General features: G+C 38.1%; 1 protein-coding gene across 1 annotated transcript; it reads right to left on the reverse strand.

Moving 5' to 3' along the window:
- Positions 1-25,444: 25,444 nt before the first annotated feature.
- On the reverse strand, positions 25,445-226,683 carry LOC150091321 (beta-1,4-N-acetylgalactosaminyltransferase bre-4-like). The gene is made up of 6 exons (XM_090389962.1): positions 225,755-226,683; positions 52,414-52,655; positions 45,120-45,307; positions 34,225-34,347; positions 33,064-33,165; positions 25,445-25,619 (listed from the first exon to the last, which is right to left on the reverse strand). Exons 1-6 carry the CDS (start codon positions 226,485-226,487, stop codon positions 25,445-25,447), a joined length of 1,563 nt encoding a protein of 520 aa, XP_090246088.1. The 5' UTR covers positions 226,488-226,683.
- Positions 226,684-288,358: the final 61,675 nt, after the last annotated feature.

Raw genomic sequence — 288,358 nt, forward strand, 5'->3', positions numbered from 1 at the left:
CATACATCCTCCAACTTTATAAGCCTACACGAGGCTCTTTCTCCTTCCATACCTCTAGAAGTGTCAATGTTCTGTAAACTTAAATTAGGCACCACCCTGGATAGATGGGATTTCATGTGTACCGACAGGTGTCTGCAGAATTTAATACCTGTCCGTTTACGTCATATTTTATGTCAAAGATTCTTTGTGATAACTGTTTCTTTTACACTAAGTGGGAACGTTACAGCATCGCGCAATCTATGATGAAGGGGGGGGGAGAGGGGACGCCTTCTTAAACTTACGACAATTCTAGCGAAATTGCATGTCATTCTGTAGCTTTCTTCTCACTTCGTTTTCATCATAATTAGTTGTACGTGTACATTTTGTGTAGTTTAATGATATTCTTTAATTATTAAACTCTATTTTGTACAATAATGTACACGCTCGAAGTTAGTCGTAGTAATTATCAAGTAGAGATAAAGTACAATTAATGATCAAATATAAAGTACTGGATACTCAACCCTAGATTAGGTCGTAGCGTGAGTACTAAATAAGGTGATGTTTGTGTATTCTCTATTGTGTGAACTCCTTTGACCTGATATGGCCAACTCGGAGCATAAACAAAAAATTTGTTTTTTGAATTTTTAAATCTCTTGTTAGGTGTAATTGGATAACAGTTATATTGATGCCTTTCCTGAGTTCCAGAAGCCAACACTGGATAAGTTGGTATATTTCCTTAGGTTTTTGTCAGTGCAAAGGATTTCGCTAAATTCTACGTCTGCCAAAGAAACTGAGTATTGACAAGAAACGTGCTATGCAGCTGAAGGCTGCGTCTTATGGACCCAATTGAAGATCTAAGCATCTTTATTTTACCATGTGCCAGTTGAAGTTATGTCCAGTGAGGAGTTTATCCAATGTTACAATATCGCTTTTGCTTAGAATGAGCAAAGTGTGTGGCATAATGGATCCCACATAAGTTGTTAATCATTTAATGAAGGTATAACAACCAAGATTTGATATTAAGGAAACTGCTCAGATGGGTTAGTGGATCTGACGACCTGATATGGAAATGCCGCAACATGGCTTAAGTAGCCCTTGCGCCAGAAAACCCCATATTAACAACAAATACGGGATATATACTACTCTGCAAAAAATATTAGGACACACTTGTTTTCATAGTCCACTGAACAGTCTCGGTTAAACAAGTGACTCAGACAGATATATAAGAAAAGCGCATGAATCACAAAAGTTAATTCTTCTCGTCATGGCACGTACAGCCGAGCTGACTCTAGAGAGGTGTTCCGGTTGGTTGTCACACCTCTGGCTTGCCCATTCTTGCAATTGCTGACAGCCAACACCATCTAGAATGGACCATATCGGCAACGTTATAATAAAATGGAAGCATCGTTCAACATCATATGTTCCGATGGGACGTGTTAGTGTGGCTCTCACCAACGATTTTGTTGGGAAGTTTACCTATGGAAGTTGGAGGGAAAACGCCAAACTAGATTCCACCTGACTAAAATTGTAGAGAGAGAGAGAGAGAGAGAGAGAGAGAGAGAGAGAGACACGGTTGTCTACGGTGGTTTAATGGTATGGATTGGATTAACAATTGCCATACTGATCTCCATGCGGTTCCTTGGCCAAAACTTTCTTTTAATGGACTTCATATTGCTGACAGAGCCCTCTCAGTGACCCAATATCTCCAGAGGGAGATTATCATATCTCTACCGAATAGCACGAGGAGACGAAATCATTGCTGTATTTACTATCCAGGGGCATGATTCCATAGAGTATTGATGCGGCATTTTACCCTCTTAAAAACTCATTTGAACAACTCTATAATTTCAGTTAGCTAGAAATTTCTTCTATTAGATTAAACTTTCTATAAAATTATGTTAATTATCGTAATATAATACAAGGTTTTTGTTTGGTTCACATTTCGGTGTTGCTCTTTAGATTTTGAATACCGTTATAATTTATAAAAAGTTAAAAGCATTTAGAAGAATAAATAAACATTCCATAGGACAAACATGCTATTTAAACCTCCACTTGAATGACTACGAAGTGTGACTAGAAAATTTGAGGAATAAAAACGGCAAGATACTGTTGTCGTTTGCCAGCCATAAAATTGTATTGTGTTTATTCAATTATCATTAACAAGAGTGGTAAGCAGCCAGGAGTTTATTCCGTTTCACAATATTAAAAAAATTAAAATATTTTTTTCATAAAAATGTTTGAAGAATTTATGGAGGCCGCGGAAAAATTTGGAATTTTAATGGACGACAATTACGGGGTAGGGGTGATTGAAAAGTTCAAGGAAGGAGGTTTCTTCTGATTTGGCTCCATCTGACGTATTTTTATTCCCAAGTAGTAAAACCCTATTGAAAAAGGATACATTTTGGGTCTTTGGAGGAAGAACCATACGTCAATAGCACTAAAACGGACATCACTAAAACAGTTCATTTGGTGTGATCTTCTGAGATTACGAAGGGAATGCTTTACCTCGGCATTACCACGGGAACTGCTTTTAAAGGGAACAAGAGAATTAACTGACAAGCTCAATTTTAAATTAATTTTGAAGCCATTCCTGGAACTTAACAGCTGCATCCGCTTGAAATCACAACTTAACCAATCCGTCTTTTCCATAAAGGTTATATTCCCAAGGGAAACTGCATCCTCCTCTAAAGAGGAATTTAAAAAATAAAAAACAACCCCACTATTTTAACAACTCTTTCCATCTTGGATATTTCGATTACACGTTTAATTTTTAATTTAGCCAACTTGAAAGAAATTGTATTAGTAAAATTGGACCCTGTGCATTGTGAAAGAATCCCTACGAGTTACGGTTACTGAAATGACTTTTTATCTTGTTTCTCCAGAATAAAAATCGCTTCTCGTGCATCCTCTTCGCCTTTCTCATATTCCATCATAGCTGTTTATATATTATTCAAATTCCATCATGAACTAACACACTGCGCATTAATAAACAATTTTTGGTAACTGGACTCAGTCGCTGGATCTTTGCCACAGCTCTCTGAGTTTTACTAACGCTTTTCTTTTGTTTGAAAGGTTAAATCTTTCGGGTGTGCATTAATCCTTGCTCTTTATCACACCGCTACGAATGATTTACTGCTCCTAAAGGACAGCAATTTATACTGCTGACGCTGCGATATATGTAGCTGAAGCAAGGATAACAGAATAAGCGAGCAGGAAACTCCAAGTTATTTTTTGAGAATATTATTTCACAAATATCGATTTTGTGGTACCAGCTTAAAGCAGAACTCGAATGCAAAAGAGAACTACAAGTTTGCATCATCTTTACTAAGCGGTTCACGAATAAACAATCCTTGCGTTTCTTTGTGAACGAACTGAAAAATGTTACAGTTATTTGCAATTCAGGAAGATTTTTCGATTTAATTTTTAAATTTCAAAAAGGTAACGTTATAGGACAAACTGTTCACTTTTAGCTTTTCTTTTTATTTTTCCTTTCTCGAAAAAATCCAAATCGATCTTTATTATTTAATTTTGTCGTGAAAAAAAAAATCTAAAATATTGTATATTCCATCCAGAGTGCATCACAGCTGTTACGGCACTTGCACTAAATTTCTTTCATAAAGTATTAGTATCTGTCCATATTGTACTGTCTGACTGTTTATGTATGTGTTTATACGAGGGGGGGGGGGTGTTCATGGGCAAATTTGCAAGTTGTGCAATATAAAAATTCTGTAATAACTGAGGGAGGGAAAACCACTCTTCCGTGCGCCTGAGAGGAACCACCTGATTTAAGAAGAATTCGTCCAGTCACCGATGGGATTCGAACCCGGACCTCTCCGGACGTTAACAATTGTCACGGTAGACTGCATATGGCGTCAACAAGAAAACAGAAATCTCATGAAGGCTCATGGACTAGCATAGAGGATGGATACTGGCAATGCAATATGCTATCGACAACTGGAAGTAAGTAGTATTGGTGATTTAGGCTCTCTGCGAATGCACTCAAATAATAGAATCTTCTTTCCCGTATTAACTAAGTGAACCTAGCTATATACTGTAGAAAGGAATTAACACCACAGAAAGGATAATTCGTGTCGGGCACAGAAGAAGCTCGAACGGGGGTAGGGGGCATTATCGAATCTGAAAATTCAATTCTCCGAAAAGCAAATCTTCGAATAGTACGGGTTCATAAAAACAGTACCTAGTACTACCTACTGCTGCTGACAAATACGACTATATGAGCAAGCCAAAAAATTGCGTGAAGGCCCTAAACTCTAAATTATAATTTCATAAGTGCATAAGAACATTTGTAAGAGTGCATCAGAAGCAAAGCAAACAATTCTTTTCAATACCGATTTGACTAATTCATATTTGATTCCATCATGGATTTTATTGAAGAAAATCAGCTCATCCATCAACAACAGTATGCTTATCGCTCTAAAAAATCCACTGATCTTGCAGTTGTTGACTTCTGCTCAAGGATCATTGATAGTCTTGAAAAGGGCCACTATGCTATAACACTGTTTCTTGACTTATCTAAAGCTTTTGATTGCATAAACCATACTATTCTACTTAACAAACTCAATAACCTTGGCTTGGGAGGAAAAATTAACCTACTCTTTGAAGCCTACCTTACCGATCGGCCGTTTGTCGTAAGAACAAATCAATCGTACTCCGACATCTGTTATTTCTCCAGGGGAGTACCTCAAGGCTCACTTCTTGGACCTATCCTATTTGTTCTTTACATCGATGAATTTCTCTCTCTTCTTCCATCTTCTCACCTAGTAGCGTATGCCGATGATATTTCCATCCTAATCACAGATAAAGACCCTAATGAGCTCCAACTCAAAATCTCTACCTTGCTTTCTGTGATGCATAATTGGCTTCAAAAGAATCAGCTTATACTGAATTCAGAAAAAATCAAAATATATGGTGTTTAGAACGAAAAAGAAACCACTAAATACTGATTTAGACGTAACATACAGAGAAAAACAACTTGAAAGGGTGAATGAAACCAAATTTCAAGGAATCTGGCTAGATGATAAGCTAAGTTGGGCAAAACAAATGATAACCCTACGAAAGAAAACTTCGTCACTAGCAGGAATACTCGCCAGGGCCTCTGCCTGGGTGTCTCCTTCTCTTCTCAGACAAGTATTCCTTTCTTTAATTCAGCCGCACTTCACCTATGGAATCATCTCATGGGGTACCACCAGCCAAGAAAACCTCGCGAGAATCAACTCCATTCTCAATCGATGCGTTCGTTCAATTTTGAGCCTTCCCTGAAACGCATCGGTTAGTTCGAGATACAAGGAAGTGAGACTCCTAAGCAACTACCAGCTATTGCAGCAAACAGAGGCGATCCTTGTTTACAATGCTATGAAGACAGAAGACTTTCCCCCTCTCTTCAGATCCTTTTTCATAACCACAGACGAAGAAGAAATATCATATCTAAGCCAACCTGAAGATTCCGCTTTTCAGAAAAGCATAAAATACAGAGGTGCTAAAACCTGGAACAAACTTCCTACAAGAATCAAAAATGTCACTTCAAGAAACTACTAATCGAACACATCACCAGCGATGTCTGATTCAAATTACCTTCCACTCAACTCCTGGATTTTAAAAACACCAACATGGAAATAACGTACAAATGTTAAAGGAGGCAGTTGGCAAATAGTTTGTAAATTTCTGTACATGTATCTCATCATTTTTCTTTTCTCTCCTCATTTAATTGTAAAAATGTTCACAATGATGTTATAAGTAGTGATGCTTTTCGAAGTCTTCTGTAAAGAAATGTACAAAAAAAACTCCAATTTATTTATGTCTTTTCCTGTTGAACATTACCTCGACAATTTCAGAACTGTCCATTTTTCAATTGTATATTTGTATATTCATCATTTTTTAAGGGAACACCCCCTAAAAATCCATTGGCTTATGTGTTCTCCCTCCCTTTTTGCTGTTATCTCCCAAAAAAGTGTAACATAAAATAGGGATAAATAAATTATTATTATCATTACGTATACCACTTTGTCAAAACTAATGAACGCACCGGGGACAGAAACTCGAGGTTTCTCCAAGGACTAAAGAAATCTTACTACGACATTGGCTATTTTGTGGGCCAAGTGCAGTTTCAGAACCGTCCTGGAAGTCTGCTGTTTGGTGAATCCCACAAATATCAGATCCTAAATAGTGCTATATAGCGCGTTAATAATCATTGATTCTAGTATTATTTTATTACTTATTATATGCAATTAAGTTCATATTATTATGCCTGAGCCTCCCGGATCTTTATAATGAGTAGACTAGAGTGAAGATGGAATTACTTCTCGTGGCGTTACCTTTTCATATTGTCAACCTGGTCACAATGGGAGTTTAGGAACTTCCATTGTGTAGAAGATTAAGCTAACAGAGGGGATTGTCATACGGCTTATTGGAACTTGGTTGAACTCAAGTTGAGAGGCTACCCATTTAACATACCCAGAATTTTGCGGAAATTTTTTTAAAGAAATGGGTGAACCAACCACAATGGTTGGTTGGTTGTTTGGGTTTTAATGACGCATCAGTTGAACCACAATAACTGAACGTGAACAATTACATAGTGAATTGCTCGAAATACGAATTTATATGCATGTATTAAGAACAACTGAAACACTTTCAGCATATTTTGCGAACACACGTTTGTGTTTATTATTCACTGAGATATCAAATAAAATATTTCCATATGCTGATCACCTTGCTTAATCGACAAGGAGACATACAGGCCTCAACACCAGCACTTTGCCTATTCTTTATTTAAAAAAATCGAGCTTTTTTCATGAACAACAAGAAGGAATATAATGCCAATTAGAATTAGGCTATTATTGAATTATTTTTAAAAAATGTGGGCGTGCCGAGCATGCATTGCGTGAAACTTCTTTATAATCTTTTGAAAAGTTTTATTATTTCAATGCTACAGTGGTTTAATGTTTTAAAAGTTTATTACAAAGTTTTTACAGATCTCTCCCCTGTACTCAATGAAAGTGGTTTCGGTGGTCGCATTGCAAGTATACGTGCTCTATACGCCTTACAACGCTCACGATTAGTCTTCGGCACGTTGAATTATAATTTTTTTAAAAAAAACGAAATACGGTAGAGAATGACGAATGTAATATTCTGGTTTTTAAATTTTTAAAATCGGACTGCTAGAAGCCTAGATACAGCGATTTAAAACGTAAACGCGACACGCGTGCGAGTTACACAGTGGCCGCGCTATAAAGGTTCTGATTGCGTCATGTGTCGCTGCTGATTTCGTACGACTCCGCGTCGCTCGTGCCTGGTACAGAGTGGTACAATGGTGAGGGCGAATAATCATTTCGTGTCGCATTTTCGTGACGATTTTTGTCAATCCCCGGACACAAGTTACTCCCATGTGAAAACTGCCTGGGGGCACGCCTAAATAAGTTTCACTTCAAAAATAGGGTAGAGTGCAAGCTTCCTAAATGTTTCCAATGAGTTCTCTTTTCATTGGATTTATTGTTTTGATTTCGTCGTTTGCTTTTTCAGATCTATTGAGCTATGTCGCCCGATTGGGCCACATTATGCAGTAGTTTCAAATCATGGAAACTTCTTTGATTCAAATATATTTGCTTCTGGCTACTGCTTTCAATTAAACACTACAGAAATATAGAGTATGTCTGTAGATCAGATTTTTGGGGGTTGGGCCACGGAGAGTGGCACATCTTATAAGAATTACAAGATGAGGCCCCCCCCGTTTCATAAATAATGTGTACAAATTAAAGTCATTTTGCATCCTACAATCCGGATTTAAAGTAGAAAGGGTGTTTGAAAAGTTGAGATTGTATCAGTTTGGAATCAGACCTGTTCGGAACATTTTGAGCAGTTTTCTTTTAGCAACAGCGGCCTGTAATGCGAATATTTTACAGCGAATGTTTTACAACCGCACCTGTAAAACATTCGCTGCAGCTTCTCAAAAGCCCGCACGGTTGGGACAGCGACTGTGATCCCTGTCCTTCTACACCGTATGGAATGCACCAAGGTTAGAGTCCTGTCTAAAGGTGAAGAGCTTTTTTTTCGGGGAGCGCCCAAAAACCGAATGGGACGAGATTTGAACAAGACACAAACGGAACGAAGAAACAAAACACAGAACGAGATTCATGTAGATGTTCTAATGATGTCCTGCGACTATCATTTGTGCTCTTGTGCAACGCTCAACAAACGGTTTAGCGTTATCATGAAGCAGAAACCACGACTTATTTAACATCTTTGGCCTTCCCCCCCTCCGAATTCTATCCCTTGACTGATACCCTAGTGGCTGTGAACAATTAATCAACGTTTTGTTATGAGGCATCTAGTTTTGCACAACAGTTCCTTTAACATAAAAGGATCACACAACCCTTTTTGTGAAAGGATAGGTTCTTCGCCATCATCCAATAGCCCTTCATCAAATGCCTGCCAAATATTCAGTCAATTCAATGACATTATTATCTTTCAGCATACGAATTAGCGTTTTCATCTGTTATGAAGAAAGGTATTTTTCTTTCTACACGACTACAGTCTCAAACAACAACGTACGAGGTGTGGCAATAAAATTCCCGGACTGGTGCTGTTACGGTCATGTTCGACGAGTTTGAAAATAAACAAAAGTGGTGGAGTTCTAACTTCCTCCAACAAATGGTGGTACAGGGATTGTCCAGTAAGCTGACAGATTGCAAGTAACAACCAGTTTCATTAGTAGTGTTAACGTTCTGTGTCACGATTTTGTAATAACGAACTCATATTAAATTTTGCTTTAAATTGGGAAAATTTTCAACAGAAACGTATGAAAAGTTAAGTGATGAAACGATAAGTTGTACCAGTGTGTTAAAATGGTTCAAATATAATATAAGCATCGTTAACCTCCCAAAATGAGGATATAGTTGCAAAAGTTCGGAACTTCTGGCAACAGACCGTAGTTTGACCCTCAGAATGACGGATGACGAGTTAGATGATTCATCAAATTCTGCATGAATATTTAAGGGAAAAAAAAGGTCTGTGGAAATTTTGTGCCGCACAGCCTGACGGATAAGCAGAAGCAACGAAAAGCGTCATCATGCGAAGGCTTCATCCAGACTTTCCAAGACAGTCCTCATTTCCTCCGTTGTATTGTCACTGGATGAGTGCTGGTTGTTTCAATACGACCTAAAGACGAAGCGTCAGAGCATGCAATGGATTTAAAAATCATCACTAAGGCCCAAAATGTTTTGTTTATAAAAGTCCAGGATCAACGCGATGCTATTCGTGTTTTTCGACAAATAATGTCTCAATGATTTGGGCATCAGCCCCACCAACGTACTTGAAACAGCACATCGGGTGGAGTTACTGGATACTAAGAGGCTTAACCGAATAGCTGGAAGCGCTCTTACCATCTCCAAGACAGGCTTACTCTCACTCTTGGAAACAACCCCATGGATGCTTATAATTACCACCCTGCACCCTGATAAACTTATAAAGGGAAGGCTTGATGCACCAGACATCTATACACTCATCAAGCAACCTAAGATTAACAGAAGAATTAGGTTACGAAATACGTCTCCTTTTGATCATCTGGGTTGTTTGGGTAACATGTTCCCCGCTAACACACTCACATTTGACAATTGATCTTCGGAGGATTTGCGAAGATTGCTTTTTTTTAAGGAGACCTACGCCATGCTACAATTCTGAAATAACCAACGCCTAAATGAACTTGTACTTTATGACTTGTACACAGTAAAAGAACAATTTAATACATAACCAATTATTAAGTGTTAACTGGAATACTACAAAGTGTTAAGTTTAACGATGTAAAGTCTATATTTTAAGTACATGTTTGCTGTTGTATAACCTTCTTTATTGCCTTCCTAGCATATGAATGCTGTGCCAGGGCCAATGTAATATATATATTTATTTATTGAATAATTAATATTGAACACTGTCCTCCGTATGGCAGCCAAAAGGGAAGGGCAAGACCATCCAATTGGAAGTGCTAGAAGAGGAGCATCGAAATGAATACGTTCATCATGAGAACATACTAAGAAATAACAAAGCTAGAGACCGATATGAAGATGTACAGGCCGAGGCTGCATACCAAGTGGTTGGAATGATTCCCGGATATTTGGGACACCGAACAGCGAAGGCTCATCGTCATGAAGAACCTGATAGCTCTCCTGCAATCTTGAAAAAAAATCATGCAAGAAGTGAGAAAAAAACTACAAAAAAAACCAAAGAATATGGACAACATGGAACTAAAGGAAGAAATACAGTCCAGGGCAGCTGAAGTGGAAAGAGACGAGGTCATGACATCCAAAATAGAAGACGAATGGAAGAAGGCCCTAACAGAAATTCGAGGGAATCGACCCCACAGTGATCCATGATACCGAAGCAGAGACTCAATAGAATCCTGTGGAGAGTCACAGACCACTTCAATCGGCAAATAATACCATATTACATCCACAACAAGGGTGCAACACTGGAGGCCATCCACACAGCCGTTTACTGTGCTGCCATAGCAGCCACTAGGATTAATGGAAGAATAACGAGAGACTAGTAGCAGAAGAAATGAAAAAACAAGGAACCGCCAGCTTCGGAGAGAAGGCTTCAGCAGAAGATAGAAGAATTAAGAGTCAAGATAGACCAACTGGCCCAGTACTAAAAGGGTAATAGGAGTAAGAAAATGAATGAAGAAGTGAAGATCATCCTCAAGGTCTAGAACTTCACAACCAGACCGATTCCCATCAGGAGAGGAATATTTCAGGGAAATACCCTGAGCAAACTGTGGTTCTGTCTAGCACTCAACCCGCTATCTATCATGCTCAACAACAGAAAGTATGGATATAACCTGTAGACCCTCTCCCACCTGATGTACATGGATGACATTAAGCTGTTTGCGGCAACCGAGAAGCAACTCCAGCAGCTAATCTGGATCACCGAAGGATTCAGCAATGATATCAGGATGGAATTTTGGTCCAGCCAAATGCAAGACTCCCGAATTGCATCAGGGAAATTAGTTGGCCGAAACTACCAACTGCAGATTGGTAAAGAGATCGAAGCCGTGGCGGGAAAAATATCATCAGAGACTTAGAAGCCTGCTCAAAGCAAAGCTGAATGGGGGAACACAGTTAAAGCCGTAAACACCTATGCAGTTCCAATGTCAACATACTGTTTCGGGATCTTAGATTGGACTAACACTGAGCTGGAAAATATCAGGAGAAAGATAAGGGCATTGATGACCAAGACCCGCCTAGACTACCCGAAGTCAGCCATGGAGAGCCTGATAACAGCTCGGAAAGGAAGAAGGAGCCTGTAAGACCTCACAGAGCAACAGAAAACAGCCTTAGCTAATCTGAAGGATTACTCCCAGAAAAAAAAGCAGCACTTTACCGGGCTATAAGGAAGATAGACAAGCGACATATCCCGCTCAATCTAAGCGAGGAGTCCCTTTCCGCACAGATAGAATAAATGAATTAGAAAGATGGGCAAAGAAGACACCCCACAGTAGACACTACAGTGACCTCCATCAAGACTGCATAGATAAAATGGCTTCCAATATATGGCTCACGAGCTGGGCGCTCTTCCCCGAGACTGAAGTTTTCATGCTCGTCATCGAAGACCAGGTAATCAACATTACAAACTATAGAAAATACATCGCCAAGGAGCTCGGAATGTCAGATGATGCATGTCGACGATGCCACCTGGTCTCACAAAAGATCCAACACATCACCGCAGGACGCAAGGTCATCATCCAGGTAGTCGGGATAATACATCAAAAGCTAGTGAGGAAATCGCTGTTGATCAAAGAAAGTATACTGTATTATGAGTACGAACCCTAGGTCGTACTAGATACTCCAATCCACAAACTGTACTGGAACCGGGCCGTAAAAACGGACAAGATAGTCCCGCACAACAGACCGGACATATCCCTTGTCGACAAGAAGGAAAAGGCCACCTATCTGATTGACATAGCGGTATCCAACACTGGCAACCTGCAGAAAACCCATGGGGAAAAAAAGCAGACCACAGGTATGATGCCAAAGACTCTACATAACAGTCTAGCAGCAATAGGTCTCCCAGCGAACACCTACAAGGAATTCCAGAAAGTCGCAATCCTGAACACCTATAGCATATTACTGGGGTTACTCACAGTAACCCCCAGACATAAAAACCACTCTGTCACTTGGTACTAGTACTCGTCCGTCAAGGGTTAGGATCCCATCAAGGAAAAATAGTATAATAATAATAATAATTAGAAATAAGAGCTTTAATGGTAATACTAACCTCGATAAGTTCAAGTTAATACAATAAACTCTGTAAATACCAGTATTTTTTTAAATTCTGGCCCATTCTACAAAAATGTTAATTAATTAAATAAAACTTTTCCAATCCGGATATATTTATAAAGCAATCCGACACTTGTATCAACAATCATATTCGTTTTAGAATCCATAAAAAACGGTGACATTACTCTCTTTATAAGATGCTTGTAGGACTCTCTTGTCTTTAAACTTCAAAGATAATCCACCTGTAGATTGTTAAAATCCCTGGCACGTGGAGCCGGACATGGTATCTGCGTACTGATAATACACAAAAAAGAAATAAAGTGTTCATACTGTGATATGTACATTCCTGATAAGTGTGCTAGTTGCATTTAAGTCATTGCATCACAAGGGGATGCTTTGTTGATGGTGTTGGGTTTGGGAGCATCAACGACTAAGGCCATATTGCTTCGTGTACATTGTCTGTAAATTACGCATATTCTGAAGTCAATTCTCTGTTTGCTGGATCTAAAACCAGAGTTTGCTGGACCTAAAACCAGAGTTTCCTGGAGAAAAATCGTGCTACCCATCCCTGAGACCGATTAACTCAGACACGTTGTGAAAAAGCTCATAAAAATTCCTCCCATCATCAACGGAACTCGAACTCAGGTCTTTTTCACCTAGTGTGGGGAGGACGGCGATCCTACCAAATATGCTACCTGCTAGGGCAGGGATGCTTTGAGATCAATAGTTCATATCATACAGAAGGAATTAAAAACAGTCCAAGCTTGAACCATTGCATCACAAGTAGATCTCGTGTAGTACTTTCAAACAGATGGTAGCTCAAAAAGGTTAAAAGACGAGGCTGCTGTGGCAGCCTCGTTTAAAGCTAACTGGAACCTCGCCAGATAGCAGGAGATCTCTTGTGGAGACACGCAGGGAAAACACTTGTAAAGAAGTTTTTCGATGTTAGCTGCCATGGAGTATATATAATCATAGTTTTCGAATTGTCGATAGATATCACCAATATCTGCTGAAAGACCAGTTAGTCTTGAAACAGACTGTCAGAGCAGTATCGTCTTTTAGACAATGTCCAATTAAACTATTGGAAAGACCATCTGTTTGAAAGTAGTGTAATACCACAGGATATTTTTACAAAAGTAAGTTTGGTCTACCGTGAGAATGAAGACCATTGCTTTATCAATGCAGCTGAAATCCTGTTGGCCTCAAAAACAAGTGAAAGGAAATGTCTGAAGGTAGTCCTAGAACCAATTTCTGAGGCCATATGTAGTTTTCATTATAATTTTGAATCTCTCTCTTTTTGTACCATCTCTTATTTTAAACTTTGTAACTTAGAGCGAACTGCTCTTGCAAATTGTGGCTAGTCATACAGCGCTGAAGTGAGCAGGTCACCAGTCTGATATTACTCTAGAACAGCTGAGAACAAAGACTGAAAATGCTCAGACATTTGTAAAAATATATTAAATCTATAGTCTTTATAATCTTTCATAGACTTACTGACACGCACAAACAGCAGATTTAATTCCACATAACCAAGGTTTTTTGCCGCCCGTTATAACTAGTTATCCAACGCGTTAGGTGCATAATTTGATCTTTACTAATGTAAAGGAGTTCAACTGTAAGTTCTTCATATTCATTTATATGTAATAAATAATAAAATAAATCTTCATCTATTGTCGATCCACTGCAGGATGGAAGTGTCATCAGCAAATCATGATGGACCTGTCACGCTGGTTCAGTGGGGGTTGGCAGATCGACTGTATTTAACAGTGTGGGGCTTGAATCCGGGTCTACTCAATGAGTGTGCGCTAGTGCACTCCCGGTCCTGACCATTCGGCTACGGGGCTGTGTTCATTGATGTCTCCAAAGCTGTTCAAGCACTAGGTACGCCTTTCTAAAATCGGGCACCTCACTCCCTGAGGGTGCCAATTTTAACCATTACACCATTTTGGCATTGAAAAATCCCAATTTATTAGAACGGTGACGTTTCTAAATTCTCATTTGGAATTTATCAACGGGTTGAAAGAGAAAGGAGGGAGATCTACATGGAATATAAACAGAAGAAGTACAAAATGTAAATTACAATGGATATTCAGCAAATTACGTTAAGAGATTTAACACTCTTAGATGAATATAACGCATTTAGCTTAATTATGATTAGCCTACAACTGGCTGAAAAACCAATTTTTAATGCATAGGAATGCGTTTTCTTGAAATTTATCGAAAATAAAATAATGGCTATAAAATAAAATAAACAAAACTGTTCGCGTTCTATAATGGAATAGATCTCTCTCATACGAAGAACGTCCCACCTTCAGTAATGGATTCATCGGTATTGCACTACTTAAAATAAGCAGCAGTCCCCCACCGAGAAGTATTATTGTCATTTATTGAAAATAGGATTCTGGCACCCTGAGAATTATTTCGACGGTATTGCCATTCATCAGTGGATGGCAAACCCCAACTAAGGCGCATTTGGGAAAAAAGTTCTGATATGAAACGTCGGTTTGAGAAATGCAAGGTGATGGTAGAAGTATTATCAATAATAGCTAGAAAGCTCTGGGCTACTTAACGTATAAAACATATCACATAGTCGGACATATGCCCTTTCCTTATATTAGTAACAGAAATAAGAAAGCTTTATTCTTAAGAAGAAATGCGGTTTCTCCTACGATAGCGATCTTCGCTGTACAGTAACTATTTTAATCTTAACTCTAACTTAAATATCTTAACTTTTTTTTAAAAAAATTGATTATTCATGAACTATACTGTTAACCTCTAATCTGAGGGCCAGCCTCGAGTCATTGTTGTAGGTACTGCGTGACATACGAGTACATAGTTTTTTCTACTGATGATAAACACTGAATTCTAACCTTCCAGTTTGAGAAACTTTGCCTTGCACAAGCAGCCTCGATTTCTCGAACATCCACTACCATTTCTCTTAAATGCTAATCTCCGTGTAATTCTGCAGTGAGGCAAAGATAACTTAGCTAATTGTAGTCTTTCTAAAACCCAGTTTCACAAGAAAGCATCTACTGCTCCTGCGCTCATCTTTGATGATACTCAGATTTCTGGACAAGATCACATATGTCTATTAGGGATTATCCTGACTTCTAATCTCTCTCCCTCTCTTGGCATAAGAACATAACAAATATTTCTTCCTCTGCATCTACTCACTCTGTACAAATCTGAAATCCGGCCTACCATGGAATACAGTTCGCACATTTGAGGGTAGCGCCCCCAATAACATCTCTCAGGCTTCTAGATTCCATTCAAAAGAGGGCAACTTTGTTAATTAATGGCCAGTCTCTTACAATGTCTCTCCACTCTGTCTCATAGACATTATTTTCTGCTGCATTCCTGTTCTATAGATGCTTCCATGGGCACTGTCCTTCTTAATCGGCTTCTATAATTCCCCATCTCTCTTCCAACCCAGTCCGAACATGTGTCGCAAACAGTCAGATCCTTTTCCTGTCCAACTTCAAACTCACAGAACCAACTCATACGTCCCCGAAGCAAATCCTGAAAATTACAATCTACAGAAGTTCAAGTCTAATGTCAACAAATATCTTCTTTCATCTTCTCAATCTTTAACCCATGCACGGTACTAAGTGCAATAGGTCTAATACCTTTCGTGTTTTTGAGTTTCATAAATATATAGATCTGCAGCCATTGTTGTCAATCCACTGTAGGACGGAAGCCTTCTCAGCAAGTCACATTGAGGGAATGGACAATAATCTGCCACGCTGGTTCAGTGCGGGTTGGCAGATCGACCGTATTTAGCAGTCAGGGCGCTTGAACCCCGATCTCATTTTACATACATAAAAAAGAAAAAAAAAAGTCCAATAACTGAAATATAGGATTTATAAATGGCGCACGAGTTTATTTTCAAAGGCATAAATAGAAATAAAGTTTAACTTAACGCTAAAAGCTTTAACTCTAATGACATAATCGAGCGTGTACCCATCGTGGTAGGATGCATTTAGATATTGGTAAAACAACAATAAAAATAAGAGGAATTAAGATTGGAGAAATAATTTAATAGTAAAGTTTAAGTCTGGAACTTGAGCAAAGTTTACTAGAAATCACCAATTAAAGGAGTTGCCGAGGTGTTTCTACTTCTCTTAGAAGATGTCAACTGGTAAACAGAAGTTTCGGAGAAGTGTGCGTATTGAATTAAAGCTATAAGAGTAATTATTTGTTCAAAGTTAATGAGCTTCCAGATTTTCAAATACCAGTGCAGACTAATCGCTTTAGTAGCGATAAAATTGTTTCCACGGCAGAAGAATTAGAGATTACTGGAATATTTTTGAATGTGATACCAATTATACTCTTCTCATAAGCGGGTACGACGAATCATGTTAAAGAGTTACTGATGGAGTCTCGTTTTCGTGGACACTATAGGCTCTCTCCCACTATTTCTTTCCTCAATATGCAAATATTTCTTCAGTCTACAATAAATTTCATATGGAATTTAATTCGTGGATCTTACCTTACATTTCTCTAAACGGAAGCGTTTAGATGGTTAAACTAACAGGTGTCAGCTAAAAGTTGGTCATAATCTCAATTCAGATTTGCACACAAACTCGTAGATGGAGGCTATTTGTGTTGCTGATCTGTACAACTGATAAGGTTACGCTACTCTTTGTGGTCCAAATAGCGGATTAATTAGTCATTTTTATGACAAGTAACCCCCCAATCAACCCCTTTATGTTTGAAATGAATTCTCTTCGAAAGTGGTGCTCACAAACTTTAAAGAAGCAGCCAAGCACAATACAACCAACATTCTACCAAAAACTAGGAGAGTTTTCCATGATGCATTGAAACAATTATCGTGGCCAAAGGTGGGCCAACACGCTATTAATCCCTTTAAGTAAATGCATGTTTTGCTCATAGCGACAAGAGTCTTATGACCTTTGGCAAGTTGATGTATACTAGTAGATAAAGGTGTTCCTCATGACATCGTATTTTCCATTTTCTGGAAATTACGAACAAGCAAAGAAAAAAAGTCAAAGACAAGACCATAAAGAGACGAAGAAGATCGTGACTAGTCGCTGTCTTTTTTGTGCCAGTTTTGTAGTTTGGGATTAAAGTGTCGCAAAAGCGACCTTTTAATATTATTGCCTTCATAAATTCACTTTTTGCGTTATATAAATCAAATAACTCACAATGATGGTTTTTCTTAGCGTGCCTCTCCCACTGGAGAATATTTTTTTGATTAATGTGTGTCTGCGTGATTCTCTTCCGCATCATCAATGACCTTTCCATTTTATCTTCTGGTCAGTTATCAGTTTTATGTATAGCACTGATATTCACGAGACAAATGAATGAGGACCAATATAATATTTCTACCTGGCCGCAGGTATCTTGTAAAAATATATTCACGCGGAAGAATCATTATAGAAAAAGTTACGTTATCGAAAATAAAAGATTGAGAGACGCAAATTATTCAAGCCAGGCACACGACTTGGCGATAACAAGTATACTGTACCTTATCCCTCCCTTCTCAGAGGGCTAAGGGAAGTAGCGTACAGGAAGGCCTCGTAGATTCTGCATTGCTGGGTAATTATGAATAGTTTTATATCAGAGAAAATAAAAAATAACACCTTAAAAATGTCATTCAGTTTTACTGAAATGCAAAATTATAATAAGTTGCGCTTGAAGATAAGGATATACATTTTTCTCTAAGGGGTCATTTACCCCTCTAAGGGGTAAATGACCCCTTAGAGGGGTAAATGACCCCTTAGAGGGGTAAAAATCGGAAGGTCATTTACCCCTCTAAGGGGTAAATGACCTTCCGATTTTCCCATTATAGCAGTTGCATAATGGAAACTCGGAAGGGCCACATAAAAATAGCACACGAGCGGCATAACGAATGCCACTAATCGGTAAACTCCCGAGGTCGATCTACCCACTCCACTTAAAATTGGCTAACTACAAATGCGATTGAAAAAGCTTTGAAATTCCAACATTTACCAAAATGGGATTCAAACCTCTTCAAATGATAAAGTGGCGAACCCGCTATACTCTAATGGAGGATTTCCCTTTAGCATTATATACTGAGATAGCAGGATTCATTGGACCAGGAAACCTGTTTCCAGTCATCCACTGCCCTGGCATTTGCTTGTGACGGGCAGTCAGCAGGATTACTGGGATGGCCTCGCCTACAACAGCCCAACTACGCTAGAAGCATGGATAGCGTGTTTTTTTTTTTTTTTTTTTTTTTGTTTGGTAGTTATTGGCGCATCGGCTTCTGTGGCCATAGTGCACCCCCCCCAAGGTTTTTTACAGTACTTTGATCCAAGCCCGAGGCGGGATTCGAACCCGCGACCTTTGGGTTGCTAGGCAGGCGCTTTACCCACCCGGCTAGCCCGGTCGGCAGGATAGCGTGAAACGGATCGTATCATCCATGTGTTGTATTGCGTTGGCAGTTGCTTTACTGTGGCACATCTGTTCCGCTAGACAGCACGTTGGATCCTCCTCCTCTCCCCTTTTGTCAACAACACGTGTCATCCACGACTGATCAGTTCTTGATGAACACGAGACACGGCTCTACGAGAACACTGGACGAAGGCGGCTGCCCCCTGAGATACTCGCCCTGCTGGCTCCTGGTGTGGGATATCTAGGCTCAGACCCTCACCTGAATCTTAACTCCCCCTTCTTGTGGAATGGAATGCTTCTCTCTGCTGAACTCACGGAGATCTCTCTCTCTCTCCTCCTCTACCTTATTGATTTTCTGCTGTCTACATTCATCCTTCTATTAGGTTGTTCCCTCTAGTGGTTTCTTGAACTCTTGCTCGTCTTTGGGACCCCCTCCCTATGGTCTCGACCTTGTCTTACACTTTACTATCTCCATTCTCTTCCCTATTTGTTTTCATGAGTCCTTTCCCTCCTTTCTCTGCTGGGGTAAGATTCCGACAAGACTAAGTCCATCTAAGTCGGTAGATGGACTTAGTTCCTGGAAGGCATGGGGTCTTCCAGTAACTAAGTGGCTAGATGAACAACACGCCCAACACTGTTCCCAATACACATTACTCACACCCTCATCTGGCCTCGGCAGATTTTGCTTCTTCACAGTGACACTCTTGCGGTTTTGTGGGGAACCACTGGAACATGTCTGGTCTATTCTTCGCGCAGAACACGTTTCCTGAACTCTGTAAAACCAGCCTTTGTCATTATATATGTGGTTATCAGTGCTTTACTGGCAATAAGAGGGAAGGTGCCCGGTATGAACGAATGGTTGGAGGTGTTTCTAATGCAAAGTTGTCCAGCATATAAATCATTACAGAAAGGAATAATATACATAAACTACTCTTTTCTTTTTAAACTTTTTAACGCGAATTGTTCGTTATTTAGAGGGACGATTTCGAGTTGATTTAGTTTACCTGGGTCTCTGAATCAGTTGTAAGAAGTAACTTTTCATAGCCTGTTACCTAATAAAATGAATCATTCCTTTTAATATTTAAGCTTGATTTTCTGGCACACGTTTCACGTCAATAACAAACAATATTGTTGTTGAGAATAAGACTCTACCCAATACTCAACCAAGACTCTACTCTTAACAATCGTGCAGTTATTAACGAAGTTTTGTAAATATCGAAATAACAAAAAATAAACTACAGAAAGAATTACCGTCTTTTGTAGCATAATTTTTTGTGTTAATTACATTACTTTAAGCAGGAAATAGCTAAGTTTTAAATGATTATTAACAGACAATGCTGCAGGAGGTAAAAATAAGTGTAATTTGTTAAAGCTACAACAAGCTGTTCGACTGAAAATATTTATCTCATAGGAGGGTAAGGCACAAGCAAACGTTCAGTAATGGCGCGCATTTTCAATTTGAAGATATCAAAGCAATGGATTTTGTAGAACTCTTTGCCACTTTAAAAGATGACTTTTGTCACCTAATGTTATGTTGCTGTTATCGAAAGACAGCGATTTATTGGGGGGGGGGGAAGCCATTTTACCCTGTTTTATATTATTTTTCACGTATATAAATCACTACAGATGTATAAACTAAAAGCACGCATATTAGTTTAAAAGATAACGCGATACAAATAAAGAATTTAAAATTATTTTCCGTATTTGTATTTCCAAATAAATAAATAAATAATGCTGACTGTTTCGTAATTTAAAACGACTTACCTGAGAATGTAAATTATTAAAGCTGTCTGTGGAAAACTCCAGCAACACGCACAAAATTAAAAATTCATTTGGAAACTGAAGACAACAAAGGAAACGGAAATCACTAATTATGTCTGCACGAGTCCGATTTCTAATGTTACAGAACCAAACTAACGCAGTTGTTAAAATTGGAAACGTTTGGACTGTGCAGACCTGAGTTATGTGTCAGCCTACAAAGGGGTGAAAAGTGGATGACGTAACTTGTGGATGTTCACACTTTTAAAAAAAGGTAGTTCGTGCTAGTAAAACGTTAACTAAACCAAAACCTGAACTAGACTTTTAAAATCTTAATCAGAATTTCAGTTTTGGATGTAAAATCCATTCACAGTTTCACAGTGCGTTGGAGGAGGGGAATTCCCGCTTGTGTTCAGCAAGATACATTGTCAATTAATTGGAAATGGGGGAAGAGCATGGCACGCGGGTCGTTTTACATTATACTCGTATATGTTTGTTTTCTAAGATAATCACAGTTAAAACGGATACATACAAGTAGTTTTAAAATTGATATAATCATGAAAATGCTTTTAAGAGTTAAAATATCGAAATGAGGAAAAATTTTTTAAAAAAATAATGAATGATGACATTCGCCAATTTACCGGATCTTCCATTACTAGTATAAAGCTCCTTTTACAGGAAGGATATAGCATCACCTGAGTTCAATGAATGTTAAAGAAGATTATTACCGTCATCGTCACTAGAGGGTTATTATTGTAGAATTTAAACAGCATCAGCGACTAAGGCCATATTGCCCCATGTGTATTGTCTGTCAATTGCGTGTGTCTGCGGTCGATTTTCTGTTTGCTGGATGAAAAACTCTGGTTTCCTGGAGAAAAAACCATGCTACCTCGCCTGAGACCGCCTAACTCAACCACGCTGTGGAAAAGGCCCATATAGAAACTACGAAAGACTGCATAGTTTCTTTAATCCACTTTTATCTGAAGAACAGCAAGGATCCTTCGCGAAAGACGATATTTTTTTCGCTGTTAGCATTTTCCTTGACAAAATTTCAAGTGGATGCCATTTATACAGACCTCACACATGCTTTTACACTGTCGCATACTCCTGCTGATAAACTCTCATTACTGAAGCATCGGCGGGTTTCTGCTTTCATAGCTAGACAAACTTGTTACTGATAGATCTCAAAGCGCAGCAAAGAGCTGTTCATTTTGTTGGCGACCACTCTATGACCTTCGTAGGAACTTGAGGGCAGCTCGCGTTTTATCTAACCAACAAAAATAATGGCATTAAGTCATTGACGTTTCTTAAACTCAATAAGCAAACATCAAACAGAATTCGCTCTTCGACAGAAGCACTCACAACAGAAAGCTGTCAATAAATTCATTTATAAATAAATAAGAGTTGTTTTTTAAGGTGTTTTTAAACCATTTCTATAAATTAAGATAATTTTATACAACTAACTAAAGAGATACGACTTATTCCATAATCGCTCACCGATTTCTATTCCATTTAAAAGCTGCATTAATGCATTGTCAGTACTAGAAATTAAATAAGCTCAAAGGAGGATTTTTTTTTAGTTTCAATGGCATTATATTCTGACAATGGCTCTCTCTCTCTCTCTCGAAAGCGAGAGAGAAAGAGACATTGTCAAGATATCTCTATTATTCCAATACTTATATTATTAGCTCAAGAATTTTTACATTATTGCATAAATGAGCTCCTTTTATTAATTAGTGCGCCAGTCTGTCTGCCCTCAGGTAGAAGAATCCTTAGGAAATACCGCTGAAAGGACCCAGGTGAAGATTTCAGATAAGTAACATAAACCTGCACATTTCTTTATGGTTTTGCAGATTTGTTTATTTATAATATTTATAAATTTAAAGAGATTTTTGTATAAATCTGGCTGTACGATGGTTAAATTCATCACCGAGAAATATTGTAATCTTTTGTTGAATTCTATTTAAGAATATATTTAAATTAAAATACGTTGACGTCATATTAGTGTCTGCTATTGGTTGGTTGGTTGGTTGGTTAGTTGGTTAATTTTGCATCAAATTAACTAAGGTTATGCATCCAATTGCATTCGAACTTATTTTAAGGTTGACACTCTAAGGAAAATTTAAAAATGCCCTCAGGATAACATTTTAGGTGTGGCAATGAAGTTCCCGGACTGATGCTGTTGCGGTCATGTTCGATGAGTTTGAAAACCGAACTCAGATTTAGATGTATAAGGCCTTGAATGGATCGGATCAAGCAGGCTCGATGCTGACGGGATTCTTCCTCTTGCTCAGATTACTCACCAGAGGGGACATAATAAATTCAAATCGAGTAAAGACAATTGTAGAATGGATGTGCGGAAATTTTCCTTTAGCCAGCCGGTGGTTGATAGTTGGAACAGACTTCCATCTGTCGTAGTGGAGGTCGACAACTGAAATAAGTTCAAGACAGAACTAGACAATTTGGAGTGAATGGATGGGTGAAATGGGAAGGGTTTTTTTTTTATTTGACTGATGCTATATAAGCTTGCTTTCCTGCATCACATTCCTCTACTAATGATAATGGTAATGCTAAACAAACGGGAGTGGTATGATGGAGTTCAAAATTTCTCCAAGAGATGGTGGTAGAAAGATTTTCCAGTGTTCTGGCAGGCTGCAAGTAACAATCAGTTTCTTCAGTAGCGTTCTAAAAACTGTTTATGGTAATGAAACATTAAGTATACCAGTGTATTGGAATGGTATTAGCAGTTCAAATACGGAGTGTTAATGTTCGCGATGACCCAAGAAATGGGCTTCCTCCAACTTCTCAAAATGAAGAGAGAGAGTTGAAAAGTTCGGAAAATTTTGGCAAGAGATTGTCGTTTGACCTTTAGAATGATTGATAATGTGTTGAATATAAATAAGGAAACGATTCGTCAAAATCTGAATGAAGATTTAGGGAAAAGGAAGGTCTGTGCAAAATTTACAGCCTCATGGGTGAGCAGAATAAAAGAAGCGTATCATCATGCAAAGCTTCAGCCGGACTTGTCAATTTCCTCGACTTTATTATCACTGGAGATGAGTGTTGAGTGTTTCCGTATGACCCACAGACGAAGCATCACAGCATGCAGTGGACTTCAAAATCATCAAATCATCACCAAGGCCCAAAACGTTTTGTTTATAGAAGTCCGGGATCAAGACGATGCTGATCACGTTTTTGGACAAACAGGGTGTGATTCACAAAGAGTTTGTACCCGAAGGGGAGAGAGTCAATAGTGCGTTCTACGTTACAGGTAAGCGCATTTCCCGGGTGAGGCCGCAATTTCGAGAGAATGGCAGCTGGCTCTTTTTTTTGCACGACAATGTCCCCCACCTATTTCGCACTTGTTTTTAAGAAATGGCATTGTAACGATCAGCCATCTACCCTACTCTACGATCTAACACCACTGGACTTCTTCCTCTTTCCTAAGGTGAAAACTGCCCTCAAAGGAAAGAGATCTCAGGACGTTAAGGACATAAAGAAAAACGCCACCGCCGAACTGAACATCATCTCTTTGGACGCGTTCGCTGCCTGTTTTGAGAAACTTTTAGCACGGTGTAATAAGTGAATTAATTCAAATGGTGACCACTTTGAATAAATATAAAACCATATTTGAGCTCCGCTCCTTTCATTTATTATTATTTTTATTTCATCGGTCCTGGAACTTTATTGCTACACCTCGTATTTATACAAGATGATCTGTGGGCCAGTGGTTGCATCACTTGGCACCCAGTTAAAAAATTTCAGGTTCTATCCAATTATTCACAAAGACACGCCATGGGCACCTCGTGGCCTAAATTGTTTTGATATTAATCTTCCGAATATCTTTGAGTCCCAACTGAATGAAGAGCCCCCATTGGTTATGATCGGCACTATTTGATTAAAATTCGCACTATGGATGAAAATTTCAACATTGTTCTGTCAATTTAAGAATACGTTTATTAAAAATACGTTTCTTTAAAATAAATTCGCCGTCTAAATATTTATTAAAAGATCATGAGTTATTTTCAGATGTCAGTATTCTATATTTATTTATTTATTATTATTATTAATTTTGGGGAGGGATATACCACCTGCTACTTTTGCATAAGGTCCGCCAGGCTCTAAAAACTTAAAGAATTATTCAACTGTCCATGTCCAGTCCTTGGGACAGAGTACAGAGCAGCTGTTATTCTTCTCAACCACAAGGTCCTCAAGATCAGTTGGCTGATCTTGATAGTCTCTGATCGTTTCTAAAAATGGAATTTTTTGCTATAAGTGACCATGTATTGGATAAATTTGAACCAATACATCAGTATTCATCAATATATCAATAAATTCAGTATGATAAAAAAAATAATAATAAAATAAAAAGATTTCTATTAAGTTTGTAGAATTTTTTGCCGATTATTAAAAATTAATTGAATTATTTAAATGTAATATTAAGGTCTCGGCAGGGCCCCTTGAAGAATTACGAGCTCGGACAATGCAGCCCACTCATCTCTTCTCCCCTCCCCCCCCCCCTCGTCGGGCCTGTCTCTAAGAGTGAATCAGAAAGACGGAGCATTCAATTCAAAGTATAATCCAATTTCTAAGTATACCGTTAATATGATTACAAAGGAACACCCGCGGTGTATTAATACAACACCAAGGGTGTTCGGCATGATTGTATGATATAATATTGTATAATCACCCTTCGTAAAAACCAGGCTTCATCGGTAAAAAACCAACGAATCGTCCTCAAAATATATTTTTGAGTGACTTCAAGTTCTGTTAAGATAATTTAATTTCTTAAATTTTAACTAATCTCATTAATTTCCCATGTTATTTGACTCCCCATTCGCACTCAGACTTTCTATTTGATGCAGGTAAATTCGTAGGGGAAAATAACTTGTATTTGCTTATTGAATAGGCGTACTTCGATTACTTAAAATAAGCTACCGTATTTTTCTATAACCCATTCTTTAGTCAAACCTCTCAACACTAGATGGCGGCACATGCCTAAACGACAAAGAACGGACTAGTTTGACGGAAATAAATTTATTGAGCTAAAAGTGCATGATCAGCCTCCGTCCCTGAACGAACTGCCACCTGTGGTTGTGTCCTATATCAATCATGAGATGTGTGTACAAAGGTAGTGACTCCCGGAAAGCCACTTTGTACTTTACGGTATTGAGGCCATCTCTCGGAGCTCTCTTTTTAGCCATCCGCAGCAAGGCAGATCTGGAACAAGTAAAAAAAAAAAACATCAAAATTATTTTACACTAACAACTAGGAAATATTTTAATTTAAAAAAGGCATGCTCGTGTAAAAAAAAACCCTGTAAAAACGTTAATTTAAACCTCGTTTATAACATATAATTTTTATAGATTATATTAACGTATAATGATGTTATAATTTATAAAATAATTTATTTATAATATTTATAAATTTAAAATATTCAGAGAATTATTTATAAAATAATTATTTATAATATCTATCAATTTAAAATATTTAACGAATTATTTGTAAAATAATTATTATAAATTTAAAATATTTATAGAATTATTTATAGAATAATTATTTAAAATATTTATAAATTTATAGAATTATTTATAGAATAATTATTTATAATATTTATACATTTATAATTCTTTATAATATTTATACATTTATAATGATTTATAATATTTATAAATTTATAATTATTTATAAAATAATTATTTATAATATTTATAAATTTATAATTATTTATAAAATAATTATTTATAATATTTATAAATTTAAAATATTTATAGAATCTTTTATAAATGCTAGAAATATAATTGAAAACACATTCAATATGAAGTTAGAAATTATTCGTTCACTGAATGAATTTTCGTGAAGGAATATTTCTGTCTTTAAATTATCTTTGCGCATGAGTAATATTTTGGAATTTAAATTTTAAAAATGTGAGAATAACAAACGTTTTGGTAACCGGGATGACTAATGTTACACAGCACTTATTTATAGAACTGTATCAAAGGATAAAATAAATATATTACTTAAATAAAAGTACGATTAAAAAAAGTGTGTCCTTTATGACCTTGAAGTTGATATACCAGAATATTAAAAGCCACTCAAATCGTGTACATTGAAAAATCCCAAGACTGTCATTCCCACTAAGAGGGCACCCGCACGAGGCCCGCATAAGTCCGCCAACCCCAGCTGTTCGTAAATTTCGATCAGCTGCACAGAAACCAGAATTCTCTGAACGAAGAGCATCTATGACGTAATTCTTCCTTGAAGTGTGCCTCGTTGCCAAGACGACGGTGGCTCTCTACCACATTTTCGGAATAAATAATTAAAATATTTGGTTTTTGCGGTACACTGCTGTTGTAGTTCCATACCGGGAACAGGATAATAAACAATTCACGCTTCATGCGAAGCTTTTCACGAATCTGATACCGAGAAGAGAATCCTAAAGCGTTTAACTTTAAAAACAAACAGAACTACTTAAAAGAATGCCAAAAATAAATAAATTATTATTTGTTGAATGTGCTGATCCATTAATACTGAGCAGACGAAATAGTGTGGTACGTGCTGCCATCTAGGGACTCCTACGTACAGCCACAGAGGCAAGAGAAAATCAATGAAAGATAGCTTGTCCTCTTCTTCTACTCCAGATTAATTTATTCGGATGGTATGGTATTCCTACGATGTAATAATATACGTATTGTCTAGTTGAACAATGGATCTACAAATACAAAATATTCGGATGAAATCTAATGAATTCTTTATTGAATTTCTCTTGGAATGCTTCGAGAAGAGGTCTATTTAGTGGAAATTTGGTGGTACCACGATCAATCCACTAGATAATCTGAGAAGAACTGTACTTAACCATCAGACGGCTGAGGTAACATCATACGGCTGAGGTAACATCATACCTTCCACAAAACTCTTTAGAATTTCTGCAGGGTCCAAAAGTAAAAGACACGTGTTCATGTTAGCATTCCAATTTCATAAGAATGGTGTTTACGCCCTTCAGAAATGTTTGGTGTTGAGGGCATCCCCACAATGACTGAAGCAAGTGAAAAACGTAGCCTGTAATTTGGATGGGAGGCCAAACATTCATAGCGGCATGCATGAACTACTTCTTTAAAATTGACAACATTTTTGGCCCAGATCTACAAACCGACACTTCCACGCTGGTTTCATACACAATTCTGGCACGCATTTTTGATTTTTGAAGGAAGTAAACAAAATATTAACGGTACACAGTTACCATTTTATATGTGAACGAAATCCGATAAAAATATTTTGTATGATACTTGAAAATACCAAGAAAGATTACTTTCTGAAGATCGCTGAATTTGGACCATCTACCTAAATACCGTTTTGGGCTACCGTTCGCATGGATAACCGCAGGTATACACCTAAGCATTGACTCCACTAGATGTCTAAAGACGCCTCGTAGGGATCTGCATCCATGCTGCCTGCCAAGCTTTCCACAATGTCGGAACAGACAAGAGTTGCGTGTCCATGCGCATTACTTCCTGTTTCAAAATATCCCACAGACGTTCAATTGGACTGAGGTCAGGCGAATTCGGTTGCCAATCAAGATAGGTGATATCTTCACTGTGTTCCTTGAACCACTTTGGGTCCGATGACACGGCGCCTTAACGTCTTGGAAGATCTCGTTTCTGTCGGAAAAAATTGAACATGGCAAGGTGCACATGGTCTCTTAAGAGCTGCCGTAGACCTTACTAGTGTCTGTGCGGATAGCACGGTGGTGGTAAAAAGGCCCAGGTACAAATCTCGTCAATGACGAGAGGAATTTTTATGGGCTTTTTAATCCTCCACCACTTGAGCTCCATATGCAGTAGGCGTTATATATCAAATATTCACCTTCGGCAACACTGCTCACAATAAAATATTCATGAAAAACATTGTTTTGTAAATTTTATCCTCTTTAGAGATAAAACTCATAATTTATTCAGCCAAAATGCGAATCTTAAATTAAATTAGAGCATCATAAGAATGCTATTATCTTTTCTCATTCATTCCATCAGAAAATCAATTCTGATTACCTACTAATAAGGAGCCTGAAGGAAAACAATAGAGTAATAATCGCTTTTTTTAAATATTTTAAACTCAAAAAAAGAGAGAAAAATACTTCAGATTATTGGAACATTTATTATATACTAGATTAATTTCTCGTGCGCCTATATTTTTAAAGAATTGTCTGCGCGATATAATTTTTAAGTAAAAAATCTTTCATTTTTTATACCGCATGATTTATTTATTTTTTCTCTTCTCTCTAGTAGTAAAAGAAATTCCAAAAATAGAAGCGATTAACAAGCGCTGTATGCTATTAAAGGTCTTTAGAAAAACAGTTTATTTTTTCTATATAAGGTTTCGATATTCATCTTTATCTGGCACTTTTGAGAAATATATGATTACAGGATAAGGGTAGTCTTTATGCAAATAAACTGTCAATATATCGTTTGTTGTCTGCTTAAAAGATATTAATGTCCTCTTGAGGAAGTATGAAAATGTTTAATGATTTTCCTTTGTTCATTTAGTTGAGCTGCAAATGTGTATTTAACATCGTGCATCATTATATGTGAAAGCAATTAGGCTTGTCTAATTCACATTAATTAATTGAAGAACTGTGCGCAATAATTAGTGCACATTCGTACGTAGAGTTGATGTGCAATGATGTTCAAGGTTAAGCTAACAAGATAGAAAATATTCACTTATTCATCAGGAAAGATTGAAAGTGTATTGGATGTAACTGTCTAAAGAGAGAAGCTTCAGGGATAAGTTAATGTGAAGTAACATTCAAATACAGCTTCCATAGACTGTTTTTGATAATATTTTAGCGCATAATACGCAATTTTTTGGTAGACTTTTGTGTCTACTTTTTGCAAAACAGCTATCATCCATTTTTATAACACGATAATTGTCACGCAGGCTCTTTAAAAATTCTTGTATTTTGTTAACTTTAATTTATTAGTATCTTTGAAATATTAGAAAAGCGATCCATTTTCCCTCGCGTAGATTTTCCTTCTTTAATACAAGTGGTTCCTAAAGAATCGATTTTAAAATTATATACTCTAAAATGTGACTAGAAAACGTCCATATATTGTTAGAAAATGAATAAAAATTGTACAAAGAGATACCAATCCAATGATTCTTATGAATTTTTAATAATCTGGAGAAGAAAATAATAATAAAAACTTTATATTTGGGTACATGGATCTAAATACAATGAATTTAATTATAATAATAATTATCTTTCGCAAGAGAATTCTTTTTTTTTTTTTTTTCAGGAGAATATAAAATTTCTTTGTAGAAACATCAATTATTACCGACAATCGGAATTAATATTATAGCTCTTCAAAAGTACTGGAATAATTGAATATAATATTATAAATAAAAAAAGAAAAAGTGCTAGTTATGGAATACCATCCATATTCGGAAACTGCATGCTTCAGATCTGTCTTGAGATATTTGCAGTTTGGGACTTGGGCTTCTGAGAGCTAAAGAATATGTAAAGAGTGCTTCCCGGCATAGCTCGTCTGTCATACAGGGAAAACACATTACCGTACAAGTCACATTTCTGATGGTTACAGCCAATCGATGAATTCCACAAATCACCTTGGCACTTTTGTTCAAACTGAATGCCTTCTTCTAAATATACTCATCTTCCCTTCTTATAAGCTCATTCAGCTTTTTATTTATGTCAACAACGGATTAATGCAAAATAACGTGGGTGTAATTCTGGAAATGACTCGTTAAAGAGCCATTTAACATAATGCATTAAAACTACAACACAATTCCATTGCTTATGCATTCTGAGTCCATGAGAATAAATTTGACTGAACATAAGAGAGCAGACTCCTGTCTGCGCTTCTCTTTTCTCTCTCAAATCCGTTCAAAAATCTCCGTTCTTTCTATTGGAATTGAATCAATGTATGCTCTTACCGCTCACTATTTAACTACACGAATTGAACAGTTAAGGCTGCTCCAGTTAACAAATGACGCAGTTAAAATTAATCAGTTTAAAAGGAAGTCGATTCTTTGTGATTAGCACAGTGGTGACGATCCCTCTTCTTCCATATATCTCGATAGAATTTTAGGTTCTAATCCTCTTTAGAAGGATGATTTTTTTTTCACACCGTAATCGAGTGTTCAGTCTCTGGCGAGGTTCCATGGTTCTTCTCCCCCCCCCTCAAAATTTGTGTCATGCCTTCCCTGTTCGCTCTCTCTCTGAGCCCGCAGAGGATTAAAGTTTCTAGGTTCCTCTGGGATGAAGCCCAAACGTGGGTCCTCCTTAATACTAGGGAATAAAGAAAAGGATTTCCATATCTCAGTACTTTTCACTTTCGTTCTCCCACTTACCGCTGCGGCACATGATTTCCACCCTTCCAAAATCCCGCACTGCTCTTGGCTTTCTAAAAATAATTTTATGCTCCTTCTCGTATAATTAATCTTAAGAAGTGTCATCAATCTTTCAGTTCTTCAGTTTTATCTCTTACATAACGCTAGAGGAAAATAGTCCCATATCTTTTCTCACAGATTTTTTAAAAATCTGCTTGTAGTTTCGGGGTACAAAATAAAACGTGGCAATTTTTCTTTTTATGGTTAAAAATTACTAATGATCTTGCGGGAATATTTTTTTTAAAATAGTTTCTCTTCATCTTCCTTTCAAGTAAGCATATTTGTGTTTCTCTTTTACAACTCTAAAATATTAAGAAAGCAAATCCGGCACCTGTATCGGCGAGCATTAAAGCTGAACTATCCTCTTAAAAAGTATCCGGACACACATAAAATTCGCAGTGATATCACTGCCACTCACTTCAATAGTATCGATCACCCTTACGCTGCTGTGGTACACTACACCTTCCTGGTGTAGTGTGTCACAAGGACTATGCAGCAAGCATTGTCTTTGATTCATCCTGCAGAACAGTGACCGGTTCAATTACTGATGCGGGATGCGTTTCTTTGTTTGTCTTTCACTCCTCGAACAGCACTTTTGCTTATGGAAAAACGTTTGTGGTATCTGAGGCAAAATCTTGTAATGGCGCCTAATTCATATCGTATCTTAACACACATATATATATATATATGTAGTAGTACATCTAGCAGAGCCTGTGGTAAGTGCCCTCACTTGCGCAGTAGAAGACCTAGAACTGACGCCTATTAAAATGAGTTTTTTGAGGTCAAAAGTGTCTGTAAATTAGCTGACTATGAAATTTACCTAAGTATTGTCATCAACCACACTGCGTCAGATGTTCCTGATGGACTTGCTCTTCCATCTTCAACAGTAGAGAGTTTTTAATATGACGCGAAACAAAAAGATATCAACAGCAAAGATTGTTTTCTTTTTCCCTTCAATACCGTGGTGATTACTCTGTCTACATTGTGTAATTTTGTGAGCTGCATTTGAACAGAAGAGTTCACTCCATTTATGTTGGGTACTCTCACATAAATAATCGCCGCTTTTTAAAACTTCATGCGAATAATCTACTCATGTTTAAGAGACTAATGTTATGTTACCGTTATTACGTATTGCATTTCATTATATTCATCTCATCTCCATTTCTCAATTCTGTGGTATGGGAATTTCATATTTCACGTGTTTCTATTCTTCTCACTAAGAGCATTTTAAGTTCTCTTCGATAGTCTTCACTTCTTTCACTGTGTAAGTGCTTTTTTAGTATCTACATATTCCTGTTCCATCTGATATTCATTGGTGTCCCTCCTACGTACTTCCACTCGCTGGCCAAAAATTTAGAAACCTTGGTATTAGATAAATACTGTTCGCTTTCCTGGGCTCCTATGAGACCTGGTCATGGGGAAGGCATGTGATTTTCAGAAAGGTGTTGGAGAGGAACTACCTTTGAGAAAATAAAGGAACTCACTGCTGTGTCGAAAGTAACCATCTCAAAAGCACAATGAATGGAAGAGAAGAGAAGAAGAATATTCTTGGAGTACCGAGAACTTGGGACTCCAATAATTATATAGTTTAAGAATTTTCAAAGGCCTTTCAAAAAGATTTATGGGGCCATCCCAAATTTCATTACAATAGACACAAGAGAACTCAGGCAATTATTATTTCTTTTCCGTCCGCATGTAATTACTGGACTCCTAATAAATGGATTTTCATGAAAATTTATATTTCCCTCTGTTAGAGCGATTTGAGCCTTCCCTGCTACGCGATAATTGGAGGAATGAACGTTTAATGTGGCGGATGCGCATAAAAGAAATCTTTTCTCTTTGCGAATAAAATTCGTTGCGTTTTTGCTCTTTTTTGTTATAAATCACGAATTATTAGACACGTATGAAATGTAACAAACTGCACACACCAACTAACTTGTCATCTCTTCTACTGAAGTCACCTCTCGAGAATATACAAGTGCTTTTAGTGAATATCAGACTATATCGATTAGTCCACATTAAGCTATATTTCCCTACTTTTCTGTAGAAGTAATGTAGTTAGTCACGAAATATTTTATCCTTTATATAAGAGTGAGTAAAGCGAGATTTATCGCGTGACTCTTTTTGCTTTCCCTCCTCTCTCTGTCTCTCGTATATAATTACTTTCAGAAACAGCAATTACATGCGTAAAAGAGAATTTATATGCCTATAATCGTTCACGGACACTCCTGTATGTTTGCAGTCATTATTTGTACGATCTTACCTGACATTATTCGGCGACTCTGCTCGGTGGGGATGTTTAATCATGGAATACCTGGCTAGAGGATCGGGAGGACGGATTATGTTTAGCTGGTACTGGGTTAACCTGAATATAGTAAACAAAACATCTGATTTATAAAAGTTCTTTTTATTAAAAATAACTTTAAGAAGATTTAATTAAAGCATTGTCCCCCCAGTGATTATCTATAAGGGAAAACGTTGTGACCCGTGGGAAGGATATTCTTCATTTGTTTGTATGAGTAAATCAAAATAATCTCCAAAATTCTATTACCTTTCCCACTATTCGTTATTCAGTGCAGAAAGCATGATGGACTGATCAGTAGCCATCATGTTAGAAACCAAGTTATATTCAATACATCCCCCCACATCATGCTAATTGTAGTCAGATTAAGCTTGAGACAGAAGCTCATATACTGCATGAGAAAAGTAAGCTATCGAAGTTGGTCCTTTAGTTTATTAATAATGAAATTGAAGCCAGAATTGCTGCTTCCAACATAAGTGCCAAAGTCACATTCTAAATAGACCTATTTAGAGCTCTGACACCATTTGAGAAAAGCATGCAGACTGCAAGATGATAACACTGCTCTAAGTCTGCTAGATAGAATGATGGTGGAAGCATACTTGACCAGATAGCGGTTTTAAATCGTGACTTTCATCCACATGGTCCGATAAGCCACATATTACAAAATAAAAGCTTCTATTACCGTTGTGTTAAGCTCTTTAATATAAGTTATATTAGCATATTAATAACTGAAAGAACATATTCTTTTGTATTGAAAACACGTGCACAGTTGAACCAATAACTATGTATGATAACATGAAATACATCGGCGGTGTAACAGAATGAAAATAAAGGGGAAACTACAAACAACCAATAGATAGAAATTATTTTTCCCTAATAGTATAAAGCAAATAAGCTTATAAACCAAAGGATTTCAAATCCCGTCACGAAGAAAACAATTTATGAGCTTTTTTCAACGCTGTGGCCCAGTTAGTCGGTCTGAGGAGAAGACCTCGCCCGAGACTGATTAACTGGACGATTAGTCATGGTGTAGAAAATGCTCCTGTAATTGCAATTTTTATAAACTTAGTACAACAAAAAGCCTTTCTTCTGTAGGCTAATGATATTAACAGAGATACTCACCTGGCAGCAACATCATCATCCTCACCTCCCCATCCCCAGTAGAGATTTGAGTACCCGTTTATATGAAGAATATGGGTAGTTCGGATGGAAAAGACTCCTCCTACAAGTTCCACATAAGGCAAGCTAAAAAAAGGAATAATACCACAATAAATATTGACTATGTTCTAAGTACATAACTCCTAAATTTCAGTAATTACAAAATTAACAACCGGAATTGATTTAATAAATGTTTTCTTACTGCATCCAGTAAGTTCCTGATTTCAGGTATTATACTGCACTTTGTGGTAATGTGGATGACGAGCATAAAGGTATCTTTGAGAGACAAATAGAGTTTTGTTTTGTAATAACGTGTGGTATTATGTGTTTAGTCTGTTATCCGACCCAATACTTTATACGCAGTATTAATTAGACTTAAGAAGCTTAGCCGTGGTACATTTATATCCGCCATTATCAACATGAAAAAACTTCAACTTCGGTAACCATTAAGAGCTACTTATTTTCTCATGATGATTATATGCAATATCCTTTCTCGTATCAGAAGTCTTATCAAACCTATTCATTCTTGTTTATGGGAATCTGGCATCATTCCAAATGTCCTTGAAGCTTCTAACGCGAGTTGTAAAGTCAAAGAACGCTCCTACATCAGTATTTAAAGGCGACGATCATTTGACGTTGCCTTTCATTTAAATAAAGCGTTTCATTACATTTTGGTGATTCCATTGAAGTCCGTTCACTTAAAAGACATTAACAATATTAATGCCAACATTAATTCCAAATTTAAGAATTACATCTAATGCCATGCAATAAATTTCGAATAGTTTCTTCAGAAAAAGAAATTACATGATTTTTCCCTGCCCAAGCCCCTTTCTACTTTTGTATCTTATGTATTAATCGCATTGTGGGGTCAAAGATCACTCGTAGCAAGCTGCTTGAGCTACAATAGCATGTTATGGATAGGATTAGCAGTGTATTACAGGCAATGTCATTTAGATATTCACATACGATTTCACGCTTTTAAAAATGTTCGAAAACAGAAATCACAGATGCTTGCGATGAAGTGGGATAAAATTTGGTATGGTGGTGTATCATAGAGTGATGGTGAAATATGGAGACAGCGAGAAAGTTCGGACAGGTATAAAGGACATTTTAGGGGTTGTATAAGAATTACCAAAAAAGGTCACATTAGTGAAGTCGATACAAGATGCTCTAAAATATGGTCACATGACAACATTACGGCGTATGATCCCTCCAACGACTAAACAGGCCTAATAGCAGTGAACCATGCTCGATATAAGGGTCCATAAGATTCTGTGGAAAACATAGATCTTCCACCAGACCTTAGCTCACCAAATGACCGAGCAGTTGGCTTCGGCATGCAATACGACGTTCAAGCGCGTCCCACACGCTTAAGTCTGCTGATCGTGCTGGCCATGGCAGTCGTTGAATATCTTCAGTTTCAAGATATGCTTCTTTTACTTGAGCTACATGTGCATTGGTGTTGTCGTGCATGAAAAGAAAATTTGAGCCAACCGTAACTGTAAAAATTTGCACATATGATTAGAAGATCTGTTCTCGGTACCACTATCAAAAACATGAAGAAGGGTGCAACCGTTGATCATTATTCCACCACACACGAGAACACCGCCTCCACCGTAAGTGCCCTTCTCTTTGATGTTCGCATTCTTCTTTCTCTCCACATGAAATAACGCCTAGAATCTGTTTGTAGGCTAAAACGGGACTCATCAGAGAACAGAACTCCACCTCATTTGTCAGCACTCCAAATCACATGTTCATGGCACCAGTTTCGACGAACTCTGCGGTGGTTTGGGGTTAATTGGATACAAACCACTGGCTTCCTTGAGTAGAGTCCACTTCAATTCAGGTTTCTTAAGACAGTTCGGTTGGAAATGTTTTCACCTGTGGCCGCAGCATCCTCAAGAGCCAGTTGATGATAGGGCATCGTACGGATCCGTCTTGCTGTTAGAGCCAGATAGCCGTCTCACGAAGCCCTCGGGCGACCTTGGCCAGCTCTTCTTGTAATAGTTCCCGTCTCCTGAAACTGCATATATAGTGCAAAGATACACTACGTAACACATTAAGCCAACATGTGTCCTCCGCCTACTGCTCACCATCCCAAAGAATGATCTGAACGACGATGACTTGTCATCCTGAGTACTGGGGATGTGGCTGAGTAAGACAAAAAAGTGATTTGGTAGCAACCCATGTTTTTATAAGCATTAATGATTTGCATAATGTGCGGATTTGTAAGATGATAGATCGATTTCTATTAGATACTCGGAATTTGCATTCCAGGGTGCCTATTATCTCATATATTCGCCTTCGGCAACAATGTTTCCAATAAAATATTATCAAAAACATTTTGTTCAGTTAATTTTTCCGAGCAGTGTATTTTATGATAAATAATGCCAAAAGAGAAGACGAAATTGGATGATTCATTGGATAAATATATACTATTTCCACTTGATAAAGTAGCTGCTAGCAAAATGCAACAGAATTAATTAAAAATGGTAATTTTATTGGCTCATTTAACAAATTGAGTAAAAGAAAAGAAATCTAAAATTTTAAACACAATAAAAATAGACAATTAAAAATTCCATCTTAAACCGACAACAGCTGAAATAAAGTACAAGACGGGTTCCGGTTCCTAAATAGGTCACCTAAAAAGATATCGCCTAAGAATATTCATTAAACGCAATCTGCCTGCATAAAAATAAATTGAGAACCTCGCTTTTATTCTTTAATAAATAAAACAAAGGACTGCACTCTTTAGCATCGCTTTCACCATTTTATGGAAGAAGATATTGTTTATCACATGTACAGTGAGAAATGTAATTTTTGTCAGTAAGAGGTACGAGGAGAATTCCACCGAGAACCAGAAGAACGTACGACATACACAGTTAAGTTCTACGTTATGAGAGGAATTTCAGATAACATTACAGTCATCCATAAACAAAAGGTCCTCTTATCTTATCATTCCATGACCACGCTGATTTCAACATTTGGGACATAAGTTTTTGTTGAGATGCACTTTTCGGGAAAAGTCTTATAAATGTGCGTGATTTCACGATAAGACTTATTCAGTAGTTGTGCAGGTACGTGAGGCTTCATATCTCAATCTTTCAATAAAAGTAAGATAAACTGTCAAAGAGAGAAACTAAAATAATGCACTACCAGCGCGGAAAGAAATAAATGTACTTAGTGATGTTAAAACAACATCAATTTCCACAGGACTGGCTCAATGCATCAACCGTATTTGAAGAGTTTGATGAAAGAGGATTTCGTAACAATATTCAGAAAGGAATGGATTGTTTGTTTTTTTTCTTTTCCTTTACCAATCGTATGAAATTAAGGAATAAAAGGCCAGTGGAAAGGTAAGATGGAGAAAAGAAATCGTTGTGTTTCTAAGAGTAGGATTTCCTCTTTGCGTAACCATCTGCAAGAAAACTGGGATTACGTTTTGTGCATGTACAAAATGATGTACTGGAAATGTCGATGTTTTTAATAAATGGTAAGAGAGATTTGTCTTTTTTTTCTAAAGCACAAAGAAGCATCAAACGTAAGCATATTTTAGCGTGTAAAATTAATGCATTACTTCAATAGCGCAGTGTGCTGCAGCTTTTTATACTAAGCTAACTTTAAACATCGAGTTTGGTTAATTTACAAATGGATTTTCTTCAGAAAAAAAAAGATTTTTTGCTTGAGGACTGCAAATGAATCTTTATTCTTTAGATTAAGTATGCAGAAGTAGAAGAAACTGCAATGGTTTCGGATTATTTCATCCCTTTTGAAAGCTTATGAAATGCTGAGTCCTCCTCATATACAGCAGCTTAAATAACCAGCAAAAAATATTGAGCAGAAAAGAATATTTATTTTGTGATTTTTTAATGCTAATACTAATTATTATTATTATAATTATATTCCAAAAGTGTTATTCGCCGAGGTTCTATAATTAATCTACACATACCCTGTGCAACGATGCTGTTCAATCATTAGGATTAGAGTGGCTTGTATTTCTGACCCTTGATGAACTGTGGCGTATTTTTATGGGTTGCTTTCCCGACTATAGCAGCCATCGAGCATGGGCATTGATTTCAGAGGCTGAAGTTAGTGCCCATGCCTTGCTTCTAAACCAAAAATGTTCCCAAATCGGCGGGCGCCAACCCGCGCCAGAAAGTAGGTCAATGGCAATAAAAGTTTCGTGGACCAGCAATTGAAAGGCCAAGTCTACAGCGTGTGAAAGAAATGGCTCTTATATAGCAAGGAAACTAGTCTCATTGAATAAAGCAAACTCGTCTTTATATGTAAAAGAACGCTTCATAATTCAATTACACACAATAGGATAGAAACTGATTTTACAGTGAATCCAACAACTTTGCTACGTGGAACTACTAGCAAAGAAACTACTCAAGAAAGAAGAATACATCAAAAGACACCATTAATTTACAATATTGGTAAATCTGAAAATGATATCCTACCTCTGGTTGTTGTTGGGTTTTAGGAGCATCAGCGACTAGTATACTGTCAGCGACTTGTATACTGTCTGTAAATTGCGTCGGTTCTGTGGTCGATTTTCTATTTGCAGGACGAAAAATCCCGTTTCCGGGAGAAAAAACCATGCTGCTCTCGTCTGAGACCGACTAACTCAACCACATTGTGAAAAGGCCTATAAAAACTCCTCCCGTCATCGACGGGATTTCAAATGAGGTCTTTTCCACCCGGTGTGGGGAAGACGGTGATTCTACCAACCGTGCTGCGCACGAGGGCTATATATGGTTGGTGTATTCGAGTAGAAGAATCTCATCAGGCAAAAGGATCGTTTATTTATTCGTATATGGAGTTCCTTGGCGGAAGGTTCATTATCATTGGGCCATTTAATTTTTCTGAAGGTGTTTCGAAATGCCAAACCAAGACAATGTTTTTGGAAACAATATCTTTGCCAATAACCCTCCTGTACAGAGTACAGCAACTCATTTTTACAAGACGTGCACGATTCATGTGAGACATTACAATATGATCTATGTAATATGGTAAGTTCACATGGAGCCCCAGAGTAAAAAAATGTATTAAGGTATGACCTATTTCCTAAACCACGAACCTCGTAATGGCGATAAACCGCTGGAAACAGGTATGCTGGTTTGACGAATAATAATCTACTTGTGAACCTATTCTCATGTCTATCACAATGATTATAACTGCTGTTCGATTTGTCTCCAGATGGCAGAAAGCGGCCTTTATTTTCATCTTTGTTTTTTCATCTCCAAAACACAAGTTTTTCACCTTTGATTATAACCATCCCCCGCATCATGCCAGAGAAAAAATTCAAGCAAATTGTGGTTATGAGTACAACTAACTACGCTGCATTTTTGAACGTATTACTATTAGTAAGAGAATGGTCAAATTCCCGCTTCGATCATATTGAGAAGAAATTTATTCCAATGTTGTACAAATCCAAAGTTAAAGGAGATCCAGTCTTCTGTCATTCCCTGCGATTTTATATTTTAGTTCCCCATGGCTCTTGTTTTGCATACCTGTGGGATAATACTGCCCTCATTCATTTTACTCATCCCCTTCAAGGGGATGAGTCCTCCCCCTAAGATACCCAATTCCCAAGCTTGCAGTCTGCTTTTTCTCTCCGATTGCAGCAGCACTTTTGAAGAATTAAAGAATCATCATTAAAACATTTAACAAGTTATAATTATTAGATATTACATAACATAATTAAAATATTTTCTGATATCTGGCTCAAAATTGTAAATCCCACAGTTAGTTTCGCGGATGCTTCATCCGAGTTAAATCGCAAAGAATAAAAAGACCTCCCACAAGTTCAATTGGAAAAGTAATGATCAAAAACACAAGGGGTGTGGAGTGGACAAATGTAATTAGGTGTAGAGTACTGAGCAAATGTTCGTTTCAATAACGATAATCATAATGCAGGGCATTCTTAAATTCCAGACGTGTCTGTATAGCAAACTTACTTTCTCTGTGTAAATTCCAGCTCAGCCACATCCTTTCTGATTACACAAGTAACAGCCATTATTTACCTTCCCGATAATTATTCACTCTGTTCGTACAACCACTCAGTTCCAATTGAACAGGCGTGTCCTGGTATAAATAAAACATTCAGAAATGACTGGTTTGTCTGCTCATTCCCAAGAAGGAAAGCTTTCATCAGACCTGGGCTATGTCGCCACAAGAGAGCTACTTCAGTAAATGAACGCTAATAATGCTAATAGTGTAGACTGCGTGAAACAGAATTTATCATTATAAGTTAATTGTAAAACGCATCATTCCGTCGAATACTCATGAGTGAAGAATTGAAGTATCCTCCCACAAAAAGAAGCTTTATTTGCATATTAATTTCGTATATAGAAGGTGAGCAGACCATAATACTGAAATTGTGGACAATAAACAAACAGCTGTTAAGATTTTTAAGAGTAAAGTCAATACGATAATTATTTAGAGAGAGAGAATCTTTATTTCAATATAACAAGATAATTGCATGTGGACACGTTGGCTTATTTGATAAATAGTTTGCACTAATAGCAGTTAATGAGAAAAGGAATGACGTTTGGCATTAATGCGAGGTACCATGAAGGGGAAAAGAAGCAGTGGGGAATCTCTGTTAGAACTTATTTCATTGCAAAACAGATTCATAATCGATAGTAGATGTGGCGATTGCGGAAATATAAAATTCTAATAAAATTGATCCCTTATGGAAGATGATCAGCACTTTATTACTTTTAAAGACTTGACCATGGTTATTTTAGCGGACTTAGAGATAACTGTGTTAATACAAGAAGCAGGATAAAGGTAGATAAATTGGTAACTCCAAAATCCTTAATACCATTTGCATAATGCTTAATCCTCCCATCTTAAAAGTTCGCACACCGTACTGAAAATACGTGCACATATTTTTCCCAAATGACATCCAACTACCATTTCCCCCATCTGAAACTCTGTGTGGTCATTGCACAGAATTTCAGATGGGAAATGGTAGATGGATGTGCGCTTTCTATGTGTTCATCGCTCAGTGAACACATTTGAAATCAATGGTGGAACCATTGAAATGCAACCATTGCATAAAGATGAAAAATAAAGGATAGTTTTCTTTAATGAGTTGAGAAATAAAGCCATGACAAAGTAACAAGAGGAATACCATGTTACGTTGTCAATGGCTTTATTTTCCAGCTCAATAATAAACTATCATTTATGTTCCATCTTTTTGCAAAGGTTGCATTCTGGAATTTTGATATTTTCGCAATGTATTGTGTGGTTAATCTCTCTCCTATGTTGCGCTGTTTCTAATTTATATTTGGGTATCTGACATTTTATATTTCTTCAACGTACCATGTGACGAGTCCAAGGTAAAGTTAAATTACATACACAAGGTCAGGTTGCTTGTTTGCTGGATGAAAAATCCGGGGTGTATTATAAATATTCTTGTGAATTTGAGGTTGTTCTTCTACAGTGGAAAAATAATAAATTCTAATTTTATTATTAAAACAGAAAGCCCTATGATTATGTCTAAGTGATAAGTTATTATTAAATTTTCTTAGTATGAAATTATATAAAATGCGTGCAAAAATTCCCTCAAAATCGATAAAAAAATGAGATTCAAAAATTACATTAAAACACTAAGAAAATCTTCTTTAGGTGACACAAATCAAGAAAGGGCAATTCTTAAGATGTTTGACGATATCTTTCTTAAAATAATTTGTTTGCAATTCAATTTATATTTACCTTATTTTTACGTGAGTTTGTTTCCCGGATATTTTTTAACATAAGAAGCGATCAGATATCTTTAATCAACAATTCACACTTTGTTCCAGTCCACTACTGTGTCAGTTTATCGCTAGTGATTCTTTCGTGGAGTTCATATTGGAGATTATTATCAGATAATGTTGCGAAACAGGTCTGCGGTTCACTCCAGCGCAAAAGGAAGAGTGAAACATTGGGCTTAAAGCATTTTCGAAGGACCATTATTGGCAGCCATCAAAAGGCAGCAATGAGATTAGCTCTGATTATGGCATCACAACGCGTTGTTGGGTTGAGAAATACGCGTGCAGATGATAGTGATTATGACTGGACCATCTGGAAAATAAGACGTTGGAGAATAAGGTAAAATATTTTCGTTTATTAGCTTTCAATACTTAAAACTCTGTCTGAAAAGGGAGATTATAAATTCAAAGGAATAATCCTTCGCATGCTTTTCCACTCCTTAGGTTAATATTTATTCAAAGCGGCTTGCGCAGTAACAAAAAGTAATAGTCTGTTTTAATTCCCCACACATCAATCAAATTAATAATCGGTGGTAGACTGAAACAGAATACAAAATGAATCCCCCCGCTCTCAATTATCCGTTCATTGGCATCGTTAAAGAGATAACACCTCGCTTAACAGCAATTACAATTTACATTCAGCAATGTCTGTCTGTTACTGTGGCATCTTTTTCGGTTTTCTCTTTATCTCTTGTTTTCTTTATACCGGAGCTTCACCTCTTCCCGCGATCCTTATTTTCTTTCGTCTGCTGCGTTCGAACAACGGCGGTCTCCGCTGGGATCGATAAGGAACATAACTCCGGGAAACAACGTTCCAATAATAGCTGGAGGCCGATGGAGATAGCCCAGGCATCTCCCTTGTCTGTGAGACCAAGTTATTTCTACTGTCTAGGAGAAGGACAGTTTCAGATGAAGAGAACTGGCCGTGTTGTCGAGCTACGAGCAGCTACACGTGTTTATATACGAATATAAAACTCAGTTTATTTTTAAAGATTTCTTGTTTCTAAAATAAGATTATTATTTTAATTTTTTTAATAAAAAAAGATGCTACGGCTGTTGAATTTTTTTTTTAAAAACATTAATAGAGTTTAGCGTAGTAAAATATAATAATAAAAAATAAGAGCAGTACAGGCAGGTGCATGAAATGCTTATTTCTAATCTACTTATTCTTATTTATTTTTTATTATTTTCCAACGTTCTAATATTCCTATTTTACTGTAAAACAGACAGATTCAAATATTGACAACCATACGAACTATACGAAGCAACAGCAGTAACTAGACACGTAACGTGTTGGAGTTCAAGAACAAATCGGGACATTAAGTAATCACGTCCATTGCACATGCGGAAATACGCAAAAAATCGATAACAAAATCCGAAACGTTGAATACAGTGCTATGTTTTCTAGGTATTAGTATACGTCTTCATAAAAGTGATGACATTACACAAATGATGACATTATTCGTGATTAGAAGTGGAGTACGTTATATTTTCTCATAACTGGACTGGTTCCATAACAAGTTACACTGGTTTATAACAATATTTTTCTGTTTTTATCTCATATTATGATTAATACAGCAGAGATATAATTCCATTGTATTCCAATCAGAAGATTACAGCTGCGATTTTAAAGGTCAGCTTTTATTTTAGTTATGAACTTCTCTGTGTCTGACCTTTACGTAATTCGGTCTCATAATATATTAATCATCCGTGTTGTTCATTATTCGCGCGCGCTGAGTGTATTATAGGATAATTAATTAGCTTTAAAACAAGGTGAGATCCTCTAATAATTCCAGAAAAGTTTTCCATTTCAGATTACAACCATTATTCAACTGTTTCGTCTAGTTGATCAGTAAATAACTGTATTTATTTAACGCCACTGATCAGAAAACAAAACATTAATTTATATCCCTGATTCAGATGTATAGAAGCATCCATGCATCTGTTCTGTTTAAAATCATCCTAATATTCGTATCAGGAAGGATACGTTACGGATAGAAGGGAGAAAGAGAACTTTAGATGAATCCTAAGTTAAATGTTTTTTATTTATTTTTTATTTTTTCATTTTGGAAAAATAACTCTGTCTAGTGTAAGATTTTCTCCTCTGTCCGTCTGGATGGAGAGCAATGCGTGATCCTATTTCCATTAAAACTGTCGTGTGAGGATTTATGAAGTGGCAAGTGATTCTTTCCCCACCAGAGAGAGTCTGGACCAAACACGCCAGCCATCAAAATCTCCCATAACGATATTCCGAAAGCAGTTATCCCGGCGTGAAGGAGAATGTATATTGGCAATCTTAGAGTGATCATGACATCAACTCTGATTTGCACGTTAATGCATTCACAGCGAATTCCAGTAAAGTTCTCTTTCGCTTTATAAGCAGTAAATTTGAATTTCAGATGGAAAAAAGAAGAAAAATCTGCTTTATCATCCACCCATTCACATCCACGGCAGAAAACAGATGAGCTTTTCAAACAGAGTGTTTGATTTGGTTCTTTCTGCTTCTTTTCTCTTTCGCTTATGCACTAAAGTCCATTTATATTAATACTGAATCACATACAAGCATCTGCGTTTGTCACTGCGATGTCAAGTTTTTTTAAGAATTGTGGAATTTTTAATTGCTTAAGATTAGTCGCTCTTTGTACCTAAACCTACAAGAGACAGAAAAAAAAAGTGTAGATGTGTCATTGGTAGTTAACAGCAACAGTTTCACATTCCATCGTTGGATATCAGCGCCACATAGTGGCTCACAGACGACGTACATTGTGAAACATGACTTTGGAATTTATACTGGAAGTATTCTCTCTGAATGTTGTGTGTTTATTTGTACAATTTGTTAAGTTTTTTGGGGATGGAAAGTTATGGGTAGATGGCCAAAAGTATGCCCAATACAAATACAAAAAGTATCGATACATTTCATTACTCTAGAAGCTACAATCTTACATGAGACATATGCCAAGTTATAATCAAGGTTTCGCTACTCAAAGAATTCAGTAGGTCATAGAATTCAGACGGATTCTAGTGATTCCATTTAGCTAAAATTGTGAATATCCACGTTTCCTAAAAGGAAATGGGAAAATCCAACAGTTTACTTACGTGTAATTAAACTTGTCCACACCTACGGACATATGCCTGGGCATTGAAGGACAGGAGTACATATTTCGATCGTCTTCCGGGATAAGGTCGACGTCATGGAACACAAAACAGTGGTAGTCTGTTTCTTTAAGAGCCTCTCGAACGCCAGCATTCATTAAGACACCTTTGTTGAATGTATCGCTGCCATACTAGGAAACATCAAAATACAAGTATTAGGATATGTCGAGATGACTTGGCATTGCTTAAACATTGCATCATTATTATAAGAGCTGGTTAAACAAGGTTAATGTTGTTTTCAAGAATATGCGCAGAAATATTATAGTGAACACTTAACTTCCTTAAGACTAAGAAAGAAAACCATTTTTTGTCAGTTACAGTGAAAATTAAGGTCATCAGTTGGACAATCTTAACAAATTAAGGTCATCAGTTGGACAATCTTTTAAACTTTCTATCTATGGAATGAGATGTTTCTCTTTACTGAATCTGTTTGAATAGCTGCTTATTAATAATTTATCTGTTATCCTTAAATACAAGGCTTCAGTTCCTTTTAATCTTTTCAAGACCTACAAGGTTCTCCCTTAGGCCCCTCACACTTCGTACTATATCTAAACGATTTGTCATCGGTATTTTTTTCCGCTAATATTAAGTGGAAACTGTTCGTGAATAACTTGCAGCCCTAGAAAGTTCATCTTCTGGTTGAAGCGCAGAACTCCAATCTTGTCTTTGGTTGAACAAGAATAATATGTTTCTAAATGCTTCGAAGTTTTCGCTCAAAGACCGAAATCTATAAATGCCTAGCCATGTACAATATAAACGTTATTGGAGGCATTTGTGACTTACAAACATTTTAATTTGAAATATTACAAATTTCCTCCTGAAATCACGGAAAAAATACTTTATTAAAATCCCAAATAATACCAATTTTATTGAGAGGAATAAACTCAATATGTCTTAATGTAGTGGTCAAATAATTTCGTGCTAGTGAGGGAAAAAAAAACTCCCATCTAGGGCATGAAAAAATCTACGTATTGAGTAGAAGAACTAGTAGGGAGAATTTTTTAAAGTGATCAAATTGAATCCAGATTCTTTCCACCAAAAAGAAACATATTGCGCTGCAGCTGCTGGTGACCACATAAAGCAACATGCAGTACTTAATACCAAGAAACTATTAATATGCAAATCTGCGAATGTTACATATTATTAACTCCGAAATATTTAATGTTACTTAAAAGAGTTTTGATTCATTTCATTTCTTTCTGAGCGAAGTAAATTGATTTCCTGTGTACATAATTCTCCATTTTAAACTGTGCGTCGACTATTATGTAGAAGTACCTGTTATTTCGGCTCTTAAATTCCATTAATCTTTCATCTTAATCTCTGAATATTTTACTTTATAATAGCAGAAAATTCCAAACAGTTTCTCTTCTTTGCAAATAGTGTTTTTGTCTCGTATTTCAAGAAACGCAATTCCGTCATGTTGTATTTTCACTTTGAAATCGCGTTGCAAGCCAACCTTCTGCAATAACCATTAAAAATATCTTCGCAGCAATTTGTTATGTGTCGTTGGCGTATGTGTCCACTTGTTATCTGCTTTTCTTGTAGACACAATGTCAAATGAGTCTTTTCTAAAAAGAGATATCGCCGCCGCTTTCTTTATGCGATAACTTTAGTTTATATCCTCTAAATTAATTGAGAATGAGGAAATGTTCCAATTTTAATGCACTCGTTGGCCAAATAATTAGAAACCTTTTTCAATTGGCATCAGCAGATCATTAAAGGTATGCAATGTAAGTTGTTACATGATACGATCAAGTTACTTGGTATCAGATACACTGCCCTATCATTAATATCAGGACACCCGAATATCTACAAATAACCTATAACCTTTATTTACAGAAAAAACTAATAAAGTGTGCCGAAACCGTTAATTTGTGACAGCCTCTAGTCTCAGAAATATCGAGGAAATTTTTTGTAAATTTCCTCGATATTTATTGCCATTTGGCCTTCAAACTGTTTTTTGGGCAGTTTCTACTCACACATCCAACGATCCGATTCATTCCAGATGTTCTCTATAGGACTGAGATTAGGGCTCTGAGCTGGCCAGTCCAAAATTTTGACATTCATGTCCTTAGACAGCGAGAAGTATGACATGGAGTGTTGTCCTGATAATACAGTCTGGGCCTTCCCCGACATGCTGCCACAACCTAGATAACGCATTATTGTCCCGAACAGCTGTCTGCGCGGTTACACAGTGGTATCGTCACCATCCTCCCCACACCGGGTGGAAAAAGCCTCGGTTCGAATCCCGTCGATGATGCGAGGAATTTTAATGGGCTTTTTTCAGTGCGTAGCGGAGTTAGCCTCAAAGGTAGATAGCAAGGTTCCCAAATTTAGAGGCACAAATAGCGGTTTATATAACCAATTACGGGTAACCCTAATATAATAATTTGATTTTTTTTTATCCAGAACATCTAGACAGACCTCGACATCCATGATTTGTCCAAAAAAAAGCAATGATCATTGGTCAATGTTGCCTCTGAAAAACTACATTGTTGGAACGATAGAGTTTTTACAAGTAACTTTCTCTGGGAATCGACTCAGAGAAAGCTACTTGGCATCAACAGATCATTAAAGGTATGCAATGTAAGTTGTCACATGACACGACCGTCAGGCGAATAGACCATGCACCTGGACTCGTCATTCCAAAATGTAGATATCCATTGGTCTACGATGCAAGAACAGCTTGCCTTACACTAAGCTAGACGCAGTCTGGCAATAGTCGGGGTGATTAGTGGCTTGCGGACTGCCGAACGACCGTGGTAACCTATATCATGCAGCATCCTGGCATACTGATGCTCACATGTATCATAATCGTCTGACCGACGGTCTGTGTGTGTTAAAACAATATTGACCTGCACTCCTAGCAGACAATTCTTTTACACTGCCCGCTTTTCACATTCCGTCAGTTTTAGTGGTTTTCTGGGTCGTTTCTTGACTCTATCAGCACCAATTGCAGATCACATCACCAATCGTCGAGATAGGGATCTTCAGTGCCGTTGAAAATGTCATGTACAGACTGAATGCTTATATGGCACCCTATTTAACTATTCGGCGTCCACTAACTCCGTCGATCGTGGTATCATGTAATCACAATCGTACAAATGACACCTCGACAGCAGTACGATTGTGGCCTACGAGCACACTTATAGTTGTATCTGACACATGGTATTTGGGCAGAAAGAGGTCAACTATCAAAGAAGAGGCGTCCGGATATTAATGGTACAGATTGTAAATACTATAGGCTTTTCCTGAAGCTTCTTAGTCCATTCGGTCATGGGAAAGACAGATGATCTTTCCGATTTCCAGAAAGGTGCTTGTTGTGCACGAAACATCCCAGTGATTTCTTTTGTTTAGCAGGAGCCACGATTGATAAAACAAAATAAATCACGAATTTTTACTTCAGAATAAATAGTCCAGTGTGTAGAAAACCTCTGAAAAATTCAACTTAGGCAAAGAAAGACCCATTTCCAACCGAACTATGAAGCAAAGGTCTAAGAATCTGGGATTTGATAGTCGTGTGTCTATATGAAAGTCAATTCTCTCCGCAAAAAAAGGAAAGATTTTACTGGAGCGGTGCCGCCAATGCCAAGACTGGAACATGGAACAATGAAAAACAATCATGTGGTCTGTCAAGTCTTGGTTTACATTTTTTGGACCAATGGTAGGGTGAAACAGTGGCGTGAACCTCATGAAGTCATCCATCCAGAATGTCTCGTGTCCACCACTCAAGCAGCTGGAGGAGGTATCATGTTATGGGGGTATGGATTGGGTTCTGTTGGTATGGATTGGGTTCGCTCATACTATCAGAAGGTAATGCTTCTTCCAATGAACTCCTTTCTTCTATATTGGACCAAGCAAAACTTCATCCTACAGTCCTCCATTTTTACTCGGATTGCGATCGATTTCAAGATGACAATGCAACTATCCACCGTGCAAAAATCGTATCTGAATGGATTCTGGAACACTCCCAACGTCTACTCTGGCCGCTTAAATCGCCAGATCTGAATATAATTGAGAATATGTTGGGAAGGGAAGTTCAACTTCACAGTTTTCTACCGTCTACAATACAGCAGCTGACAAATATCCTGATGAAAGAAGGGTCAAATTAGAAGCTACATTCCCTCAGAAAAATATTGGAATCCATGCCACCGACGTGTAGGAGCTGTAATTTGGGAAAAGGTAAAAAGGTGGCTCTACTAGATATTGAACAGAAGTTTCTAATTTCTTAGCCAGTGAGTGTAGTTCCCGAAACGCAAATTTATTAAAACAGAAGGGAAAAATTATGTTTTAAGATGTACTTGCAAGCAGCGTCGTAATAAATTTAGGGTTGTTAGCGTGTAGTCTTCATTCAATTATCTCTTTCAAAGTTAATAGCTAAGCACGTTAATGAGTCGCTTTTGCTGAAAATCTGTTAAAAAATAGCATAATTTATTTTACAGTTTTTTTTTTTATCGTGATAGTTCGTGACAAGATTTTTTACTGCAAAAGCTTTCTGTACGTTTGCAGTACTTATTTTTGAAACTGAAATCTTGAGTTAAAATCTATGCTTACTCGGCGTGGCTCACAAAAGCAATTTACCCGTTCTTTTAAAGAAATGGTAAATGACTTACCATTATCCGTATTCCCATTCCAAGGTCCTTGAATAAAACCGTTAGCATTTTTGTTCAGAAAGTTTATAGCATTGCAAACGGGAATGACACGCACTTAGAATCGTGCTTCAAAGAATTTACAGTACTCGGTCATCTCTCTAACGACCATAGCTTAAAAATAATGATAGCTTCATCGAGAGCCCTGTTCTTCTTTAAGATCTATGCTGTGTTTTGATATTTCTTCTCTGAAATTAAAACTGTTGAGCAGTGCTTTTCCATCACGTTATTCACCGATATACCGTTGATTTTGATTTGTTCAGCACATCTTAAAGCCACAGAAATGCTGTTCACTGTGATCCTGAAAGCTTAACAACTCAACACACACACACAGCTTCATTATTTTTATATTATTCGCTGCAATCGGGAGTGAACATTTATTATTTTTGTCTCAGGCTTTACTAAATTATTCGAAAAGTTCGTTATTTTTTACCATTGCATAAATGTAACTCTCTTGTCCTCTGCTCTGTGTGGTTATTGCCTCTGTACCTACACTATATTTGGCATTAATTATATTAATGGTCCTCGGGCCATCAGTATGTGTGTATTATGTCTGTAGAAGTGTGGGCTCACTAGTCGATTTGCATGTGGTGCAGTCTGAAAATTTCAAAATAACTCAGTTGGAAAAAACCCCACTTCTTGCACCAGAGAACAGTTAACTACAGACCCCATTGAAGAGGACTTTAGAAGTTTCTTCAGTCTGGACGGGACTTGAAACTAAACGAGTGACAAGTGGTGAAACCACTGTAGATCATGCAATCCACTCTGCTCTTATTCCCTGAGCTTTTATATTTGTGTCTCAGGTTCGTGTCTCACCTAAGAAGGAGAAAGACCTTCCTTATTAATTTTTCTCAACCCCTTCAACACGTTATTCACCTCAATCTAATATCCTCTTAGATATTTGGTTGTAAAACTTTGCAGTGCACACCATCTAAGCATGTTCTTCTTGTGTGCATCGATTTGCACTCGTCACAAATCTGGTGGCCCTTCTTGAATCCTCTCCAGAAATTCTGTCTTTTTAAGCGTTTCCAGACCAGAATACAATATTCTAAACGCGATATAATAATCGTCTTGTACAGATAGATAATAACGTCCTTCTTCTTACCAGAAAAGGTCCTTCAAATTATGGATAGCACACCATGTGCCTTCCTAATCACCTGTTTACAAATCTTAACTTAAAAGTCTTGTTCGTGTTCATTCACTTTTAGCTCACCTTCCCCTAGCTTATATCTGACTTCAGAACTTTTTCCCCAAATCGATTGCTCACATCCCTTCAGTAAAATCACTGCCTATCTGTATAGAATTTCCCATTACTGGCATATTAAGTCCACCCGAAACGAACTCATCTGCCAATGCGTAATGTCCATAAACTGTATGTGTTCTCTGGTCGATTTGCCCGTTTATCTAAGACCAACTATCTCAGCCACGGATTGAAAAATTCGTTATACGTTCCTCACATCGTTCAAAACGCCAGTCCCGGAGAGTTTAATTTATTTCCAGACAGATATCAACTGAAAAACATTTTTAGATGGAATTTCCCAGTTACCTCAAATATGGGAATGAGAAAGAGTTATCCTGATGGAGATTAAGGAATATAATCTATAACTGCTCGATAACAAACTGTATTTCCCTTTTATTATTATGTGTTGGCAACTACATTTTTATCAATCCCATATATTCCCAAAATGGAGGAAAAATACTCCAAAAAAGAGAAGATAATAACAGCATCCTAACACCGGGAGTGATTTATAAGTAATATAAACTGAAGGCCACAAAGCCGTATATCTAATCTTTAACTAATCAAAGAACAGATACTAAAACGTGTCCTTGGCTTATCCTCGGTGAGGATAAAGAAGTTCAAAGATTAACTATAGTCGACAAAGAACTGAGACATTGGCATTTTGCCTGGAGAGCCAAATCCAGTGGTATTTCTTTCATAAAACCTTTCACCAGAAATAAATAAGAATGATTCTGATGATCATAAATATCCTCTTTCTCTTTTAATGGAGCCAGCAAAGCAATCTCTCGCACATAACAACACGGATATTCTCCTAGTAAATGCGGAGGAAATAAATTTTCCACTCGAAATGGTTACATGTTAAAAGTGTCAAGGAGAGTGAGAAGAATGTCGTTACCATAGTTGTGACAAATGCCACTGGGGGGAATTTGAAGTGTCTTATAGCACTGATTGTTTATTGGATCGATGGGCACTTGATGGACGGTACTAAATCCATAGTGTTTCAGAAAGGCACAGAGCATTAAAATGAATTCGTGTGCCAGATATTTGATTAGACTCCAATGCAACATCCTTAAAATATATTTCTTTTCCATTTACGTGCAAACTTCCCAACAGCTGGGTCCAGATCTATTAAACTCAATATCATATGGATATCTGAAAACTCTGGCTGAAAAAATAAACGAATAAGTCATTTATTTCTATTAAACTTTTACATATTTTAGTTTTAAAAAAGGCCATAGCCCATTTGTTTTTGTGTGAAGATTCCAAATGTCTAAGTTTACTTTAACGCGAGAATGAATTTACAAGATAGAAAAGAGAGAAGACTCGAATAAACATACCAGACTCTTACCTGCTCCACTACATAAATTTTGTAGTCTAACAACTGTTTCTGTAAGATCGGATGGAGATGATAGAGAAGAATAGCCAAGTGTTCCAGGCGGTCCCGGTACGGGATAATTACTGCCACACGGTGGCGGGATGTGCAGTCGGACGGCGACCAGCTACCCCCTTCCTGCACAGAAGGATTTAGAAGTAAAATGTCTGACATGTTGCTACCGTGTTGGGTTACCATGTCCACTTTTATCCTCCCCTCTAAAGAATAAATAAAAAGAAGTCAGCAATCAGAAGTGACTAACCTTAAATATAAAATCTAAAATATACTTAAAAATAAACGTTGTTATGTCCGGTTTCAGGCACGTCAGCGATTGAGACTGTACTGCGCAATTGTTTGTTACATGTGTGTGTTTTTGGGGTTTTTATGAATAATTATCGTTGTCATTATATTCGCACTTCGTGGAGTTCTAGAAATACGAAAATAGCGCTGGTCACAAAATATATACACAGGAAAGTGAAACTGTGCCATAATATACGAAACTTTAGGTAATCTTCCAGACCTATCTCAGTAGGATGCAATCTATTAATTTTTGAGAAATCCATAATAAAACAAATAAATAATCAATGTTTTGGCCATCGTCCATCCTATCTTCACTCAATCATTGAAAACAAGTCTACTATTACTAACCTCCTAGGGACAAGTTGCAGGATCCAACCGCCCTGAACAGTAAAAGACAGATGGATATCCTATTCCTAGATATCCTAGACATTCCCCTCCTCCTCCACTTCCTGGAATCTCACTGTTGCATTACAGGAAACTTACTCACACTATTGCGAGATTTAATTACAGAGAGGATCATAATAGTAAAGCATGAAGATTTTAGCATGCACAGTAAATAGTGGAGTTCCCCAAGGAGGGGTGCTCACTGCGACACAATTTTCCGCAGATCTCGATCCTTTCCTCTCAACCTGAAATAACGTCATAACCTATGCGGACGACCTAAAAATATTCTTCCCATCCAGCAGTAATGATAGTGAGCATAGCGTCGCTTTACAAGCCACACAGCGGTTAACTAATCTGGCCAGATGTCCTTCTCCAGAAAGCATAAAATACATAACATCACCATTCTCTTAAGTGACCAACTCATCCAAAAAGTCGATCATCACAAGGATCTGGAAATTACCTGGGACAACAAGTTATCCTTCACTGAGCATTTCACTACCACCAGGAAGAAAACACTAGCCGCCATCTGGCGCTCAAGACAAGAATTGGCTGAGATTCAAAATGCTCAACTGGTGAAGGAATACATTGTTAGGTGCGTTGCCCCAGTTACCTTATACATCTCGGTCATCTGGTCCTCGGCTCCTGAAACGTACGTTGAAACGTTCCTAAACATAGAATATTGGATACTCAGGTGGCTAAACAAGATTTTTCAATTCCCCTTCGCTATCTCCAGAGGCATCTTGTACGCAAATATGGAGTGGACACCGTGGATGTTTATCGTCATTTGGGCAAATATTCATATCCTGGCCAAACTACTGACAGGAAGATATGATGCGCCAGTACTTACAAACATCATCTCGCATCCACGAAGTTAGAAGCAATCGTACAGCCTGCAAAATGGCCACTTCGCTCTAATCTAAACTCTTTGAAAAGTTTAAAAAGGATGTTTCCACTAAATACCATAGAAAAATTAAACCGGTTTCAGGTTAACCGTGAAAACTATGCTCCAATAAGGCCTATCTACCAAAAAACAATTGCATTGCAACACTACTAGCTGGAATCCATCGTCTTTTAGTTACTCTGAGTTATGCCTTCGTACATTCGGTTACGAAGATTATAAATTTTAGTGTTGCGAATGCTCCTCTACGAAGACATCCAGCAATGCAGAACAAAATTTTTATATTTATACACTTATTTCCTTTATTACTAAACTTAAATGTTTTTGTAAATTTATCCCCTGCATTGTGAATATACCCCTCTTGGCTTGCGCGCCATACAAGGGGCGATTATATCTTACAATCAACTGAAAAATAAATAAATAAACTTGCAACACTTAGAAGCATTGGCAAAGGTGACATTCTGTCACCTTTGCCAATGCTTCTAAGGTGACATTCTGTCAAAGAAAAATACAAAACTATTCTAGCCTCAAGATTCAGTTTTCCGAAAACTTCCCAAGAAAAAGTAAATGTCGCCTCGTGGATGTTATGGAACACAAGACGATACAAACGTCCCCTTAAGCATAGTCCACTTTAAGGAAGAGCATAATCGTATCTTCCGCTTTAAGACTGGAATGAGCGACACGCTGTAGTAAATGGTAGGAGATGACGTGCTTTGTGTGCTAAGGATAGCAATTACCGATGATAAATAGGGTTAGGTAATCTTCCGGATTCTCGAAAACGCGGAACAGGCATGCACGCGCGTTTTTGAAATCCTTCCGTACCTCCGTTCGCTCCTCTTCGAGAAGAACATTAAAAATTCTTTTTAATCTGAAAACAGGCAAAACTGTCGCTTTCAATTCCAGTTTCTAGAAGTAAACACATTCATCTCGAGGTACAACACTAACACGTCAGAGCCACGGAGAGCATAAACAGGATGAACAGGATCATTTAAATGGTCCCCTACTCTTTGTATTCGTCACGGAATTATCACAGAAGGAAACCATAACCTTTGTCCAGAGCACGTTTTCCATCCCGACTGTCACCCATTAATCGTTAAGGGATGCTTTTACATTTTTATCCCTGTATTTATTTTTTATTTAGAAAGCTAAGGGCAGCGTTACGTTATATTTTGCATAAACTATCCTTGACTGCCCAACGCGAGTTGATGCTCTGAGTCTGGAGATCATTATGTTTACTGGTTTCAAAGTCACGTTAATTACAAAAAAAATTAAAATAAATTTATTGAATTCTGTTTATTGATTTGTAATTTAAGAATGAACGACTAATACGTTAAAAAACAAGAAAAGTAAGCTAATTTAAGCAAAGAAAATTAAGTTACATAAAAGAAACGCATAGTTAATAAATAAATATCTATATTGTTGTCATCGGTTTACTCAATTTAAACCGTTACTATTTGGTTATTAAATTAATCACAGCAGAGACGTGACATGAGTGTTATCTTTCAACTTTTATTAAAATGCAGGATGAAATAAGTAAACTGCATTACGAAAGCGTTGACAACACTCTACGATATCTAAGTTATGTGTTGCTATTTGTTTAATTTATAAAATCGCAGAGCGTGAAATACGTGTATACATAATACATCTTAGTTTTAATTAAAATCCAGAAACCAATAAAGGAGATTAATTGAGTGAATATTATGTTCAGGTATGTGCAGTGATGATGGTCCTCATCGATCAGTAAATATTAAAAATATTCCAATACAAGGATTATTAACTCTAAATAACAGATATTATTAACCCTTAAGAATATTAACTGTAAATTATAGAGAAATCAATTTATTTAAATCCATTTATTTAAATTACAAACATACATTCATAGGAAATAATCTCAATGGGCAATGAGTGCTCGTATCTTATTTATGCATCACAGAACCTTCAGGATAAAATGATGTCCTTAAATGTTTTTTTTTTTTCGTTTAAATGTCTTAAAACGAATAACCCAAGTTCCTGAAGAAAAAACTATGGGATCCTTGCCTGGGACCGACTAACACAGCCACGTTGTGAAAAAACAGTCAGTCCATAAAAATTCCTCGCGTCATTGGTTCAAACTAGGATCTTTTGCACCTGACGTGAAGAGGACGGCGATTATATCCACTGTGCTGCTTGTGAGGGCGAAATTCTTGTTTTATTACATTTTCGGAAAGTTTAGTACTGTCTTAGGTTTTAAAATGGCTAAGTGAAGCAATAAAGTACAATTTTCCCGAATTTGCTAAACAATGAAAAATTCTCTTAAATTTTTAATTTATTTCAATGATCTCTAACACACCGCTTGAAATAAATTTCGTACCTTTCTGATACTCTAAGATTTTATATTTGCGATCCTCAGTTCTTTCTCTTAAAAGTGAAAATATACCTTCTTTGTTCATTTTAAATAAACCCTTTAGGGCCTCATATATATATATATATATATATATATATATACAGGGTGATTTACTACCAGTGCGACAAACTTGCAGGAGGTGTAGGGGGTCACGAAGACGAATCGGAATCACATAGCATTGCAGGGTCCGAAATGCCTTCGTCATGCCGTAGAGGACGTTGAACGGAAGGTCGCGTGAACAGCGATCCCGCTGGAAGTCACCATTTGCGAACCGTTTCTGTTGAAGAAACCAAGTAGCAAAAGTCCTCCGGAGTGGATAATCCGCAGGCTCCAATGATTGGACGCGTTGCAGATGGTATGAACTCATTTGGTTTGTTGACAGTATCCTCCATACAGTGGATTGGGAAATACCCAATCGTTGGCCTATCGCTCGAGTACTGGTACTCGGATTGCCTTCTGCAAGACGTAGGACATTCTCCTCATTGTCTGGAGTCCTCGTCGTTCGCTCTCGATTCATGGTACCTCTCGTGAAACAACCAGTCTCACGTAACCTTCTGTGCACACGTGCGAAAATCGTATGATGAGGAGCAGGCCTGTGCGGGAAACGTTCCTGGTACAAGCGCAGAGCGGCGCGCCCGTTACAGTCCGCAGCTCCATACGCGAGGTGCATGTCGGCCAGTTCAACGTTTGAATACTCGTCCATCCTACTGCCTCGGGAACCGGTTCGCAAATGCTGACTTCCAGCGGGAACGCTGTTCACGCGACCTCCCGTTCAACGTCCTCTACCGCATGATGAAGGCATTTCGGTCCCTGCAATGCTATGTAATTCCGATTCGTCTTTGTGCCCCCTACACCTCCTGCAAGTTTGTCGCACTGGTAGTGAATCACTCTGTATATATATATCAACTAGGTCCCACTAAAGGTGTCTAGTTGCAGAGCTTTGCAGTCTGCACCTTCTAAGCCGATCTTTAGGGGGACCTAGTTGAGATAAACGGAATGATCACTGAATTATGACCACCTACCTAATACTTCGTAGGTCCTCCTTTTGCTCTCAGTACAGCAGCTATCCGACGTAGCATTGATTCAACAACAAGATGTCGGAAGCTTTCGGGAGGTATGGACAACCAAGCTTGCGTAATGCGGTCAGCAATGCAGGTATGGAATTGATGGTGTATCCAGACGCCTGATATGCCTTTCCATAGTGTCCCACAAGTGCTCTATGGGATTGATATCGGCGAAGTTAGGAGGCCAATCGGTATGCTGGAAGTCAGAACTGTGTTCCTTAAACCATTCCTGCACAACAAGTGCCCGATGGCTCGGTACATTGTCATCTTGGAAGACACCATCGCCATTCGGGAAAATGTGTAACATAGTGGGGTGTACACAATCAGCAAACAGTTGACCACTGATACGTTGTTGCACATGCACCAGGGGTCCAAGTTTCTGCCAGTGAAACATGTCCCACACCATACAACCGCCTCCACCGGCCTCCACTTTTGATACCATGCATGGTGGACCAAAAGCCTCACGTTGTTTACGCCAAATCCGTACACGGCCATCCACGGTGTGAACTCATTCGACCAGCACACCTTCCAGTCTTCTAACGTCCAACTTGCATGCTCTTTGCACCAGACGAGTCTTTTACGCCGATGAATCTTGGTTAGGAGAGGATGCCGTGGGGGTCGTCTGCTGGTATAGCCTATACGTGCGAGCGTGCGACGCATGGTCATGGCAGATATTATTCCGGATTGGCCCACGTTTTATTGGGTAGTCAACTCTTCCACAGTGCTGCACCTGTTCGCCTGTACGAGTCGTCGAATCCGGCGCTCACCTTTAACATCAACCTTTTGCTGACTTTTGCAGTTTTGCCGTCGGGTCGTTGTTTGACCATTTTGATGGTCAAACCTGGTACACTTTAACTACGGCGGCTCTGGAAAACCCCACTTCAGCCGTTTGGGAAATCGAGGTACCAGCTCGTCGAACACCCACAATCTGTCCTTTATCAAAGTCCGATAAATCCTTCCTTTTACCCATCACACTCGGAATTTTATTACCTACTGAACCACTGACACCTTATCTATACCACGTGGGTCGACTAACTCCGCACTCTCGTACCTCATGTGGTCAACAGGTCGCATTCAGTTGTCATATTTCAGTGATCACTCAGTGTATATATATATATATATATATATATATATGGCCCTAAAGGTCGCCCAGAGTGATTAGTCCCTCATCAATCTGGCCCACCTATTTTGAAACCACTCAAATCCAATGTCTCTTCGGGTGTGGCCTCCAGACCTGAACATAATATTCTAAATTCGGTTTTACCATTATCTAATGACCTCTTTCTCCCTACTTGCAAGGGTCTTATAAACCCTAGACAAGACACCACCTGCCTTCCTACTGTCCGTTTACACTGCATGGTAAATTTCATATGGTTTAAGTCTTTTTCCTACTGAATCATTTTTAACTCCATTTTCTAACTCCACCTAGCTTACAAGCAATTCTTGGAATTCTTCTCTAGATGCAGAACCTTACATTTAGAAGCATTAAACTTCACTTTCTATTTTCAGAGCATTTTTTCAATTGACTTGAGTCATTTTGAAGCGAATTGGCCTAGTTCTGATCGTTAACCAAGCTCTCTACCTTTAAATCATTAGCAAACTTTAACAATTTCTCTTGTACTCGCTCACCAACATCATTAAAGAAGATTACAAAACAGGAGGGGGGGGGGCTCCAACTCCTTCCTTAAAAACAGGAATGGGACATTCTTCACGTAGATTACTTTAATGAGTAATCTACGTGAAGAATGTCCATTTACTAATACGGCTGCTCTCTGTCTGTTACCTTAAGCCAGTTCCTAATACAACGAGGGATCTTTGCAAATACCAATTTGCACCGGTTCATATATATGGCCTTTCGTGGGAAATCGTATACGAAATTATGTATAAAATTTTCAGCTGAATGAATGAAATTCTGACCATTTACTGAGGATCTGTTCAGAAAGTTACACACTGTTATGTAGTTGCCACATCATTATAGTGATGGATTTCAGGACACCAGTATTATCTGCATCTGAATGAAGCAAACGAAACCAGTTTCGCACCATTTAGATATCTTATGCCTCCAAGAGAAGAATTAAATATTTAAAATGCTGAACTGCTTCCTTTGGGAGAGTTTTTTTTCCCAAAATACAAAACTAAATGGCTTACATATTCTTTCAAAGTGAGGTGAAACTTTATTTTGCTTCGTGCATCCAAATTTGCATTTTATGAAACCACTATAATGTCATTAATATTAAACGAGAATTGTAAAATAAAATATCCTGTCATTTTGTCAAAGTATGAGCCTCTGGCAAAGATCACAATCAGGGTGCTAAGGGGGAAAACACAGGTAGAGAGAGAGAGAGAGAGAGAGAGAGAGATTATATAGACTTATATACTGGTGTGCAAAATTTAAGGACCAGTCAGGTTTTCACCTGTAGTTTCTCATAGGAGTGGCCTGGATATGGGAAAAACATACCAAAGGAACATCGTGAGGTACAGAAATGATGAAGGAAATAACACCGACACAAACAGTACAGAGGGACGATATTCAAAAATGGCAACATAGCACTGGCTGCCATGATACAGTTGCATCGCTGCCAAAGATGGAACAAAGGGAAGAGGTGGTCCTCAGTAGGAGATATGGCCACCCCTAATGTCGATGCAGGCTTTGCACCGCCTATCCATACTTAGAACAATGTTGTTGACAAGTTCTTGCGGTAACATCGTCCATTCCTCTGTCAGCGCAATCTTCAGCTGGTGAACATTTTCTGGTGGGTGTGGACGTGCCGCTAGGCGTGTTCCATATGTGTTCGATGGGATTTAGATAAGTGGAACGGGCAGGCTAATCCATACGAACAATGTCCTCACTTTCCAAAAGCATATCAACAGCTGCAGTGCGATGTGGTGTGGCGTTATCATCCATAAACAACAAGAACTCGGGGCCAATGTCACCTCGGATCAGACGCACATGAGGAAGGATTACCTCAGTACAGTAGCGTGAACCGGTTACAGTACCGCCTTCCAGTATCTGGAGTTGTGTAGGTCCATCTAAGATAACGCCTCCCCAGACGAGAACACCTCGACCACCATATCGATCCTTTTCAGGGATGTTTGCAGGGTGATACCGTGTGCCAACCTCTCGCCAGATTAGCTGGTATCCAGAATCGCTGCTGAGACTGAATCTACTCTCATCAGTAAAGAGTACCTTAAGTAAAGATTTTGTGGTTGTAACCTTTAGAAATAGTGTTGGTCCTTACGTTTTGCACACCAGTGTATGCTCTCCTCAACAGTGTCGTTGTATTACTTCTATAAAAGTTCACGGATCGATTCGCACAATGTGCGGGATTAAAATCTGGAGTAAAGTTGGAGATTGGGTAAATACAGTCCCGAAAAAAGAGGCTTCTAGTCTTCAAGCTTTGAATTCAGATCTTACGATCAAACGAATGACAAATGGCGAAGCCGCTATATAGCCACAGAGGTATACATATTCTAACTTATATTTAATGAAAAATAAATACAATTTATGGTAATAAATGCTTTGACCTTGTTTTTAAACTCTTCAATCAGAGAGAGAGAATTTGTGTTCCTTTCTCTGACTGCTATGTCGTTTAAATTCCTTTGGGTATTCAATTCGTGAAGGGAAAAAAAATAAATAAAAACAAAGAACAAGAGTACTGGAAAAAACGTTTACAATTTAAGTTCGATTATCTCGAATTTATCTCAAGACAATTAAGTAGGACCGAACTGCATCATCTCCACAAAGCAAGCCGCCCATGATATTACTGAACTGGGTTCTAAAGTAATACGTAAATAAGAAATATGGAGTTTTTAACTACCACCATATATTCATCACCCTGTGTACACAGATTGATGAATACCATGAGACATTGAGGTTTAGTATACCGAGTCCGATATGACTAATTTTTTCAATAAGGATAAGATATACAATTTTTTCTAAGGATATATAAATATCCAATCTGTTTCTTAAGTCTTATTTTTCTCAAATCAGCCAAGTCATGCATTAATTTATATAATATTTGAAATTGGAAGTTAGGTGAATAAGACCTTTTAGTCCACGCTACGTCGCGGCTTGCTGGAACTATTTTTAAACAAATGTGATAAAAAATAATATTAGGCTGTTGAAAGTTGATGTCTGGTTAAAGTTCTGAGGTATAGATCCCATGGAAATCCTTAGACGGTCAGTCATTACTGTTGTCTAACAGAAAAGTTTAGAAATTGCCGATTTGAAGGTCTCTTATGCTTGATAAATGTCGAGAAAATTCCCAACGATCTACTGACTAGCTAAGTTACTGCTGCGAAATATTCTGTGGCAAAACAGATGTCTGGCTACGAGTCTAGCGCAAGACAGCTCAAAGATAAATCATCGATGCAGCGTCTAGCATTTATAAAAGGAACAACCGACAATAGATTCTTTTCTTTTTTATTTATTTCAATAGGCCGATAAATAAAAGAGCGTTGAACGCTTTCTGCTCGACACCATTGTCTGCGATATTGATATTGTACCATAACACCTCGATAATTATCCACGCTTAATAGCATCCAGTTTATTACCGTGCGTAATTAAAAGGGAATGTTTCCTGGACCACAGGCGAACAACGGACCACATTAATACATCACTTTATCTTTTTTGACGCATATGTGCGCGCGTGTGTTTTCGATCTGCGATTTCTATGACGTCAGAAGACGAGAAACAGCTTCATTCTGTAAGAAGAAGTTCGCTAACTGTGGACAGCTGGTGAATTTGTTGTCATTCCCGATGAGCTAGTTTCTATAGAAACATGCCTTGATCCGAAGGCGTCGGCAATTATCTTTGCGTCAAGGGATTCGGTATCCTGTGGTAACAGATTCGCCAAAAGGTGGTAATGAGCAAGAGATAATATAACACTTCTTTCTACCGTAGATACCGGCTTTAGTTTCTTGGATTAAGTTACTCCAGTAGCCTTTTCCCTTCTCCAAGAAGTTTGCTATCATCACTTGAGTTCTACAAAAGTTATAACTATCCTTATCTCGAAACGCGGTGGCTATAAATATTATAACAATCTTTATTGCACCTATCTGAGGTGCAATAAAGGATTACAATAATAATCTCCACAACTGAAAGGATTAAAAAAGAAGCAAAAGTGAAAGCTGAGAATTGTAGATGGAATCTACCAAAGATATATGCGCTCATTTATTATACATAAGGAGATCAACGGATATTTTGTGTTTCTTTGATGTGTTTAAATAAGCTTTTAATTTAGTAAAATACATAATATATATATAAATTACTGCTAAATTTATATATATTCTTCTCATCTATTTAATTAATCGTAAATGATCTTGAGATAGGCCCGAATAAATTTGCATAATTCAAAATAATAAAAGTCTAAAGTTGTTTAATTTTCTTGTTAACCGATAAAGCTGTTAAATATTGAGATCTCCACAATAATCAAACACGATTTGTTTGTAAAATTACTTTGGTTCGTGAAATAAAAATGTTTCTAATTAATGAGAAGATGTTTTTCTCTCGTATTAAAGAAATGAAAACAACCGGTGTCATTTGGATTCATAATTCTCAATTTTTACTAACAGAACTTCAATTTTATTAGTAACACGGGACGTGGTTATATACGAGAAAGCAGAATAAAACATTTTAAAGAAATTCTGAAGCCAATTTTAATATCCATAATATTGACTTTTTTCAGCAAAAATAATGTTGAAAAATCAATGGTCTAATGTATGCTAAAATAAAAGAAAAGCAAACTTGAGAATAACTTAATCAAAAATGGTAATATTCAGGTTTATGTGCACAGTTTTTTGTTACACATTATAAATGTTGATCTACGTTTATGGTACTAAATCTGTCTTAGTTTTAAGATTAGCTGAATAACTTTCAGCTTGAAATTCTGTCAAAAAAGTCGATTTAAAATCATTAGATGGAGTTTTTAAAGCACATATTTTAGTTGGAGTTATTCTAAAGTGCAAACTTAATGACAGTAATTTATAAGCTCATCACAGGATATTTTAAACTGCTTTTTAATAATATGAAATCAGTTATGCTCTACGCGATGTCAACATAGTTATATATAGGCGTTTAGGTGCATCAGCGAAATCGTTGGTGGTCTAGGTCTGGTTGAAAAACCCGAGTTTTCAGAACATAAAACTGTGCTACACTCTCCAGAGACCGGGTAACTCGGCCACATTGTAAAAAAGGCCCATAAAAATTCCCCGCGTCACTTCCGGGATTCGAAGAGTCTGGTCTTTCGCACCCTGTGTGGGAAGGACACTCATTATAAATAAATAAATATTCATTTATTGCAAATATAGCAATATATGAACTGTGTTACCCGCGAGGGCGTCGTGCTAATATAAGTAAGACTCGTGAAGGGCACGTGAGAGAGTAATGTAATTTTTTATCCAGATCTCTCTTGTGTGTAACATAGTAGTCATAATTAAATATTGGTAAAGGACAAACAGAATAATTTAAATACACAAAAGATGACAATGCAAAATGAAACTCGCAGCTTAAATTAAACAAAATGTGAAACCTTAAATATATTCAAAAATAAGTTAATAATAACAACGGTGTCATAAAAAAACAATAGATCAAAATGCACAACTTACAATAGATTAAAATGTTATACAACTTACAATAGATTAAAATGTACAAATTGTGCACAAGCATAGATAAAATATCCTGCGTTTTTACCAATCTACATGGCTCGTTTTTGAAATAATCTTCAATTTGATTTGACTTCCAAGAGAATACTAATAGACCAGAAATAAATATACTATTCTATTATTTAGAATAAATAATATAGTACACTTTACAAGAGGTTGTGTTTCTTTAAGGTTGCATTTTAATTTTTTCAACCTCAAAGGGATTCTACAGCTACCATCTACTGCAATTACCAACCACAACCAGCAGTTAGAAAAGCAAAAATTTATGTTACTATTTAACCATTCTGTAATTTCTTCCATTATACTTCGTGATGCAGCCATTCAGTGTGCAAAAATTCATAAAACTTTGTTTCATCAATTTTTAAGAGCTACAAAAAAGAGAGAGATAGAGAAAAAAAAATCCGTTGTTTGCTTCTGTTGAGATTTTTTTCTTCTTCTTGGAAAGTTTTATTTAATCGAAGCCAAAATCTTTCTGGGGATCCCAAAACCTTTATCATCTGTCACTTTTCCAAAACAAAGCACTTTGGTCAAATGTTCGCCATTTAAAATTGAAAAGCCAGCTTCTCTCTTTCTCCCTCTCTCTCGTACATTAGTTGTTCAATACAGTTCAGCTATTTCACTTCTCATATTAGAGCGAGAGCGGTAATAAAAGTTCCTGAGAAGAGAAAATTGTCCCTTGGAAGAAACCGTCTCTCTCTCCCATCCCCCCTGCTCCCACAATCCTATCCTATCGCATCCCATCCGTACATAAAAAAAGAAATGCCCTCGTACAAACTGAAGTGGCGTTTATGTTTTGCCTTGCTTTCCACCGACGGCCGACGGAACTTATTAAATGGCCGAAAGCTCGTGGTACGTCAAGCGAAAACGACAGCTTCATACATTTGTAGAGAATCGATTGACAGACGATGTCAAGAAAATGCCAGTCGTAGAAAAAAAAAAGTTGTGTGAAGCAGGAGTTTTTTCTAAAGTCAGGGAAAACATTTTCCTTCTTTTTTTTGTAATGCTCGTACGAATTGAGTTTTCTCCTGTCATTCATCAGTTCGAGAAACATCCTTCACTTAAGCAATAAGAAACAGAAGCGCGCATCCTCACACAGTGATAAAAACGAAAACAGCGAGGTACCGCCTACTGTGCAATTTGCCATCGGACATAAAGTGGAAGGAAAAATGTAACTATGGCAACCGATGAGACGGGCTAAAGATCAGTTATATGAACTAAATCAGCTTTTGAATACACGTCGCTGAATTTAAATAATGCATATTTTTAGGAATGGCAATAAACGGGAATTTGCTTTAAAAATACTTTAAATACAGAATCAGCGAGCATCTCATTAATTTGAAAGGTGAAAAACATAGAATTCAATTAGCAGCATTCTGATGTTGGCGTAAAGAACAAATGAAACCTACAAATGTTGATCACCATCCACTTAAAAAAAGGAGACGTTCGCTTGTCCAACGCTTTTCTACAAATGGACATACCAAAGAACAACAACCAAGTGATCATCCCACCCAAAAGGAGCAAAAACATCAGTCGATTGCACTCTCTCTCTCTCCTTCTTGTGGTCACAGCGCAACGGGGGGGGGGGGGGGAAGAGGAAGGGAAGAAGTCAATATATCGTCTTGAGCTCAAGCTGTCTTCACACTAATCTCTAGCAGTCCTATCATTGCACACACTTCGTAGTCGCAAAGTGGTGTGTCAACAAGCCGCGGCTCTAGATTTTACGAGATAGGAAAGGATAAATGGCGCAGGACTCATTGCTTGATCTTTTGTTGTTGCGTGACCTGCATACAAACAGCTTCAGAACAGGCGAAAGAAGGGAGGGAGGTGGAGAATCTGGCCATAGCAGAGTCCCCCTTCTTTGAAAATAAATGAGAACCACAATAAATTCATATTGATGCACAGTTTAGTTCCTGTCTTGTTCGTCGACCCATCTATATCATATTACACCCCTCTTTTTTTGCCAACAAGACGCACATATTTCATAAACGATTTAAAGTACAGGTTGCTCGCTCAAACTCAATGTCACGAGCGATCCAACTCATATAAGACACAACACATTTCTGAGATTAAAGAACTATTCATCTTTCAGATGGTTTTTCTTTTTCAGCAACAATTTTTCAATTTTTTGATCTCCTCTATTAAGTATCAATTTGTTTATATATTTTTTCTTTACTTCTCTCGCTTTCAATTAATTTTCCCACATCCAGGGTCTTTACTATCCTCTCCACTCTTATCACTACAAAAAGCTCTCTGGACGACTTTCATAAGTGTAAAAAAATCGCAAATCAAAGGCAAATAGATCTGATCTGATGTAAAATTAGAGATAGCGTTGCCTACGAGTATGTAGATGCACAAAGAAATTGCTATTTTAATCTCATGGAACAGTCTTCGCAATTTAAATTAGTATAAATATTAGTGAATCGAGCCGATGCAATTTTTATTAGATTCATTACGATAATCTCCTAACAAAATCCGTAAGGAAAAATCTATTATGTATAACAAAAAACGAGGTTTATTACCGTGCATAATTTATTTAACAAAAAATGGTGAGAATTCACTTCTAATGTACACTTAAAGGAGACTACTGAATTCTCTCTCAACTATGGTATAATATTCTTGTTGGCAACAAGCAATCAAACTACAAGTAAAAACATTAACGGAATAAAATACAAGAAATTTTCTAAAATCATTTCTAAGGAAAACTCAGATGAGATCTAGATTTTAAACGGAGCATCACAAATGGCACTAAAAACAAAAGGGACGTTGAACGTATCATTGAAAATCAGTGTGAATAAAATAACAACCATGCTATGTGAGTGTATTTGAAAAGGAGATATAAATCCAAGCGAAAAGAAATCTATAATTACGCAGTAAGACGTAAAGGTTGCCAGATGTCTGGAGGTATTCAAGTCAGCGTGATCAATTTTCGACCGTGGTACACTCAATGGGTACACTCCCACTGCACAGAGTGGTTATCACGGGGAAGTGATCGCGTCCAAAAAAGGTTGTCTTCAACGTTCCATGTGCACACAAGGAGAAGAGAAGGAGGGGGCATACAGAAAGATTAATCGCAGTGAATGTAAGGGTAGGCATGTGGAAGAAGATGTTATATCCCAAATTTAGAAGGGCTAGATCGTTGCTTTCGAGCATACTCTCGATAGTCCTATCCCTTCCATTGATATCAGCACTACCTCGCAGAGTAGTTTTATTTTTTGGTAGTTTCTGTGGTTTTAGTTCAGAGCATATTTCCTCCTCAATAACCTCATTTAAATTCCCTAGTAATAGAGAAGGGTACGGCAACTGCTTAGCGAGATCGTCAAGGTCTGATTGGGGAATGTCGTTCCCAGGTGGCAAATAGATGGAGCAAACAATTAGGAGGAATCCTAGTGTAAGACGAACTGCTACAGCCTCTATGGTGGTGGTGGTGGTGGTAAGTGGCGTAGCTTGGATGGGGGGGGGGGGTTACACACAAGAACGATGACAACCCCTCCGTGGGCAGGTCCATCCCCAACTCTGTCTTGGCGAATAATTGCACAGTTACGCAAGTAAGGACAATTATTTGTCTTTAAATATGCCTCCTGCAAGAAAAAAATTCAAGTTAGCTCATGTTTAAGCAGAAGGGCCTTGATTTATCAGTATTTCGACGGAATCCAGGGCAATTCCTAAATAAGAATTTCAGTGTGGCCATTCTTAAGATTTGCTGGGTCCGTTCGGTAGTTTCCGAAGGGCTGAGGGCTTTGTTTTCTCAGTCCTGGATTTATCTTTCTCTCTCTCTCTCTCTCTCTCTCTCTCTCTCTCTTGGAAGAAAGAGTTCCAGGACAGATTCGTCCTGCACTCCCTTAACTTCTACTTCCATTATTTCTTGTATTTATGGTGGTTTTAAAGGATTTTTTTTAGAATTTCTTTACCACTTTATTTTTGGAACTGGTGGAGCACTAGGTGGTACAGACATGGGAACAGCAGCTGATTGACTTTTCTGTGCAGGTTTCTGTGAGATTAACAGGTAGCGTACGAGTGAATTACTCTTTTGTGGTATAGTCATTTCTGTTTAGGTTCCAAAGGAACATTTTCCTGCTACCTTCTGAGCATAGGTAGGTTTTTTTATGTTCAAGGTTTCCACCGCTTTTCTTGCCCCCTGATATGAATATTCAGCTCTGCCTTAAGTCTTTGAATGTCATTTTCTTCTTTCCACCTCAGGCATGCTTGTGACTAAGCAGTGTGCTCTCCTTGATAGTTAATTTACGTTCGTTTTGAAGCTGAACGCGTAGTTTTGTGGTCCTTTGCTGCACATCGAGGCCATGCAAGGGCTCCGCGACAGGCCATTTGTGAGTGTCCATATTTCTGGCGCTTAAAGCACCTTAGAGGATTTGGGTCATATGGACGCACAGAACAATTAATATAGCCAGCTTTGATCTCATTAGGAGATGTTAATGAATTAAACGTCAGGATGATGTTTCTAATGGGAACGGTTTCTCATCCCTACATGCGAAAATTCTTTTAACAGCTATCACTCTCTGTGGTTTTAGTTCAGGGCATATTTCCTCCTCAATAACCCCAGGAAGGTCCCACTCTGAGATGAAGCCTCTGGATGAATTAATATTCTGTGGGGTGTTCACAGTAATTGGTAGTCCTCCGATGAATGTTTCTCGGAGTTAGCTACTCAGAGTGCCTGCTATTTTTTGTTTCAATTAAGATATCTCAGAACGAAGCCTCTTAACTGATTTCGGGCAACCAGCTAACCCCTCTACACCTTTCTGGATGAAAAAATTAGACATTTTTCCAATAGGTTTCTCAGTTGTTGAATGCATTATTAAGAACCTTGGAATCGTTTGTTTGTTTGTTTGTTATTTGGTTTTTAGGAGCATTAGCAACTAAGGCCATATTGCTCCGGGAATATGCGGTGATCATTCCCTGATCTTTCCGCATCCCCGTATTTGGTGGTGACGGGATCGAACCCCGGTCTAATCAAGAAGCGTGCGTTACGCACTGCTGCTTCTTCCCACCTGGCTACGGAGGCGCCACCTTGGAATCTGACATGTCAGTACTTCTGCTCGAGGTCTCTTTGCTGCTTTGACATTGTATCTTCAATTTTATTTTCACATAGGGAAGGTGCTGGTGCCCCTGAAGAAATATGTTAATCATGATTCATAGTGATTTTTGTGTTGTTTGGTGCCCAGGCTCTCCATTCGCCACGGGGCCCACAGGGGACGCCCATTGCCTGGCGTCTCATCCCGAGCAATAAATGCGCTCGGGAGTGTGACGCCACGGCTACCCACACACTACACCCGCACCGTCGCCAGCCTGAATCCTGTCCTTGGACCATGAGGGTAGGGGCTGGCATTGAAGTTGTTGACCTTCGCAGGTGAACTCGCTAGCCAACTGATCCTGGCCGATCCTTCTAGGACCATCCGTCCTGTCAAAGCAGGGGCCAATGTGGTATTGAAGCTGTGCCTTCACAACCAACAGGATCCCTCTTTCCGAATTTCCACGGGTGGCAGCGCACGGCAAACAGGCTGGATTCCTCTGATGCTAACCTGGAACCTAGGCTGTAGGCGTTGGATCCCAGTGATGCTACTCTGGAAGCCCAGCAGCATGTACAAGAGCCCACATCGAGAGGCTGGCGTCGGCAAGAATTTTACATGTATCTTATTATCGACCTCAATAAAGAGAATTTTTGTGATTCCTAAAGGACCGCTATTGTTGTTGTTGTTTGTACCAAGGCAGCTAAGAGCAAGAGGCACTAATGCATTTTGTCTGTAAACTGCGTGTTTGTCAGACGAAAACAAAGCATACAACCATCGCCCAAGATAGACTAACGTGGCCAGGATATGATAACAGCCCATAAAAATTCCTTCCGGAACTTTCATTCTGTTTCTAAATGGGAATCGAACTGTGGACCTTTCCATACAGTTTGGAAGGACAACAATCACAGTTGCGAGATACGTGGGACATAATGAACTGACTACGATTTCTTTGTAATAAGCATTAACCGTAATGGATACCCCTGGGACCCAAAATAGAAAAAACAATATTAAAGCCCATAGAAGTAATTTATTTTGGGTGAAATGTACATATTATGCACTTATTACGTTTAACGGTATGTTGTTCGTTATCGAGAAAGGATTTTAATGTAATTTTATCGAATTGAGCTTCAATAATATTACAGATTTTCAAGTCTTCACCAAAATCCTGCCAGAGGACATTAGTTGATTGAGCCACTGCTGGCTCAATAAACTCAATCAATGCATTTTAAACAGATAAATAAAAGTGGATCCAGTGGACCTGGAGGAACTCTATATGATGACGTAAAAGCATAAGAGCCCACCTTTAATCATAATATTGGCAGACCAATTACGAAACGGATTGTCAATATGATTCAACAGAGGTAGAGTGACATGTCATATAAGAATAATTTTTGGCGTAAAACGACAGATGCATCAAGTCAAAAACGTGAGAAATATCAAAATAGAAATAGATTCGCTTTGCCAACCATTTTCTAAATTATAGAAAGTGGGAAATTAAAGTGAAGGCATTATGTTGTATATATTATAGGAATTACTTTGGCTTGTCAGATAAATTGTTATTATTATAAGAGATGATGATATGTGGAGTGAGATTTGATCCATGCTTTTGTTTAGGATAAGTGCAGAAGAAAAGACAACGATGCGTCAGTATAAGGCCTATAAATCACTTGTTTTTCTGGATGAAAAATCCGATTTGCTGGGAGAAAGATGGTTAAGACAGTCAATCAAAGTCAGAAATTTGCTAACTCGGCCACCGCTTGAAATCCCTTTACAAGTTCCTGCCTTCACTGGCGAGAATAACTCATCTTATCTAGTCCTGAGGGCTGAACCCAGATCAGATGGGTGAAGGGAAACAAGAGTAATCTCTATGATGTGATTAAAACGCTTTTATAGCGTCTTGTAATAGCTGGACACAAATATTCCACATCATTTGGAAATCACCAGAGAGATTCACAAACAGAAAAATTTTCTCTTCATTTTCAAAATTATAAAATTTTATTTAAAGATTTTACAAATATTTAAAAGAAATGATTAAAAAAGCAAAGACTAACAATTTTTTTAAATCTTACAGATTTTAAGTGTAAATTTAAATTTACATTTTAAAAGAAAACGATTTAAAAAAACTTAGGTTAAATTAAAATTTTAAATATAATTTAAATTCAAATAAAATATTTAATATTTCATTTAAAATACTGTATTTAATTTAGCAATAATTTAACATTTTTATAGTGTACAATTTTCTTTAAAATATAAACTTTCCGTTATTTAATTCTGAATGGTATTCCACTCACTCCAACAAAAAACCATGTGTACTTTTGTTGTAAAACAAGGCATTGGCTGTTGACAAATGCTATTGCGTTCCATCAACATGCCCTCTTGCACCACTGCAATTCAGCAGCTCGGTGTTTCCATCAAAGTAGCGTCGCTTCATGGCGTATTCGTCTAGAAATGGCCAGCTAAACTCCCATTAGAGAAATGTCACTCCACCTCCCAGGGTTTAAAGATCCAAATGGCTTATTTTGTTTGGTAATATTCCGCTAAAACTAACATCCATAAAATTCCAGGGGAATCACTTTTCTCTAAGGAGACGCAAGTTCCGACGAGATAAGGAGTCAGTTGACAGGTAAGCTAAGTCGATGATTTATTACAGAAGAATTTGTAGGAGGCAAGAGGTAATGCGGCGAGAGATTCTGGAATATTTTGTGAGACTGAAGGTCGTGAGCCTGAAGACAAATTCTCTTAAGGGATTTTACAGTATCGGACCTCGACTTTATCTTACCATAGAACTGCCTGCGGTTTTCTCTTTAAAACAGTTCTTTTCAAGATAAGTGACCTCAATAGTATGTCAACTTTGAAATTGCATTGAAACGACATTATATCTTGAAGAATGGTATTTCTAACGATGTAGATCAAGTAACATAATTTAAAGCAGAAGAGATATTGATGCTAAATATTTTTGTTACTAGTACAGTCTAAAACATGGTGGGCGCCCTCCTAGAGCGCTTAGTTTTTTTTCGATGGGGGAAGAGAAGGGACGTGTTGTTTTCATGAAGCACTTTTCTTAAAAGAAATACGGACAAACCATCCCACTAATCCACGTATGGAGCGTATTTTATTTCAAAACTTTGGGAATGAATGTATCCAAGCGTATATTAATTTGAAAAGTAAGGGCTACCGTGCACAAAAGTTTAGGAACTCTGTACTAGTACAATAAATATCACTATTAATTTGACGCTATTGGTTGGTCAATTTATAATGTCATGAATGATATATAATAAAAATATATAGATATAATTTTAATGCATCCCGCAAACTTTATTTTAGCCCCTGAATCGGCCGTAGTACCTAAAACGTAGTCACCCCTGCTGTGGAGGCCGCGGTAAGCATAATCATCTCGTGTTTTTAGAAATGTTTAGCAGTTGCAGTAGTATTTCTATAACTATATTCTTGTCTTGGACATCAAAATTAAACTTAAGATCCTTGAAATTTCTTTATGTTCTCCAAACAACAAGAAATCGCAGCTGAGAGATTTAATCTGTACGCTTATGTTCTGACCTTTTCCTATGAATTTGTTAAAAAGTTCCTGTTACCATTTAGCACCGTGTGAAGCTTAATAAAATGGCGAATTCGCCATTATATTTTTGATGACATTCCTGACATGTGAGAAAGTACATGTCTGTACTTGCTCACTGACTCTTTCACATAGCAGATACGTAGCCTGAGACTGAACACTATTCGAAGAACATGAACAAAAGTGAGAGAAATGTAGGTTTCAATGGGCTGATGTAGTCCAGGATAGGGAAATGCGGTTTCCCGTAATTTGTAGAAAAATCATCTTATTATATCTTAATTTGGATACCCCTGATGGCATGGATCAGGCCGATAGTTAATATCTTCCTTGGCATATTCGTTGGAGCATAGCAGAGTCTGTCATCGTAATAGCATTTCTGATATGGGTCTTTAGGTCATCAATCCTGACCATAGTGTAATACACCAAATCCCTATCTCCACATGACGATATCAAGAGGGGAGGTTATGTCTAGGGAGTGAGATGGCCAAGGGACATACCATCTCTTCCAGTCTTTCGTCCCTAAAATGTATTGTTATTGGAATACTGGCGAACAGAAATATTCCAGAGAGGATGATACCTGTCTTGTTGCAGAATTAACGTCAAACACTACATAATGTTGTAATAAAGATTTAATGGCGCAAGGGTTACTATATTCAAATTGTGCCTGCATAAAGTTGGATCTCACTATTTGAACAATGAATTTCTAGGAAGATGGATTGGCAGAGATGAGCCAATCCTTTTGCCTCCATTCCTTTTGACCTATTCATGTCTGAATATGTTATGAACATGATTTTATTGTACTTTTGAATTGGTATAATTGGTATTCGGATATGATTAATTAATAATAATTATTATTATTTTAATTATCCTAGATATAACCCATATACGCATGTATATATTATGTTTGTACAAGAATGTGTTCACGGGGTGATTTTTATTTGTGTGGGATAAAAATCCCCGAATAATCCATGATGAAAACCCTACTCCCTCTTCCTGAGATCGTCTAACTACAGTCTCGATTGAAGAGGACTTTAGAAATTCTTCCAGTCTTCGACGGGACTTGAACTCAGACTTCTCCAAACGTGGAGACAAGTGGGAAAACCGCTACACTGTCAAATAACCATGGTGTATGCACTACATTGATGACCTGAAGACCCGTATCACGAATATCACCGCGACGAGCAACGAACAAGGGAAGAAACTGCTGTAGCTGCCCGTATATTTCTAAGTACTCAGAATGAGCAGATTAGAGACACAGGAGGATAAATACATTAAGGCTTTGGAGAGTACCTTTAAATAAAATTCAGTTCTTTTCCTACTGTAGACTTTCGCTACTTTTATTTGAATGGCCCTCGCATTTTTACTCTTTCTTTCAGAAAACAAAATCGTGATCGTGCGCATAACCTTCAGGACTCTTTCACAGATAAAATTTTGAGACAAAAATCTACCAACGAATATTTCTAGAAAAGTTCTTTGAAAATACAGTAAATCAAAATTACCTTGTCGAACAATAAACAGGTGCCATCTTAACTATCTTTTCCAGATTCAATTTATTATGAACAAACGTAAAAATAAATGAAATACAATAAACGCAAAGCAAAACTTTTGCAGCATCTTCTTGATTTCATATCCGTTATATGGATTTATGTAAGAATTTAATAATAAATGATACTAGAGAGAAAAAAGAGTAAAACTTATATGGTTTCATTTGATATTTTCTGATATTTTATCTTCTACATGTCGGACGAGGTTGTAGCTTATTTTCATACAATTTTCTATTCTTTCTAACATTTTTAATATCCACCATACGTCTTATTTTCTTAACTTTGCCATTATTGAGATTCCTCCTGTGGCGCTTTTGTGTGCATCGCAGCCTAATCATATCTATTGATTCGTACTTCTATTCCCCACACCAGAGTTTCTCAGAAAACAAGCTCATTTTATCTCCCTTTATCACTTTTCTCTTGCGCTCACTAAAGTTGTTCTCTAGTTTCGCTGGTTAAAAGCTTCTAGTCCTAAAGATCGTATTACGAATCCAAAAAATAATAAAAGAGAGCAGGTAACGCATATGAGGGAACCATTAAAACATGATATGGCACAAGAAATGCAATCTACTACAGTTGTAAGTTTAATCTTTATGGAATATGCCATTTTAGCAATCGGAAGACGTACTGTAGAACAACATGAAATGATACATCTCCAAAACAATAATTAAGCAAAAGACTTCGTAGGGAGGGGGAGGATATGTCCCTTATTAAAATAGGAAAAGATCACATCCCTGCTGCTTAATATCAATCTATCCTAAAACTATTTACTAAATTGTAAAATAGTGGAGAGGAAAATTACTTTTCTTGAATAAATTGCAGGAACATCACTGTAGATCCAAGAGCCTTACAGAGTAGAGAGGTTGCAGTTCCTTTATCTTTAATATTAAAGAACAAGGAAATGCGTGTGAGCGTTCTTTGCTCATTACTTTATGCTTTAATATAAGACATCTACCCAGGTAAACAAGAAGTAATGATGTGAGCTTTATCTCTCTCTCTCTCTCTACTTAAAGCCCATACTGGTGCATTCATAAGATGTCAACATGTTGTTGGAGAGAAGTTGCTCTATTTTAGTCATCAAAGAAAGAAATCTGGGAAATTTTTTGTTACCTTTTTATAAACCACTCAGTTGTCTCTTAGAATTAAACTCATTACTTTAAATCTTTAGAAATTTGATTACCTAGAATTACTCGAACCTTAAGATAAAATAAGTAAAATAAAGTCCTTTGAATTCTGGATTAGAGAACGTTGCGTTCACCAATTGGAGACATATAAACTTTCCCTTTTCTCAAGGCCTTATCTGTTTCTTCTTCATGAAAAAGTAGCAAAAGAAGCGCGCTGCTTCAGAGTATTCCATTAAGGAGAAGAGGTTTTTTTATTCACTATAAACTAGCAGTGTGCAGATGCATTTTTCTATGTTCTTACTACTTAATGTCTGTTCCTCAGTTTTTCAAGAAATAGTTCGATAAGAGTTAAAAATTTAGTGCGCTAACTAGAGTAGACAGTATCATCTAGTCCACCGCTTAGAGAAAGAAGATTTTATCAATGATAGCAAACCGTCCTTTACTAAGAACTAGGATTATAGCTTTTTCATTCAGTACATTGATTATTGTCCAGTAATCTGTCGAGCTGTCTTAGAAATGGCATATAGCATTATAATACCTAACCACACAAGTTGCAAACTTCGGACACTCTTATAAAGTGCACATATTCAAATTTGTTAAGAGAGTAAAGTAGTTAAGAAGTCAATTAAGCAGTAGTAAAAATCAAATTGATCAACTCCTTACTTTTTACTTGTTCTTAAAGCTACCTTATTTATTCTCAAAGTGCTAACCACCCAAAATTAAGGATTTGCTATTGAAAGCTACCATCTCCTTTTTATAAAAGACATTCCCAGAAAGAAAAAGAAAGATTTGCAGGTTTTCCAGTCAAATTTAGGACACTGTGAACTTGTTATTGCTGTTCAGATATAGACCCATCAGCGACTGTAAATTGGGTGTGTTCTATGGACGAAAATCCGAGTTTCCTGGAGAAAAAACTTGATCCTTCTCCTGAGACCGACTAACTCAGCTAGTCAGCTGAAAAAAAGCCCATGAAAGGGTTTAAGATCCAGGGTATTTTCCAGGTGGTGCGGTGAGGACAGTGTTTATATGCACTGTGAACTTAAGACAGATTTATTTCAGTGATGTCAGGCATGGGGCTTGCCATAGAAAACGCTGGAAAGAATGGCAAAGACCACTGACTGCTGTTTGAGTTTTTTTTTTAATCTTTTTGCCATGATATTTCTTGATATATCAGTACTTTTAAAAATATACGCTAACCACGAATAAATTACTCCAACAGTTTTTTAAATATTTCGAGACGTAGAAAGACCATATATATCATCTAAATTTAATTCTGTGGTTCATATATTTTACTTATAAAGGATTTTTTCTGAGGAAATATCCATATATCTTTACATGCAAAAATATTCCACATTTATTTAGTAGAAAGGTACGTAATGTATTCGGCTATTGGATTGCGTTGAATTACATAACTCGCAGATGATGTTAAAGGAATATTACTCAACAAACGTGTTTTATTCTTTAAACTACGCCCGAGTATTTATTGCCAAGGATATTGGGAGCAACACAAATCATTTGTAAACAGTCTGAGGAAGACACAAAAATATGCTCGTCGCTGATTTAACACTTTTAATCTTCTAATTTAACATCGAATCTTACCACCCGGTGTCTGGACAAGTAAACGCGACTCAAGAGAAAAGTGATCGAATGCTCAATCAACTCCCGTGTAGAGCTTTGGATAACATCGTTGTTCCCTCACACCGAATGGAAATAGTTTGAATTCGATTCCCGTCGCTGACTGAAGTTGAAGGATACTTCCTATCGATAATAGGAGCTTTATGGGCCATTTCAAACTTAGTACCAAAGTGGCCCGAGGAGGGAAAACCCACGAACCGCCGGCGAGGTGTTGGACGACCACAGCTCATCAATGCTTGAGGTGAGCGAAGGCTCTTCTGGATGGTACGTGGCAACAAAAGGGCTACTATAGCGCAAATCGCCGGTAATTGGAATGCTGGTTATGAGAGTAATGTGTCACAACACACAGTACATCGAACCCTGCTAAAAATGGAGCTGCGTAGCCGCAGGCCTCTCCGAGTGCCCATGCTAGCTACGGTTCACCGGCGACACTGGACCTTAAATGATTGGAAGAAGATAGTCTGGTACGATGAATCGCGTTTTCTGTTGCACCATGTGGACGGCGGGTACGTGTGCTTCGTTTACCTGGGGAAGTGATGGTGCCTGGATGCACGGTGGGATGAAAACAAGCCGATTCAGCGGTGTCATGCTTTGGTCGATGTTCTGCTGGGATACCCTGGATCCAGTCATCCATGTGCCAGGTACTCTGACGTCTACCCTCTACCTAAACATCATTGCTGACCAAGTATACCCTTTCATGGCAACGGTCTTCCTCTCTAGCGGTGTCGTGTTTCATCAGGATAATGCGCCATGCCAGATCGCCCGGATTGCTCGAGATTGGTTCGCAGAACACGAGGAAGACTTCCAAGTATTGCCCTAGCCTCCAAATTCCCCAGACATCAATCCCATTAAGAATCTGTGGTTTGTGTTGGAACAGCAACTCCGATCTGAGGGGTATCAACCACGGACCTTACAGGAGTTAAAGGATCTGCTGGTTACGTGTTGGTACCAGATACCACAAGACACATTTAGAAAGATACCACAAGACACATTTGTAGCGTCCATGCCTCGCCGGGTACGAGCTGTTTTGGCTGCACGTGGAGGACCAACATCATATTAGGTAGGTGGTCATAATGTTTTGGCTCATCGGTGTATAGTCACGTGTTTAAATACTGAAAGAAAACCGCGCGTTGGCTATTTTCCAACAGTAGTTCGAGCTAATCCGTGTCAGAGTCTGTCACATGATTCTTTTCGTTCAGAAAATTCGAATTTTTTTGTCCATAAACAGATAACACGACCGTAAATACAAAATGGTCTCATTTCTTCCCTTCTACGCAGATCCATTTAACTAGGATCTCGATTTATCTTTTAAAGAGATTTACTAACTATAAAACACACACACACACACACGTAATTTAAACAAATATGAACTAAAATTATAAAGCTAGCTAGGCTTAAACAGGGATAACTTAAGTGGGGCAAATCCTTTCATCGCTTTGAATTATAGCTGTATTTGCAGCTCATTCAATGAATAGTAAAGAACCGAAGTCCTTTATCTGCTTAGTGCAGGTAAGCGGTCCTTATTTGGTAATTAATTTCGGGGATACGACATAAAGACAGCAGAACATTATCGTCGTGTAGGGCGACATTCTCGCAATTAATTACGTTATCTAAAGTCGCGAGGTAATTAACTGTCTTGAAACAAATTGATGCGAATATTGCAGTCAGGCATCGACCAGAGTACTGCGAAAGTTTCGAATTATTGATGGAATGTCTCCCTTTGGTGGTTATTTATTTCAGCTTTGTGGAAGAACAAAACCACTTTTTCAGAGTGTGCTGAATATGGATAAACATCTTAATTCCTAAAAGCTCAAGTAGTGGAATCAATCAAGAACAGGACGACAGAGATTTATCATCTTTTTCTTTTTATTTATTTTTTCGCAAAACGGATTGCATTTCCTTAAGTAAAACAATCTTTTACAGAGCGCACAGAATATAAAGAAAATTCTGTTTACAAGATAGTATATTATTACAAGATAGAAAATAACTTAAAGAACAAATTCCAATGACAAATTACTTCCGTTATTGAATGTAAAAATGTATTAATGGATAAAACATACTTTAAACATGAAGGAAAAAAATTATACTATGAATTCTTCATTATGATTAGAGTAAAAAAAAACTGTTATATCAGGGCCACTAGAGAATCAACTCGGGAGTATGTTGAAGTGTAATACGTACAAAAATTGAGTGTGTTCTCTGGTCGAGTTGCCTTTTTTTATTTACAATAAAAATTCGAGCTTTCAGAGTTAAAAACCATAACACCTACGCCTAATACAGAGTCAGCCATGGGTTTAAAAAAGCCCATAAAAGTTTCTCGCGTCATTAAGGGGATTCAAACCCTGTCTAGGTAGAACCGTGAGAATAACTAATGTGCCACCCGTGCGGACAGAGTAAGAAAAATTTACAGAAATAAGAGCCAATATCTTTTTAAGTTTTAAAGCTCAAATGCCAAAAGTTAAACCTTAAATGTCAAAATTCGTTATTAAATAAAGTAGTAGTGCATCGAATGATTTTGCTGCTCCATTAAAATGAAAAGCTAAATTATGTATGCGCGATTTATATAGTGTAAATGCAAAATAATGTTTAAAGACGCCTTGAGTGCATTTTAAGTTGACAATTTTTAAATGCTTGAGAAAATTCTTGGAGTTAGAGATAAGTTTATTCAGGACTCAAGTCCAGTGCGGTGGGTAGCTGTCTTAAAGACAATAAATGAAAACTGGCAGACCATTAGGCTTTAATTTACATGAAACTAGAGCGGATAAATCTGGGAAAACTGGTTTATAGACTTTCCAAGAGACTTAACTTGAAATGCGTATTTGAGGATAGCAAGAACTCTCCTTTGTTAATGGTAAATACTGGATCAACATTTGTGAAGTGTTTAAGTGTACGTTTAAATAAACCTAGTCTTTGAATAGCAAGTTTAGAAAGAGAAACGGAGGACAATACAATACATAGAATGGCAATGAAAGTTTTTACCTAAACCGCTAATTTTGAAAGATCTGTTAATAGGAATATTCCAAAAATTCATCAAAAGTCATAAGAGAGAGTGCTTGTGATGATCACGATAAGGAATCATAAAAAAGCTTTTCCAAGTTAAGATTAAGACTATCAGAGGCAACAGATCTGATCATAATTACAAGACACCTGAAAATCTATACAATCCGACAGAGTAAACCTTACGGGAGAAAATCTTACGTCACCAGAATAACTAATTATCAACATCTGCGGACATTAGAATGACACACAAGAGACAGCCTAAGGAAGAACCCCAAGGATAGCTTTATTTACTTGAAAGGGGTAGAAAGCGAAACCGCTCTCACATATTGATGAGATATCAGCGGAATGTCAACAAATTAAGAGTTAAATCTTTAATGCTATAATTAATTAAACGATCATTTGGAACAGAACCAATGATGGACGAAAATTCCGAATTTACAGAAGGAGTGGGCCCATGAAACCCTCTCCTAAGGCTAACTAATTCAGTCAGATTATGAAAAAAAGCCCATAAAAATTCCTTGCGTTATTGAAGGGATTCGGACTCAGGTATTTCCATCCAGTGTGGCAGGACGGTAATTATAATCACTCTGCTACCAGCAAGCAAGCTGATTGCGGCGTGATTACCAGTCATCATAGAAACAAACAGATTCAAATACCAATGAAAATGGATCACTGCGACTACTGGCTTTAGAATTCTAATGACTCCAAGTTAAGTCCAGAAAGGTTTAAGGTCCTTATTCTGATAGTGACATTTCAACAAGTTTCAATTTTCTTTTTAAATCAGAGAATTTCAAATTTGTATGTGTATGAAGTCGCTTCTAGGAACTGTGAATTCTGTGTCCGGAATTTATACAATCTAATAGCCTTAGTAGAAAATTAAGATGGGTATTAGAAAACTTTATTGGATTTATAAGAAATAATATATTTATTAATAATCAAATAAATGTTATTTGATTATTAAAAACTCGAGTCTAAATGCTCGTGAAAGACAGAGTCGAATGCACGCGAGTTATTTGTGTAGTAATGTCCACGCAGTCTACCAATTTACGCCAGAGAAATACATTGCCTAAAGATGCGAGTTATGATTAAATCTGAATTTACTGAATCGCCCATATGAAAACATTCTTGTTTAGAGATCAGAAAAGAGTCAAAAGAGATGCCAGCCTCAGATATTTACTATCCAGAAACTTGGCCAGCAAATCGAGTAATGCTGTTAGCGTACAATTTCAGTAAAGTCAATTGAGAACAGGAAGACAGAGTATAGGTGAGCCATAGGGCCATCCCCAACCTACTGCCCATATTACTAAAGGAAGTGATGCTGAAATGAAATGTCAAAATGATGTCCACAGTTGCGTGGGAAATCGAGCAAGGCTACAGATGTCCGTTTATGGTAGTTACTCTGTACCTTTTTCATTGCGATCAAGATAATGAAGAACAGCCAACCGTGTAGAAACTTGCATAAATGGCTCTCACTATACAAAGTAGAAACTTGCGAGTTATTATTCCTCTTTCATGTCATTTTACAAAGAGAGAAATAAAAGAACACGTCACTCTGTGAAAGTGCAACTGCTCTCAAAGGAGCAGAACTGTGGTATTTTGTTTAAAAAAATTGATCTCATTTGACATTTTCCTCTAAATTACCTCATCAAAAGAACACGTAAAGGAAACCCAGTAAACTGAGTTGTAGCCAGTTTCCTAACTGGCGAAATGCAGTGGGCACAGTTGTTTATCCAAATATTCTCAGAAAAAACTCCAGTTAAGCATCCAACAATCTAAAACAGCGGTTCCCAATTTACTGCTCAAGTAGCACTTGTGATATATATTCGGTTATCAACTGGTACCCATGAAAAAATAAATTCAATGTAATATTTATACTCTACAAAAGAAATTTTGGAGGTATAATAAAACCTTTTATTTTTTAATGATCGTGCATTAGATTAAAAAAACAGGGTTCGGAATACTCTTTTAAGTTTAATGCAAATACATCGAATTTACCATATTCGATCTATTCTCAATTATAATTTTATGAGTTTTATTTGTATGGCAATTCCAAACAAAATATTGTAAAAAGCTATGATAGGTAAAGCTAGGAGAAATGTGTTCGGTTCATCAACCACGCTGTGTTCCTGAACGAATACAGCGTGGTTGATGCACGTTCAGAATGGTTCACAAAAATGGGTGGAATTACAGCGCTGACAATTCAGGGAATCGATACCAAAAGGAGATTTCATAGAAATGGCAGGTAGCGGAAACCAAACATCCTGTCTGAAAGTGAGTTCGTCAAAAGAAGAGGATGAACGATTAGTCTGACATCTTTTGAATGGAGTTGAAGAGCTTCATAGAGGTTGATCTTGTTGAGGGTGTGAAAAATATTGCTGAGACAAATTTCTAGCAACCACTTAGAGGAAAGTTAACGTCGAAAGACAAACAGAAAGCCAAATTTTAGGATACAAAGGAAGCAAAAAAAATATCAGAATAGTTTAATTGAAGTGCATATATGTAGTCTTGCCGAGAAATCTTAGTATCAAAGAAGAAGTGGATAAAACAGAATTCTTTTGAGAAATTGACAAGACATTTATAAAGTTTCATTTTAACTGGCTGTCTAAATCGCCATTTAAGGAATTTGTGCCTGGAATTCGAGTTGTGGTACAGAATACAGTTGTCAAGCTGGAAAGCGAAGGGAACGTATTGTGATCAGCAAAGCTCTAAATACGATTTCCAGTTAGTGGAAGATCATTGATATACAAGACATAAACAAAGAACAAAACCGGCGTTAACTCTGTAAGAAAACTGAATAAATATTCTTAAGGCCATGAAAAAGATTTGTTGGTATTAAAATTACTCAAGGTTCTTCCAGTTTTTTTAGGGAATAAGTGTCTGTGCGACCAACACAATGGTTACAAATGCTATCCTTCCAAATCGTGCAAGGAAGAAGAAAAGAAACTTGGTCTGAGTCCCACTTAGACAAAAGGAACTTTTTACGGACTTTTCTTGCAGAATGGCAAAGTTATTGCCATTCTGTAAGGAAAGTCTCAAGAGAGTTGCTTCGTTTTTTTGCCTCTTGAAACTCTGGTTGTTTTATTGTTTGATTTTGGACTGAGGTAAGTATATTGCGTCTGTATATTGCACGCATTTGTTTGCTGAATGAAAAACCTTATTTTATAATGTGGAGACCTCTCCCGAAACCGTCTAACTTGATTGCAGTGTGAAAAAAGTCCCCAAGTTCCTTCAGTCTAGACTTTACTTTTTACTGCACGGTGTGGTAGGACGATGATTGTAACCACTGTACTAGCAGCAATGAGGAAAAACTGGTTACGCAAAATTGACACAAAGAATACATTTACAATGACTCCGCATTCTTTTAGTTGTTTCAGCACAAAATCAAAAACTAAGCCATTTCACCGCGAAAGACGTTTAACCATGCCATTTCCATAGTATAGAAAAAGCATTGTAGGGATGAGAGGAATTTTTATGGGCTTGTTCCATATCATTGCCGAGTTAGTCAGTGTCTCAGAGTCCGGTTGCATGGATTTTCACCTAAAAACTTGGGTTTTTAACCTCACCGAGAAAACCAACAGTAGTATACATGCAATTTAGAGGTATGCTGCCAATTAGCAACATTTCTACTTATTTTAAACAATCCAATCCAATACTAGGAAAAAAAACATTGTAAGAGAACGCTCTTTAAGATCATCGATGCTGAAGTTAGAAGAAAAGTTTACCCATAGTAGCTTAGTTTCATTAGATATTTTAGATGGCCATGCAGTCATCTTGATATATAAAAGTATAAAAGAGATTGGAATAAGGACGATAGAAGTCGCGACCAGTGACTCTAGCAACGGACCCAAAAATCCAACTTCTATTTCAATGCCAAATTATACGAGGACCGTGGGAAAAGGGTTCCATAGGAGAAGAGATCAACATCTCAAACAGAGTAATATGATCTGAGTCACCTGGAAAATTATTAAGGAACATTTTTCCGTTTGTGACTCCATCGAAAAGCAATCGAAAGGTATACTTCTTTTGTGTCAGTTTAATATACTTACGGGAACTTACCCCTCCAGACATTACAGTATGTAAAGGTTCCATTCCAAATAAGAGTGGATCTATTTTACAGAAAGCTTTGTGTCCATTTGTCTTATAATTCTCGTTTTATGAAACACTGAAGTCTTGTTTTTTTTCTTTGAAATTATTTGATATATCAGCCACATGATGAAAGTACGCACCAGGTCCCCCACAAAGGGAGCAAAGGACTTACAGCCCTATACCGCTATTTTCACTTCCTCCTCCAATTAAGAGTTAGTAGCAAGATTATTCACTAATCAACTTGAACTGTAAGTTATTAATCAGGTATTATGACTTTGCAAGACTCTAGAGTAACGCATTTCAAAAGGAGTATACGCATCAATCCAGTGCTCCTTATAAAATGTGCAGGTTTAAGAACATCTGACGAAATTTACCAAGTGCCGATAAGCAGTTTAAATTGTGATATCTTTCATTTCTCTTTGATCAGTTAAGTTTCTTTTGAGCAGCATTCCCTATGAATTGTAATTCACAGGGAACAGTAAATTGAATAGATTTTGAGATACATCGCAAAGGTACTATGTTCGTTAAAGAAAGCTAGATATTCGCAAGACAGAGTAAAGAACGTAGTCTGAGATTAACCAGTTGAGATTAGATTAAAAAAATCTAAAAAACGCATTTTAATACGTTTGTCTGAAATCAAATTTAAATCTCGAAGATCTTGAAGGCCATGTTTGTGGGTCCATTTCATTGATCTTCGCCAAACAAACTTGTAGCTCCTGTTCACTGGCCCTTCTCCGCTTTACACCGACTGAAGGTTTCTAATGGCTGATTGATTTTAGTTTACAGTTGGGTGCTCTTGAACAATATCCCAAAATGACTCACTTGTAAGTGAGATAGTTGAGTAATCTGATACTACTCCATACTTATGGCGTGATTGTACTTGAATGATAGCTTATTACATCAACTACTGTTAAACCATAAATAAGTTGAATAAAGTTTTCTTTTTTAGAGTTTTTTAATGTGGTAAACTTGCATTACCTTTAAAATGTCACCAGTGAGACGTATTATGCGTACACAAAGGACACAGTTGAATAAAGATAAAAGCAACAGGTATGTACAGAACACAGCAAACACGCAGTATAGGAAATATGTGTCAGAATTGGCGATCATCTTGAAACTACACTTAAATTCGACGTAAGATATTTCAACACTTCTTGACGTACTTCGTAGCGACCTTGGCGCACTTGTATAAATTATCTGTTTGTACTTCGGACACAGCCACAGCCACACAGAACTATAGCTGTTTGCAAGACAGAGAATATAAGAAGTATTAGCATATTTTGCGGTACACGTGGATTCGACCACGCGGCGTGATTAATTATATACCAGCACGTTGACCACTCATAAACGGCTGTGCTTTCGTTTCTAAGATGTTTGAGATTGCTTCTCTCCCCAACAACTCGTAGAGTTCTGGGGTAGAAGATATCCCCCTATAAGAAACAAAAAGAGTTCTGTTTTATAACTCCCGCACAACTCAGAGGTCAGAGGAGTTCCCAAATAATCACGTTAATAATGAATACAATCATTAGCCGTATTTAGAAGTCACGTGAGTTTGAACCACGGTCAATAACACGTGCACCACTGCACCCCCTGCGCTAACTCTCGATTACAGTGCGGTGATCTGAGTAGCTACTCGATGGGTCCTCATTATGCAATAGACTTGTTTGGGTATGTCTTATTTAAAGAAATCCGAAAGATAATCGCAAAATGGTTCTGGAATTTTAAAGCTTTAAGGGACAAATTACAGATGTCAAAAAAAAAAAAAAAAGGACGGAATAATTAACCGAGCTCTCCATAGTGTCGCGAACATCATAACCAGTTGATCAATTTACAGATGTTTTATGTCCAAGGCCAGTCCACTATGGAACGGTGGAGGGTGAGATTTGAGCCATTTGACTCTCATGGCCTCGCCTGTCGCCCCCGGCTCTTTTTAAATAGATTTTTCCTCAGTAATTAGTACATTTGCACACAGAAAAATGGAGAGTAAAGCATCTTTTGAATAAATTTATGTCCAATTTTTTTTTTTTTTTCATGCATTTCATTTTTTATTACTATTATTATGGTTTGGAGCCTCAAAATTTGGCCCTCGTGGATAGCACAGTTGATAGAATAACCGTCCTCCCCACACCGGGTGGAAAAGACCTGGGTTCGAGTCTCGTCAATGCTGAGAGGAATTTTTATGGGCCTTTTTCACATGTGGCCGAGTTAGTCGGTCTCAGGCGAGGGGAGCGTGGCTTTTTCTCTTGAAAATTCTGGGTTTTCGTCCAGCAAATAGAAAATCGACTACAGAATACACGCAATTTACAGACAGTACATACGGAGCAGTATGGCCTTAGTTGCTAATGCTCCAAAAACGCAATAACAACAACAGTAACGCAAACTTTGGAGGTGACAGGGCCTGATTGGAGCTCTGAGAGGACCTCTTGCTGTTTATCGAATGCGTGTTATTGCTGGTCTAACAGCGCTAATCAGGCATACTAACTTTAACGCTGAATTAAAACATCACTTCATCATCAACATGATCCTATGAATAAAGTTGCGTTACGTTAAGACTCATGGGTCATCTATTCAGCGATCCATCGAACGGAAGATCAATCTATCACGTGCAGTTCTTTGAATCATTTTGATTTGTAGGGTTGGATATAATGCTTTTATAACTTTGATATACTTCCTAGCAGATTATATCTTCTGGGACATGGTTCTTTTGATTTCTTTGGGCTGTTTAGAATTTCACCTAAAACCATCGTTATTATTATTAACTCGTTGACTGAACTTTGTGGCCAGTTACTACATGGGCGATCACGATTACTTCCCATTTCTTTTAATGGGTTAAATATTCTTACAACGGTTGCCTGGTTAACTAGAGATCTCGCTGGATGCTTTTCACAGTGTGCAACGTTGTGTACACTGAAAGGACAGAATTCATGGGATACCTGGTTCCTGGGCAACGCGACGCTGTCTGCCACCCCTCTCGCTAGTGGACGAACCCACCGCTTGGCAGATATATAGGTACACTGCATTCACTTAGACGGTAATTCAATGTCAGTATAGATAAACACCGTGAGTTAACCGACTTTGAAAGAGGGATAATAGTGGGTCTCGACGCATTGGTTACTCTATCGCGGAGGTGGTACAGAAATTGAACTATCTCCGTTCGGCAGTATCAAGAGTGTATCGGGAATACGCCATTTCCGGAATAACATCTCATCGTGGGTGGAGAAAGGTTGTGGATGAACGTGGTCGTCGACATCTGTCTCGCATTGTTTCAGCTGCTCGAAGAGCGATAGTGGTATAAATCACTGCAGACTTAAACGAGGGAGGTGCCAGAAATGTCTCCATTAAGACCATCAGGCAATTATTAACCGAAATAGGTTATGGAAGCCTCCGACGCACCAGTGTCCCATTGCTGACACCACGACACAGGACTCTACGCCTAAACTGGGCGAAAGAACATCGGCACTGGATCTTGGATGATTGGAGACGGGTCTCTGGTCCAATGAGTCCCGTTTTCAGTTATTTCGAGCGGACGGGAGGGTGCGTATCTGGCTGAAACTGAACGAAGCTATGTATTTGTTGTATCAATAAAGAACTGTTAAGGCAGGTGGACGGTCGGTAATGGTCTGGGACGTGTTCAACTGGCACACGTTGGGACCTCTGATACATCTAGACGCATCTCTGAACGGTCCAAGTTACATGCCCATCCTTGCAGACCATCTGCATCCCTTCATGGTCATCGTGCACCCACAGGACAATGGAGTCTTCCAGCAGGACAATGCGTTCTAGTCACCACAGAGCCGTGGTGACTAGAACATGGTTCGAAGATCATGCCATAGATTTTACCGCCATGGAATAGCCTCCCAGTTCACCGGACATTAACCTGTGGAGCATATTTGGGATGCTGTGGAAAGGTCCGTTCGAGCTTTGGATCCTCCACCTAATAATGAGACGGAATTATGGACAGCAGTACAGTAAGCATGGATGGAAATACTGTGGAACGCTTTTGTGAACTAGTGGACTCAGTGCCTCTCATGTGACTGCCCTTATCCTGGCGAAAGGTGGGCCTACCAGTTACTAGGTAGGTATCAAATGATTTCTGTCCACTCAGTGTACACTCTGTAGTTGTTTCTGATTAAGTGAACCTTTAATGATATTCGTTATTGAAATTATACTTAGTATTCATTTCACCTATCCTTCCTTTCCAATAGAATACACTCACTTCTACAACAGATGGAAGTTTGTGTCAGCAATCAACCACCCTCTGGATAAAAGCAAATGCAATTCGCCTTCCTCAATTTGAATTTGTGCTCCCTCATGTGATTAGTCTGAGCAAGAGGAAGAATTCTATCAGCACTGAGTTTGCTGAAACCATTCAAAGCCTTAAACACCTCAATCAGATCACCTCACAGGTGCCTAGTCTCAAGACGCTGCAGTTTTCAGAACTTAAAAAAAATTTGTAACAGCATCCCTTTGGTGCCCTCACCAATCCTATTGCCTTTCTCTGTATCCGTTCCAGCATCTCTAAATCCTTTCTAAATTGAGTACTTCAGTACATCTTTATTTCAAGATGTACCCAAAATTGCTTTATACAAAGTGATAATCACTTCTTTATTCCTGCTAGCAAAATTCCTGTGTATCATTGACAAAATCCCATGAGCTGTCCTGGAAGCCTGTCTGCACTGCTCAGAGAACTTCGCGAAATGGCAAAGAGGATTGGTAATGATACTGCCTGAAGTGATAGAGAAGTTATGGAGGTCAATTATTTGATATAAATTGTTGGTTGTCACTTATCAACGGACTTTGCTGTAGTGTAATTTAATGGAAAATCCGTTCTAGAATTAATAAATTCGAAAATAAATCCACAGGAAATAACAGGTGTTTATAAATTTTAGTTTCTTTTTAAGTCGCAGAGAAGGGCATTAAATAATTTATGGCATTTGTAGTTAAGAGCAACATTCCCTATAATGTATTTTCATTATTGTATTGGGTACTTCGAAGAGTTTATACTTTATTAGAACTATCAGAGAGAAAGAATACAATGCACTTCTGCCACTAAGAACGTTCAGATTCATATTAATAGGAGTGGACGTAGCAAAATAAAAAGAAAATCTTTTTAAATGGAACATGAAATCCATGTCTGGCTACATATGAATTTTTCTTCTTAAATAAAGATGGTGCTGTTATCTACTGCAGCCTAAAGGCACATAAATTTTCTGCATTCCACATCTCCAAACATTCCAAAGGAAAAAAAGAAAAAAACGAATAAATCATAGTTTCAATTTTGTTTACGAAGTCCCCACAATTCCATTCACGCCCCAGAGAATTATTTGCCAAAGACAACGTCTCAAAGTAATTTCCGATACAATTTGTTCGTAAGCCTTTTTCTCTATTGGACTTCTAGCGTATTGGACTGAGAAAATTCTCCTAAACTTACCATTTCCACTTTTCTTGCCTTAAATAAATGGTTGTCGTTTTATTCCCAAACTGAATATGCCCGTCTTCAATCGGGAGAATTGGTGCTCCAAAAGGAATACAAAATTCTACTTTCTACCGGAACTTTCTTCAGACTTAAGATTCCATTGCAGTGCTTCATTTATGAGGTCGATTTATTTCCTTTTCTGTATCACTCTTCGAATTCGTAAACGGAGCTTCGTACTGCATTCTGTTGCTAAATCTATTTTCCAGACTTCAGGGAAACTCAGATAATAGCCTCGTAGTTGCTTGAGTTGCTTAAAGGTTTATTGGAAAAGTTAACGTAGATGAGGTAAACGCGAGATATGAAACCAAGTGGAATTTAAAACACGATAACATTTCACATTAGAGAGGCATTACTGTAAAATTCTAAACGAAAATAAATGACATTTATAGAGGTTTTATAGTCTAAATGATATATTGTCCTCGGGTGCACCATTTCAGTCTTTCAAAAATCAAATCAGAATTGAATAAATACGAAATTATGATTGGTGGAACCGAATAAAACAAACCAATATTACAGGTTTATGATAGCGTTGTTGAGAACAAAATAAACCGCATGAGGGCAGCATTATCTGAAAATATAATTGTTTAAATGTAGCCAAACAAATATAAATGAATGAGTGTGCTTTTGCAATTAAATGATATTCCTTCCTTAAATTAAATCTGAAGCGTGTGGCAAGACCGGTAGTCTTGTAATATTTTTAATACGTACGTAATTCGAATCTTGGAAGCATGAAAGTATTCTCACGGAAGTTAAGAACACATTCTAATTACTAATTAATATACACTGCAAAGAAGCATCGGTAAGTTCGTGAGATAATTAAAATAATCACGAATTAAATAATAAAAATAGGAAAACGGTTCATTGTGTTGGTACTCGAGGGAATTACAAATAATGAACTCTTCATGCGAGTAATTGATTAATTAAAATTTTCGTTGCTAGTGGAGTCTGACTTAAGGGCAATACTTGTTAATACCTTCACTGAGATGTTGCAGCGGTTAAAATCCTTGTTCTTTTATTTAATTTTCCCTTTAAAAAATAACAACAAAGATTAATAATTTCTTGGGAGTATGTTTTTAAATGGGATTACTGTTTAGTAAAGCATCGTGTTGGTTAAAGAAAAAGCAAGAAGAAAATGGAGGGACGTCACATTTTATGACATCCCAGTGTCACATAATTCATGGTTGTTATCTCAATGAACATGTCAAAGTTACAAAACAAAACAGAACAAAAAAAAAATGTCCGGATCACTCCTGGGATTTTAAAGCTTCCGAGTTAATATAGTTATGGTGAAGATCCATAAATTCCACATTTAAAATTAACTGGGCGTCGAGGAAAATGCCTCAGCATTATTCGCATTTTAATAAAGTCTTGGTACGATGACAAGCGAGGGTGAGTCCTCAATTTCGCTTGAAATGGCAGAGCTATTTTTATTTTATTTTTTCTCTTTGTATTCTTCTCGGCATGCGAGCGAAAAAGGTAAGACCCAACAAGCTGCTTACAGAAAGACAAGGATTATAGATTCTTAGGTATAACAGCAAGGTCGGTGCTTTTACCTTTATTCAAACACGTATTGTCTTTTCTCTTTCTTAAGCTACTTTGATTTTGAGACTTCTGCCAGTTTCCAAATGCACTTTGACAAAAAGGAATATATAAAAAAAGGCGAAAAGAATTCAGTCGGATATTAATAAGGGATTTCTGCAAGGGATATTAAAGATGAACCGCACCGCTCTTGAATTTAGAGGACACTTTTGATGTTACTTTAAAGAGATGTTTCTACCTCTTTTAAATCCGAGCGCACAGCTAATTATCTGAAACCAATTAGGAAACTGTACGGTTAAAAAAAATAAATTAATCTTTTACAAAGAAATAAATGCCTGGTTTTCTCTGTAAAGTTTTAGTCATGATCCGCTGCTATCATAACACACCACGAATGTGAAAGCGGCTGCTTATTTTAATACGGACATATAAGAACATGTTTTTCTTTAAATTGCTGATTTCGCTTCTGTGTTCTCAACTTTGTGAGGTAATGCAGGGGACTTTACCCTGCATTACCTCACAGGTGAGGTCATATTTCCTTTTCTTTCTCACAGTGTTTCGAAAGTGTTGAAAACAATGGGGTTTTTAACGCTCACCCAAGAATTTCGTGTTACCTGTATCACATAGACCTGGCTCAACTCTGCTGAACAATTCTCATTTGCAACAAATTCACCTGACTAAAACACTATCTGTTATTCTGTTATGAATGCGGTGGAGGTGGTGTTGCCAGTTAGCTCCAATGACTTCATAGTTGACACCATCCATGATCCATTATGTATCCATGAAATGTAAATTTTAAGCCGTGTGTGTGTGTGTGTGTGTGTGTGTGTGTGTGTGTGTGTGTGTGTGTGTGTGTGTGTGTGTGTGTGTGTGCGCGCTACACTTAGCTGCAACTCATCTACTTTTGATATCTGCTATCTGTGCAACACCGCCACCAGAATACCGAATTATCCAACATAAAATCAACTGGTTAGACAACTAAATTCATTTCAGTTCCACCGCCATCGCTGTGATGAATTCAACTCATCCTCTTCCTATCAGACTCTGAAGAATCAGCTCACCCAGGACATAGCAGATGCAGGTGTCTTTCTGGTGAATTGTTCCCCAAATCAAAGCCAAAATCAGTTTGACGTCGTTGTTCCTTAACTGAAGTTATGATGAATTTCAACTACGAGAAGATCTCCAATTCCGATCATTAACCTTTGGTTATCTCCAATCAAACATTAAGAAATTTTAGCATTTCACGATAAAAATCAACGCGAAAAAATCACTAGCCCTGCATTTCTCGACATTCCAAAGTTTATTATGGTATCGTCATAAGATGTTCGCTGTTCTTACAACATACACCTTGTCATTATGTTGGCAATGACAAGGGCCTGAATTCCTTGGAAAATGCTGTTGCCTCCATAAACAACATAACTCTCTCACACGTGCATGGTAGACTCCGAAACTAAATGAATCATTTTCTCAGAAACAGGAGCGTCACAAAATTTGGAAAGGCACAAAGGATTTTTCCAAAGCCAGAGTCAACAGAGCCAATTCACTAGTCATCAGAGCGCTCAAGAACCTTTCCTAAGAATTGGATCCCTAAGAATAGCTTCATGTAATTACAAGCTTTCAGGATTTTACCTTCATGCATCTTCAAACCTCTCTCGTGAAATTCAGTCAAATGCGTTATCCTGTATCAAATGTACTAAAAGCTAGCCAATACCAGCCATCAGTACAACATATCTACGAAAATTGCACAGGAATGACGCAGCGCCACAGTTTGTGATCAAAAGTACAATCCCATATCTCGCTGATGGCCACCCTAAAAGTTTTACGTTCCACTCCAGTGGACTGTGTATTAAACTATGTTAATTAAAAAAAATTCAAAGACCAAGCTAACCTGAAAACTTCAAACCTATTGCCAAGGCATCCTCTCTACTAAAACCACTTGCGAGAGACAACCTTATTCCTACAATTCTTACCTAATAACATCTATCTCAACTCTAGTAAAGGGAAAATCTACAAATCTGTTTGACACTTTCTCCAAAGTACTCAAAGCCTTCGCAGACAGTGCTTAATTAGCCATTATTTATTTAGATCTTTAGGCAGAATTTTACAGTCAGCACTGAAACCACTTCCACTTCTATGAAGAAAGAATACTACCACATCAACGGGATATGTGCCCCTCTATAGTTTCTCTCACGTGTAGAACATAATATATAAAAGCAGGATCTAAAAATCTTACCCAACCTCTTCGGACAGACGTCCCTCTAGGAGAAGTTCTATCAGGCTTCCTTTTTCCTCACCATCCAACCTTCACCTCATTTCCTCGCCGTCTGTTATGGAGATGACAAAGCTTTTGACACTAGAGACAACCCAAAAAGCCACACGCACCATTTCGATTCCATAAATTGTCTTAACATTAGTTCCACTTTCATTCTAGCTTTATCATAAAAAAATTGGCTGTGATGGCCTTTTCTCTAAAGTAAAATGTCGCATTCAACCTGCCATACTCAGAGAATCATTTCACTTCCTCAAACCCTTGATACCGTCTTACACAATGAAATACTGCAAATCCCACCTCACTGTTAGCCAACACTCAAATATGACATTGCGAAATTTCTTTAAACACTTTGTACAGTATAGAAATTTTTAATTCCAAAACGTAAGTCTCTGATAATCAAACTTACCTGAAATGTAACGCAATGTGATCCATTACTTAACTTTCTTTAATTATGTTCAATTATTTTTATGTGTCATTATAAATGACACATAAAATTAATTGAACATAATTACGGAACTATGAAATTTAATGAAAATGAGCTGAATGTGCCCGAAGCAGAAAAATTAATCCTTAATTGGAGATACGTTTAAAAATGTTTATACGTGCCAAGTGTCATATTTCTATCTGTCCGATTTTAATCAAATTTAGAATGGCTAGGAAAATGAGTCTGGAATATTCAAATATAAAATTTCATGAAAATCCGTTCATTTAGAGTCGAGCCGGTTTGTCTACACGTTGCTTGGAGATGGACAACCTAAAGTTAAGAGACACTCACGCATTTGGAAAAGAAGCTTAAAAAAAAGAAAGGTCGTAACCAATAAAGGAACAATCCACCAAGAAAAGTGTTTCAATTTAATCGAAATGAAAAATGTATAATTTTCATGTGAACTCAGTGGAAAACGGATAAATCCATGATGAAAATTTTAGCATTCGTCTATGACAGTCAAAAGGCTTATTTGACTTTCTACCGATGTTTATCGGTAGAAACAAATTCCTACTTTTGAAGAGCCACAGCCACTGTACAATTCGTGAAATTTCTTGCTAAATAGTAGCTTGTTCCCTTTTTGGAAGTGCCATGGTCTTGGAAACTTTCGCTTGTAAGTTTCCAACACCGTTTACAAGACTACGTTAAGTGACATAATGGCTGGACTGAGTTTCCTCAGTCCAGCCAGAAGGAACTGGAAAGTTGCTGGAGAGGCCTTCATCCTGCAGTGGATTGAAAATGGCTGATGATGATGAGGAAACTCAGTATCAAAATGGCGTTGCCGTAACAGAAAGTGATTTGTAATCAGCGTTATTGAGAGTTTAAAGCTATCATTCAAAAAGAAAGACGTTACCAGTTGGAATGCGAATAGCAAACACGCGAAAGACAGTTTATCTAGAGTGGTTGAAAGAACAGCTTCAAGAAACAGCTTCTACAACAAAAAGTACACGAGGCCTTCTGTTGAAGCTATAGGGTTTAAATATCGTTTCGACATTATCCAGGTCACAAATGGAGCCCATGTAGAAAACTAATAAATCCCCAATGACATTTTTCTGAGTTTTTATTTCAAATAAAATAAACTATTTCTCTTTATCTCGTTACTATTATTTTACAACGATCTATAACGTAGTGAATGATATACACTCGCCAAGTACATTAAAACAAAATCTGTTTATTAAACGAGGAGTTTTAAAATATAAAAATCCATTACAAATTAACAGCATTTATTGTGACTTTTATATTACACATATTTTTGTACATTTACTTGTCTAATTGCCTTATGTTTTGTTCTCGTGCACTACCGAATTCCACTCAGTTTGGTTCAGAATCTGTGAAAATCAATCTGAAAAATCTCATTCCAGCGTTCATTCCTTCCCCTTAATGAACCATCGAAGCCGTTCTACACAGGGAATTTTATTAAAGGGTACACCGCTTGTCATTCATGTACATAAACCTGTCATTTGCACACACATGCATTAATGATCTTGAAGTATCGAATAAACATCGTGAGTTATACAATCCTAATGACAAACGCAGAAGTGCATCGCTTTTCTTCGACCTTTCAGAGGAAATTAATTGAACGCGATTTCGATGAGGATCGAGCTATCTGCTGTTGCCACGGCAACCTGAACACATTAATCAAAACGATCCGGCCATTACAGACAGACAATACAGCCTACTCGAGGCGAAAATAGTTTTACAGTTTAAATACTTCAGATTTTCAATTATCTGATATTCTGACCTCACTTCTAGACAATACATCCTAAGCGTTTACAGACCAGATTTTCGATGATAGATAACTAGAAGTACAGCTCTGATTCGTGGTTCAGTTCATCGTCAAAACTTGTCAAAATTAAATTAACTTGATTTTTTTTTCTTTTAGTAATTATGAAAATTCATTTTGTTCAAAAACATATACACAGTTCATTTGCGTCGTATAAAAAAATACTGAAATCAAAATGAAGAGAAAATTCCCCAGCATTGTCAGAAACCGAACAGGAATAGCTTTGAGTATATCATGAGAAGTTGAGATATGGCTTAGATGTGATGTCATGAAAAATTGGTTGAAAAGCACACTTAAAGAATAATTTCTGACATCACACGATTACCTCACAACAGCAGCTATAAGTAGGGAGGTATCCAATACTTTCACAGTCATCTTCCACTTCACCACGACCCATATTGATTGACTAATCCTAACACTAGCCATGTCTTTTATCTACACAACATGTATATTCACAGACCGATTTGAATATTATGCAGAAAGGAAAACCCAAAATAACTCAATGGTAAAAATCCTACTCCTCCTCCCCGCCTGAGATCGGCTACCTATAGCTCCGATTGCAAGGTTCCAAATAATTCCTCCAGTCGCAGAACTGGATGGAACCCAGACCCTCCAAAAGAGTGGCAGGTGGCGATATAATGGGCTAGTTAAGCTACCACGGAGGACAGAATTCATTCTACAGTCTAATAAATACAAGGTTGCCATAGCGAGTGCTCAATGTGAAGGTGTAGAGTTCCACAAGTCTCGTATTCAAATTCTCTCTTTCTCTCTCTTTCTTAGTCTCGGAGTATAAAGATAAAATTAAATTTAACGAACTTTAATGAATGGTAACAATACTGCTATCTATTCACGTGCTATCAGTGAGGAAGGATTAATGACCTTCCGAACCACCAGTATTTGAATGATTTATTTCGACACGTTTCTCGAATTTGGGGAAAATAAAATCGGAATGGCTGTAATTAATTCAAACGGCGAATATCTCAAATGAGGTCATCTTTTGCAAGTGATAATTTTTCGTTATGGATCGCTTAGCATTAATTTTTTGTCTTGGTATTTTGATTACAACAGTTAAATTAAGGACGCCTTTTATTAACGACTCCAATGAACAAAACGGTCTTTTTTTTCTTGGAATGGAGAAGAACGTCAGAAATTTATGTAGAGGTTTAATTACTTCTGAAGTGTTTCGGAGTAGCCTGAAATAGATGGCAGTACAAACACCATAACTCATTCTTTTTTTAGGTGCGTTCTCAAAGGCGTAAAGAACCTCGACTCCCAGTGGACGGACCTTCCATAAACTTCAAATTTGAATCTTATAGAAGGACTTGTTGAGCCACCTCAAATTTAAGTAAAATCACAAAATTAGAAATCCGGAATTTTTTCTGATTACAAATATCTCGCTGTTAGTCTGCCCAGAAATAATTTGCATAATTCAATCTGTTTTGGGAAAAGCGAAAATCCGTCTGCCGCTAGATTAGCCATAAAGCATAGAGATTTAAGCGTGGAATCTGGTTAGTCAGCACTAAGCGTAAGAGGGAAAACCAGAGCATTATTTTAATGTATTTTATTCGTCGGTGAAACAGGTAGTTTTATTATTATTATTGCTTTTAATCTCACGCTTAGAGTCATACTACCGAAAGTTGCTATCCGCGCGGTTGCACAGTGGTTATAATCATCGTTGTCCCCACACACCGGGTGGATAAGGTCCAGGTTTAAAATTCTGTCAAAGACGCGAGGAACTTTTATGGAATGTTTTCACTCCGTGGCTGAGTTAGTCGGTCTTAGGCGAGGATAACAAGGTTTCTTCCCTGGAAACTCTGGTTTTTCATCCAGAAAAACAACAAACCGACCTCGAATACATGCAATACACACAGCTGAGGTAAATCTCGGGTTGTTCCAATATGACAGTTTTTATCGTAAGTGTTTCAATAGTTTATTAGAGCTTTAATGTGCGGATCTGGTGTCAAGAGTACATCCACTTACTGACGAGCACTTGGTTTTTGTTTATATTGAACTAACCAGTTCTGCAGAAGTTTATTATCAAAATGCTTTCTCGATCAGATAATTACTGACATAACTCTCCTGTCAGTTAGTTGTTTGTTCGAGTGATGGATAGGTTAAGTTACGATTTTCTCAGCAATCCTGGGAGTAAATTCAGTAATTAAAAATCACGCATTGAAGTAGTTAATTGGCTGGCGAATAATGTCAAAGTGAGCACTGAGCCACCATCGGAAAAATAAGTCTGCAGACATAGCTGGGAAAGAATTAAGTTACATTTAAGCAGATTCTGCGCAAAATTCTACGCGTGTAGCACAGTGGTATCGTCACCGTCCACCCCACACCGAGTTGTAAAGGGTTCGAATCCCGTCGATTACACGAGGAACTCTAATGGGCTTTTTTCGCTCCGTGGCTGAGTTAGTCAGTTTCAGGCGTACACAGCAAGCTTTTTCCCACAGAAACTGGGGTTTTTCGTCCAGCAAAACAGATAAATCGACCACAGAACACGCAATTAACAGACATAAGACGTACAGCACGGCATATGAATTTAATTATTCGGGTGGCCTAATATAATAATAGTTTTTTTTTTTTTTAGATTCTGTGTAACAGGCTGGCTTTATAAAATATATTTCATTTTGATACTCCTAGACTCAGAGATAAATGTCCACAATTTTTTTTGAATTAATTCAAAATTACGTAAAGATTTTAGGATAGAAATAAACAGCTCCTGCCCTCGGGTACTCTAATAGCCGAGAGTGTTGAAATAAATATTTAACAGAAAGTATAAATTACATGAATGAAGATTATAAAGTTCGCACACTGGTTTACTGGAGCGATAATTTCAGAGGTCATATGACAGATAGGCTATCAACAGATAGCCTATTCCTTCCAAACGGTATGTCTTTCTCACGATGTATTTTGAATACTGTCGAAATCCTACCAAAAGCCACGGGACACAGCGATAATACACAACGATATGATATAATATCATGATAAATTATTATATGATAACATATATCATAATATTATGATATTATTACATAATAATATCATAATATATTACTTTTCTATGATATATACACTATTTTGCCAAAATTCAGAGTTCAAAGCTTATATTTAAAAGCGAAATATGTATTTATTCAACGAAACGAATAGTATGAATTAATAAATATTGTCCCACCTGTTCACTGCTTCAACGCGCCGTAAAAAACTTTCTACTAATTTCTGGTAGAAAGTTGGTGATATTATGTTCCATTCCTCCTTTAAAATCTACATGAGTTCCATTAATCAAAAGAGCCCTCTTGACCTGGCCTAATTATGCGTTTCAATTTCTATGCGTGCCGATGCAATGTCCGATGTTATTCTATTGAAACCATGCGTTCACAATCCTTGCTTTGTGGTAAGGGGTATTGTTGTTTAGAAAGTGAAAGGGCACAGAGAATTGTCCAGAATATCAATATAGGGCATTCGTGGAGCAGTGGAGCTTGTACATACCACAAGAAACGACATCGCAACTCATTATTCCAATCTCACAGTTGGGACAGCACACACTCAGGTAGCAAACATTCTCAGGCATCCTCCATGTCCAAACACCTCTATCAGACTAGAAACGCCAATAAAGTGACTGGTCGCTCTACAATTCCAGTAATCTGCGAACTAAGTTCATTGTACCTTGCCTTATGAATTAGTATATGCATTTGTTTGTTTGTCTTTTATTAAAGGCTTGTGGGCTGCAGCTCTTCGGGAAAATTCGTGAGATGCAGTTCTCTGAATGGCAAGAAAACACTTACAAGCTAGCCTGTGGTCCGAAGGCGAAATCTTCTTCAAGGCACATCGGCTTTTTCCTGTCATTGATGTCATCGAGCTCGATCTCATCTGTGGACTTCGAATTCTTCAGTATGCTGCCAATTGCCAACTTCGAATTGCTAAATTCCTAAGAAACAATACACATGAACATCTTTTTCTCAGATGACAACCAACTACTGTCACTCCACCTCTAAAACTGTTAGTTCTTTCCTTGTGTTCGTCATTCGGCTTTGATAATGAATTTAGAATGGCCGATAATCAGCTTGTAGACAAAGATATTTGCATACTTCATAATCACAGGCAAAACGATGCAATAATAAGACATCAAAAACGATAGCATGTGAAGCGATGAAGATGCTCAGAAAATACTGCATCCTTTGACAGCAATTTGTGTTTTTCAGCACATAGGTTAATGGAAAAAATCGCACGAAATTAGCAATCAGTATGCAACCAAATAATCCTCAAACAATAAAGACAGACAGGCAACCCAATTACGAAATTCTATTGAGACACCAGGAACAATATAAAAATCACCAGCGCTTGCTTCTTAATGCAGAGTACAGGAGAAATGTGTCAATTTCGTAATCTTTAATGATATAGATGAAGCCAGCCAAGGGATTATTAATTAACAGACTGGCGTTTACGGATGGAGTAACAAGACAATTGCGAAACATAACCTTGATGTGAAACACAGGAAAGTTCAGAGGGGGTAATAAAATAGGGACATCTAAAAGATTAGTAACAAGTTTAAAAATAAAAAACGCTGTCTGGAAAAGTTGCTACATGTTTAAAGGAACAAGCGCGTAACGTCTGCAATGATGGGGAAAATCGATGTTATGATAAACGATGTGATGATGGAGGGGAAGCGAACAAACTTCCTCAGTATCCTTTTCAAATTTAACAACAAATATTTTCGAAAGGACATCCAGAAAATGTCTCCAAGTTGTTTGGAGAAAGTGTTAAAAGCAACTTCTGATGTAAACGTATTCGAAAAATGATTAATTTGGCCTAGAATTTTGTATGCTTTGTAGGTGATGGCACTGATATGCGAACCGGAAGGAAGAGCAAAGTGGAAATAAATGTTTGGTCTTTTGAGAGTGTCAACACATCCATTGCAACACCGTTAGTCTTCAAGGCGAATTGTACAGAAAGGTGAAAACGATGGTTGAGTGTTCGCGACAGAATTTATTTCTGTAAACGTTTACAGATGCGAAATTCTTTGTAACCATATCATTCTATTATGGATTCGCCTAGTCTGGTGATGCTATACAATTTAAAAGATATTAGCAACTTAGGCAGACCGTAAATAAAGGTGTTTGTCTTTAAGTTGAACATAAGCCCAAGCGCTCGATCTTCAGTGAGAGCATGAAGTTCCTCTATGATCGAAATCAAAAGCGTAAAACGGACGAGATTTTATTTGATTTTAGTTATTAAAATAACCCTATAATACTGTAGTACGTTAAGTATCCTGATACCGCTAGACCAAGGTCTAATGACGCAAAGTACATTGCAATTCATCCATCTAGTAGCATTTACTTCAAGCAGGACAATACACCAATTCACAAGGCATCAGTCGTTTGGGAATGGTTCCAGGATCATGAGGATGACTTTACCGAACTTCATTAGCCCGCTTAATCACCGGATCTCGACTGAGCATCTGTGCCTTGAGGTAGAACGATCTGTTATCAACTAGAGTCCGCCGTAGTGAAATAATGAGACAAATGCAGGGTGTGATCCGTCTTGTAAGAGCCAGTACCCCTGTGCGACTTGTGAAAGTTCATGCACATTGACTTCAGGTTGCGCTGAGAGTTAAAAGAAATGATATTAGAATTAGCATTAGAATAAAAAAAAACCCTTGCTCGGCCACGGTTACACGCAACATATTCCAACGTTTCATACACCCTGCCGGGGGGTAAACTTCATACGATTCAATCAATTGCTATCCCTAAGATTTTATAGTTGAATCCGCTGGTTCTTATCACACTCACCGGTGGTGATAATATTCCTCCCTCACTCATTTTACGAATCTCCTTCACGGCTTTATTCTTCCCAATCAAATCCCCCTGTGGTGTTTAGTTTCCAAGCTCTGGAATTCGGATCTTCTTAGCCGTTCCTCATAGGAATAATGCTTAGTACTCTTCGCCACTCTAGTTGCTTTTCTTTGCACCTTCACTAGAAGTTCTATATCTTTCTATAGATGGCCCTGGATCGTTGCCACCGTAACAACATTCCCAGTATGATTGTATACCATCGTCTTATAGAGAGCGATAATGACTTCCTAAAAGAACAAGTGCAAAGTGTATTAGTTGTCTGACGGCACCAGGGGTTTCCCCCATCTCCGCGTTGTATATTCTGTTTGTGTAGCACAGAATACTATGAAGGCCAGCGATTTAAAAAAGTGTGTGGGGAGTGGAAGGATTTGTAGTGTTGTGTACCGTTGTATTTCTGACCATTTAGCCGTTGGGCCCCACCGTTACTGCACTTAGTCCAGGGGAGGTAAGTCAGGTACCCATTAGATTTTTTGTACTCTGGCAGGGAATGCCACCTAGTTTCCGAAGATTTCAGTGGCAAGGGCCTATGGGAAAAAAAAAAGATGGGGTGGGTTAACGCTAGAATATAAAAGGCCGACAGAGGTTTATATAAGCACCGTTTAAATTTGGACGCATTAATTGATAAATTGTATGGGGTGTAAACTGCGAGTTAGAGTAGGGGAAGACAGAGGTATAGGGATGATAGAGAAGGAGACCCCAGAAAGTCAGTGAGGCAAGCCCATGCCTCACCAGGCAGAAGAAGGGGGCGGCAGGGAGAGGAGACAGGGACCCGTTTCCTTTCTCCAGCCGGAGAGGACAGTAAAAGAAAACCAGGCTAGAGTGCTCGGTTTGATTGACAATGTGGCTTGTGGCAGAAAAGCTGCTGATGTCTTCAATGTCTGGGTTTGGAGTCAGGTCCCGGTTGATCTTGCCTTCAGATTCAGTTGTAGATATCAGCCCGATGGAACTTGGATGAAGGAAGTGATTTCAGTTCAATTGAGCTTCGATGAGGTTGGCCGTTGATGCTACTGGAGAGGGGTGCCCAGAATCTGTCCCAATGTTCTTTGACAGCAATTTCTGTTGAAGACATCATGTGCAAAAAGTGGTGAAACATTTATAATTGTCATGGGTATGAATTAGTATATGTTCTTGACCCTTTGGCAAATTAGTAATCTTTGTAATCAGAATAGATCTCAAATCTTCATAGTCAGGACAGTCATGCATTGTATGGTGCCAAATTCGTCAGTGCCTTAGTGGCAGCGTGGATCATCTGTGATGCCCAGAGACGTTAATTTTTCTTGTATCGACCCATGGTCTGTAAGGACAGGGGAAAACCAGCCTGGGGCTTTTGGGAACGCAAACGTTACTTCAGGGATGAATTTCTCTGTAATTGCTCCCTTAGTGGATGCCATCCATCTGTCCTGCCCGGCCTGCTGCAAGTGAGCAAGAAGGTGCCTTTTCTCTGTCTTGCGATTGATTGCTGGATTGCTGGTGAATCCAACGGTTGTAGTGTGGATTCCTTTGGACAAATGATACAACATGTCACATCTAATTATTTCAAGGTCTAAAGGAAGGAGTCCAGCGAGGATTTGGAGAGCAGGAGTGCTCACCGTGCAGCAGGCTATGGTGATGGTAAGTAGTATTGCCCTTTGAATGGTGACCAATTTCTTATGATTTGTGACAATAGTTGCCCGGTGATACCAGACACCTTCAGCATATGAGATGGCTGGAATAAATACTGCTTTGTAAAACAGTGCTAGGGTACATCGGTTTTAACCCCACCTCTGCAAGTGACCTTTGGCACCAATGCCGTTGATTTTGGATATACTGTAGGTGTGGGAGGAAGGAAAGTTTACACCAGGATTACACTAAAGTGCTTAAGCTGAATGCGGTGCTTGATGGTTGTGCCATTTATCTCACTTCTGGAGGAGCCAGAAGTGAGATCAATGGCACAAGGAGCCTTCTCCAGGAGCACTCTGGCTCCTGGAGAAGCCAGAGTGCTCGGTTAGCAGAAATTTCAAGCTAGGCCCTTGAGCTGGCAGGCACGGAAAGGATCAAATCGTCTGCATAGGCTTTGGACTTAACATGCCCAAAGTCTTGATTTAGGAACTCATCCAGGACCATGTTCTAGAAAGTTGGTCCTAGGACCGAGCCCTGTGGGCATCCCCTGTGGATCTTTCTGATCACCTTGGAGTAGGGAGTCTCTACACTCACAGATCTGTCACATAGATAGCGTTTAATGCAGGAGTAGAGATTTTGAGGAATCTGTGCTTGCCTGAGCCTGCCAAGGACGCCCGGCCAACAAAGTGAGTCGAACGCCCCAGCGAAGTCGACTGCAATTACAAGAAAGTATTTTTCAGGTGTGGATTAAGCAGATGTTATCAGGTTATTTAGTGCGTCTACTGTCGAGTGCCCCTGACGGAATCCATACTGGTTGTTGGCCTGTAGGTTTGTGTTTGTATAATACTTGTGAATTCTGAAGATGAGTCTCTCAAAGAGTTTGCTGAGAACAGTTAGGAGGGCGATTTGTCTGTATGATGTTGGCTGTTGTGGCGGTTTATTCGGATTCTTGAGGAGAAGTCGGAGATTAGCTGTCTTCCAATAAAGTGGAAAGACAGTGGTTGAAAAGGTTCAGCAGTAAGTATGGCTTTTAGTCTGCTACTCTTCTGACAATCTCGGGGTCCAGAAGGTCAGGAACTGGGTATTTTCTGTCCTTGAGTTTCAATATTGCTCGATGAAGTTCCTCCAAGATGAAGGGCTCTTCGGTTTCCTACATGGTGTAGCAATTATTGGAGGCACACAGTTGGGTGTGTTGGAGGCACACATTTGTGTGAGGTCAGAGATTGGTGGCCGGAAAATGGTATTGAGTATTTTATTAATTGACTGCTCCCAGGTAGTGGTTATTGTGCCTTGTAATGTGATAGTGGTTGTCAGAACCTCTCTCCTGGGAAGTTTATTGGTGGTAATTTTATATACCACTCCTCAAAGGTCGGCATTCCCAGTCGATGCCACCAAATATTCCCAAGATGTCCTTTTCCTTTGGCAGATTAGAGCCGTATAGGTGCTCCTGGCTATTCTATATTGTTGTCTCAAGACCTTCACCTCTGGCTGCGGCCATGATCTCCTTACTCTTTGGAAAGCTTTCATTTTACTATTTATCTCTCTGCGGAGACGCTGCAGCTCTGGGGACTACCAGGAAACAGCGCTGGGGAGCGGATTTTTTTCGTTTAAAGGTTATGGTACAGGCGTTTGTAATGACCTTGGTAACAGGTCTCTGGTGAACTTCTGGATCCAGAAATTACAGTCCACCGCCGGGAGTTGCATGGCAGAGATGTCCAGAGCTGCTATGAAGTTTTCCCAGTTATCATTTTCTATTTTAAATGTTTAGTGTTAGTTTGGGATTGAATGGTTACTGTTAGATTCTAAACATTTTGAAGGTTATAGCCCGGTAATCCTGAGGTGGTCCAGGCCTCCTGGACACACCAGCCAGAGATGTAGCCAGCCATCTGTCTGTTAGCCAGGGTTATATCAATATTTGATTCCCAGAGAGTGGATGAGAATATTGGCAAATTGTGTGGCCTATTTAATATGGTAAGCTGTGAATTAGAGATAGACTCTTCCAATCGCTGCTCATTGCGGGTACCACTATGGTCATCAGACCCCACAAATCAAGCAGGAGAACGGCAGTTTATATCCGCCCCCACAATAATTTTCTCATTGGGAAATGTTTTCCAGATAGTTTATTGTTGGTAGAATATCCTCTCCAGGTCTGTTACATATAGAAACCACATAAAAGGTTCAAGGAGGCCTATGACATGCAGGCACACTGCCCAGGATGTGCAGAGACTTGATATTTTGGTGGTGGTGAATTCTGAGTTCTTGACTACAATTGCCGCCCAGGGAGTTTCATTATCTGCTTGGATTATTTTGAATGCAAGTGGGTAACCCCGCACCTGCTTGGCATGGGTATAAGGTTCTTGAAGTATTTTCCTCATTTGCAGTTACTTTTAGCTGGTCCGGAACTACCTTGGTCCGCTGCGCATTAAGTTGGATTAATTTGATCTGTTGGCTGTTGAACTGTTTAAGGCATCGGCCCATAATCGGTTCTACTTTGTTGTGCTCGATTTGCGCTTAGATAAACTGGAAAATTGTTGTCTCTTATTGAGTGATATGAGGAAGTTTTGAGCCTTTGAAGTTTGCGCAGACAGGCTTGTTGGGGCAGTCTTTATACTGGAAGAACACCAAGCAACCCGCCTACACTACACGTTGAGATGCATGATGACGATCTTATCTACAAAGGCCAGCATCTTTTGATGCAGTAGCGTAGCTAGGGTCCTCGACGCCTGGGGACAACGTGTCTTCCTGGCGCCCCTGAGTGTGATAATGTAATGTTAATGTGATAGATAATTCTTTCAGTTTGCGCCCCTGAAGCTCGGCGCCCGCGGCAACTGCTCCTCTGCTTTCCCCCTCGCTATGTCTCTGCTTTGGTGTTCATATTTCATGAACTTTAGGCTGTTATGAGAACTAAAGAAGGAGCTATTCATTATTAGGTGAGCGTGCTCAGTAAACTGATCCTTCATTGTACGTTCACATTGCAAAAGAAGGAAAATACTGCAGTCATGGCATTTTCTCTCTTTCACTAAACTATTTGCATACTTATTTAACAATCTTCTTTTACAGTATAATCCATTCCAGTATAATCTCATGTAATATAATCCATCCCACTATAATCGTGTAATTTCAGCCTTGTAATATTCTTTTTTTGATTTCATTTGATTTTGACTGGAATTCAATACGTATACGTAATCATGAAACGAATGCAATACAAAATATTAGGCAGAATGATAACAACCAACTCGTTGATTATTGACCATCGTAGTTGCCCATTCTGTTCGGTGGTAAACATTCATTATAAAGTAGGATTTTTGTGTTCAGTAACAAGCCAGTTACGTTACGTACCTTTCCTCCAAATGGCATGTAACTGCTGCACTGCAGAACGTTTCCTAACTAATATAAGATGCATTCCTCGAGCTCGAGATATAATATATCGTTGCAGATAGTTTGTTTTATTTCCTAGAATAAAATGCAGTGGCTCTGGAAGCGATCTATCTCGTACGAAGGAAAGCTGAACTAGTTGAATGGCTGTATAATGAGAGGGTAGCGTGATCGATCTCCAAATGTCACGTCAATGATTTGCTTTCGTTACAACTTCATGGTAAAACGATTCGTTGAGAAAAGAAAGTGGACCATCCGTTTTATTTGAGAGGTGGCGAGCACGTCCCAGATAAATGCATTTATACAAATATAACTTACTTCCTTTTAGTTTCCGTGTACGTAAAAGAAAAGTTTCTTGCATTAACAGATGGCCATGTGGCAGGAACGATGTTGAAAACATTGCATCGAGAGGCACATGGGCTGACAAAATGGTTGGTTGTTTCTATGCTTAGAAACAACATGGCGTAAGTTTTTACGCTGTCTTGTTTTTAGCGAATTTTTGGCTTAGACTACTCAAGCTAAAAAAATTCCTAAATAACACACAGGTAGCCTTGCTACCACTCAGTGGCGCGCTATCCTATAGGCAAAAAGACATCTACCTAGGGCTCCGATCACAGGGGTGTCCCAAAATCACTGTTTTAAAAACCCATTGCTGTTTTTAAGTAATATTTTTAAGTGATTTTTTTATCAGAAACTGAAACCAAGCAGGACTGAGGTGCAGCGGAATAATTCGGCAGTTTTTGATTGATTTTAATGAGTGTAAGGAACATTAAAAACGAGTGTAAAAACATTAAATATTGAGTGACAGAAGAACACGGAGAGCTGGACTAAGTTTAGCTCCGTGTGTTCTTCTGTCACTCAATATTTGATGTTGATGGGACTCCTTTTTCTTTAGATGGGGGCCCCAAATTCCATTTTGCCTTGGGCCCCAGCAAGATATAACGCTCTACTGCTACCACTCACTAACATCGGCTAACTGCAACAGTCCCATTTGTTTGAAGAGGCAACTTGTTTTTTGTGGTTTTTCTTTTTCTTATCTGCAACGTTCTCTTCCTTTTTATCCTCAACATCGATTGCTCATGTCCAGATACATCCCGTAGAACCTGCTGCCTCCGTTTATCTGTAGTTTGAAAATCGCCGCTTACAGTAGCAGCTCTGTGTCACGTTTCTTCCAATAATCCTCCAAATTGTAGTCTGATAATATTTTCCTTCGTTAGCCACCAACTACCCATTACTAGCCCGATTAAAAAATTAACCTCAGGGGCCTAAAATTCTTGATCCAGACGCTGCAAGTAGTTTGTAGTTAATGTGTAGAAAGGGACAGCAAACGATTAACCGTCATTTCAGATGCATAATTCAACATATCAACGTCAACTGTAACTATAACATCAGACAAACAACATCAAGTGTAATACATGCAGGGATCTGCAGCCTCCCCATCATAAAGGATGATGTCCTTAACACTACTGAAATTAATTTTCAGGACATGGGCGTTGCACTTTCTAAACTCACTAATGAACTCTCTGATGGACCAGACCAGACAGATTCCACTTATCTTCTAGAGAATATGCCTCATCTTGCCCAGATCACGCTCTATATTCTTAATCTCTCCATACAATCAGACACATACCCAGATCATTTAAAACAAGCCAACATCATTCCCAAGAACACCGATCTCAAAATGGTTGAGACGTAGCGCCCCATTGGTATTCTGATTTCCCTGACAAAGATTTTCAATACTATCGTTCACATCTTTCAGGCTATTTCTATCCAATCATCACAGACGCACAGAACGGATTTATTAGAGGAAGGTCTGTGATCACGAACCTTAAATCTCTCTGGAGCTTTGTTATTGATAGGGTCGACTGCTGCAATCAAGTTGATGTTATTTGCATGGACCTTTTCAAGGCCTTCGATAAAATGCCACACCACCTGCTGCGGAGTAAACTGGCACACTAGGGAATACTTAGGCCCCAGAACACATGGATTATGAGCTACCTTTGGGAAGCGCAGAAGTTGTATCATCAGCCAGAGTTGTTGTTCTGAATTGTTCTCTTCTTAGCGCGGTGTTCCACAAGGTTCTTCCCTCTGTCCTCCCCTCACCTCTTCAAGATCTTTTTAAACGACCTCAGAAATGCCTTTGACGACAACCAGGTGCAGATCATAATATACGCGAACGACGCAAAAATCTTCAGTACCCTAACAAGGTTAGTGATGCCAGTCGATTTCAGGAAGCAATAAATTCCGTTATGCACTCGCCAACTTGCAATGGGCTCACAGTCAAATGCAAGTAAATGCCCCTCTCTTTCATTTGGTGCTTCTCCAAATAAATCGTGGATGGGGCTGTTTCAGTTTGGAGTCGCTTGAAATTCTCAGAGCTTTTCTTGATCCCAAACTACTATATCCGATTTTCGCAAGACGGATTCTGGCTCGAGAGCTCCTTCAACATCTTCCTCTCCACATTTCTGCCGCTGCACACATCAGATTACTTTTCACATTCCTCAACTTGATATACAACAGAACGGCTTTCTTCTCCGTGCAACTTCCCTTGCCAATGAACTGAAGCTGGATTTGACTGCAAACTTCAAAGACTTCTTACGCAGGACGAACAGACTTCTGCACACAAGAACATCGCCCAAACAACCATGAACCGTTATCGCTGTTCTGCAACTGCTACTTATGTTTCTGATGGACCGCCCTTTGTGTGAAATCCCTATGTATCAAGTTTTTTTTTTCTAGATAGTTTTTAAGTTTTTGGAAATTTATTTTTTAATTAAGTTTTTTAAATGCTTCATTGTGAATAATGGAATCATTTCAATGTAAATAGTGTTATTATTTCAATACATATTGTAAGGGAGGACAAGACATTCCCTTGAAACTACACCTATCTCCTTCACTTCTCGCCGACTAAATAAAAGTAAAACTATCCCTTTCTTAAAGTACCCCACAGAGTAGTCAATACAAAAAATACAGGGCATCTTTTGTAATGAGGCACCTTTACCCATTTTTACCGTAAGTAGTAGTAGTAGTAGTAGTGGCATGTGATGCAAGAAAGCAAATGTATGAGCTTATGCAGCATCAGCCAAAAAAAAAAAAAAAAAAAAAAAAATCACACCATTGCCTCCAAATGCCTGTCCAGTTCCTCCTTAAATTTATTCAACCTATCAACTTCCACAACGACAGATGGAAGTTTGTTCCAGCAATTAACCACCCGCTGGCTAAAGGCAAATTTCCGCACATCTATTCTGCATCTGTCTTTTCTTAATTTGAATTTATGCCCCCTTAGGTTCGTAATCTGAACAAGTGGAAGGATCCCATCAGAATTCAGCGTGCTCAACCCATTCAAGGTCTTATATACCTCAATCAGATCACCGCGCAGGTGCCTAGTCTCCCCAGCCACTGCAATTTGCAGAACTTAAGTCTCTCTTGGTAAGAGGATCCCTTCATTCCCCTCACCAATCTTGTTGCCCTTCTCTGTACACGCTCAAGTAAATCTACAACCTTCCTAAAATGAGGCCTCCAGACCTGTACGCAGTACTCAAGGCGTGGCCTGACCATTGCCTTATACAGAGGGATAATCACCTCTTTTACCCTGCTAGCAAAATTCCTATATATCATTGACAAAACCCCATGACCTGCCCTGGCAGCCTGTCTACATTGCTCAGAGAACTTCATATCTGACTGCACAATTACTCCCAGGTCGTTTTCATTTTCTACCACCTTAAGTGTAGTACCACACAGTTGGTACGTTTCTCTGGGGTTACTTCTACCCATATGCAGTACTTTGCATTTGTCAAGGTTAAACTTCAGTTGCCACTTCTTAGCCCATCTGCCCAAATTATCTAGATCCTGTTGCAGTAACACACTGCCATTACTGTCATTAACAACCCTGCCAACCTTTGTCTCATCTGCAAACTTCGATATTAAGCCTGATATACCTTCATCAATATCATTGATAAATATACAAAACAACAGTGGACCTAACACCGAACCCTGTGGGACTCCACTAATAACATTAGTCCAAGAAGAGCAGCACCCATTGATTACCACCCTCTGTCTTCTCGCACTTAACCATCCTTTTATCCATTGTAGCAACTTACCCTTAATACCATTCTGCTCCAATTTGTACAGTAGTCTTCCATGCGCAACAGTGTCAAAAGCTTTCCTGAAATCCAAATATATGATATCAAAATTATTTTTTGCATCCAGTTCCTTTGTAACCACATCATAATATCCTATCAAATTTGTCAGACAAGACTTTCCCTTAACAAACCCATGCTGTGTCTGAATTATTGCTGCAGTCTTGTCTAGATGATCCTGCAATGCATCTTTAACCAGCGACTCCATTATTTTACCCGGAACAGAAGTTAAACTAACTGGTCTGTATTACTCGTGTCACCCTTCGATCCCCCTTTGTGAATTGGGGATACATTTGCACATCTCCAGTCCGTGGGAACCTCCCCTGAGTCCACGGATGCTCTCATAATTATGGCTAAGGGTTTGCTTAGTTGCTTTGCCGCCTCCTTTAATATAACTGGATAGATCCCATCCACCCCAGGTGCTTTTCTTACGTTTAACTTCAACAATTTCTCTTCCACTTTGCTCTCAGTTATTACAAGATCATTAAGCACCCTGCTACAATTTGATAACCTTCTGCCATTTTCAAACCTTAATAACTCCTCATGTGTGAATGTAGATGCAAAATACTCATTCAGTTTGTTTGCTATCTGAGCAGGATCATCAACAGTCGAACCATCGATGTCAAGTGGACCAATCATATTCATCCCCTTCCTTTTAGAGTTTATATAAGTAAAGAAATCCTTGCTGTTTTTCTTAGCATCTTTTGCCAAGGATTTCTCTTAATCTGCCTTCGCCTGCCGAACCTCCTTTGTGACCTGATTACAGACCAGCTTATATCTGCCATAGGCTTCTGAGTCGCTTGATAATTTATATGCATCCCATGCATTTTTCTTCTCTGTTACGAGTCTCATTAGTTCATTTGACAACCATTTAGGCCTAAACCTTGAACAATATTTCTTAATAGGTATGAAACTTTTAGTAGCTTCCACGATTAATTCCTTGAATGCTTCCCACTTAGAATTTACTGTCGGTAACATCGTCAGTTGATCCCACTGTACAGAATTTAAAAACTGTCGGAGACCACTGTACTCGCCTTTACTGAAGCAAAAACCCTTTCCTTTACCCCTGATGGTAATTAAATCTTTAAGTAAATCCCACGTCAGTACACTGTGATCACTGCCACCTAGTGGTTCTTTTATCTGCAAATTCCTAATACATGAATGATCACTGCTGATAACCAGATCAAGAGTATTACTTTTTCTGGTTGCCTCTCGAACATGCTGCTGCAGAAAACAATCATCCAATAAATCCACAAAAGTCTTACTAGTGTGTGAGTGACCAATCCACAAGTTCCAGTCAATATCTGGGAAGTTAAAATCCCCCATTATAAGGCATTCCGATTTACTAGCCCACTCTATTTCTCTGTACAATTGTTCATTGTACTCATTCGAGTCATTAGGCCTATAACACACTCCTACTCTAATTTTTGCTTTCGCAGTGCTTATGTCACACCAAACTGACTCAACAATGCACTGTTCATCTATATCAACTGGATGCACTTCTTTTGATTTTATGTTTTTCTTTATTAACAGCATAACACCTCCTCCCTTCCTATCCTGTCTATCCTTTCTGTACACATTGTACTCCCCAAATTCCAGTTCTGCATTCCTTATATCTTTGTGACACCACGTCTCTGCTATCCCAACAATATCCGCCTTTGATGTCTTGACCAACACTTCAAATTCATCAAATTTATTTACTATACTTCTAGCATTGGTATACATGCAAGTATACATGCACCTATTCCTATTCCCAGCCACTCTAACACATCCCATATACCCACCTGTTTCACAATGACGGACATCCGTCCCTGAAACCCCCAACACCCCTCGCTCCAGGTCGCTACTTATTCTAATAGAAGTTGTGCAAGAATCACCTTCACCTCTGCCTAAGTGAAGGAATCTCCTTTTGATTGCCGTCATTTGCATTCAAGAGTGATGATTTATTAGACAATGAACGATGGCGATCATGGAAATCACCGGCTGCACTGTTTTGGCATTGTAATACTTGACGCTGCATTACAGCTCCAACATTCTCCTTATTTACATTTACTGGAACGCAAATCGAACTTACCAAGACCATGCTAATAACTCAAAGTCACATGAGCGTGAATATGAATGTATTCATATTACACTGATATGAATGTATCAAAAAACAACCAATGGTGCCAAGCCAAACTATAAAATAACCTTTAGATCATATGACAGCCTCTAGTCTTAGGGAAACATTCTCCACCAGTCAGTTTTTCGTAAAAGTCCTCCTATATTTTCCACCATCTTCACAGCGTCTTCACAGCTGAATTATATGCCATCAAATTAGCACTTAGAAAAATTATTGAACTTTCTATCTATAATTTATACCGACTCCCTTAGTGCTGTTTCTGCCATAAGGAAGAATTTCTCATCTTCTCAGCCTACACTGAAATATATTCATTCTCAGCTATTTTCCTGCAACGTGTCCAATCAGTCAATCAGTTTTTGCTGGATCACTGGCCATTCTAGCATTCCGGGAAAATGAAACTGCGGACCTCGCAGCTAAACATCCTCAACCCTCTCTCTCACAACACCCTCAGGTTCCTTACAGCGACTATAAACCTATCATTCGCAAAGCATGCTCCAACTGGTCACAGATCTGGAAAAGTAACACCAACAATAAACTTTACCAGATAAAGCAAAAACCAAAGCTGTGGCTCTCAGGAATTCGACGAAACAAACGAGAGGAAGTGATACTGGCAAGACTCAGAATTGGACACACTCATCATACCCATCTATTCCTGCTACTGGGAGAAGATCCACACCAGTGTTCGTCCTGTGACAGTCAACTTACGATTAGGCATTCTCTGTTTGATTGTCCCTTACATTCAAACACTTTTCAGCCGATCTGTAGGCTGAATGTCTCACATAATTTAAATCATATCCTGGGAAATGATGCAAATATAGAAGAACTTATATAATCTATTTAAAATGTATTGGCCAATACAGGAGTATTTAATTTAACATCTGCACCGGTATATTTCGACTAAATAAACTATGAACAGACATAATTTGGCCTCAGTAGCCCTTCGGTCGTTAAGCCAAATACCAACAACAACACTCAGTATTCATGATTTTATCCAAAACTACCAAATCCCAGGCCAAACCATGAAAAACAGTCCAGACCATTACGCTGCCTCCGCCAAACTTCATTGTAAAGACAGTACAATCTGGTAGGTAGCTTTCTCCGGGCATCGATGTCTGGCCAGGTTATTACACTAAGCTAGTATTGCACAGCACCCTGCGCAATATATTCAAGGGGAAATGTTTTTCAATCATCTCACTGTGGACCTGTAGCTGCGACAACGTCAACCTGTGTTCAGAGCGGACGATTCTTTGTAGGGCTCTCCCATCACGTGTCGTCAGCTGCTAGAATTTTTCCGGGTCGGTTCGTAACGGTTTCAGAACCAGTCCGTTTCCATTTTCAAATTAAATTACATCACCGATCATTGACTCTGGGATCTTGATGCCGTTAAAATGTGACGTAAAACCGATTGCTTATGTGGCACCCTATTATCATTCCTCGATGGAACTCTGTTATCCATCTATCGCGGCATCTTGCATTCACAATGTACTGTCAACGAGGGGTGTCCCCGGATATTAATGGTAGGGCAGCGTATTGTCACGATTGTAACAATAATATTGTTATGCTGTCTGAAAGAAAATGAAGTTAGATTTGTATTAAAACTCATTTAATAGACATTATGACATTTAAATCTTTTGTTGGTCTCATAGTCCATAGAAATTCTGAAAATGTTTTGATGACCACGATAGTAATTCAAGAGAAATTTCAGTTTCAAATGCGTATAAGTCCAACTCACTTAACATTGGTGCCAATTACTTCATCATTTCTCTAATCATAGCACAAACACTTGTGTTTGTTGCTCAACTCTTTAATGACTCTGCCAACAAACGTCTTGATATTACAGATGAAAACTTTTAACAACCAAGAATGAATCATATTCGTGGTTTAATTAGGTAGACAGATGCAAAATGCTTCTGTCGTGGACGCTAAACATCAAATTATAATTAATAAACGCCATAAAGATCCAAGTCTAGATCCTCTACCTATAATTAATAACGTAACGGGGGAAATGACAGTTAATATCTTTTTAAGAATAAAATTTCCAACTTTTCAGTGCTGTTTACTATATTTATTGAAATTTAATTAAGTTCCACTTAAAACGGAAAATGCACCAACATTTCGCAACACAGAACTGTTTTATTATTAAAATAGGTTTTCTATAAGAGGTTAAATTTCCTTGAACTTAAACACAAAGACAGCCCTAGATGAAATGAGTTTAATCTCGAGTTCAAATAAACAATGCAAGTTCGAAAGTAAAGAAGATGCTAAAAAATTTAATCAGCCATTTCTATCTGAATTGATTCCATCTACATTTACCAGAGGGACAAAAACTTCGTTTTAACTTAATTCGATTTAGTTCGGTTACGACTTTAAAGTTTTCCTAAAAAAGAACTAGTGGGAAACAAATACCTCACTGAAATTGCGCTCGTTCTCTCTCCCTCTTTCTCTCTCTCGCTCTCGTGCGCACGCATTTGTTCACTGTGAATGTGTTCGCATTGAAATTAAATATTTTATTTTATTCATAACTCCTCTTCTGATAAACAAAAGTCGCCGATTCTCATTAGCTTATCATATTAAGTCTTCTATTACTTTTTCATTTGAGAACAAACAAAAAAAATAAGCGAATTTATCAGCATGATTCGTAGGTTCTATAACAGAGCTCTTTTCACAGTACCGACAAGAATCTTTTTTTCATTATAATCAGGTGTTCTCGTTAATTCGCTAAAATTTTTCCAATTCCAATTTTTCCACACGAAATTCGACCAAAAGGGAGAGAGAGATAAGCTTTTCATGTTGAAATTATTCCGGTCTACACAATGAAAGAATATCAAATGGTTCTGTTATTCATCTGCGTTGACTTCTCTTTAATTTGTTAACATTATTTGACCATGTATATTGCTATTTAGACAACTGAGATCCTATTCATGTGATTGCTTTCTTAAGAAAGCTAGCGTATGAATATTAAAATTTAAATTGAAAATTAAAACAGGGCACAAATACATTTTAATTAAAGCTAAATTTAATTAATTAATAAAGTGAATGAGAACTTCACGATTCTGTTCCACTAAAATTAGTGGTTACATTATTGGCGTACATATGTACAAGTGAGCTTATTCTTGAAAAAATACCCAAGCCTTTATCAATATACCAATTAGTCATAATAAAGGTCCCCTCATAAAGGTAAAAAATAAATTAAATTAAACTGAACTGAAAAAAGAACCAAACCATTTGCGTTTGATTGTACTGCATAAAAAGAAAAGGAAAACTGGGGGTAGGGGAATGCAGTGTGGACAAGGTACCCGAGATTAAAACAAAAGGGCTCCCAGAAATGTTTGATAAATTGCTATAAAACAGTTTTAATTAACAAAAGGCAGGATCTCTAAAATGCAATCGCTCCACAATAATGCTGTTTGAGCGCGTCATAAGCACAGAGAAAGGTCTCATACGCATTACATTGTTTTTTAATTCACAGTCCATTGATTATTCCGAATACGTTCTTCCAACTGCAATAAATAATGCAGAAGGCATTCATAAATATTGCATATATTCTGTAATCGCTATCTATAAAGTGGGAAAGTCACTCACACTGCTACGAAACCTCGATATCTCTAAATCACAAAATCGATACCAAAGATAAGTGATTGGCTGTCATATCACGTGCCTTTTAACATTTAATCTTTGCTACTGTTGATGAATGACTACTATATTCTGAAGCTATCAGCACACCGATATCAATTATTTACCTACTAGCTTAGAGTGGCAGCAACTGTTTCATTATACACTAATTACAATGACAAATATAATGAGAAGAATGTGGTAGGAAGGACGTGAGTACGTCTCTCGGGGTAAAATATGAACACCTGCTTTTATTTAGCGTCATGATTCAATAAACGACCGTAAGAAATGAAAGATTCTTTGGGTCATTACGCAAAGAGAAACAGAAGAGGAAGGGAGGAAACCGCATTTCCCTTAACTGGATTGGAGAGACCCAACTGCACAAGTAAATTTTCTATGCATACACAATGTATTACCTATTAAGGCACAGCACCGGAAAACAATTGGACAGTTGTAAATAGATCGTGCACCATATGGCTCCCAGTAACTTCCAAGATTTAGAATGAATAGAATGCTTTCATAATTAGATATATATCTGACTAAGAAGAGAATTACATTCATTCTGTTTTTGTCTCCTTATTGTCTCACCATTGGTTTTGTCCAGACCAACCAATGGTCCCATTGGTTGGTTTGGCCAAATGATGAAAAACGGCCCAGGACCATCACTCTGTTTCTGCAAAAAGTTCATTTTAGGGACGACACAGTGGGGCAGGTAGCTTTCCCGTTATCCACCACACCTAGGCACGACCATCACACTGGTAGACCATGTACCGTGATTCATCACTCCAAAGAACAGCTTTTCCATTGCTCTACGGTCCAAGAACGGCGGGCCTTACACCAAGCTAGACAGCGTCTGCCATTAATCGGGTTGATTAATGGCTTGTGAACAGCTGTAAAGCCGTGGTAACCCATATCAGGGTGTCCTGCGTAGGTACTGAAATGTGTCCCAACCGTCTCACTAAGGACTTGTATGTGATGTGAACGGCGGACGATTCTTAGCAGGGGGTTCTCCTGTCACATTCCGTCAGCTTCGAAGGTTTTCGGAATTTTATTGACGTAGTCTGCGCAAGAGGCAGGGTTCCATGAACGTTGTGCTTGCTCAATCCATTCAAAGCCTTAAACAAACACTTCAATCGGATCTCCTTGGGTACCTAGGCTCCAGACACTGCAATTTTCAGAACTGAAGCCTTTCCCATTGAGAATACCCTTTTTTTCCCCTGACCTATTGCGTTTCTCTCCTCTGCACCGTTCTAACAGGTCAACATACTTCTTAAAACGACACATTCAGATCTGTCTGCAGTATCTAAGTTGTAGCCTAACCATTATCTTATACTACTCGCGATAATCACCTTCTTATCACTGCAGGAAAAATTCCTGTATGTCACTTGATATAATCCTACGACATGTCCTATCAGTCCGTCTGCACTGCACTGCTCAGAGAACTTTGTCTGACTTCGCCACTACCCCCCCCCCCAGATCTTTTTCATTCTCCACTATCTCGAGCCTGGTATCATACAGTTGATATATTACCAGGATTACTGCGACCCATTTTTAGTACCTTTCATTTGTCAACGTTAAACTTAATTGCCACCTCTCAAGCCCATATGCTTAATTTTTCCAGATCCCGTTGCAGTAGTCACCCTCATTATTGCCTTTAACCACTCTGCCAACCGTCGTATTGGCTGCAGCTTTAGTGTTAAGCCTGATATGCCTTCTTCAATATTATTAATAAATACAGAAAACAACAATGGGTCCAGAACTAAACCCTGTGTAATTCCATTTATAACAAAAGCCCAAGAAGAGCAGTGTCCATTGAGCACTCTGCTTTTTCCCACTCAACCACCCCTTAATCCACAGCAGTAACTTGTCCTTAATGGCACACTGCTCCAATTTGTTTAGCAGTCTTTTATATGGAACATAAAAGCTATTTCTGAAATCTAAGTATATGATGCCAAAATTATTTTTGACATTCAGTTCCTGCGTTGTTGTGTCATACTACTATCCAATTAGATTAGTTAGTAGAGAAGATCGCCCCTTAATAAATCCATACTGTGACTGCAGCATAACTGGGTTTCTGTCTGACGACGAGGATCCCTAGCAGGCCTTGAAATTCCCGACGCCTTCCTTTCCAGGCTGCTACATGTTCCACATGTTCCAATAGAAGCAATTCAGGAATCAACGACACCTCCACCTGTGCTGATGTTAATCCATTAGTGTGTGTGTGTGTGTGTGTGTGTGTGTATCCCTAATCATCCAAGCTAGTAGTTTTCCGACCCATCTAACACTATCTCGATAGCTTCAGCAAATATTGGAAGTAATACTAATAGTATCTCAAATAGGATGGTCAACTTGTTTTCGCTGATGTAAATTTAGCTCCAGGGTTACGTCATTGACATCAACGAAAACAAACTCATGGTCCAATCAGCAAACCTAATTTTCTGCATGCTTTAACTTTTTACCCCATTTTTCTATTGGAATTCTAAAACTGTAATTTCAGAAAAGGATAGATAAATCGGAGATGGTAGATCCAAGATTTAGACGCGTAAGCGTAGTTTTTGTTTTAATTTAAAAGCTTGTAATGAAAAGTGCAATTAATAATAGGTCCTTATCTCTTTTGTTATTTTGTAATAATAATAATACCCTTTAATAAAAGCATTTGCAAAATGTAGTCTGACATTTTGACATCGACTTTGAAAAAATAATTAAGAATTGATCAAACCCAAAACAACGAGAAATACATAATTTATATATCATATATAATTTACCTATTATGTAGACCAGATGACTTATCTAATTGCCGAGTCATCACGTCATGGCGCGCTAATTAGCGAGAGACATGCATCCAGCGACTTTCTGTCAGCTATGACTGCGAACTGTAGATCCTAATTTTATGTTGTCTGCTGGAAACGGTTTTCTGTCTGCGATTTCAACCATAATAAATGTTTGTTGTGGATCGGAAGGAGACAGAACCGCAAACCAATCGATAAAAAGTACAATAAGCAAACATATCACGTACTAGTGTAACAGAGAGAGCCGAGTGTCAGTGGGTGTTAATTCGACCTTTATCGCTTTCGGTGGGGCAAGCGCACACTAAGGCGATAGAAGTGGTCTTTGTGGAGGGGTGAATTGACATTTTTTGGGGGTTTGTGGATTTCTGAGCAGTGAAGGTATCGCGGAGCTCCTCCAGGGCTTTTCTTCTATCATGACAACATTGCCTATTCATACACACTCATGGGGACGTGAAGATGTAGACGTACGCCTTTTCTACAGGTGGAGATTACCCCCCCCCCCTGTAAGAAACTGAATAACACTGTACTGAGCTGGCTTATACGCACCCATCACTGTGACTGCCATATTGTCTATGCCATTGCGCATCACTTCCCACCCATGCAGGAAATTCAACGTACCCTATTGTTCTGTAGAAGAAACAATGCCAATCTTTAAAATTACAGCCATGGTGGTATGTAATTTTAATTTGGATAATCCAAACCTCGTTTATATTTGACTCATCTTCGTATATTTACTTAATTATTTTGACTTATCTCAGAATCAATGCAAGGTTCATTACTCCGAATTTTAATAAAATATAAATCTATCATCAAATATAAATCCACATTCCAATCTGTCACTACCACCAGTATAACATGTAAAATTTATTATTAAATATTCAGCTAGGATTACATACAGTTTTACAGAATGTTTATATGGTAACATCACTAACTAACACAACTTCTGAAGGCGCAATGGATGATTCACCATGTGTTTATCACTGGTCTATCAAGAGTATTCTGTTTTAATGAAAAGCTGGCCCCCACAATTAAGTGGAACCAATCGCACATTAGAGATATGTGTCGTGCTATATACTAACGACTTGGTAGGCGTTCCTGAGTGCATGATTCCTGTAGTTGTTGTCATCACAAAATTTGAAGGGATCTATGTCGAGAGAACTAGAGAGACCAATTGCGTTCGATGGGAACGTGTTCTTGAGACACTAAATTGTTCACGGAAAACCGCAGTGAAGACCCTACTCGACTGAGGGCCCGTTGTTCCAAGTTTGGTTAGCCGATGATGATTGAAATCAATGGGCGTCTATCTTCCCTGCGAAAAGTTTGGCAAGCAGCAGCTGGATATTTGAGGTTGTGATATTTATTTTCCACGGGGTTAGACCGAGGGTGGTATAGAGGATTTTAAGATCGTGAGCGGTCGTCCAGCTATCCCGTTTACCCATCTCAGGATCAAATCAATATTCGAGGCCATAGAACCCTCTGAGCTGTGCTTGAGGATCTAAGGACCAAATAACAGACTCATAGAGAGGGATCGGAAAGAAACATCTTTTGATGCACTGTGTCATTAGGATGAGGTCCCTTACACCCACTAGCTCCTGCCTAATCGCTCACCTAGCTGCGTATGTCTTGGTCTTTATAATGTCAGAGTGCCGCAAGAGAGCCATCGAAATTGAGGCCAAGGTCCGTATTTTTTTTTTCTTTTATGAAAACCTCAAACACGAGAGGTATTAGAACCTATAGTACTTGGTATTGTGCTTGAATTGGAGGTTGAGAGGACAAAAGAAGATATTTGTTGACATTGGACTTGAACTTCTGTAGACTGTAATTTTCAGGAAATACGTATGAAGGAAGGTTGTTCCAGAAAACGGCAGCTGAATAAATAAATGAGGAAGATGAAAAGTTGGTTCTGTGGGTTTGAAGTTGGACAGTAAATGGATGTTGGCTGGTGGCGGCACGTGTTCGGACTGTTTTGAAAGAGAGAGCGGGAATTATAGAAGCTAATTCAGAAGAACAGTGCCATGGAAGTATCTGTAGAAAAGACGTGCAGCAGAAAGATTATGTCTATGAGACAGCGAGTGGAGAGACTCTGTTACAGATGAATTAACCTAACTGCCCTGCTGAATGGAATCAAGAAGCTTGAGAGAGGTTTTGGGGGTACCACCCCAGATGTGGGAACAATATTCCATGGCAGGGCGGATTTGCGATTTATACAGAGTGAGCAGCTGTTTGGAAGAAAATTAACGCCGAGAGTGAAAGAGAAAACCAAGTTTTATAAGTGCAGAGGAAGCAATATTTGTAATGTGCTTGTGCCGAGAGAGAAAGAGAGAGAGAGATTAGAAGTCGGGGTAATCCCCAAAAGAGATACCGTAAACCAGGACAACTTTGTGACAGCGCGTATTACTTTATGACACTTACGCCGCGTGACTTATTTTTGATTTTACCGGGCATTCTGCCATCCGTCAGAGGGCAAAATTACCCCCAGCATTTTTACAGTTATTGCTTCCATCTGTTGGAACTGTTAAAACTGCTGGCTAGCACAACCTTCAAGTGTCCTAGTGCAGCCACTGTGTGTGTCGCTTGTGAATATCATTTTCAAGAAGCTGTTGAAACTTTGTTTTGATACAGAAAAACTCGAAGTGCAGTGGATTTGAAAGTAAGTTAATTTTAATATATTATGTTTTGTGATAATTTTGTAAAAAGTAAATTTTAAATAAGTGTTTATTTACTTTATTTTACGTGAAAATAAGTAGAACGTAAACGTATGGAGTACAACATTGTGACAGTTAATGGCGGTGTCACAAAGTCGCACCATGATATTTCAACACTTTTGCTTTTATTTTATTTTAATATATTTATAATAATTTATCTGTTTTAGAGTATAAAATGCCCGGAAAATGCAGAAGGAAAGTTGGGTCGCGTCAATATCGAAATTATACTGATGCTACGCTGACAGAGGCCCTTAATGAAATTAAATCAAATAAAATATCCTTACGAAAAGCAGCTGAAAAGTAAGTTTCAAGTAGTTTGTATCAGTATTCTGTTTTAAAATTAGAAAAATAATTAATACTACCGTTATTAATAATTTTATACTAATAAATAATTTTGTTTTTTAGGTATGGGATACATAGAAATACCCTATGGTTAAAGCTGAAAGGGAAACATGATGCCACCCCAGGACATCAACTGTTTTTAGTGAAACTGAGGAACAGGCTTTTTTTCTCATTGTATTGTAATGTCAAATTATGGTTTTCCTCTGACAAGATTCGACCTGAGGTGCATAGTGAAATACTATCTGGACCGCGTAGACCTAATTTCAATTATTTCTACGAGTTGCCAGTCAACTCGTAGAAATAATTTTCCACGAGTTGACTGGCAAAACTCCTTCATGGGTGGCCATAAAATTCTTACGCAAAGATTTGCTCAAAATATATCAATTTCAAGAACAGCAGTTGATGAGGATGTTGTTAATAATTTTTTTGACCACTTGCAAGCAGAACTTGATGGAGTTCCAAGTGCAAATATTTGGAACTACGACGAGACGAACCTCGTAGACGACCCAGGCTCTTGCAAAGTAATCCCAAAAAGAGGTACAAAATACCCTGAAAAAAAATAGGAACTCCACAAAAGCTTGCACTTCCATAATGTTTTGTGGGAATGCAGATGGCCAGCTTGCTCCACTTTATGTGAACTAGAAGTCCAAGCAATTGTGGAATACATGGACTGAAGCTGGTCCTGCAGGTGCAAGATATAATTACACTCCTTCTGGATGGTTTGACTACAATATGTTCGAGGATTTCTTCACCAAGGGACACTAATCAATGAAATGGAACCAGTAGGTAAACACTGGAGATGGCCTGCGGAAAAAAGACGAAATTTGGTACGAAGACAAGGAGATTGTAAGTAAAATAAATGCTCGTAAGCAGAGGGGGAAGCGAGCAATTTTTGATGTTCCAGAAATAACCCAGTTGTTTTCAACGTAATGAGTAATGAAATGTGTACCAACTGCTTTGAAGGGTTTCTTTTTGTTGTTTTTAGTAAAGTTTCTACCCTATGTTCTATAGAAAAATGTTTGTGCTGAAGTACTGTAAGCGAACATATTAATAAAATGCATTCATGACATTGTTCCATCGAAAATACTGATTTGATTTGCTTCCGTTTATCCTTTAATTTTCCTAAATTAGTCATTTATAGGTACAACACTATGACAGAAGTTGAAATACAAAGGAGTGATAGCAGAATGTTGGTTGTCACAAAGTTGTCCTACAAAGGAGTGTAACATTGTGACACCTAATTTCTCAAATTCTAATTGTTCTAATGCAAATTTGTAAATAAACGTAATGGTATTCAGAAGATGAGAGGTAATTATACCCATAATCATAATCGGAATATCATTTCGTTTATACTTACATGTATTTATTTTTTAGAAAACAGCAAAAAGTGTCACAGAGTTGTCCTGGTTTACGGTATATCATTTTGACTAGAAATTGGAATGTCACCAAAGATAAGCATAGGAGCAGAAGAATCCTTTTTGCGAGATATAAGACAAGACTGAGTTTTAGAAGGATTGAAATCAACTAAGTTGTCTTTGCCCCACTGGAGAATTACCTGAAGATCGGCATTTAAGGAATTGATAGCAGATTTTGGAGAAGTCGAAGCTGATTGAGCAGGACAAGGTTTCTCAAAATATAAAGTAGAATGCAATGTGCTATCATCGGCAAAACTATGGATAGGATTTCCAGTCAATGGAAGAAGGTCATTAATATACAAGAGGAAAAGAGTGGGGGAAAGAACTGAACCTTGGGCGACACCAACATTAGTGGAAACGTTAGAAGGCAGAGAGCCATCTACCATCACCCTCAGTGAGCGATCAGAGAGAAAACTGGATAACCAATTGCAAAAAACAGTTGGCAAACCATAAGATGGAAGCTTGTTTAGGAGACCTTTGTGCCAAACACGATCGAAAGCCTTTGAGGTGTCAAGAGCAACTGCTTGTGTTTCCCCGAACTTTTCCATTGAATTTGTTCATAAATGGGTAACAAAAGCCAGAATATCACCAGTGGATCGACACTGACGGAATCCATACTGGTGATCGTTGATCAGACGGAAGGTTTCTAGGTAGTTTAAGAGTTGGCGGTTAATTGATTTCTCCATTACTTTAGAAAGAGTAGAAGTAATTGCAATGGGACGCTAACTGGATGGGATCACCTTTTTTAGGAACTGGCTGGATATGAGCAAATTTCTTGGAAATTTGCTCATATCCAGTATATAATAGGAGTAAGTTCAGGAGCACAGGTTTTGAGAACAAGTGGAGAAATAACATCGGGACCTGGAGATTTCTTACCATCAAGATTCGTCAAAATCCTTCTGACATCCTCTTGACGGAACACCACAGGAGGCATTGAATGGGGCGTATTGGGAATGGTGGGAGGTGTTTTACCAAGATCGCTGATACAGGAGTTGGAAGAAAAATGGGATGCTAGCAGGTCAGCTTTATCCTTGGGTGAAGCGACAGCTCTGTCAAAACCATCTGGTTTTGACAGAGCTGGGAGCAGAGAAGGGCAAAAGTTGCGGCTAATAGCTTTGGCAAGAGACCAGAATGTTCGGCTACCATTAGGACAAGAAGCAAGTTTTCTGCTCTTAGCCTGTTAAAAATCTAGTTTCGACTGATTTATAACTGCTTTACAATTGTTGCGAGCTTTGGTGTAGGCAGAAAATGAATCTGAAGATTTGGAAACAAGCCAATTACGATATGCAACATTCTTCTATTTAACAGCCTTGGCATATTTATTGGAAAAGCAAGGTTTAGTAAAGGACGAGATTTAAAAGTGGAGTGTGGGATAAAGGATTCCATTCCTACAAGAATAATTTCACTGACACGATCTGAGCAAACGTTGACATCAGAAGTTTTGAAACAGTAATCCGACCAAGGAAAAGAAGAAAAGAAGTCTCGCAGGTCATCCCATTTTGCATTCTTGTAATGCCAAACAACACGTGGTTGGGAATAGTCATGAGATAAAGGTTCCATTGGAGAAGAGACAATCACCATGTTCTGATCTGAAGTGCCTAAAGGACCTCTCACTTCGACCGTGTACTTAGAAGGGTTGTTTGTGAGAAAACGATCAAGCGTATTGGCTGTATGATTAGGATTGTCCGGTATTCTTGTAGGTAAATGAACAATCTATGCAAGGTCATTAGTAATTGCAAAAGCCTCAGCATCTCGACTAGCTGGGTCGGTGTGACTAGAAAACGGAAGCCAGCTGGAGTTTTGAACATTAAATCACCAAGGAAAATTGGTGAGGTATATGGGAAACCGTCTTGTCTAGTATCCACCTATTCAGATATCATTGTTGCTTTTCTTTCTTTTTTAGCCACTACTAGTTGGGCTGATTTCATTGGGTTAAGTTCAAGACCTAGTGACGTTAAGTAATTTTGAAGCATCTGTATTTGGTGATTTGTCCTTTCCAGTAAGTATGGAATTTGCTTAGCATCTTTTGAGGTTATGAAGAATTTTATATCATCTAAGTTTGGAGATATTGCCAAAAAAATGTTCTAGCGCAGACACAAAAAGGGTCATAGATAGGATCCCTCCCTTGGATACATCTCTAGTAACTGTGTGCGATACTCGAAGATATTTTGGGTGACTAAGAGTTCCCTAGTCCCAATGACTGCCTTAATGACGTCCAATAGTTTCCCATCTATGTGAAAATATCCTCTGAGAATATGTAGTGGAGGAGATATTGCCAAATTATCATAAACAGCTTTTATATCAGGAAGAGGATGTCCAGTTCCGCTTTACTGTCAAGTGCATGTTGAATTCGTAGCATGGTATCTAGCAATTTGGTGGTGGTGGGTGGTTCTACCACCAATTTTCTAGTATAAAATCGATCATGTGTTTAAATCCGGCGTGTTGAGTTTCAGTCGGTTTGTTTATGAATGAACTTGAGGTATCTCACCAGTCCGTATTATTAAAAGTTTCAGAACGATTGGTTAAAGAAGTAGTAGTAGTAGTAGTAGTGGCATGTGATGCAAGAAAGCATGTGTATGAGCTTATGCAGCATCAGCCAAAAAAAAAAAAAAATCACACCATTCCCTCCAAATGCCTGTCCAGTTCCTCCTTAAATTTATTCAACCTATCAACTTCCACAACGACAGATGGAAGTTTGTTCCAGCAATTAACCACCCGCTGGCTAAAGGAAAATTTCCGCACATCTATTCTACATCTGTCTTTTCTTAATTTGAATTTATGCCCCCTTAGATTCGTAATCTGAACAAGTGGAAGGATCCCATCAGAATTCAGCGTGCTCAACCCATTCAAGGCCTTATATACCTCAATCAGATCACCGCGCAGGTGCCTAGTCTCCAGCCACTGCAATTTGCAGAACTTAAGCCCCTCTTGGTAAGAGGATCCCTTCATTCCCCTCACCAAACTTGTTGCCCTTCTCTGTACACGCTCAAGTAAATCTACATCCTTCCTAAAATGAGGCCTCCAGACCTGTACGCAGTACTCAAGCCGTGGCCTGACCATTGCCTTATACAGAGGGATAATCACCTCCTTTTCCCTGCTAGCAAAATTCCTATATATCATTGACAAAACCCCATGACCTGCCCTGGCAGCCTGTCTGCATTGCTCAGAAAACTTCATATCTGACTGCACAATTACTCCCAGGTCTTTTTCATTTTCTACTACCTTAAGGGTAGTACCACACAGTTGGTACGTTTCTCTGGGGTTACTTCTACCCATATGTAGTACTTTGCATTTGTCAAGGTTAAACTTCAGTTGCCAGTTAGTTTAACTTCTGAAGTAGCTTGCACTTCAGACAGTACTGTTGACATTGGAGATTCCGATCAATAATCTAGATGTGAGTGAGAGGATGGTGAGGAGGGCTGTAGGGCACAAAAGACCCTGAAAAGTATCGCGAGAGACCAGATGAGCGAAAAGAAAATAAGAGTCGAGCTTCTCCTAAATTACAGTATATTGCAATTGACTTCTGTAACAGAAGTCTCTTGTAACCCTGAGATATCTCAGGATCACGAGAGTGTCCTTGATGGTAAATAGGATTTTATAACACTTAAATATTTATAAACTGTAAATATTATTTTAATATATGTTTTTATACTGCGGCGAGGTATGGCTGTTTTGAATTTGAGCCAGGGTTCTTGTTTAGGTACACACTGGAGGTCTGAGTTTAAATCCTGCCGGAGAGTGGATTTAAATTCAGACCTCCAAACGAATGACAAATGGCGAATCCATTATATCATAAGGAGGACCACCCACAGCAACCGTAGCCAAAATATAAGTGTGTTATCTGTAACTTGTATATGTTTTAAAGCAGTTTTGTTTGTTGAATTAATTTGTAGATAGCTTACTTTTTATATACGTATTTCGAGTACTTTAATAGGTGTTTTATGGTGATACTTAAACACTGTTCATCGTGATTTTGTATTGGTAGGAGATAGCGAAGTAAATTAAATATGTGTACAGTATTATATTAAGGTTGTTACTTCACTGTGACTTGGTATTAAATGAAAGCGTGTACCTTCAGGATGGCAATCTCTAACTACAGAATGCTGTGGCTCTCAGTGAATTTTTGACGGTGACTGAGCGCAATCATTCATTCCACTCGCAGGGTATCTTATTCCGTGACTTTTTTCTTATTTCTTGAGCAACAGGAAGAATCCTATCAGCATTGAGCTTGCCCACTCTATTCAAAGTCTTAAATACAGTACATCATTCAGATCACCTCGGAGTTGCCTGGTCTCCAGAGGCTGCAATTTGCAGAACTGTAGCCTTTCTTGGCTCGCCAATCTCGTTGCCCTTCTCAATACTCGTTCCAGCAGCTCTACATCCTTCATAAAATTTGGCCTCCATATGAAATGCAATACTCAAGATGTGGCCTAACCATTGCCTTATACAATGGGATAATCACCTTTTTATCCTTGTTAGTAAAATTCCCGTATATCATTGACAAACCAACGTGAGCTGTCCTGGAAGCCTGTCTGCACTGTCAGAGAGCTTCATATCTGACTGCACAATTACCTCACGTCTTTTTCATTTGCTACACTCAGGGTAGTAGCATACAGCTGGTATTCCAAAAGAGGAAAGTCGATTTGGAGTGTCGTGTTTTTAATCAAAGATGGACTGAAGACTAATTCTTCATTGAGTACAACGAAAAGGCAGTGTGTTTGGTGCGTAAAGAGACTGTGTCAGTTTTTAAAGAATATAATTTAAAACGGCACTAAGATTCCAAGCATAAATCTTATGCTCAATATAAAGGAGTGTTCAAAGTTACAACCTGAATTAAGAAAACAACAAAACACACTGAAAACGCATCAGTCAAGAAAGTAATCTGTTGTAAGTGCCAGTTATCAAGTTGCACATTTTATTGCTTTTTAAAGTATGTTCAAAAGCGATTTAAAGTATGTTTCGGAGAAACTAATAAGGATAGAAGACATTAGTTTGTCTCGACAAACAATTATGCGAAGAGTAGAAGATATTGGAAAGAATTTGTTCGAACAACTTTTGAAAACATAAAACAAATGAAATTAAAGTGACATTGGATGACAGTACTAATGTAAATGACACAGACCAACTCCTAATCCTCAGACGTGGAATTAATGATAATTTTGAACCAGTTGAAGATTTAGCTGATCTACAGAGTATGAGAGGAACAACTACAGGTGAAAATCATTTTGAAAATTGTTGCCAATCTATTGAAAAGTTAAGATTAAATATTAAAAACCTGGCAGGAGTCACAACTGGCCGTGCAAAAAATATGATTGGTAAAAACATTGGGCTTATGGGTAGAATAACCAAGAAAATGATAGATATTGTGCATCAAGAAGGTCTATGTGGGAAAGTATTGGATCTCCAACACGTATGAGTGTGATTATTTCAACTGCAAATTTTATAAGATCAAATGGCCTTAATCATCGTATGTTTCAATAGTCTCTTTCAGAAATTGAAGCGAATACGAAGATATAATTTTACATAGTGCAGTGAGGTGGCTTAGTCGTGGCAAAATGTTATATCATTTCTTTAAACCACGTCATGAAATTGATATTTTTATAACAGAAAAAGAGAAACCAATAACACAACTATCAATTATTGAGCGACTGATTTCGCAATTCTTACATACATTTCTAGTCATTTAAATGCTTTTAATTTAAAACAAGAATGGAAAGGAAAATTGGTCTCTGATTTGTATGGTGAAATCAAATCATTTCAGAATAAGTTGTTATTATTTAAATTCCAAATTGAGCAAGATAATTTAGTCCACTTTGAATATTGTACCGAGAAACACATATTTCCAAAGAATCGTTGCCTCTCGTTATTACGATTACTTTTCGACGAGTTTGAAAGTCCAATTGCTGGTATAAGATCCCATGAAAAAGGCATAAGGTCGTTTGAGAATCCATTTACTTCTATGGCTGAAAACTACAATCCCAGCTTGCAACTTGAAATTATTGAGCTTCAAGCCATGGTTCAAAAATAAGTATATGGATTGCGAAAATAAACTACTTGATTTCTACAAGGATCTCCCATCTGAAGATTCTCTTCATAAAATCAAATGAATATTTAAAAAGAAACAGAATAACAGATGATTCCATAAAAGCTGTATTGGGTTTACCTTGGGCGATTAGCAATACTCCCCCCCCCTGTTGTTTATTTACTAGAAATCTTCTTTTCGTATTGAAAATTGGGGTCACAAATATTCAACCAAATTTTGAACAATTATCTGAAAATATCCAGCCTCAGTCATCTCATTAAATGTTAAGTTTTGCTCAGTAAATGTTATTGTGTATGGCACTTAATAAAATTTTGAATATTTTCAATTTTAGGTGTATCATTATTTTATTTATTCATTCTGAATATTGAAAAGTAGTGATCCTTTTCAAGTTGCAAATTTTCTAAAGTGAGCATTAAAAAAGCAAAAATAAGTCATATTTTTATAATTTTAATAAAATCTAAAAAACTAAATCACTGACATAGATTTGTTGCACATAAAAGTGTTTAGAATTATTTTTATGTATAGTCTGAAAATAAAAGCAGTGACATGAAAACAGAAACTTCCTTTTACGCGTAAAAGGAAGTTTCAACTTTCAACTCTTCCACTTTCCTCTCAGGAAAGTGGAAGAGGTTGTTGAAACTTCCTTCAGGAAAGTGGAAGAGATTGTTGTTTACAGATAAGTAACATTTACTTCTATATCTGTATCAGATTATGACAAGAGTAATTTAAGTAATTTGTCACAAAACAAAGCCGTCAAAAGCATTCGCAATACGCACTAGTCCATCAGAGAAGTCAGTTAAGATCAAATTGGGCCTCTGCAGTGGCAATGAGAGTAGTCATTCTCTTTGACATTGGATCACTTTTCTAAGTGGATCAAACCTGTTGGCTTACTTTTACAAGTATTTTTCCAGGTGATCCAACAGGTTTTGGATTAGGTTCAAATCCGAGGATTATAGGGGAGAGCAAGATGGAGAGCAGTTACCAAATACATTATCATTATATTGACAAGAATTAAAATGTAATAAAATAGCTTTTAAAGTAATACACTCATAAAAATTTATTTTTTAAAATTAGAAGTTACTAAAAATTATTTTACAATATATTTTATATAATTTTTATACAATAATTTTGTACCAAACTGATCAGCAAGAACCAAAAAGAAGCACTGCATCATTGACTAAAATAAGTCTTTGTTTATCATAGTTTCCATAAGATATAAACGGGTGTAAGTCAATAATCTTATGAAGATGAAGAAGGGCGCTAATCGGACGAATTTCCGGATATATGGTCTAAATTTCAAAACGTTTTATGAGAACGTGTGGTTTTTCTCGGAAAAGCCTTTTAGCCCAGTGCCGAATGGATTGATCTGTGCAACTCCTGGTCTGCGCTGAAGATGTCAGTGATTTTAAAGAATGTTATCTTTCGATTATTGCATACATGAGGTAACAGAAGTCATGGTCCTGATCGGAGAGCCGCCTTCTTCCAGCCTTCTTCGTCACTGGATGCTTTTCTGAATAATATCCATCTATTATAAACCGTGACACTGTCTGCACTGATCCATGTTACCTCCATTCTTGCCAATACGAACGTTTTCATTGCACAGACATTGATAATTATGGCTCTTGTGAACTCGCCTATATCACTTAGTTTTTCAATAGCATCGAGTTCTACGCAACTATGCTTTTAGAGGGACTCATTTCCTTATATCAGTAAACGATGGTCCATTTCATTTAATCTGTAGGAGGCGTTCGAAGATGGATATATGTGATTATTGGTTATTTAATATTTTGGTAGATTATCAGAAAACAAATTATAGTTATATGGTGTTCAAAATGGTGGTTCCCTTCATCCTGAATTTTCGTTGCCTTATACATATTTCTTACAAAGTTAAAGGCAAGAAATGGAAAGAGGGATTAATATGAACTAATGGCTGATAAGATTTTTGGTGTTTATATGCATGAAACGCCAAAAATTCCCTTCTCGAAACTTTTGCATTTTTGCTGGACTTAAAACCCGAGGTTCCAGGGGGTGAGGGAGGAACTTGCTATCCAGGCCTGAGAACGACTAACTAAGCCATGCATGGAGTGAAAAAAAGTTCATAAAAGTTTGTAGAATCAATAAGGGGATTCGTACCCAGGCCTTTTCCATCCATTGTGGGGAAGACAGTGATTATAACCCATGTGCTACCTCCGCGGAATATCCCATTAAGGAAAATAATTCATGTATTTAGTGCTATTAATGGGAACTAGTCTTGGCCGTGTCGTGAGCGTCGGAGATATCCACTACGTGTGTCGCCACACGAAAAGACTAATAGGCCTAGTTTGATGATTGACCAACTATCGTAAGATAAATTAGAGCTACTGCACTGCTCAACTATGATTGGCTTCAAGACGATATTTAAAACGAAGATATTATCGATAGTCAACGTATCTAGGGAGGTCCGAAAATCAGTTGCTAGACAGCAAAAAGTCTTGCACCACCTTTGTTATTTTCTCGCCGTGGCGCTATATCGATTGTGGTAATGGTATAGTCAACAAAGTCCATTCGACTTTGAAATATGAGTATGTCGCTTGCTTTCATCATCTGAATGGAAAACTCAGCATAAAATTCAAAGCGAAAGCAATCTTATCTAGACGTGTACACTCTGCTCCGATCATTAAAAACAAAACCCAACATAAAAGAGCCCAGCTCAGAGTACTACATTAAAATGGAAATCGAAAATCGAGCTGGAAAGATCGGCTCTTTAATCGGTTCATCGATTTACTTTAATTAGGTCCGCTACAGCTTTTCTCACAAGGTGAACGTTGAGCAATAGCTGGCCTCGTTGGTCAACTAAGAGAGGCCATCACCACTAAATGAGTTGGCTAACACTGCAACTACAGCAAATTTAATAATATGCGATTTTCTTTCTTTTTAAAACAAACATCATTAATATGATAGCTGTATAAAATAATAAATATGATGTGGAATTTCGAATAACTTTTACTGAAGACTATTAAACTGTACAACATTGGTCCGAAAAGTAACGGCGATTTTCCTATAACAATAATACATTAAATAAAAAAAAAGATTGTTAGTTTTATATTAATTTTTAACATAATTCTCGATAACGAATTCCACTTTTGTACAAGTCTTTCGATTCTCTGGCAAAATGTTTCTTCCCTTCGCGTCCAACCAGATCAGCACCATAATTGGTGCTGATCTGGTCGTCCTTATAGTCATGAAATCAATGTGTTAAAATGCTTTTTACCATTGGAAAAAGAGTAAAAATCCAAACAGGATAGATCACGATTATAAGGAATAAATTCTATGATTTCTAATCCAGGTTTTGAAATTGTGTCTGTGGTTTTATGCTGTTCCTGTAACCCGGCATTTATCATGCTGAGGTAAAACTCTTTTTATTCAAAATACCATCTGATATTTTTTTTCCTGACAGGCTTAAAGATGAATTCCCAAAAGATAACAACAGCAGTCGCTATTCATTCATGTTTTAATCAATAGATATAGCGCCAGAAAATGACAAAAAGGTTATGAATTAAAAAGCTCTGCTCGATCTTGGTGCAATTTTGTAAGGAGGGCGCCATATTTGTAAATTAACTACTCTTCGCGTGCTTTTTAATTACCGTGACTTTGAACTATAAATAAATTGCTATTTGCAATATATTTATTGCAAATAGCAATTTATTTATAGCATTATTTTCCCCGAAAATAATGAACTGACATATTCTAACATCAATAAAGTCTTTAACAGCTGGATATCACTTCCTGTTAACGTGAATGAAGAACACCCCAATAATGTGTTCCTCTCTATTAAGACATTTGCTTTAATGAAAATGCTGTCCATGAGAAGACAAACATCTAGTGTTAGTTAACCTTTCGTGAAAGAGCTAAATAACATTAACAAAGTCAATTTACGTTGACTTAATTAAAATAAGCTCGAGTAAAGTCAAGCAGTTTAACATACATACAGCAAATTCACCACAAACAGAAAACTCGTTGATAGCTTCCAGTTAAAGTTCTCTTCGTAATTTTTGTAAAAGAGTGGACTCGTATTGGTTAAAATGGGTTAATAATGTCACACACTGTTCTGTTGATAAAAATAATAGTTACTAAATCCAAATAGTAAAATGGTCCTCTATATACACAAATAAAAAATCTAAAATTAAGTCTTTTATATGTGCAGCTAAACAGCGAGTTATTTAACGCTAATTACGAAACCAATCAATGCTAATAGCATTCTAATGACTAACTCATCGCTGTCTGTATCATTTTAGAAATAAATATTAAAGATTTTAGCTCAGGTTATTCCCCCAGTTGATGGCATAGTTAATTAGAAACATATTTGAGGTTATAAAAATAAAAATCATTCTCCAGTTTACTGACTTAAAAACGGACATTATTGTAAGCGAAAGGGGCATTGATGCCACTGTTACTGACATAATATGGACAGTGTGTTCGTCCGATAGAGCCTTGCGACGAGTATATGAGATTTGGAAAACACACTAGAAAATATGCATCAATTGGTATAGTGGAAAATGGAAAGTCACTCCAAAGGAAAAAGCATGACGGTAAGGGACCTGGATCATGTATTCTATACATAAAAATATTCCGTGTATGATATTTAGAACCCAACTTTGTTTGAAGGCTTCATTTACCCAAAGGAATATTATTCATTAATAAGTGTCGATCGAAAAAATTAAATTATCTCTAACTCCTTCTCAAGGATAATCTTCTACTCACTATTCGTACTTGTGGTCTCCAGTATCCTTGTAACATGAACTGTTAGGTATACTCCTTTTCAGACTAATTAGCGACTGACTTTGCCATCAGAAACAAGAGTAGGGAGAAAATTACAGGCTGTCCAACGCCACATACTAGGCCTTCTCTTCCACACCTCTTAGTACAAAGTGAGGGTGCCAAGACCTTGATCCCTCCTGTTGCTTTTCTCCCTTCTGTAATAGCGCCTTTAATTAGGGAATTCAATGTGTGAAATACACTTGTTGTGTATTAAGAATGTTCTTCATCCATGAAACCCTAATAATGGTATCTTTTATTTTAATGGTAATTTAGCAAAGCTTTTTCGAAATATGAAAGTGATTCTTCAATGCAAAGCACTGCATATGGGTAGCAATAATCCCGGATTAACGTACTAACTGTGCCCCATTCAAGGTAGTAGAGAACGAAAACGACCCAGGAGTAATTGTGCAATCGGACATGAAGTTCTCTGAGTAGTGCAGACGGACTGCCATGGGGTTTTATTGATGATATTCGCGAATTTTCCCAGGAGGATAGGAGCTACTTATTACACAGTATAAGACAATGCTTTGACTACATTCAGTACTACGCACAGATCTGAAAGCTTCATTTTAAGATGTGGAGAAGAGCAAAATCAGTGAGGTGACCAAGAGGATACTCTATTGAGAAAGACTTGCTGTACACCTGCATTATTCCAACTGAACTAGCCATTGCTGGTAAATGTAATTTAAACTATTGACATGGATGGAACGTCAATAGATATTTTGCGTTATTTTTATGTGCATTAGAAAGGCGTATTGTAATATTTAACATTAGATAGCAAGCGAAACAAGGTGATGAAGAACTGCCAGCTTCACTGAAGAATTCAGATGGATTTAATACAGCCATGACCTTGGGCTATTTCAATCGAATGAAATGTTCTTTGAAAAATGCGACTTAGCAGGATCTTAAAAGGGATGAAGAGCAGAACTACGGCTAGTATTCAGGAAAGAAAAAAAAAAAACAATTAGCAGCAGACAGAAATGACTGACACCAGGAAGCGTGTGAAAGGTTTGAATTACCGACGTACAGCCTGCCATTTATTAAGCTCCTAAACTATTCTCAGCATGCACGATACCTCCACCTTGGCACACACACATGCGGAAGTACTTCGTGCCTTAAAACTTTTCTTCTCAGCATGGATTCTCCGCAAGAAATTGACTCTGCTGCTGACTCGCCATCTGACGGCAGGTCCATTTCAACGAGAGTTTCGCAGCCTAATTAGACAGAAAGGCAACACCAGCCAACGCTGGAAATCGGAAGGCGTCAAAGCCTTACGGTGCTCTGGATGCTGTAATTAACTGTTCCGGACTGGCTGGCGGTGCTCTTCTAGTAATTATACTGCTCTGTCCTGCAATTATTGCTGCTCTACTAACTTTCCCGCAGTAAAAAGGCTAGATAAATAAAAATAATAAAATAGATTCGTTTCTGAAACAGGACTGGTTTTTTTCATTGTCTTTAATTAGAAAATGAATTAAGTGTGTAAATTCCTGGAGCAAAATGGTTAGACATAAGAGAGAGAGATTTGAAGGCATACGAGAGAAAATGAATTGATACTATCGAAGAATAGCGTTTAACATGGTATGGATTGTTATCCTGGAATGGATTCCTTCAAGAAGAAGGAGAAGAGGAAGGACGTGGATAGATGGAGTACGGGAGTGCATGACAGCCCGAAGTTTAATTGACCAAGACACTTTGAACCTCACTTTATGGGGAGAAAAATTCCTACCAAAAAACAACTTGTAGGCTGAGGCAACCCACTGTAAATGAAAACATTCCTCTTGACGAAGAAGAAAATGGTTACATCGAAGAATCCGTTTATCCACCTCGTTTATGGATAAATAGTCACGAGGATAATTTTAGAATGACAGCAAAAAAAGAAGTCGTCTCTATAGAAATAAGTGTATTTCACCCCTTACATGTCAAGAATTGTTTTCATTTTCTTATGGGAAATCAAAAAAAAAAAATCAATGGAGGCTAGGAATACGTTCTTGACATCCCATTCCAAAACTTGTCTTATCCATTTTTCTGGAAACGAAAAAAAAAAAAAAATTGCTGCACTATTTTACGTGCACTTTTAAGTTATCTTTTAAAATTATTATCCTTGAACTAACCTGAAATGGAGAAATAGAAATGTTATCGTAGAATTACAATAAATTTCCTTTTATTTTCAGCATAAAAGAGTCGTGAACTGTCAAGTTGCATTAAACGAATTACAAAGCAGTCGAATTGGTTTTATGAGAGATCTTTTTTGATACTTGTAAGTGTTTAACCCAACCAAAAAATCATTTTCTTCGCCATGTTCAATGGAATTCAATAAAAAATTCAACTGCATGAAGCCATAATAGTGTTTCCATTAAGGACCCAGAATGAAAACATCAATCCACCATTTTTAGCATCTTCATGAGTCTCACAAAATTTCTTCAGTCACTTGATTACGTACACCAACCTCCTTCAGGAACAGCATTATGTGTTCGTGTCACACGATATAAAATAGGTAGGCAAATACGTGAGGATGATCTATAGACACATTCGGTATCCCTACAGTGTACATGCATTGTAATCTGTGCGAGAATGAGCAAGACGAGAGATTTAATTAACTTTGAATATGGCATAGTATTCGACTCCAGACGTACCCTGATAAGTATCTCGGAAACTGCAATCCTGCTGGAGTTTTCACATCCGACTATCTCGGATATATCGAGATAGGTTATCTACGTAATAGCGAGATGCTGAAAGCGTGCCGCAGGAAGGTTGGCCCATGCTGACTCAATTGCATCCCACGGTTATTGCAAATTGGAAGGTAGCAGAACCATACTCCGAAGAGTTCGTTCCATTTCATACCGCAGGCGCTCACTGATAATTATGAAACTTTGACTGGTTTTTACACCATGGCTGATCTGCTCATTTTGGTGAGGGTTGCACTGTGTTTTCCTTCCAGCAAACCGGCAACGCGAATATACGCAATTTAAAAACCGGCCACAGAACACACGCAATTTACAGACATAATATATACAGTATAAATATGGTCTAAGTTGCTGATGATTCTAAAAACCTTACGACAGCATATGTATATAATTAGTAAGCTTTAGGCTCGAGAACACCCGCATCCACTCGTGTGTATAATATCTGTGAATTGTGTACGTTCTTTAGTCGATTTCCGGGAGAAACAAACGCCTGAGACCTACTAACTCAGCCGAGGAATGAAAAAAGTCCTAAAAATTCCACCCTCATCGATGGAACTCAAGAGCCTTTTCTTCTCTCGAATTCCATCGATGAGGGCGGATTTTTTTAACAAATAAAAAGTGAACTACGAAAATACTAAATTAAGTAAAGTTTGCAACGTTGCTTGCAGTGTGATAACCAGCCTTCCTCGTACAATACAACCAATGATCTATGCGTTTCGGATTGTGCCACATTTTGAGAGAACTTGATTTAGATAGCGTCGGTTGCTTTATCTCATTTACATCCCCCGCTATGAGAATCTGCTGTAGCTACATTCCACATCGGTAAGAAGATTTATTAGGATGAGATGGAGCGCATTTCCTTGCATACACATAGCTACGCCTACCACTCATTATCAACTTCGTTTAGAAGCAGAGAAACAACGCTGGACTTTTAAAACTGGGTGTGTCATTCAAAGCTGTTAACATCTGCCATCTAATATTCGTTCATTATTCAACACACAGATGTTTCCAAGATAGGAAGAAATGTTTAGCCATTGAATTATGAAGAATCATGAAATTTACTAATCGGATGTTTAGCTGACTGTATCTTTCTAATCAGTGGACGGATGTGAGAGGTTTTACGAGCTGGCAGTTCACATAGCATCTGCCCGATCTGGTCTCTATTCAACAATATTTGACCCTTGTGTATTCGAGCACTGCTAACGAATTATTATTAGATTTCCTTATGGGTGTCCACTAGCTTTTAGCACAAACACCTTATGAATAACAGCAGTGGAGACTCAGCCGTTACAAAAAAAAGAACTTTATTTACAAGTATTTGACGATTACATTTCCTAAAAGTAATCCATGGCCTCTGTCAACCCCATTACAAACATATGGCTGCTATCTAACACAATCAGCAGGCTTGTTTTTATAAAGAGTAGAGAGGGAACGATATGCTAGTTGTATATCTTGTATTGCCTTGAAAACATTGAACTTTGAGTAAACTCCATCTCACAAGGATTCACGTCCAAATTTCCTATTCTCACCGCTAAAGTAACGCCTTCGAAGCGCCAGACGACACCTTGCATTCGTGCAAGACTCTGGCTCCGGTATAAGTTGGAACTTTCGTCGTATTGCTGAAATCAAATGCTTCTCCAGGACAGAGTGTCGGCTTGTGAAGGAAGATGGCCCAGAATTATGCCATCCCAGTCGTACGGAATAATTAGTATCGCTATTAGAGTCTGAAGTTTTTGGACAGGGCGAATTTGGGTGGCGCTATTCACCGGATTGGCATTTGAGTTCTGCATCGTAAGATCGAGCCTATATTTTATCTAGTCCGATCATGCGTTTCAGAAAAGACAAGCACTTGCTTTAAATATAGCTCAGAGAACCTGCATTAGAACGGTCCTGTATCCTTTCATACATAGCCTACACCACGATTCTTGCTAACAATAAAGTGCCACTACTTTACGAACAACCCTCGTATCATTTCTCTGGTAGTGATATCAGAGAAGTAATACGAGAAACGAAATGATCATATGAATTATCGTGTTATCATTTGGAATTTGGATTAATAATAATAAAAATCACAGTAATTATTTTTAAACGATGAGGCTGTTTCTATAATTACAGTTATTACTGTTAATTTGTCTGTTTACAGTGAAGCGTACTGTTATAGCAATATGCCGATACGTAACTGTGGAAAAGCAATTGATCCAAACCTATTTGCATTTGTTTTGCTAGGAGAAAGTTAATTACTGTAATTTAAGCGTATCACTTACCTTTGGAATAATACATTCATGAATTGGAAAAGTAGTTTTAATTCGTTTATGACTTCACCAGGATGAACAGAGAGATAGCACTCGCGAGTCAGATAATATTACAAGAAGTCCAAGATATCCTCTTTCACTTGACAGACCACTGACATCTATTAGCATTAATTATCGTGAAATGTGTATATGTGTCACGACCTCCTTGCTCACTGTGGAAGGATGAACATCCACACGAAGACGAAATACACAAACGCGATATGCAGATGGCATTAATGAGGTTGTTGGAGAACAGTTGATGCATTAATTCAGACTGCTCAGACTTTAACAGTCATCGGTTAATAGAAACACGGTTGCAGTTATTTTAAATGAAAGTAAAATTGAAAGGGAAATGCTGTTTAGATATTTAATCAAAATTTAAACCAGCTCAGTAAAATTTAATTTTAAATTCTAATAATGTTAGTTATTAAAAAAAATCTTTAAATTTCGAAAATGTAAAGTTTAGTAATACATCATTAATTCTGAAATGTTAATTAGTTTTTTTTTTAATTAAGAAAAATCTGATAAGGAAACAAACTACTTCATTCACCCAGCCAAAGGATTTGCAATCTCTGGTCACGTGATCGTCCTCAAAAGCATTCTGAATCAAAGGGCTTCCCTTATCGAAATTACGCACTTCCCACATCCTTTAAGTACTACTTAGACGTACCTATTTTATTGCTTGGTGTGTTGTAAGACGAAAGACAAGCACTCTACGGCACGCACGAACTAAATCAATAAACTAAACGCTCCAATAATATATTCTCTCTCTCTCTCTCTCTCTCTCTCTCTCTCTCTCTCTCTCGAATCAGGATCTAAAAAGAACATGTGCAGGACATTCGGTTAATAAAGCTGTCAGCTTCTTCCTGGCATCCCCTGTCGCTACGAAAGCGTAGCTGTCAGCTGTTTCCCTCATTTAAGGCCTTGGAAACATGGCAATAAAGCAAGTATGCTGATATAGCGATGTGTGGAATTTATGGCTCTATCTGAAGATGCCATTACTTACCACCTATCGTTTAATAACACGCCTAAGATTTACAAACTTGCTCTTGTGTTGTAACTTCTAGCGTTATTATCATTTGGATCAGCAATGATGAGGCACACAGTTCCAGGTAAGTTACCCCATCTGCGCTAATAACTCAGAGTATGCTAAAATCTGTCAACTCATTTTGTATTTAGCTTCGCCATATGGAGAGGGGGAACTTGTGTAAGTAGTCAAATAGCGCGATCAAGGAGTATAATAAGATTTCTCCTGGTTCTGATGAATTTCATTTGTGGTAAGTTTTACATAAGCTCAATAAATTATTTTCCTCATAAATATAGAATTATATTATAGTCCTTAGAAGGAAATCTCAAACAACTGTTGTCAGGTATTGAGCAGTACAAATTCCTCATGGAATTTTTCTCAATAACGCTACTTATAGCTTGTTGACGAAACCAACTGGAGGTATTCGTCAATCAAGCTGGCTTCCTGTTCATTCCTTTTCTTTTCAGAGTTTATTGAAACAGGTGTTTCATGTGTGCGACCGCTCTTCGATACATTCCAAATTCATATCGTTTTCCCATCCTTTTTTGAGAAGTTGGAGTTCAATTTCTGTGGATAACAAAAGTAACAAACTTAATGAAAGGCCGAGTTGTATAAACTGATCTCAGGAGACGGTAGAAAGTTTAACTCCTGTGTTTTTATCTAAAAAATTGTTGACAAAGAGCTCGTTCGAGAAGAATTTCAGCTTGGGTCATCATCCTCGGTTAAAACAGTCTGTTAAATTTTATGGAACTATTTTTATTTTAACAAGGAACTCAGATAATGTCCAAAATTTAACAAGGGGCACTCGCGAGCCCCCCAGAGTCCCCTCTACACATCCCTGCTGTGTAGGAGAAGGAAAATAACGTTCTGAGGATAGATTAGATCAGGATCGATTTTAAGCCTAGACTAATAAGAGATTTTCTAGGGATCGTGTCGACTTCTGCTCAGAGTGAAGTAAAAAATGATCTGAAATTAATCAGTTTCATAATAATTCAAGTTTTATGAGATCCATCTTATCTGGTATCACGTAACCATTTGGGGTCTCAGAGATAAACATCTCAAATGCCCGAGATAGACTTCATCTCGAATTTAAATTTTATTACTTATCTAAAAAAAACATGGAAAAAGGAGAAAAACGTAATTTTTGAATTCCCATATGATCTCTATTGTTGAGTTCTGAGTTCGGTTGAGGAAGTTAAAAAACCGATAGCTAAATATTTTATATATTAACCCATTTTTCGTTCTTGTTTATGTTATGTTTATTTTATTTATAAAAAGAATTCTAATTTTATGTTTGTATTGTGTTTTATTTTCAATTATATAATACTTTGATGTATTTAAAAGTGATTTATAATCATATTTTTATAATACATCAAAGTTTTATTTATAATCATACAATTTTTTCTCAAGAGGGCTATGAGACTTAAGTATATGGTGTCTGTACATATTCTGTGGTTGATTTTCCTGTTTGCTGGACGAAAAAATCATGCACCTCTCACTTGTGATCGACTAACTCAGCCAAGTGAAAAAAAAAGCCCATACAAGTCCCCAGCGTCATAGATGAATTCGCACTAAGTCCTTTTCTCTTCGATGTGGAACAGACAGTGACCATATTACAGTGCTACACGCGAGTTTTATTCTGTCACTTTATTAAACTGAATAAATTGCGTAATATACAGCATTAGGTAGCAAAATAAATCAGAAATAACAAATTTACTACGCTCATCAGAAAAAATCAATGTGCGGGCAATTCATTTTACCTTATACTAACTAATACTCGAACTCAATATTTTCAAAGAGTATTCAGCAATCTATATTGTATTACAATCATCCTCATTGACCGATTTAGGGCCACGCACAATAGACCACTTGAAGGAGAAAGAAAAAGAGATAACTGGATATTCCCTGCGTTACATGATATTCCACCCAGGTGTGAACCAACTGGAAGAAACACCTACTCACAATAATTTGCGTGCTTGATAATACATTCTCATTCAACTAGCAACACCCTTCCAGTTAAAAGTCTATTTGTAGTAGAACTCCGTGGTAGCGAAGTAGATATGATGCAGTGCTGCTCTGCTGTTCATTAGTAGGGGTTTGGAGTTATCGTATGAAGTTGCAATCAGTCTCCGATAAAGGTGTAATTTGGACATAACCGCCCTCCGTCTCCAGGAAACGTCTTGTTTTTCACAGGTACAGGTACCTGAAACCAGAGTACCTTCCATCAGTACCTACAAAAGCGCCGAAGGCATTGGAAAATCAATGAATTATTCTACATAACTTCTCAGGAGTTAAGGACCTACTTATCGGGTCGAAAAGTTCATAATGAATGAATTCTGATCATGTGATAAAAATTACAATCGCGTGATTGCAGTCGTTGTCTACTATGGAACTGTAATAACGTGCCACGCTGAGCATATGCGTGGCTATACAGTTCCAAAAATGATTATAGGCTAAAAACAGCACTTAGGAATTATTTGCTTTTATTCCCTTCAAAATGCAGGGGTTTTTTTTATTTATTTTATTTAACATGCTATTTTATTCACCTGAAGAACATAAAATATTGTTCAGAAACAGAAATTAATACTTTAATTACGTTTAGCAGTGTTGGGAAATTCATGACACAACACGTTCAATGTGTCTTCCACGTTTATTAAGAATATGTCACAGTCGGAGCATGAAATTGCGAAGAATATCCTCCAGCACAGAGAAAATTTCATCTTCAAATCGCTTTCTTCTGCGTGAGAATGGTCCGTGGATTTTTCTGAAACAATCTCTCTTTGAGATAGCCCAAAACATAAAAATCTCACTTAGGTTTAAATCAGGAGACATTAGAGGCCACACCAATCCTTTGCCATACACCTCAGGGTAACTGTGAACTAACATGCTGTAAAATTTTTATCCAGGGACTCCAGGACAACTTCTGCAGTATGGAGCCTCACGCCATCTGTTGAAATTAATGTCATCCACGTAAATGCCATAGCCACGCAAAAAAAGCCTCAAAATTGTCCCTCACGATACTGAAATAGATGTCGCTTGTAATGGCTTCTGTTTCCATCGAAAAACACTAGCAAAAGAATAATAAATACAAAGAGTGCACACCACGCAGTGATTCTTTGTGCATGCAGTGGATTATCAACAATAATATGCGTATTCTGCCGAGCCCAAAATCTTGCATTTTGTTTACATACTCGTCTAAATGAAAGTGCCCTTCGCCAGTAAACCAACGTTGTTTGTTATATCAGGTTCTCGATCATCCAAGAATGCACCAAATTCCGTAGCAAACTGTAAACGCCAATCTTTCCTATTTGGTGTTGGCTGAGCTGAATTTTGTAAAAATACTCAGAAGTCACTTCGATCAATCTTCCAAACTGTACTATAAGACAACCTCATCTGTTTTACACACAATATGTAAAGGGCTTTGGACTCCTCTGCAAGAATTCCGGAGTTTCTCAACCCTCTTTGGCATTCTTAATGACAGTCCGCCCCCATGACCTTTCCTTTCGTCTAATATGCTGCCTATTCTCTAAGAATGAGTCACTCACATGAACACTGTTCTATTTGTTGATTCACCACGCTTGTTGAAGTTTTCGTTATCTTCTTTGAGTAAGAACAGTTGAACTCTCACTTCAGTAATATTCGTTAACATCAAACACTTTTTTGCTAAATGCCCCACATTGCTATTTTATTCATGCATGTAAACCGTAGCGTATTCAGTGTTGCTAATCAACTCTCCAAATCTTTCCCTACAGAGTAATGATGTTGTTAGTGCAAAAAATTTGAAGCTTGCGAAACTGCAAAGAAAAGAAATAATATGATGAATAAAAATCCACCCCTCTTCAGCAACTTTGAGAAGCCACGATTGAATGGATTTCTGGAACTCGTTTACCTGATATCGATTTTAGAGCTCTCGACGTATTGGACTTCCTCCAAAGATACAAAACGTATCCCATTCAACAAGGAATTTTTATGGATTTCTTCCACAACTTGGTTAGATTAGTCGGTCAGGCGAGAGTAGCATGGTTTTCCTTCCCGGAAACTCTGGTTTTTCTTCCAGAAAAGAGGTAAATCGACCGAATAACACACTCAGTTTATAGGCATAGTATATGCGGCGCAATATGATCTAAGCCGCTGATGCACCTAAAAAAATTCTACACCAACGTCAAGTCGGGTGAACGGGGATATTCTATGTGAAGGATCCATTTTAACAGGATCTTTACTAATAGCAATCCTTTTACTTTCTCACCTTAGTTCTTTTACCATACTGCTTTTACCAAGAATGGGGGAAATGAGTTCTCTTTATATATGAGTGGTGAAGAGCACATGGTAAATTCAATAGATTCTTTTCAAGATCAGCTTGGTGGGATAGTCAACAATCCAGCCAAAATGGTAGCGGTGTAATCCCCCTTGTTCTAATGAAACTAGATTAGAGTCAAAAGGGCGATTAGTGCAAGCGAGTTAAATAGTTGTAAAATATTAACATAATGATAATAGCGAAGCACCTATCTTAAAACAATCGAGGGTGAGAGAATGCAAAGCTCCAAGGGCGGATCTTGCACATTGAGTTCAACTGAAAACGGAAGCAAGTGAGTGCATCCAACCACTAGTAATGTTGCTGAGATCATTATTACATTCAGGGGTTTATTCCATTGGACTGAAGGGTGCCAACGTCTCCATAATCCATAAGGGAGAAGCTGAAGATGTGATGGCCAATTACAGGCTAGTGAGTTTGGCTTCTTTGGTTGGTAAAATTATGGAACCTATGGTTAAAGAAGAAATATGATCATCTAGCAAGAATGGTATCCTATATGGATCTCAGCATGGTTATGCGAAGAAAAAACCTTACTTGACAAACCTTGCAAAAATGATACGACAAGATTATAGAGCAGATGGATGTAAAAAAAAATAAACAACTTTTATATCTGGATTTTAGTAAGGCTATTGATAAGGTTATGAGAAGTTATTGTGCACATTGGACCAGGTCGGGATAATAAGGAAGATCCATCAATGGATTAGGGGTTGATTGAAGACAGGAGGCAGAGGGTGATCATAAATAGGTATCCTTAACTCCAACACCAGAATTTCAAAGTAGTATTATCTCGTTCTTAAAGCCGGACATTTTGGAATCCTTGTAATATCAGTTCAATGCTGTGAGTGGGCATATAGCACTGGTATACTAAAGGTCAGCTATTCGAAATGCTTTTCATTCTACTGTGCCTCATTTCCTGGATACCTTGTTGCTAATTTAAAATCTAGTTTTCTTTCCATAAATAGTTGAAGCGAATCCTCGAGAATCTTATCGTTTTAAGTTTTCCTTTGGTGTGCATTTTGCTTGCACGAATCGCTTCGTTGCCAATGCATTATTTCTGTGTGCCATTCTTGGAAGGCATTTCAAGCACGAGCGAAAATGGTTTTAAAGCACGACAGCATGCGGCACGATGTGGGTGGAGCAAACTTTAGTCGTTTACTGTGAGGTAACAATAACCTTGTGACTTCGCGAAGTGTTTCGCCTCAAGTTCCAAGTACGATTAAAACTTGTGGGAACACGACACGTACGCATTACTGCAGTTTCTACAAAACATTTTCACGAGCCAAGGACAATTTCTCGAGAAAACAGGGATTTTTAAACAAATGTAGTGTTTTTTACCTTTTAATTGAGTACCGTACGTGTTTTGTATAATGTACTTGCAAACTTCGGTTTTCAGCTTAGTATACACGAAGTTGTTGCCATTATCAAGATACTCAAAGCTCTCCTAGGCTCGAAGTTCTTTAATTTAAAACTTGTAGGCTTCCTACTATTCGGAATCTTTCGTACCACAACGTAATATTCGCTCAACTGTTTTTTTTGTAATATTTTACTTATGTCCTCCAGGATATTGGAAAACACTTTATACGATTTACTTCTGTTATACTGAATTTGTTGCAGCACCAACGGATTCCCCCCTCTTTTTTTGTTTTTAAATTGTGAAATACGAAAGATACATTATACTATGATGCGCAGATTAAAGGTTTAGTACTTCAAATTGCAAATAATGACATTCATAACATCACCCGCTTTCGATTTTAACGCAAACAAGACATCACACGAATCGCGTGAAGAGTGACGAAGGAGTTGCAATTCTGCTCCATTTTTTGCTATGATACCAGCGAGTTCAGTTGGGCAGGAATCCCTCATTGTTGACCTCTCATCCCTAGAGAGCCCTTTTTCCTAGCGAAGCTGACAACCATCCTAGCATTTGAAAACTTATTTGAACATATCTTTCCCCGAGGTTACAACATCAATTGAATAACAGTTTCTCCAGTCTCCTACAGGAATCGAACCCAGACTTCTCTAACTAATAATAAATGCTGAGTGCTTCATATGCCAAAACCACCATACCGTCACGAAGGACTCATGTCATTGAGCAAACCACTTTTTAGTGTGTCTTGTATTGGATGGATACGATATTCCTCAGTTTGGAATTCCCAACTTTTTTTTTTTTTGAGGATGCAAGATCTCCATGACTTTTGCGATGTAAGTTTTAACAAACTCTATGAAAATGACTTGTCATGCTTAGCAATCAAGAGTTTCCTCGCTCAGCTCGCAAGTGTAGCCTTTCCATGAGAAACTGTTCAGCTGAATATCGACCGTCGTTGAGCTTTGTGCGTCGTGTTATTTTGACAGCTGGAACTGACCGAGACGTAACGGTGTATACTTCATAAGAAGCTGCGTGCTCGAACTGGCAATGTCTCCTGAGATTATTTATATCTTCAGAGCAGTAGTTATTTCCTGACAAATCAAACAGCCCTGTCATTCGTGTCTTGAACGAAGTAGTCAACTTTGCTGGCTGGCTCTACAAAAGATATCCTTACTCACCCCATCTGAGATCGCAAAATGAAATGACATTGAAATTTAAATGTCGCTCTATGTAAACAAACCTTCCCCACGACTCAACAAGTGAGCACTTGTCCCTCAACGTGAGAGAATAGGACTATTATTCAATAGGGCATGATCACGGACTATTTGTATTAATGAACTTGCAGATACTGGTGTACCAAAAACTTTACAGCAAATAAATAAATGAGTCAACCTATGCTAAAATAGTTCTCATGGATAGCGACAAATGCAACACGTTCGTGTCTCCCCTGATTGAAAAAGGTCAAAAATCCCGACCAAGGGGAAGGAAGAGTCCTCAGCCCCAAAATGGAGGAACGGATGGACCAAACTAATTCTTGCACTTGGATCCTCTTAAATTGAGCATCAGCCCCGATAAATTTTATTAGTTGAAATCTAAAAGAATCACTGTCAGGGGGCATGCGTTCTAATCAACTTCTGTCTGTTGACTCTGACAATATTTCCTTGTTAATGTCAGTTCAAAGAGTCAGTTCGCATCAGAAACTCTCAGATTTTATTGTTTTTACAGGTATTTTAACTATGTAGATTGGTATATTTGTTTTATTTACTGTATAGTTTAGTTACTAAAGGTTTTTCTAACGCCAGTGTTTCTGCATGTTCTTTAATATAACCTATTCCTTAAATCTGAGGACATCAAAGACGTTTCATGATGGAATAGAGCGTAAAATGGCTATTTTCAGCACTAATAGGTGGATTAGGCAAGTCTTTCCTTTATGTTTTGACTTTTATTTTCTGAATAAAATCTGACTGAGATCCTGCTGGTCCATAGAAAAGGCGACCTGAAACTGTCCAGAGCACGATAGCAGAAATGCATGCAGCTTCTTAGTTATGTTTAAATCACAACGTTGTCCACATAGAATCCTTTGGTGGGCAGCAGTTTGAGCAACCCGTCAAGTTCCGATAATCGCACTGGCATCCATACTGTTTTAGTAAAAGGAAAATACATATGCGCATTGTTTAAATGATAGGCATTCAAAAGGAGAAGGAGCTTGATAAGTGACTCCCTATTTTTAAATTATTATAACTTCCTTATTATTTAACTGATTTTGTGAAACCAATATTTAATGATTCTTACTCCTTTAGGGTTAGAAAGTTAATGTTAGTTTATTTCAATGGGGAATCATACCTCCAGTTTTGAGTATCCAAGAAAGGACTAAAATCGCAACCCACTACGAGGTTCGAAGATCTTATAAGAGTTCAAAGGTGGCGGACGGCTGAACGTGGAATCCAAACAACGCTTGACACAAAAAACAATAAACAAAATTGTCATCAGAAGTTAATGATAACAGATTGTGTCACCGAGAGGAAGAGAACAGGAAGGCTATTAACCTTGCAGACACTTCAGGAAACATGGCGACAGTGACTGAAATGTCTCAAGGAGCCCACAGAAATCAATGCGTGAAATAATGCACGATTGAGCTGGTGAAAGTGGACTCTCCGGTTATGCAGTTTCGACCCTCCTCAAGAAAGAGCTGCATTTAAAACCATGGACGTCACATTATTCAGAAAATGGTTCATAATAACTGAGACAGAAAGATGGAATTTGCAGTAATTGCATTGAGGTGGAAGGAAGAATGGCCAGAGATGTTTAATATCATTGTTTGGAGTGAATCGAGAAAACTGCCACCATCGGACAGATGAACATCTAGATTGCGTTGAAAAGGCTCAGGGAAAAGGATCAAAGGTCTGGTGTGGTATCACGCCATCCACAGTCGTTGGACTTTCCAGTCTGCGAGATACATTGAATGCCAAAAGTTACCTCGAAGATCATGTGTGTCACAGTGGGACAACACTGAAACTTTTAATTTTATGCAGGATGGAGATGGGGTCTAGATGCAAAACTAGCCAAGTCCATTTCTTTTGTAATTGAGTTATGAGTTCCACATGAATCTTTTGGTTAAAATATATCAAAATTTACTTTAAAAAGCTGCAAAATTCATTAGTCCAATATAAAATCTAATGTAAAATTTCAGTTTAGATGTAAAACTCTCCAAGTCCAACACTAGTTAAGGTCCAAGATTCAAGTCTTCCATCACAAAAGAAATGTACTTGGCAGATTTTGAATCTATACCCCTAAAATGACGTCAGCATATGGCTGCATAATCATAACCCAGGACGATGGATTAGCAGATGTGATTCGGATCTGACGCCTTGTGATTTTTTTAATAAGGTTTCAAGAAAAAAATATGCAACTGGAACTAACTGGAAAAAGCAGTCACCAATATGCTCACAGACATTTCAATCAACTTTTTGAAATCTCAGACTTCCCGATGTAGATGATTTTCTTAAAGACTGACGATTTTTAATTACTATTTAAGAAAAAATCGCACAAATAACTGCATTATACAAAACGTTTATTCTACAGTTTATTAATTGAGTTGAATAAAATTTGATTAAGTTGTTAAAACGAATTGGTTAGATTAATTGGTTTACTTTCATTAATTTACCGTAATTAATAATTAAAAGCAATAAGTAGCTCGCTGGAGAAAGTGTGCCCATGAGTACATAGTCAATCTCATCTTTAGTTCCTGTTGCTTTAATAAGCAGCGTAGAAGTTCGTTGAACTGTGTATTTAATTTACATGGTTCAGAAAAATCATTAATTTCATTTGGTTACGTGATACGTTGGTCATTCATGAGAATAGATCTCTATAACACTGTGCTTTATTATTTAATGCCTCGCAAGTCTTTAAAATGCTGATCTTTTGGAGCAAGTTTGGAATAATCGATTGTGATTTGTCTTTCTGTTGGATTTCATACGTTAAACTCGTATTGAAGACCTCTCAACAGCTGACACACGAGTAAATAATACACATACGAGTACTTATTCAGAATGTGTGTGTGTGTGCTCCGATGATTGCACAGACATCTCATAACATTCATACGTGCCTTTTCTCGGATAACGTTCAAGATGCGTGTAAAAAGATCAGCTACTCTAGAAAGAGTCTTATAAAACGAAAACAGATATTGCCGGCGTGTTATCTCTAAGATGTGCCAGCCCCTCCCCCAGTCTTAAAGTTTGGAGTGTTATAAGAGAGAAGAGAAAGAGAGAATTCTACTTCTTGTTAAAAATGCATGACTGGAATTCTGTCAAATGACTGCTGGTCTCAGCAGTTCCTTCTCAAGAATCTGAAAGAGTTCGAAAGTTTTTATGACTGGGAATCAGTAGGTCAGAGAAGTTGGCAGACCAATAAAAGTAGCGAGATATCTAAGACTTGTGAAAACTGTATCGATAAATTTAGTGCGTAAAGATTCTTTACAATGTATCAGAGATGTACAGCAGTGTCTGAGAAAAATGCATTTCTTGCTCTATCAGTTTTGTTTTTTCAAAGAGCTGTAATCTTATCTTGCGTAGCTCTCACTTGATGGTTTTTTAATCGCTGTTACTCGCATCTTAAGGAATACAAAATATTCCTGTTTTATTTTTAAAGCCCAGTTCACGCTGTACAGCAGCCTTTTCAACAAAATTGGTTTATTCACTATCAACCACTGAAAGCGGTGATGTATATAAATCTAAATTATTTTGAAACGCATGACCCTGTTTTACCATACAGGATTACAGCGGATTGCATGACAAAACCAGAAAACACGACGAAGACGAACTAATGAAATTGGCACGCCATTGGAGCCCTTTGTGAGTTCTATTATTAGAAACATCGCAAAGTGGTGACTGATTACAATTCAATCGGAGCAGATTACAGTAGGAAGATGAACCCCATGAAGCAGCTCATCCCAAGGGGAGAGAACGAAATGGGATGAGATGTAAATGGAGGAGAGATGATGCAGAAATGGTGAGATGCAAGAAGAGTCACTGAAGTTTAGCTGCAAACGATCCAGAAATTTTTTAATCAAGATGCTGGAGGGACTGAAGATCCTCTGAAGACTAAGACAGATTCAACAAATTGAATAATTGACCGTCGACAGGACAAAAGAATGATAATTGGCAATTTAATTTGAATTCCGAAAATTACTTTCTACCTGGTGAAAGTTTGGGTTTCTGGTAATAATAAAAAGTACCTGTTTCACCAATTTATAAATTGATGAAATTGGTAGTTTATTTTTTGAATAAATTCGGAAAAATTTTCTTACCCTACGCTAAAACTAATGAAACAGATATTTGGACAGATTCGGAAGATAAAAATAAAATAAAAATAACCTGTTTCACAACGAATAAAATATATTCAAATATTGCACTGATTTTCCATCTCACACTTAGGGAAGATTAAAAGGTAAAATTAAATTAAAAACGTTAAACATCCGTTTTCTTCAATTTGAGTTGTTTTATTATACGCCATTAATATTAATAGACGTAAAAATATTAATTGAAAAGAGAAGGGGGTGGGGATAATCTACATTTCATGCTCCTAAATGAGTACCCTCCCAAAGACAAATGGCATTCAACTACAATATACGATATTACTGTTAGGTAAAATAAAATATCCTCCAGGATAATTTGAATCAGTTTCTGTTTTCATTCTGTTCATCATTTGGCTTGATTGTTTAATTAAAATTACAAAATATCTTCTAACATGTATGGGGGATACATCAAGTTCCAAGAACAGATGGCCCACTCCACAGTTTTAGGGGACGTATAAGAGTACAGTAATTACGCGTATCTCACAAGCAGGACCATGCAGCAGCAACAAATGGTGTTAGCATCATTTACCATTCCATATTCGGAATGGAATGATGCTAACGCAGTCTGCCTAACGAATGGTTCATTCAGGCTGCATTGCATCCACAGTGAAGTTTGATGGTGTAATAATTTAAATCTATTTCGCGCTATTTTCAGACTTTGAATATGTGGACTACAGAGCTTCGCCAACCAAACACCTTAGAGAGGATCTGACTGAAGTCTATAACGCTCTGAGAAGAGATAGTAAAATGATTGAAGGAGAAATTTTCACCGTTATAAAGGATTCCAGAACTAGCAGAAATAAATTCATAGTACGTGGAAAATGGTTTATACGGGATTTAAGGAAGCTTTCTTTTGCGAGTTGTTGATTACTCCCTGGATGGTTGAGGCTGTGAGTTTAAGGAAAGTCAAAGGTCAGCTGAATTCGTACCTATATGAAATGGAAAATACACGGGTATTTTTTCTTATTTATATATTTTATTAATTTGTTTTCATTTATTTATTTATTTTTATAATTTTTTGGCTGTTACAGCAATAGAACGTGGCTTCCTTGCACTATGTGGCTAAAATAATATTATTATAAATGAATGCACATGGAAGACCTGGAAAGAAGAATCAAGTAGCTGGAAAACTTTCCTGCTTCGATCTCTTGTTTGCATGATGTATTGTTATAGGAATGGTCCTGAATCCCCTTGGACGTGCACCCTCTTATTGGTTCAATGCTGTGTCATATAAAAGCAGTCATCAAAGTCATTATTGTTCCGGTACGGATTGAAGCATATCAAAGAATAGGCAAGGGTGCCCATAGCATACGAAATGCATCTACCTCCTACTTATTTCCTAATTGGATTTCAAACGGGGCCTTCTATTTCACTTTATTCAGTCGGGTTTTCCTGACAGAAACGCAAAGAGATTGTAAGAAATAATTGCCCAGTAAGTATCCTGCATATTTTACAAATACTACCATTGCATGATAGAGCTTTGGTGTGTTCCCAATAATGATCTCCCCAGAGTTTTTGTTATTACAGTATAGCTATGGAAACAGAGGTGATTACGTTTGCTTGATGCCCTAACTGGCATTATTTCTAGTTCTCATCATTTAATCATAAATCTTGCTTCAAAAGAGAGGATAAAAAGGGAGGATCACTACCTGGTCTTCCTTCAGCTTTGAAATTACTACGATAGTAATGAATGAGATTGAAGTAAATTTTTGACATCTACAGTAAGAATAGTGTTTAAGGTAATATTGAGGCAAGAAGGACCATGAGGCGTCAGTGTACCTTGTCTATAAATTCTCTGTATTCAAGGTCACGTATCCGTAGTTGCTTCTTTTGCGCTGTGCGTTCCTAAATCCCTTTTTTTTTTTCACACAGGTGTTGTGGGTGTACTTCACTGTCGTTTTAACCGAACTGTGACTCGTCTGTTAAACTGCACAACTTCATCCTTTATCGGTTTATCACATTAAGCAGCTACCTTTCACAACAGGACTGATATTGACTGATGTTTTCTGGTTGTAAAACACTTCTCGGTGCACCACCTGCTTTCAGTCGGTGTTTATTGCTCTGTACTCAAGGTCACGAAATGATCCATAAAATTGTGCCGTATATCGCTAAATTGCGTGTGTTCTATCGGCGATTTGCCTGTTTGCTGTACGAAAAACAAGAGTTTCAGGGAGTAAAAAAACATGCAGCCCTTACCTGAGTTGCATGGTTTTTCGAACTTCGGCCTTTTATACCCAGTATGGAGAGGACAGTGCTTTTATGCATTGCGCTACACACGAGGGCCTTTAACGGTGTGATCAACTCCTAGGATGATAGGGATCTTTCTAATAAACTGTTCACTCGGTGTAAATTTAATATTTATGGTGATTGCATGCAAGAATAGAACAGATCTAAAATAATACATATTCCAACCAATTTAAAAATGTGTCGCATAAAATAGCTTTTATAAACAATAGCGTTGAATGCTACCGAAATTCTGTTAGGTAATATATTAACAAACATTACTTTCCACAATACATTTAAACCTAAAAATTCGATCAAGAAAACGGTTGAAATAACCCACATAACGCGAACTAAAAATCTGCGGAGGTGTTCCACAAGGTCCTGTCCGCTTTCCCATTCGCAGCTGCGCTTTAATTATTTCTTTAAACAACAGATGACATCTGTTGTTTAAAGAATTTTAAACAACAGATGTCATCTATATAGAATTTTGCAGTTTTAACCCTTGATCTTGTAGTTGTTTTATGTCACTCCATGGAAATGAAGTTCTGATTTTATTGAAAGAGAAAATATTGTAATTTAAAGGGGAACGTGGTTAAGTTGATAGAAAAGGCAGCTGTCGCAAATAAATAAGGTATGTTGCTTTGAAAAGTAGTTACAAAGTAAACTGCCACCACAGAACAAAAAGAAATGTTGTTACGATTCTGTCTGAATTGAGTACATTCCAGCGATAGAAAGGCATTCGCGTCACGGCTCCAATCCACTTAAGAGGTGTTCTTCAAGATACGGAGGAAAAAAGAATTAATGAGCATCGCATCCAAGCAAACGCATCACCAGGAAACATAGAGGATTAATTACTTAGCAGCCAAAAAAGACGTGTCATTCTTTATTCACCTCCGTTTCGATGGAAATTAAGCAGAACTATGGAGTACGTGTTTATTTGTGGAACTAAGCTACAATGTTCCTAAATACAAATACATGTATTGTATATATACACGTAAAACTCACAATTTAAGAGAATAAACGATAATATAAAAGTACGTCGCACTGCTTTAAAATAATTATATCCCTAGACGACTTGCTGTTGTACCACAGTAAGAAAAGAAACCTTCAAATATTCTTCAGTGCGAGAATATTTATTAATTTAAACGACTCTAAATAAGTTTAACAAAAACCTTTATATAAAGAATGATTTGCCAAGTTATTTGCTAGTTCCTTAGTCCCAAGGCGGTCTCTTTTAATCGTCATCTTACTGAATTTCTAGATGGTTACACGTTACACAATACAAAGTTCTGCATCAGATAAGCAGTGGCAAGGAATGGATAACAAAAATGACCTCATCCCACTAAAATTCACTATGAGCAGCCAGGAATCATGACAGTAGTCATGAATATTGCTCATGTTTTATATTTTTATGTTTATTATCTTTGGTATGAAGAATTCAGGACGCATATTACAAGCAGAATAAATAAAATATTATTAAAAGAACGATCTGTACCTTATTATGAAATATCATGCAAATCAATTCACAGAGTTGACGGTTACCGTTTATTTCTAACAATGCAGTTTCATTACTGACCACATTAAATACATCTTACCAACAAGGAAAAGTAGATTAAACTCCATAACATATGCAGATTTAGTCACTATAATATATTCCTTCGTGGGCAGCACAGTTGATAGAATCGCTGTCCTCCCCACACCGGATGGAAAAGTCTGAGTTCGAGTCCCATCAATGACTTGAGAAATTCTTACGGGCCATTTTACACAATGGCCGAGTTAATCGGTCTCAGGCGAGTGTAGCATGGATTTTTCTCCTGGAAACTCGGGTTTTCCTTCCAGCAAACAGAAAATCGACTACAGAACACACTGAGCAATATGGCTTAATCGCTGATGCTCCGAAAAACCCCTACAACAACAACTATAATATATGTAATTGAAAATATAATAAAATTCCCTTTTGGCTCAAAGACTGTTCGAGCTTTTATATTCGGGTGGGAGGGGTAGACAGCACAGTAACTATGTTTTACAGATATAAAAGATACAGAAATGTAATAACATGCTTTTGGAATAATCGTAGAAGGTAATTACTCTCCATTACCTCCTCCCAATCCGCCTTTGTTTTGCATAGGAAAGGATAAATCAGCATCTACTTTTAACGTTATTGTGCATATTTAGAATGCCCACTAGAACAGCCATGACAAGCCGAATTAACCGAGAACAAAATTCCATTAGAACGACGCAAAGATGTGTGCTGTCTCTTGATGGTCGGATTCCCATAAATATAATGGACGAACCAGTAATCTATTAATAATGTAGACATTATAATGATCCGTACTATACAAACACACTGCCATTCCCAACCCTCCCATCCCCAAAAGACCTATATTTCTATAAAAGAACGGGATAATGAATGCAGAATTACACTAAACAACATGATTTGACTACCATTGAGTTTTATGGTAATATAAATATTCTTCCGTTGGCTGGTCATAAACAGCGGTTGATAACTCTTTAATGCATTTCTCATCGACCTGTTTTAATTGCAACATGTGCACTTAATGAAACTCATATTATCACGAGGTTATTAATTAAAATAAGAATAAAATAGGGTGTAATCTAAAGACCAGTAATCTTCCAGAAAACCAAATGTGAGTTTCGATTTTCATTAAGCTAAATAAAATTCTCAGTCAATCACTTCTAGTTTGATGGGATTAAAAGAAAGGTTTTAGTCAGATACGTATACAAATGATATATTTGCATCAAGTGTATAATAGATATAAATGCTGTAAAAACTGCGATTAATTAAAAAAAAATCACAGTAGGTTTTTCTTTACTTACTCTAGAAATAAGCTGCTCTGGACTCATTTAATATTAGCAGGCTTATCTGATCTCGCGATTGTTCCCTAATAAGGTAAATGAGTCCAGAGCTGCGACAAATCTCGGCAGCTCAACGAGTTATCATGGGTGAAAGGGAAGCAATAAACTGTCGAATGTGAAAAACAGATTATTTCCATCGAAATGCTATCTGAAGATAATTTTTTTTATCTTAGTAAACAGTAATTTTAATTTTCTGCGTAGTTTAAAATTATACAATAAAGTCAGCGTCAGTTTCCATGGGTGAATACCAGCCGAGTTTCCACAGCAATCTACTTTGTTATACGCCATCTTGTTTTTTTTAATTTTTTATTTTGTTAGTTGTTTGCGCATCGGCCTCTGTAGCCATAATGCACCTCCCAAAAGTCATGCTATTTCTTTCGTCATTTTCCATCGTATTTAAAAAATAATTTCGACGGAAAAAAATTATAATTCAACATGTCGAAGACTAATAGTGAACGTTGTAAGGCGAATAGAGTATGTATACGTGCAATTCGACCACCGAAACCACCTATATTGAGTACAAAGGTGAGATCTAAGCTATTTCGAAAGTGGAAGAAATTACAGCGTGCGATGGAGTTGAACAAAGAAGCCAGAGAAGATCCATCCACATTTTCAGAGCCTTACAATTCCCCAGAAACGTTAGAAGTGAATTTAGAAGGAGTCATGGAAGTTGATAGTGCAAATGAAAACGATGAAGAGTCTTCGAAACTCAGTCGTAAACGAAAAGCAAAGAAGAAGCCAAAACCGATTGCCAGAAGTACTCCACCAAATTGTTCAACACGTAATAGCCGGAGCAGCAACAGGAGTTTAAGAAACCGAAGCATCCACGCACAGTTTAAATGTACATTCATGGATAATGATTTCTGTTCAGTCTGTTCCGTGTGTGTGTGATCGGCTTTGGTTCAAGAACGATGTGAAGATTGTAGCTGCTCGAGATCTTCTTCAAACAGCATTTCCAAATGAGGCTGTAAGTCATATGTCAGCCTGTAACAGCTGTCGTGGCTCTTTCAAGAACAGTGATTCCGGCTCTATGGAAGTCAAATGGTTTTAAATATTATCTGATGCCACAGCACTTGCCGATACTAGATTTGGTAACGGAACGCCTCATATCTGCGAGGTTCCATTCATGCAGATTCGTCGCCTGCGACATTCATACTGTCAATAAGGGATCCTGGGTCAAATGATAAATGTTTGCCTAAAGAAGTTTCACTTAAATTCCGTGTGCTCGGCACACACGGAATTTTTTTTATATATAAACGAGATTATTATTATTTTACCAGCTTATTAGAAAAAAATACTAGGTGTATGGCGAATACTATCAATATTCTTTTACTAACACTGTTTTGTGATTTTGTAATTTTTTGTAAACGATTTTGTAATTGCTAAATGTTTATTTTGATTTATTTCTATTTAAAAAACAGACTACCTATAAATATCGAAAATATGGTATCTCTTTTTTGTACAATAATTGTATTTAAGAAATGTATGATTTTTAAACAATCTAGAATCATGCGGCTTGTAAAAAAACGGAATTGAAAAAATGTTAATTTTTCTTACCAATAGAGCAGTTGCAATAAAATACATACTGGATCTTATTGTGTATTTCAACAACATTAAATCTTTGTAAACCATTTTCAGAACGAAAGATATTCTTAAGAGCAGGTCGCCATTTTTTTTCGAATTTTTAACCGCAAATCGAAACTTGAGTCTGTTTTAATTCTAAAATGCAATCGTCTAAACGAAACCTTGTTTACTGTTCTTATAAATGATATTGAATAACTTCATTTATTACAGTTTCCATTATTTCATTTGACGTAAAGCAATATTTCGTTGCACTGCAACATTATCCAGAGGCCAATCTATTCTGTTTCTCACGTTGCTTTTCGCTGAGGTCTATTCGCCTGCAATATGACATAGCAGTTGTAAAGAAAGCACGTTCAGAAAGCCCAATGAACAAATATGCAAGAATACCAATATAATGTAAGAAATGCCTTTAAGGCGAAACATGATATTTGAATAGATGGACACTTTGGCTATTTCGCAACCTCATACACATGCTGTAGCATCAGATGCGTGTTTTCTAGTAATAAAAACCAAACCCAAAGAGGCACTCTTCTTTTCTAATATTGGAATCGTAGGTATTGATTATACTTCACAATATCAGTAATCGCATCCCGGTACACATTCAACTTACTGAAAAATTTGCAAGTGCAAAAGAGATCCATTTAAAACGAACTGCATATGTCACAGTACGCGCAGACAAAAAATCCTATAGAATATCTCTTCTCTATTTCAAGTAATTTAGGATTAAACATTGAAAATTTCTGGCGAATAAATTGAACTATAAGCCTCTCCCATTTTTATTTTAAATATAACAAATCAACGGTGTATTTTAGGAATTTAGATATGTTTATAAGGAAGTTTATTTCGATGCACTGTGACACCAATGGACTTTTAAAGTACAACTGAAAGTAAGAAAAGCGTAAGACATATCTAACAAGAAGACATTAGCAATGAATTAATTATTGAGAAGAAAAACAATATCTTCATATCTCTGGCATTAAGTCTTCTGAAGTCCAAAATCCTTCCATGAATATTACAAGCAGCTACCAGGCGAGGTACAGTAAATTAACCATGGTGTAATCAAATGTTTTACATAATTAAACACTGTTGAGTTTCATTATGTAAAGTCTCTGCTCACTTAGATAAGCACAACAGACCAATATCCTGCTTCAAGTTTTGCGCAACTGCTGCTTGGAAACATGCAAGGAAATCTTCCATTTCACCAACCTAATGGACGAATATATATAACTACTAAGGAGAAATATAACACGAAAAATAATTTAGGGAAGACCACAGTGACCACGTTTTCGAGGAGAAAATTCCCTCTGGAAATTCGCGAGACATCGGTCATGGCCTGACAAACAAAAAGAACTTCTATGCTAGCGATAAAGACCCAACAGGAAACAGCTTAAATATGGTTAACCCGATAATGAAGAAACAACTCAACAAACTGAAAATACGAAATATAAATTTCTATGTCAGCCAAAGCCAAAGTCAATAAAAAGCCTAACGAAAATACAAATAGGCAACATAAAATCGCTAACTAAAATTTTCTCCCACTGCCCTCCCCTTCAGAATATTCATTCTTCGATATGGCTATTCCTACTCTCTTATATCAGCATTTTGGGGAAATTACAGGGTTCTGGACTTTTTCATCATCATCATCCGTAATACAGACATGAGAATGTGAAGAAAAATCCTTCAATTTTTCTGCACTTTCCTTGATGCCAAGAAGCCATTTGATAATCTGGCTGATTTGAATAGGTATTTCGCATCGAAGTATTCAATAATAAAAGCTTTAAAAAAAGGTGCATTTAGATATGTGGCCATAAGAACCAAAAGTCCAAATTACACCTAAAAGTTTTGTACACACTGAACTTTCAAGTTATCCACTCCAGTAGTCCTGAACTAAATTTGATTTACTTTGTAATTGTATCTACTTTTTCACAATCATAAAGGTATCAAGAAATACTAGGGATACTTTACAACATTCAATAAAGATCAGAATTCGAAGAAATTCAGGGAGCTTCAACAGCAGCAAGGATACTTATAAGTGATCCCCGAAGAGGGCAGTTACGTTATCTCGAGAATTAGCTGGTCAAGCAGTGAGATCGGTATCAACCGAGTGGAAATCTATTTGGATGAAGACAACACAAATTGGCCAGAAGTGCTTATCCTGTCCATAGAAATTGCGTAATATTAGTTTTGTAACCTAAAAGATAAAATGAGCGTTACGATTCATCTTTCCGGTTGTTCACTCCAGTGAGAGGTTTTGTAGGATGAGTGGAGAACGCTGCATCTTACAAAAATTATCCATTACTACTGGGAGGAACTCCTTTCGTGTACGATATATAGCCCAAATCATATGTCGCATCATACATTTGCGTATGACCTTGGGATGTACTAAATAAAGGGTGTTTTTAAGTGACTGTGTAGTGTTTAGTAAGTTCAGTGCGAGAAGTTACCAGCTTCCCAGGATCCACGAGGAGTTTCATTTCCGGCCTTATATTTTGGGCATCTTCTTCTTCTTCTTTTAATCTGAACTATAGAGTAGTTGGGGCGTTAAGATTCATATTCTATACTGGTAGTTACATAATTTTTAACTTAATTTGTATACTTTCATTTCGTAAACACTTTGGGCTGATAAATATCATTATATCTTACTCTCTCTCTCTCTCTCTATCTCTCCCCGTATTCCAGAGGGAGAAAGAATCTAATCATAAAATGATGTACAAAAGTTTCATATACAGTATTATCTGCAGCTTGGTAAGGTACACCAAACAATCTCCCCCACTGGCTAAAAATAATGATAGGCTTTCATTATTCGTTGACAGTTTCTCTTGGATTTCATAACGTTTTTAACGGTTCGCTGTCCTATCAGGATTCACGGGCATGCTAAAAATAACAACTATTATTTTTAGCGTCTCCTATTTGTCAAAGTAAAAATGAAAAAGAAAACATACGACATAACACGTTTGTTCTTTCGAAAGATGTACTTTAAAAAGTATTTCAGCATCAGTGTAATTAACCCACAATAATTAATCTTTTTCGTGAATACCTTTGCTGAAACAACAAGAAGAAAATGATCATGAAACATTTGTCCTAAAATTCTTTAGATAAAAAAGAGCGAATTTTAACACGTGGATCTACTTTTCACGGATCCAGAATCTAGATCCATGAGAAGTATAGGCGGATGATTAAGTCTATGTGGGTCTGGCTAATATCAGGTGTGCCTAAAGGCGCAATTTTGTAGCAACATATTTGCCTACGTTTAATCTAACACTAAAAAATATAAATAGTAATACTTAAAAGTAAAATTAATGTTAATACTAATATTATCGGTATTAATCCATTGTCTTGGACATTTCTCTTCTGCTGCTCAGGAGCTCTATGCCTTATAAAGGTGATTATCCCTTATAAAGGGATAATCACCTCCTTTTCAAGTTAGTATAAAAACTTGTAATAAACTTGTACCCAAACTTTTAAATTTCAACCGCTTTAGCAGATAGTAATTCATGATTTATAACAAAAGAAAAAACGAGCAAAAAGCAACAACTTTTATGTGCAAACTGAGAACATTTCGCTTTTGCGCATTCGCCATATTGTCATTCATTTCTGCAATCAGCCCTTGGTAACCAATATAATATCCAGTGCTTCATAACGCCGAAATATAAAATTTTATGAAAATCCATCCACAAAAGATCAGTTGATACATGCGGATGAAGACATGGTGAATAAAATACGCATATAAGGTAAAGTGCAAAAAAAGGCACTTTTAGAGAAGTTTAGTTTAGTTTTCTTCAGAGAAAGTAAGCTATAAACCTGAAACAGTTGGTTCTACGGAAACAGTTGGTTATTCTAATCCCTTCCCTTCAGTATATGAACAATAGTCAAAAAAGAGATCCTGATGGAGAAGAAAGTAGTGAAAGCAGAAGAAATTAGTAAAAGCAAACCTAGCGGCATTATATTGGAGATGTCCATTGGAGTGTCTTAAGTGCGTATCCATGACACATAAGGAACTGCAGGTGTTGCTTTTCATGGTAGCATTACCAATCACAAGCACCGCATCAGGCCAACAAACGCTAAACATCGTTAATAGTGGTGCCTTGTCCATCGTTCTTGGGCTACAGAAGAGTGGAAAGAGATCCTATGGAGCGACGAATCGCATTACACGGTCTGCAGATAAGACGGTGGAGTAGGGTGTGAATACTACGCGAACGTGATCTGCCGAAGTTCTTTGCCCAAAAGGAAGTTCAGAGGTGCGGTGAATAGTGAAACTTGTGGTTTGGAGCTGGACTGTCTGTTGGTGACGACCATATTCCAACAATTCTGTGGAAACGAGCTCACCATGTTCCAGGATGATAATCTCTATCCCATACAGCGAGATTGTCCTATTTTAATCCTAATTTTAAATAGTAATTCTATCTATCTTTCATGCGATCTCTGGAATTATGTATTATTCCCAAGGTTGAAGTGTTCCAATATATGTTGGAGGACAGTATGTGTATATGGACAGTCAGGGAAGTCGAGAAATAACGCGAGTATGCGAGTATCAGTGCACAATGTATGACACCCCCCTCCCTTTGGAGGGGGTCGTCAAAAAACCATACTTTGTTTAACTCAATTTGCTGTACCATCATGAGTGATGATGTCAAAGCAGTAAAAATTTGCAAGATTAGTTATAGTTTAACTCTACAGAAAATATGAAATTAGCTTTAAAGTCATTTATTAAAAGCGTACGATGTGATGAAGAAATCTGAGATTAGAAAAACACTGAGATGAGCCCACCTTAAAAAAAATATATATATACCAACACCGGGGAAGGCAAAGTGGGAACCCAAGTCGGAAATTCTTTTTGTCCGAACAGCAACAGACTGTAAACTATCAGTAATCTTATTGGACACCATCAGTCACCCTCAAGACAAGTACCATCACGCACAACGAAACCATTACAGCTATCTTAGGCCCAGTATATGGAAAGTAGAGGCTATTCATCAAACCAGTCATTATCAAGCATCATCTGAGCGTATGTTTATGAAATTATGAGAACCACCTCTCCAGAAATAGAAGCAATGGTCTCATAAGTGAGGTGTAGGCTGTACTGGAAAATAAGCTCAGATTGCTTTAGCCACTATTAAGTATTTTAACGTTATCAAACACCATCAAGAATAATTATCAGGGTATGGGTCAAAAGTGACCTGTTTCATACAAGATAACAAGGACGATTATACTGAATAAATACAAACCTTTATGTAAAGTGAAATAAACGTTGTTCATTTACCCGGCATAGTGTAGCTACATACGAGAGGGTGGTCAAAAAATTTCTGAGAACATGGTATATAAAATGTATTAATAAATTATACAATAGGTTATTTTTATAGCTTATTGTCTTATAAAATAGCACGAAGAAAATTGTATGCACTTTCTAAAATTTTATTATTTTACGTTGATAAGTTTGGTAGGTGGAAGAACAACAGATATACATTGAATCGAGCATTCAGTAACCAAATTTTTTAGCAAGATGAGCAGAAATGCTAAAGAAATCTATGAAAGAATTACTAGAGTGTTTAGGGGGTATTATCCGGTTATGCTGCTGTTACAAAATGGCGGGGAAGTTCAAGAATAGGACGGGAATCAGTTGAGGATGATAAAAGGTCTGGTCAGCCATCAATTCTGAAACAATTGCCATCGTTGAAGAAAAATATTTTAGAAAAAAGAAGAATTAAAGTGCCTGAACTTTAAAAATTACTTAATATTTCTAATGGAATCATTTTACCAGTAATATATGAGCATTTAGGAATGTTAAAAGTTCTTGCAAGATGGGTTTCCAGAAATCTTTCCATTCATGATAAACACCACAGGGTAGAGTCATTAAGAGAGAATTTTAAATTAATCATTGCTAATCCAGATAGAATTTTAACCTTTTTGGTGAACTGATGATGAAAATTGGCTACATTTTTATGATCCTGAGTCCCAATTAGAAAGCATGCAGTGAAAGCACACGGGATCTCCAACCCCGAAAAGGTTTCGACCCAAACCATCAGCTGGAAAAGTGTTGGCCTCAATTTTTTGAGGGACAAAAAGATTGTTGTTAACTGATTACCTTGCATCTAAAACCACAGTAACCGGGGAACTCTGTTCTCAGAACATTTTGACCACAAATTGACCTAAATTTTGACTGGATCCGCCAAAAACTGACACACATCGTTAGTGTTTTTATCTTGCGTATGCCCAAAAGGAGTCTCTGCTTTTAGTAAGATTGTGAAGAGGGCCGAGGAGGTCAGTTCGTTAATGAGCCTTCAGCAATCAACCTCATGTTTTTACAATGCAGCGTAATTTTCAGCGGCGCTTTCGTGTTCGTAATATTCCCTCCATCGACACAATGAAGTGGTGAGAAGCCAATACAAGACAACGGCACGAACTGCACGTACTGTAAATATATTCCTATCACTGCCTCAACGTTCAGATTAAATATCTTGTGAATATATTCCAATAACGGTTGAACTAACAGATATTCCCAATTTGCTGGAAATCACCAGAACTAAGGAGTCTGTGGGCTGAGTCTAATAGCTAGCGAGTTGTTAATTATTGGAATAAGTCACCTCCGTGGGTAGTTGAAGTTGACAAGGTCAACTCCATAGTTACCAACGTGTGGAATGAAACCTGTTGCTTCCTGGCAACTATGGATAATAGTAACAAAGGGAAAAAATGAAGTTATTTAACTAAAGGATATCAGCTTAGAGGCAGCATGATAGTCTACATAGAATAAATACGGGGTAGAAGGAATATATTCTAATAGGGATTGATCTACCAGATGATATTCCCCATTTACTGGAAATCAGCCGGAACTAAGGAGCCTGTGGGGGTGAGCGTAATATAGACCACACAGCTGGGTCTCTTGCTCACCTGCGTTCGTTCAAAGATCAGTTTTTCCTATCTGTGAGAGGAAAGTGGAGAATATAAACGAAATCCACACATTCGTGGCCTACATTTGGATTCACTACAGCCCAATAAACACGTATGGAGAGAGACAGCGTTAAAAATTATATGAAAATATAACCGAAATCGGTAATAAAACTAGGAATCAGATTACTTCGTGCTATACGAGAAACAGCGCAGAGAAAAAATGAGTGTACTGCCATCGACTTTTAAAAACAGGTGGCGTATTCGAAACCAAATTAATGCTTCATCTCCATATCTAGAAACTTCGACCAGATGCTACCACCTGGTCTGGGTTTCAAAACAGTAAATATATACACGTACACGGCCTATTTGTTTATACAGTATTCAGAAAGTTGTAGCATAAAAAGGCTTCTCTAATTATCAAAGTGACGATCACAGATAACTTAGAAACTTTTTTTTTAAATATAATTTATTTAGAGGTGGATTATCAATTATACTTCAAATAATAACTCCGCTCAATAAGCTGTCGGTGCCTTGTTTAAAAATAAACTTAGAATTCTTGGGATATTTTACAATAACATAAATAAACGAGTTAATTTGTTCTTTACTACAATTATATGAATCATTTTACTTTTTAGGAGTCACTGGATCGAGTGTCAAAGTAACCATTACGAATTCAATGTTACTATTAAGAAAAAAATATGACAAATTTGGATCTGACGAAAAATTCTAGTTACTGATTAATTTGATCGCTAAATAATATAATACTGTACAAAATATTGGGAGTCTACATCAAACCAAACAACTTTGAAGCTTTTTAACTTTTTTGTATATAAATGATTCCGATTATATATTATATTATGTTTCAAACTGAACTGTGATGACCCTACAAGAGAAAGCGAAATATATGCTATTGATGGCTGAATTAAATCACCAAGCACAGGTCATGCGCACTTAAACATCTTCATATTTTCAACAATTAGAGGATTGCAAACGTATCATCGTATTCCAGCAGATGGGGCTCCTTTCTTGATGCCAGACGTCTAGATGTCCCTCTCTACCCATCCAGTGAGACTACTGGTTGGGTAGATAGGGACATCCAGCTGCCTACCAATCAGGAACGGACATCCAGACGTCTGGCTGGATGGGTAGAGAAGGATGCAGTCCTTGCCCACCAGAATCGCTTGTGGGATCCTGTGAAAGGCAACGTGTGCTCCACAAAGATATAGGGTACTGCTCAGCTGAAACAACGTATCCCATCAGCAGTGGCCCTCTTATCACCTGATATGTTAGTGTGTGAGGGAATTTGAATACCGTTGTGACTTAGTCCTTGTGCGAATATCTGTGAACATCACACATACTGAATGTCTGTGATGGTTCACCATCGCATCTCATCATGTACATAACATCGGGTACACGATCTGGGCGAATATTTGACGTTCTTCTTCAACAACACAGTGTAAGCCTTCAAAGTTGATTCATTTCTACGCAGACACTGCTGAATTATAGCCTTTTTTAAACTGCTGGTAAATATCCAATGTATTTAAGCGTTAAATTCTGAACTGCGAAGCTGTTTATGTATGGCTGCATTCAAAATAAATCATTTAAATTAGCGATGTCGTAATAAGTTCCCAGCACATTTCCCCCCCCCCCATCGCTTTGACAGTTAAGACGAATGTCTGTTTTCCTCGTGAAAGAAAAACATCGAAACAGAACGGTGCCTGTTACGATCAAAGATTTATTCAAGTTTGCTCGTGAGCCGTAACTGTCCACAGGGACTAATCCCGTTAGGCACGCACGCGCACAAACACACACACACGCAAGCACCACGCTGAGATTGCATAGAGAGAGAGAGAGAGAGAGGCAACGCGGTAAGCTTTGAGCTTTACACACAAACAAACGAGAAATCTGATTATATGCGGCAACATGAGCTGTCTTAGAATAAACCAGATTGGTTCACCTATTCTCTTGTTGCTCTGAGACATGATAAAGTTGGAAGACGAAGAAATAACGAAAGAAAGAGAGAGCAAAATTTGGAGCTGAAGAGAACGGATGATAAACAATGGATTCCCCTCCCCCCTCCCTCAATATACTCCCAAATGTCATAGGTCACGCACGAAATCTAAAAGGCGACTCCACTAAGACCTCCCCAGCTATATCGAGATTGTTATCTTAGTTGAGTAAATAAATTGATCATTTCTGCCTCCGTTATTGCTCTCTTCGTTCTAACGGTGTCTTTCTTTTGACAAACAAAGAAGCAATTAACTGATTAAAAAAAACTTTTATCTTAAGATCGATTTTCCAGTAACTTGATTCACAATTTATTAAAATGCAGATGAAAAAAAAACTGCCTTTCTATTCAAACCATATATTTAAAAAAAAAAACGAATTCTCCACTTTCTTTTAAAACAGTCGCTTCATTGTTGTGTTGTTGAAATTCTCCAGATGACGCAGCTGGCCTATTGTCGCAACCAAGATAATTGTTATTGATTTTCTTTAAGGACAACAATAAGCACGTGTTGTTATTCAAAAACTGTGGGTCGCATTTCTTTCTTGCGCAGGGTTCTAAATTACGTAAAATGTTAGAAATTTCTACAAGTAATGAAGAAAACACGAACGTTTACAATGCCATGTTCACCGTTTACCAATTCAAAGTTGTTAAAATTTCAATATAAACACATAAAAAAACAATAGTGCGTAATTTATGCATGTAATATGGTGTATTTCTAATTTTCATTCTAACTGAATCTATAAACTAGGGCGAGCTAAATGGAATCATCTATATTTTTTACCAACACCTGGTACTCTGGAAATGATCTGGCAAGATGGTGCCAACCATCTTGCCAGATCATTTCCAATCTTCCAAATACATTACATGGAAATCGCCAAACAAAATGTCCGGACTACACGAAAGATTCACTTGATGGTAGTGTTGAGGTGCGTACAGTCGCTTATTATTTTAAACAAAATGACACCATAAGTCAAATGTCCGAGTTTCTTGGATGGCACATCGCAGGTCGACTTTGAGGACTCGTTTGTAATTCTGCGAGTTCACTCTTTCACCTCTACCAATGAAAAAATGGAAAAAAAATTGGAGCTAATTGGTCCTAATCAGTCGAACACCGTGAGTATTATCTTCTTGGTGCTTTCGAAAGGCTTGAATGAAATCCTTCGGCCTGATGATTGATGATTCCATACATAAATCTTTATTTGTCGTACCAAATTTAAATATAGGTTTACATTGGTAAGTGACAAATTCCCTTCACGGCAGAAAATGCCAGGGGATTACCATAAAATGTGAATAAAAGAATGTCTAAAATATACAAGAAAGGGCAACAAATATACAATAAATATACACGAAAAGATGACATATAAATTGCATTACTCTTCACTACATTTCTGTCTAGAGTCCTGGCAATTGTAATACAAAAGTTCATCTTGACATCGCATCCACTGATCAACTTGTGAGAGATATACATTGTTCAATTGCGTACACACAGTTCTTGACAGAAATTCACACAACTGCTAGGCAACAGTAGCCTCAGCGAACCACACTGCGGTTTGTTTTCTATATTTTAGATCTTCTGTGAGCCTTAGTAGGTCAATTCCTATACGTGTTAGGCACTGAATTGATTCTAACGCACTAGCGGGTATAAATCTGTCGGCCATCTTCAGTCTGTTGGTCTTCATTCTCAAGGATTTTGTACCTCTTAATGCAGATGGCGGGATGTGCCACTCACAAAGCTGCCAGAAGCATGGTGATGATATCGTGCCAGTCATCATTTTGATTGCGGTTATTAATCGTTTCCAGGCAATGATGTCTGGTAAACGCTGCAGTTTAAGCTGTTCAGAGAGCTGCGTGGTCCTTAACTGTTGAGGGAGATGGTGCTTATGGTTTGCCCACTTCAGCAGCCAGAATTCACTTGCATATATTCTCCTAATGTCGGTAGGGGTGGCTGACGCCCACAATTCTGCGCCATACAAAATGACCGAATACACCGTGGTTCTTAAATATCGTTCGGTTGTTGCAGTCTGTTTCACGTGCAAGAGGTGCTGTTTTGTTGCCCAATGTAAGTAGTTCATTTTCTTTATAATCAGGTCAATATGAGACTTGAACGTAAGTTTCGTATCAAATGTTATTCCCAAATCTCTATGCGTCTCAACAACTGGGATAGGTTTGCCATTAAGTTTCGGGTGTACGAGCGTAGGGGATTTTTTGAGCGAGTACACCATAATTACAGTCTTCTGCGGATTTAGGGCCAAGCCAAATTTGTCTAAGTACACGAATAAGTTCAGAAGCTTATAATTAATCTGTTCACACAATTCACTATTGGTCATGGACGGTTGGATGGGTGTTAGGATCTTAATATCGTCTGCATAAGTGCATACATCATCCCTACCCTTGCAGAACGGGATCATCATGGCGGTAAAGAGGAGTCCAGATAAAACTCCACCCTGTGGAACTCCTGCATGGAGTTGGCGTTGGAGGATCTGACTATCTGTGCGGTAATAAATGGACCGACAAGTAAGTAGGGCCTGTAGGAACTTCAGCAAATTTCCTTTTATTTGGAAGGCGTGTTGGAGCAGATGAAGTAAGGCATGTACATCCAGGCTATCGAAGGCTGCTTTTATATCGGCATAAATTATTGCAATTTCCTTTCTGGCTTGGAAAGCATTTAGTATCGCGGCTTGAACTGTGAGGAGGTTAGTAATTGTTGATCTTGCAGTTATTGAATAATGAATTTGTTGAGGCTGCCCAGCCAGTATCTGATTCGACAACTTTGGCAAAAGGGCTTTCTCTAGTACTTTTAACAGGATAGATGCAGTAGATATTGGCCTGTAGTGCTCCACAAGGTTAGGCTTTGTAATTTTCGGCATTGGAATTACAGCGTACTTATTCCAGTTCTCAGGGAAAACTCGGCAAGCAAGGATAGAGCTATAAATTGCTTGGAGTCCATTACGTCGCTTACCTTCTGGATAAAAGTGCTTGCATTATGTCTATCCATAGTCATTATGTTGTTCAACGAGGGAGGATCATGACTGATATTAATCAACTTGGCTACATCAACTTTCCTACATCGACTCTCCCTGATGACGATATCTGCCAGGATAATGTTTTCGGTCTTCTGTGACCTCGCCGTGAGCGACTCGTCCATGATAAGCTCACACGTTGCAGCAGTAAGGAAACTAAAAATTCTAGGCCTACTGCGCGCGATTCACGAACTGGCTTTCTGTACTCTTTAACAACCAGTCCAAACCAATCGTCTAGGGCCCCTGATCCGTCATCCTCCAGTTTTTCCTCCTTCACAGTATGCCATTTTCCCATTCGTACATTTGTGGGACATCCACCGGTATTGCACTATCTCTGGTGGGTGCGAGATTTGTTCGTTGGCACTACAGATGGCAGTAGACCCAGTCCCGGCTCCTCGTGCCTAGGGGCGAGCACCAGGTAGCAGCTGCCCAGGTGTTCGCTTCTCCCTAGTGGCGAAGTGGCCTAACACAACAACACACCACACACACGTACATGTGTGGGCAGGGCATACAGTTGTCGACAAGCACCTTTCTCATACGCCAAGTGAAATTCTCCTGAAGAGACACCCTTCACTCCAAGAAATTGAATAACACTACGTTGCACAGATTGAATGCACTTGTGAACTCCATATTGTCTGTCTCTGATGCTGGGCATCACTTCCTGTTCTTTTGTTCAGTATGAGTTGCAATTCCTAATTTCAAATCCACAGCGACACGTAATTTACATATAGGCAATCCATTTCACTCACCTCATATATGCCCATTATAAAACGTCAAGAACAAAAGGCCAAAGACCTAGCTTGAAATAATACCGTTAAAGCTATCACTGTCCATTAAAAGTTCTAAATTAACATGTACTTTAATATAACATATTTTTGTATAAAATTATAAGAACAAATCCGAAAATTGGATTGTAACATATCGCGCATAACTCAATTAAGTCTTCATAAGCGTTGTACAAGATAAAATAATGACAACACGATTTTTTGATACACTGATGAGCATTTTAGATCAACAGTAGCGTTGATATTTAAATTATATAATGAAAATTTATGTTAAAAAAAATGTAAAAAAAAATAGTCCATATCCTCCTGGTCTTAAAGCCGTTCAGGGAATAAAATTGCACATTCTCATAATATTAATATATAAGTCGCTACCGTACTGAAATGTTCCAATTGCACTGTCCTTAAAAGTTCAACTGTGCGACCAGCTGTGAAAATGATGGCCGGTTTTAACATGCAAATCAATGTTTACAAGATTAGAAGGATGTGACTCAATCCTCGCAGTGGACCTCATCAGGAGATGGACATATACGATCACCCTCTATTCATCGTTTAAAAGGTTCGCATTTCGCCGGGGACCAGGGCTTGGTGAACCAAAGATTTATCGTAAAGTTTTGACAATAAGCAGGCCCTTCACAGGTAGTGGAAAATCTCTGGCACTGCTTAACCTAGGATCTTGAATTCCAGAGCAAAATCTATTTTCAACCGACACAAGGCATCGGCAATATAAAGATATACCGAAGCTACCTTGTCTGGAGGAAAAACCAAACTTAAAAGCATTTACGAAGACCACAGTTATTTAAAACTAAAGTAGTTTACCTTAAAGATAATTGTGGCCTTAGCACTGTAAAGCTTCGACGTGAAAGATTACTTCAAATACTTAAAGCAGAAAAATAAAAATTATCTCGCAGAGAACATGCAGCCAGGCACAAATATTTCTTACAATAAGTGCTACTAGCTAAACGTTTTAAGTTATATTCCATTCCGCGAGCTATTTATTGACTTTATTGCAAATTTAAGAGGGCTCTTACCACTACCTTATTCCAGCAGTTGAAAACGTAGTTTACCATGACTTATGATCATTTTAGAAACTGACAAGTTCGCAGTAATTTTAAATTATTGCAGTTCACTGAAATATGCAATAGAAGACGGTCAAATAAAGAGGACTCTTTTCATTAATAGTGTTTGCTTCTTGATGGTGAAAATTTCATCTAAGAAATAAAATACTTTGTTGTCATCAACGTAAAAGACCTACAGTCGATATATGAATTTATCTAAATGGCTTTAAAATTTGTAGCAAGGGTACAACTGACAATTCTTCTCAAATCTGTCACTTTTCTCTGCTGTATAGAGAAAAAGAGAGAGAGAGACAGACAGACTTGTTCGTTTCCAACCAGACGTTAGAACCCTTTTACGATCTCACAGCCCTCCTCCTCCAGCTCAAGTTTATTCATTGAATTCCATGTAAAAGATCTGGGACGGAGGGAGGGAAGGAAATCCACTACTAGATTCCATTTTCTAATGCAATGTCTTGCACTGAAATGGCAGTATTGATACAATCTGTTGGAACTACAGCCTTAATGTGCTATCACGGGGATTGCACTAGAGAAATTGTACTCTGTGATTGCATCTGAAATGGGTCGTTTTTCCCTTCTTTTGTGTGAGTAGGCGAGGGAGGAAGAAAGAGATCTATGGTATTAAATGGCAAGGAAGTGTAGTGGGGATGATTTCAAAAGAAATTAGTTTCTTCCAGTAACATCCCATACCACCCACAAGTTATTGAACGATTGTTCTGATTAATGATTTCCGTTCATTAACTGGGACGTATAAAGCGGACAGCGAAGCGTCCAAGCGTCAGAGAATCGACCATGTCAAAAGTTCACCCATCTTGTAAAATTAGCCACCTGGAGCGGTCACCTATCATTGCTTTATGCAGATCCATTAATTCTTTCCTTTCTACTTTTCGTACAATCGCTACTGCCATAGCCAATTGGTCAAGCTCGAGAATACAGAAGTACACGCGCTTTGAGTGACCGTGATTCAAACTTGTGTTGCGATCAAATAAGTGACAAATCGGAATATGTGGTCTGAGTAAGTGACGGATGATGTAGTCGCAACTACATATCCCTCACTACGAACATGTAAATGTACACATCCTCCCTTCGTATATGTACTCTGTGGCTACATGTACAAAGCGAGATTCGCACTATTCATTTGAAACCAAAGGGCATTAAATGACATGAATTGGCACGCCTTTACTTTTATAATTCAAAAACAATTATAAATTCGTACTTCTCTGTAAAACTACTAAGCAAACGATATATATTAAAGTCTTTAAACTATTAGAAGTAAAAATTCCTTTAAAAATATTTAATTAAGTATTTTTCCTTACTATTTTGCTCGACTGTACTCAAGGCATAGTCAGATTAATATAACTAAGCCGGAGTTCCAAAAACACTAGAATGCTCACTTTGTAGATGTAGTTCACAGTATCAAAAACTCCATTAATTTTGCATAACAGTTCTCTTTGTTTTATGGTCCGACAAAGACCATTTTTATCTTCATGATGCTGAAGAGCTTCAATAAAATCGGTAAGGATTGCTCATCCTTAAAGCAGTATTGAATGGTTTATGGCAGTTAATCGCATACACATCTATTTGCCTTTTCCTCGAATAATTTGGGCAATTCCTCGAATTGATTTCAATGAATTGGGTAATTCATTGAATTGCCTTTTCCTTGAATAATTATTAAAGGTCCTCTTTCTTTCAGAATTCGTTTAGAAGAGCACATTAACATTTGACTCTGTTTCTGAGGAGGAATTTTAGAAAGCAGAATGGAAGTAGGTTGTGACAGACAGCAATTACAGGGGTGTGTCCCAATCGCGCAGTCCGGAAGATAAACAGCTTTAGCTACAACGATGCAAATGAGCAGTCTTCGTAAGCAAAATGCTGTCTAAGAATTAATAATTGCTTGTGGCTTATGTTTATAGATTTGGCCTTTTCAGGAACTGCTGCGTAATTGGAATGTTTATGTAAACTTTGCATGACAAGAAAGTAATTTTATTTTCTTAAAAGTTACTTCCGATATCTAAGGCAGCTTTTAACTAACGTGGGATGAGAAATATTCGTAAAAATGCAGCTGGTTTGTTATACCACAAACGAGTACTCTGATTATGATGTTTTTCAATAGGGAATCTGCAACTTCCATGAGTTCTTGTGGGGTGAGAAGAAACTATTGGAAATACCTCACATTTACGTCTCTGACTGCATTTTGTTTCACATGATTTTTAATAACTCATCTGTAAGTAACCTATTTTTTTTTCTTATGTGTACAAGTCAGTGGCGCTTTATTGATCTTGTGGAGAAAAGAAAGTTAAGCCAGCTCTTACGTCATGTTATTTCACAGAAACATTCCAGTCAGTTTTTTGTGCTTGTGAAGTAGATGCTCTTCTACTCAATATGTATTCTACACGAACTAACCAAAAAAATCAGAAACCTCTATTAAATATCTAGTAGCGCCACATTTTGTTTGAATTGTAGAAACAGCGTGCCAAGCTGTAATCTAAATACATCATCAGTTTGACTCCACAGTCCTTGAGACAAGCAACAAAATTTTGCTTTTAGTTAGTTATCTACTTTGCCATTCCACTCTTCCAATCTCAGAAGCCTCTTTTCTATGCCAAGCCTCCAAAAAGGTTGTCTGCCATGGCTAACGTACATTTCTTAATATTATTCGGCTATGCTAAATCTAGCCATCCACTAGCAGAATGGGATTCGAACATTTGTTTAGTTTAGTTAATTTTACATATAATAAAAATATGCTCAAAGAAATTCTTCTGTCTAATAAAGATTGAAAAATAAATCTACTACCTCGACTTAGGACACACTAACGGATCCATGGACGAATCCACACTAATAGATTCATAATCTATATTATTCAAACAATTGACACGTTGTTCACACTGAGCAGAAAACTACTGTACATTTATCGTATTACATCACCATATTTATATTCACATCCGTTGTCACATAAAAATAAAGGGCATAACGAAAAGACAGCCCATTTTTATGCAGAAACATAAATAATATTTTAATCATTAATTAATGAAAAAGCCTATGGCTTCCTTGCACTATATGGCTATTGCTATTAACTTCCCAAATTGAACATTAATGATTCTGGCATTTATCTCAATGAGCTAGCCCTAATCAAAACCAACAGCTACAATTTAACTGTTGTTTATCTTCATTTAAAAATTAGCATTATCAATAATATTGCCAATACATCAACTTCCAGATTCGACCGTCATAACGGTCAAAAATATCGAGCTGTACATACAACTTCAATTCGAATTTCGACCGGTTGAAGCTCGCCTTTTCGATGGATATCAAGCAGTCGTCGTCCAAAAGGAGAAATAACCGAAAAGGAATAAATTACTTGGACGACAAAATGCTGGTCATTAAATCGATTGAAATGAGCACGACTTCCAATGTATTCTGGTCAGAATTCCCAACAATGTTGCTATCAACTTCTACAGTGTTTTCGGCTGCAATCTCTTCTTCTTCTTCATGGACCCCTCTTCTAGTCGGCAAGCAACTTCCGCCCGTGGATCAGTTCTAGGTGATAATGCAAAACCTTTCTAATAGTGACAATGCAAGCGGGTCAAATATAAAAGAGCGTAAGATTCGTGAACTTTAGAAATTTTAAAGTGTTGAGAAAGGTGTGGGAAATGCTGAAATTATACGATCGTTGGGATGGCTCATTTTACTATTAATACTCATGTGAAAGAGAATGAGAAAATTCTAGAGAAAGTTTTACAGAAATGTAGATGTAACTTGATAGCTTGTGATAAAGTCCTACTACACGTCTAGGACTTTTTATGGGTGTTGAAATGGAAAGGCTTTTAAAACTTTGGATAGATAATTAAGTGTCCGAAACATGTTCCTATTTGTGAGATCATAATTAAAGCAAAGGTGAGTACTGTATAATGATTTGAAAGAAAGGACAGGTAAAAGTACTAGTGATGAGCCTCCATTTAGTCAGGTTATTTCTGATTTCATAGATTTAAGAAGAGGAGAGATTTCATAATCTTAAAGTAATTTTAAATGCAAACATAATGCGGCCTCAAGGCATCCCCATGATCATTTGAAGATAGGGGAGGAGGGCTTGTTGTTCTCGTTAGGTTTTTAATGAGCATGAAATTGGGCTACTCTAAAAGAATATGCCAGCGAGAATTCAACTGCATCACGATTCAAACCAACAAAACGTATTGCTCTTGGATGTAATACAGCAGATGATTTTAAAGTGCAGCACTCTGAAAATCCCCGAGTTATTAAGAGCAAAATATAATGATACTCTTATGGAAATCAAATCCAAGGACGACTGGTTTTATTTGAGCTATCAGCGCAAAAATATTGTAAGGACAACAATCAGACATTTGAACTCTCTTAATTCTGGCCAATATACCTGAACATCCAAAAAATTTAAGTAACGCGAATCTAAATGTAAAAGAGAAATTTGTCCTCTCACCACCGCCTTCTTGCTCCAGCCCATGGACAAAAATTGTTATTGCTATTTTCAATTGTATTACGCACATACTACATTAACAGATGCAAAAACTGATAAGGAAGGTTATCCGAGCCTAAAGAACTTCAAGAGGAATTACAACATATGGAAATACAGTCAACGTTGAAGATTCTTGGATTGAAGCCAACATTTAACCATGAATAAGTAAGTCATGGAAGAAAAAGCTTTGGTACAGTTTGGTTATAATCTGTAATTTGGCCTTTCCAAACAAGGCCAAAGGCTGAATAGATAAGTAAATGAGAGTGGTGAGGAACGAAGCTTCAGGGAAACACATAACGATTTAACTTACTACTTTTTCTTATCATCACCTACTAATCAGAAACTGAAAATAGAAGTAGCGTGCAAATATAATAGACAAGGACACAAAAATATACAAACATACAAATATAGGTAGAAGAGGGGTTCATTATACAAATATACATAACAGAAAAATAAGTCCATTATACAAACACTCAAGGTCCTTCGTGACAGTATAGTGGGTTCGTCACATCACTCGGTTGGTGAGATCTGGGCTCGAATCTCCCTTCACTGAGAGAAGGATTTCTAAAGGCTTTTTCAATCGGGACTGTGCTTAGTCGAACTCAGACCTGGAGAGTAGATTCCCCCCTTCCGTGTTATATTAATTATATAACACGGAAGTTATATAAGTTAATATAAATTATTAACTTATTAAAATACTTCCTTCCTTTTGTGGATAATATTTGAATGCTTATTAGTATTAAAACGTTGCAAATGGGAAAACCGCACAACCTTAAGTTGATAATATAAGAAACAAGCAGGAATATACACCACCAGATTGCGATATTTTTTTCACGTGAATCTGTCAAGACAACTCGTTCGAGCTCAGGGAAAAGGTCACAGGTGTCCTTTCCTTCTTTTACTTATTGCCCAGAGAAATACCCTCCACACAACTTCACCGCGTGCATTTTAAGCAGATGTTTCGTGGTTGCGTGCTCCGGAGAACCCTAGCAAACGGAATCGTAGTAGGGCTCTTCTGGATGGAGGAGCACTTCGATTAGCCTCATTTTCAGCATCGACCGTCCACATCTCTGCCGTTCCATTCTTATTCCTCATCCCACATGTAGCCTTGACCTTGTTCTGCCGCATTTCCAGACCTTGACCATCGAAAAAGAAACAAAAGAGTAAAGAGAACGCAAGAGAACCCTAAATTTGTGTTTCTTTATTATTATTTTATTTTTTCATCTCGAGTATGGTCATTTACTTTCTTAACTCAGTCACGCAACCAGGAGGATCGTTCTGTTTAACTTCCATAGGTCAAATTAAATGATGGGAAAAAAGTAGACCTTTGAGTCTTGAAAAAACAATGTAAAAATTTTTAAATTAGCAGCTCAGAGTTTGTAATGTCACACCAAGTAATAATTAAATACCGTTTTATATTATATTACATATAAGAGGAAAGAACGGAAAGACAGAGCTCCCTGTCATAGCTTCCTCCACCACTCCCCTTTGAAGTATTTTTTAAACAGTTACAGTGAAAGGATGTGAAAAAGGAATTCTCTAACAATGCGTTCTCCAACCTTGATGTTTATCATTTTGGAAACGGGGAAAATAAACACTCTGAAACCGGTCATTATTTTAATGAAATTCTAATACCTTACAAATAAAACCTTAATATAAACATAAAACCGTAAAACCTCAAAATAAACAAACCTTAAATTCTAAAACCATAAAAAAATAAAACCTTAAAATACACAAACATTAAAACCTTTAAAATTAAACTTTAAAATAAACATAAAACCTTAAAACTTTAAAATAAACATAAAACCGTAAAAAAATTGGAACTGGTCATTATTTTAATGAAATTCTAAAACCTTACAAATAAAACCATAATATAAACATAAAATCTTAAAATCGAATATTATTTTATTGAAATTCTAAAACCATAAAAAAACTTTAAAATAAACATAAAACCATAAAAAAACTTTAAAATAAACATAAAACCCCAAAACCTTAAAATAAACAAGTATTAAAATCTTAAAAATTCTAAAACCTTAAAGATAAAACTTTAAAATAAACATAAAACCTTAAAACGAATTTAAAACTTTTTAAAAACCTTTAAAATAAAACCTTAAAACTTTTAAAAACCTTTAAAATAACACCTTAACACTTTTAAACAAACCTTAAAAATAAAACCTTAAAATAAACGCTGAAACCGGCCATTACTTTAATGAAATTCTAAAATCTTAAAAATAAAACCTTAAAATAAATACTGTGAAACCTTGCCATTATTTTAATGAAATTCTGAAACCATTATTCCAACACCTTAAACTGTAACAGAATTCATATCCTGCTACAGAGTACAAAAAGCACGTATTACAATCCCTCCACGGTGAAAATTATGTCGTTATTCGATATTATATATCGAAATATTACATCGAACGACACATTATTAACTAATACTAAATTTCAACAAAGTACAAAGTCCACAGTCTCGATTTCTAAATTTACCTTAGGGATTCTGGACTTTTCTCAAGATGACGCACACATATATATCGAATTGAAACGAGTTCACTTACAATCACTCTACACATTTGCATATTCTTTCTCTGGAATATCTGTCTGTTTCCAAGAAATAATGCGGTGTAGAAGCCAGCCCACGGATATTCGGTTTCCTTCTTTGGCTTCCTGAAAATCCGGATGGCAATCGGATATTTGTGCGTCGCAAGGTAGGAGCAACGTCAGGCTCGAGCGTCGTGAGGGGAAAAAATCGCTTACACCATTGCACGGGCGTGCAAAATTCGACGCAAACAAGGTGAAGACTTAGCAGACTATACACAAGAGTTTGATTTCTTCTCGTTGTGTACGCGCTTTGTCTCCTATATTCAAATGCAAAGTTTATAACAAAGAAATGTAATATAACATTTTGAGAGGAGCCAACCGATGTCGCAAGCGTGCTTCTGACATAAAACGAAAAACAAAATGGTATTTTACGAATATAAATATAAAAGAGAGTATTGCTTTTGGAACATTGTCGATGCATACGCCGATCAAAATGGACAGGAACGTGCGTTTGAACTTTCTCCCGTGCCAGCGAGATTTTTATTTTATCGCACGATTACACGTGCCTTACAGATGCGAAAAGGAGAATCAGTACGTGCGTTGTTGGTCCTTATTGGAGTAACTAGGCAACGGGATAACGACATGCGGCTAGTCTACGACTTCGTAGTGCACCTTATAACCTACATTAGCTGTCCAGGCTGTTTCAGCGCTAACATCAACGATGCCTGTGGATGTCTTCCAATGTCTTAACTCCTGCCATTTTCTAAATTTCTCTTTCTGCTTTTGCCCAAAAGGCTGGTTTGCCATTTTCTCGTCACCAGTTGAAGAATGAAATATTTAGACCTCTCTCTCTCTCTCTCTCTCTCTCTCTCTCTCTCTCTCTCTCTCTCTCTCTCTCTCTCTCAGTAGTGAATGGATAATAAACGGAGCTTGGAGCTCTTACAACCAATGTCTAATAATGATTGTTTACTGCAGAAAATCCAGAATCTTGCTGCGTAATTCAATAGTACCAGAGGACCTGTGTTTTTTCAGTTTCATCCCACCAAGTAGCTACAACCTGTTTACTGCTCACATAATTTTAAATTTGCATTTTCCTTCATTATTTCTCAATTCGTATCAAGTTTCTACAGATAAACCGTACTTAAGAGAACAAAAAAATCTTCTGTTGCTTGTTTGAGGCACTGATCATAAGATGATAAATGGCAGCATTGTCATAAGCAACAAATTCGGTGAAAAAAGCCAATTAAATCCTCCATGTGCCTTCCTCCACCAATAATCTCCAACTGGTTATGCGGTATTTTCTGTTTTCATTGCGATATACTATGAATTATAAAACATTCAATTTTTGTTTGGCGTTTAACAGACGCCAGTTGAGCAAATGCGTCTACCTGTCTTCTACGCGACACTCATTCTCACTTTGTCTTTGAGACGTCAGCGACAGGGATCAAATCTTGCCATAATCCTTTGATTTTGCTGACTGAACGTGAACAGCTGAAAAAAACACATATGTTCGTGTTGTGTCTCTCAGACGCCACACGAGTGTTTGAGTTTCATTATGTCTTTGACTTTGAAAATTATAAAAAAAAGTGCGATAAAAAGTTTCTTGTTTTCGTCGATATTTTTAACTGTGTTTAACAATCATAATTAATATATCACTGTTTTCAATTCATGTTTCATAATTAAAACAAAACGGGAAGGTTAAACAGACGCCACAATAGTTTCTCTGATACAGCAGAGTACGAGTGAATGAAAGTTAAGGAAAAAATCAAACCTGCGCTGCTTGATGCATTCTTGTCGACGTTTTTTGTGTATATATTATACAATAAAGCATTAAAAATGAACTGAAAACCATCCTGAAAGTGTGGCGAAATTTTCCTAGTACATCGTCCTAAAAACTGGCAAGGATTACGTACGTACTCCATTACGTAATTTTCATTAGCCTACAGTTCTAAGCTCCAGAATGCAGTTCGGATGTGTTGACATTGCGTGGTTTTTCAAGGTTTTTCAAGGTTGTAAGCAACTGAAATGGCAGTTGTTGTTGCATTATGATGTACCCGTATGCAAACTGCCAATTTTAAACATCGTGCGCGTGTTTACAGTGGCGTTTTTGTTTAGTCAGTTTTTGCACGGTAATGAGCACAATGGCTTAATTCAATTCTCCTCCCCTCTTCCTCTTTGTTGGATCGAGCGTTTTCTTTTTATCTTACACACATACACAAAAATAAAAACAAAAATGGGATCTCTGAATTAAACCATCGTGCCATTTATGTGACATGACAAGTAATTTGCAAATATGCCAACGCGCATATAATTAAAAACACTAGACTCCATGCACATTACCAAAAAGTAAATAGTTTATTAAACATTTCATATGCAACGCATCTACTTTGGAGTTGTAGTTTTAAAAATCTTAAAACTAAAAGCTCTCAGAGATTTGCAGGACCGTAACTATTTCTTTACATTGAGTCATTGCTTTGCACTTGTAATTCCAAGTCCTAACCAACCAAATAAAATAAATTCACGTAATTGTATATACCCGAGCAACTCTTCCTGAAACCAATCAAAACATCAAAGTATGCCATAGAATTTTTATTTAGAAAAATATGCAGTTGTTATTGTTCTTGTAGAGTTTTAGGAGCATCAGCGAAATATATTGTCTGTAAATTGCGTGTGTTCTGTGGTCAATTTTCTGTTTGCTGAACGAAAAACCCGAGTTTCCGGGAGAAAAAACCATGCTACCCTCGCCTGAGACCGACTAATTCAGCCACGTTGTGAAAAAAGCCCATGAAAATTGCTCCTGTCCTCGATGGGATTCGAACTCAGGTCTTTCCCATCCGGCGTGAAGAAGATGGTAATCGTACCAACTTTGTACCCACGAGGGCAAAGTATACAGTAAACAGACACTGTTACTAGTCTTGCATTGATTTATTTTCCAATTGATTGGTGTTTCTGTTATAACCGAACTCCATACAATAAGGTGAAAGATTTTGATAATTGCAGCTTAACCAGACCAAGCTCTGCCAGCACTGTTCCTTTGCAACTTTAAGTATCACTTCCATCAGCATTAAGCTCGTTATTCGATGTCAAAAACAGCTAAAAAATATATAAATTACGAACAGCACTAATGGTTTATTATCGGACCAAGGTACTCGCAGGACCAGAGATCCCAGGTACTTCCAGCTTTTGAGGCCCATAGCTATAATTTAAAATAAAAATACACGAAAACAAAATATGCCAAAAATTACTAATTACTGAGGAAAAATATATCCGAAAAGCTACTTGATGTTCAAATAGTTTTTCATCAATAATTTTCGCCCTCATAATTTCTTAATTTTGTAATTTTCAAATATGACTGGAAAGTGTAAAGCGTGAGAGATGTGTTGCCACTGAATAATTCTTCTGCTTGAAATCGTTGTCTTAAATAACGCTGAAATGAAGAAACCTAAACTTGTTACTGTGGCGCTGACTCTTTGGATCCCACACGTAATGTTAATATAATCCTACGTATGTGGTGAATAACTCGCCTCAAGCTATTGTTTCGTCGCTGAAGAGAAAGACGCCAGTGAAAAGATAGAATGCACGCGGTAATTAAGCTGGCTGAAATTTAAGAACTGGAAAATAAATTCTATTTTCTAGTGTTTGTGATAAGAAAAAGAAACTTTTAGTTTGCTCCACTGGTGCAGAAAATAAAGTGGATGACAGAAAATTTCCGCAGAACTGTGCTACAGTGTTAAACTACAATCTGATATCTGTTTCTCCAAGCTCGCTTAACCTAATATTAATTTAATTAGAGAAAAATAATTAAAATACACTTTTTAATTACTTTTTAGTTTCTCTTCTGTTCACGAGAAAGTCCAGTGGATTCGTATCATCTTCGACTTCATTTTTTTCTTTAAATTTCAGTCATCCATTTAAAATCGTGTACAACAATAAATAATATATCAGTTTTCTTTTAACAGAATTATTGTTTAATATCTAAAAGAGGCAACTTACGTACAAAAAAAGCAAAAGAAGATGGTGTATTTAGCTAATTCAGTGTGCCATTGGACAGAAACCCTTAAGGTTATCGTGTTCATCACCGTCACCTGGAAAACCCTTTTCTCCCCAAGTATTTAGGGTCATTAGGAATAGTTAGAAAAATATATAACAAAATTGCTGGATAACTTAAAGTTTATTCAGCTATTTCCTCACGTATCAGAACTATTGAAGAACATCAACGTAATTAAACTCGAAAGCTCTTGTTGGGGCATACTGAGGAAGAAATTATATGACTCGCCCCTCCCCAAAAAAGAAAAAAAATATGAGAGGGAGCTTTTACCACATCTACATCGCGCACTAACCTGATTGGTTTCGATGCTCCTAGTCCTCAGCAACTTGTGAAAAAATAAATGTTATACAGGGTGATTGAGAGGTATTCTGTGGTCGATTTTCTGTTTGCTGAACAAAAAACCCGAGTTTACGGGAGAAAAGGCCATGCACATAAAAAATCCTCCTGCCCTCGATGGGACTCGAACTCAAGTGTTTCCCATCCGGCATGAGGAGGACAATGATCGACCAACTGTGCTACCGACGAGGGCAAAGTATACAAGTCGTAGCTTTGGAAGTTGATGGCAGCAGTCATTTTGAGTAAAAAAGTTCTTATAAACATCTGTTCGATTCGATTCTGAACAGTTATGGAACTATGGCTGTTTTAATCTTAAAAATTGGCTATGGAAATTTAAATGGTAAAAATTAATGAAAAGAATAAAAAAAAAACAGAGATAGAATAAGCAGAGATATACCTGGTAAAATATTTATTCAAACCAGGATTATGGTATTATGGCCGTTTGAATAAACAGCCAAAGCTCCATACTCAAAATGACTACTGCCAACAGCTCCCAAAATTATGACCTTTTCCCTTAAAGGGCATAATTTCTTATTAAAATCCAGGAAGAAGTAAATGAATTGCATTAAAAGGTGTTGACAGTTACTACGATTCTTTAATTTGTTGAAACACAAAGCCAAAAAACATTACAAAATATGGAGTGACTATTACACTGGAAGGTATGCGCAGTCAAGTGAAAACAATTACTTTTCTATACTGGTAAGGAGACAATTATTTATCTTTCACTATTGTTAATAACAGAAAAAGTAAAAAATAAATTTAGGATCGAACGCACTGCGTACACATTGCTTAAGTTGTTAATACTTCTAGGCAATAATTATGCAATAATTTCCACATGGACATAATCGAATTACAGGATTTTAATCCGGCTTTTCCCAAACATTTTGAAAACAATTTGAAAAAATTATGAAAAAAGCTGCTTAGACAGACACTGTGCTGCCACTTTATTACGTACACCTACGTAGTAGCGTGTTGAGCTTCATTTAGCCTTCAAAACAGCCTAATTTCGTCTAGGAATGGATTGAACAAGATGCTGAAAATGTTGTGCAGGAATGGAGTACCAGGCAGACATGAGTGTGTCATGCAGTTCCTTGAGATTCGACGGAGGTGTAAGCCTGCAGAGAACAGCCCTTTCCAGCTCATCCCAAAAATGTTCAATAGGATTCAGATCCGTGGACTGAGTGGGCCATTGCAGCAAACAAAAGCCATTGTCATATTCCTGGAACCATTCCATGGTGATTCGGGCTTTGTGCACCGGCGCATTATCCTGCTGGAAGTAACCATCTGACTGAGGATAAACTGTCAACATGAACGGATGCACTTTGTCAGCAACGATGTTTAGGTGCGATGTGGCATTCAGACGTGAATCTATGGGTATCAATGGACCCAACGTGTGTCAAGAAAACATTCCCCACACCATAACACTGCCCCCACCACATTGTACAGTAGTCGTCAGACATGACGGGTCCATGGATTCATGTTGTTTTCGCCAAATTCTGAGCCTTCCATCAACATGATGCACCAGGAACTTCGACTAGTCAGACCAAGCAACTGTTTTCCAATCCTCGATAGTCCAGTGCTTGTGTTGCTGTGCCCACAGGAGGCGTGCTCTCTTCTTCTTCATTGATAACAAAGGTACGCGATGTGGCAGTCGGCTGTTGTAGCCCATTCGCCACAAAGTGCGACTAGTGGTCCGTTGCGATATTTTGTTCTGCGCACCAAGGTTGTATTCTGACGTGATGTGCGACATTGTGGCCCGTCTGTTTGCTTGCACAATTCTAGCCATCCTCCTCTGACCTCTCTCATGAACAAGCGATTTTCTTCCACAGAAGTGCCCTTGAGAGGATGTTTTCTGTTCGCTGCACCATTCTCGATACGCCCTTGAAACTGTGGTGCGTGAAAAGTTCAGGAGAACTGCCGTTTCAGAGATGCTTTGTCCAGCACGTCTTGCACCTACTACCATGCCACGTTCGCAGTCCATTAGATCACTCCTTTTCCCCATTCTTGCTACGGTTTGTACGTTTAACTCATACTAGAAAGATTATTCTGCTGCATTTATATCCAGAACTTGGTAATGTGACTTGCAACGTTGTGGAACAAACCATTTGTATGCACAGCAGGAGTGTACCTAATAAAGTGGCAGCACAGTGTATGTTTCTATATATTCCATGCACGGGTGGACATAGGATAATTTCCAACGAGAACGTTCCGTTTTGAATGAAATTTTGTTAAATCTGTATCATGTCTAGAACTTAGCATAATAAAATGCTTACGATTGCATTTTCAGCAGGATCAGAAAGTTTCGAAGATCATGTAAAAGTCTAATCGACTGTAAGAAATTCTTCATCCTCTCCATATAGTTCATTGCTGTTTATGTATATATAACCTTAAAGTTCACATTAATAATTATATCAACGAAGAAAACATTCCGTTGAAGTCTTCTCTTTACTGTGCTAAATTGAACCATAAATTCAACCTTCAAATATATAAGCTGACATTTTCAAACTCAGTTTTACCACTCACGTAAAACGAGTCGATATAAAAATATTCCAAGGGTTCAGTCACACCTTATGAAGTATTGCATTCCAGTACGCAAATATTTGTCACCAAAAAAGCGAGGATGCAGTTAGAAATAACCACAATTTTTGCTTTTGAGATTCGAAAGAAAGTGTTAGCCAATCTAAATAAAAGCGAGAGAGAGAGAGAGAGAGAAAGCAGTAAATAAACAAAATAATAAAAAAATGTAGGAGGTACAGCGAACGAAAGAGAAAGACAGACTTCAAAATAAATTCTTATCGTATTTGACTTTCAGATTTTCCAATTGCGCAAACCACAAATATTGACTGGATCCAGAATTAGTTGAAGGCACTGCGCGTTCCAGCATGTGGTAGTCTCTCTGTTTACTTTTACACACAGTAAATTCAGAAGATGGCCATTATCCTTCTGCTAAACCACTATCTCGAAACTACCGCCATCATTCCATTTATTTCAACGAATGAGGTCCCTGCTTAAAGGTAGCATTTTAATCAATGAACTTTGTGGCATGTAATTATAGCATTCTCTAAATTAAACTAACAATGCGATTTTATCATTATAATTATAGTTCCAGTTAAGTGTGCTCTGCTAATACAGAATTGACAGTTTTCCGTTTTCAAACTTTCTATGAATTACTTCATCGATCGGCCGTGTTGTTGTTGTTAGCTGGCTCTTTATTTTCCTCCTCCTTTACCCTAAGTTGTCGTTGAATGTTCTGTAGAGCAGCTGGTGTCACGTGTCTATAATAAAGACATTTCCTGAATCTTTGCCAAGTTTTTTTTTTTTTTAATTGTAAATACAGCGTTAATAAGAAATTTTCTTCACGTTATTCGATGACTAGGTGCACTGTCAGACCACTGGTTAACCAACTCAAAACAGATTCAATTGTAGATTAAACCTCCTGTCAAAGAACTGCGCTTTGCAGTTTTATAACATAAATAGGACATCTTAAGGATATTTTCCCAAATTATCTAAGGTGAGTCAGAAAAGACATCTGGCTCTAACCAACAGCTTTTAGTGTCATTGCTTTCTTTACCAGTAACTGTAACTTCTTTCAGTTTATATAACAGCCTTCGATGGACATTAGCAGAAGCTTTTAGCTAGTACGCGATCAAGCTTAGAATCGCCGACTAGCTGAAAGATAGGAGACAAGAGGGTTGTGATAAATCGTCATTGTTCAAGGTGGGTCCAGTGTAGCAAGTGGAGTTCCTTGGTCTCCTATTTCTAATTTTCATAAATAATATTGATAATGGAATCCAAGGAAAGCTATCAAAGTCTACTGATGATTTGAAGATGGTAAGGGTTATCATGGTCCGAAAAATGACTATGCTTATGACAATCCTGACAATGAAATTTTCCATGCAGTCAGTACAAATAGGTGGCTAGGAAAGCACATGGAGTCTTTCCATGTGCTTTCCTAGGACGTCATTATCTCTCTTTAAAAGGCGATAGTTACTCTCAATTGGAATATTGTATTCAGGTCTGGTGACAGCACCGAAAAAAGACAGGACTTCTGGAGAGGATTCAGAGAAGGGAGATCAGATTAGTAATGAATGACGTGCATACGAAGAACTGTTCAGAAAGTGGAAACTGCAAAAATGTGACTAGATATCTAATTGAGGCGCCGAAGGGTTTGAGTAAGATAAATGGGAAAGATCGGTACTCCTCACAGGTGGAAGAAGAGCCAGGCGGGACAAAATGTAAAAATCTCAGTGAATAACAGAAGATTCGGACCTTGGTATTAGTATATTATGATGGCTGAATGATGCAAGAAAGCAGAGCTTTTCTGCATCTGACAAAAAAGGGGGAAAATTCCCTATCCTTCATACCTTCCCCGTCGCACTACCAATACTAAAAACCTTTTAATTCCAGCGCAACAGGAATTCTATTAATCTGGTGAATTCTGAATTCTTTTTAGTCCTTTATGTTCCATAAAGCAGCATGATGGAAAATACAACTGAATAGCCATTAAAAAGCTTCTTTTTCTCCATTGCCTGTTCAATGTCATAGACCAGGAGAATGCACAGGATCATAACAACTCGATTTCTTTTTGAAATATACATAAAATTCCCTCTCATATGACTTTTGGTAAGGAACATGGATCACTATTCTCTTTAAGGCCCTCCAAATTACAACGAATTACCCAAAAATTCATCATTACGATAATTTCTGGTTTTCCGAGGGAAAATATAAAACTTGAATAGAAAAAAACAGAATGGAAATAACTTATAACAGAAAAAATCCTATATTTTTAATTATATTAAATATGTAAAGTAAATAAATAAAAATTAAAGAGGTTAAAAGAAATTAAAACTGAATCAAGAAAAAAAATGGACGTACAGTAATGTAAACCCTGCTGTGCTTATTGTGTTTGTATAATATATAGGCACTGTATATGCATTTATACTAGCTGGCTACTTTATTACGATCATGATCCGGTTGCCTTCTTGAGTCACATTTGTCCAGAATTACTGCTCTGACACGTCTTGCTATAGAATCCGTGGGATTTTAAAACGTAGGATGGAATACTGTACGAGATAGTCGCAAAAATAATTTGCAACTGTTTAGAAATGCTTGTAATGGTATGTTCATAAAGAAGTCCTTTCAGTTGACCTTACAATCGCTCGATTGAGTTTCGGCATGAGGACTGTGACCTGACTAAAGCAGATATGTGAAGTCTCCCTCATACTCTTCAAGCTAGTCACGTACACATTTGAGTGGGGGTGTATGTAATCCTATTAACCACTGTCCTGAAATTAAACATCGCCTTCAGGGAAGACGTGTGATATTTCCGAATGCACTTAATCTGTGATGATGTTCAAGTAAACTTTCTTGTCTACGTTGCTGCCCAGTACGAAATGGGGATGTTTACAGTATCCAATCAGTTTTACGGTATTCCATCAATGCTGTAAAACTAAATTCATCAGAATACTTGGTTTCGTCCATTCGTCTAAGATTACTGTATATCAGTCTCCAAGTTCTCCGCATAGTGCGAATGTCAATGGATTACGAGGTTCCACACTGCAGGTATCAGTTAATTATGATGTCGTCTGATGATAGTTCATCTTAACAGTCCGATAGTCCAGACGCGATGCACATCGGTCATCATATCTCGTTTGAAGATGATGAAATTCTTCCTTTGCCCGCTGCTAGTGGGCTATACACGGAGATTACTCTCTGTACTTCCATAGCGTGTGGTAAACGTATGAATTTTAATAACGCCTTGACGAAAGGAACGTTTATAGGCGTTTCCAAAACCGTGGCCGAGCTAGTCGGTCTCGAAGGGATTGCGTTTGGTTGGTTCTTGAAATCATGCCTTTTTATTTCATGCTAACAACACCTTTGTCATACATAACCTGCAGACACAATATACTGATGCCTAACGAGCCTTGGTTGTTGAGAAAAATTCAGACAACAATAAAGCAATGTTTTCCTAGTAATTAAAGTAATTACAGTACCTTAAAATGTCGCTGATTTCTTATCGTTCAATGTTCACTGAGAAAGGAAGTAGTTTGTTTTCTTAATGGGAGGTGTAACGCCTTCCATTTAAATTCAAGAAATCTGTTCCAATACTTATTGAAGTCAACTACCCAATTTCTTAGCAGTGTTTAAGTAAATAACCCGATGCGGTTGAAAATGAATTACACTTTCTTCATTCATGTGTGTGTGTTAAACTAGCATTACATTATGAGATGTCCTACTAGTGACAGCCCCGAATATCTCGTTCTGCCAGGAGCAGCTGAGTTCTGTAATGCTATTCTGAAGCAATTTAAAAGTATTCACAAACTCACAGACCCTAGGCAAGAAAGAGTGATGTGAAGATTTCGTTCCTTTGAAATATCTACGATCAATAAAGTGTTCTGGGAGAATTTAAGGAAACTGAAACCCCCTTAGAGGAAATAAAATGGATGTCTTCTATTTGTCAGAAATCCTCAAGCTGTATACCTACTGATCTTAATATGTTAAAGGAAAGTTTGGATTTATAGTGCTTTTCTTCCATATGCTTTTGACTGAGGTAGAATCCATCCTTGGCAAGTTCCTGTTTCGCTCAGGTTATTTACATTTGGTAAGTTCTTCAGTGGAAAAAAAAAACCACAGAACCAAAATTAAAACTTTACCATACTGGAGCTTGAAATCAACTGGGTACTGAATGATACTGGAGCCAAAAGCGAAAGAAACCCCGAAAACAGTAAACTTCTGCAGCAATAGATGGGGTTGTGGTTTGGTTTTAATGGCGCATCAGCTTCTGCGACTATAGTTCTGCAGTATCCAGTAGGATGAGAGGGTGCATTATTAGGTACAGTGATTATACAGAGCTGAAATTACCTTAAGGTGCCTTGAAGTTCAAAAGTAGTTATAATTTTCCACTTAAGTCATTAAAGTGCCTTGCGCCGGCCCTTGCTAGAACAGCAGCTCCAATCGGAAAGATCAAGAAAATAAAACAACAAAAAAAAAACAGACACTGTTCAATATTAGTTTTGAAGGTATCAAAGATTTAAGATCCAGGGGAGTTAAAACTATGAAAACATGAACTGAGATACAGCCTACTGAAAAATCTAAACCAGTAGTAAAGGGACCAGTAGTACAGTTAGGTTTCCTAACTGTACGTCACTTCTAGCTGAAGATGGTGCCAAACGTTGAATTCTTAATGGAATTCGTTAAATGTGCGGGAAATGAAAGAAAGTCCCCTGTTCCATTCTTAACGACTAATTCTATATAATTATATGCGAATTCAGGGAATACCCTCTTTCAAAATGAAATGACATCTTCGAAAAGCCAGTGTAATTTCTTCGAGAATAATATTTTATAATCTGAGAACGAAATGGTTATTTATTATTTATAAAACTATCATTTCCATTAAATTTTTTATTCCTTTTTAATTAAATTAAATGGTTTCTTATTAAACTAAAGTGTAAAGCATAGTTTTATGTATTTATAAAAGTTGACATGTTCGATCCATTCTCATTAGTCACTGAATATTTGGAGAGTGTTGTGCGCTTTATCTACCCTTCATCCTGGTCAACTGATGAACGTGTAAAGGATCTTAATATCTACTGAGTTATTATTAATAAGAATAACAATTTTACATAAAAAATTTAGACATGCAGGGATCATGTACATAAGATTTCATCCATTGAATTCTGCGCCTTGAATTAGATGTTCCGTCTTTCTTTTGTTTCAAACATCCCAAAGGCTTAGTTAAATTCGGATCTGAGCTGTGGATTGAAAATGAAAAGTTCGACAAGGACTATTACCATGCTAAAAAAAAAATATGTGGCTCCTTTTCCAAGGATCGCCACATACAGACAAGATGGAAGGGTTCAGTATGTCACAATAGTCACCTGCATTCATGGTTTTATCGATGCCAGTGGGACTAGTAGAGCAAGAAAAACAGGCCAGCGATCGTTTTTATATCATTTTTGCGGGTTAACTGATAACAAAATGCTATTATATTCTCTAAAACACGTTGAAATAAGTGACAATGTCGTTCGTTCTATAGAAACAAGAAACGTTGTAATGTTTCTTTTTTCTGTAGTACGAACAGAATGATGATTTCTGTATAATTTCAACCTCAACAAATTCAAGCTCAGTTGATCCCAACAAAGATTCCGATACATATTCTATCTACAGTAAATTATTATTCAGCAAGCATTCACACCCAGCCTTGGACTTTCTTCTTAGTGTACTCCTATTACATACCTTATTGTCCTATTTGTAAAAAAAAGCAAGGATTGGCAAAATTTTTAATGGGGGTTGTGTGCGAGTTGCATTGCAAATTGCGAGACAAACGTTTTTATGCGTGTACTAAGTTATAAATTAATTTCTAAATAATTCTAACTTAGTACACACATAAAAAAGTTTAAGTCTCACAATGTGCAATTCAACTCACTGGGAAAGTTTCCCCGAAAACGTATTTCGCAGATTTGGGGTCATTAAACACAGTTCTCAGCGGACTCAACACAAACAACGCTTCATTAGACCAAAACAACAGTTACGTGCATCTCACATCCACAAATGGCCACTCTTAACTGTCCACATCCCCGCCCACCTTGGTGGCGGCGTTGGTATTTGCCTTCTTGCAGCTACACGCGTTCAGAGGTCATTAGACGATGGATGCTTTTAGTGACACGTTACTACCATTCAGATGTTCAATAGAGAGAGTAAAAAAATAATAACAAAAGGGAGAGAAATGGGACAGAAGAGAAGAAAAAAAGTGGTACGCCTCAGTTAACACGCAAAAGCCGTTCCGTTGTCATTGCCATGGACAACGTCCGGTGTAACCTATGGTAAGTGCCGACATTACATCGTTAAAGTTATAGTGCGAGAAAAAGCATTAAAGTGCGACTACGGCAATTATCGATTTTGTAACAGAACTGTGTTGCGTCTCAGATAGGACTGCTCAAAATGATAACGGAAATCTTTAGTCTCGCTCTCTCTCTCTCTCTCTGTAGGTCAAAAGTTTTATTTATTCGCGAAGAACTTTTATCAGCTTTTTTTCACTTCGTGGTTGAATTAGTGGGTCTCAGGTGAGGATAGAAACGTTCTTTTCTCTGGAAAACTCTGGTTTTTCATCCAGCAAAACAGACAAACCGACTAGAGACCACAATGTAATTTATGAAAATAACGCACGAGTAGATAAGGTTATTCCTGGGTGACCCTGACAGAATTTTTTTAATAAACTAAATACTAAGTTACAAGGAAAACGTCACTGTTTGAATAATTTTCCAAAGAGCCTCAGGACTGTTGATAAAAACCATTTGTGCATGAACCCACTCGGAGAAAGCCCTTCACTTATGTTCATAAACAAGTGTGTGCGTGCTAACTCTAAGCTAAATGCTCTTTCATACAACTAACTGGTGACGTGCAACTTCAGAAAAGGGACATTAACATATCGCGTTCTTTGCCAATTTCATGCTGACAAAGCTTTTTTTTTTGTTTGTTTTTCAACTACTTGCTATTAGTTATCAGAAAATGAAACTTCTAAAGCATAAAAATTTTCTGAGGAGCTCAGTGTGGTGTTATGTCAATGCCCTTGGAGAAAAATCGAAGACATTTAGGAATATAGCTGCAAGTTCTACAATCTTTAGAAAGAAGAGTAAAGGCAAAAGCCTTAACAGTATTTTGGCATCGCAAAAGGAGACATCAAGGACGTTTTTGAAGGTCGGAAACGTGTAAAAGCATATAAGGAAAAATAATAAAATACTGATTTGTGATTGATAAATATAATGCAAAGTGCCATAAAACAGAACAAAAGTAGTTGGTTGGTTGTTGTAGGGTTTTAGCCGCATCAGTACCTTAGGCCATATTGCACTGTATATAGTTTGTCTATAAATTGCGCGTGTTCTGTGGTCAATTTGCTGGGGAAAAAAAACCCAAGTTTCCTGGAGAAAAAAGTCAGGCTATCCTCGCCTGAGACCGACTAACTCAGCCACGTTGTGAAAAAGGGGAGGATGGTGGTTATACCAACTGTGCTACCGCGACGGCGAAGAAAATAGAAAAAAAGGATATGATGGCTTTCGGAATTATCCGGATTTCTTGAATAAAATCAGCTGGCGATTCTAACGAATACAAATGTTAAACTGGAACCATTTAAAGAAGTAATTCTAGAAGTCACCGATCGGTTTAAATTCTTATTCTTGTAAACCTGTCCCAAAGTGGATGACCATTGAGTAGATGAGGTCAGTAACAGAAAAGAAAGTTTAACTGGATGAATATAAATTATGAAGCGATACTGAACACTGTGATACGTATATATTAATTTGCAATAAAGTTTTTCAGGGAATAACAAATGCCAAGGCAGCCTTTCAAAATACGTTGGAAAAGAGGACGAAGGAGGAATAGTAAAAAGAGATTTGCTTTTCTGAACAGTACGAAAAGACTGAAGCATATTTCTACATTACAAAATGGCTTTAGTTACATCGCTGACGACCCTAAAAGGACAACTGATGAGCTAAAGTAATTTGTTCATCACCTCAAAAGGTGCATTGCAATCCAATCACCCCTACAAAGGATTTCTGTTTAAGATCATGGCTGAGGTAGCCCACTGTTTTGCTTCTGTACTCATGTGAACTAATTGCTGGCATTTATTCGTATACACTCCCATTATTATTAATTGTTATTCCCTAATCTTTTTCTTATCCAAGAAAAGTTGCAAACTCCTGGCGCTATGCCGTGACTATTGCTAGTTGCGTACTGTACTCGTGTATAGTGCGTGCTTGCCATAGAGTTTAATAATAATAATCAATTGCATCAATATAAAAAGGTGAGAATTCTTTTAGGCTTTACACTACTCTTCGCCAAGATAACATTTCTAGAGGATAGTGGGATTTGAAAATGGATCTTTAGAGAAGTAATGAGGGAACAGGGAAAAAAAGCAGGAGCTGCTGATGGAATTTATCCTATGATATTAAAGTAAACAACAAGATAACAGATTTATTTATTTATACAAAGACAGGGTGAGCTCCAGTTACACTGTGTATAAAACCTTAAACATTTTGTTAAAACAAAACAGAACCATACACTCACTGATCAAAATATTGGCGTCAACAGATAATTAACACTATGCCTTATGCAACATAACACTGTTTGCATAGTGTCGTACACTATTAAACCTAAGTTGCTACATAATATGATCCCAAGTTCCCTTAGTATCAGATAAATACTGTACGCTTTCCTGGGGCTTCTTAGTCAATACAGTCTTTGGGGAAGATAGCAGTAAGTCGGCACTTCAAGAACGAGACCTAGGAATTTAAATCGATTTGTGCGTCAGAATAAAATATCTAATGTACAGCAGCAAATTACTGAAAATTTCAATTTCAGTAAACAAAGACCCATTTCCAACGAACTATGCCGCGGGAGTCGAAGAATCTGGGATTTGGTAGTCGTGTGCCTATACAAAATCCACTTCTTTCTGTAAAAAAGAAAGATTCAACTGTAGTTGTATCGCCATCTCCAGACTGAGACGTGAAACGGTAGAAAAAATATCATGGTCTGACGAATCTCCATTCACACATTTTTTTCACCAATAGTATGATGAAAGCGTGGTGTGAACGTCATGAAGCCATGCATTCAGACGGTCTCGTGTCCACAAGTGAAGCGGCTGCAGATGGTATCATGGTATGAATTATGTTTTGTTCATAGGTACTGGGTCTGTACATTCTGGTAAAAGGTCGTGTTATGCCCAATGAATATCTTCCTAAAGTATCCAACCAACTTCATCCTGCAATGGTTCATTTTTATCTGGATTGTGACGCATTCTTTCAAGACGACAACACAACTATCTACAGTACAAAAATTATATCTGAATGGTTCGAGGAATATTCTCAAGATTTCCGATTTCGGAACTGCCCTTTCCAAGATATGTTGGAAAGGGCAGTTCGGCTTTACAGTTCTCTACCGACCACAATACAGCAGCTGATCGTGTTGCAAAATGAGGAACACTACCGTGCCTTCGCACTCTTCGCGCAGGAGCTCTTTTCAAAACAAAAAACTCTTCCACGCCCATAGAACCACAGACTGACACCTCGTAAAGCCACCGGCATAGCTTTTCAGCAAGTCTACAAAAGCCCACAGCGATCAGTCCAAATCCTCCAAACCCAGCGACTCTTAAGAGAGAATACACTACAAAAACCAGAGGAGAGAATAAGAAAAGAAATGGAAAAGAAAGGAAAAGGGAAAGAATAAAGTAAAAGGAAAGAAGTAATAGATAAATGCTTTGAAGGAAAAAAAGCGAATGCCCCACTCAACAAAATTTAAATACGTTCAAATTAACTTTCGCCCATATTCTAGGCCTTTCCTATTCAAGCGACGTTACCCTTTGCAATTGAAATAAAACTAATTAAATGAATTTTTTTTTTAGGTCCTAGCCACTGAAATCTCAGGAAATTAGGTGGCAGGACCTGCCAGAGTAAATAATTATAATACTGGTGTACCTAGTCTGCCTCCACGGGGCGAATTTAGGGGTCCAGCTGCTAAATGATGAGTTGAACAACAGTACACAACACTACACATGTACAATATCGATACACTTTTAAATCTCTGGCATTTCCAGCAAACTGGCACACCTATCACAAAGCAAGCAATGCGGAGATGGGAGAAACTCCTGGTGCCGCTTGACACCAAACACACTTTACACTAATACAGCAGCTGAGAAATACCCTCATGTGAGGAATGGTCAAAGCTGGAGTTAGACTCCCTCGGATACTGAGTGAAATCCATGCCACGACTTGAATGGGCTGTAAATTGGGGCAAAATGTGACCCAGCTAAACACTGAATAAAGGTTTAGAACGTTTTACTCAGTGAGTGTATAAACTTCCAAAATTAAAATATTGCGTTATGAAGAAGATTGGACATGTACAAGTGTCTCTCTAATTTAGAAGGGTAGTTGCAAGGTTGAAACTGGTCATTACACACCTGGAAGTTTAGCTACTGTGGCTGTAGCAGAAAAGTTATAGAATCTATGATTAAAGATTCATTGCGGGATCATCTGGACAGAAATTGAAATATGCAGGAACGTAGCATGGGTTTGTTAAGGAAATAATGTCTAACTAATCTGATAAGTTATGGTAGCAAGCATGTTACAAAATAAAACGATGCAAAAGGAAAAATTTGACATAGTACATTTAGACTTTAATGAGGCCTTTGATATCGTCCCACATTAATACCTTTTGCATAAGTTGGAATAATGTGCCACTGCTGGGAATCAACTTTTTATCCACTGTATTACTTTTCTGGATAAAAGGTTAACTAATAGAAATGAAAGAGTGGTTATAAATGGCTATCGCTCTGACTGTCCCAGGTAGGGGCTCGAGTGGAATTCTACAAGTTTCAGTATCAGGTCCCTTTTTTTTTTCTAATGTTTGTTAAGGACAGTGATGAAGGTAACATAACGGATTGATGCCAAAGTGTGCTACTGATACAAAGGCTGGAAGGTTGGTAAACTCTAGTAACCAAGGTACACTACTTCAACAAGACAAATTACTTAGCTGATCGGAAAAATTACTAAGTGCAATATTGGGAAAGTTACGTGTGAGTAATAGTAATCCCAGCTTGTCATACTGCGTTGGAACCAACAAACTTAAAAACAATTGACAATGAATAAGACTTAGGGGCAACTGTGCAATCTGATATGAAGTTCTTTTAAACCTTGTTCTCTTGTAGATAACTGCTAGAAAAACATATGGCGCTTTATCAATGATGCAGTAGAATTTTTCTAGTAGAGAGACCAAGGTCACTGCACCATTATATAAGCCATTGGTTAGGCCACACCTTGAATTTTGTACACAACTTTTAGAAACTCCATTTTTGACTCGATCTTCCGAAAAAGGTTCAGCGAAGAGCAACAGTTAGTTATAGGTATAAATAAATGTTCTTATAGAGTTTGAGTTTTGTGGGGTGCAGGGCCTTTAGACCATGCGTGTGAATGGGGATTTGACTAAAGTATTTACGCTTTTTGAGAGAATTGAGTAAATTAAATAATTCCCTTAATTGAATCGCCTTCCACAGATGATAAGGAAAGATTAAGGAAAGACAGTTTTAGTTATAAGAAAAATTTCTTTTACCTAAAGGGTCATTACCTGTTGGAACAACTTGTTACCTGATCTCGGAGAACTAAAGAGGTTATATTAATTTAAAGAAAGTTTCAGCAGATACCGGGATGAAACTAGGTGACAAGATTTTTTAAGGCTGATGACAAAGAAGCCTGGTTTCCTTGCGTCATTTTGTCTTTATTAATACTAATCCTGTACTAATTTCTATTTTCTGATATGCACGCGTGTGCATACATAATCACGAGGAAAATAAAAGGACACAGAAAATGAGAAGCTCTGAAGTTTTGTACGCGACTAGAGTTAGGATTGTGAGATGGGAGCTAACAAGATGTTGCAAGAGGATTACGGTGATGATGTATTGTTACAGTTAACTGCTTTCCGCCAGTCCCAAGAGAATCACAATCTTTTGAGAAAAGTGGAGAGCCGATAAATTATAAGGGAAGACATGAAAAACACAGAAGACGTCATGCGTGACGGAAGACTGTCAAACATTTTCGACGTTGAGGTTCTTAACTGGCACGTTAATGTGGGTGGGGTTGTTTAGAATTTGTGCAGAAGCAACTAAGGCCATGACGTGTAAGGATATTGTGTCTGTTCTATGTTCAGTATGTGTTATATGGGATATTTAAAAAAAAACATACAATCCTCTTCCGAGACAGGTTAACTCAACCATTGGGGTTAAAAACCCTCATTTAAGTTCCTTCTATCCTCAAAAAGGACATACTTCATTTTTCATCTTGGATCCATGAATGAGATGAGACCCAGGCTTTTCCAACTCAATTGAGCTGTTATTAGTCGTATCTAGCTTTAGAACACCTTGTATTGATCTTCAATATATGTGTACATGAACTCAAAGTGAATGGAATCTTCATCAAACAACGTCAGACTGTACATTGCGAACAATGCCTTCTAATTCCTGGTATCTAACACAACCACATATGTTTTACACCTGGAACATATGATTGAATCTTTTCCTGTGCGATTCACTCCTCCTGACCTCTCCCTCTCTGAAGTACAATAAGTAAATAATTATTTTATAAACATCGTTCGAAGTTCTTCTAGAACAGCCATCTTATCTGTTCGTGCTGGTCCTGATCACTGTGTATATAATAGCATCATTTCTAATGATCGCTTTGCTTATATTCTAAAGTGAAATATCTCAGTCTTCCAGTGGGGGAAGTCCCAGAGCCACCTAAGGCTCCCTCACTTATTACCTACTGGGAAACCGGTTCTGAATTAGTACTGATCCAATTGTTAATTTAATCTAGGCAAGTGTAGTCATTACTGAGTTATTATTAAAGTTCACGTAAAGGGAGGATTTTTGAATAACAACAAAACACACATAAACAAAAACCATTCAATTCTCTCCCCTGTCCTTCTTCCTCCGACTAGCGCTATATTGTTCACACCTCAATTGATCTGTCATTACTCGTATCTATCTTTAGAACACTCTGTATTGATCTTGAATCTGAATCAGTTCTATTTTTCAACATAATAGGACAGCAGTCAAATTGCTGTCCCAATACATTTAAAATATTTAAATGAAGCGTTTAAAAAACATATAAGTAAAATCTAACAGGTGGCAGTGATAAGTGCCATAAAACGACATAACCATTCCTTTTCGAATGGTTATTTTGGGAAAAAGAAGAGCAATTATGTGATACTGATTCTTGATCGGTTGGCTTGGTATTATGAGGGCTATACAGAAAGTTGATATTAAATCATACATAAAGTACGGAACAAATTAAACAGAATAAATCACATTATATAAACACAGAATATAAAAGCGAGGTATGACACTGAGTGGTTGTCGTTGTTGTAGGCTTTTAAGAGCATCGTCGACTAGCGCCGTATTGCTCTGTATATACCGTCTGTAAATTGCATGTGTTCTGTGGTCGATTTTCTGTTTGCTGGACGAAAAATCAGAGTTTTCGAGAGGGGGAGATAGAGGAAGGACCATGATACTCTCGCCTGAGACCGACTAACTCACAACGTGGCTGTGTTAATCGATTTCAGGCGAGGGTAGCGTGTTTTTTCTCCTGGAAATTCATGCTTTTCGTCCAGCAAACAGAAAGCCGACTTCAGAACACGTGCAATTTACAGACAATATACACGGAGTAATATGGCCTTAGTCGCTGATGCTCCTAAAAGCCTACAACAACCGACTAACTTAGCCACGTTGTGAAAAGGGCCCATAAAAATTCCTCACGTCATCGACTGGACTCGAACTCAGGCATTTTTTACTCGGTGTGGGGAGGACGGCGACTCCTATCAGCTGTTCTATTAACGAGGGCAATATTTAGTGGAATTAAAAAGCAAATCTCAATAAACAACAATAACTTGGGAAAATTACAGCCAAAATTCAGTTCTCTGAGGCAGTGTTTCTCAACCGATGCCGCACGAATGTCTATCACTTGGGATTCAGTGTTGAAGAACAAGTTTATACATAATTTATTTATAAGTACTGCTTTTATTTCTTCAGTACATTACCAATTTTTGACTTGGGAATGTTTAATTCCTGAAGAATAGCAAGCATAGCATTTTCCTCCCCATGACATCCAACTAGGATCTTTTTTTAATTGAAGTTCTCTGAGCTCTTTGCGTGGATACATATTCAGTGTACATATTTAAATGAATTCGGGGCAACGGCGAATCACTTTTGTTTGCCAAAACATTTCCATTTTCGTAGTGCTACGCAGTTTTCTGCAATCAGAACGAAAGTCACATGAAGTTTGGTAGGCGAGTGTATTTTAGTACTTATATTAATATATTTTTTATATACTGACTGATTATTGATCCTATCAGGTACACATCGAAATTATCTGAATAGTGTGGACACAGTGTTTTTGTTATGCGGTTCCCGTGGTTCCCACAAATCCGCGTTAAGTACTCTGTTACCATTGCAAAGCCAGTCACAGTGTGGGTTGTGTGAGTAGTGTGTTGTTTGACTGGCCTCTTCGTTACTGGGAGGCGCGATCACCAGGAAGGAGCCTCCCAGCATTCGTCCACTGGCACGAGAAGCCGGACCAGGGAGTTAAAAGACATCTGACGGGCCGTCCACACTCCTGCAGGAGCGAGAGTGAGGAGGGGCTCGTCAGAGAAGAGACACGAAAGTGGAAGACAGGGAAGACAGCAGGGGATGACAGAGTGTAGGCATCTCCCCAGACGAAAAGGAGCAGGAAGAGTGCTAGGTACAGTTGTGTGAGCCCTGGAGAAGGACTGCGGGGAGGGAGAAGAGAACAGGTAAAGTTCAAATTAAAGAGTCCGGAATCGTCACAAATGAGAATCACGGAGCGGCGTTGACAGAACTGGCCGCAATTTGCAGTTTCATGCCTGGAAGTTTCGGGTGCTGGGTGTCAGTTGCTGTCTAGAGGAGGTTATCCAGGAGTAGTGTTAGGAAATTGCAGGTGATACCAGCAACGACGAAAGACCTCGTTGACATAACTGATCAATGCTCAGAAGGCATCGTTAGATTCCAGTAACTTGGTTTCTGGCCGAAGGGATGTAGTGTGGAGGTTTAGGAGTAGTTGCGTTCTTAAGTCTAAGTATACATTGCATGAGTGCATCACGTGGTCCCAGTCTTCAAGGTTCTCCGCAGGTACAGGGGACATCCTCGACTAGACCGAACTCTAGAAGGCGTCTCTTGAAGGACCCGTGGCCAGTTAATAGGAAGGAAGGAAGCATGGACGTTATAGGGAAGAACCAAGTGGAACGTTGTTTGTTGATGTAGGGTACCTCAGGAAGGAAAAGTTTAGTAGTTTCACCAGTTGCGGAGTTATTCCAGCGGGTTTGGCATAGGTTTATCAATTCTATCCACGCATGTTTATGTTCCTGTTTGATATCGGTACGGGTTTGAATAGCGAGGAATTCAGCTTCCTTATTCTTCTTAATAGCATGAGAGAGTCCGATAAAAGCGACTTGGAGCCAGCCTGTTAGTACCGCGGCAGTTGGTTTCGTTCTACATTCGCGAGTAATTTGTAGTAGCATAAGTCATTAAATTTGCTGAATTTGACGTTGTGCATGCACTAAAGTCATTCGGTGGTACCATACTGCAGCTCCATATGTGACAATTGGTATGAATACTGCTGAATATAGAAAGCGTTGAGTTGGTCCTTTAAGACCCCAGTGCTTGCGGGTAAAGCGTGCTAACATAGTATGAGGTATATTGAGGGTCTAGCGGCTCCTGGGATTTCTCCCATCTCCGCGAATGTTCTATGTATCGGTGACAGTACCCTGTCAAAACCAGAGATTTAGAAGTATGTGGGTCATGAGTAGTGTTATATGGTGTGCCCATTGTTTATCCGTCTCACTGGCCGCCAGGCCCCTAATGGGACCCGACCTTGCCCATACCTCGCCACGTGGAGGCTAGCCGGGTGTTGCCATTGAGTCAATTGTACTCTGGCAGGTCCTGCCACTTACTTTCCTGGGATTTTAGTGGCTAGGACCTAAAATAAAATTGGAACCACCGCGGTAGATTTTAATTCATTTATTTTAAAAAATTACGTCACTATGCTAACATAGTGACGTAATGACAAATGGGCCTGGAGTACTGGGGTCCATAGTTTAACAGATATTTATTTAAAGTATACCCAGTAAAATAAAATAAAATAAAATATTTCCAGAAGCTTTCGGAACTCGTGTCCCTTTCTCAACTGACAGAATTTTTAAATACATTACAAGCAAACTGTGGCACGTTACTCATTCGTCATTGTTGTAGCACGGACGTGTGCTGCCTTGCGCCAGTGATCATCCATCAATAAAACGGTTGTCTCCAGGATTGGATGTATACGCATGCCTTTCTGGCGATTTAATGCCTTAGGGTTGTTCATTATGTTTAGTGACTCTAGCCATAGGCGGTGGCGAAAGTGTCGCGCGTGGTCCACTATCTCAAAGTCGCGCTTGGGGTCAAGATCGTGGTTGGTAGCCCAAAAATGTTCTGCAAGCGCGGACTGGTCAGTTTCGGCAAGCCGGATTGCTCTGTCGTGTTCCGTGAGGCGATCCTGGAGACGTCTCGATGTCTCACCTACGTAGCAACTGTTACAGGCCCTACAGGTGATACGGTACACTACATTGCTGCGTAAGACAGGTGTGACAGGGGTCTTCACACTGGAGACAAGTGAACGTAGGTTCCTACCTGGTAATTGTACACATTTTATGTTGTAACTTCTCAGGATCTTCGAGATACGTCCTGACACTCCTGGATAGTACGGAATGTAGGCGGATGATATGCCGACTTGCTTCGGAGGTCTTGGGTTGGAAGTAAGCTCTTGTGCCTGTAACAAGCATCTGTTTAGTACATGGGATGGATAACCGCATCTGGTTAAGTCCGCCTTCACACGGGAGATCTCGTTACGTCTAATTGTGTCGGTGCTGGAATGGCTCCAGGCCCTGGAGAACAGGGTGCGGGCAGTGCTATTGAGATGGCTTGGAGCGTGGCCGGACCCGTAGTTGGTGAATTGACCGCACCACATGGGTTTGCGGTATACTGAGGTCTCTAGATGTGGGCCTACGCGATGCACTAGCACGTCCAGAAACGGGAGCGAACCGTCCACCTCTGATTCTACGGTAAACTTGATGAAATTGGATAGAGAGTTGAGGTATTCTAGTAGTACCGTTTCAGAACCACGTGGTATTATGGTAAAAATATCGTCGACATATCTACACCACGTTGTAATAGGTGTAGGTGGGTTCTGGTGTATCTGCTTCTCCAGATCTTCCATGGCGATGTTAGCTACTACGGAACTGACAGGGGCACCCATAGCAGTGCCATGTACTTGTTTGTAGAGTGAGTCTTCAAAGGTGAAGATGCTGCTAGAGAGGCATAGGTTGAGGGCGGTACAGATGTCATCAGTGGATAGTGACGTCCTGGATTGGAGGCTTAAGTCGCTCTCAAGGAGCCTTCTGGCGCAGTGCACGGCCTGTTGGACGGGAATCGAGGTGAATAAAGAAACCACGTCAAATGATGCCATGACAGAGTTATCAGGGATTGAAATGTCCTTAATGGTGTTAATGAATTCACTGCTGTTTTTAACGGTGTGAGATGTATTACCTATAAGAGGCGAGAGGAGGCTCGCGATGTGTTTGGACAGTTCATACGTTGGGGCACTGCAGCAAGACACTATAGGTCTGAGAGGAATACCCGGTTTATGGATCTTTGGTAATCCGTAGAATTGTGGTAGTTGACAGCCAGTACCACGCAGAAGATGGTGAGTCGCGGTCGGGATCTTCTTATCTTTAAGCCATGCGTGGACAAGTTTATTAACATTTGCTTCCAGACGTTTCAAGACTTTAACGGGAGGATCAGGTAGAGGTTCATATACGTTAGGATCGAGTAATAGGGCCAAGGCTTTCTCTCGGTAGGCTGATCGGTCCAGCACAACAGTCCGGCGCCCTTTATCCGCAGGAAGTACAACGATGGAGTTGTCTTTTCTTATAGATGACAGGGCGGCACGTTGGCGGTGGTTGAGGTTTGAGCACGTTTTTCGAGTGTTGCGGAGGACTGCGGCAGTCTTGAATCGGATCTCGTTGGCAGTTTCTTCGGGAAGGTTGGTAATACTGGCTTCTATGCCCATAGCGAGCTGTGTGATGGGAGGTTTCGATGGTATAACGGCGAATTTCATACCGTTTGATAAAACACTCAGCTGCTCGTTGGACAGTTGTTTGTTACTTAGATTCAAGACGAAAGAAGTCGTGTCGTCTGAACGAGTGTTCGTCTTTAAGGAGTTAGTTTCTATGCTCAAGTTTATGAACTTGCGCTGTTGGCGTAAACGGTAGGTATCCGAGGTCTGACTAGCCCGATGGCAGATGGTATGTATAAGGTTTGTAAATACAATAGGCGAGACCTTACCTTGTATATGTTGTAACAGTCTGGACTTGTTGTAGTCAGCGTTCCTGATTTCATGGTGGAGATGGGATATCCATAAATTTAACGTGCGCAGGCTGAAGTTAAAGCAGGCACGATCCATATGAGAGTTGTGGAACGGGGCTTTGTATCGGAACCCTTTAGGTATAATTCGATTGCTTTTGCATCTGTGGGCGAAGCGTAAATGTTGCCTGTAGCGAGCTATTGAGAGGAAGCATTTTTGCAACTGTGCACAATCGTTGTAGGTATTATGGCCATAAAGTGATCGAATAGTGACAAATGGGCCTGGAGTACTGGGGTCCATAGTTTGGAGACAACCGTTTTATTGATGGATGATCACTGGCGCAAGGCAGCACACGTCCGTGCTACAACAATGACGAATGAGTAACGTGCCACAGTTTGCTTGTAATGTATTTAAAAATTCTGTCAGTTGAGAAAGGGACACGAGTTCCGAAAGCTTCTGGAAATATTTTATTTTATTTTATTTTACTGGGTATACTTTAAATAAATATCTGTTAAACTATGGACCCCAGTACTCCAGGCCCATTTGTCACTATTCGATCACTTTATGGCCATAATACCTACAACGATTGTGCACAGTTGCAAAAATGCTTCCTCTCAATAGCTCGCTACAGGCAACATTTACGCTTCGCCCACAGATGCAAAAGCAATCGAATTATACCTAAAGGGTTCCGATACAAAGCCCCGTTCCACAACTCTCATATGGATCGTGCCTGCGCACGTTAAATTTATGGATATCCCATCTCCACCATGAAATCAGGAACGCTGACTACAACAAGTCCAGACTGTTACAACATATACAAGGTAAGGTCTCGCCTATTGTATTTACAAACCTTATACATACCATCTGCCATCGGGCTAGTCAGACCTCGGATACCTACCGTTTACGCCAACAGCGCAAGTTCATAAACTTGAGCATAGAAACTAACTCCTTAAAGACGAACACTCGTTCAGACGACACGACTTCTTTCGTCTTGAATCTAAGTAACAAACAACTGTCCAACGAGCAGCTGAGTGTTTTATCAAACGGTATGAAATTCGCCGTTATACCATCGAAACCTCCCATCACACAGCTCGCTATGGGCATAGAAGCCAGTATTACCAACCTTCCCGAAGAAACTGCCAACGAGATCCGATTCAAGACTGCCGCAGTCCTCCGCAACACTCGAAAAACGTGCTCAAACCTCAACCACCGCCAACGTGCCGCCCTGTCATCTATAAGAAAAGACAACTCCATCGTTGTACTTCCTGCGGATAAAGGGCGCCGGACTGTTGTGCTGGACCGATCAGCCTACCGAGAGAAAGCCTTGGCCCTATTACTCGATCCTAACGTATATGAACCTCTACCTGATCCTCCCGTTAAAGTCTTGAAACGTCTGGAAGCAAATGTTAATAAACTTGTCCACGCATGGCTTAAAGATAAGAAGATCCCGACCGCGACTCACCATCTTCTGCGTGGTACTGGCTGTCAACTACCACAATTCTACGGATTACCAAAGATCCATAAACCGGGTATTCCTCTCAGACCTATAGTGTCTTGCTGCAGTGCCCCAACGTATGAACTGTCCAAACACATCGCGAGCCTCCTCTCGCCTCTTATAGGTAATACATCTCACACCGTTAAAAACAGCAGTGAATTCATTAACACCATTAAGGACATTTCAATCCCTGATAACTCTGTCATGGCATCATTTGACGTGGTTTCTTTATTCACCTCGATTCCCGTCCAACAGGCCGTGCACTGCGCCAGAAGGCTCCTTGAGAGCGACTTAAGCCTCCAATCCAGGACGTCACTATCCACTGATGACATCTGTACCGCCCTCAACCTATGCCTCTCTAGCAGCATCTTCACCTTTGAAGACTCACTCTACAAACAAGTACATGGCACTGCTATGGGTGCCCCTGTCAGTTCCGTAGTAGCTAACATCGCCATGGAAGATCTGGAGAAGCAGATACACCAGAACCCACCTACACCTATTACAACGTGGTGTAGATATGTCGACGATATTTTTACCATAATACCACGTGGTTCTGAAACGGTACTACTAGAATACCTCAACTCTCTATCCAATTTCATCAAGTTTACCGTAGAATCAGAGGTGGACGGTTCGCTCCCGTTTCTGGACGTGCTAGTGCATCGCGTAGGCCCACATCTAGAGACCTCAGTATACCGCAAACCCATGTGGTGCGGTCAATTCACCAACTACGGGTCCGGCCACGCTCCAAGCCATCTCAATAGCACTGCCCGCACCCTGTTCTCCAGGGCCTGGAGCCATTCCAGCACCGACACAATTAGACGTAACGAGATCTCCCGTGTGAAGGCGGACTTAACCAGATGCGGTTATCCATCCCATGTACTAAACAGATGCTTGTTACAGGCACAAGAGCTTACTTCCAACCCAAGACCTCCGAAGCAAGTCGGCATATCATCCGCCTACATTCCGTACTATCCAGGAGTGTCAGGACGTATCTCGAAGATCCTGAGAAGTTACAACATAAAAATGTGTACAATTACCAGGTAGGAACCTACGTTCACTTGTCTCCAGTGTGAAGACCCCTGTCACACCTGTCTTACGCAGCAATGTAGTGTACCGTATCACCTGTAGGGCCTGTAACAGTTGCTACGTAGGTGAGACATCGAGACGTCTCCAGGATCGCCTCACGGAACACGACAGAGCAATCCGGCTTGCCGAAACTGACCAGTCCGCGCTTGCAGAACATTTTTGGGCTACCAACCACGATCTTGACCCCAAGCGCGACTTTGAGATAGTGGACCACGCGCGACACTTTCGCCACCGCCTATGGCTAGAGTCACTAAACATAATGAACAACCCTAAGGCATTAAATCGCCAGAAAGGCATGCGTATACATCCAATCCTGGAGACAACCGTTTTATTGATGGATGATCACTGGCGCAAGGCAGCACACGTCCGTGCTACAACAATGACGAATGAGTAACGTGCCACAGTTTGCTTGTAATGTATTTAAAAATTCTGTCAGTTGAGAAAGGGACACGAGTTCCGAAAGCTTCTGGAAATATTTTATTTTATTTTATTTTACTGGGTATACTTTAAATAAATATCTGTTATAGTGACGTAATTTTTTATCTTTTCTCTGATAGCTTGGATATGGGGGATGAAAGTTCTCCTGTCGTCCAAAATTACTCCTAGGTACTTCGCCGATCAGTAGTTTTTCAGTGGGCGGTTATTAAAACGTATGATAGGAGGTCTCGAGAAGTCCGGTTTGCCTTTCAATAGGAGGGTTTTGCTCTTCTCAGTGGAGACTGAAAGTTTATTTTTCGTGGCCCATACAGTCAGAGCAGAGAGAACAACTGCAGCCTGGGTTTTTATGGTGGCGCGGGTGGTGCCCTCGACGATGATAACCATGTCGTCGGCGTAAGAAAGCTGAGTGGTGTGTGGGTGGTCCCTCAGGAGCCAGTCGTCGATGATCATATTCCAGACAGCTGGCCCCAGGATGAAGCCCTGGGGACAGCCTCGGGTTAGATGTCGGGTGATGCAGTGATATTTTGTTTTGATGCTGACCTTGCGGTTAGAGAAGTAGCTTTTGAGGCAGTGGTAGAAATTCCAGGAACAGTTAGAGACTCTGGCCCACCGAAGAACGCCCGGCCACCACACTGTGTTAAAAGCTCCTTTAAAGTCAATGAAGATTGCCAATACATAAGTTGCATCCGACTGTTCTGCCACTTCGAGGGTTTTAGATAGAGCATCAATTGTGGAGCACCCTTGTTTGAATCCAAATTGAAGCGAGGATGCCAAACCATTGGCTTCATATCGGGGTTGGAAGCGGGAGAGCAGCAGTTTCTCAAAAACCTTGCCGAAAATGGGAAGCAGCGCAATCGGGCGGTATGCCTTGGAGGTACTTGTGGGATCCTTAGGTAAGAGATTAGCTAATCCTCAGGTTAGCATGCTTCCAACGTGATGGAAAGTTGCCCTCACTCAGATAGGTGTTGAAGAGCTGAAAAGGTATCATTGGAGCTATGGCCCAGAGATGTTGCACAGTCTCGCCTTCGATAAAATCCAGACCAGGAGCTTTACCTTTTTTGATTTTTTTAATTGCTGCATCGACTTCCTCCTCTGTGAATGGTTCCTACATAATGTCTGGCTGGAAGCTGGAATTTTGTGCTGCAATCTTCTTGTTGATGTCAGTGTCAGAATTGGTGTTGTCCTGATATATTAATTCATCCAGAATGTGATTGATTCTATCTTCCCAGCGTGTAGTCTCAGATGAGTCATCACAGCGGACAGAGTTTATGACATCCATGGATCCCAGCTTATTCTTCACGAGTTTGTGGACTAAACTCCACGGATTCCGGTTACCCTCAGTGTCGACAAGGGAACGCCAGGAACTCTGCTTGGCATGGTAAATTTTGTTAGTGTATTCACGGCGGACTGCTTTGAATCGATCTCTATACTGTTCTACAATGTGAGCAGGTTCAGTCCTTCGCTTGCGTTGGTACTCTTTGCGAGCGTGCTTCAGAGAGTTGCGCAGGTTAGTGAGTTCCTGCGACCACCATGGTACAGATCTTGGGTGCCTGGAACATTTTTTCATGGAAGCCTCAGAAGCTTTGAGAAGCATATTCTGCACAAAGTCTGTTTTCTGCACACTGTTCATTGATTGGTAGGAGTTGCTAGCTGGGTCCTGAAGAACATCTTGAATTACATTGTCAAACCGGTTCCAGTTCGCTGTTTTAGAAGAAAATCTTGCAATATCCTGGATAGACACTTGACAAGGGATGGCAGAATCGGTGACACTGTAGGTGATGAGGCGATGGTCGCTGGTATTGGCCGTGTCATGCATTTGCCATTGAAGGAGTCTATTGCGAAGAGTAGTCAGTATGATGTCCAGGTTAGACTCTCCACTTCCCGAAGAGTAGGTGGTTGGTTGTCCAGGTCTGTTGATGATTTCAAGGCCGCGTGAGGCAATAAATTCATCTAACGTGTCTCCTCTTGCGTCGGTAGAGGTGTTGAATCATTGTGTCAACCGGGCATTCGAGTCTGCTGCTATAATGACATCAGTGTTCTCCAGGAGGTCAAGAGCTTGTTCCAGTCGAGCTATGTGCTGGAGGATATCAGTACCAAATTGGAAGTATGCTGGTAAGACCGCAATACGGCCAAAGCTGCCTTCTATTGTAGCCCCAGCTAGGTGGGGAGTGCAAAATGATTGTATCTGTGTTACTACTAGGTCTGGATTTCGGACAATGATATCAGCGAGGCACAATTGGTTTGGCGTCTGGATTTTCCTGAAAGCCAGAGACCCTTCCACGGATGCAGTAGGGTTCCTGAAGGAGAAGGATATCTGTATTCAACTCGTCCATTAGAGGATGAAGCTGTGTTGCCACTGAGTTTGGCCATTGATCTGGCCTATACGAAGGTATTGGCCGTGTCATGCATTTGCCATTGAAGGAGTCTATTGCGAAGAGTAGTCAGTATGATGTCCAGGTTAGACTCTCCACTTCCCGAAAAGTAGGTGGTTGGTTGTCCAGGTCTGTTGATGATTTCAAGGCCGCGTGAGGCAATAAATTCATCTAACGTGTCTCCTCTTGCGTCGGTAGAGGTGTTGAATCATTGTGTCAACCGGGCATTCGAGTCTGCTGCTATAATGACATCAGTGTTCTCCAGGAGGAGAGGGGGGAGGGTTGAGCGTCCTATTTTCCATAGTTAGTCTTATTGCGTACTCTATCTGCTGCTCTTCTATATACAAGGCACGCTCCATCCCGCACAGAGTGATCGTATGGTTTGTTGATTGCTTTGCAATTTGAGCATTTAGAAGGTGAGGCTTTGTTGGGACAGTCCTTGTAGAGACGCCCTGCCTCAGCACAATGCCTCAGCACATATTGGCTTTTTTTAAAAATACTTAGCAGAGGTGTGCCCGTAACCAAGACGTAGCTGCCTTCAGGACTGGTACAAAATCTCTGAATCTGTAGGATGACCAGCCCAAAAAAATTCTATCCTGGCTGTGTAGGAATCTTCTTATCCTGGGGGACACTTCTAAAATCCAGATAAGTCGGCCACGGGTCTGTGTATTGGTGGAAAATTGAATTTTCATCTCCTTAAGAGGGCTTCTTCTTTGCTCATAGATTCAAAGAGATTTCTGTTATACACCTCCTCCAGCAGGTCATCTTTTTGGATTGAGCCATCTACAGCAAACACAATTAAACTTGGTCCCCTGAGTTTGGGAGTTTCAAAGGTGAGAGTTAGGTCTTCAGCTGTGCCGCAAGACTTGATCTGTTCTAGATCTGACTTAGTGCTGCTACCAATATTATCCTTTTGTTGCGAATGCTTTTGATTTGGAGATTGTCTAGTTTTGGTTTAATCTTCTTTAGGACGGTGTCCTTTATTCCATCGCTGTCTGGGATGTTGCACCCTTCTCTAGCTTTTATAATCAGCATGTGCTTGTTCTGCGTGATGGGGATCTGAGGTAGTTTGAGCGGGGCAGAAATTATCTGAATGTAGTACAAATCTCAAATAAAAATTTCAAATCCTCCTTATCATGGAATGCCGTTCCCACAACTGGGGTGATACCTCCAAAATCTCGCTCAGTCTTCTAGACTCCATTCAAAAGAGGACAGTTAGGTTAATTAATGAGCCATCTCTTACAAAGTATTTTTATTTTACATTTCATACCGACGTTCGATAAGTATCTTTATCTGTCTTTTTAACTTTAAACCCAAGCACAGTACTAAATACTGTAGGTTGTATTATGTTTCAGGTTTCATAAAAAATAATAATAAATAAAGTATTAACTAGAGAAACCAGATATCCAAAGGCTATCCTGGAATGGATACCTCCAGGAAAATGGAGAAGAGGACGACCTAGGAAGACTGGATGGATGAAGTACGGGAGTGCATGACAGCCCGAGGTTTAACTGATCAAGACACCTTGAAAAGCACTTTACGGTGGGACAAAATTCCTACCAAAAAATAACTTATATGCTGAGAAAACCCATTGTAAATGGAAACACTCCTCTTAAAGAAGAAGAAGTATTAACTACTCGAAAACTCCTCCAGCAAAGAAGTTACACATTGCATTGTTCATTAATGCAATGCATTAATGCAATCTCATTTAGGATTATTTTTTATCGTAATTTTCACCAATAATCCAAGGCATCACCTTTAACCGTTCTCAATTTACCATCTGTTAATCTGAATGTCCACTAATTGTCTTAATAGGGTTACCCGAGAACAATATCCATGTGAATTATATCTGATCGGTTTGCCCGTTTTGTTGGACGAAACCCGAGTTTCCTGTACTAAAAACCTTATTCTCGTCTGAGCCTGATTAACTCACACACGAAAAATCTCCACCATGAAAAAGGCCATAAAAAGTTTTTCATATATCATTAGGATTTGAACTCCGATCTTTAGCACATAACGTGAAAGAATGGTGTTCGTGACCATGCTAACCGCGAGGGAAACAACGCTTTCTACTTATGTCAAAATTTAAATTCATTTTCTTAACTTTTGTAGCTACTTTCTTAATCGTATTAGTTACTAAATGTAAATTTATTTAGAAAGCTTTTAATTTCAATTAGGCTCTGGTAACGAAGTGCTGACATGATAGAATTGTAGTTCAATAAATTGCAGCTTGGTGAAGAAGGAGTTTATGGTTTCTGACAGTGGTTGGTTGGCGAGTATCAATTTAATGTTTGCTTTCATATATAAGGGGGAAATTACCGGCCGGTTAGTCTAACTTCAGTAGTAGGGAAAATCATGGAGACAATGATCCAGGATAGAATTCAGGATCATTTAGATAGAAATGGAATTCTGAAGGATACTCAGAATGGTTTTGAAAGGGGGAAATCATGTTTAACTAATCTGGTCAGCTATTTTGACAGGTCCACTCAAGGGCTGGACTTGGGGAATAATTTCGACATTGTTTATTTGGATTTCAGCAAAGCATATCACTCAGTCTACCAGGAGCGGTTACTTTATAAGCTGGAACAGGCTGGAATCACAGGGAAAATCCTTAGATGGATAGCTGGATGGCTTCAGGGCAGGAGACAGAGGGTTGTTATAAATGGTTGTTCCTCAGATTGGGTTGACGTAAGAAGTGGGGTTCTCCAAGGATCAGTGTTGTTTTTGATTTTCATAAATGACATCGATAAAGGGATAGAAGGCGTGATATCTAAATTTGCAGATGATGTAAAGATTGGTAGAGTAATTAATGATCACCGCCAAGCAGAGCTTCTTCAGAGTGATATAGATAAACTTCAGGAATGGTCCAGAAAAATGGCAGCTATGTTTTAATCCAGCAAAGTGTAAGGTATTGCACCTGGTGAACAGTAACCCCAAAATAACTTGTACACTTGGCGGAGTTGAACTAAAGCCGGTAGTGGAGGAAAGGGACTTGGGTGTTACGATACGGTCAGACATGAAGTTCTCCGAGCATTGTAGACTGGTTGCAAGGAAGGCCCATGGTGTCCTATCGATGATTTATCGAACAATTGCTAGTAGAGATGAGGACGTCATAATCCGATTATATAAGGCTATTGGTCAGACCACACTTGGAATACTGTGTTCGCACCTCCAAATGAGGAAAGACTTCGAATATGTGGGTTGCACAGCTTGGAAACTAGGCATCTTAGAAGAGACTTGATTGAGGTGGTTAAGGCTCTGAGAGGCATAAGCAAAATGAATGAGGACTAAATTTTCACGGTTATAAATGATTCTAGAACTAGGAGCCATAATTTTAAGTTACGGGGGAGATGTTTAGACTGGATTGCAGGAAGTTTTATTTTAGCCAGAAAGTTATAACTTACTGGAATAAGTTTCCTACATGGGTGGCAGAGGCCGACAGTTTGGGGAAGTTCAAAGGTCAGCTGAATAATTACCTACGGGAGAAGGGAAACGTATAGGTTGTCTATTTCCTTTTCTCTTATTATTATTTTATTTTTATTCTTATTATTTTATTTTATTTAATTTAAATTTTGTTTAATTTAATTTAATTTTATTATTATTATTTATTTATTTTATTATTTTTTTTTTTTTTTTGGCTAGTGCACCATAAGCCATAGGCTTCCTTGCACCATGTGGCCATTGCTAATACTAATAACAAAATACTAATATATATTAAAAAAAAAAAAATTCAAATTGAAAATAACTTTCAAAACTTGTAAACAGCAGATTTGTAAATTTGAATTTTATAAAAATAAATAAATAATTGAACTATGAGAAATTTCCTTCCTTTCTGACCTTCCTTGTTGCCCATATATTCAAAGTTCTCCACCATCTCTCCTGCTGGGACGCATCCAGCTAAAAATGAATCCCTTAGTTCTAAGAAAAGTGATCAGGCTGTAGGATAGCGAATAAAGCTCTCTATACCCCCTTTCTTCTGCATGCGTGAGACTCCTGCTAGGGTGATTTACGAAGCAATATTCAGGTCATGTACGTCAAAACCTCGCTGTTCTAGCTGTGAATTTGCGAGTATTGCTAGTATTCGTCACGTATCACCTGATGATGTCTTGCAGTAAAGTGAAGTAAGAATAAAGAACTCCACGCTATCTGGTACTATGCACCTGTCTTGTAGCCTGGGGAGCATCTCTTGCAAACGTTAATTCACAAAAGAGTTGGTGAAAGAAAGAACAGCAGAAAAATATGCAAAAATTTCTCGAGAAAGAAAAACGAGGTGGGTAATGTTACGTTTCAGGCACGTTCGATATGTATATGTATTTTTAAATTTTCATTTTTACCGATTAAAAAAAATGAAACGCAATTATCGTGCTACTATTTAATTACTAATTAAGTAAATAATATATAAAAGTGATTATTTTCACTTCCTGCACATACCCAATGTAATATTCAATCATCTTTTTGTAATACTCATTTCCTCCTTAATTTTAATAAAAGTTGAAAAACAACACGTATTCCACGGATCTTCTTTGATTTAATAAAAGGAATAAACAGAAGCACGCACTACCGTAATAAGCATTCACCATTTTTATAATATATTTAACTTATTTCCTTTTTAATTTAATAATGACTGCAATACAACACGCAGTCTACATTTTTAAACTAACAGCGTAATTCATTATTTATATATTTAGCAAACTGATAACAAAAAACTCTTCAAAGAACAACGACTTTCATATGCGCAGTTTTTAAGCCGAGAACCTTTCTTTTCTGTGCATCCGCTATATTATTCGTTCATTCCCTGCAATAAGCGCACCATAACAAACAATATCTAGTGCTTCAGCTACAACATAAACTATATGGATACCCTACATGATATATATGGAAAAAAGAGAAATAATAATTTCTGGATTTATATTTGTCCGATTGTAATGAAATTTCGAATTATTCAACAAATCTTTCAAAAGAAGTAACGCGTTAATAATAGCGCTTACAGAGATGTGGTGCCACCCGGAAATTGGGGATGATGAGTTCCAGTACGGCTTGTATAATGTATTTAGGAAGGATAGGTTAGATAGAAGGGGTAGTGGGGTAATGCTTCTTATCAGAAGCAGCCTGAGTGCGACGATAGCTTTCCCGGATTCAGACATTTCACATGCTAGTATAGAATCTGTATGGTGTGAGATAGTTGGAAACAAAGGTATAATGCGAGTAGGAGTAATCTACAGACCAGGTGATTGTGAAGATTATGACAAAAGCCTCTACATGCAAATGGAATGGGCAAGTAAGCGTCAATGCCTTATTATGGGTGATTTCAATTTGCCTCTAATTGATTGGAGTAAATGGGAAGGAAACTCGACATGGGGAACAAAATTTTTAAATCAACTAGATGACTGTTATTTGTATCAACATGTCAGGGAAAGTACTAGAGAAAAGAATATCCTAGACCTCATCATCACACATGAATCAGATGACATAACAGAGCTGACAGTAGAGGAACCAGTAGCAGGAAGTGATCACGGTGGATGATGAAGAGAGAGGTAACAGAAGTAAAAGGCAAAGGAATGGGTTTTAATTTCAGAAAAGGAAATGACGATGCCTTAAGGTACTACATGGCCTCTATTAACTGGGTAGATATCGCGCAGAGAATGAATACAATTGAACTGTGGTACGCTTTTAAAACATTAATCACAGATGCCTTGAATGCGTATATACCATTAAAAAAATACTCCACGAGGAGGGTTCCAAGTTGGATGAATAGTGAAGTTGCCACATTACTTGAGCAGAAAAAGGTGGCATGGAAACGTTACAGAGCAATAAAAAGTACTGAAGCCTATAACAGCTACAAGGTGATGTGTAATAGAGCCACAGAAAAGGTTCGACAGGCAAAGGCAATTTATGAGAAATCACTAGCAAACAGAGCAAAGAGGGGGGGATAAAGAATTCTTCACATATATTAATGCCAAGAAGAAAAGGACAAACCAGATCGGACCTTTACGTAAGGGAAAGGGGATAGTAATAAATACACCAGCTGCCGTTGCAGATGAACTCCACAGTTATTTTGCATCGATATTTACAAATGAAAAGCCTTTTGTGGCAATGGGAAATTGTGGGAGCGAAGTTAAAAAATATGTAATTAATGATATGAAATTTCGCAAGATTATTTAATGAAAAAACTTTCGAGCCTACAGACCAGTAAGGCTCCTGGAGTTGATGGAATATACCCTATAATCATAAGGGAGGCGGCAAGCGAGTGCATTGAACCATTGAGGCTAATTATGCGAGCATCACTAGACTCTTGGGAGAATCTCTTGGATTGGAAAAGTGCAAATGTATCTCCCATACATAAGGGTGGCTCTAAAAGTGAAGTTGGAAATTATCGACCTGTCAGTCTGACTTCAGTAGTAGGGAAAATCATGGAGGCAATGATCAAGGGTGGAATTCAGGATCATTTGGATCGAATTGAAATTCTCAAGGATACTCAGCATGGTTTTGTAAAGGGAAAATCATGTTTAACAAATCTGGTTCGCTATTTCGAAAGGGTCACTCACGAGCTGGATTTAGGGAATAATTTCGACATTGTTTATTTAGATTTCAGCAAAGCTTTTGACTCAGTCCCTCATGAGCGGTTGCTTTATAAGCTGGAACAGGTTGGAATCACTGGGAAAATCCTTAGATGGATAGAAGGATGGCGTCAGGGCAGGAGGCAGAGGGTTGTGATAAATGGCTATTCCTCAGATTGGGTTGATGTAAGAAGTGGGGTTCCCCAAGGATCAGTATTAGGACCACTGTTGTTTTTAATTTTCATAAACGACATTGATAGAGGGCGTGATGTCTAAATTTGCAGATGATGTTAAAATTGGTAGAGTAGTTAATGATCACTGTCAAGCTGAGCTTCTTCAGAGAGACCTAGATAGACTTCAGGAATGGTCAGAAAAATGGCAGCTGTGCTTTAATCCAACAAAGTGTAAGGTATTACACCTGGGAAACAGTAATCCCAAAAAAACGTATTCACTTGGTGGAGTTCAACTAAACCCAGTACTGGAGGAAAGGGACTTGGGTGTTACGATACGGTCAGACATGAAATTCTCTGAGCATTGTAAACAGGTTGCAAGGAAGGCCCATGGTGTCCTATCGATGATCTATCGAACTTTTGCAAGTAGAGATAGGGACGTGATAATCCCATTATATAAGGCTTATGTTAGACCACACTTGGAATACTGTGTTCAGGTATGGAGACCGCACCTAAAGAAAGACATCGAGCTTCTTGAAAGGGTGCAAAGAAGGGTAACTCGCCTGGTGAGATCGGCAAAAGGGCGTCCTTATGAAGAAAGACTTCGAATATGTGGGTTGCAGAGTTTGGAAACTAGACACCTTAGAGGAGATTTGATTGAGGTATTTAAGGCTCTGAGAGGCATCAGTAAAATGAATGAGGACAAAATTTTCAAGATTATAAATGGTGCTAGAACTAGGGGACATAAATTCAAGTTACGGGGGGAAATGTTTAGATTGGACTGCAGGAAGTTTTATTTTAGCCAGCGAGTTATAAATTACTGGAATAAGTTGCCTTCATGGGTGGTAGAGGCCGACAGTTTGGGGAAATTCAAAGTCATCTGGATAGTACTTTCGGGTAAGGGAAGCGCATAGGATGATAGGTTTAATTTCTTTTTTTTTTTTTTTTTTAAATTACTATTATTTAGTTATTTATTTTATTTATTTATTTTTTTTTTGTTTTTATCATTGTTTTGTTCGAATTTTTTTTTTTTTTTTTTTTTTGGCTGGTGCAGCATAAGCCATAGGCTTTCTTGCACCATGCGGCCGTTACTAATACTAACACTAAAAAAGAGATAAACATAAAATGTCATGAAAATTCCTCTAGTGGGAGTTTGAGTCATTGCATGGGACAGACGGACACGGTAAGGACAATAGGCGCTTTAAGCATATGCGAAAGTGCCTGAAATGGGGGGCGGAAGGAATTTTTTACCCGAAGGAATGATAAATTATTCACTCTGTTTAAAAATCTGTTTATTTTATCATTCAGTGCTTTCATCCCCTTTAACAGCCTGCTGGCTAAAAGGGGTATTTCATCCAACTCACAATACTTGGAGCGCTATATTTCGGTTTCATTTTTATACTGATCTCGGAATTGTATTCAATACAAAGGTGACGTTCTATAACCATGTTAGGAAGTCTACACATTATGATCAGAATGAAGTGGAGAATGAAGGAACCACTACGTACATATATCTGACGAATATTCCATCCTCAGTCGTGTCCACCGAGTTATCCGCCCTGCTACCCCTGCACCTCCGAGACTGTACGTCATATCCACAAGGCGTATAACAACAACTCCAATTTCAATAATTAAAATTCATTTTCCTTTCTCAATGAATAAATTGGTAAAATCGAAGGTTATTGCTTATTAATAATCCACATTTAAAGTGAATTATTAACACCATAGTTATGCACATATCATGCATAGTAGATCAATGCGCAATTAAAAACCAAATCAATCAAGCATAGCAGAAGTCCTGGAGGCTAATTCATTCTTTTTCTTTTTTTCATTTCATTGTTGCCTTACTCCTTGTTCATCAGACCCCGGAAAGTTCTCCCCAGAAATTAATCTATATGAAGATTAATGCCACTATGCAGCAGTTCACTCTCGGGAGCAAGTCGTCAGAAAGATCGATTGGTATTTTTCTAGATGTAAGAAAAAAAAATTGAGCTCTCTGGTAAGAGCCTGTCCTGCTCAAGACGAAAACATGGACTCCAAAGGTCCTAGTCAGAGGTGGACCAAGGAGACGGTCGTTAAAAGAACGTTGGGAAGTTTTACTCTTTGGAAATGGGTCTGGTGAAACAGCCTATTCTAACTCTATCAGAGATAAAAATAGATACCGCGCGACTATGGCACCCAATATTGCCTTCCAGTAGCAGTGAGCTGAAAGAAAACCGCCTGACCCTGAAGCGGGCGCATTCATCTCTGAGAAAGTTTCGTTAAACTCCTTTTAAATTAAAAACGTTGGGTGTGGCAATAGCAAACTGTCTCTAACCGTATGCAGTAGGGATTTGCTTAGCACCCACCGTGTCTGGTATGGAACACATTGAGAAGATTCCAACAAGTATTTCTCTCAGCCTCAGTGTCTACAAGCTGGTGAATTCTGATATAAGCCTCAACGCCATGGAGTTTGGTTCAGGCACACATTGACTTGCAGCGCTCGTCCTATCCAGTACGGCCGTGTGGAGGCAAAATTCCTACATTGACTGCGCATTTGTAATAATATATTATCAAAATAACCTCTTTCAGTTGGCTGTGTTAATTAAATTTTTATTATTCAATAAATAAGTTTTAATAATAACGATAATTAATATTAACCTTTATTATTACTAAGTAAATATTGCTTACCCTTGACATGTCATACTAGCTTTATGATATGCGTAAGTTACTGACAAGCGTATTCCTTGGCATGTCCTGTGGCCTCAAGTAGACGTGTACACCTTGTTCACGTTTGAAGATAAAAGTTCACTCGGTCGCTATGCTTTCAAGACACCTCTGTATTCAATTCCTACTTTACTGTATGTGGATAATCCTAGCAAGAGATTTTATGTTTATGTAGGAGAAACCAATTTCAATGCAAGGACTAAAGGCGAGCGAAGTTTTTATGCTATAACCAACTGCCCATTTCCAACGTCTCCATAAGAGTCAGTTAAGTTGGTGTTCAGACTATCAATGTCTCCAGCTACCATCCACTAAACCTCAGTCGCATAGATAACGACAGTTATAATTAATCCCATCCATCAGAGGTTAAGCAACAAAATATGGTCCATTTGGTTAATTGCAACAATAAAAGATCTTTATCAGAAATCTGGCAGAGGCTAAAACTACAGCCGCTAAGTCTTTTGCTTCCAAATAGCAAACTTCACAGAAAAAGAGACCAGTCTCACAGTCCTCAGGGCAAACCACCTAACTCGAAAAACTCCTGTCAACATGAAGTTTATTTCATGAAGTATCGCTTATTTAAAATATCGCCTCGAATTACTTGACTAGAGTGACATAAAGAGCTCGCATTTCATGGTCATCTCTGACGTCTGGCGTATTTTGTCCCACGAAATAGGTACATGGAAACACCTTAGTACTAATCAAGTTACGGATGTGTTTTATATATGTCTTACATGTCTGTTTTCCTACGTAATTGTGTTAACGACACCACACTGTAGAATACGTTGAAAATAATACAATTTTACATACATCAGAAGCTAGCGCAATCAAGTTGATCAAAGTATTACAAGTACTAGTTTTCCACGTTTACCTTCAGGATAAAATGTGTTAATATTCATTAAGAATCCAACGCGATAATATCCATTATATGACTATGACTTGTAGAGTTTTAGGCGAGTCAGGCCATATTGAGCAGTATATATGAGTATTATGTCTGTAAATTGCGTGTTTTCTGTGAGTTGCCTGATTTTCTGGATGAAAAACCATACTACCCTCACCTGAAACCAATTAACTTATCCACATTATAAAAAAACCCAATACAAATTCCTGACCATCGACGGATTCGAACTCGGGTCTTTTCTACCATCCTGTGTGGGGAGGACACCGATTATATGAACTGTGCTACACACGCGCGTCTACTACGAGTCTCGAAAATTTCGAATACATATTAAAGGAAGTGTTAACAGGTTCCTTAGTTCATTTGTTCTCATCAGATTACCAGCTGGCACGAACTATTCAGAGCCTTTGCTGTAACGTGTCTTAAAACAAAGACATATGGAGTACAAAAAAAAACAAACGAACACAAAATAAACTTATTCAAGTATAAATTTAATTCCGTTTGCCTGACTTCGACTCTTCTCTTGGTCATAATGCTGTAAAAAGCCTGCAATAGCAAAATAGAAACTTTACATTATCACAACAGAAACTACAATATGATAGCCTATATTGTTTTTCTTTCTATCTTTCATTTTTCCCGTTTATTTTACAACGTGTAAGCAGTAGTATCAGCACCGAGACCTATATATTATTATGATTAAATAGCGGGAATCACAGAAAATTAGATGTTCGCAGCAGATTGGAAAAAGTGATTCACTTCTCTACACACGTACAGCTGTATCAACAACCCCAAGTATTTGTCTTCTAACAGACTAAACAAAACATAATAAGAACCAAGGAAGGGCCGCAATGTGTTAATGCCCGATTTCCTGAGACCAAATGAGGATAGAGAAAGGGGAAGAGGAGTGCTAAGAGATTAAAAAAGGCAATGAGCACAGGAAGGCTGTGGTCATGGGAAGAGGGTAGAGGAGATAGCACTCTAGTGCCCCAACCGAACAAGGAAATAGTGCTCCCACACAAACACAGACGGTTCGCTTAATTAAAGTAATTCCTGACAGACTTCAGTCAACGTAAAAGATATTAAGATACGAGTTACTAAATTTTGCAAAAGCCAAAATTAACCCACTAACTCTGTCCTGTGTTCACAGCGAAGTCGGTGTTCTATAGATTAAAATTGAGTAATACCAAGTACACAAAACCTAAATGCAGACTTTTAAACACACCTTCTTTGAAAGGTATTAAAATCCCTATAATTTTCAACGTTGCCAACACGACCTAGACGAAATCCTATGCCACATTGGCATAATACTTTGGCAGTTCAGTAGTCGCGACAAATTTCTTTCGTTTATGAAAGATTAAAAAGGTTGAAAAAAGGGCCACGGTTACATTTTTCACAATTAAATTTAATAAACACAGCAAACTCTATAAAATCCGTCATACTTTACAAAAAAAATTATAATTCGCAAATATTAAGACAGCAGCTGGCACTTGTATCAAAGATCGCATTTGTCTTTCAGAATTCACTCAAAAAAGAGAGACATTTCTTTCTTTATAAGATGCTTGCGGACTACCTTGTCCTTTAAACCACTTTTGATGAGATGGATTTTAAGGATACAGATAATGCAACCGTCTTAATTCTTACAACAGAACAAACTTAACATATTAAGAAAGATTATTTTATCCAAATTTTGCTGTACAATAATATGAAAAATATGTACAATAATATAAAGGATTTATTTGGTTGAGGCAGTTTATCACCGGTGTTATCCACAGCAACACTTTTTCTTGACTATCTCAGCGTTCACTGCCAGGAGTCTTTGGTGTAACAGATACCAAGGAAGAGATAAATAACGGCATCACTTTATTTTATTTTATATTTATTCTGTCATGGGAAAGCATTGTCGTGGTATGTTGTTTTCCTACTGTTGGTGTTCTCGAGAGTCATAAAGATAGATTTGTGTATATGTCCATTAGCTGAGTTTACGAGTTCTTGTTGTTGTAAAACCAATACTGCAAGAGTAAACCTAGCCGTCATTCTGTTTTCCAACTTTTTAGACGCTATCTACTTAACTGTGGTCCAAATACGACCTTTCACTTTCGCTTCAGACAACCTCTGGAACATTAAGGAACCTTGAGTATCCAAAGCTATGACAAACTTCTTCACTAGCTAGAGCTTATTGCAAAGTTATGGTTCTTTATATATTCAGACCAGAGCATTGTTAATTGCATTGTGCTCACCAGGATTTAAGCTCTAGAGGTGCCACGCTGGTTATAATCGCCGTCCACCCACAGCGGATGGAAAAGACCTGAGTTCGAATTCCGTGAGTGACGGGAAGAATTTTTATGGGCTTTTTTTCACAATGGAGAAAGTTGCATGGTTTTTTCTGCTGGAAACTCTGGTTTTTCATCCAGTAGACAGCAAACTGACCGAAGAGTACACTCTAATACAGACACCTCATAGCCTTTGCTGCTCAGATGATTAATATACCTACTTACCCAAAGCTTTAATTTTTGTCTGACAAGCCATTCGCTTCTGACATAGGAGTCCTCGTGAGTAGCGCAGTTCGTATGATCGCTGTCCTTCTCACACCGAGTGGAAAAGACCCGAGTTCAAATCTCGTCAATGACGGAAGAAATGCTTATGGGTCTTGTCCCAACGTGGCTAAGTTAGTTGGTCTCAGGCGAGGGCAGCATGGTTTTTTCTCCCAGAAACTCGGCTTTTTCGTCTCACAAACAGCAAATCGACCTAGAGCATGCAATTTACAGACGTATTATATACAGCGCAATGTGGCCTAAATTTCTGATGCGCCTAAAATCCTACAAAAAAAAAATCTTGTTTTTCTAATATATGGTTGGTCACTGCACTGCTATTTTTAGTTCTACAACCTAGAAACAACCCAAGAAGGAATCTTATTATCTTGAAGTCTTCATTTGTAGTTCTTATAGTTACTTTCCAACTCATGTCTTTCATTGTCGTGGTCTTCATTTTTATTAACTGACGAGTTACAGGAATCGATGGAAATTTATGCCCGCTGTGAAGCAAAACAGCGTTCAGAATTCTTCAGCTTTCATGAGCAGATGCCGCTCTGCCGGATTGTGATAAATAGCAACTTAAAAAGAAAACCGTTATATCTCAGTATCGACAGCACAAAGAATCATCAGCTACATATAAATATGTAAAACTGAAGCGAAAAAGATCCTAGAAAGAAGGGGCTTACTTTCTTTGTTTTGTTTAGGGAGGTGTCTTCCATCTGGGATCCAGTGGATTAAGTTATTTTAGATGATCTATCAAGCGTTCCATAATGTATTTGGTTAGAGTCACTTGTCTGGTTTAGTCATCTAAATCTCTGATTAAATCACAGCGTTTTCACCTCTGAAGTCCCTTCTAAGGAAAGTGGGCTGAGGATTAATAAATCTTCAATGTGTGGTATTGGAGCAATAGAAGATAGCATACACTGATACATAACATTTCTTTCAACATTCGGATACCAAATATCCATCTACTATTGGTCGATACCTATCACATGGCAATGACTTGTCTTGGTCACTCATAGATTCCAAAGTACGCTTCATATGCTCTGCAAAAGACAGTCCCAATCTAAAACATTTGCATGATCTGCTATGAACCAATGCAGAATCTGCAGATAAGAGAAGGGCGATAAAGACAGCGTACAGGTTCGACTGGTAGCCCTTCAATTATGAAAGAAAATGAAAAATCCACATAAATGAAAGAAAATCAGCAACGCTTCAATTTCGCAAATGGAACTCTTTCCCTCCTACCATCACGACTCACAAAATTCACATTTCATCTACATTTTGATGAGAATATGCGAGTCAATTCAGATCATCCTTAAAAATAACAGAATCTCCTCGATTATCCATTCGGGAAGATTTTATTATTTCGGGGGTAGAGAAAGCTGGTAACTTACAGATACTAATGCGAAGTCATACACCATCTAGGCATTGGTAAACACTAACAATGGCCACACAAAAAAAACTTAACTGAATTGAAGTTATTGCATCCAGTATTTGATCAGTGAGTTATCTACATATCATACTGTTGCGCAATGATCCAAATCTGCTGCATACAGAAAAATTGCGTCTGCCCCCTGTGAATCTATAGGGCTCTAATATAAAAGAGGAAGTGGCTCAGGAAATGATACGACCCGCGCTGTCATCGTTCATTACACGACTAGAGGCTGAGGTCTCGTACTACTGATCTATGATGATAGAGCGCCCTCTATATCCTATTTTCTAGTGCATAAAGGTTTCTCACATGAATTCTACCGATCTGTGTACTTTACTGGCTACATTTTTCTAAAATACTCGAACCACACGCAAAAATATTTTTAGTAGGCTCATCTTATCAATCTATAAATAAACAGAAACGTTTTGTTGAGCACGTGATAGCTAAGCGTTACTGTCATTAAAATATAATATTTCTTCGCGTTAATTAAATACAATCGGTATGTGATGTCTCTAAGTTTTCGCTACGTTCTCGTACTTTCAATGTGAGCCTTTTAATTCTTACGAAACATATAAAAAATAAATTTTAAAGTTCTCTTTTCTGTTTGTATAAAATTCGGGTATAAGTGAAAAATCATACGACGAGTATTTAAATCGTGGCAATGCATTATTAATGACGAGGCGCCAGATGTTTGTGATTTCACTCGGAAATTTTCAACCATATAGATCCAGCTGATTACCTGTGTTAGTACAACCTCTTGTTTCCATGGCCTGGATAAGGTACAGTGTCACCATCAACAGTTCTCGTTGCGTGGTCGCTAATGGAAGCTGATATTTATCAGCCGCCTTCCGAGAAATTTGGGTTATTTCAAACGATAATGAGAGATTTAGAGATATAGTAACACGCGGTACATTTAGCTAGTTTACAATACAAGTAATATTGCGTAAAAGATAACGCATGGTTGTTGAAGAGTTTTAGGCGCATCTGCGACTTACACTATATTGAGCTGTACATATTATGCCTGAAAATTCCGTGTGTTCTGTGATGTTCTGGATGAAAAACCCTAGTTTGTGTAAGAAAAAATCCATGCTAGAATCGTCGGCCTCACCTGAGGACGACTAACTCAGCCACCTTGTGAAAAAAGCTCTTAAAAATTCCTCCTGCCATTGACAGAATTCGAACTCAAGTGTTTACCATCCAGAGTGGAGAAGGACGTGATTATACTGACAGCGCTACTCACGAGGGCACAACGCAAGTTCTTTTGAATTTCCTAATGACATATTAGTAGGCGCACAACAGAAAATAACTTATCATTCTACTGCGGCAACTTCTGATAACCACTGAGTGAAAACAAAAGCCACATTACGCGGTCTAACTCCTATCACAAAGATATTCTTACTGATTACTCCTACCAAGCTGTTGCACTGTGTTGCAGTTCTGCTGCGCTAATTTTATCATGAGTCATGTAACTATGGTTTTCTCTCTATCTTATAAAAATCAAAATGAAAATCAAATACCAAAGTAGGCTTGACTTTTAAAAAAAGAATCACTAACTGACATTTTATCTATCTAAATGACTTTTTAGAAGCCCTCCCTCTGCCCCCTTTGTGAGGTGACACTTTTAATATTAATTGGCTACCGATTACGTAAAAGCAGGTCCGATAAGAGTGAATCTATGAAATACCGCGAGGATATTCTAGTTCGAAATAAAATTCCACAAAATGTTAACATTGTTACATAAAATGGATTGAAAATTACTGCTCACCTAAATTTGGCGGTATGGGAGGACAAAGTGGTTTTCTCTTGGCATCTGTTGAAATCTTTGGCACATCTCTTGTTGTGATGTCAAAAGCGCGTGGAATAAAAGACACATTTCTTTGAATACCGTTATGAACGGGTTCCTTACCACCTAAATCTAAATTTGGCAAATCACGAGCTGACGATGTCTTCACTCCATTCCAAGATACATTTGCCACAGGGTTGCGGTTGATCCTGCGCGCATTTTGCAGCGACTCGATCGTGCTCAGAATCCGTCGTATTCGTACGGAGTTCAGAGAGCTAAGTAAAATTAGAGAGTTCGTTTCAACGGACGGAGCATTCTTGTCAAACACGGCTTCCAAACGAACCGTTTCCAACCTTCTCCGTCGCGCTGGCCTTTTCGGGGCCCCGTGCTTGGTAATTTGTTTGTTGACTTGCGCTGGCGGCGGCGATGGGGGAGGCGGCATGGTGTGTAACAGTTGTTGCGATACGGGTGGCGATGGCGGCTGGGGATGAGTCTGTGGGTGTGCTGACATTGACGGAGTGGTGACCGCCTCGGGTCGGTGGACATAGTGGACTCTACGGTTGGCGTGGAGGACGGCGATCTGCAGCAGCGTGATGAAAATGAGGGCGACAACTACGAGCGCCAGGAATGCACTGGGAAGCTGCTTCAGACACTTTCTTAGAGGACACTTCATCAACGGACGTACGAAGGGTATTCGTATTCTCACGAGGCGCATGCTGCCCTTCTGTTAACGTCATGAGCCGCTGCTGCTGCTGCTTCGAAAGAACGGTGGACCGAACACTGGAAGATAAGAACCATCAAGGCACGATAGAAACAGGGGCACGAAGGCAACAGACCGACTACTGTCACCTCCGCCAGCTCCTGCAGTCACACTACCTCGTATCGACCAAACGGCGTTGCCATGGTAACTAGCATCCACGTTAGGGGCGCGCGGAGTGACAGAGATGTTGGAGGAACAAGGTAGCCGGCTGTTATGTGGAACCGATAGTCGCGATTAACTGTGGCGTCATTGCACGTGGCACGATAACAAATGTCGATCACAGCGCCCTCCGATTCGGAATTGTTTATCGGGAAAATGGTCGTGCCACCTGTTGAGTAAGAGACGAAGGAAATTAACAGAGAACAAACCGAATGACTTTTTGAACATTCTTGTATTGTACTGATGGCGTTTTAATAGCTGTCAGCAGAAAAATAAATAGCAGAACTAAAACTAAAATAAATAGAAAGTACTGCAGGTCGTTACGTATGACTGAGTCGGGGATTACATAACAACGTGCTGAGTAGCGCAAGACTAATTAAGCAGCCCTTGATGAAGAGTATTATAAAAATGCACACGCACACATTTATGTTAAACTTTATTTAAGACCCGAAGTAATTTTATAAATGCATTTTATAAAAGAAAAACAAAAAGAATATTCTTTTTATTTTTATTTTTCAGGCACTCAAATCATGCGTTTAAGAATCGCTCTTAGATTATTCTCAAGAATATAAAAATAAACATTAAAGTTGCTGAGAGAGAGAGAGAGAAAAAAAGATTTCTTTTTCCACTGAAAGCAAACATCCTTTAGTTAATACGGAAATACAAACAATCCAATGCAACCATTTCAAGCAACTAAAACAATCTCAAATCTTCTAGAGGAGACTAAAGAAGAAGAATTTAATCCAGTAAATTAAGAAGAGAACCTCAAAAAACATTAAAGCATCTCGTGCACTAACAAAAACAAACAGACACTGGTTCTAACTTTCCTCGCTCTATTTTTGATCGCTAAAGTAAAAAGGAGAATAAAAAGGCACACACAGAAAAAAATAGAGATTGCTTCTCTCTCTCTAGTCTGATGAGGAACAAGGACATTTGGCTCATTATATAGATAATCGACGAAGAGATCGATAAACCCATACATCTGCCCAAATAGTTAAATCTAATGGGTACACTATATTCGAATTATAGATCTCTTAAGTAGAAATAATAATCTTTGAGAGCATTTTGTAATCAGACTAACGCATGGTCAATAAAATTATCATCTCCCTAACCTTATCTGTAGCATTTAATCAGCAGAAACATTAATGCTTCTAAAGATCAGAGAACGATTTAATCTTTTTACGGTATTTTTCGTACTTTTACTGAATTGGAATGAAGGTGATACAATCTACTCATTTCAGAGCCATAACCTAAAACATGTGCTTAAATTTACGGATATTTGAACTATACATTGCAATTATTTCATCTAATCGACTTCGGAAAGCTATTTACTAAAACTAATATCGCTACAGAGAAAGCAGCCAAATATATACTGTAGTTATCGTTAGAAACATGATACCGCGTTCTCACGTGATAGTGCATTCTGGGATTTGCAGGAACCGTACACAATAAGACATTAATTATGATGTATCACTCTATGACGTAATAAATTTAGAATTCCTATGACATTATACCCGTTATCGACTGCACATGAGCTGCTCAGTTTATTTTCCTTTCCATATATTTAACTATAAAGCAGAAAATGCAATCTAAGTCATTTATATATTTATTTTTTTTATAAACACGTAAATGTATTTTTTTCTTTATATTCCGGGAAACGGTATAAATATAAAATAGGTCAGATAGGCTTAAAAGGCAGCAACTATTACGTGGTGTAATAGTTGCTGCCTATTATAATAGTTGCTGTACTTTATATGGCCACTCGGTTAGGCTCGTCTGAATTATCTGTTTATACTCTGCGACAGCCACATAGGGCCGGAGAAGTTTATAGCACGTAATATTACAGTATTTCGTGCGTGGTATTTATATTAATTCGAACAAGCGGTGTGAGTAAACTACCGATCGGCCACGATCAGGCTTTGAGCTTCGGTTTTAATAATTAATAAATAACTGACAAAGTATTTTAATAAATTTATTTTAAGTCAGTTTGTCGGTCGTCGCTAGAAAGTTTTGTGAGAAAGGAGAAATATTTCAATGAAGGCTACGTGCCACATTAGAGTTAAGCAGGCCCTAAAATCTATTTAAAATCTGATCTGTAAACTGCTGTTGTCTCTTATTGTCCCTAATTTTTCAGGCTAACACATTGCAAGTACACTACACGCACTCTGCGCAAGCCATTCCTAGCAGAAAACGAAACCTCCTTCCATACGCTGATATTTAGAAATGGTTCAATGATATTCAGGTAAATATCAATGGCAACTGAATTCTGTGGTTATCGGCGCATGCGGACTTAGGGCTAACTGGGATGAGCACCTTAAGGACCACTTTGAAAGGGGGAAGAAAAAGGTGCCTATGCATCACCCGGCAAGAAATTGTGTATTGGAATCACGCTCATCAGATTATCACATAAAACGTAGTCTAACACCATTTCCCCTCTATATATGTGTGATCGGGTCTTCGGTATTATTCGTGATCAGAGGAATTTTCTTTTTTTGGAATAGTGGATTCTGAGATGGTTAAACCGGTTGGTGGGGAGTAACCCTTTTATTATCTCCAGGTCAGTATTATAGGCTAACATTGAAACGATCTATTGGAGATAATTTTTTTTTTCAAGGAAGCCGCTGAGGTTGGGGAAATGTCTAACAGGTAGGATTAATGCACCCTATAAGTGAAATCAATACGAGGACGACGGCCAGATGCAGAAAACAGTTAAATCAATACCTCCCGCTGAGATGTCCCGGAAAAAATCGTTGCCTTTTAAATGACTTTCAAAAAGGATTGAAGAGGTTAGTCTACTTTTAGAGGACTATACATATTTATACATACTAATTATATTCATTTTTTTTATATATATATATTTATGCATACTATACGAATTGATTTGAAGCTGGTGAAGACTCAAAGCTGGGAACGCCTGATATGAGAGCGTAGTTCACAAACGTGGCAATTACTTTTTGAATGTTTGTGAGGAAGAATGGGTGGGCGTCGAGATCTCTCCAACTTCGAACGTGGAATAATTGTGAGGGCAAGATATGCTATCTCGACAGCATATAACATCGTTACTGCTACTACTAACTACTATTTTCAGGCCACCCGAATAATTAAATTCATCGGCCGCGCTGTATGTCTCATGTCTGTTAATTGCGTGTGTTCTGTGGTCGATTTGTCTGTTTTGCTGGACGAAAAACCCCAGTTTCTGGGGGGGGAACCTTGCTATCTACGCCTGAGACCGACTAACTCAGCCACGGAGTGAAAAAAGCCCACTGAAGTTCTTCGCGTTAACACAATTAAGCATGTTTGCGACCTACTGGAAAAAAGATATTCAATGCTACGACCATCCACTCGACAATGTGTATGCTTTACTAGATATTATGCAATGCTTGGATAGCACTACCATAGAACACCCTGCAACATCTTATGGAGTCCATATCAAGATACGTACCGGCTGTATTACGGGCAAAAGATGGCCCTACGAGGTATTATGTAGGTGTTGATAATTCAAAACCAATTCAGTGTATTTTGATTTATCTGCACGACTTTTATGAATTTGCTGTAATATATAAGATCACTCCACTCCCATGAATCATTAACTGTTAGTTAGTTTAAAGACGATTATTATGCGCTTCGAAATTTTGCCGTCCAAGTATTCAGAAGAAAGAGTATCTTGTTGTAGCTGGAGGATCACGAGACAGATACTGAATAACAAATAAAAAGGGCCTGAAAAGAGTATGATGTGCTACATTAGAGGGGAATATTATTGTGGTAGACAGTGTGGATGCATGATAAGTGGTACCGTTCTGATTATAGTTGGAAGTTTACCCTGTGAACGCTACTGCTTTTAAAGATCCTCACACTACATCTTCCATATGCTTCTTAAAATAAATAAATTTTCTGTTTATACTCCGGGACGACCAAACGGTCAGAGGAGTTCACAAGATAGACAGAATACAAGAAAGAGCACCGTATTCAGCAGTCACGGGCTTGAACCCCGGTCACTCAAGGCACGTGTACTTATGCACCCGCGCGCCTGACCACAAGGCTACGGCGGCCTGCAGGTGATTTAAAGCAATCGTTGAGGAGGCCGCTGACACTTTTCGAGGAGGCTTGTGTCAGAGAAACTGGGGCTCTAGTGGAGGGTTAGACCACTACGACGAGCTTGTTGGTTTGCACTGTGGTTGTTTCAAGTACTTCTCGTGATGATAATACAGGTAAGTGTCCCCAACTATTGAACATTTCAGTGTTGGACAGTTCTCTTACACAGAAGTTTGGACCCATTGGTTCGATTCTTACCAGTACTCCTTCTAAAGTTGAAGGCCCTCTGGCTTTGAATGAGTCTCAGTCTAAGAGTCTCAAGAACTTGATTGTGGACATTAGTAATCCTTCTGAATTGATTTCAGCCTTTAACTTTTATAAGAATCAGTTTTCTGAAGTTTCACATTCGTATAAGGGCATTCCATCTAAGTTTATTACATCATCTTGGCAACTTTGGAATGGTGTGGAGGAGATAATTCAGAAGTTGGCCTTTGCTTTGGAGGAACAGAAGAAATTTTTCAACGACTTCGCTGCCAAAGACGTTGAGACGACTTCAAAGCTTAAGGAGGAGATTGCTTCTTTGCAGGTTGCAGCTACAGATAATATTTATTTGAAGGAACTATTAACATCAAAGGATTTCCAAATCACAGAACTTCGTACAAAACTTGCAACTGTGGAAGACTTCTTGACTAAATTTGAGGATGTTTCTGCCAGCTTGCTGGCTAAAGATAACCAATTGAAGGATATCCAAATAAAATTGGATACGCTGATGCAGCAATTGGATGAAATCTCCAAACCCTTGTCTGTTTCCTCAGACCCCTCGACAGCATCCACGTTTGCTACAGTAACTACTACTGATTTAAGACCTCAAACTGGTCCAGCTCTAGCCCCTCCACCTTCGGGTGCTCAATCGAAACACGTTCTCTTCGTCAAAGCTGGCGTAAACAGTACGGTAACGTCAAGCGAAGATGTAAAACAACTCCTTTCTTCGGATTTTAAGCAAGAGTTAAAGAAGGTTAAGATTAAATCAGTGCGAAAGCTAAGGGAGAAAGGGATAGTAATAGAGACTGCTACTGAGAATGATCTCCGTACTTTGGAGAATTGTGGTAAATTTGCGGACTGCGATCTTCACATAGAATATCCTAAGAAGTTAAACCCAACCTTGGTAGTTTTTGACATCCCTGGGGATTCCTCAGATGAGGACTTTTTGGATGACTTGTTTGAGAAAAATCTCTGTAATAAAATTGATAAAAAGGATTTTGAAACAAATACTAAAGTAAGATTCAGGTTTGGCTCGAAAAATAAAAATACTTGTCATTTAGTTTTCGAGGTTTCCCCGAAAATGAGACACTGCTTATTGAGTTCGGATTGTAGAGTTTTCTTGGGCTGGACAGCCCACAGTGTAAAGGACTTTACCATTGTTTCGCGCTGTTTTCGTTGTTTAGGATATGGTCATTCCGCAAAAACTTGTCAACAAACTGCTAATGTATGTGGTCACTGCGGTGATCAAGGTCACCAATTTGACAATTGTACTAAGAAAGACTCCCCCCCCTTGCTGCGTTAACTGTAAGGTGAGGAGAAAGGATAGTAAACACTCTTATAGGGATCTTAGCTGCCCGGAATTTATTCGAGCACAGGAGCTGATTCGCTCAAAAACTAATTTTCAATAGAATCCTCCATTCTTCTTTTAGTCCTTCGCTAAAAGTTATACAACTCAATTGTCAGAGGTCAGCTTCGGTTACTAATGACTTAGCAAAAATTGCAATTGATAAAAAGATTTCGTTTATGGGTTTACAAGAATTATATTCAGTAAAGGGTTTGGTTAAAGGCTTTCCTTTTTCGTTTCGAATAGTCTCTTCTCATATACAGCATATTGGTACTGGGGGGAATGCCAGGGCTATGGTTTGGGCAGCCCTGGTGGTGGCTGACCCCTCATTGGTTGTTACTAAAATTAATACCTTGTGTTCTAATTTTGCTGCCTGCGCCTGCATAGAGGGTCCGTTTGAAAAGTTTTATGCTATATCATTGTACATGCGTTGTTCACAAGGTGTACAGCCAATTGAGCCTTTTTTAATCTATCTGGACCACGTATTATCGCATTTAGCTGGTGAAAAACTACTAATTATGACAGATTCTAATTCTTCTTCGTCGCTCTGGTCTTCTTTTCCTCCAAATCTTAAGGGTGAGTTGTTTGAGGAGTTAATTTTTTCTAAAGGTTTAACGGTTTGGAACATTCCGTATTCACCTCCAACTTTTGTTTCTGCTTCCGGACAGTCCAGTGTTGATGTAACTCTTACCAACAGAGCCTTTGGCAGTAACATGCATTCTTGGTCGGTTCAGCCCACGTGGTCCGGTAGTGACCATAATGCCATTGTATTCCACATTAAATTTAACGTTTCCTTGGGCCCTTCCAGACACACAGCTGATTTTCCCAGATATAGAACAGTTAATATAGATTGGTCACTTTTTGATGCAAAATTTTTGGATACTTTTACTCCTACCTGTATTGCTTTTCTGAATTCTCTGGACACTAATTCCCATCTTGAAGAATTTATGAAGTTATTCTCTTTTGTTTGTGACTCTACATTGCAGAAATGTTCTCGTTCCCCTTCTTCCGTCCCTTGGTGGACGTCTGAGCTCTCGAACCTGAGAAAAGCTTTTAGCTCTGCAAGGCGAAAATTTCAAAGGGCTAAGCGTTCACACAGACCCCAGGCGGAAATACAGACTTTTTACGAACAGTATAAAACATCAAGGAGAACTTATTTCAATACTATATATAAATGTAAGAGAAAAGCTTGGGATGATCTAATTTCAAAAAACTTAAATTCTGACCCTTGGGGTTTTGTGTTCAAACTGGTTACTGAGAAGATTCACCCTGGTCTGATCCATTCTTCAATCCTAAAACCAGATCTCACGGAAACTCTTTCTTGGAAGGAATCCATCACTCTCATTTTACAAGAAATAATAAAGGATGATATCACCGTTCCTGAGAGTCCTTTGCAGACTTCCTTAAGATTGAATCATCTTTGTTACTCTGCTTCAAGTGTTGAGGAACCTTTTTCCATTTTTGAAATCGACAACTCCATCAGTTCACTTAATTCGGGCAAATGTCCCGGTCTGGACTTGATGGAGGTGTCCATACTGAAGCGAATCTGGAAGCTTTGCCCGACTTGCATTAGTGACTTATTGAATTCTTGTTTGGCTGGTGGTTGTTTTCCTGATTTTTGGAAGGTAGCAAATTTGAAAATATTATTAAAACATCAAGACAAACCGGCAAATATGGTTACTTCATATAGGCCTATTGCTTTACTTCCTGCTTTAAGCAAAGTACTAGAAAAATTAATCTCACTTCGTTTTCAGATTTATTATAACAATCATTCTCTTTCGGCACGTAATCAATTTGGCTTTCGGAAAGGGTACTACTCAACGGTGGATGCCATTAATGCCACCCTTGATTTGACAGCTGCCTCTAATAGCAAATATGTCCTTGGTCTCTTTGTAGACTTCAAGGGGGCCTTTGACACCTTATGGTGGCAAAGTGTCCTCGCGAGGTTTCGGGAGGCCGAGGTTTCCATTCCTTTATACAGGTTAATATCAAGTTATTTCTCAAACCGTAACATTGTTGTCTCCTCTGGCTTTGAAGTTGTAAAGAGACAGGTTACTCGTGGCTGCCCCCAGGGCTCTGTTCTGGGACCAATTTGTTGGTCCGTTGTTCTGGATGGGTGGCTCACTCAAAATCTACCATATACACATAAAGTTGCTTACGCCGATGATTTGGTCGTTCTCATCCTTGGTAATTCCAGGTTGGAATTGGAGGAACGTGCCAATGAGGCACTCCTTGATCTTGACTGCTGGTGCCAACTGCATAAGCTCGAGGTCTCAGTCTCAAAGACAAAGCAGATGCTGTTGAAGGGGCGGCTAGCTGTTAACAGACCACCAACCGTAAAACTTAATGATAATTCTATTGGCCTTGTAACTTCTTTCAAATATTTAGGAGTCATGCTGGATAATAAGCTAAATTTCGTCCAGCATGCGAAATACTTGCTAAAAAAAATTAAAATCCTCACTGGCAAAATACTTCATATAGCAAGATGTACTTCTGGTTTAAAATCCAGTGTGCTTCGAACATATTACAGATGCATCTTTATCCCGATTATTGTCTATGCTGCTGGTGCTTGGGGCCGTAAATGTACTACAACTATGGTTGCAAAGTATCTTATACAAGCGCAACGTTTTTTCCTTTTAGCAACATCACGTGCTTGCAGAACCATTTCTACCCCAGCCCTGTTAGTTTTAACTGCGAAATTACCAATTCAATATGAGGTTATTCAAAATTTTCTTATGTTCCATAAAAGTCGAGGTATTCTTGTCCAATTGAACCAGTATTCTAACAATTTGGATCTTACCTATAAGGAGGAATGTAAAAGGTTGACAGCACTCTTTAAAGATTCCTGGCATCAGGATTGGAATCTTAATACAAAAGGAAGAGTAACTTATAGTTTTAAACCTACAGTAGAAATTTTTACTAGGGATAACTTTCCCTGGTTTACGCCAGGTCTATATCTCACCTTTCTTCTTTCTGGGCACGGTAGCATTAATTTTAAGCTTTTTCATTTCGGTCGTGCTAACTCTCCAAACTGTTTGTGTGGTGAATTGGAAACAGTTCCACACATAATATTAGACTGTCCTTTATATGTTGATTTACGGCTTCCTTTTCAATTAATAACAAACGTGTTTGATGTTTCTGAGTTTCCTCTTTTGGTTTCCTCTTTGGAATTGTTTGGGGCTTTTTCAACTTTTGCGGATAAGGTTTTCAAACGTCGGAAAATCTTAATGTCATATAGTTCTTAGATAACATCGACACCATTAGGAATCTAACTCTTGTGTTTTAGGTATAATAATGCACAGTTTTTGTTTTGCCCTGGTTGGGGTGGAGTCTTTCTTCTTGTACTTCTGTTGTAAATGAGATGTCTTAGCTCGTAGTTAAATGTAAATATGTAACAAAGTTTTAACTCTTCTAGAACTTTTGTATTATATTGTAACTTACAGTTATTACCTGGTTTTGTTTTTGGGTTTCTGAGTCTGTTCTGTGTTTGTTTTCTAGTTTTGTATATATGTATATCTCTTCTGAGAAATTGAGATTTTGTAAATTTCAGCCCCATTCGGGCTGGTGGTTGATTCATTAAGTTAAATGGTAAATGTAATTATTTACTTAAGTGTTGTTCCAATAGTTGCTGAATTTTGTTGTAATAAGTTAATTGGTGTTATTGAATCAAATTTAACTTAACTGTAGTTGAATATACTTACTTATTTTTGCTTTCAATTGGAAGATTTTATATAACAAAATATAAATAATATTTTGTAATAGTAAGAGTTTTAAAGCAATATTTGTTGAAATGTTTTTAATTATTTGCCACTAGTGTTGAGGAAATTCTTTTTTCCTCTTCTGTTTCCTTTTCTAACCTATTTCTTCCGTTTCTTTCTTCTAACTATTTTCCTACTAAGTCCTTCCCATTTATTCTTGATGTTTTGCATCAGTATGAAGTATAGTTGTTCCTGGCTGCCTCCACGTGGCTAGGGACGGGAGTCTGGGGGGTAGAAGGAAATTGCTTCTGCCCCCAGACTGCGAAATGCCAGGAGCCGGCACACAACATACAACAAAACACACACTTACACACAGTAACGGGTTCAAACATTTTATTAGTTGTTCTTTCCTTGAAAAGTTTTTTTTTTTTTTTTTTTTTTTTTCTGCCGGCTCAGCGATATGCTTTTAGAGTACACTGCGGTGTATAGGGGAAACCCTGGATCCCGCCTAACAAACACAAATACTTGAATACTTGTGGTTGTTTCCTCAATGGATGACCTGTGATGCTATGGTGTTATTGTGGTTCCAGGGACTGTACGTGGAGACAGTTATTCCTCTTTCCTGTTAGCTGCTGTACTGTCGGGACTGTTCAGGCTTGAGGAAAAGTTGATTTCTTCATTGTGACCACAATTCCTGGTTTAGACATTTCCTGGTTTGGGCTTCTATTCGTTTTTAGTATTCATGGTGGACCTACAAGTGTCAATTGGAACCTCTGAGATCATCACAACCTTATGTTGGGACTTTATAGTATCAGATACCTTCATGGTATTGCATTGTGATATGGACATTACAAGGAGAACGAACTGATCCTCTACGAAGGAATCTGAAATAATTGTACATCAACATTGTTCAGTGGTGCAGCATTGTAAATAGGTTGTGGGGGTTGCATATGACTGACTGTTTGTAATGGAAATACAAACAGTCTAAGATACAACTGAATTTTTCTTCCTAAGGTAAAGTATGTATAATTCAAATAAAGTTCACTCGACGTTATGTGAAATAATTATGGACGTTTAAAAATACAGGAAGGTTTGGCTTTGGAATATGAGTCCTTTTGGCCTGACAGCCGTTCATGGGTTTAAATTATTAGAAATAAATAACGGAATACGTGGAATTATCAGAAGACAAGCTTACTTTAATAAACCTGCAATGTATAATGATACTAGCAACTCATTTCACTAATTTACAGAACTCTAAGCTTTCTTAAAAATTATTTCATCAAAAAATATGATTTCTTTATTTGTATACCATTAGTTCTCTAGCACATTCGATATCTACCTCCAACGTATTACTCCAGTTATATGTGATCGATAGTAATTACGACTCTCATATTTCATATCATATTTGTCACTTCTTGGTGCTTTCTCCATAAAAGATTATACATTTGGCATGTAAGCCGAACGTGATTGATGCAACAGAGGTACCAAAGAGCATTTCCTCTCTTCGTATGCCACTTTTAACGGTAATAGAAGTATTTGTACATTATTGATGGTGCCATCAGAGGCCTAAACGAAACTAGAATCTGAAAGGTTGCATGACGAAAGTGTTTAAATTCTAAAACAAATATAGTCCAATCCAATAATATCAGAAAGTGTCTAGATTTAGGTTTTTCAGCGTTGCAATTTCTAATACAAGTATAAATGAAACATTGGCAAGTTCTCCCACTTGCTTTGTACGATAATTAGTTCAAAAAAATACATGATTATTTTGAAGTTGCTCTGATACTTCAACAAATGAGAAATAACCAGTTTGGAACGAGTGATAGGAAAATATTACAATTTAAAGAGATCATAGAATTAGTGACTAGTAAAGAAGTCATTTGTCAAATAGAAGCGAACTTGTGCTCATTCAAATTATGAAAAGAGTTGCAAAAGACTGCTTGCTACGCTAATTGGATACAATACAGCTAAATGTCAGACTTGGATGTTCTTTTGCAGTCTCTAAAACAACAATTTGGAGTAAGCTTAGCAACAAAACCTTGCATCTTCCAGTTAAAGAAGCCAATATCTTCTTTCTGGTTAAACGAATCACTGAAACAACTGATTCCTCCAGGATTAGTCGGATCATCACCTCAACATCAGCGACAGACGCTGGCAGATAACATTCCACTGTACAGAACTCGTCTCATTAGATTTCAGCATTTGAAAAGATTATTCCTGAATTCAATTTTCCAGTTAATTAATCTCTTCAAAGTTCACGGACAGAAATACATCATTAGCAAGCTTTGCAGAAAATAAATCGCTAACAAGCTTCAAAATATTTATAGAAATCACTAAAGTGTACAGTTTTAAGCCGAATTGAACATTCGAGGGCCACCAGTCAAGAGTAGAAGCCAACTGGATGAAAAATAAGATCGAAAATATTCTCCTACGTTCATATTTCTCATAAATGTATCGCAGTTTTGCCCCTAGCCTTAGCTGTGATCAGCTTTCCTGTATTTATGGCAATAAATTATTTATTTTATTCATAAATAAAAGAATAAAGTAGCACTATGATTAAGCAAGTATTGCCGAAATAAATAGATACAAATATTTAAAAGAAGACAAAACAAGTGTAGTAGTTTTATGGCGTGGTAGTTAGCCTAGAAAATCTATTATAGACAATTCAATGTCCTACTGTTACTAGCAGTTGAAGAGGGTGTGATTCAAACAGAAGCTGCAGTGCTTCAAACAATCATAGCAGCCTGTCAAAGTGCTCTGGAGATAGTTCATCCTCTGGGATTGTTTGTCCTATAAGTATTGATTTTTAAATAAGAAACGAATAGGGATCTTTATTGTAATCGTCTAAAATGATCTAAGCGTAGTATTCGAACAAAAAGATGTTTGCGGAGTAAAAGAGTTTTATTGCAAAGGGAATGCTAGGCCACTCGTGTCCGATAAAGCTACTGCTAACATTGTAAACTTTATATTCGAAATCTTAGATCTCCCGTCTTATAGGTTGATCTGGAATGTTCGGATTTTTTGGCCCTTTCGGACACAAAAAAGCATTTGAAAAGGAATCGATTTTGATGATAACCGAGTGGTGGAAGTTATGGGTGAAAACTTAACTAGACACGCAGAGTAGAACTCATTTTCAGGAAATAAAAGTATCCGTGTATGGTTAAAGCTCTGATACTGAAACGAACTGTTACTTACACATAAATTAATGTTTTCTCTTTTTGATCCAGCGTTACTGCCCTTACGTTTTGAATCACTCTTGGAAGATTTCAGCTCTATCGCATCGCTAGGAAGGAAAGAGTATCACATCCAACTGGAATAATATCCCAACAGGTGCAGAGAAATAATACACCATGAGAAATAGAACACCGTGCAGCCTCTCCCGAAACCGACTAACTCAGGTAGCAGGAATCAATTCTAAGCCTTTTCGAGAAGTGTGAGAGAACAACAACACTATCCACCTGTTAACCGCGAGGGCTGTGAATTGCGAATAAATTTTCTGTTTATACCACGAGATTTTCACACAGGATCAGCAGTGTGCACTGGGTAGATACTACACGGATACTATCACGTTAGTAGAGGCTTCACGTTGCCGAATAGTCAAGCGCCGTTGGGTAGAAACGCATGCGTTTTAGTTGATATTGGTTCAAGCCCCCGTGAATGCTAAATACGGTTAATGATTTTGTTCGTGTTAAAATAATTAGTCGTAAACCTTTTTGACCTAATCGTTGTGCCAGAGGTCTCTTTTTTTGTAGTATCGTGTGAATTACTGTGTTTTATATCTCGCAGAAAGGTCTGTACTGCTCCTATGCTTATCTTCGATGACTCAGATTCCCAGACAAAAAAAAAACATATCTTTATTAGAGATTACCCTGACTTCTAATCTCTCTCTTGATACGGCGCCTCCGTAGCCAGGTGGGAAGGAGCAACAGCGTGTAGCACACGCTTTTTGATTAGACCGGGGTTCGAGCCCATCACCACCAAATACGGAAAGGTCGGGGAATGACCACTGCATATCCCGGAGCAATATGGCCTTAGTTGCTAATGCTCCTAAAAACCAAATAACTAACTAACTCTCTTGATAGAACCATATCACAAATATTTTTAACTCTGCATCTAAAAAAAAAAGGGTTTCTTTCGCTTTCAGCGTTACTTCTCGTCTAAACAATTCTGTACAAATATCAAATCCGTCCTACCATGGAATATTGTTTCCACATCTGCGATGGTGCCTATGTAACCTCTCAAGCTTCTAGATTCCTTTCAAAAGAGGGAAATCAGGTTAATTAATGACCCATCGCTTACAAATTCTCTCCACGGCTGTTGCATGCCTTTCCTATAGATACGTGTGGGCATTGTTCTTCTGAATTGGCTACTGTAATTCCCCCTCTATCTTCCAAACTAGTCCGAACACGTGCCTTAAATAAATATTCATTCACTGCCCAACTTCAAACTCACAGAACCAACTTTTCTTCTTCTTCCTCATTTATCCTTTCAACTTCTGTTTTCTTGAACAACTGGCCTTCGTACGTATTTCCTGAAAATGATAATCAACAGAAATACAAGTCTAATGTCAACAAGTATCTTTAGTCTTCTCAACCTTCACCCCATGCACAACATAAGTAGTTTAGGTTCTAATACCGTTCGTGTTCGAGGTTTGCATAAATGTATATAATAAAAAACATTTTGACCACTCAGAAACGGTTGCCTCTATGAAAGTTAGGGAGCTACAGTAGCACAGATAACGATTTTTATCCAGTTATTTTTTTCACACAGAATACCAACAAAGAAAATACAATTCCTAATGCCCAACTGCTTGAAATTTTTAGTTTTCATTTCTCTCTCTATCTCTCTCATTGTACTTTGATAATGCGATGTTCTATATTGTGAAATCCAATCACGATTCCACTTTTACTCATGACGAGGACAGACCTACACTAGTAAAAAAAAATAGATACGAGGTATGATCTACGTAACTTAATTAAAGGATTTCTTCCATTAGGAATATATGCCGACATTTGAAGACACTCTTAATGTTTACTTTATGATGCTATCCAAGTGTTTCATTAATCAAACTTCTCATATTTTTAGTTTGCTCTCTAATTGTAATAGCCACAACCAATCCATTTAAGTTACTTTCGTGCCAATTTTCTTTTCGAAGCGCAGTAATCCTGAATCGTTAGCACATCACAAACCATTTAGAATGAAAGGGGTTGATCAATATCACATTAACAGGATAACGCTAGGAAAAGTCAATAAATATGGTGAATTTCAGTGTACGTTCAAAGGACAGAAACATGACAATGCACTATTTTCAGAGTAATTACTTTTTATCTTTGGACATTTATTCCAACGACTGATATGCACGTTGGTCTTCTGCATTATCTGTTCCCTGCGCTCTCGAAGTGCATCTTTATGTGATTTAAATATGACATCCAGAGATAGCAAAACGAAAGTACAGAAGAACACGCTTTTGATTTGAATGTGATTCGAAACTAAGTGACCGTGAAATACAGTAAATGAAGATTCTTGTCAAATTATTAGTTCTACATTTTTCTGATCTATGTCGTTGTGCAGGAGTATAAACAATCTATGAAGAAGACGTAAGAACAGAACTGTGTGGTGGACATATAGGTTTCAAATTAATTCCTGCATAAATTACACGAAAATAATAAAGATACCTCCAACTACGATGGATGGATCGTGCTTTCGTTAGCCAACGTGCAGTTTATCACAAATTTCATCCAAATTGATATGCTATCCCTGCAAATGGGGAATGTATTGAGCAACGTGTTTCTACTGTTACTGATCTAAAAACTGATCTTCTTACTGATCTTCCAAACTGCACTGCAGTTCGGAACTGTTTGGTGATTATGATTTATTAAAATTGAGGAGACTGCTCAAAGCTGAAGGATCAGTTCTACATAATTCAGGCATTTCGAAGGGAACATGACTTGTCTCATCACCCCTAACAGCCCTAAAACTCACAGAGAGCTGCTCTCATATCGTTTACAAGTCGGATCATAAGGCTTTGGGGTAATTAAATCTCCCTCTCTACAAGAGTAGATCTCGGCGCCTAGAGGGTTCCAGGAACAGGTCGACATGGCCCAATTCATTTCATACTCAATTGAATTTAATAAAGAAAGCCATTTGAGTCCTATTTTGAAGAGTATCATACATTAAAATTCGGATTTGGCGCATCTGAAGAGTCTCACATAGGACCCAAAGATCTCGCCTCTCTACTTTTAAGTAGTCAAGGCGACTCCTTCAAAGATGTGGAGATAAGCGTGGCCATCAATACGATGCCTCCAAAAAACGTTTGATACAGCCAGTATAGAGGCCCCGTTCCTTGCTGCCAGAGGAATGGGGGCGTGTTATATGTTTTATACAAACAATATCTCGTCGACAGATTCTTCTGACTAAATCTCAACTCATGTATCTTGATGCAAATCACCTTACTTGTGTTTTCCTGTGGGAATATGAGCCTAGGTCATTTGTATAGAATCTCCTTAAGTGAAGCTTTCTGTATACAGTTTGCCTTGAAACTATCGAGCTGCCTGGCTAGCACATCTTTCCATCCCTCTGACTGCTAAAGATATACGGTCATGGTGATATGTTGTAGCACTTGGCCAACATTACATTTTTAATGTAACTGAATAAAATATGACTGTAAAATAACTTTTTTCTCACTACTGCTGATTCACTTTGCATTACACATCTATTTAATCAGCATTCTCTTACTTTTATCAGTTTTGAACCAAGTAAATGAACAACAAAACTAACTCCACTTGCTTAAATAATTCCATTATTCTCGAGATGTACTTTTAACACTTCAACATTTCCAATTTTACGTAATTGCAGAACTTTTCTTGTAGTTTCAAATAAATCGAGAAGGAAAGATCCTTCTATTTGCGAGCTTCAATGTTCTGAAAGAATCCGGGAGATGTTTTTGCTAATGCTCTCAGCTACTTCAGAGGATAAACTGCACTTCAGGATTTCGTTTCTTGGGAAAATTACCACATAAAACTCGTCGTTCTCGTGTAGCAATTATAGCGCCCCCTATTGGCAGTTTTTGTATCGATTTTGTTCTATGCATACGAGCAGCAAATGGGAATAAGCAGATGGCAAACTTTATTAAAATAGATAGTGTTGTGAAGCGCTACAGGAGTGTGTTCTCAAGATCTTCCAAAGCGTCTGTCGTAACCATGCTCTGCTTTCATTACGAGTTTTCTTTTCTTTTTTCTCAAGTACATCAACACAAAGATAAATTGGAGATTTCTCAGGATGTCAAGACAACTTCAGCCTCTTCGATCACATACTAATGTAACACTGTTTTTTTAATGTTTGAATCTACTTGCTCACCGATTAAAAAATTAAAGATATTGCCATTAGATGGGGACTTTATTTTGGTACTAATATCAATGGATAATTATATTCACCTTGTCTAATGCAATCATTTCGAAAGTTTCAGTGTTCTTAATGTTATTTAAGTCCTTGTTTCTTCAATACATGATATTCTGGTTAAGAGTTTCTTCTGATTTTTCTGTTAGAAAACTTCTTATTACTCACTATCGGAATGTGAATAACGTAAAATGTTGATTAAACAGTCATTAATTAAATAACATTTTACGTTATTCACATTCCGGGAAAGAGTTAAAAAGACCAGTTTAATAATTAATCTGAAAACATCTAAAAAAGGAAAGTGAAAGAAGGCTATATCAAAAGGTAAAATTATAAATAAAATTACAAAATGGAAAAGTGAAATGATTGCACCATGAAGAGCGAGCTCTGTCTTACCTAACAGATTTCATTGAAATTGCGATCGCGTTGAGAGGTCGTCAGGTAAAATAAATCAGCAAAATAAAGTAAGATTAATTAATTAAAAATAAGATTACTGAATAACAAAATCACGAATTAGCATAATATAGCTTTTTCTGAAGTTTTGAAATGATCAAAAATATCCAAAAAAAAAACATATTTCAGAGAGGATAGATGGTATCATTTGTATCCTAGCAGACTCGCTACTTAATTCGAAAGGACTGGGTTATTTGTTATGGGGTTTTAGGCAGCACAAAATTGGCCTGACGTAGCAGAGTAGTCAAGAGCACAAGTGCAGTAGCATACGCTCTTTAAGTGGACCGGGATTCAAACAAGTGACTGCTAAATACGATTAATATTTGTATTTATTGATTTATTGTACCAATTAAAAAAATGAAACTTGCTCACCGATTAAAAAATTAAAGATATTGCCGTTAGATGGGGACTTTATTTTGGTACTAATATATATATATATACAGGGTGATTCACTACCAGTGCCACAAACTTGCAGGAGGTGTAAGGGGCACAAAGACGAATCGGAATCACATAGCATTGCAGGGTCCGAAATGCCTTCGTCATGCGGTAGAGGACGTTGAACGGGAGGTCGTGTGAACAGCGATCCCGCTGGAAGTCAGCATTTGCGAACCGGTTCCCGAGGCAGTAGGATGGGCGAGTATTCAAACGTTGAACTGGCCGACATGCGCCTCGCGTATGGAGCTGCGGACTGTAACGGGCGCGCCGCTCTGCGCTTGTACCAGGAACGTTTCCCGCCCAGGCGTGCTCCTCATCATACGATTTTCGCACGTGTGCACAGAACGTTACGTGAGACTGGTTGTTTCACGAGAGGTACCATGAATCGAGAGCGAACGACGAGGACGCCAGACAATGAGGAGAATGTCCTACGTCTTGCAGAAGGCAATCCGAGTACGAGTACTCGAGCGATAGGCCAACGATTGGGTATTTCCCAATCCACTGTATGGAGGATACTGTCAACAAACCAAATGAGTTCATACCATCTGCAACGCGTCCAATCATTGGATCCTGCGGATTATCCACTCCGGAGGGCTTTTGCTACTTGGTTTCTTCAACAGAAACGGTTCACAAATGCTGACTTCCAGCGGGATCGCTGTTCACGCGACCTCCCGTTCAACGTCCTCTACCGCATGACGAAGGCATTTCGGACCCTGCAATGCTATGTGATTCCGATTCATCTTTGTGACCCCTACATCTCCTGCAAGTTTGTCGCACTGGTAGTGAATCACCCTGTATATATATATAATAGCGACTTCACTACATTACGCCAACATACAGGGTGATCGGAAAGTCGATATACACCTGTATAACAGAAATGTGTAAAATGATGAGTCACCATGCACCATTGTAATGATCTGATATGATACCCCGTGCACCTAATGGTGTGTGTCAAGGTCAGCTGGATTTTAAGCTCTTTTAGAAATTTTGAAAAATTTCTAAAAGAGCTAAAATATGAAATTTTATAAAAATCGTTTGCTGAGAATCGAGTTGCTACATGTGGACGGACGGACATGGTGAATTTAATAGGGGTTTTAAGCGTTTGTTAACCCATCTAGCGTTGCATATTATCTTATCAAGCGACAGAAGGAATCCTTCTATGCGAGTAATTTAGCAATAAAAGACATATTGCAAAAGGAGACTACGTTGAAAATTAATGAGATTTCTTAACACAGGCTTGAATAAAGAATTCTTTAACTTTTACAGCTTTCATTTGATCCATTTCATTTTTATTTTGGCATGTTTCCTAGCAAAAGCAACTTTTGAAAATACTGTAATTATAAAACTGGCCCCTCTCTCTCTCTCTCTCTCTCTCTCTCTCTCTGCATTATTCATTACAGGAAATAGGAAAGGAAATAAGGCAGAGAGAGAGAGAGAGAGGGAGGCCAGTTTTATAATTACAGCATTATACCCTGCGTGATGCCATCTAGTACTACAATAAGGAAAACTTTTGAAAATTACAGGGTGATTTTTAGTTGATTCGAAATCTCGCACTTGTATGTCATACTTCATTATGAATTGCCAACAGCAAATACAAACTCGTAAAAAAAAATAATAAAAAAAAACACACACATTTTAGTGAAATTTCTCATATGACGCCAAATTAGTATTCATGGTCAAATAATTATTCGTGCGAAACTTCATGTGAGCGAAACGGAAACTATCACTAGAGGAAGTCGAAACTGCCATTCCGGAAATGAGTTGAAAGCATTCGATTTTAATAATTCGAGGTTACATTGGAAGAATACAGACTAGTTTTGATTTTTGCAATAAACAATGATTAACAGAGCATTAATTTTTATTACAAAGCAGACTAAGAAAATTAAAACAAGTTGTATTATCACATAAATAAAAAACTTTTCAACCTTCTGAACATATTACAGAAAGCAAGCAAACATTTTGTTTGCAAGACTTGCTGTTCCCTGTACGCAAAAAATATAAAAAAACTAACAATCAATTAATTAAAATTAAACTAATTAAGAAAAAATAAAATATACCACGGAAAGCACCTCACGGAAATCAGCTCTATTGGCGCAAATGCCTGTATTCAAGCAAGATGACTACAAAAGGATGAATCTACAGGCGAATGCAGATATCCTAATAAAATTGTGGACATCTAGAGGTGTGGGTGCTACGCCCTCGAAGAAATGACTACAGCTCCCTTATTTTTTGTACTACCCTTATGTATCCACGTACAAGTTAAGTTAATATAAAAGTGTTATAATCATATCTTGCTTTATTGTACTGGTGTACATGATCCTGCTAAATGAAAATTAGTAAGGCCAAATGTTGCAAAGAGCTGATTTTCTGCATCAGCCAAAAAAATAATAAAATAATTTATACTATTCCCATAACTATCCAATTCTACTTTGAATTTAACCAGACTGTCCGTGCTACGTTGGGAGGCAACTTATTCCGGAATTCGGCAACTCGCTGCCCATAGGTGAACTTTACGAAATCCAGCCTTCTGTTATTTCCTAAGATTTTATATTTGTGTTCCCTGATTCTGTGTCACCTAAAAATGGAGAACAGACTTTCCTCGTTCATTTTACTCAATCCCTTCAGGTCCTTATTTACCTCAATTAGATCTTCTCTTAGATGTCTGGTTGTCAAACGTTTCAGACCATACCTTCTGAGCAGTTCTTCATATGTACACCGATTTTCCCTCATCACCAATCTGATCGCTCTTCTTTGAATCCCCTCCAGAAATTCTGCATCTTTTGTAAGGTGCGCTCTCCAGGTGCTCCAAATGTGGTCTAATTATCACCTTGTATACAGGGATGATGGAGTCCTTCTCCCTGCTAGCAAAAGTCCTATAAATCGCGGACAGCAAACCCTGAACATTCTTAGCCGTTTACATATTTGTAAACGGCTAAGAATTGAAACTGCACTGAAAATTTTCTATCAGACTGAATCTTAACACCTAAGTCTTTTTCTTTTTGAATCACGCTTAGCTCCTGTACCCTTGGCTTCCATGTGACTCCAGAATTTTTGTACCCCAAATGCATAACCTAACATTCTGAAACGTAAAATTTAAGCAGCCATTTTTCCTACCACATAAACAACCTAATGAAGTCCTTTTGAAGCTACATAGCCTGGCTCAAATATTTAACCACCCTTCCATGTTCAAATAATCAGCAAGCTATGGCAATTTCTCTTGGATGCCCTAGTCAATATTATTTATGAAATTTAGAAATTGGTGGGGTCCCATAACACAGAGGCTTGATGGACTCCACTTATTACGCTGGTCCATCCTGAAGCCTGACCATTTATTCCGGACCCAGTGAGATGCTGAAAAACAGCTTAGTTTTGACCTGGCACATTTATAAAAAGATTTCGTCTATCAGCCGAAATCTACCACAAAATACTAGCAATTAAGAGACACGATACACTATCGCCTCGTGGCCTTAGTTGCCTGGGCGTGCTTAATCTGAACAAGCCAGATCCTTCTATGCTGATGGAAAAAGAAGACACTCTGAAGAAGAAGAAATGCTCAGAATTAACAATAATTGCGCATAGTTTGTTCGAAAGCGTCATTGTATCTCTTGCTCTTTTAGTACATACAGAAGATTAAATGTTACAGTCAACAATTACTGTCAAGAGAGTCTCACGTTGCATTTACAGTCCAACCATAAAATGAGATTAAACTCTCCATGACGCGAAGAGAGAATTAAAAGTAACAGAACGTCTCTTTGTGCAAAATGAAATACTTCCGCGCATTTCAAAAGAATACAATTAAACTAAACATGTGCACAATTAAAAAAAAAATTGAATTAAAGGAATTGAATCGGAGAGAAGAAAGGTTGTGATTATATAAATTATTTTTTTGTTCCCAGTCTCAGTTTGAAACAAAGCATTTAACTTAGTTTTCTTTTGACCTTAACTAAATGGCAATGGTCAAATAATAACGCACGATAAATAACTTTAAAATCAGCATTTTAATGCCATTAAAGATTTTACAGTACAGTATTCATCAGAATCATTACCGAAAATAAGGGGGGGGGGGTTGAACTAAATAAGGACATGCTTCTTTGTAAGAACCATTCTTGATTATCATAGCTTTCTTTATCTTGGTTTTCGATTACTGTTAAGAAAGCCGAGTAAAAATATGTCGAAAAAGGGGAGAAAATATCGTATTAGGGCCACCAAGAACTATCTTATATACCCATGTGTATTATGGCTTTAAATTGTGTGTTTTCTCTGGTCGGTTTGCTTGTTTTGCTGGCCAAAAAACCAGAGTTTCGGGGAAAAAATCTTGTTATTAACGACAGATCCGCTAACTCAATCACGTTATGAAAAAAGTCTATAAAAATTCCTCGCGTCATTGAAGAAGGGATTCGAACCGGGCGTTTCTCACCCGGTGTGGAGAGAAAGGTGTTTATATGCACCGTGCTTTCTACGGAGGCATGAGACGTCGGTATATTGTGTCTCTATATTGCGTGCATTCTATGGATGGTTGTCATCTTTGTAAAATGAAAAGGTTATGGGAAATTTTCTTCAAAAGCTTAAGTGCCACGAAAACAGAAAAGACCTCTCGCTCGAGACCGACTAACTCAGCTACTGTATGAAAAACTACGATAAATTGCTTTTGCCAAGACTAATCAAATCCAGGTCTTTTCCACAAGAAAAATAAGATCAAAGGTTGTAACCACTGCGCTACCGCGTGGGTCTCCAATTAGTTCCAATATGTAAAGAGATGAATGCAATAATGGCCAAACCAAACCACTAATGGCATTTTCATTCTACTTTTTTTTTTTCAATAGTGAATTTATTTTTTCAGAAATTCTTTTCACAGAAAGAATTTCTATTCTATTCCTTATTAACTAATGGAATTTTATTACACACTAAGAGGTTTCACTAGAAGCACCGAGGGAGGGCAGTTACCAAACAACTAAGGTACAAGAATTATAGAGTGAAAAGAGGAATTCTATTTGTATGTCATAGGAAAGAAGTATAATAAGATTTTATCGAATATTTTGAGAGAGATCGAGACAGAGTATTGCTAAATGTTATACGGACGCGTGTCTTTTGACTCTATAAGTGGGTGTGTTTCACAGAACGATTTACATTTTGTGCGAGCGGAATAATAAACCTGGAATACTCACTAGCGAAAACCCTGCTCCCTAAGCTTGAGATCGGTGGAATCAGGAATTAAACGACCCTAAAGAAATCCTCCCGTCGCATACGGGAATCGTACCCATATCTCTGCAAAAGAAGTGAGAGGTGGTGACGTATTACGCTGACTAAACTACCGCGGAAGACTGAAAAGATTAACTGATTAAATACTTTGTTACAAGATTTCCATGAAGCGGCTTCATTATCAGTACCATAGCGGCTAGCACGGTGGTTACGGTCGCTGTTCTTCAACTTCGTGGGGAGTGGGCTTGGGTTAGAATCCCGTTTAAACAGGAGAAACTTCTGTGCCCTTTCGGTCACGCTTTTTTTTCTAGCTTCATGCCAAGGATTGCAAAGTTTTTCCTCCAGGAAACTGGATTTTCATTCAAATAGCAAGCAGACCGACCGTATACATACACTGCTTCCTTACGGTCTTGGTTTGCCTGCCTCGCGGTCCCATTCTTCCACCAACGCAGTCTTTGGCTCACCAAGTGACCGAAGAGTTGTCTGTTGGCGTGAAATGCGACGCCCAAGGACGCCCTGCTGATCGTGCTGGCCACGCCAATCGTCCATTGGATATCTTCAGTTTCAAGATATTCCTGCACAACTTGAGCTCTGTGTGCAGTGGTGTTGTCGTGCATGAAAAGAAAATCTGGGCCAGCAGCACCCCTGAAAAGTCGCACATAAGGTTCGAGGATCTGTATTCGGTACCTCTGCGCATTTATGGTACCCCTATCATAAACATGAAGAGGGCTGGTGGCCGTTGATCATTGTTCTGTCCCACACGAGAACACTCTCCACCATAATTGTTTCTTTCTCTGATGTTATAGGGATGGTACTGCATTCTTTCTTGTCTCCAAAAGAAATAACGTCTAGAATCTGTTTTTAGGCTAAACGGGCTCATTAGAGAACAGAACTGAACCCCATTTGTTAGAGCTCCAAGTCACATGTTCATGGCACCAGTTTCGACGAGCTCTGCGGTGGTTTCTGGTTAATGGGACACAAATCACTGTCTTCCTTGCGTAGAGTCCACTTAAATTGAACCTTCTTAACACAGTCCGGTTGAAAATGTTTTCATCTGTGGCTGCAGCAGCTACAAGTGATAGTTGATGACACGACATCATAGGGTTCCGTCTTGCTGCTAGATCCAGATGGCAGTCTGTTTTGGTCGATGTAGCCCTCGGGCGACCTTGGCTAGCTCTTTTTGTAATGGTTCCTGTCTCCTGAAACTACTTCCACAGTATATGTATCTCTTAACGGAAATTTAAATGGCTGGAAGGAGCTGAGAAATACTTCCTGAAATTTACAGACACAATATGCCGGTTCCTCAAGGTCCAATTTTTCATGGCGAAAATTCTACGTGATCTCAATTGAATTAGACGGTCTGAGTTGCACACCATCAATCTATCCCCCTCTAAGAAATCATGAAAGAAATTAACATCACAATAACAATAATACAACAGCGCAAAGCAAAGCAATTGAATATGGACGGTAATGTTTAATTAGCTATGGGAACAATGGAACATGGTTGTCTTCACAGATGAGTCTATCTGCTCTGCTTCTTGATTCAATCTGATTCTCGACGCAGTTTCATCTTGGCGCCAGATTGTATCCTGCGAACACTACAGAAAGAAGCATGTTTGGAGTTGATGTGGTCGTTTGCAGCTCTGTGTGTTTCCATGAGGAACTCTCACAGTTGTGTGGTACTGAGATGATATTTTGATCTTTATCTTCGCCCTCTGCATGAGCAAATTGGTCCAGACTTTCAGCGGACTAGAATGCAAATCCTCACAGAGCCTACCTAGTGAACCAATACATTTAGAGAGAGTATAGCTCATAAGGAATGGCTGGAAAGATTCTCAGATCTTAATCCTGAGCATCTTTAGGATGCTCTAGGTAGGAACATTGCTAATCACAGGCCTCCTCCGAGGACACTGAATACGTGTCAGCCTTACTCAAGAATGAAAATTGATATCCCCAAAACACTTATTAATAAATTTCGTTGGGACTGCAGGTATACGGAACTGGCTTGCTCAGCTGGATTACACCGTCTTTTAAATGTAGGCTAATAAATTTCAATAATTCCTTATTAGTACACAATCATAAAACTTGTAACTCAAAAAAAAAAATGTATTCCTCATAATTTTAGAACTATCTAAAAGCTGATTTTTCCAACAGAACATTTAACTTTTCAAATATTGAAATTCAAATATTTAATTAAAGAACCAATATATTAAAAAAAATTATCTTCAATTGGGACAACTCTATAGAGAACTTCAGGTTTACTACTGATATCTACTCTCAGAAGAAAATGGAAACTTTGGATATTGAGATTTACCTCCCCAACAAAGGATTTGTGATTTATTTTATTTTCTAGTTTCCTTATTTCTTTTATCTCAGATGTAATTGATCCAAATATTTATTCTTATCTCTCTGCGGCTATTTTATTTATGTTATTTTTCTACTACTTATGAATTTTTATATATTAAAAATCACTTTCATATGTAAGGCATTCTACTGTTTTTAGAAATTAATAAAAAAAACTATTGTTACTGTTTGGATCAATCACAGGTTAAGTAAGTGGGCATATGAAAAATGAGCACTAAATAATCTATTAATCCTATAAAGTAACTCCCCATCTAATCCCATTTGTAAATCTAGAACTGAAGATCACAAGTGCAGTACTAGGAAATTGCGAACAATAATTGGTCCCAGATTCCATGAAATATTCCGGACCTCCAGATTGTGTACGAAGACATTGGAAGCGGCAACTTCTATGATGGAAATGGTTAGATAAAATAAAAAGTCACGAGTACTTTTTGCTGTGCACTGCGAAATCGTATAGAGCCAAAGTTTTTACATTGGATGAGGGAGATGTAATTACCCAATGCGACACCCAGCACATTCATGAAAAATAAAAAGTTAAAATACCTGGAAAATCCATGAGCAATAGTGCCAAATGAAAAACAGAAGAGGATATTACATAGCGACCATCGGAAATTATCACCGAAGCTACTAAAAAGAACGGAAAAGAATGAGAAGACATCATAGAAAAATTATACGGAGTTTTTTTTGCCAAAACATCTATGACCATAGAAGAAAGATACAAGCGTTATTACCCGATCGTCTCGAGAGTGCTTTGACCAAATTGGATGAACCGACTTACTGACACTGAAAAGGGAACCATATTTACTCATTTCAGATTTAAAAAAATCGATCGGGGATAGAGGTACGTTCTTGCAAACTCAATATTCAGTTTTGTGCAATTTATCAAGATTTACATGGATGAAACATTCCAGTATTGCACAGTTTTGGGTACAGATGTTTACTCTAAACTTCTTGAAAATGAACGTTAACATTCCCGTGGCACTTTTGTCTGCTTCCTGACAAAAGAGAAACCATGTACAGCACGACTTTCGAACACACATGGTTGAGTTCACATTTCATTAGGCCCAAGCATGGTATCGCAAAATACAAAAATTTGGCCCAAGAAAAAAAAAATACAAATAAAAAACCCCGAAGAAATAGGCCAATCGTTGCGATACTTATTCAGTTTAGTTCTGGAACCCGAAGTAGTAAGTGAATGTTTTGCAATCGATTTGGCTGAATTTCAACTTCAACATTCAGAAGTCAGCAGTCAAGCTCATTATTTGGTAGAAAATTTTATCGACGACTGTTCCAACAAGTGGGCATTAGCTAAGGCATCTAAAGAGCACATCACAAATGCATACGAGTCGCTTCATCCACGCTACACACCAACTTTTATCATCCACGACTAACTCTGTACCACTTTATCGAAATTTTGACGCAGCTTCAAACAAATTCAAAGACACATGATCCACGTGTGCAAAGGCAAAAAATATTTTCAGAAAAATTAAATAATTACAAAAGAGAAGGTATCATATAATTAGCTTTTGTGATATTAGCATCGTACCGATCAAAAGCTTAATTTGAACGCTGATTTTAATCGATTTCTTTTTATTCCCTTTGTTTATACGTAATATTCTTATTTTTCTTGCGTGCTGATTGAAATAACAGTAAAAAATAAAATAAATTAAAGTAAACTGCAGTTATAAATCTGCAAGACGAGATGGGAATTTATTCACACCATGAGATGTACAATAATATATTTCAACGCGAAAATATTCTTAACATTCGAAAATTTATAACAGGGAACACATTTATAAACAATCACCATTTTTCGCAATTTTTAGACAAGATGAAGAGTGTTTGGTTCGTCATTTTCAAGTAAGGTTAAGAACCACCAGGTTTTTTGATTTTGAATTTAGTTTTGCAGAAGGTAAGTGCCATTTACCCTTGAAAAATTAAGCAGATTAATAAACATCCATTTTTTTTTTTTGTCCAGTTAAGAACTCTTTATCGCCTGGTCCCTTCACGGGAGTTTAGTGTATAAATAAAGAATTGCAATATATATAAAGATAAAATATTCATGAGAAGTGCACTTACAGGACACCCTCACTTGAGCAGAATGGTGGGTGAATCACATTCTGTGTCAATTCGACCGTGAAGAAGCGTCGAGTCACTTGTAGTTAGGATACACAGTAAAATACAAGATTCATGAGATGAAAATGCAATTTCACGGATTATACAGCTGTTTTGAATAAGAGGGCGCATTTTATATTCTAAACAAAAACTAACATCACACTGGCTTTCAGCAAAGGGGGTGGAAAGAGATGAATGACCAATAAGCTGAACTTTTTTTTTTCTCACGTTTTAAAAACACAGTACTTGTATGGATTTTAAAACCAACTCTCCTATGTTTAATGGAACCATGTATTGTGCCTATTCGGGTAAACCCACAATCGAATTCTAACTTAAATTTACATGCCATAAATTTCGCTCAAAACACGAATAACGCAAAATAAAATAAAAATGATTACATCAAGTAAATAAAGCAATTACATAATTAAAGTTCTTGTTTTAATTTCTTTAAATTAAACTAAATTATCTAGCGCTCTTCTAAGAAAATTAATTCAAAAATTCCTAATTAAACAACCTATAATGGTATAATAAAGTGTATATCAAGCTTCTTTGCTATAAAAATAATCATCATTGAAAAATTCATCGAAATTTTAATCATTACAATACTACTAACCTCTTCCTCTAGGTAAACATAACTTTAAAAAAGGTAAGTTCTTTTGGCTAATGCTATGCAAGCTTTCCTCCTTGCGTCATTTGCCACTGCTAATACATGTACTTCCTTTTCTCTACCCGCTGTCTCTATATTTTTAAACACCAGAGCAACTTGAGCTATGCGACGTCAGTACATTGTGTATCTGAACTGCGTGTATTCTGTAGTCGATTTACTTGTTGCTGGATGAAGACCTGAGCTTCCGGTAGATCAGGTTTTTCATCCAGTTTCCAAGTTTTTCATTCCATGCGCTCCTCCTCTGAGATCGACTAACTCAGGCATGTTGTAAAAGAGCTCATAACAATTCTTCGTGCCATAGACGGTATTCGAATTCAGGGCTTTTCCGGCTGGTGTGACGATGATTATACGAGGGGATATCAAAAAGTTCGTACCCGTCCCTAGAAATAATAGCCCTAGAAAGGTGAAACTTCACAGGAACTTTAATCATTTTCCATGTGTTCTCCATGTATGTATTGTGACACATTTCTCCCATCTATGGATCAGTTGTTTAATGCCTTGATCATAGAAGTCCGCACTTTTTTGCCCGAAACCACGATTCCACTTCATTTATGACTTCCTGAGACGAATCAAGGCGGCGTCCACGCAATGGTTTCTTCATTTCTCGAAACAAGAAGTCTGATGGTGCTAGGTCAGAAGAATACGATGGGCTCACCCTGAAAAGTTCTCAGCATCCGCATTACACAAATCCAACAGTTGGCGAGAACATTGCATTCGACATTGCTTCTGCAAAGGCGTCAGCAATCTTGGAACCCACTATGCGGAGGCCTTAGACAAGTGCAGATGGTCATGTAAAATACGTCTGCACGGTAGCACAGTGGTATCATCACCGTCATCCCCATACCGGGTGGAAAAGGCCCGGGTTCGAATCCTGTTGATGACACGAGGAACTTTTATGGGCTTTTTTCACTCCGTGGCTGAGTTAGGTCTCAGGCGTAGATAGCAAGGTTTCCCCCCCAGAAACTGGGTTTTTTTTGTCCAGCAAAACAGACAATTCGACCATAGAACACACGCAATAAATTAACAAATATAAGACACACAATACGGCAGATGAATTTAATTATTCGTGTGGCCTAAAAAAATAATAGTTTGATCATGTAAAATGCTGTGGATAGGCCCATAACTAATTCCCACAGCATTTGCGATTAAATGAATTGTCGCATTTGCCTGTCACTCAGCACCAGCTGCTCAACCTTTGCAAACCTCTCACTGTCTGTGGATGTTGATAGCTTTCCTTCTCTTGGCTCGTCAAAGACACTTGTACAACCGCACTGGGACTCCCGTTTCCACTTTTTTACAGTGTCATAGAATGGACAATTCTGCCCATACACAGCTTTCATTTCTTGGTCAATTTCATGAGCTTTATTGCCCCGCAAATGCAGGAACTTGATCACTGCCCAATGCTCCACTTTGTCAACCATAGCGTCCTTCCTCAGACTCCGGGCTCCACCTCTGGTGTACGATCATCTACAGGAATGAAATTTCATATGTTAGTTATTGAATATGTTGACAACTTATATTAAAAACGGCATCTTCCTACTGATGTTTTATCTAGGTCAGGGTACGAACATTTTGATACCCCCTCGTATCAACTATGCCACTGCGACGCTAACTCGCAGGCTGTAGTCGTAAAGGGAACATATTTACGTAGCTACGAATTATTAACTGATCTCACTGGGTCTACAGAAAGGTTTTGAATTCTTGTTATGAGCATTTAACTAATATCATTATTTACTATTTTAAAATTAATCTTATAAACTTTTCTTATATAATAATTCATCACATAACGATGATTTAGAAAGAGATGTAACACTTTACTGGTGGTACAATGACCATAAAGAACATTACACAAAACTTACTCAACATAAAAGAAGGAAACGTTTTTTAAAAATTTATCACAAAAATTTTAGTGGCTAATCCCAGAACGCCCCTATTTTATTTTGACTACTTAACAAGGAAATAGCTTTCCATTAAACGTGGCAAAAATCAATGAACTGCTTCTAGAAGATACCAACCGCGTTATACATTCAGAGAATTCGATAAACTTATCAAGTCTATTTTCATAATTTACTTTTTATTACAGTGTAAAATTTGCATCTATACTGTAAGTACTGTGTTAGAAACAATGAGTATTTAAATGAATGAAAAACAATTTTTTAGTGGTTTAAAAAAGAGTAAAAATCTAAATAGAAATTCTCGCCTGTTCGAAATCACAATTGAAAATGAGTTAATGTTAAAATGAGTTACACAAAATGAAATTTTTAAATCTTAATGAACAAATTCATCAGAGGAGAACGGAATCTTAAGTCACCAATAATTTCTCATTCTGCTTGTTCCATCGATTCTTCATACCAGAGATTTTTTCATAGCAGAAGGCTTTTAAACCATTCCACTTAAGTTTTGAGGGAACTTAACTGCATGTTTCTGCTAGACATCCAGATATGTAGTCAGATATTTAACTTGGATTAGAACCCTATTGCGTGAAACTGGCAATACTGTGTTCGGCGAGTGAGAATAATTATGCTCGTGGGTTGTTGCTTGGCATTTACAGACAAGGCACCCATAGTGTTCCCAATTAATAAACCTACGCACGTGCAAGGGGGTGTTTGCATACACACGCATTGTTTCGTGTACATGTCCACCAGAACTGTTAACTATTAATAGCTTGCGTGAGAAATGTCAGTTTGACAGATTCCGTCGTTTGGCCTTTCATTACTTGTGCTTTATAACCAACTCTCAAGGACGTAGTAAAAGTGTTGCCAAGTGAACCAATTTTCTTTAGAAATGGATCACTCAAGCACTGGTCAAGTAGCCATTCGTTTTAAGATGGAAGAGGAAATTTCGTGTACATATCCATCAGAAGAAAGAGGACTTCCTATAATGTAGTAACCTATGTGTATAGGGATGAAAGTCTTGTATTGCTGTTTACAAAAAAGAGCAAAAAATGAGACTTCAGACTGGAATTGTACATGTGGATTCCAGTTTAATGTCAGGAAAGGATGGTCACTTATTGGCTTTCTCACCTTTGCTGTTTCTTCTAGAATATCAGATAAAAGGAAATTTTTATTTCTACATCCTTCTTTTGTCATAATCCTCTCCAGCCCTTTTTTTGCCCAGCCATTCAGATGACTAAGCAGAAAGAAAGAGCAAAGGAAAGAGGATGTTGTTACTGGTACCAAAGAGCTTTGATGTGGCAACTTAAAATCTTTGAACACTAAAATTCACAAACATTATCATGTGATACAAACATAATATACAGTGACATAGTTATCGTCAACCCAGTAGCGTATCATTGTGAGAATGAGCCCTGGTGCAACGTCTTTTTATTGCCCCACTAAGTTATATTTCTCTTTTCCTCTGTCTCTTCCCTGACCCTGGTACAGATGCACTGCCTGCGCCATTACACTTCGTTGCAATAACTTTAATATTAACCATGGAACACAAAATCGACTGTTTTTAAAAGGGGGAAATTTAACCCATTGGCTCGAAACATATTTTATCAAATGATTGAAATAATCTTCTTTTTCAAAGGTTACTCTAAGTGAGGGTACCTGATGAAAAACAAATTAAAAAAAAAAAAAACAAACGAGACTAAGTAGATCACATTGTGAAAAAAAACCCGATAAAAATTCTTCATTACTGAGAGATTTGATCTTTTCCGAACAGAATTCTCGCACATTATAAGATGGATATTCATAGCACTGAATGACTGAATGTTCTTTTCCAGTTGGGTTGAGATATGGTCTTCAGCTCTAGGAGGAATTCATTGTCACGTTCCTGAAACTAGTAAGCAACCTGCTGGACCTTGTGGCATCGCGCATTGACTTGTTAATAGACGTCAGAATTGTCTGTATTCAATAGGTGAATTGGTCGGCAACAATAGAAAGATAAGTGTTTTCACCGAGCCGTTGATTAACGGTAATCAGAGGATCCAGGGCATGCCTCAACAACAACCCCCAAATGATAATACCACCGCCTCCATTCTGCGGGGATACCAGCAGTGCATCCAGGTGCCATGGCCTCGTGTTGCTTTCTCCAAATGCGGATACCCCATCAGCATGATAGAGCTGGAAACCGGATTCGTCAGACCAGGCGATAGATTTCCACATGTCGGTGATTTAGTGTTGGTGCTGATCTGCCCATGCCAGGAGCAGTTTCTTGTATCTCGTAGTGAGCATGGGTACCTTGACAGCCATCAATTACCATAGCCTATACGCGCTAATGTCCGGGACATAGCAGAATTAGGAAAGACCCCTGGTGCCACTTGACAAGAAACACTACAAGTCCATGTGGATATGTAACACTAAATCCATGTGGATACTGGCCTTGTTTTTCCTATATTTTACTGGGTGGTTAAGTGGGTTCACTGTGCTGCGTCGCTGCTGTGTTACTAGACGATACACACGATGTTCATCACGAGCGTCGACCACACGTGGCTATCCCACGTGTGACTACTGGCTAGTTGTTCGATCGCTATTGAGCCAGTCACGGTAGACTCGTGATACCACAGGATGGGAGCACCTCAAGTTGGCTATTGTTGAGATACTGGTAGTTGCACGTCTTGCCCCAAAATCATTCTGAGTTTTAAGATGGAAAGAACTCGATGTCGACCCATTCCTCCTATCAAACACTCAAAAACGGATCGCCACGTATGCAAACTACAATCTTATGTCAGCCATTCTTGACTTTGCACTTTCACCAGCGTCACAGACAGTCCATTCTTTCAGAATGGGATGTTGTAAATGCAAAGTAGTGTAACGTAATAATCACGTCTTTCTCCCTTGCAGCAATTATGTACATAAAGCACCATGCTGCCTAGCCACCTGTCTATACTGCTGAGAGGGCTTCATGTCGAACTGTATGATTATTTCTGTGCTTTTCATTATCTACTTTAACTACCAACTTTTACGTCGTTTCAATAGGAATACTTGCATCGGTCCCTGAATCTTGTCACAGACATTCTCTCAGTTATGTCAAGCTAGGGATTGCTACCTGGGAATCTAAAACACTGATGGAACTGATAGTCAAGCGACACTCGTGAGTCAAGTGGATCGAATTTCGGTGATTTCCCGTCGTTCTGGGACAACCAAATGCTCTCTTACACTTCCCCATGGCGGCACTGTTGGTAACCAACAGTATTCCGCCGTGCGCAAATTCTGCAACACTGCATCTAGTACACTGGAGATGACCACCAGGTGTGAACCAAAGTAAACAGGGATCGAAGTGTGGTGTGTACACCACGCAGAGGAATGCCACCTCTCTGTGTCACAAGGCAACCCTAGGTGATAAATACCACTCATCAACTACGCAATACTATCACTTTGCTTATTGGAGGCTTAAAGTGGTGAAACCCATGTTTAGGCTCCAAGAGCAAAACTCTGAGAACCCCTATCTCTTCCATCAGCCCTCGTGAGTAGCACAGTTGGTAGAATCGCCACCCTCTCCACGCTGGGTGAAAAAGACCTGGGTTAAAGTCCCGTCGATGACGAGAGGAACTTTTAGCCTTTTTCACAACTTGGCTGAGTTAATCAGTATGAGGCATGGGTAACATGGTTTTTTCTCCCGGAAACTCGGGTTTTCCATCCAGCAAACAGAAAATCGACCACAGAGCACACGCAATTTACAGACAGTATATACGGAGCAATATGACCTTAGTCCCTAATGCTCCTAAAACCCAATAACAACAACTGTTCCATCATGCAGTAACCTCCATCTCTTCCAACATGATGTCTTTTGAGGTTATGATGGGCATCATGGCTTGATTCAATCTTCCTTACGTTTCGAGGGTACAGCTCTAAAACGGTGTTCGGCAGGCTGTTTGCTAGATAGTCCACCGGACCGAACCTATTGGTAATTCTCTAGGAGGCTTCCAGATCAGCTAGTGTATAATCTCGCTGCCTCTACTCTGCCAAATAGTGACCGGATGGAATCCAAGTAGTGTGTATGCGGAGGGCGTTACCGAGGCCACGTTATGTCAAGGAAATTATATATTTTTGTGTGTGTACACCATATGCAAAAATTCAATTATTTCGTACATGTCCTCCCGACCTTTCCATACTACAGAATACATCATTAATTGTCAAACTAATAGAACAAATTTATCTGTGAAAAGATCTAAACTCCCAAACACTTCCTTGTTCATTTCACCAATATACGTGGTCTCAGTTCCAATCTCAATAATGCTCATTTATACTTACATTCTTCCAAACCCTATGTAGTTTTTTTCTGACAGAATCCCAATTATCCGTTGAATCAATCACTACTCATCTCAGTTGTCCTAATTATTTGCTGTACGATTCCTTTTGCTTCTTTTGAATGGAAAGGTGGTACTTTTGCATATGTCCATTCTAATATTCCCTGTCAGAACAGTAATTTGGAATCTTCTTCTTTTCGATCTTCTCTAGCTTAAAATCTCTCTAATGCATTTTTTTTTAATTCATCTGTTGCCTCTATTTATCTCCCAATCACTTGGAATTCTTTGACTTCCTCACTTTGAAACTAGACTTTCTCCAGTCTAACTTTCCTAACAGTGAGGTAATTTTTCTTGGCGGTTTTAATGTTCACAACTCCATTCCGTTGTCACACGGACGGACCCAGTTGGTCGAGATGCTGTGGCTTTTTACAGTTGCTAATGGCCTCACATAGATTGTTCACTTACCTACCAGAATACTGGACAATCCTAACCATACACCCAACACTCTTGATCGTTTGCGCACTATTAGCAATATTTAATTGTAACAATATATTACTGTTATAACTCAATGTATCGAGGCATTAAATATATCGGCATTAATGGTGACATTACTGCCGATATCGCAAGGCCAGAATATAATGGTTGCGCAAGTGCACTGCCGTTAGATATGATACTAATATGGGTGGTAAGAAAAACTCCACATATGTGTCATAACCTGTTGAAGGAAAGCTTAGGAACCAATTCTCCATCTTAACGAGTGCAGATCTATCTTTTCACCGAAGAAATTGCACGATGCAGTCAAGGCTCTTTGAAAATATTGATCATCACTTTCTAATGCCTGGAGCGTGCGTGCGTGCCACCGTTTCACTTTAAGACAAATTCTTTACATGTAGTGGCGTGTTCTTCAACACACAAACAAACATTTATTCGCCAGATAATTATCAGAGTTTGTCAATCCGTCTATCAATTCGCACTATATATAAATTAAATGGAAAAATAACAAATTTAACTAGAGTAGTAAAAACATTCGTAATGATACAAACAATAAAGATAACCTTCAAACTTCCACTGACTTTTCAACGACTTTCGTCCAGTAAAATAAGAGAAGTGGAAATTAATTTATTTTCACAGTAGCTAGACTAATGCCTGCTGTAACTGGATCTCTCCCTAATTTATTTCAGTCTGCTGATTCTGAGTTCTGGCAGACATCCTCTAATGTCAATGGATTCTTCAACAGATATTTTCACAAAACGGTGCTGCCACCTAGATGGATAAGTGGTCTCAAATGCTTGTCATCTGCACCATTAAAATCTCATCAGGCTCGATTATTTTCTTATCGATCTAGCAATACAGTTACCCTTCTCCCTCGGAACCAAAACGGTCATATAGCATAACTCGTTGCATAAACGAGCCATCAGTGACTTTTTGTCCTAATTTCTCTCATGAAACGTTTCCGTTTTTTCTTCTCCCAATAGCAGTATCTCACAAGGTGTTGGCATTCGAATGTTAGGAAACTTTACTTCAACTTTTACAAAAGCTCATTTGATCTATTCTGATGTTCGCTAATACCTTGGTGAAAAAAATTCTGCAATTTAAACTTGCATTGTGGACACGAAAGTAGGGATACTTTTTTCTGGAGAAAACCGCTGATTTTTTTCAACTGAAATTAGCAAACGCCACACGAAAATTTTCTTTCTAACTTTGATCTGAGAATTTTCGCATTCCTTTTAAATAGAACTTTGGCTATATTTCGCCAATTATCCTTCAACTAAGTTAATACAGATCAATCAAGTCATTTCATAAGGCTTGATGCAATTGTCTGAGTAAAATTAAACTTTCTTAACAAGAATTGAATCGCATAGTAATCAAATATCTTTTAACTTAGAGGATGTCGAATGTGAAATATCTTTTTGTCCTAAATAGCCGGTCTTAAGTAATAGTAACTTAAGTAATAGCCGGTCTTAAGTAAAGGAAACGTCTGTCTTGTATTCTGCCCTTGCCCTTGGAAGAACACCGATAATAAATGAATTTATGTACGTCCACTCCAATTAATTGCATAAAAAATTTGGTTAATTCACCAGCTGAGCATCTATTTTCTAGCGGATAGATAAATACTCCAATATTTATTTTGTTACAATTCTCTTATCAGATATTTCCTTATTTCCCCGGATCAGTTTTATCCTGCACAATCAAGACAGTTCAGTAACTATTTATTATTTAATTCGCTCTCCTTTCTTGCTTGACTACATGTAAATTAAACTTTTTATTTCCACTTTTCTGTCTTACTCAAAAATATGTGCAACGAAGGTGTGATAATTATCTCCTGCCATCCATTTATGTTGTCCAAACCAAGCTCCCAGCATATCAGTTTGAGGCTTACTAGGCAAGCATTATCTGTACTACTGAATATACTGCACGTTCCATGACCCGAATATTACTTAAAGAATGCCATCCAGGTGCCATGTGTGCTTAGGTGGTGAATTGACCAAATACCTTATGTTAAACCTCCAAATTCATTAAATACAGATTCCATAAGTCCGCATACTACTTTTAATTGTGTGTGCTCAAAGTCATCTCAATATCTCTTGCCAGTTTGCCATTCTTTTTGAAAGTCTGAGTACCCATATGTTTATAGCTGTCCTAAACTGAACCCATGTATTTTAGAAGAAATTTGTGAAATTTGGCAGGGTTTAATTCCAGACTTATTCTGGCTGCAAATTTTGAAAATGAGAATTTAAATTAAGAATTTAAAGCCTTCTTCATAAGAAAGGAAATTCCGTGAGGCTCAGATGGTTTATTTATTTTGTGTGTGTGTGTGTGTCCAAATAAGGAACTCTGTTTGTAAATTAAAAAGAAAAATAAGTTTTCAATCACACACAGTTGTTTAAGTTAATTTCTTCTTCCACTGCATCAACCACCACTGCGACTAACCCCTCTGCATCTTACTCTTCCACCAATAAACCATTCCCCTTGTCATCTCTCAGTATGTCACGCCTCATATCGTCTATTTAGATTACAGGTAAATTAAACATATTTTTATACATATAATTTAAATTACCAATTTATTTTCCATTTCCATTGTATAAAAATGGTGTTTCTTTATTTTCTAAGTCGCCTGAAACGTAACACCCATTTTTCAATTACTTTAAGTATCTTGCAAGAGTTTGGTGATTCCTAACTTCTATAATCGGTGAAGGATACTTGTAATTGGAAAAAAAAATGTTCAGAGCCTCTCAAAACATTTTTTGTCCCCCTCTCCCTTGCAACTGCCATCTCGCCTCTGAATAGTACTTCATATCGAGAGATATGTGAGAGCTAATTGAAAAGTTTCAATCAAAATGAAGCATATAATGCTTTTAATTACAAGTATACTGGCTAAATTGCACAACAGATGCCATTAATATTAATAATAGCGAATTCATTCACTGAAGAATTCCAGCACGAGACGAAATCATAACCAAATGTCCAACTGCTTTGCCATTATTTATTTTGATATCAGTTGTAAGCAGCGTTGCAAAAAGGGAATGACATAAATGGTGTAAAGTAACGCTCATTCTGGTGTTCTAATTCTTCAAAGAATAGAGTGATTATTAATATAGTGCTATATTCTGCAGTTTAATGAGTAGGTGGATCTAGCCCAACGAAAAAGAAAGATTGTTCATTCACGAATTGCAAAATATATAATTAACTATGACGGCCATATGCTAATTAAGCAACAATCATTTCATCGAAACAAAGTTGCATGGACAATTGAATAGCTAAAACACTTACAGTACCGGAAACATTTCCGTTATCGAAACAAATAATATTCAGGAAACACACTTTCATTTTCACATTTACAAACACGTTTCATAATATAGTAGTGAGATGCACTGTTACACATCAAACTCTTACAGTACAAATTACCCAATAGGCACATTAGATATTTGCCTAGGAGGTTTCGCTTCAAGGAAATTGATACAATTACTGTTTCTCATAATCTAGAAATAATCCAGGAATATAATTTTGAGTCTAATTTAGATTTAAATATATAATATCAGCTTTTAGCTTTTGCTACCTCGTGTTAAACGAGTGGCTTCTTCTCGTGGACGCTGTGGTCTCTGCTGGTGATGCATACAGGTTTATTCACATTTACAAATTTGTACTTTATTGCTGTCACGTTCCACACCTCAACATTCGGACCATGTAGCCGATGTTACCCAGCGTCTTGATGCCTAGGGATGCCCAGACTAATTTTTAGTGTATCATTCATTATTTGTAATAAAAATTCAGGAATTAAAATTATCTCTTCGTGAGTAAAAATTATTTTATAACTAATATTTTGCCCTATTACACTACAAAACTAGTTAGAAACATGAAATTAAAAGTTTTTTCCCTTAATATTATTCATTTCGATAAAATTTATTTTGTATTATAATTAGTACACACATCTTCAAATATATATATATATATTTTTACTTTTATAAAATATTTTCTTATTTTTTTCGAAGATTTTTAATTAATACATTATTTTATTTATTTAAATCAGTTTCTTACGGTTCTCAAACCCTGCTTTAAAATTTTTTTAATATATTTTTTTTAATATTAACAGGAAACATTAATAAATTAATACCAAATAATTAACTAAAAATTGCAAGGGATTTGTTAAGTCTTTCTCCATTTTAATCTCAAAAGCACAATGATATTTTTGTCTTTTTTCTCCTTTACATTTTATTCTAAGACGTCTTTGTCGTCAGTTCAATAGTAAGCTTCGAAATACCAAATTACACTTCCCATTACTCTGGAGTGTTTCCTTTACACACCAATAAGAATTTCTCCTAAGATAACATTCACTGATTTTGTTACAAAACGTTCTGTAGTTAGTACGCATCAGTATGGAAGAGAAAACTACTTTCAGGAACTTCTGAAAAGCTTTTGCCATTTCCTTCGAAACTATAAAAATTATTTCAGCTCTCCTCTCCTTAGCCAAAAAAGCAATATCTCGGAAAAAGAAATAAATAAAATTTTATGAGAAGTGCAACGTATGAAACAGATAGCTACAAGTAAAAAAAAAAAAAAAATAACAAACAGACTTCGTGTTCATAAAACACCTTAAGGCGAGCTTGTTTGATTATCGAAAATGTTTAATGTTAAAGACAAAATACAGTTCTTTCGACTTCCCCTCTAATTTCATACAATATTTGAAAAAAGCGAAAGTTTTCCAATATTACATACGCCAGACTTAATATCCGGACACTGAAACCTTTATTTACAGAAAAACAGTATATATATATATATATACAGTATTACAACAATAACTGTCAATATTGTGTTGCAAAATAGGTCAAATGTCGCACAGTAACCTGCTTTTGAGCCCGTACAAACGGAAGAAAATCAAGTAGACTACACTGAGCAGACTGAAGAACAACCAGTTTATATATACAGAACACAGCATCCCAAGAACTTCAAGGAGAACTGTTGTCAGTAACTACCACTACAAGTACAGAAACTTCTGGAGAAAGTGATCATGAAGTGACAGGACCTACAGCCAAAGAATTAACACAAGGCGCTGAAGGAATATGCCACGAGATAGTTACACCAAAAGAAGCAGTTCAAGCTCATTACCGACTTGGAAAACAAAGCAAATGATCTCAGCGAAAACCCTAGCATTGCAGACACAAAATACCAACTGTTCATGCTACTAGTGATTTCAGAGACAATGACGTAGGTGGACCACATTGAATAACGAGAAATATCATTCTGGATTGAGAAAGGTCCATCGGGATGTCAGCATTTGGATGGACCTTTTACCAATTCGAAGAGAACATTCAAAAACGAAACCCGGTTCTGCTCAAAGAATTTATTCCATTCCACCAAAGTAAATGGAGAAACCTACCCTCGATAATGGCTAGTGTATTCTCCCACAAAAGGAAAAGTCTACTGTTTTATGTGCAAACTTTTCTCTAAAAACTACCTCAACTACAGCTTTACGGTCTACTGGATTCGATGATTGGCATTACGCTTATCTTGTTCAAATCCACGGAAACTCTAAAAATCATATGAACTCTATGCTAACATACTTAACAAGAAAGCGTGTCAAACGCTCAAATCAAAACTCGAAGAGCAAATCAAAGCAGAGCAGGATTACTGGAGGCACGTACTTCAGCGAGTTATGGCAGTGATTTCTCTTTTGGCAGAAGGTGGCTTGGCATTTAGGGGAGATGATGAAACATTTGATTCACCAAACAATGATAACTTTCTTGAATTGCCTGAATTGATTGCCAAATTTGATCGCTTTGTGTGCTCACATAAATCAGTATGGTGGTAAAGGCTCTGGTCAGCCATCGTACTTATCCAAAACCATATGTGAAGAGGTTATCCAGTTGATGGCTAATAAAGTTCAAGAATCAATACTGAGCGACATCAAACAAGCAGGTTATTTTAGTTTATCAGTCGATTCAACCCCTGATGTTTCCCATGTTGATAAACTTACTGTCATTGTTAGATATGTTTCTCCTAGTGATGGATTACCAGTTGTACGCTTTCTGAGTTTTTTTGAGCTGAAAGATCACACTGGTGAAAGTATGGCTGAACTATTTCAGTGAACTTGAAATAGATTTCAGTAAATGTAGAGGACAATCAAATGACAATGCAGTCAATATGGCTGGAAAGCATAACGGCGTTCAACAAAACATTCTGGAAAGGAACAAGTTTGCAAAGTTTATTCCATGCGCTGGACATTCCCTAAATCTAATTGGACGAACTGCAGCTGACTTGTGCCTGAATGTAGTGAATTTTTTTGGCACAATAAATGAGCTTTGTTTTTTCTCAGCTTCTACAAAAAGACGGGCAGTGCTAAAAAATTTCTTGCCTCCCGAGTCAAAAGTTCCTCAACATTTATCAGATACAAGATGAGAGGCTCACGCCAAAGCTACTGCAGCTATTAGAGAAAGTTATGTCAATATTGTTGAGGCCCTCAGTCATATTTACTGTGATGAAACTGAAAAAGGAGATACTAGACGACAGGCTGAAAATCTTCTGCAGAAAATAGAAGAATTTGAATTCATTTTCATGATTCACTTTTGGACATATTTGCTAGATCAATTTCATAAAGTTAACAAGGTACTCCAAAGTTCGAAAATTTCATTGAGCACATGTGCAAATATTTACAGCTCACTATTGCAGTTCGTATCAAACACTCGGGTTAATTTTGATGAAATTGAACAGCGAGCAAAATTTACTCTACCGGATGTAGAGTACAAAACTGTCAAAAGAAGGCAGAGAGTATGAAAAAAAAAAAAAAAAAACAATGATAGGACAGCACCCGAAGCCTTACACGAACTTTCTCCAAGAGACAAGTTTAGGGTAAATTCATTTATCCCTGTCATGGATGCTCTTAAAGTTAACCTAGACGAAGTGCAACAGTGTATAGGAGTGTAGCTGGCAATTTTTCATTTTTGGTGAACCTGCAAGCAACCAAGGAACAGATTGACCTAGTAATCTCCAAGATATATATATATATGGGTATGCTATCTTCACCATGTCTGTCCGTCCGTACCGACGTCTGCATGTAACAACTCTACTCCCTGCTGACGGATTTTTTTTTGAAATTTTATATTTGAGCTTGTTAAAAATATTTGTGGAGCCGTTCCAGAAGTCATTAAAATCGGACCAATAGAAATCCGGCAGATATTATTTCCTTTTTCTATACAATTTGCATGGGAAAAAAAGGAAGAAATTCATAGATTAAATCGAGTTTTAATACAATATCGTTAGCTTTCGAGAGTCTGTGCACGCTTCGTGTGTAAGACTCTTGAAAAGTTGTATCGCTTGTGAAGATATATATATAGAAATAAAATGGTATAGGGGAGGAGAGTAATAAATATTATACAGTTTCAATTAAACTGAACAGCTAAGTTCAGAGAACGAAAAACTATAGAGTTTTATTGAGTGTCCTATACTATTCACTTATATTAATCATCACGGAAAATAAATTAAAAAAACATTTAAAAAAAATTAACTAACTTTTTAACTGTTGTACTGGCTGCAATAATACAATGAAGCTATAAACTTCTTTGGCTGCGATGACCACACAAAGTACTCGTATAAACGGAAATTATTTATTATAAACTGAACTCAGACACCAGACATGAGTATATAAACAGGCCGAGATTCAAAGTACGACGTCCCTAAACTGAAGTACGAGATAGCTATCAGAAAACAAATGGACTACTATTGAACTATGACCAGCTACCGATGGCTTATTAATTAACTATGACTTACATTCTGATATGTACAATGCCCTGACATCCCACCTGTCTTTCCCTATGAGTGAGAATTTTCACTCAACTGTCTCCTCCTACCTACGGTAATTGCCACTCACAATACAGGATCTACTAACGTTATTTACTTCAGTAAATCTTTTAATACAATTCCTATGAAAAGCTATTAAATAAAATGGAAGAAATTGGGATTCTTGGTAAGATCCTTGGTTGAATCAAGGGCTGGCGAAAAGACAGGTGACAGAAGTCATAAATAAGTGTTCCTGTGGGCCAGAGCAGCAAGTAGAATCATTAAGGAACCAGTATTGGGACACTTCTGTTTCTTATCTCCCTTAATGACATTGTGAGTTTCCGAGAGGCAAAAATCATACAACCCTTGACTGGGACCGACTAACTCAGCCACGTTGCAAAAAAACGCATAAAAATTCTTTGTATGGTTATAATCACGGATGATTATAATCATTGGGTTACTCGCTGGGGGGGATGGACATAGTTTGAGATCATTTTCTGGCCATTATTGCGTTCTTATTTTTTTAAAGAGAGAATTTTCATTCTTATTATTTTTTTCCTTGTTAAATGCAAATTAGCTAAATTCTTTTATATTCATTTTCCAGTTTTCGTATCTCAAAAACCTTTCACTCAGCCAAATGAACATGTTTATTCAGTAATCCAAAAATACAAACTGGGACAGATTAATGGAATCAGTAGATCCATCAAAAATGCTCAGTTAACTAATAAATCCTAAGCTAAGGCATATGAAGAGGCCCGATAATATATACGTATATAATTAGAGGTGGTTATGCTCACAAAAAGCAAACTGCGTAGCCCAAGCCATGACGTATGCCTAAATCAGTCACTGCCTATGGAAAGTATTACATATGTACATTCAATAGTGTACCCACAATAAGAGACCATCTGCAGATACAGATGGTCTCTTATTGTGGGCGATATAACGATGATGATATATGCGTGATTGAGAGTGACTGAAATTTACTCTCAATCACACATATATTGATATTTCTGTTTTCTTGCATCCAACTGTTTTATAACTTCGCCATAATAATTCACCAGATGGTCAGCAAGATTACCCCTTCGTGGAACCAAGCTATGATCTATTAAGAACATTATTCCTGTACCGCTGCTCCTCTGTTCTATTCTAAACCATAGACTTCATGATCTTTACTGCAACTAAAGGCAAACTTATTGGTCTGAAGTCGCCCATCACGTCTTTTGCGTCTACTTTGTGGACTGGAAAGACATTATTGCTTCTCCCGGAATCTGATGATGATCTCATTAACGTTCTCAACTGGACGATGCACTGACATACAACCCAATTTACTATAAAAGGATGTATATCGTCCACTCTTGGAGTCTTACCTTCGCTTACCGCTAGTAGATTTTCCCATATACACTTCTCCAAGGTAGATATATCGCTTAATTTAAAGCAGTGCAAGTCCTTATTACTATATCCCCGTGGCCTTTCAACTATAAAGATCGTTGTACAGTACTTATTCAACTCTATTCCCTGTCAGTGGTTTTGTTGCATACAAGCTTATAATACTCATAAATCTGTATCTCGCGATAACCTGTAAGTGTTCCATGCACAACAGCTTCTCTCCAGTTAGAGGCCAATAAATACCCCAAATCAACTATAGTCCCGCTTTTGAATTTGAAGCCCTTTCCTTTTTCTTTCATCAAAAAATTTCTTTTTGGATTCTACTTGTTTTACGATAATGGGGAGGAATCAATTAACCCGCTAATTGGTTCCTGCGCTGTCAAAATTTTAGATGCATTGTGGATCCTTGGTGAAAACTAAGTCAAAATGTTTTTAAAAAACAGGTTACTTTTTGGATAATTTTGGGGTTTTTTTTTCTTAATGAACATACTACTTCGTGATGAATAAATACTTTTAAACCCTAACCAAACTTACTTTACTAACCAATTGCCTAATCCTTCATTAGGGAATTCGTCAGTAAGGTAAAACAATAAGGCAAGATTACACAAAGAAAAAAAATTAGATATCTTTCACGGAAGTTTCATTTGTTTAGATTTTTTCCGAAGCAACCAACACTATAAGGTATCAGTACATTATGTTTGTAAATTGCGTCTATTCTGTGGACGATTTGCCTTTTTTGGATGAAAAAAACTTTACTTTTCTGGAGGACTAATAGCATGCAGTAACTTTCGCTCGACACCAGTAAATTCAGTCCCTGTATGAAAGCGCTCATAACGGGGAACCACTGCGCGCGCGTGTGTGTGTGTGTGTGTGTGTGTGGTTAGCGCCAAAACAACTAATGCTATGAGGCGTCAGTATATTTTGCCTGTAATTGAGAGAATTCTTTCAGCTATTTGCCCACGAAAAAAAAGGGAGCTTCCGGGAGAAAAATCATGCAACCCTTGCCTGAGGCCAATTAATTTAGCTAAGCTGGCCAAGTTATGAAAAAATAAATAAAACAAAACGCATAAAAATTCCTCGCGTCCCATAATTGAAAGGATTCTAACTCAGGCCTTTTCCAACCTGTGTCGGAGGACGATGATTATAATTACTGTGCGACCCCCAAGGGCTGTTCCAAAGGTGTTCAAATTGATTCAGTTCTAGGCTCTGGGCTGTAAATAGTGGACATAGTGGACATAGTGTTTTTTGTTATGCGGTTCCCGTGGTTTCCCACAAATCCGCGTTAAATACTCTGTTAACATAGCAAAGCCAGTCAGTGTGGGTTATGTGTGAGTAGTGTGTTGTTTGTGTTGTTTGACTGGCCTCTTCGTTACTGGGAGGCGCGATCACCAGGAAGGAGCCTCCCAGCATCCGTCCACTGGCACGAGGAGCCGGACCAGGGAGTAAAAGACATCTGACGGGCCGTCCACACTCTTGCAGGAGCGAGAGTGGGGAGGGCCAAGGAAAGAGCGGAGAAGAGACAGGAAAGTGGAAGACAGACAAGATAGCGAGGATGACAGAGCGTAGGCATCCTCCCAGGCGAAACGGAGCAGGAAGAGTGCTAGGTGCCGTTGTGGGAGTCCTGGAGAAAGACTGTGGGTAGGAAGAAGAGAATAGGTAAAGTTCAAATTAAAGAGTCCAGGATCGTCACAATGGAGAATCACGGAGCGGCGTCGACAGGGCTGTCCGCCATTTGCAGTTTCATGTCTGGAAGTTTCCGGTTCTGGGTATCAGTTGCTGTCTAGAGGAGGTTATCCAGGAGTAGTGTTCGGGAGTTGCAGGTGATGCCAGCGACGACGAAAGACCTCGTTGGCATAACTGGTCAGTGCACGGAAGGCATCGTTAGATTCCAAAAACTTGGTTTCTGGCCGAAGTGATGTAGTGTGGAGGTCTAGGAGTAGTTGGTTTCTTAGATCTAAGTATACGTTGCATGAGTGCATCACGTGATCCCAGTCTTCAGGTTCTCCGCAGGTACAGAGGGCATCCTCGACTAGGCCGAACTCTAGAAGGCGTCTCTTGAAGGACCCGTGGCCAGTTAATAGGAAGGAAGCATAGGCGTTAGGGAAAAACCAAGTGGAACGTTGCTTGTTGATGTAAGTTACCACAGGAAGGAAAAGTTTAGTAGTTGCACCAGTTGTGGAGTTATTACAGCGGGTTTGCCATAAGTTTATGAATTGTAGCCACACACGTTTATGTTCCTGTTTGATGTCGGTATCGGTACGGGTTTGAATAGTGAGGAATTCAGCTTCCTTATTCTTCTTGATGGCATGAGAAAGTCCGATAAAAGCGACGTGGAGGTCCAAAGGGAGGCGGCCTGTTAGTAGCTGTAGGGCGGCAGTTGATGTTGTTCTACATGCGCGGGTCATTTGTAGTAGCATAAGTCTTTGAATTTGCTGAATTTTACGTTGAGCATGCACTAAAGTCATTCGGTGGTACCAAACTGCAGCCCCATATGTGACAATTGGTATAAATACTGCTGAGTATAAAAGGCGTTGAGTTGGTCCTTTAAGACCCCAGTCCTTGCGGGTAAAGCGTGCTAACATAGTGATGTAATTTTTTATCTTTTCTTTGATAGCCTGGATATGAGGAATAAAAGTTCTACAGATATTTATTTAAAGTATACCCAGTAAAATAAAATAAAATAAAATATTTCCAGAAGCTTTCGGAACTCGTGTCCCTTTCTCAACTGACAGAATTTTTAAATACATTACAAGCAAACTGTGGCACGTTACTCATTCGTCATTGTTGTAGCACGGACGTGTGCTGCCTTGCGCCAGTGATCATCCATCAGCGGGTTTGCCATAAGTTTATGAATTGTAGCCACACACGTTTATGTTCCTGTTTGATGTCGGTATCGGTACGGGTTTGAATAGTGAGGAATTCAGCTTCCTTATTCTTCTTGATGGCATGAGAAAGTCCGATAAAAGCGACGTGGAGGTCCAAAGGGAGGCGGCCTGTTAGTAGCTGTAGGGCGGCAGTTGATGTTGTTGATGAACAACCCTAAGGCATTAAATCGCCAGAAAGGCATGCGTATACATCCAATCCTGGAGACAACCGTTTTATTGATGGATGATCACTGGCGCAAGGCAGCACACGTCCGTGCTACAACAATGACGAATGAGTAACGTGCCACAGTTTGCTTGTAATGTATTTAAAAATTCTGTCAGTTGAGAAAGGGACACGAGTTCCGAAAGCTTCTGGAAATATTTTATTTTATTTTATTTTACTGGGTATACTTTAAATAAATATCTGTTAAACTATGGACCCCAGTACTCCAGGCCCATTTGTCACTAATAAAAGTTCTCCTGTCGTCCAAAATTACTCCCAGGTACTTCACCGATCGGTAGTTTTTCAGTGGGCGGCCATTAAAACGTATGGTAGGAGGTCTGGAGAAGTCCAGTTTGCCTTTTAATAGGAGGGTTTTGCTCTTCTCAGTGGAGACTGAGAGTTTATTTTCCGTGGCCCATACGGACAGAACAGCGAGAACAACCGTAGCCTGGGTTTCTATGGTGGCGCGGGTGGGGCCCTCAATGATAATAACCATGTCGTTGGCATAAGAAAGCTGAGTAGTGTGTGGGTAGTCCCTCAGGAGCCAGTCGTCGAGTATCATATTCCAGACAGCTGGCCCCAGGATGGAGGAGCCCTGGGGACAGCCTCGGGTTAGATGTCGGGTGATGCAGTGATATTTTGTTTTGATGCTGACCTTGCGGTTAGAGAAGTAGCTTTTGAGGCAGTGGTAGAAATTCCAAGTACAGTTAGAGACTCTGGCCCTCTGAAGAACGCCCGGCCACCACACTGTGTCAAAAGCTCCTTTGAAGTCAATGAAGATTGCCAGTACATAAGTTGCATCCGACTGTTCTGCAACTTTGAGGGTTTTAGATAGAGCATCAATTGTGGAGCACCCTTGTTTGAATCCAAATAGAAGCGAGGATGCCAAACCACTGGCTTCATATCGGGGTTGGAAGCGGGAGAGCAGCAGACTCTCAAAAACCTTGCCGAGAATGGGAAGCATCGCAATCGGGCAATATGCCTTGGAGGTACCTGTGGGATCCTTAGGTAAGAGCCTCAGGTTAGCATGCTTCCAACGTGATGGAAAGTTACCCTCATTCAGACAGGTGTTGAAGAGCTGAAGAAGTATCATTGGAGCTATGGCCCAGAGACGTTGCACACTCTCGCCTTCAATAAAATCCAGACCAGGAGCTTTACCTTTTTTGATTTTTTTAATTTCTGCATCGACTTCTTCCTCTGTGAATGGTTCCTCCATATTGTCTGGCTGGAAGCTGGAATTTTGTACTGCTATCTTCCTGTGGATGTCAGTGTCAGAGTTGGTGTTGTCCTGATATATTAGTTCATCCAGAATCCGGTTGATTGTATCTTCCCAGTGTGTAGTCTCAGACGAGTCATCAGAGCGGACAGAGTGTATGACATCCGTGGATCCCAGATTATTCCTCACGAGTTTGTGGACCAAACCCCACGGATTCCGGTTCCCCTCAGTCTCGACAAGGGAACGCCAGGAGCTTTGCTTGGCATGGTAAATTTTGTTAGTATATTCACGGCGGACTGCTTTGAATCGGTCTCTATACTGTTCTACAATGTGAGCAGGTTCAGTCCTTCTCTTGCGTTGGTATTCTTTCCGAGCGCGCTTCAGAGAATTGCGCAGGTTAGTGAGTTCCTGCGACCACCATGGAACAGATCTTGGTTTCCTGGAACATTTTTTCATGGAAGCCTCTGAAGTTTTGAGGAGCAGACTCTGCACAAAGTCTGTTTTCTGCGCACTGTTCATTGATTGGTAGAAGTTGCTAGCTGGATCATGAAGAGCATCTTGAATTACATTGTCAAACTGGTCCCAGTTCGCTGTTTTAGTAGAGAATCTTACAATATCCTGTCAAATTCGACACAGTCTCCTCAAGACAGTTATACTGACCATGCTTTCTGATATGCTGATAATGAGCACCATCTCCCAAGAACTGCCACAGTGCAAGTAAAGGAGAATTGTTCAGCTTTCATCTATGAAAACCAGTAGACCAAGTCGAAACCAAGAAAATCAGACCATCACCGTCACCACTGAACTTCATTGCTATGGACCACCGAACTTCATTGATAACCTACAGACATGTCATATATTCAAATAATGGTTTCATACAGATTGCATTGCACTCTGTATGATGTGACATATGTCACATATGCCATACCAGGTGCATCCATTTAATGATTGATTGATTTCGGGTCGTATGAGCGACTCAGGTCATAAAACGCCAATTCCAGCCATTTGATGACTGGACTACGTAGCACCATTTATTACTGCACATCAAGGTCTACCCCTATATTATTCACTACTTTCTTTCTCTGCACCAGGATAGGAGGTGACGTGCATTGTTGGGAGACAGCTACGCGACCATGGTAACTCATTCTATATAGTGTTTTCTGATAGTTATTGATCACCATTTATTCCAGTTCTGTCAACCGTGTTTTGAGCCAACTCATTAATGGCCTTTGCCAGTTTTTCTCAATATCGATCTCAACTGTTTATATGATATTGGATCACAAATAGTAGTCTGCCTATTGTGATGTATGGTCGCGTTAATTTCTGTCTGCCATTAGCGTTCGATGTTTCTAATAGTTGATTTTCCGTTTTCCACTTTTTTCCTATCTGAAAAATGGACATGCCGCTATGTCACAACATCTTTTCCATAGATCTAAGTCCGGCTAGTTTTAAGGTTTTTAAGAGCATGAGCAATTCAGGTCACACTGTATCGTATATATTATATCGGAAAATTAAGTGTGTTCTATGGTCGATTGCTGTTTGCTGGACGAAAAACCCGACTTTTCCGGAGATGAAACCATACTACCCTCGCCTACGACCGACTAACTCAGCCACGTTGTGAAAAACATCCATAAAAATTCTTCAAGTCATCGACGAGTTTCGAACTCGGGCCTTTCCCACAAAGGGGTTGAGAAGACTGTGATTATACCAACTGTGCTACCCATGCATCTGAGTCCCTTCCTCGTCCCATTCTATTCCATCTACATGCCGTGAATATGAATATCTTTCACATCCTTATATCCTCTGCTAGGGGACTTGTTTTTTTTTTCCAAGAGTTTATTTTGTATCATATTTCAAAGTGTACAGAACCAAACAAAAATAATATCAAATTAAATAAAGAACAATAATAAAGGCTCTCGTGGGTAGCACAGTTGGTAGGACCGCCTGGAGAAGACCTGAGTTCGAGTCCTGCCAATGACTGGAGGAATTTTTATGGTCGTTTTTCACAACGTGACCGAGAGTTAGTCGGTCTCAGGTGAGGATGGCGTTTTTTCTCTCCCGGAAACTCGAGTTTTTCGTCCAGAAAACAAAAAAATCAACCACAAAACACACGCAATTTACAGACAATATACACGAGCAACATGGTCTTTGTTGCTGATGCTCCTAAAACCCAACAATAATAAAAGAGATAGAAAACTGAAGGAAAAACCGAAGGATTATATACTTCACTATTTTTTTAAATTTAAAATCGAAAAAAAGAAATGTCATATATTGTAGCAGTAGAATGCATTTATGCCCATAATGAGTCCAAGTCAGTAGTTTCCCCATAAGAAAAGGAGAGTGAAAGTGCTGCCGTCTGCCTGTGATGCGACCTCTGGAATTAACCATTTCTTCCCAAGAGTGAGATATCTTAATACATTTTGGAAGGCAGTGTACTTGCAAGTAGTGATTTCAAGAAGATATCTACTATGATACAGAACTGTTAGCACAGCTAACTAGAAGTGAGCCGTGCTAGCGCTTCTGATAGGACGTAGGCAGTAGGATAATCATGGAAAATTAACACTTCAACCACATTAAAATATTTAATGTTAATGCCCTATTTTTGTTGGACCGAAAGTAAATTTAGCGAACTCACAAACATCAATGCAAAAAAACAAGAAAAGCGATTTTCCCAAATAAAATGCGCGTATTGCTGTTTCACCCTTCTTTAAAATGGTGCCCATCTTCCTTTCTCTTTGTTCTTGGAGTCCAAAACACTAGCTTAACCTTAGTTTCGATTCTGCGTCATAAATGTCATCCTGCATCCACTGATCTCGTTTGTGTGTATTGCTGCATGCTGTTTCTAAAACTCATTACTTTTATGAGGTTTAGAAATAACCCACTGCACGTGTGTTTGAAAGACTATTCTTATTTCGTTGACAAAAATTTAATGGGATGAATCAGACTGTGAATCAGGCAGAAACCATATGCAGCATTTTATCACAGAGTCGTACAGTTTTACAGAGTTCCATTCAGGTGAAAAATCAACAAAGCAGAAAATGATACCAGTTTTGTATTTCTCTTTCTGGCTCACGAGGAAACGTTTTGTTAAACAGACAATGCGGCAATCAGCCAATGTAACAGCTTTTCTACGTTTAAATTATTGCAATCGTTCTCTTTTGCAAGAGTTTCCGATTATTACTTTCCTTTTATTCGCAAAACAGTTCCTGTGCATTTCACTACATGTATACGTCACAGAGCATGCGGTTTGCTGATTAGTTTTTATATCATTACTAATAATGATTGCTTTTCTTTTACCTGCGTTTATTTTGATCATCCATTGATTCTGGAGTTTGCCAACAGACCGTCCAGTTATTATTATTTAAAAAAAAAAGAAGAAGAAAAAAAAAAAACACCGAGCTGGAAAAAAAGAAAAGTTATACAAGATAGCAGTAAAGTGCACTAATGTCCAATGAGTGCAAAGTTAGGGGTTTTCCATGAAAAAAAGAGGAGGAAGGAAACTGTATATAATTAATACCCAGAAGTCTGGGCATTAATTGTGCCCACACACACACAAAAAAAAAGGTCATATTAGGGCCACTCGAAAACTAACTCATCTGCCCATGTCAATATGCCCATAAATTGCGTGTCTTCACTAGTCGATTTGCCTCTTTTACTGGACTTAAAAAAAAAACATTTTCCAGGGACCAAAAAAAAAAAAAAAACCTTGTTATCCATGCCTAAAACCGATTAACTCAGCCACAGAAAGAGAAAAACCCATAAAAGTTCCTCACGTTACTGATTCGAACCCGGACTTTTGTTTAGCCCGATGTGGGGAAAACGGTGATTGTAACTACTGTGCTTGGCATACCGACCCACTATTTATTTCTTTTATGTCCTAAAAGAACGATAAATGAAACAGAGGTAAAGAACTGATATGAAATATGCTTAAATTTAACAAAAAAGCATATTTTGTTCTGGGTGTCTTCCTTACACAAGGAGAATCTTTAAAACTTTTAATCAAATGGATGCAAATAAGAAAATGTCCTCCTCCTCCCCCCCAAACATGGAAGTTAATTTTTTCGTCTCTTCTTCACAAACACGAAAAGTTTCTCTCCATTTTTGCCACCTCTAAGAGTTGGCGTGCGGACAGCCCATTTCCATATTAATATGGTCTTTCGCAATTAATATGGAAATGTAAATCGCACATTGTAAATCTGGAAAAAAAATTAAAAATAAAGCATCGAAGTGAATTCTAGTATTATACTTCATTTTAGGAGAGTTAAAGACTGAATCTGTATGATAACGGGAATATGCAGCGAATAAAACACTAAATTGTGTTGCTAATAACAGAAGTAGAATCGATCGGAATTAGAAATTTGAATGTAAATTGTAGCGTTGCCGTCTAAACAAAAACTAGAAAAATCAAGTCGCAGCTGCTGAAAAATAAGGTAGAAAGGGTAGTTGCATTATAACTAAGTTGGAAAAACACAAGGTCCATTTGCATTAAATGTCCGTATGATCATTCCTAGTGAAACTGGAAGAAAAATTCTTCAGAAATTATTACTCAGATTCCTCTGGGACATAAAGATATTGGCTTGGCTCATAGACAAAAGGTGCTGTTCCAATGCTAGAAACAGCACCTTTTTTGTTCCAGTGGAGAATAACAAATGGTTGTGAATCCACCCCACCCCACTTTTGTTATGATGTTAAAACGATTATCAATACACAGAATATTATATCTTGGCATTCAATGCATTCCCCTTTTGCAGCCTTAGGTATCATACTAAGGTTAGTAAATGTCTGCTGTAGATTTTAACATGGAATCAAGTTGCTAAATATGAAAGAACACCTGAGACAGCAGTAATCACTTCGTGAGACGTAGTCGTTTCTTTTATGCTTTCAAAGTCTGCGAAGACCTTTCCCTGTAGGCATGAAATTCTCCAATGGATGTAAATTACCATGCTTGCGTGCTTTACATGTGTCTGCATATCCAAACACCAGTGGATTGGCTTCTCTCTCTCTCTCTCTCTCGTGATTATCCAGATGATTCCCGTGATTATCCAGATAAATGGCGGGTATCCATTTTACTTTGCAGCTTCGAGTGAAGCAAATTGAGAAAAATTTGAGTGATATGTCGCGCTTAGGGAACCGGTGCTTCCCGCTATTCGCTGCTCTCTTTCTAGTCGTAGTTTATCATTAAATGCAAGTACTTAATGCATACTAATAACGGCGCCTCCGTAGCCAGGTAGGCAGGAGCAGCAGTGCGTAGCACACGCTTTTTGATTAGACCGGGGTTCGAGCCCGTGACCACCAAATACGGAGGATGCGGAAAGGTCAGGGAATGACTACCGCATATCCCTGGAGCAATATGGCCTTAGTTGCTAATGTTCCTAAAAACCAAATAACAACAAGAACAATACTAATAACAATTATTAGTATCACGGTTGAATCTGAGAAGTGGACAAAAAAGTGACTGACCTGGGACAAAGTATCGGAGTCTCGCTAAGTTTCGATTGCGCATGTATGTGAAAAGAACAAAAATCAAATTAAAAGGTCATTCTTACAATTACATAATTACTTACAATTACATAATTAGATAAAACAATGGCCTCCGGCTATAAAATACCAGATAAAATTCGTCGATAAGTTTGCCGATTTCCTTTTTTTTTATCGAACGGTCTTTACTGAAAAGATTACTGTTTTGCAAAAAATGTGCATTTTATATATCTCACTACATGTTAGGGGCTCACATCTGGTGAATATGGGCTTGACACCCAAGGGTCCTGAGCTGGATATCATCATTCTTCTCTTTCTTGGTGATTCCCTTCTACTTCTCTCTCTCTCTCTCTCTCTTTTTCAGGGTAACTCAGAAATTTTTTTTTTGGCTGGTGCAGCATAAGCCTCGGGCTTCCTTGCACCATATGGCTAATAATAATAATAATAACCCAAACTGAGTACGCTCATAGACACGACCAGGTAGCCGGGATAATACGTCAGAAGCTATTATAGGAAATACCAGGTGACCAAAGAAAGTGTACCATACTACAAGTTCGAACCCCAGGCAGTACTGGAAACCCCAACCCACAAGCTGTACTGGAACCGCACCATAATAACGGATAAGACCATCCCGCACAACAGACCGGACATAACCCGTGTGGACAAGATGGAAAAGGCTACCTACCCGATTGACATAGCGGTGCCCAATATTAGCAATGTCCAGAAAACCCATGAGGGAAAAATTGGGAAGTACAAGAACCTGAGATACGAGGTCAAGGAGATGTGGCATATGCAAGAAGTAACGACCATCCCAATCATCGTGTCGACCACCAGTATGGTGCCAAAGACCCTACATAGCAGCCTAGCAGCAATAGGTCTCCCAGAGAATACCTACAAGGAACTCTAGAAAGTCGCAATCCTGAACACCTATAGGATAGTCAGAGATTTCTCGACCAACAGTAACACCAGACATAACAACAACCACCCTGTGTACTTGGTAGCAGTACCCGTCACGGAGTGGAATCCCCCAATCAGGGAGAAATAATATAAGAGCAACAATAATAATAATAAAAACGTGCATTTTTTATATATATGCATGTATGTACACTAAGTATGGGGAAAATACAGCCAAGGTTATAATTGAATAAATAATAAATTTAGATCGGCACCACAAGACCAAGCCGAGGCCAATAAAGGGTGATATCACTAACATGATATGATAAATCAACCACAAAAGAAAAATTGATATAGGACAGTCATATGGAAGAAACCACATTTATTTATGTACTTTATTTATTTATACAAATTTGTATTTTTAAAATATAATTGTTGTTTGTTGACTTCCACCTTACTGCAGTCACTGGCGGACACAAATCGCAATTCTGACTGCTATTTTTAGAAAATTCCAAATTGTAAGGTGTGTAAAGCGGTGAGATAGCAGAGCATGAAGACGACACAAAACTTACATAAATAAATTTTTAATGAGCCTTATATAAACAAAATTTACAATATACATGCAAATTCGAAATTTAAATTGACATATATAGGAATTATGATACAAGACAATTCACCATCTGACACACATCAAATAGTCTGAATTATTCCTCTTATATATAAATAATTTATAAATTATGTATACATATATTATTAAATACATCATTTATAAATTCAAACTATTGCTTAGGAAAAAGGTGCTTCCCTTCCTTTACAGGTTTACACATAACATTTTACATCAGTTGTCTCTTACTTACTACAAATCACCAATGTCTATCAAATCACCCATCAAGGCAATTACTATTTTCACCTTATATCAGTAGTACTTACTACAAATCACTTATTTCTATAAAATCAATTACTAATTTCATCAGTTACATCAATACTGCTTACTATAACCTCACCCACAAGCATCTTTGCTACTTCCCTGTTCTGATCCAGGGTAGGGTTCTCCTTTTTTCTCAAGGTTTCTCCATAAAAATAAATATTTCTTCCTTTTGCACATTACCTAGAATATTATCTGTTCTGTTATCATGTGTTAGCACATTGTCTAGAATAATAATATAGGTTACCACTTTCTCATCCTACTACGCCTATGATTTAATTCTATTATTAATTCCCTTATATTTTTTTATTCTTTACCTCTTTAGTGCCCTTACATCATTTCATGGTCATTAACTTTATCTATAATCTAACCCAATTGTACATTACAGAAGGATTTCCTTTGAAAGAAACAATCAAACAATTTCTCACAGAGTTTATCTTAATAGTCTATGAGTTCGGGGTTCAATAAGAACTGGAACACACTTACGTTCCGAAATGGGCCGGTAGTTTCAATTATTTTTCACTGTGGGTTTTTTTTTAACTCTGTGGCAGACAGGCTTATCACATCCGTTTCATATCTTTCTGATGGTCTGTGTCTCCTTCTGGGGCTCTTGGACTGGACACTCCTTCTCACGTAGATTTCTCGAATCGCATATCTGCATACCTGGCTCATTCTCGACGGGACCGGATCTAGACACACATCTGTAGATTTCTGTAAATTCCTACATGAAATTTCTTCAGAAACACAGCATGTGATTACGTTGCTAGACATGCCGACCACCCGACGACTGGCCAACTCCACTTTAACTTTAAAACAACATGTGAAAAAAGCGCCTTCAATCACGTCCTTCACTACTTTTCCTTTTTCGTTTCTCTTTTTCTTCTTCATCTCAGATCTCTCACACTTCTGTCTGTTTCCGAATTCCAACTCTCACCCGGACTCCAACTCTAAAACCTCTCCATATCCTCACCTCCTCGCTACCTTACCTACTTTTTTTTTTTCATCTTACTTCCACGATTTCCGAACTCAAACCGCGCAACTCACCTTCTCACTCAAAAACTCTCTTCCGAACCCTTTTTCCTCAGAAGTTTGGAACGCCTTCCACAGGACTCTCAACCAATCCCAATACTCTTTTTAATTTCTCACTCTTTCCTATTTATAAAAAAAAAAAAACTTATCACAACCGTCAACAAACCGAACCCTTCTCTTATATTATAATTTCCTTGCTTTCCTGTTTATTTCACACTCCAGCATTACAGATCTTTTATATATGCCGATCGTCGCCAAAAGTAGCTGTTTTCGTGTTTACACTTTTCTAGCTAAATGTCGCCAACTTAAGTAAAATCGCCACACTGGCGTGGTCTTTTTCGACGAAAACGCTGGACTGCCGTGTCAACTTCCTCCTTTCGCAAACTGCGGCTCGGCTTCGATCACAGACACTTCTTAATTACCTGCATCATACGGTCCCATTTGTCTACGCTTCTAGTAACCTTTCCCGCTTGTTTGCAAATTGCCACTCCTTCCCCAGTACGGGCCACTGTTTTTGTTTACTCTCAGTTCACTCTCTTTGTATTACTTGTTATTCTTGTCTCCATTTAACTGCCATTTAATACACAAATTTATAACCTCCCTTTTTATAATCCTTAATATTTACCATATTGAAACAAAATCAAACTTAATAATAATTCCCAATTTTTTCTACCCTTCATGCCTTTAATTCAGATAAAATAAAATATTTTGATTATATTTGTAAGAGTTTATTCTTGCAGAACCATCCTGTTGTGCATAGACAGTACAGGCTGCTATAATAGGTATAATGGAGAGTGAAGGGCATGTTTTCGGGCATATCCATGGGCTCCTGATTGTATCAGGGCACCGTGAACGCGCCATAGCATATCTAACCCTGTTGCGGATCAAGTAAGGCAGCAGTGTTTCATATTTATCCCTGTGGACAGGGATACTTTCAAGATGACGGCCATTCAGCGAGCGAAATATGTGAAAGAGTAGTTTGAGAAAGACGAGGAAGATCTGAAGCATATTCCCCGGCCAGCTAAATCCCCGAATCTAAATCTGATTGAGTAGCTGTAGAATGAAGTGGGAAGGCGTGTTCGTCAGCACAATCCTTTGCCCACATCCCTGCAAGAATTAAGAATAGTTTTGTTGCATGAGTTCATATAAGTTCTGCTACTTCTGTAGTACATCCTCTGTAGGATTCTCGCATTTTGTGGCAATGCTGCCTTGTGATGTTCCTACATTAAAAATGCAAAAATTAATTGTTATGTTGTTTGGCGATGATTATACTTGAAGATCCGCTCTGGACGTCGAGTAACTCGCTCTGTCACCATGCTATTTCTGCCGCCGCAATTACATCTGTTCACACTGTTTTTCCATTCCTTAAATAGTCGAATGATACCAGTTTTTGAATACCCGAATACGAGAAGCGCAGCTATTCCTTCTGCTACAGCACTTGCTAAACTAACATACCAACAAATATACTTTCGTTAGAAGTCCATGAGACCGCACTCTTCCCTCACTGCCCGTGAAGTGGTTTGAGTATTAATCAGTTCACACTTCTTTATAGCACTTTCCTGCACATGTCAGACTGTGTGACCATTTCGTTTTCATGTTTTTTGACTTGGTTGTTATATACAGCACAAACCTCCACGGTGCCTGACAAAATATTACAGAACATACATAAATAGTATATAGGTCCAGCTTTAACGGCGATGTCAGCGGCAATCCAGTGGCATGGAATCGACTACGTGCGAATAGATGTCCTTGATGATGTTATTCAATTCCTGTTCGAGAAAACCTTTCAGAGAATGACTCGAAAGTATTCAGTTTACTTTCTTATATCAATATTTCAACAAGATGGATGGAGAAGACTTATGCACAATAACACTTACTTCGAATTTGCCCAGAGCTCCACGACTACTTATTTATTTTATATAATGTATATAGATTATTCTTAATAATATGTAAGATTTTAAATTCTTACAAAAATAATTTTTTTTATAAAGACTTTGGAAGTTAGTTTTCCTTTGGATTCTTGCCGTTAGTAGGATAAAATGGTAATATCCGAAGTTTCAATAACAAGAATTATTCAGTAAGAATTATAAAATTAGTGGGTAGTAGAAATGAAAACAGAGCCATTAGCATTAACTTCCGTTAAAGCATGGAATAGACGGAGACTACTATGGCAAACACAGCAGGGGGTTTGGTGCGACAAACAAGTTAAGGTTTATGCAGGATCGAAATTTACCGCAAACAGGAAATCGGTTCTTAAGCAGCACACACAAGTTTCCAAAGATAGATGCTGTGGTCACTAATGTCACTTTTTGTGGTTTTAGAATGCTATGGAGACAAGGCGTTATATGTGAGGAGTAGAGTTGTTTTTGGACAATCGGCAACATCAAAGGGCACACCGGATGGCCGCAGATCCAGCAGGTTGTAAAAAAAAAAAAAAAAAGGGGAGTATTGATCACGTGCTACTGGGCCGCCGGAATAAGGGGTTTTCCAACAAATGGAATGAGATAAAATCCGAAAGGAGATATAACATTGGAAGAAATCAGTGGGAAGAGGCGTGGCAAAATCGGGACTAAGATGAAGGAAAAAGGCAGTGAAAGGATTGGAAAGACACAAAGTTGAGATTTTTGTGGGGTGAGTGAACATGGTTTAGGACACAAAGTTGAGATTTTTGTGGGGTGAGAAAACATGGTTTAGGGCACTAAGTTGAGATTTTTGTCTGTGTGAGGGAAATGGTTTAGGAACACATAGTTGAGTTTTGTTTGGTCGGTGCTAGTAAGAATGGGTAAGTCGTTGAGAAAGTCAGAGTTCTTTTTTTTTTGAGTGGAACATAGTCAATGCTGGCTCTTTGGAAAGGTCTAGGAGTTGGGAAGAAATATGTGAAAGATAAACGAGTCTCTCACAAGAAAAAGGTAGAATCAAATCAGCCGTTAAAGACCAAGATTCCTGAAATCTTGGAAAGCAAAGTGCTGGATCGGATGGAATCGGAACCCCGACCGACATGAGAGTAGCCATTCCGGAACAGAAGAAGTGCATCAAGCGGGCTGAATAAAAGAAGCCGAAACCTGCTGGCAGCCCTACTACCCGTGCTAAATTCTTCGAGAATAGTAAGACGCCGCCCCAGACGGTGAAGATAAGCTGTACCTGATAGGAAGGATGAAAGATGACGCCCCGCCGAGTTCTACAAGTAAGTCGCTAGATTGTAGTAGTACCTTCACACACACAAAGAACTGTAGAAACCCAGTAAATTGGTCAGCAGGACTTTAGAAATACCTAATTTTAAAGATAGTTTAGGGAAGAATCAGGAAGGAAGAACATTAAAAAGGGGGGAATTTATTAGATATAAGATATTTAGAATGTTGGATATATGACATGTAGAAAGGGATAGAATTGAATTGATATTGCTTGTTTAATTGATGCAGTATTAAGTATATGTAGGAAGGAATGGAATGGAATTGATATTTCTTGTTTAACTGATGCAGTATTATACATGTAGGAGGGGGCAGAATGGAATGGATATCTTTTACTAATGGTATTTAAAGGATGCAGGATTAAATATATCTAGAAAGGAAGGGATTGATATCAGCTAGTATTGATTTTACCTGATGTATGATTATGAGATATATATATATATATATGTAGGTGAGACTAAATCATGTTGTCTTATGTATGAATTCAAATTTAATTTTCTGGTCAGATGCGCAAGTGGGGAGTTATTTAAAAGGGGATCTAATCACAAGGGGATAGATAAATAAATAAATAAATAAAAATATACAAATATAAAATAATATGTAATAAAGAAGCTTTACATCTCCCACTCCCCACAAATAGAAGAAAATGTTAAACAACACAAATGCCGTTGTAGTTTCTAAAAAAATTAAGCTTAATTTCAAAAAGAAAAATAACAAAAAATTAGCATTCAGCCATACGGTGGCGACTGACCAAAAATTTATCAAGTTTTGTCCAGTACTGATTAATTAAAAAAAAATTCATTCTAAACTTGGAATAGCTTTCTTTCTATTAAGAAATCATAAAAAGGTATGCTAAAGTTTTTAAGAACATTATTTAATCCAATATATTTCAAGTACTGTAATTCGAAAGATTTAAAGTTGCCAATTTTATTTCTCTCCCAAGAAAAAAGCGTTATGTAAGAAACCCAATCACAAGAAACTCGTGGTTTACCTAAATGATTTTGCAGAATCATTAAATACAGACCTGTCTCACTTGGTGGGATTTGTAAAGCATCGAAAAAGTTACTGCCTGAAAGAGTCAAATATGATTTTCATTTAAGACATTATGATTCACTAAGTAAACTGTTCTTGTTGTAGAGATTTCTAGGTGCATCAGAAACTTAGGCCATATTGCACAGCATATGGTTATGTCTGTAAATTGCATATGTTCTTTGGTCGATTTGCTGTTTTCTGGACGAAAAACACGAGAAAAGGCGATGCCACCCTCGCCTGAGACCGGACTAAATCAGTCACGTATTGTGAAATATTTCTATAGGAATTTCTTGCGTCATTGGTGGGATTCAAACTAAAGTCTCTTCCATCCTGCGGGAGGACGGTGATAATACAAACTGTGCTACTCACGAGGGCATATGTTTTTCCTAACAAATCTATAAGGCTGTGCACTTAAAGAGACATTTCACGTAGAACATGAGACCAGAAACGTTCAAATTACTATAATATATTTAAATTATATATCGCCACAAAATTCGATGACTATTTAGTACTGAAAATAATGCTTTGTGACCTTTATGATACTGTATATAAATCTGCTGTATATGAACCCAGAGATGACAGGTGCTTCAAGGGTGATGGATCACAAATAGAGATGAAGGAGACCTACAGCATACATTCCTAATGATTACAGATCTGATGATACACCTCTTTACTCGTTTATTTCTGTATCAAAGCAATGAAGGCTAAGACTATGAGGTATGAATGTACAAATATTGCATCGGTAAATTGTGGGTGTTCTACGGTCGTTTTACCTCTTTTTCTGGATGAAAAATCCGAGTTTCCAAGAGGTGGAAGACCATGCCATCCTCTCCCGAGAACTAACTTGGCTACAGTAAGCAAACATCCATAAAATTTCCTTCCCCTAATGCATGACTTCTTACTCTACAACTAATTTAAGCATCCCTTATTGATAACCTCCTTATTAGTAAGGAACTAACCGCTGATGTCATGAGAGATCGATAGTTCAAGTCGTTTATTATTAT

This window comes from Mastigoproctus giganteus, chromosome 1 (assembly GCF_048544385.1).
Source record: "Mastigoproctus giganteus isolate SK-2022 chromosome 1, ASM4854438v1, whole genome shotgun sequence".
Taxonomy (NCBI): domain Eukaryota; kingdom Metazoa; phylum Arthropoda; class Arachnida; order Uropygi; family Thelyphonidae; genus Mastigoproctus; species Mastigoproctus giganteus.

What these genes read in the sequence shown, in the direction of transcription:
- LOC150091321 (XM_090389962.1), bottom strand. Translation starts at nt 226,487, where the DNA reads ATGCGCCTCGTGAGAATACGAATACCCTTCGTACGTCCGTTGATGAAG. An exon ending in TCCCATACCGCCAAATTTAG is followed by an intron (nt 52,656 to 225,754) that starts GTGAGCAGTAAT and finishes TTTATTCTTTAG; the next exon opens with AGGGGAGGATAAAAGTGGAC. An exon ending in AAATTTATGTAGTGGAGCAG is followed by an intron (nt 45,308 to 52,413) that starts GTAAGAGTCTGG and finishes GATGTTTCCTAG; the next exon opens with TATGGCAGCGATACATTCAA.